The 230,456-nt window shown below is 41.3% G+C and overlaps 3 protein-coding genes and 3 pseudogenes across 3 annotated transcripts in view; 1 reads left to right on the forward strand and 5 right to left on the reverse strand.

The window, feature by feature from the left end:
- Positions 1–18,769: 18,769 nt before the first annotated feature.
- Positions 18,770–19,143, reverse strand: LOC136135016 (large ribosomal subunit protein eL31-like; annotated as a pseudogene).
- A 13,565-nt stretch (positions 19,144–32,708) lies between these two features.
- Positions 32,709–39,825, reverse strand: KCTD7 (potassium channel tetramerization domain containing 7). The gene is made up of 4 exons (XM_065891869.1): positions 39,682–39,825; positions 36,836–37,005; positions 33,525–33,703; positions 32,709–33,085 (listed from the first exon to the last, which is right to left on the reverse strand). Exons 1-4 carry the CDS (start codon positions 39,823–39,825, stop codon positions 32,709–32,711), a joined length of 870 nt encoding a protein of 289 aa, XP_065747941.1.
- An 8,666-nt stretch (positions 39,826–48,491) lies between these two features.
- On the reverse strand, positions 48,492–168,211 carry TPST1 (tyrosylprotein sulfotransferase 1). Its single transcript, XM_065892688.1, has 6 exons — positions 168,044–168,211; positions 135,977–136,922; positions 107,468–107,666; positions 55,015–55,065; positions 51,512–51,558; positions 48,492–49,061 (listed from the first exon to the last, which is right to left on the reverse strand). The coding sequence occupies exons 2-5, from the start codon at positions 136,819–136,821 to the stop codon at positions 51,541–51,543; spliced, it is 1,113 nt and encodes a 370-aa protein (XP_065748760.1). The 5' UTR covers positions 136,822–136,922; positions 168,044–168,211; the 3' UTR covers positions 48,492–49,061; positions 51,512–51,540.
- LOC136135821 (small nucleolar RNA SNORA70) lies at positions 61,141–61,260 on the forward strand (annotated as a pseudogene).
- Positions 168,212–218,520: 50,309 nt separating the features above from the next.
- The window catches only part of CRCP (CGRP receptor component), a 36,043-nt gene continuing 24,107 nt past the window's right edge, over positions 218,521–230,456 (reverse strand). The window contains exons 6-7 of the mRNA XM_065893169.1: positions 223,705–223,762; positions 218,521–218,670 (exon numbers count right to left, since the gene is read on the reverse strand). Of these exons, the coding sequence (XP_065749241.1) occupies positions 218,521–218,670; positions 223,705–223,762 (208 nt within the window). The remainder of the gene's footprint in view (positions 218,671–223,704; positions 223,763–230,456) is intronic.
- Positions 227,535–228,035, reverse strand: LOC136134570 (DAZ-associated protein 2-like; annotated as a pseudogene).

A 230,456-nucleotide genomic window follows, 5' to 3' on the forward strand; every position in this document is an offset into this window, starting at 1 on the left:
AGTAAACAGGACGAGAGTGTTTTACCATATTTAGAAATTACACTAGTAAGATTTGTAAAACTCTGCTATGCAGTATAAGGATATGAGCCGATCATTCACAAAACGGAAATAGCTTCCTAGAACAGACATAGAATGTCAGAGGGTTTGTGCCTTGTGAACTCTGATTTATATCACCAAATTGGCCTCACAAAAAGGTTATACCTATTTACATTCCCACCTACAGTGATCCACTTTCCCACAAACTCATAAAAACTGCATTATTAGTCTTTAATTTTTGCCGATCTGAAAGGCAAAAAAAGAAGCATTTCTTGTTCTAATACCCATGTCCTTAAATTGACCATCTTTATAGATATTTATTGGCCATTAGCATATTTTCTTTGGAGAATTAAACTGTTCCTGTTCTTTGCTCACTTTTCTATGACATCTTTTTTCTTTTTATAGGCGCTCTTTTTATGTTATCTTTTAGCCTTTGGCTGTATATGTTAAGATACTATAGTTTTGTTTTTCTTGTTTTTTTTTTTTTTTTGCAGTACGCAGGCCTCTCACTGTTGTGGCCTCTCCCGTTGTGAAGCACAGGCTCCGGACGCTCAGGCTCAGCCGCCATGGCTCACGGGCCCAGCCGCTCTGCGGCATGTGGGATCTTCCCAGACCGGGGCACGAACCCGTGTCCCCTGCATCGGCAGGCGGACTCTCAACCACTGCGCCACCAGGGAAGCCCTGATACTAAAGTTTTAATCAAAGACTGTATCCAGGTTTCACTGACTTTCATAGCGTTAAATACATTGCCTCCAAAATGAATGTGAATGTCACACAGATAATCAGTGGCAGAGTTCCAATGTTAAATATAACAATACAAAGTATCCAAACACTAGCCTGCCCAAATAATTCCAAATGATAATCAAACCCATGGAATATAATGTAGAGTTTATGCTGCTGGAATGAGCAGAGCCAGCAGAGCAGCATTCTTAAGGAATGAATTCTAGGCAACAATCTTCTATTGTATTATGTCACACCCTCTTCATCAAAGTGAAATTATGACTCCAATCGGAGCATGCCATTCCCCAGGCAAATAACTCAAAATTACATGCAAAACTATCTGGCTGCTCGAGTCTATTTCTACCATGCTCTACCCTCTCTCTTCCGCAGAAACAGCCAATTCCTCAACTGGTCTATTTATTCAATAAGTAACTGACCAAAAATTATGTCTCTTAACTTAAAGTAACAGCAAACTGCAATATATAAGGTGGTTTCAATGATCAAAGGTTTTTGGTTTTGTTTCTGCAAACTTACAGCTTAGTTTTAGCTTTGCTGCAGCCATTTCAACCTTAGCCAGTTGCTGTGGCTGGGTTAGACATACACATATCTATGAGATAAGAGAAATATAAAAAGCAATTGCCTGGACAGAAATGTATTTATTCAGACTTGTTAGAGGGTTCAATCAAATAAATATCTGTATTATATTCTAAGTTTTTGAGAAGTGCCTTGTGCATAACAAAAAATCAAATTAAACGGCAACAACTTTCAAAAGCTACTAAAACCATCCCATCTGCAGAAACTTTCAAAAGCTACTAAAACCATCCCATCTGTTCTAGGTTGAATTGTGTCCCCCCAAAAGATAGGTTGGACCCCAATATTGTAAATGTGACCTGATGTGGAAATAAGGTCTTTGCAGATGTAATTAGTTAAAATGAAGTCATACTGGATTAGGGTGGGCCCTAAATTGAATGACTAGTGTCCTCATAAGAAGGCCCTGAGAGACCCAGAGACACACACAGAGGCCGTGTGGCCACAGAAGCAGAGATTGGAAGGATGAAGCTACAAGCCAAGAACTCCAATCATCTTCCCTACAGCCTTCAGAGAGCATGGCCCTGCTGACACCTTGATTTCAGACTTCTAGCCTCCAGAACTCCAAAAAAATGAATGTCTGTTGTTTTAAGAACCTAGTTTGTGGTAATTTGTTATAGCAGCCCTAGGAAACAAGAAACCATCCAACAAGAATTGTGGTAAATTCTAGAAATAATTTAAAGAAATGAGTTTTCCACCAGTTGACAGAACCGTAGATTCACAGCATTACTTGCTCTTTACAAATAGGAGGATCATATATGTCAGTTAATGAGAACAGTCCCGGCTTATGCCTGTTGTCCTGGTATAAAAGCAGCCCTTTGGTTCTCAAAAGTGACCTGTTTTCGATAATAAAGTACACGGTCATCTTATGTATGAACAAGCCTAGAATACACTTCTGTTTGTCTGCCTTCAAATCCCACCTATTCAAATAATGTCAAATGCCCCTTCCCCACCCTCAGAATAATTCCATCTCTCTGGCTTCTATAGCATTTTATAAATACAGCTATTATAATACTCATGTTTTATTACAATTACTTGCTTACTTGTCCACTCCATGTTCGTAGACAACACAGTGCCAGGAACAGAATGCATACTCAATAGGTGTCTTCTAAATGTATTAAATGATTTATTCAGGAGACTGACAAAGTACCTGCAGAGACAGTTTTCTTTCACTTTTGTCCCTTGTGAAAATTAAAAAAAGAAAATCTCGACTAGAACTGGTGACGGGAAGGCCTGTAAAGGGAGCTCTCACGCCCTACCACTACACTCATCATCCTCTACGTCAGTTACCCCAAACAGGAAGCCATCAATTACCCAAAGAGAAAGAGGCCAGTTACTGACTCCAACAGGAAAAGATGTACCTTGCACTCCCAAACAGGAAGTACACTACTTTACTACCTCAGCAAGAGAAAGACTTCCTTCTTTCCCAGCAACCAGCCTAGCCAACAGAAAATGCCATAGTTCAGCCAATGAGAAGCTGGCGTCACCTGAACTTTTACTTGCTTCCAATGAACTTTCATTTTTCCCTTGCTGATGACTTCCTTTCCTGTCCCCCCTCCTCCCTATAAAAGTCTTCCCTGTTGTGTAACCCCTCAGAGGATCTCTGTTTGCCAGATGAGATGCTGCCTGATTCATGAATCACTTGATAAAGCCAATTAGCTCTTCAAATTTACTCAGCTAAGTTTTGGTTTTAACACCCTTATATACTCTCTGGGGCGTAGGAGGTAGGAAGAGAAACTTAAACAGCTAAATGACTAGCTTATAAAGCTGTAGTTCTCAAATTTTAGCATGCATAAGTGTCACCTGGAAGACTTGTTAAAATACACAGTACGGGGCCCCAACCCAGACTTGCTGATTCAGGAGGTCTGGGGTAGGTAAGGCCTGAGAATTTGCACTTCTAACAGGTTTCCAGGTGATGCAGCTAGGAGCTACTCTTTGAGAACCACTGCTATAAAGTAAGCACCACAATTACTAAAAGATTAATTTCTTCTTATAACTTCATTCCTAGCAGGAAACTCTCTTTTCTGAATATGACTGAGTAGCTTGAGGCACACCAACACTCCTGCTGAGAACTAGGAAAGCCAGATACTTTTTTTGTGTGTGTGTGTGTGTGTGGTACGCGGGCCTCTCACTGCCGTGGCCTCTCCCATTGCGGAGCACAGGCTCCGGACGCGCAGGCTCAGCGGCCATGACTCACGGGCCTAGCCGCTCCGCAGGATGTGGGATCTTCCCGGACCGGGGCACGAACCCATGTCCCCTGCATCGGCAGGCAGACGCTCAACCACTGCGCCACCAGGGAAGCCTGCCAGATACATTTTAAAAATCAATGTTTAAAGGCATGAGAAAGCAGCTGAAGCAACCAAGACTAGAAGGGTCTAGGTTCTGGAAAAAGAGAGGAACTGTAGAGAAACAAAATGACATTCTGCAGCCACTTTTCCCCCAAGTGCATTTGCTGATTCTGGGGCAAAAAGCTGAGAATCCAGACTTCCCTTCAGCAGAGGAACCATGAGAGCTTTTGGAAGAGGTGAAAAGCAAGACTCAAGGAGTCAAGATCCCAGTCAAAGAGGAGAGTTTAAGAACTGGGCCTAACAAAAGGCTGGCTTTCCGCTGAAGACATTTACTACATTCTGCAGTTGCACGAAGAAGGCTTCAAAACAAAACTAAAAGCGCCTGAAAATCAAGAGTAGAATTTTCAACAATCTCATTGTTCTCAGGAGACAAAAAATACAGTACAGAAGATACAAGGAGGAGGGACCCCTGTGAATTCACAAAACTATCAGTTGGAAGCCCTGGATGCCTGGCTACTTGCTAGCATTAAAGCCAAACTAGAGGGAAACACTGCCTTACCAAACCGGCAACACAACCTCAACCAACAACTCAGTCCCTAATAGGATTAGGTGATGAGCCACTACTCTACCTGGCTAGCAAAAGGGAGGGAGGATTTCCTCTGAAAAAGAACAGCATCATCTGGAGCTTCATTTTATTCATAACACTCAGCATTCATATAACTGAAAACCAAAAGGAAAAAATAGATAGAAACAGATGCTCAGATAATCCAGACACTGAAGTTAACAGAAAGACTTTTAAATAATGATGGCTATTTAAATTTCCTATTTCAAAAAACAGGGGAAGTAAGAGGAAACAACATATAAAAAGAAGAACTGCAACTGAGAATTGGAATCTATAAGAATCAAACTGAAATTCTAGACCTGAAAAGTATATTAACTAAAAGAATTCAAAGGGTAGACTTAAGAGCAGGTCAGACACAGTAGAAGAGAGGATTAGTAACTAGAACCCAAGTCAATAAAATATAACCATACTGAAGCAGAGATAAAAACTAACAGAAAATACAAGGGCAGGTGGGAATGTAAAAGGGAATGAGGAACACTGTGAAAAAGTCTACCAGGTGTGTAACTGGAGTCCCAAAAGGAGAGGAGAGAGTAATTAGGTCAGAAGTAATATTAAGAGGAAAGAATGAAGTTTTCCAAATTGATGAAGACAACCCATAAATTTAAGAAACTCTGTGAACCCCAAGCAGAATAAATACAAAGAAAACCATACAAAGACATAGCATAATTAAACGGCTGATCATCAAAAACAAAGAAACTCTTAAATGTAACCAGTGGAAAAAAGATACATTACTTTCTTAAGAGCAACAATAAAACTAACAGCTAAATTCTCAAAAGAAACAATAAAAAACGCTTAAAAGTAACCAGTGGATGGGCTTCCCTGGTGGCGCAGTGGTTGAGAGTCCGCCTGCCGATGCAGGGGACATGGGTTCGTGCCCCGGTCTGGGAAGATCCCACATGCCGTGGAGCGGCTAGGCCCGTGAGCTATGGCCGCTGAGCCTGCGCGTCCAGAGCCTGTGCTCCTCAAGGGGAGAGGTCACAACAGTGAGAGGCCCACGTACCGCAAAAAAAAAAAAAAAAGTAACCAGTGGAAAAAAGACACACTACTTTCTTAAGAGCAACAATAAAACTAACAGCTAAATTCTCAAAAGAAATAATAAAAGACAAAAGACAATGGAGAGACTTCCCCGATGGCACAGTGGTTAAGAATCCACCTGCCAATGCAGGAGACACGGGTTCTAGCCCTGGTCCGGGAAGATCCCACATGCCGCGGAGCAACTAAGCCTGTGCACCACAACTACTGAGCCTGCGCTCTAGAGCCCGCGAGCCACAACTACTGAGCCCATGTGCCACAACTACTGAAGTCCGTGCGCCTAGAGCCTGTGCTCCGCAACAAGAGAAGCCACAGGAGTGAGAAACCTGTGCACTGCAATGAAGAGTAACCCCCGCTCGCCACAACTAGAGAAAGCCCATGCGTAGCAACGAAGACCCACTGCAACCAAAATAAATAAATTAATTAATTAAAAAAAAAAGACAATGGAATGACACCTTAAAAGTGCTGAAAGAGGGCTTCCCTGGTGGCGCAGTGGTTGAGAGTCCGCCTGCCGATGCAGGGGACACGGGTTCGTGCCCCGGTCCAGGAAGATCCCACATGCTGCGGAGCAGCTGGGCCCGTGAGCCATGGCCGCTGAGCCTGAGCCTGTGCTCTGCAACGGGAGAGGCCACAACAGTGAGAGGCCCGCGTACCGCAAAAAAAAAAAAAAAAAAAAAGTGCTGAAAGAAAATAAATTTCCACCTAGAATGCGGTGCTCAGTGATTATTTCCTTTAAAAATGAAAGCAAAATAAATATATTTTTCAGACAAACAACAAATGAAAGAGTTCATTATTGGCAGGCTTGTATTAGAGGAAATACCAGAGGGAACTCTTCAGATGGAAAGGAAATTATCCTATCCCAAACAGAAACAAAAATACAGGAAGGGATAAAGAGCAATGGAAAGAGTAAATATGTAAGGAAATATACATGAATATTGATTATTAAAAAACAATAATTTCTTATGGGTCTTCAAATATATGTCGAATTAAAATGGATAAAACAGAGTAACACAAAAATACAGGAAAAAGACAAATGGAGTTAGTATCTAAAGTTCTAGGGCAGTGGTTAAGACTCTGCACTTCCAATGCAGGGGGCCTGGGTTCGATCGCTGGTGGGGGAACTAAGATCCCACATGCCTCCTGGCATGGCCAAAAAATAAAATTAAAAAAATAAGTAAAGTTCTAGCATTATTGAAGAAGCGATAAAAGTTATAATTTGGGGCCTCCCTGGTGGTGCAGTGGTTAAGAATCCGCCTGCCAACACAGGTGACACGGGTTCAAGCCCTGGCCTGGGAAGATCCCACATGCCGCAGAGCAACTAAGCCAGTGCGCCACAGCTACTGAACCCGCACTCTAGAGCCTGTGAGCCACAACTACTGAGCCCGCGTGCTGCAACTACTGAAGCCCACGTGCCTAGAGCCTGTGCTCCACAACAAAGAGAAGACACCGAAATAAGAAGCCCACGCACCGCAGGAAAGAGTAGCCCTTGCTCACTGCAACTAGATAAAGCCCCCACACAGCAACGAAGACCCAGTGCAGCCAAAAAAAAAAAAAAAAGAAAAGTTATAATTTGTGTTAGACTATAAGTCAAGGGTGTATGCTATAATCTCTAGTGTAACCACAAAAGAATAAAAGAATGTATAACTAAGAAGTTACTAGAGAGGAAAAAATTAAATAATAATTGAATAATAAATAATCCAAAAAGAGGTTAAAAAAAGGAAAAAGGAACAAAACAGGTGAGTCAAAAAGCAGATGGTAGATATAATACCAAATATAGTGACAATTACATTAAATGGACTAATGATTCTAATTTAAAGACTAAAATTGTCAGACTAAAGAAAAAAAACTAAATCTAACTTCATGGTGCTTTCAGTGACAAAGAAAGTTGGAAAGTATAAGGATGGAAAAAGATATATATAGCATGCAACATTTATCAAGAGAAAGCAAGTAGAGCTATAACTGGTATCACACAAAGTAGACTTTAAGGCAAAAAGCACTGCTAATGAATTAAGGATAACAGTGTTAATCCACCAAGAAAATTCTAATGTGAGGGGTGGGATGGGGAGAGTGGGAGGGAGGGAGACGCAAGAGGGAAGACACATGGGAGCATATGTATATGTATAGCTGATTCACTTTGTTATAAAGCAGAAACTAACACACCATTGTAAAGCAATTATACCCCAATAAAGATGTTAAAAAAAAAAAATTCTAATGTGAGCCAACTGGTTAGAAATTAGTCATCACTGGGAGCTAAGAAGAATACACTGGCTGAAACCAATTCTGTTTAGGAAATCTATGGCAGCTCAAAGAAGGGTAGAACTACACAGTAACATAGAGCTTAAATACCGGACTTCTTTGCAATACGATAAAACACACATATGTACCTTATGGTGAGTTCTGAAATGCCTACACAAAATATTAAAACTTTAAAATCAAGAAATAACAGGTAGACAGATTTAGACAACAAAAACATACACATTAATAAAGATCAGAAGATATTCTGGGGTGATGTAGTGTTTACTAGACTGGGTAGTTTGGTAAAGCCACAACAATTCATGACTATAAAAACTAGACTTCCTGAAATTAAACCCTCAGAAAAAGAAAAAAAATTTTTAAGTATTTTTCAGTACTCAGATTGTTCTCCTCCAAACACAGCTGAAGCGTTCACTGAAGACTGAAATGGAAATCTTTGTATTACATTTACCTAAATGGCAGACTCACCATTATAACCATTATTGGTGGTGTTTGGAGCTGGAATTGATTGGACTAAAATCCAACCTCCTAGTCAGTTTTTCTGTCAGAATCTAAGAACTTTAAACTTCAAAAGAACCTCAACTTATTTCTCAAGCATTATTTTGTAAGAAATAAGTTGAGATTTTATATATATATATATATATATATATATATATATATATATATATATATTTATATGGGGGGGTCAGTTATTAGACCAACATACTGAAAAGGCAAAAATTCTTCTTTAGGGAAATAGGTTACAACCTCTTATGGGTAACAACAACAAGAAAATCTGCCTGCAATTTGTTCTCAAATATGTGCAAGAATAAAAGTAGGCTCTTGAAGAGAACTTACTTTACAAAACAGAAACAGAGTTACAGATGTAGAAAACAAACTTATGGTTACCGGGGGGAGGAATAAATTGGGGGATTGGGATTGACATATACACACTACTATATATAAAACAGATAACTAATAAGGACCTACTGTATAGCACAGGGGACCCTACTCAATACTCTGTCATGGGCTGTATGGGAAAAGAATCTGAAAAACAGTGGATATATGTATATGTATAACTGATTCACTTTGCTGTACACCTGAAACTAACACAACACTGTAAATCAACAATACGCCAATAAAAAATAAAATAAAATAAAATGAAAGTAGGCTCTTGGGAGAAAGTGGTGTCTACTTCATACAGCTGATATTCAAAGGACTTAATTTCAATTTTGTCTCTCATCAGCCACTCTATTTCCTGGGGCAGGTAACATCACATGATGCTTTGTAAAGGTATCAGCAGCTAGCATGTCGTATAAAAATACTTTGCCATCTGATTATTCCTTATAAATGATATTTAAGATGTGTCCATTCATAACTATACAACATTTGAGACCACAAATGAAATCTACACACTTATCACACTACAATCCCAGCTGCAAAGGCTAATTAATTTACACAAATACATAATCCAATTTGCTAAGTAAAAGCCAAGCATATTACTTCCTGAGACACTAATTATAATGGATTTTAGACATTCTGTTTCATTGGCCTATTTTTTGTTTGTTTTTTTTTCACATTTTTAATTTGTATTCTTCTTATAATATCCTATTCAAAACTCAAGTCACTAGCCTACCTAATTTTTCAGGAACCTATTTAACAATGACAAAAGCTCTGTGGAAATGTAATTAAGGAAACACTATGTTACATAACTATATTTAGGCAAGGACAGTTCCACCCACTGTTTACTAATTAAGGATGAATAAGGATGTTCTCTACTCTTTAGTTTTGTAGGCTAGGTCACAATTTACAATATACTGTAGGAACTATATTACAATACTTCAAAATAAAATAATCTGGCATAACCTGGAATAGTCTCATATGAAAACTCACAATAAATAATGGTTTACTTATCTGTACAACTCTAATGCAATACAATTCCTAATAAAACATGGGATAAGATTTAAGAACATATACACCTAGCGATGTCACTACAGAGGCATAACCTAAATTCATCCCAAATCATAGCAGTGAGATCACCAGCTAAAGTTTTACTCTAAAATATAAATATAGACCTCTCTTTCCAGAATGGCACACTATCTTTAAAACTATATCATTGTGGTTTTCCTGATCCGATGAGACAAATTTGTAACAAATAGAAAGAAAAAATATATGCATTTCAGATGCAAACAAACACATAAAATAATATTCCCACTTTTCTAACCCTGATAGATGCCTAGAAGATGTATGTTTCCCAGCTTTATAAACTATGGCCAAATGCCCTGAACTTGTAGCTCTCAGCTCATCTTCTGGATGGAAGATTCAGAACTGTTCAAGGCCCTTCTGCAGTGGTGGGTTCTAATACTGGCCAGTGGGTTTACCTCTATTAACTGTATGGTCTAGCTCCATCTGTGCGCCCAGTCTAGTCCACCTCAAGCAGTATAAAGTCATATGTGCAGACCACTGAGTCTGTCAGACTACCTGAGTTCAAATCTCCATCATCTCTTGTATGACCTGGAACAAGTTACTGCTGCGAACCACATTTCTTTATATTTTTCTTTTAAGAAAGGGAATAAAGGAAGATGACAACATTGAGATAATGCATGTAAAGAGCTTATTATTAGCACATGCCTGGCCCATGCTAGCACTTGACAAGTTCTAACTAATTACTTAAAAGGTCAACTTTTTATTTAGCTTGAGGAAAATACAGATACATTAATTTACTGGACACTACATCTAAGATGAGTGGATCTGTTCCCTTCTTAAAAATAAATTACAGGGCTTCCCTGGTGGTGCAGTGGTTAAGAATCCGCCTGCCAATGCAAGGGACACAGGTTCGAGCCCTGGCCAGGGAAAATCTCACATGCCGTAGAGCAACTAAGCCCGTGCGCCACAACTACTGAGGCTGAGCTCTAGAGCCCGCGAGCCACAACTACTGAGCCCATGTGCCACAACAACTGAAGCCTGCGTGCCTAGAGCCCATGCTCCGCAATAAGAGAAGCCACCGCAATGAAGAGCAGCCCCCGCTCACCGCAACTAGAGAAAGCCCATGCACAGCAACAAAGACCCAACACAGCCAAAAATAAATAAATAAAATAATTAATATTAATTAATTACATGCCTGGACTTTTCAAGCCAATGCTCTCTGTGCTGGAGCTAACACCCCAAACCTACTTCCAGAAATGAATCTTGGTATTCACTGATATTCCTTCAGCCCATCTGAGTGTGGAGGTGAAGTGACTTTTACTTAAATATTTGTCAGTCTCCTCCATTTTCATACCCCCCACGATAAAGCATGCCTGCTAAAAATATGGCTCTGTGATTAACCAACAACACAAAAAATGTATGTACTTGAGGAACTTGTTGGGAAGCACCAACACAAACACCACTGCTGATAAATTAATAACAAAAGCTCCATTGAGAAATAAAACATTTATGAAAGGTAACTTGAAAAATGTGTAATCCCCATCTACTTATCTAGATAATGTAAAACAGATCCTTAAATTAAATCAGTCTACAGAGCTAAGTGCTTAGTCCACATTATTTTGCCAACACCAGAACTGTTTTTATTGAATTATGTTTTGATCTTACGTCGTCACCCTACACAATGAGGCAATGAGGAATTTTACTAAAAAACAAAGTAAAACACAACACAGCCCTCTGAAATGCATGCTGTATTTATACTTAAGGATGTAGTTGAGGAGTTTCTCAATACAAGGCATCTTTGGGAATCCAAAGGAGAAACTGGTCTTTTATCTTATGGTCACTGAACCATGTAACTGATTACATTTCTTTCTGAACTGGCTACTAAAAAGCAGAGTCAAATTTGTGGCCCTCTAACAAATACTTAAGACTTCAGTGCAAGTACTTTGTGTACAGATCTCATTTCTGTTTCCATCTTAATTTTTCTCCCACAGTCCTAAATCCATCACCCCTTTATTTCTGTCTGTTACCAAAAGCATGTTGTTTGTACCTTTGTAAGTCATTATGAATCCTTTCTGGAAGACGAGGTGATATAAGTAAATGGTATGCTCCACTTAAAAAACGGTATAGCACAATAGGAAGATATTTTCTTCCATTAACAAACATGTTACGAGTTCAATTTCTAGAGGCATTATCTTTCTTGTGTTCCAAAAGAAAAAAGAGCAAGTGTTGTAGCAAACATTATATTTAAAATTAGGAAATTCTAACAACAGAGGAACTACCAAAATAAAACACTTTCATTATGTATTTTTAACTGTGGAGCACACAGAAACTTGTAAATATATCCCATGTCAAAATCCCCCAAAAGTCATTTTTATTTTTAAAATACAGACGAAATCACCACAAATGCAGTTGCATTTGAGTATTTATTCTGAATGAGAACTGAATAGGCTAGCTTCAAAAATGATTTATAAAATTTTTGTACAGCTCCTTCTGAGTTGCCCTGTGCCTAGCACAGGGGATGCTGCCAACCATTCCTTACTGGGAGACAGCACAGAATTTAAAGCCCCAAATGCTCTTGCTACATTCCTGCTTCAGGGATTTCAGTAATCTTATTGCTGTCATCGGAGCAAAACAAAAAGCTTAATATTCTCTTAGTGGGTAAAATTTTACCCTATCATGAACTCATACTTAGCATTCTGATCATAACTTCTAACTACAAATTTATCTAATTAATTGATTATAATTATAGTCCTTCACCCTCCTGGTGACCACAAACAAGCGAGCTATGCTACCAGAGACTTGAAAAACTGTTTTACTACACAATAAAAATTACACTGCCTACCCCAACAACAGTAACTTCATCAACAACAGGAATCTCCCAGGGTAACTTGAAAGCAGCACCATAAAGTATAGCCTTTTCTTAAAGCATTTTAGGGACTTTATCTAAATAACAAACAGATAAAATAAGAGCCACATAATATTATGTGGGATAAAGATGAGTCAATTGTTGTTTCTCCTGTTTATTCAACAAACAATAGTCTAGATTATTTCAAGGCCTTTCAGTCATGTGAAACAACATACATTATGTTCCTACAATGCTTTATGACAGAAATGAACATTTAATATGACTTTCAAAATGTTTGGCCTCTATTGTGAAACTTTTTTTTTTAGGGTGACAACTTTATTGCTGGGTTAAGAAGCTACTTAAGAGCATGTCTATTCTACCTCACAGAATAGACAGGTATGTTATGTCACATAGGTATCTCCTATATTTTAGGGATGGGTCATCTCTGCTAGAGATGTTTACTTTGCAACCAATATAAACACATGTGCCAAAAATTAAACTCACATTGTCAACATAGAAATTCTATGTCTCTAGCCAAAGACTGAGAAGAGTAAATGAAACAAGACCTTAGTTCTTCTATACATAGATATTAAAATAAGTACCGGTCAAGTCTTTTTTTCACTGAAAATCAACATCAGAAATCAATGATTTCTCATCATCCTCATGGAACACTCATGAATGCCTGACTTGGATTGAGATGCAAAGAGATAAAAGCAGAATTCCTGTTTATAGAAGTTTACAAATAAGCAGGGTCACACACTCTCATACAAACAATTAGTAAATGAATATAAAATTCAATTCAGGGCTTCCCCGGTGGCGCAGGGGTTAAGAGTCCGCCTGCCGATGCAGGGAACACGGGTTCGTGCCCCGGTCCGGGAAGATCCCACATGCCGCAGAGCGGCTGGGCCCGTGAGCCATGGCCTCTGAGCCTGCGCGTCCAGAGCCTGTGCTCCGCAACGGGAGAGGCCACAACAGTAAGAGGCCCGTGTACCACAAAAAAAAAAAAAAAAAAATCAATTTAACAAGCAGAAACGATGAAAATACAAGCTAGCACATAATCAAACACTGTACGGGGCACAATCCTCATCAGCCACATAGCAGCCCGTGTGTTAACCAGGCAAATAACCCTCCTTAAAACCCTTCCCTGGCTCTGTCACCATCAGAGAAATGCCCAAGAATCTCCTGCATCTCTGCCCCTATCTGCCACCCGCCGCTGCCTGCATTTTTTCACTTTTCAAAAACCACCTCCTGGGAGGTGCTGGCCTCTTCTCCTTTAGTTGCCCCATGTCCACATTCCCACTACCTCTAAAATTCTCACCCCACCTTGTTAGGCTGAATGTTACTCATTCTTCAAGACACTTCCAGAAATATTCCCTGGTACCTTCCTCCACCCTCCATGCCCTGCAGTCCCTCAAGACACCTGGGGTGTCCCCCTTCTGGGCTCTGCTGCTCACCACACTGCATGGCGAGTATCCTCCCTGTCCCTCTCTCCTGAAGTGGCTATCTTCTAGAGAGAAGAAAATGACTGCTTGGAAGGTCAATAAAAATTCAAATCCTTGAACACCTTAATCTTCCACCTAAGAACCAGTAACTCTTAAAATTAACATTATTTATCATTAAAGGGATTAAGTAAAATCAAATCTCCTTGCAACTCCAGCAAGCTTTCTTGGTACAACTATTTTAATTAGTAACCTTGATAGATTTTGGGGGGTTTGTTTTGCAGTTTTAGATTTACTGAGAAAACAGGTACAACTATTTTTTAAACTCAAACAAAACTCTTCAGATCCAAAAAAAAAACAAAAACTATTCCCCAGTGATGCTGTGAACTCATCCTGACAAATTTTCACATCTAATCTCTCTGCTAGGCGAGTCCCGGCGCCCAATGACACATTTCCCGACCACAGGGCTTGGTCACCGGCGCTGAGACACCACCAGCAGGCTCTGACCTATTCTCTGAAGCGCCTAAGTCCTTCCACCCTGTCGACTAAACTTCCGTGATGGGCATCACCTCTGCTCTCCTCCGAGACGATTCGGAAGCAGGGACTTCTGCTCCTAACCCCAGGCCCACAACTTCGCCCTCAACCACGGGGCGAAAGTTAGGACCAGTCTTCCAGTCCCCGCGCTGCGAAAGAGAGCATCCTCCCACCTCCAGGACCTTTCCCTCCCCGAGACCGACGCGGGTCCCTGAGGTCCCGGCGCCCCTGCCCAGGCCGGGCTGCGACAGGTCCCCGAGGGGCTCGGGGCACGACCCGCACGGTCACCACTACAGGTGTCCCTCGGCACTCCGCCGACTGGACAGTGAGGAGGGAGCCGGCTGGAGCACAGCCATCCCGCGATGGGTGGACGGGTGGCAGGCGGCGGCCAGGAAACGATACGCGTCTGCCCGTCGGAGCTGGGCCGGGCCTCGGAGAATTTGGCGACGAGCGCCCGAAACGGGCAGGCCGAGCACGCAGAGGATGAGGGGGGCCGGCGACGGCCTGGGACCGGCCAGGGCCGCGCCGCCGGGCCCCGGGCTGAGCCGGAGGGCGGCAGGAGGCACCGGTGAGAGACGGCCCCAACCGGGTGTACAGCCCGGACCAATGACCCAGTAACCGTCACCGGTACGGCGCCGCCGCCCCACTGCCCCGACGCCGCCGCCCCACTGCCCCGACGCCGCCCTGGGCCCCCGTCCACCCGCCCCGTACCTCACCTGCTGCTCCACCGACGTCCAGAACACCGCTCTCTCCGCGTCGCTAGAGTAGGTCCGGGTGCTAGTCACAACCCGCCCTCACGCCGGCCCTCCCTCTCGCAGCCCCGCCCCCGGCGCCGCGCGCGCACGCCACGCACGCACGGACGTCACTTCCGGGGTCTCTGCGCGCCGCCGGGGGGATGAGAGTGGCAGTCCGAGTCTGCCCTGGGTGGAGAGGGGGTGCGAGCCTGGCGTGGATGACGGCACCGACAAAGCCGTAGGGCGAAGGGAAGGAGGCGGCTTCGACGCTGGCCCCGGGGCGCTGACCTGGAGCGTTCGGGAGCCAGCGGAGAAGCGGGTGTTTTCCTTGTCTTTTCCTCAACCCCTGCTACCGGGATCCCACCAGGAGTAGCCTGAGGGTGACACTGCCCATTCTTAGCTTGGAATGGGAGGCGGTGGCAAAGGCTGCGGCAGAGCGGTGTTTGGCCAGTGGAGGTTCCATCCCGTAGGGAATGAGGCTGCCTGAGAAACTAATGAATCCCATCGCTTCACACGGATTTTAGGATTTTAAAAGTTCTTTAGTTAGAGGACTTAAAGAGATTGGCTGATCTATTAGCCGGTTTTACAGCCGAGCATAACTGAGTTCCAGAAGTTAAATACGTTAGCCAGTGTCACACAGTATTAATGGTCGAGTTATAAATGGAATCCAGTTCTCCGTGATTCCCATTTCAGGAATGTTGGAGACAGCAGCTGCCTCTGTATTCTAGATGACATCTATGGCACAAAGGGCAGCCACGACTGGAAAATAAATAAATAAAGAGACAGAAAAGAAAATACTATAGTACAGTGTCTGGGAGGGAGCCCTGGGTTGGAATCCCAGGTTTGCTAAATGCTGCCTCTGTGATCTTGGACAGTTTGCCTAATAGCTCAGTCTTTGCTCGTTATTTGCAAAATGGAGATTTATTTGTTCCTCAAATTATTCCTAAACGCTGGAAGGTAGCAGAATATGCCATCCCAAAATATGCCTCTCTGACATAAGGCTTATTCTGAGAAAGTAAACACAGAGAAGCCCTGAAAATAAACTAGAAGTTAACCTTTTGTAAGGGAAACATACATTTATGAAGGAAATCGCTATTTGTAAAAGTGTCTCCCCCTCTGTACCTGGAAGAAAAGGACAACTCTAATAAATCACTAGAGACTCATCAGTGGAGAAGACACTGACTTAAATCTGTATAACAAACTTCTTAGCTTGTTTATTTTTCTTTCCCTGGTCACCTCCATAACTGGTCTCCACCCTCCCCCCACCCCCCACCCCCAACAGACACCTTTCCTTGTTTGTCTTCACTGGGAAATGGTATTTAAGTTGGCATTCTAAGCCTTTTCCCTGGGTATCTCCTATGTATATGTGAGGTATACATGTTAACAAATCTCTATTTGTTTTCCTCTTTGTTACTCTTTTATTATAAGGGTTTCAGCCAAGAACTCAGAAGAGCAGAGGGAAAATTATTTTCCCTCCCCTACAGTACCTAATGTATGCTAGGCTGAGGATACCAGACTATTAAAAAAAAAAAAAAAAAGTACCTAAGCTGAGAAGCTTACATTCTAGGGAAGAGGTGGAGGAGCCACCAAACAATACATTATTTACAAAAGGATAGTGACCATTGCTATGGAAAAAGAATAACGCAAGGGAGAGGGATAGCCAGTGCAACCAAGAAGTTTGATGTTTTAGGGTGGACAGGAAAGCCCTGGCTGAGAAGATGACCAGAGCAAAGGGTTAGGGAGCTAGCTATACTACAATACTATGCAAGTATTTGGGCAAGAGTGTTCTAGGCACAGGGAACAGCAAGTGCAAAGGCCCTCCTGATGCCAACTTGTGTAGCTGTAGCAGTGAATTGAGGAGAGAAAGGAGAAGAGATCAAAAGGTAAGGGGCAAAGTCAAAGTGGGAGGGGACTAGCAAAAGTAAGGACAAAGTCTGACTCATTGGGGCCATTAATGCAACAAACTACCACACTTCCCTCTGGGAGGAGGGGTGGCAGTGAAGGCTATTGGAAAGGGGCACCAAAGGTACAGTCAACTGAGCAGGCAATGTTTTAGTTCTTGAGCTGGGTGATAGGTATATGGCTACTCACTGTATTATTCTTTATTTCAATTTATGTGTTGTTTTGCATATTAACTTATAAAAACCAGTCCCATTGGAAAAAGTGAAGATAAAAGAGGGCTAAGAGTAAATCCTGGAGTGTGTCAAAAGAAAAAGAGCCATCAAAGAGAAAAAAAAAAAGAGGAAAACTAAAAAAGAGGAGTAATGTGGAGGCTAAGGAGAGAGAGAAAGCCAAGGGATTGATCTGATGAGTCAAATTCTGCAGAAAAGTTAGGTAAGATGAATCTACCAGAGAGAAATGAAAACATACTAATAGAAGTGCTTAAACTACACATCCTTGTCTTGTTCCCAATCTTAGCGAAAAAAACTTTCAGTCTTTCACCATGATATGATGTTACCAGTGGGTTTTTCATACATGGTCTTTATCATGTTGAGGAAGTTCCCTGCTATTCCTGGTTTACTGGGTGTTTTTCTAATCAAAGGGTATTAATTTTTTAACTTTATTTTTAATTGTAAAATATACATAATATAAAATTTACATGCAAAGGAGTGAAGTTGGACCCTTACCCAACACCATGTAAAAAAATTAACTCAAAATGGATGAAAGACCTAAATGTAAGAGATAAAATTTAGAAGGAAGCACGGGGGAGAAAAGCTTCATAACATTGGATTTGGCAATAATTTATTAGATATGACACCAAAGGCACAGGTAATAAAAGAAAAAAATAGACATATTGGACTTACCAAAATTAAAAGCTTTTGTGCATCCAAGGCAACAATCAACAGAGTATAAAGGCAACTCACAGAATAGGAAAAAAATATTTGCAGATCACCTATCTGTGATAAGGGATTGTTATCCAGAATATATAGAGAACTCCTAAAATTCAACAAAAAACCAATTTACATGAGATGTCTTTCCATTTAGTTACATCTTCTTTCATTTCTTTCAGCAATGGTTTTGCTGTTTTCAGTGTACAAGTCTTTCACCTCCTTAATTAATTCCTAAGTATTTTATTCTTTTTGATGATACTGTAGGTAGAACTCTTTTCCTAATTTCCTCTTTGGATTGTTCATTATTAGAAATGCAACTGATTTCTGTGTTGATTCTGTACTACTACATTGCTCAATTCGTCTATTGCTTCTAACAGGTTGTGTGTGTGTGTGTGTGTGTGTGTGGTGGGGGGAATCCTTAGGGTTTTCTACATATAAGATCATATCAGCTTCAAACAGGTAATTTTACTCCTTCCTTTTCAGTTTGGATGGCTTTTCCTTTTCTCACCTAGTTGCTCTAACTGGAACTTTCAATACTATATTGAATAGAATTGGCAAAAACAGTCATCCTTGTCTTCTTTCTTATTTTAGCAGATAAGCTTTTAATCTTTCACTGCTGAGTACAAGGTTAGCTATGGGTTTTTTATATGTAGCTTTCTTATATCTATATTCCTAGTTTTTTGGAGTGTTTTTATCATGAAAGGGTATTAAATTGTGTCACAAGCTTTTTCTGTATCAATTGAGAAGATTGGGTAGTTTTTTCAATATAGTGAATAACATTTGATCAATTTTCATATGTTGAACCATAATTGTATATTCCGGGAATATATCCCACTTGGTCACAGCATGTAACCTTTTTAATATGCTGCTGAATTCTTCGTTAGTATTTTGTTGAGGAATTTTTTTTTTTGGTGGTTCTGTAACTTTATTGAACAAGCACAGTTAGTTCTCATCCACATTAACTGTCTGTAGATTTTTGAAAGTGGTGACAGATACATAGGTAACCAACATATAGAGCTTGTTTGGTGAATCTTCATCTTCATTACGTTTTCTAGACAACCGCACATGGATATGTATAGGACATTCCTTATTCCTTTGGCCCAGACAGCTTTGTTGATCCTGGTGTCAATGCATACATATGGAGTTCCCATCTTCTTCACGGCAAACTTCCGGATTTCTCTGAGTGCCTGAGGGGCACGCTTCTTGAAACCCACTCCATGGATGCGCCTGTGAATGTTGTTGGTGTATTCTCTGGTCACCACCTTGTTGACGGCGGACCGGCCCTTCTTCTCACCGCCCTTCCTTGCCGGAGCCATCCTGCCCGTCCCGGGTTGGAAAGGGAGGATTTTTATATTAATGTTCTTAAGGAGTACTGGTCTGTAGTTTCCTTGTAGTGTCTTTATCTGGCTCAGTATTAGGGCAATGCTGGCCTCACTGAATAAGTTAGAAAGCATTCTCTCCACTTTCAATTTCTTTCTGAAGAATTTGAGAAGGATTGATATTAGTTGTTTAAGCATTTGGTAGAATTCACCAGCAAAGCCATAAAGTCCAGGGCTTTTACTTGTTGGGAAACTTCTGACTACTGATTCAATCTCCTTACTAGTTATAAGTATATTCAGATTTTCTATTTCTTTGTGATTCAGACTTGGTAGGATTTATGTGTCTAGGAATTAGTTCATTACATTTAGTTATTCAATTTGTTGGTGCACATATATTCATAGAATTCTCATAATTCTTTTGTAAAGTCAGTATGTAAAGCACCAAGCACCAAATATATATGAAACTCAAAAAAAAGGCAGATTTAAGGGAGATAACAACAGTTTTACAATCAGAGTTGGAGACTTCACTATCCCGCTTTCAATAACGGATAGAACAACCAGAGACGAGATCAGTAAGGAAAGAGAGTACTTGAATGACACTATAATCCAATGAGACCTAACAGACATATATAGAATACTTCACCCAACAATAGTGGATACACACAGAACATTGTCCAGAATAGAACATATGTTGGGCCACTTTACACTTATGTAAAGTCAGTAGTAATGTCCCCTCTTTTATTTCTGATTTTAGCAATTTGTTTTCTCTTTTTCTTAGTCAATCTAGCTAAAGACTTGTCAATTTTGATGATCTTTAAAAAAACCAAGTTTTGGTTTTATTGATTTTCTATATTCTCTTGTTTTCCTATTCTCTATTCCATTTTCTCTACTCTAATCTTTACTTTCCCCCTTCTGCTAGCTTTGGTTCAATTTGCTCTTCATTTTTCTAGTTCCTTTAAGGTGTACAGTTACGTTATTGATTTGAGATCCTTCTTTTTTAATGTAGATGTTTATGGCTACAAATTTCCTTCTGAGCACTGCTTTCACGTCATTCCAAAGGTTTTGTACGTTGTGTTTTCATTTTCATTTGTCTCAAAGTATTTTTTAATTTCCCTTGTGATTTCTTCTTTGACCATTGGTTGAGAGCATGTTTTTTAATTTCTACATTTTTGTGAGTTTCCCTCTGTTACTGATTCTAGTTTCATTCCATTGTGATTAGAAAAGATACTTTGTATGATCTCAACCTTTCAAAATTTACTAAAGGCTTTTCTTTGTGGCCCAACATATGTTCTATTCTGGACAATGTTCTGTGTGTATCCACTATTGTTGGGTGAAGTATTCTATATATGTCTGTTAGGTCTCATTGGATTATAGTGTCATTCAAGTACTCTCTTTCCTTACTGATCTCGTCTCTGGTTGTTCTATCCGTTATTGAAAGCGGGATAGTGAAGTCTCCAACTCTGATTGTAAAACTGTTGTTATCTCCCTTAAATCTGCCTTTTTCTTGAGTTTCATATATATTTGGTGCTTGGTTATTAGGTGTATATATGCATATGTTACATCATCTTGTTGGATTAAATCTTTTTCAGTCTATAATGTCTTTCTTGTCTCTTATAACCTTTTTTTAAAAAATTATTTACTTATTAATTTTTAAATTTTTGGCTGCACTGGGTCTTCATTGCTGCTCATGGGCTTTCTCTAGTTGCGGTGAGCGGGGGCTACTCTTCGTTGCGGTGTGCAGGCTTCTCATTGTGGTGGCTTCTCTTGTTGCGGAGCATGGGCTGTAGGTGCGCGGGCTTAGTTGCTCCGTGGCATGGGGGATCTTCCCACACCAGGGCTCGAACCCATGTCCCCTGCATTGGCAGGCGGATTCTTAACCACTGAGCCACCTGGGAAGTCCAACCTTTTTTTTTAATGTAAAATCTGTTCTAACAATATAGCCACCCCAACTCTCCTTTGGTTACTGTTTTCATGGAATATATTTTTCCATCCTTTTACTTCCAGCTTCTTTGTGTTTTTGTATCTAAGGTGAATTTCTTATAGAGAGCAGATAGATGGAACTTTTTGGGAAATACGTTCTGCCAATCTTTAAATTGGAGAGTGTAATCTATTTACATTTAAAGTAATTGCTACAATTGACTATATTAAAAAGCAAACAAACAAACAAAATAAAGTAACTGCTGCTAAATAATGACTTACTTCTGCCATTTTGCTTCTTGTTTTCTAAATAGCTTATATATTTTTTTCTCAATTCTTCCATTACCTCATATTTTGGTATTTAATTGTTTTTCTGTAGCCTACCATTTTCATTTTCTGTACATTTTTTTCGTTATTTTCTTAGTGGTTACCTTTGGGATTACAACTGACATTTTGAACTCATAACAACTTAGTTTGAATAATACCAACTTATTTAAAATAGTATATACTCTGCTTCCAATACAACTATGTCCCTCTCATTTTATCCTGTTATTGTCACAGATTTCATCTCTATAAATTGTGTGCCTATCAGCACAGGTTTATAATTAATGTTTTATGCATATGTATCTTTTAAATCACATAGGGGAAAAGAGAGGAGTTATAAACCTTTAGTACAATAATGCTTTTACGTTTACCTAGGTATTTATCTTTACTGGTGTTCTTATTTCTCCATGTGGCTTCTTCTGGCGTCCGTTTTTCTTCAGCCCAAAGAAGTCCTTTTAGCATTTCTCACAGAGCAGGTCTACTAGTAACGATGTCTTAATTTCTCCTTCATTCTTGAATAGTTTTGCCAGATACAGAAGTCTTGGTTGACAGGTTTTTATTTCAACACTTTAAATATGACATCTGACTCCCTTCTGGCTTCCATAGTATGTGATGAATTGGTTCTCTCTTGCTGCTTTCAAGATTCTTTTTCTTTGGCTTTCTACAGTTTGATTACAATGTGTTTTGCTGTGGGTCTCTATGACGTTTTTTTTTTTTTCTTTTCGGTACACGGGCCTCTCACTGCTGTGGGCTCTCCCGTTGCGGAGCACAGGCTCCAGACGCGCAGGCTCAGCGGCCATGGCTCACGGGCCCAGCCGCTCCGCGGCATGTGGGATCTTCCCAGACCGGGGCACGAACCCGTGTCCCCTGCATCGGCAGGCGGACTCTCAACCACTGTGCCACCAGGGAAGCCCTATGACTTTATCTTACGTGGAGTTTTTTGAGCTTCTTGAACTTGTAGATTTGCCCCATTTTATCATTTGCACCCTCTCTATCTCACTTTCTTCCTAAAGAATTTAACTTGCAAATATCATGGTTCTTGATGCCGACATATTTCAGTGTGTATTTCCTAAGAATAAAGATATTCTCTGAGAAAAACCAAAGCAAAATTATCAAAATCAGGAAAATTAACATTGATAAAATCCTATTATTTAATCTATAGCCTTTATTCAATTCTCAATTGTCCCCAAAATGCCCCTTATAGCTATTGTTTTTCCTGATCCCAAATCTAACCCAGGATCACTTAAGTGCCACGTCTCTTTAGCCTTCTTTAATCTGGAATAGTTCTTCCATTTCAATTTGTCTTTCATAATCTTGACGTTTTTGTAAAGTATAAGACGGTCATTCTAAAAGATGTCCTTCACTTTGGGTTTCTCCGACTTTTTCTCATGATTAGATTCAGGTTATTCACTTTTTGGCAGAAAAATCACTGGCATAATGTTGTATTCTCCTCAAGGCATTGATAGGTGATGTGCATGATGTCTGTTTGTCCCATTTTGGCTAACAACTTTGGTTAATGATTAAGGTGGAGTCTTTCAGGTGTCTCCACTGTGAAGTTACTATTTTTACCTTTATAATTAATTAGTAATTTATAGGAAAATACTTTGATGATTAATGATGATTCAGTTATAATTATGATGGTTGCTAAATGGAGGTTTTCTAACCCCATCATTCTTTCTCTATATTTATTAGCTGACATTTTACTCTAAGAACTTTCCTTTCTACCTCTTTTATGTAATTATTTATTCATTTGTGTCAACATGAATTCATGGATTCTTATTTATTCAATGGGCTATAACCCATTGCTATAATTATTTATTTTCATGTTCAAATTGTCCTATCATTTCAAACTTTAATAATGTGTGACTAAGACAGGAATTTTGACTTTATATAACATTGAGCCATTATTTCTTGCAGCAATTATATAGTTCCCTGTGCTATACAGTAGGACTGTTTATCCATTCTAAATGTTTGCATCCACAAACCCCAAATTCTCAGTCCTTCCCTTTCCCTCCCCCTGCCCCTTGGCAACCACAAGTCTGATCTTTATGTCTGTGACTCTGTTTCTGTTTTGTAGGTAAGTTCATTTGTACCATATTTTAGATTCCACATATAAGTGATATCATATAGTATTTGTCTTCCTCTATCTTACTTACTTCACTTAGTATGATACTCTCTAGTTGCATCCATATTGCTGTAAATGGCATTTTTTGTTCTTTTTTATGGCTGAGTAGTATTCCATTGTATATATGTACCACATCTTCTTTATCCATTCATCTGTCAATGGACATTTAGGTTGTTTCCATGTTTTGCCTATTGTGAATAGTGCTGCTTGAACATAGGGGTGCATGTTTCTTTCTGAATTATAGTTTTGTCCAGGTATATGCCCAAGAGTGGAACTGCTGGAACATATGGTAATTCTATTTTTAGTTTTCTGAGGAACCTACATACTATTCTCCATAGTGGCCACACCAAGTTACATTCCCACCAACAGTGTAGGAGAGTTCCCTTTTCTCCACACCCTCTCCAGCATTTGTTATTTGTAGACTTTTTAATGATGGCCACTCTGACCGGTGTCAGGTGGTATCCCATTGTAGTTTTGATTTGCATTTCTCTAATAATTAGTGATGTTGAGCATCTTTTCATGTACCTACTGGCCACCTGTATGTCTTCTTTGGAGAAATGTCTATTAAAGTCTTCTGCCCATTTTTGATTGGGTTGTTTGATTTTTTGTTGTTGAGTTGTATGAGCTGTTTGTATATTTTGGAGAATAAGCCCTTGTCAGTTGCAAAATTTTCTTGCAGCAGTTATATAAAAGAAACAAATCTTTCTTAATGAGACTTGCCTGGTTTGTAATAGTAAAATCACATCACTATCATAGAGAAGGAGAATTAAATTTTCTACTTGCTATATGGTAGGACACATATCAGTTCATCAAAAACTAATATCAAACTATTTAATATATACATTAAAGAGAAAAGGAGTTAAAACTTGACCCTCTCCCCCTTTTTTCCTACTTCACCCCACAGAGGAAATTATTTTTTTTTGTTGGTTTTTGCAGAATGCAAGACTTTAAGAAACCATTAACAGCTAGAGATCTGTGCTAAACTCATAGACGTGGCTATGACTAATGTCTGCCAGTGAAAACAGAGGTCCCTATCAGAAGAGAGAAAGAGTACACACTTTTGTAAAACTAGTAGAGGATGTGTGGTTTTTGACTACCTAGCTTCTTTGGGGGGAACCACACCTCCCTACATTATTAGTCCACAGAGTTCAGCCATTGATGACCCTATCCCTTGGCTCCAAGAATAGGCATGTGAGCTCTGCCATTCCCCTGGCCTCAACAAATGCGTGAGGATTGCCCATAATTCCTTTCTAGGACTTCTCTAGCTTTCAGGAAAGTGACGCTCTCTCTTCTCTGGTTTTCTGGCAAAGGCGATCTCTGCAGCAGTAGATAAAGGCTGCCTAAGAATGAAGCAACCCAGGGGAAAGCCTCAGGGATAGACTCTGGGAGATAATCAGATTAGTGACAGCAGAAGGGCTCATCAAATTGCCAAGTTCCCAAGTGAGAAGCAATCCAGGAACCACGTAACTTAAGCCATTTTCCATAGGATCCAAAATCAAGGAAAACAGATCATTCACATAAGCGAAGGAGTACATTCTGTCTTGCTGAACCATATTGTGGTCAACCATGACTCAAATCTATAAGCATTATAGAATCAATCAGCTAAAAAACCCAAGACCTCCATCTTACTTTTCCTTTTTTTTTTTTTTTAACGTTTCTAAGTAGTCTTTATCATATCAAGAACAAGAGAGCTGAGGGCTGTATTTGCTTAAATGTGGGAAAGGCTTATTAATCTGTTGATAAATAGTTAGAGGCATGTGTATCTCAAAAGGCAGCAGAAACTATTTTTAAATAGTTTTGTGGAACATATTTTTAATGGAATACTATCAAATTTTTAAAGGGGGGAGGGGCAGCTCTACATGAACTGAAATGAACAGATCTCCAAAAGATAATGTTAAATGAAAATAGTAAGGTGGTAAAACATGTGGTATGCTACCTTTGCACTTCATTATATATATTTTCCTAGGATGTATCTAAATCTCTTTCTAGAATAACGATATATATATAGATAGATAGATAGATAGATAGATAGATAACATATCCTGGGATAGATAGACAGATAGATAGATACAGTATATATAGGAAGAGAATTATTTTAAGGGATTGGGCCATGTGACTGTGGAGGCTTGATGGGTCCAAAATCTGATGGGGGAGGCTGGCAGGCTGGAGGCTCAGGAAAGAATTACAGTCCAAGTTCAAAGGCAGTCTGCTGATGAACCAGGAAGAGCTGGTGTTTCAGTGAAGTCTGAAGACAGACGGCTGTCAGAATTCCCTCTGCTTGAGGGAGGCTTTCGTTCTATTCAAGCCTTCAACTGATTGGATGAGGTCCACCCACATTATGGAGAGTAATCTGCTTTACTCCAAGTCCACTGATTTGAATGTAAATCTTACATTCTTACAGAAACATCCAGAATAATGTTTGACCAAATATTTGGGCACTGTGGCCCAACCAAGATGACACATACAATTAGCTGTCATAACTCCACCCCCTGTCAACTTGGCACCCATATGCATCTCCTTATATCAAACTTAATCTCCATACTCAGTCTCTTTACCTGGTGGGGTGACCCAAACTTTCACTCACGAAAGGTCTGGGCCATTAGTAATCCTGCCTGGATTGGCTTGTTGCAGTTTCCCCCTGACTTTAATCACAGGCCATGGTAATACTAAGATGCTCCAGGTGGTCTCCTGTCCATATACTGGACAGATTGTTTAACAGATCTTGACTGTGAGCACCTCTTTTCCAGGCACTGACTGTTCCAAGCATTGGGATATAGGTGTGAACAACAGAGGCAAAATCTATGCCCTCGAGGGGCTTATTTGAAAGAAAATAGAGACATAACAAACAACCACTATTCGTAATAAAGGCTATAAAGAAATAGGGTGACGTGATAGATGGTAATGGGAGGGAGTATGCTTTAGATGGCATGGTCAGAGAAGGTCTCACTGAGTATGTAACATTTGAGCTGGAACATAAAATATGAAAAGGAGCCAGCCATAAATGAGAAGGGCGGGGGGAAGGGCATCCCAGGCAGAGGAAATGTCAATCACAAAAAGCTGAGGCAGGAACTGAAAGGCCAGGGTGGAGGATGGGAAACAAGGAGCAGGGTGGTGTGTTGGGGCTGGACAGGTAGCCTTTCCAATTTCATTTTAAAAGCCAAGGGTTTGAACTTATTTACAAAACAGAAATAGAGTCACAGATGTGGAAAACAAACTTATGGTTACCATGGGGGAAGGGATAAATTGGGAGATAGGGACTGACATATACACACTACTATATATAAAACAGATAATAAGGACCTAATGTATAGCACAGGGAACTCTACTCAATACTCTGTAATGGCCTATATGGGAGAAGAATTTTTAAAAGAGGGGATATATGTATATGTATGACTGATTCACTTTGCTGTACACCCGAAACTAACACAACATTGTGAATCAACTCTACTCCAATAAAAATTAATTAAAAAAAGAAAAAAGCAAAGGGTTTTAAGTCAGCATAGTGCAGGATCTAAACAACCGTTTCAAAAGACTATTCTGGAGAATAGGTTAGTCGGGGTAATTGAGAGCCAAATTAAGCCAGGAGGTCTTTGTAGTAACTCAGGATGAAAGATGATGGTGAGTCAAACAAGCGAATCTGTGAAAACTCGATACATCCTGAAGATGTATTCAAGTACTTGGTGATGGATCGCAAGGAGAAGGGGAAGGTGAAGGAGGGGAGTGAAAGGCGATGCAGGTTTTTGTTGACTGGGTGCATGGTGGTGCCATTTCCTGAGAGGGAGGAGGTGGAATGAGGATGTTTGGGGTGGGAGGGGAGATCAAGAATTCCATCTGGATGTATTAAGTTTGAGATGGCTAACAGATATTGAAGTAGCAATATTTGGCAGGTTATTGGGTGTATAATTCGAGGCTGAGGCAGGACGCCTGGACAGGAGTATGTATCTGCGGAGTCATGAGCACATGTAGATGATGTGCCAGTACTGACTGCCTTTTAGTCCCATATTCATCCTTGGTTGCCTCCGCAAAAATTGGGTTGGGTCTTAGGAGTATTTTTTGCCTTTGCCGACTAACATGATACGATTCTTTGTTAGTAGAGGGCATTGGTGAGACACTGCAAGGAGGGAGATGTTTCCTTTCTGGTTCGGGTGTGCTTGCTCACAGCTCACACAGCTTCTCCAGCACCCAGCTCCTGCCATGCAGGGTAGTCAGCAGCACAGAGAGGCCCACAGCTTTCCCCGGCACTCCCCTGGGGTGGTTTTGCCATGGAGGGCCTCTGGCAAGACACCTCCCAAGGAACGGATTTTTCCAGCATCCCAGAGGGTGGGTTTCCAGCAAGTTCCCCCATGACTTCTCTACCGTTCGGTGAGCCACGGTCACGCCTTCTCCAAAAAAGGTCTGGGTATCAGCTCTGGGGGGACAGGGGTACTCGTCCTTGGACGCTCTAGCTCTGCCCTAGCGGCTGCTTCTGACATCTGCTATTCCTATATTCTTTATCGTTATCTCTACTTTTTATTAGCCAATCCCTCATTACTCCAATCTTCTTATAATTAATAGCTATTTATATTAAAGATATAAATTATTCAGATTACCGTGTGGTTTTTTCCCTCCTGACTAATACAAATGACTCCAAGGGCACGTCAGGCACGGAGACAGACGTAAGGTCCCAAGGAGTCTCTGTGTTACTTTCCATTTTGAACGGGTGGGATGTAAAGGCACATGGTTGGCAGAAGGGTGAGCAGGAGTTCAGTTTCCTCTTCTGGCACGCCAGTCAGCCGCTGTAAGAGAAGACTGTCCCTTTCTGTGTCTGCTCTGGGAAGCTCTGGCGGGCCTCTGCTGCAATGGGCACCTACCTGCAGCTTGAAGCGGCTTCTCTGTCAGCTACGACCAGAGCTGCCGTTCCTCTGCTGGCCTCTTGGGATCTTGCACATGTAATGCAGCATCTTCTGAAGCCAAAGTGTTGGAAAAACCTGACCTGCCCTCATTGTGTGGACCAAGTTGCCAGTTTCACCTTGACCGCTCCAGGCGGCTGCATGGACAGACACTCACATGGTGCCTCTGGACCTTGAATCTGTTTATTACTGGGTTGGCCAAAAAGTTCGTTCGGGTTTGTGTACCAGCTTATGGAAAATCCCGAACGAACTTTTTGGCCAACCCAATGTATTCCAACTCTCATACCTATAAGGATTGCTGGCCTCAGCCAATCCCAGCATCATGGAGATGTAAGAACACGGAGCAGAGGTTGCCCATGCTGGTGCCTCCCTGGGACCCCTACTGAGGTACTGGAGTGTGCCTTGGAGGTATAGGGCCAGGAGAGGAGAAACGATGTACAGGGCTTTCAGCTACTGGAACACTGGGTCTTCAGTAAGGGATCAGGTGAACCCACTTCCTAAAAGACAGAACGGTCAAGTGAGGAAGTTGAGGGTCATGAACGAATGGCCAGCACTGCCTATAAACCCCAGAAATCTGGGGGCACAGGTGAGTATGCCTGCCGGGACGGAGAGCAGGTGAGGGTACCTGCAGAGGAACCTCCAGGGGACCCGTCTCCCTTTAACTTCAGGTCAGGGCAGAAGCTCAGCCACATGTCTCAGGGAAGAGCCTGTTTGATTTAGTATGGCATCCCAAAACATACCACGTTTTAAGCAGAAATCAACACATATTTGCTGGCAGCGTGGAGGGCGAAGGAGGGAGGAGAGTAAGTCTCTAAACAAGAAAGGCACGGCACCCAGGTTCTAATTCTTGACTTTAATGCCAGGTGAGGGTACTGAGGCTCCATGCACCAAAGCGCTCACAGACAGGAAATGAACGAACACAGGCAGCGTTATCTTGTGTACACAAAGCCCACACTGTACAGAAGGAAGACGACCGACCGACCACCCCGTGACCTCCCACTCCCAGAGGCAACTGCCTATCCCTCCTCCCCGTCTCTGTTCCCACCTCCTCTGACCCTCTGCCAGCCAGCCCTTCCTCCAATTAACATATGTATACATGTATGTTTCTTCCAGAATTCCAAAAAGTGCCTCTCCCACCCCAGTTCCCAACACTCTGGCTTCTGATGAATAAAGCCTCCCTCTTTTAAGGATCACGAGGCAGGCGCGCCACCTTCATGCAAGAGCCCCAGCAAAATGGTACCCGAGAAAGCTTAATCACTTGTAGCACAATCAAATACAGACAGAAGGTATGCAGAAGGATGATATCTGAAATTCTAACTGGGATCAAAATGATTAGTGTGAGTGGTTTTTGTTTTGTTGTTGTTATTTGTCTTAACCATTTCAGGATCCAACTTAGACCAAGATCACACAGTGAGGGTCACCCCACTCTGTGGCTTGCAGATGTCAATTTCCTAGTCCTCCAAGGAGCAACCCAGAACAGGTAGATTGTACCACCTGAGCAGCCTGAGGCACAAGGCTCAGACAGCTCCCAGAACATCCCAAGCCCCAGAGAGAAAGAACAGAAATGTTCAGAGCACAGTCGACTGCTTTCCACGTGATAAGCGCTGGACAGCCTGGTGAATTCACCAGAGGTAGAATAAGGATGGTGACGATTCCTCTATGTCTTCTATTTAGAGCGTTATCCAAAGAATTCCCCCACCTGGGATGGTGTGCTGGGTTTCACTGTGGTTTTGTTTCAATCTTTTCAAACTTAGCTGCAGTTAAGTTTTGCGTTCTTACTGAATTGCAGCTAGCATTGCACCATGTGGTCCTATTTCCTATAATTTTCACCTTCCCAACCAGTGAATGGAGCACCTGGGAGAAAAGGTACCCGAAGTCAAACATAAGGGAAGCTCCAAAGGCAGGCCCCTTGGTTTGACCCAAGGACGTTACACACAAGAATTCCATGAAGACAGACTTCCTTTCAATCTGGGAGAAGCAGCCGTCCTTTGGAGCCCTCCTTCCTTACCCAACGCTTCTCATGTTCTGGGCTTGGCCGCTGACAGATGAAAAGGGACCCAACTAGGAGAAGTCACTTCCTCAGAGATGACCTTTATTTGGAGGCGATCACCACAAACCTCCACATCCAAGAGCGCTTCGCAGCCTGGCCTTGGCTTCTCAACAGACGATGGCTAAACAGGGCCACCGAATTCTTTTACTCCATGTAGAAGGAGCTCTAAGCTGGCCGCCGGTGTCCCTGCTCTGCCTGGGCTACTGGCCACAGCCCTGTCCCCCCACGACGGCACAGAGCACCTCCGCGAGGACAACACGGGGGCAGAGGAATGGAGGGGCTCCAGCAAGAGGCGCAGGGACAGCGTTCCCATCCAGCGTGCCTGAAGCCCCAAGCAAGTCTTCAGGGCCTGATTTTGAGCTGACTTGAGCTTGCGTGAACCAGTCCCTCCCTGTCTCATGTGTATGGACTCTCAATAACCGAGTGCTGTGATGCTCTGGGCCAGGGAAGGCAAGAGAAGGGGCCAAGGTCGGATCACTGCGGGCACTGGGCTTACCTATCTGCTCTCTCCTCACACTGGCTCCCTCCTGAAGAGCCTGCCTCAGTGTCTGTCAAAAAACGAACCTGTATTAGCGTTCAATCTATTTGCCGATCTGGGCAACTTAAATGAAAGACCCTTCTCTGAGGACAAGGCAAGAGCCATGCTGTCAGGGTAAGATCCAAGCAGGGACATCAGCTCCGGAAAAGCGACAAGCCGCTTGTGGATGAGAACAAGGAGAGAACATGTTATCTCAGAACCTGAACGACTGACTGGACCGTCCCCTTAGATGTCAGCCTGGACACCTGCTCCACGCACATAAGAATACAGTGTAAGAGCGGGGGACCATGCCCTGGAATCTTCCCATACAGGGGCCAAGGGATCACTGCCCCGTGAAGGAGTTCAGCCAAGGTCCCAGGGCTTGGCCTTCTCTTCCTCAGCTCCCCCACTACCCTCCTCGCCAATCTGGTCTTGTAAGACTGAGACCGATGAGGCTGACAGAAAAAAAATCTCCCTACAACAACACCCAGGAGCAGTCAAGTTCAATCACGATTACAGGGAGAAGCCCTGCACGCAGCAAGGGAACGTCCCCGTTCCAGTGACTGGTGCTGCAGAGCATTTCCTCTAGGGGGCGCAGGCCCACACCCTGACTGGCTGCCCCAGACAGCGCGAGAAGGAAACGCAGTGGAACAGAAGCTGGTGGATCTTTTTCTCTCTGAATTGTGCAGAGGCAAACATAACAGAGGTCTGCTGCTGTCTTCCCACAGCTCCCAGGATAGCTGCGCCTCTCCTCTGGCCCTCTCTTTCCTTCCCCAAGATAGGCAATCTCCGAGAAGGAGAACGTTGGCAGGAAAAAGCAACAGGGGTTCCCATCCAAGGAGGTTCACCACAAATTGGATCCTAACATGGAATAGCAGTCAAGGATGTATTCTGAGCCTCTAGAAAGGATGTTACATCTCAAAGATAACACAACAACTAGGCATCTTGCCTGCTTGACTTAGAGAATCTTCAAAAGGAGTCCCTGAAATGTGCATTCCAGCCCCATGAGAAGATAACCCTTCAAGCAAGGAAGGTTAGTGGAAGGTAGGAGAAGCCAAGGCCCTGAGGCAGGGCTGTAAACATTGTGCTTTTCTAAGGCCAACCTGGTGCATGGCTTTGGCAACTATGGTTACATCTCCAAAAGGTGGTGAAGAATATGTTTTGGGAGGAAAAGAGTCCACATCCTAAGACAAAGCGTGGGGCTACTGTTGAGGGAAGAGGGAGAGAAAATGTTCCTTCTTCAGCCAGGGGCTCTAGGTGGCTCCTTGGGTAAATCCCCCATCATGTTCCACATTCATACTGATACACTGAGCACAAGGAAGGGACTCTTGAACAGGATGGAGGAGTAGTTATGCCTACGTGAGTTTGGTAACGTGGCTCTAAAAAGGGCAGAAACTCTCTTGCAAGGTCAAGAAAGTGACAAAACCTCTCTGAACTTCCTGGTCAAGCCCTCGCTAGCCGGACCCCATAAGCCTCAGGCAGAGACTGCCGTGCCTCGAGGAAAGGCCAGGTGAGCGCAGGCACCAAGTCCTCGTGGGCCACCAGCCCTGAACCTGGCCCCAAGGTACAGCCAAGGAGACTGGGGCTGCACCTCCGTCCGCCTGGAGTTGTACCTCAGGACCCGTCCTCACCTCAGCAGGTTCTGGGGCAGCCAGCAGCCCTTCCAGGGACCTTGCTCCCAGAGCTGCCAAGGGGAACGGACACCCTCCCTGACAGGACTCTGCTCCCTGCCAGGGCTACTCACCACCATGTGATCTTGAACTCATAGATGGGGCGCTTGCAGTAGTAGTGGTTGATGAGGTGCTTGTCACACACCCCGATGCACTGGTGGTCCACGGTGAGGCCCTGGGCCGAGAGGTCCGTGACCAGGCAGTGCAGCAGGTCATAAACGTCAGCCACGGCCTCCCAGGGCCCAAAAGACACATCCACTTCGCAGTGGTGCTCAAAGAGCTGTCCGTCACTCTCGCTCCGTTCGAAGCGCAGGGAGCTGAGAAGCGGACACTCGTAGGGGGTGATGGGCATCTCCTCCTTGAAGACACAGACCTTGAGCTTGGCAAAGCGGGCCTTCCGCTGGACGGCGCGCAGCCGGGCAATCTCCACAATCCGCTCCAAATGGTCTGCGGGGGTAAACACGTCACCCATCAGTGGGATGGGGGTGGGGAGGGGGGCGGGGCACAGAGAGAGCCCCAGTGATGGTGGACCCAAGAGGGAAGAGACAGATCCCTGGGGAAGGGACTCTGGGCCCATGAAGGGCACAAACTTAAACAGGAATCGTGGTTCTGCAGGGCAAAAGGAAACAAAGGGGATGGGATGAGTACCACCCTTCTGAAATGCGATTTGATGACGTTCCAGGCAAGGTGGTCCCTGTTTCATCTGAATCTTCCTGAGGGACTGGGAGGGCGGCAGGAAGGGAAGCAGGATCCTCTCCCATCTTGAGTAGGACAGGTGTCTTGGCGAGCCATGACCCACTTGTTCTGGTGGAGACCTCAGCACTGACAGATGCCTCGCTACTCTCCCTCCTCACACCCCGACTGCCTCGCACAGTGAACCCCTCACCTTTGTAATAGGGCATGAGTCCCAGAAACGCTTGGCGCACTTTCTCCCCCTTCAGTGGCTGCATGTTCTCCAGCTGCTCCAGGAGAGGCCCGATGGCATAGTACTGGGCCTCTTTGTACACGGCCCGCACGCGCTCCCGAGGCGGCAGGTCCCCAGAGCGCAGGAAATTCAGCACATCTCTGAGCAGGAAGGAAAGAGGGTTGGTGAGAAGGAGTTAATGGAACCGGACAGTGCTACCCAGTGGTTAGAGCACAGGATCTGGACCCAGATGGCCAGCTGTGTAACCTTGGGTAAGTGAACTTAACCTCTCTGTGCCCTTTCTCCTCTGTAAAATGGGGGAAAATAAGAAAACTACCCCATAAGGTTATGAGGGGATTAAATAAGTTAATACATAAAAAGTGCTTAGAAAATACCTGGCACAGAGCAAGCCCTCACTAAGTGTTAGTAATTGTTATTGTATCATTATTATTATAATTATTAAGTATATATAGGAAAAATGGGAAGATATGGTATCTAGCCCCTTAATTATATTTTGAATTGAGGTACAGATAATAGCCACTAAAGGTACACATCTTAATCGTACAGGTCAATTACTTTTTCATGTATGAATATACCCACACAACCACCACATACATCAAGATACAGAACATGTCCATCTAATTAAAGTTTCCCTGTGCCTCTTCCCAGCCAATCACTACAGAGACAACCACTCTAACTTCTAATTCTATCAACAAAGATTAGTTTTGCCTCTTCTTGAAATGCATGTAAGTGGAATCACACAGTATGTTCTCTTTGGTGCCTGGCTTCTTGCCCTCAACCTAGTGTCTTCGAGATTGATTCCCTACGTCATCATGTGTAGCAGAAGTTTCCTTCCTTTTATCGCTAAGTAGCATACCGTTGTATGGATACACTATAAACTATTTACCCATTCTCCCGTTGATGGACATTTGAATTGTTTCCAGTTGGGGTCTCATAAGAGTAAAGCTGTGACAAACATTCCCTGTAAGCTTCTTGTGGACTCAGGCACCGATTCCTCTTGGGTAAACATCAGGAGGAGAATTGTTCGGTCATAAGTGCCTGTTTCACAAAGTGGTTGTAGCATTTTATTCCCACCAGCCACGTGGAAGAGTTCTGCACTCCCCACAGATCCTTGCCATCAGTATCATTCTGTAGCTATACGGAGAAGAGGAATGCCTAACCCTGACACCTGAATAAACTGGCTTCAGGAGTGAACAAAAAATCACATACTGCACCTTCTTAAAATAACAATTCAGTTCTTTTAATTCTCTCTTCAGATTCTTTAGGGCTGAAAGTAATCAGACCCCTCACTGGTAGGTGTAGGAAGGGCTTTTCTGTGAGGATGTATCAGTAAACCCCAAGACCAAGCTGCTACCTCAATAGTGAGTCTATGACCATGAAGCAACACCAGCCAGCACTCGCCAAGCACTAACCTGTGTCAGTCACTCTTCAGGAGTTATCCCTTCCAACGACATGGGGTGCTTTCTTACGTCCATTTTATAAATGAGGAAAAAGTGGGGCTCAGAGAGCTTAAGGAACACCCTTGCTAAAGGAGCCACAGCTAGCCAGAGGCCAGATGCAGACACGGGCGACTCCAAATCCACACCCACAGTGGTCCAGACTCCAGTCCAAGCCGCTGTGCACTGATCACAATGGGAAAGTGCCCCAGGTGGAGGCTCAGGCAGCCTCCATGGTGGCTGCTGGGGCTACGTGAGCTCACCCGCAGAGAAGTGCCCTAACCCCCTATTTTATTTTATCTGAATCTTTCCACAGCTCCATAGGCTGCTGATGAATCTTAGGCCACTGGAGTCCAGTAGCCTGAGGATAAACACCACAACATCCTGCTTGCCGCCATGCCCTCGCCTGGCTCTGCCACTCTCCAGCTGTGGCCACCTGGGTACGGGCACATCAGCCTAGGCCCAAACCGGGTTCCCCCTCCCCGTCACTCTTTCGAAAATCAGTCCTCTAGGATCGTAAGCAAATCTTGGTGAGTCCTGAAAAACATAACCCTGGGCAAGGCCCAGCGAAGAGTGCTGTGGGAGCTGCCAGCCGGGCCGAGCACTTTCCTCTCCCAAACAGCCTGCAAACAAAAATCTTTTTATAGCTCTGCAGAGCGATGTGACACTTTGTTTTCTCAGCACTGGAGGCAGCTGACCGCCCAATGGGGAAACCCAGATGCTTCAGAGCAAATTATTTGACGAGGCTCCTTTCTGAGGATGAAAATGACCCTTCTCCCAGTGTGGGCAATCCTACTTGGAGGCCGGCACAGAGACGTAGTGGTTGGAGGGTCTCCTTTTGTTCAAGGTCAAAGACCATGTTAGTTCTCCAGTCATCTCCAAAGTTAGACGGATGGGGCAAAGAGTTTCAGCCACATACTCTGAAAGGACCTGGCCAGGGGTCACACCAAGCCTCTTTATTTAATCCACATGACAGGCCTCCAAGGCAGCTATAATTACTTCTCATTTCACAAACAAGGAAACCAAAACATAAAGTCTTTAAATTGTTTATCTGTAAGGTTGTCAGAAGTCCTCTCTTGGGAAGGGCTATCTTTTTTTGAGATTGTGTTGTTCCATGTTTTACTGTTAAAATGACAGTAACAATTGAAAGTGGGGTTTTTTGTGTATTTTGCTGTTGTTGTTTCGTTTTGGGGGGGTTTTTGTTTGGCTGCACGGTGTGGTACACAGGATCTTAGTTCCCCCACCAGGAATTGAACCTGTGCCCTCTGCAGTGGAAGCATGGAGTGTTAACCACTGAACTGCCAGGGAAGTCCCTGAAGGTGTTTTTTTTTTTTTAAAGACTTGGCAAAATTACAGGATGGCAACCCTATGTTGGCCCTTCCCTCACCTTTTTTTGTCCTATTTATTTGTTTCAAACTATTGAAAGAATTTGGGGAACCACTGCCACACCCCATGTTTCTCCCTAACAGCGATGCCGAGCCCCAGAATCTGGATCTGATGGTCTTCTCCCAGAAGCTGTGTTGGAACTCCCCTGCCTCTCGCTGCGGTCACACCTATTCCACAGGGATGACAGCTTCCCAGTCTTAATTTGCATAGCAGAGAATCGGTTTCATCACATCCAGCCAATGTGTGTCACCTGGGATTTCTCCGGCTGTCCTTGCCTCCTCTGGGAAAGAAACTAAGAATTCTGATCCAAAGCAATATGCACATTTATTAAATTCCACCAGCAGGTTACCTCCTCTTCTAGGTGTTATGGAAGACATCAAAGTCCCATGCCCAAGCCCGGGCTGCTCACTTGCTAGGACCCTGCAGTTGATGGCAGAGGGAGGAACGTACCCGAAGTGCGCACCGTCCCGATCAATGAAGTAGCGGCCCTCGGCATCCGTGGGGATGTAGTGCCGCCCGCTGAACATGGCCGCCAGCATGGTGTCCTCGTAGCGCCGCAAGGTGGACAGGCGTGTGGTGAAGTGAGCCCCTCCGATGTTAAGGGGGACAACCTCAGGGAACTGGGGAGGAATCACCGGCACTTTTAGTCCCACGGTGGGGAGGCAAGCCGGGGCTGCCCCGTCTGCCGCCTTCCTGGGTCTGATGAGCGCCACCCGAAGCCCAAACCCAGGCATCTTTCTGACCGCTTCTCTCCCCTCCCTTTCCCTGCATTCATCAATTACCAAGTCCTCCCCATCCTCCCACAGCTCTTAAATCAGGTCTCTGCACCGCAGTCCTACAATCTCTGCTCTCGAGTTCAAAGCCTTTACTGTCCTCCTTCCACTTCCTGAACTCCCCACCTTTGTGCCCTTGCTCATGCTGTCTTCTCCGTCCCCAGCGCTCCTGCCACCCTCCCTCTGTCCATCCAGCAAATGCAATGGCCCCATCTGGCAGTGTGCGCTGTTCACTGCACAGGGGCACCTGCGTGAGTGGGGTCTGCCAGCCCAGCCGTACACCCTTTTGCTAATTCACACCAAGGAGCCATATCGGTTAGCAGCATCCACTCATTCTGAGAGCTTCTATTCAAGGTCCCCTACTCCGTGAGCATTTCTGCTCTGTTGTCCTTTGCCTGCCCCAAGACAGGGTTCACTGAACACTCCCGCCATTGTGCCTTCACTGTAGCCACGTTCTCCTGTATAACAGAGCTCTGCACAACGGGAGCTTTGTGCTATCGGTCGTTATTATTGCCCAAGTTTCCCGAGGGCAGGAACAGCGTCTTGTTCACCTATCCTGAGGCCACCCAGAGCAGAGCCCACAGATGTTTGTTGAATAATGCCAGGCATCCACTCCTCATCCTGTGTACCTCTCCACTTCTCTCCTTAATCTGTGCAGGGAGATTAGTGCCCAGTCCAGCTACAGTTCTGGAGGCAAGGGCAGGGAATGATGGTACCTACATTTGCCCTGAGAAGCTCTAGGGTCTCCCTAAAATGCTCAGGACCTTTATGTATTTTTTTAAATCTCTTTCACTGTTTGTGGTTTTGAAAGAAATGAGGCCAGTTCTCCCTAATTTTCCCACAAACCTCCTCCAGATTAACTAAAATTTTATCCCAGTGCATACTTTTCAATATTACGACATCTCTCTGGCTCTGTGAAAGTCTATGTGTATTTATCTAGACAGTCCTTTTTCCCAACTTTCAAATCCTTTGTGAAATAAAGTAGGATACAAATACGTTACATCAAAGTTGCCCAGTGTCTTGTGCAGTGCCTGGCTCATAGTAAAGCCCCAAATATGCACTGAATGAATGGATGAATGAAACAGACGGGCACTTACAGTTCTGTGAATGTAGGTACTGTTACTCTTTTTTTTTTTTTTTTTTTTTTTTTTGCGGTATGTGGGCCTCTCACTGTTGTGGCCTCTCCCGTTGCGGAGCACAGGCTCCGGATGTGCAGGCTCCGGACGTGCAGGCTCAGGGGCCATGACTCATGGGCTCAGCCGCTCTGCGGCATGTGGGATCTTCCCGGACCGGGGCACGAACCCGTGTCCCCTGCATCGGCAGGCGGACTCTCAACCACTGCGCCACCAGGGAAGCCCGGTACTGTTACTCTTCTGCACCCAGACGACAGGAAATGCCTTCTGCTTATTCTATAGCTAGCTCCTCTAAAACTATTTTATGTGCATACCAAGGACCCCAATATTATTTTGAGATAATACTTTACATTACTCACATGGAGCCATGTAATTTGTGAAAGAGCTGGCACTGGAGTGCTGGCCTATGGTCTCTGGGTCCTGTGCTTTTTTCGTCAAGCCACACCGTCTCACCAGTGACAGTGCACAAAATATGGCACCCTGGGTCTCCAACGGTTCCCTTCTTTTTTTTTTTTTTTTTTTCCAATTTTTCCAATTACAAATCTCTCTTCTGGAGATTTGCCCATTTTCACAACTGCCCCACGATGTTTAGAGTACTGGTTCGTAACCAAAGAGGACACTACAGTTTCCAGAGAGCCTCACCCAGCCCCATCGTGCCCCTCTGGGTCTGTCTCTTCACCTAGGACTCCACAGGTCATGTCTGCCACTACCTTAGCCCCTACCTCCTAGCCTCTGTCTTCACTGCCCAGCAGAGCCCCACCTTCCCTCCTTTCCCTTCTCTTGAGGGTCATTTCAGGTGTTCGTGTGACAGTGTCACATGCGTTAAGACCAGTGGAAGCCACTGTGCATCACAGCACAGCAGCTAGGAGGGAAAGCCATGGAGGTGTCAGGTGAGTGAGGCCACATCTATTAACTGGCCTGCTTCTTATCTGCACACAGCCCGTAACCCCACTCTCTGGGCAGCTGGAGACTGGGTTTGGGCAACCACTGAGGCCTCCTCTTGGATTCTCTAGGAGACACTATCATCTCTTGGGGCTCCAAGGGCCCCTTCCCACGGCCTACCCTCCCTCCTCCAGTAGGTAAGGTGGGACATAGGGATGGGAGTACCAACCCTGCAGACAGTGAATCCTGGAAGGAGGGGGATGGGAGGGCCAGGTGCCGCCTGGGGCAGGGAAGACACACCTGGTGCATTTCGCGGAGAGGGGGGTCGGGTGGTGGGTGGGAGCGGGGTGGGCAGGGGAGCGCGGCTCCTCTGGCGCCGCCCTCGGCCCGACCCCCACCCCTGCCTCAGCGCTGCAGCGCTGCTCACATCCCAAGGTCAGCTCTGCCTGGCACCGGCTCCTACCCCCGCGCCCCTTCCCGCACCCCCGCACGCCCTCGGTCCAGGTACCTCCTGCGGCAGGAGAGGCAGTGCGTGCCCCGCCTGCGTGGCTGTCGGGGTGGCCGGCTCCAGAAAGTCGTCTTCGGCGTCGGAGCTGGACATGGCACCGTCCGGGCGACGGCTGTCTGGCTCTCGCCCCGTGACTACCACCATCCCTCTGGCTCTGGGCAGTGGGCGCGGCTTCAGGCGGGCGGGAGGGCGGCGGCCCGGGTACTAGCACCCAGCAGCGCCTGGCATGACGCGGCGCGGCCGACGGGCGGGGCCGGAGGGGCGGAGAGCGCAGCGCGCGCGGGCCGGAGGGCCGTCGCTCCTTCAGCGCCGACGGGCTCGCCGACCACCCTGACGACCGCAGGGCGACCGGTCTGACCCGGTCGCCTCCCGTTATTGGCCGAACCCCCGCTGGATTCCTCCCCTGATTGGCAGGAAGCTCGCCCAATCGCAGAGCAGGCAGCGCTTTCAGCCAGCGTCTAAGTGGCCACCGGAGCCGGACCGGCTGGCCTGCCCTGCTCTGATTGGCCCTCTGGCCAGCAGGCGCGCCCTCTCCAGCCAGCTAACACTGGCTCGGCGCGCTGGGTGCGCGCGAGGCCCCCACCTCTAAGCCAGGCCTTCTTATAGGCTCGGGGGGTGGCTCCCGCGTCCAGGTCAACACCTAGAAACCTGAGACGAGAGAGGGCTAGTGACTTAATCGTTCGTACGTTTCCAGGGCAACGGGTCCTGTGCATCCCTGGGCGTCGAAGGCCAGGGAAATCTGGGAGGACCAGGTCACCTCAATGGAGAGCCTGAGCATCCTTTCCTGGAGGATTGTGAGGGAGGACGGCTGAGGTCACTGAGGTTGTAGGAGAGGAAGGGCAGCACTGCGACAGGGGCTGGCTCTCCTCTAACCACAAGGGTAAAACCTGGGTCTCCAGTCTTTCCTGATTGACTCAAGCAGCAGTCCGAAAAAGGAAACTCAAAATAGGGGCAGTTGAGTTCAATTAAGAATGACAGTGACTCTCCACCCTCTATGTGTCAGTTCTTCCGCTGGGCACCTGGAGACACAGATGGAAACAGGCCCTATCCAAAGAAGCTCACAGACTGCTGAGGCAGAGTCCAGCCTGGTCCAACACATCTGTCGGCAGCCTTGGATGCTGTGTCCCCTGGCATGACAGGGTCAGCTCAGAGACTCTCCTAGGGGGCCAAGGTTTTAGCTCTTCAAACCATTTTTACACCCAGTTCCTCATTTGAATCTCACATTGTTGTGACAGAAAAGGAAACTGAGTCCTAGAAGATTAGAATGGCTTCAGGGAGGTCAGCCGTGAGCAAGAGCCACAGCACTTCCTCTTTGGACCAATCACACTCCCAGCTGTTAGGAGTTTCCTAGGTCAGTGTTTTCTCCAAATATACTTGCATCAAAAGCACTGGAGAGAGAACTTGTTAAAATACAGATTCCCAGCCCTACCTCCAGAGAATCTGATTTAGTCCATCTGGGATGAAGCCCTTGAATTTGCATTCCTAACAAACTCCCAGGTAATTTTTTTTTTAATATTTATTTATTTGGTTGCGCCAGGTCTTAGTTGCAGCACGTGGGCCCCTTAGTTGTGGCAGGCGGGCGCCTTAGTTGTAGCATGCAAACTCTTAGTTGCGGCATGCGTGTGGAATCTAGTTCCCTGACTGGGTATCCAACCTGGGCTCCCTGCATTGGGAGCACGGAGTCTTATCCACTGCACCATCAGGGAAGTCCCACTCTAGGTAATTCTGATGCTGCAAGTCCTTGAATCACATTTTGAATGGCACTGCCCTAAAGAAGGCCCCCTGAGGCCATCTCTTAGCTATCACTACCTGCTCCAGCCTTTCTCAACAATATCTATAACAAAATTTCCTCTTTCCATCCTTTGGATGTTTCAGCTGTAATAGAAACTGCAATCAAAAGTGGCTTTAATAATAGGATAATTTTATTATCTTACATAACAAGAAGTCTGAGTAGATTCTGGGTTGGTTCATTAAGTAACGCAACAAGGAGTTACCTGGACCAGCTTCCTTCCATTTACCCACTCTGCCAGATGACCCCTCCTCCTCTAGGAATCCATATGAGGAAACCAGAGAGCTAAGGTCTATCAGAGTGATAGCCTACACCTTAAAGCAAGGCTGTATAAGAATGGGACAGGAGCCCCAGAGGCTCAGGAGGTAGGAAAATCCATGTGCAATCACGTTACTGAATGTGTTGGAGTTTTCATCTTCCTCTTCGGCTGAGGATTTCCTTCAGGAATATAGTTTCCCAGTTGGTTCTGTTTACACGGTGGGGAGAAGTCCAAGGGCAGCCGCCTGGAATGAGGACTTGCTGACTGAGTAGGCAGGGGCTGGAGCAGGCGTTCTGGGAAAGCAGGGCAGTTTGCTGGCAGTGGCCATCCCCACCCTGCAGTGAAATGACTTCCAGGCCAGTTCGCTTGAGGGCTGTAGGGAAGGGTCAGTGAGCCTCGGCGGGGGGTGAGGGGTGGGGTGGGGGTGGGGATGGGTAGCACATGGCCGCGCAGAGGTGTGGGCTGGTCTCAGAACACGAGCACTTATAGCCCTGGGATTACTTTTCCTCCAGGAGTCAACCAAAAAAAGAGTCCTACAGGCATGGAGTCCTGAGATCAGTCAATCGGATTCTGTTCTCCATGCCTCACCAAAGAAAAAACCTTTTGAATGGCAACAGATTAACAAAGTGCTGATTCAGCTACTGAATTTTTTCTCCGATTCTAATTTATTCAACAATAAAGGAAATGAAAACGGTAACAAAAGCATCCATCTTCTTTTCCTTCCAGTTGGAGGACTCGCCTTTCCTTTCTCTCCCAGCCTTGAGGAGGAAGTTGTTTGCCAGCAGCTTCCCAAGGCACGGAAGCTTGGCTAAGGGCCCACTTGCTCTCAGCCCAGCTCAGCTCTCCCCCAGCCTCTGACACACCCCCATTCGTTAACCACTGCTGTTCTGTCTCCTGGACTTCTCTTCGCACAGTGCACGGGGTAAACGTGGCCGATGTTCAGATTGCCTCTCACATCTCTTTTCTGAACCCCTGTCCCCACCACCACCCCAGTGTGCCTCACTGAATGCTAGAACCTTGAAATCTAAAAGCTGCTTGTCTCATGGTACCTTGTATCCTGGGTTCCACAGGTGACCTAACTTCACCAAGCAGATCCCTGCACTTGAGATTTGGAGGGGGAAAGTGAACACTGAGTTGGAGGCCAGGCTTCTTGCTCTTTCGGTGGACAAGTTTGGATATGGAAGTGTTAAAAACGTTTCCTTTTTGCTGTGGCTGTAGCAGAGGTCCCATGTTGGTCTTTGCCTTCCTGGGTGTCAGAAAGCAGGGTGGGGCATCCATTTTACTGTCTCATTACTCTCTGTAATCAACCTCCAAGGTCCAGCACAATGCCTGGCATATAGTAGCAACTCAGTAGATGAATACATGAAAGAAATTTGTGCTGTGATCACATTCAAAGAGTTACCTCTCCATGTAGATTTTTTTCTCATGTATTTTACTGGTATTATTAGTATATAAGGGCATGGATTGTTGCTGGTATCATAGAGGTAGGGAATTCCAGGATGCCATCATGCTGGGCTGGTGGGAAGGGGCTCCCCTCAAGTTGTGAGAGGTCCTAGGGGTGTTATTCAGAGCAGAACATTTGTGGGGGGGGCTCTTTGGTTTGGAGTACACACTGGTAACCATGGATGTTTTCACTGTGCAAGACGATATGGGCCCCAAAAGTGCTCTCACCCCAAGCTCTTTATAGGTAAGCTTTTGATGTTGTTTTTCATTTATTACTTAATTATAATAAAAACAAATAACATAAAATATAGATGCAAAAATAACTCACATCCAACAGCACAAACTAACACAACACTGTAAATCAACTATACTCTAATAAAAATTAATTTAAAAAAATAACTCACATCCAGAATTCAATGAAAATAGTGTTTTATTTATGTGGTTTCAGCGTCCACAGTTGTCCTACCAACTGCTGCCTATTACTCTCTCATCCCTTGTGTCTCTAAGGGAGCTCTTGTTCCAGTCACCTCTGGAAGCATTATGGTCAAACCCCACGGGTGGCTGGGTGAGTATCCTGGAGCCACATCCCCAATTTTCCCTCCCATCCCCATGGCCCATTTGTGTGGCATTTCCACTGGTCTATCAGTTCAGGTTTAAGCACTTCACAGTTTAAATATCTATTATTCAATATGATTCCATCAAGTGGAAAAACAATTTAGCTGGAAATATAATCCCCTGTACCCTGACAAGAAGTACCCTATCTCTTAGTGTCCTCATCTCTTGGGGCCTCTCCACCATTCCACAGCCTTTCTTCCCCCAGTTACCCACACCCACTTAGAAACTGCCTTGGATTTGAGGCTGGGAGTGGCCTGCTTCTCTGAGGCAGTAAAAAAGTATCAGAGAAAAACAACTTGCCATTTGGGGGCTTCCTAGCTGCTAATATTTGTTCGGAACTGCCAGCTAAGAGTCCTTTGGTGAAACATTAAAATATCCTGAGGCAATATAGAATGAAAATAATCTATAAGAGTAGGGGTCTGAAAACGTGTTTTTTTTTTTTTTCTTTTTTTAAGGCCATGCTGCGTGGCATGTGGGATCTTAGTTCCCCAACTGGGGATTGAACCCATGACCCCTCAAGTGGAAGCGTGGAGTCTTAACCACTGAACTGCCAGGGAAGTCCCTGTAAAGGGCCCGAGAGTAAATATTTTTAGCTTAGCAGGCCACAGTCTTTGTCTCTACTCAACTCTGCTGCTGTTGAAGAAAAGCTGCCATACACAAGACATAAGTGATGTCATAGGTTATGTCATAAATTATGTTGTAAGACATAAATGGTGTGGTCAGATTTGACCCAATGGCTGTAGTTTACCAACCCCTACACAAGAGAAATAGATCAATTCTAAGTGCATTGTGATCTTTTCAAATGTGCTCCATCTAAATGTCCTAATAGCTAATACTCAGCTTCATTTCTTGTTTTTTTTAAAATTTTTCTTCTTCTTTTTTTTTTTTTAAACAAACCTTTGTGTCGAGGGTTGACTTTCAATAGATCTCAGCACAGCTTCATTTCTAATTCAAGTCTCATTTACTCATTTGTGAAGAACAACCAATAGCCAGGTCTTCAGATTATTAACATTACTAATTTTTCATCAAAAGAAGTAGCTAAATGAGACTTACCAGAAAATAAATGAACTGAAAGTCCACGTTAAGTCTCACTAGATGGGTAGGCTTGGGTAAGTTACAGCACTACTCTAGACCCCCGATTTTATCTCTAAGATTAGGCCGGTTCAATTTCGATTTCTCTTTTCTAAAAAACTCTCATTGTTTTTCACTTTTTTACTTAAAGTAATTCATGCCGAATCTAGAAAACAGAGTTAAGCACAAAGAAAATAAGAATTCCCCAAAACTCCAACATGAAGAGATAACAAGGGACACGGGCACATGTCCTTTCTGTTTTCTATCAATTTAGTGACTCTAGTTTTCTGTCTACCCTTTCAATCATAAAAGTGGGAGCACACTAAACAGCTTTGTGATTTCAAATTTTCACTTAATGTAACATGAACATTTTTCCTGTTATGAAATATTTTTCTACAATATTGTATTAGCTGAAGAGTATTCTGTTACGTAGATGTACCATAATTCATTTAACTAAGCCCCCCCTTTTGTTAAGTTTTTTTTCCAGTTTTTTGTTTCTATAAACTTCATTGCAACGGACATCTTTGTAGAGAAAGCTTTGCACACCTTTGTGATATATTTCCCTAATTATATTTCCCTAATTCTTGTAACTTTTTAACACTTTTTCATACATTCAGCAGTTATTCCATGTTTGACCAACAGAGGGCATTTAAGGCTTTCCTTCTCAGGGCAAGGCCACAGCCATTTCTACAGTATACAACAACAAAAATAGTGGTTTTATTGTGAAGAATGATTCAATTTTGGATGTTCAGTAATAATCAGCAAACTCCAAAGGGAGAATCAAAGTTATTTATTTTTCTGTCTAGCCAGAATCACCCTCCCCCCCAAAAAAAACTCTCAAATGATGAGCTTTGTTAGGACTTAAACCCAAAATGAATAAAAATGATCTTTTGCTCAGAATAACAAAGTGACTGCTCTGCTTTATGCAAAGGCCTAAATTCCGTGCGGAAGACTGTTGGATAGTGACAAACAATCAGGAAAGGGAACTCGATGCTGAAAATACTGACCTTGCCAGAGAAAAGCTCAGACAGCCCCCAGGATCAGTAGCTCCCTAGAAAAACAAATTTCGGGGCAACACTGAATGGAGTCCTGCCTAGACTATTACTTACCCATTACCTACTAAGCCAGGTTGTCGTAGGTAATACTATAGGTTTTGTTAGATAAGCTTGAAATAATTGTTTTCTGCACATTTTTCTTGATTTTCACCAAGACCATAAATTCCCAAGGGCAGCAATCTGCCTATACTTCTTAGCACAACAATTATACCTAGCAAATTACTAAGTACAAGGGAGGTATTTAAATAGTTGTCACTCAATGCTAATGACAAGTTTTTATTCTAGTATAAAGATGGTTACTGAGAGGTAGAATGGTGGTTAAGGGTGTAGGCTCTGGAGCCAGGTTGCCTGTATTTGTATTCTGATCCCTTCACTTACTAGCTGGTCTAGAAAGCTGGTACTGCCTCCCAAGCCAATGGCTATAAAATGCAGGTAGTGACAGTACCTACCTCAGACGGTGATTTTGAGAATTAAGTGAGTTTAAACATGTAAACTCAGGCACAGGATCTAGACAATGAGAAGCTGTTGATAAATGTTTCTAGAAGGATTACGTGGCTAAGTGATTACTAAGATTTTTTTCTCTCATTTAAAAATTCTCTGATTCTTCATGGATGATGCTCTCTCTAGCCTCCTCCTGCAGCCACTGAGGACGCCAGCCTCTCCCTGGCTCCACAGGCTCACCCGCTGGCTATAGCCATGGCTGTGCTGGCCCTGGGCAGCTCTCTGATCTTCACAGGCAACGCATCTACCCTGGTCCCTTACTCTGTTATCAATTTTTATTTAATTAAAAAAATATTTATTTTTGGCTGCGTTGGGTCTTAGCTGCTGCACTTGGGATCTGCAGTGCGTGGGCCTTTCCTTGCGGCACGTGGGCTCCAGACTGTGCAGGCTCAGTAGTTGTGGCACGCGGGCTTAGTTGCCCCGCGGCACGTGGGATCTTAGTTCTCCAACCAGGGATCGAACCTGTGTCCCCTGCATTGGAAGGCGGATTCTTAACCACTGGACCACCAGGGAAGTCCCCCAGTTACCAATTTTTAAATTTTACTCCAGGCATCTTTCATTTGTTTGGCAGGAATTCCATTTGATTCCATCAAATCACAACATCTCACAAATACAGTCATTTTCCTACAGGTCTTCTAAGATGTCACATGGAACAGAAATGCTTTGCTTTGCAGGGCTCAAGAGAAATGTGCTCAAACCAGAAAGGCGGCTTTGTGAAGGAGGGAATGTCAACAGGGAGGGAGATATCACAGCATCTGCTTCTCCGGGCCAGTTGTGCAGTGGTTTCTTCTTTCCTGAGTCAGCTGTTTTTGTGCGGTGGTTCTCTGCCCTTTTCCTATTCCAATACATTCCCACTCATGACAGTGGAGTCTCCAGGGGTGGGCAGGCGTAGGGAATAAAAATCCTTATGTTCACCTAGGGGCGAGTATTGGAGTCAGGATGGGTTATAGTTTAGGAATGTCCTCGCCTCCCATTCTGATAGGCTCTAGAGGGATATGTGACCTCCTCCCTACAATGGTGGTAACATAAGACTAACACAGGAAATAAGCAAAAAACCAAAACCAAAAACAAATTATGTTATGCTGAAGCTGATTTTATTGCTATCTGGAGGCTGGAGCAGTAACTAGAGCAGTAACAAGAAATGGGACTTACAACAGCTGAGCCCTTAACAGGGCTGGGATTTCCCAGGGAGAGGGGAGAGGGATTAGGTTTCTGGGCATCTGGAAGAAGCAGAAAAGCAGAGTGTAAGGAGACAGGGAAGAGGTGTACTGTTCACAAGGGGGTGGTGAGGCTACATTGCAGAGACAGAACAGTTTACATGTAACGTGTGAGGCATCGGAGAATCAAAGAAGGTTTTTGAACAAAAGAGTGACTTAAGACACAGTGCTGAACAAAGGATTGATGTGGCAGCAGTATTAATTTTCAGTTGAAGGAACACGGCTAGGGGCGTGGAGCGGAAAGAAGGATACTAGAGTCAGGCTTAGATACCAGGTCACCACTGTGGCAGTAGCTGAGGGGCCTTGTGTACGTGGCTTGACCTGGCTGAGCCTCTGTTTCTTTATCTGAAAATGATATGTTAGAAGTTTCTGTCTGGGAGGATTAATCATTTACCAAATATTTTACTAGGTTCTTACAATGTGCCAGACATTCTGCTAGGTGTCAGGGGTACAAAAATGGACAAGAAAAGACACAGTCTCTGTCTTCCAGGAACTTACCATCTAGTATAAGAGATAGACAATTTAAGAAGTTAAGAAACATTAAAAACTGCAAAGTGTGATAAGGTGATATTGTGAATAAGGCAGGCAGGAAGGGGATCAGGGAAAGTCTTTCTGAGGAATTAGAATTTATGGAGACCAGAGAATTGAGAAGGAAAGAGAAGAACAGGATTCTGAGACAAAAGGATGGTAGCAGGTCTCTCTGAAATAAATTATAGCAAAAACTTCACTAAGAAATTATGACGTATAGAGGGGAATATCTAAAATACAGCAGCTGAAGAAACTGTTTATCAGATAATTATCTGATAGGTCTTATTGCTTCTCAGAAATCACAGTAATGAAAACATGTAAACTACCAGTGCTTCACATTTAAAGCTTTTATTTTGAAAAATAAAATACAAAAGTCATCAAGTTGTAAATGTATGTGGTAATTCCTCAACTTCTCAGAAACAATACAATGAATTATTTAAATAATTAAGATATTTAATATTATCCACATCAATACATTTAAACAGGTACAAGTGTTCTACAAAACATTAGAACATGTACAGATAACCTATTCCAAGATGAAACTACCCAATTTTGCTTACAGAATCCCATCTTTAAACCCTCCCCTTGAAAACAAAGTTTGGAATCTGGTAAGAAAAGATGAGGACCAGAGCAGTTTTAAGAGAAAGCACACATCCTCCCTGGGCTCCTTCTCCACAGGGCCGTGCACGTAATCAAGAGCACTGAACTCGGGAAGAAGCAGGTCACTCAGGAGGGTCCGAATGTGTGCTGACATCTCACCCTCTCAGTGGGAAGAGACTGGCAAATGAGAAGGAGATTCGGGCCATGGTACCTATACTCCACTGATCTCAGCAGGGGACAGCCAGTCCTAGAAACAGCCAGTCCTAGAAACTTCTCTGCTACTGAAAAGGCAGCAGTCTTCCCTAGGGCAAACAAACAGAATGTGTTACAGGTATGCAGTCAGTTTGTTCTCCCCTGCACGACACCGCCTCCTTTCCAGCTGTGGGCCTGGCACAAGCCAGGTAGACAGGTAGGGGGATGGACCGTTATGAGAACAGCTGCCTCAGGACTACCAGAGAGGCACACTCTCCCTCAGTCTGGGATGCTTTTAGATGCCTGCCAGTAGCTTCGATGTGCAACACAAAAGGATGGCAGCCAAAGCAAGGGCTGTTCCTGCCCATTTCTAAATGACTGCACCTGTCATCTGCAACTGAAGCTACTGCAGGGGCACTGACAGGGACGTCAAACGTCCAGGGGTCGAACATGCTGACTCAGTATGAAAAAGTGGATACTGAAATTCTTTAAAGGAAGCTTTAGGAAACACAGTGACTGTCGTTCATGTGCCAAAGGGATCCGAAAGACAAGAGAAAGACTATGATTTGTCTTGAGATGCTTTGATGTCTTCCTGGCTTCTCCCGAGTCCTTCTCTCATTGCACGTGGGCACCTACAAGCCTCGATAAGCAAACAAGGATGAAATGCTGCTGTGGAGGCCACTCAAGGCTGGAGTCCACTGACACTGCATTCTGTCTTGTAAAACAGTTGGTCAGTAACGAATCCCTGTATGCATGTTTCCAGGAGGGAATTTATCTATACTTTTTTTTTTTTTCGGTACGTGGGCCTCTCACTGCTGTGGCCTCTCCCGTCGCGGAGCACAGGCTCCGGACGCGCAGGCCCAGCGGCCATGGCCCACGTGCCCAGCCGCTCTGCGGCATGCGGGATCCTCCCGGACCGGGGCATGAACCCACGTCCCCTGCATCGGCAGGCGGACTCTCAATCACTGCGCCACCAGGGAAGCCCTATCTATACTTTTGAAAGGATTTTTGAATAAACAAAATTATCCAAGGCCTGATAACGGCTGTTATACCTGTATGCCCATCGAGTTGAAGTCTACATTTAGCATTTGCTTCTTAGCAAAAAAGGCAATCATAATTCCTAAAACCTATGAATATTAACTCACTGCCATCCGTGATTTTGACATGGCATAGGAGCATTCATGTGTTTTTTCCATCTATAATCTACTAGCACACAGCAAGTCATAAGAACCTCTTATTCAAATCAAATTATTCAATCTCAATTTTCTCAACAGTAGAAGAGGAATAATATCACCTACTTGCCAGAGTGGTTTGAAACTTGAATGAAATCATTCATATATGTATATATATGAATAATATATATACTTATTATAGATATCATATAATATATCATATATATACTATATATATATATGATGCTTGGTATTTTACACCTGGTATGGAGTACACACTCAATACATGGTTATTATATAAAATAAAACAGCAAACAAAACTATAAGAAAAAAACAGATTTTATTTTTTACTTTTTTATAATAGGTTTTCTTTTTATTTATTTTAGTATTTTATTTTATTTTACTTTATTTAATTTTTTTCCCCACACTGCACGGCTGTGGAACCTTACTTCCTCGACCAGGGATCAAACCCTGCCCCCTGTAGTGGAAGCACGGAGCCCTAACCCTTTGGCTGCTAGGGAATTCCCAGGAAAAATCATATTTTAAAGAAAGCTTTTCAAGTTCCAAATGATCTAAGGCATAACCAAAATATTCAGAGCAAAACAGAATCTTAAGAAAGTGTGGGACAGGGGTGTGAGGTCTGAGCAGCCATGTCAGGAGGTCTAGGTTCAGAAACCAGCTTTGCCACTAATTGGCTGGTATCCCTGGACATGCACCTGATGATTACTCAGATAGAAAGGGCTGATAAGTCCTGCTCCACACTGTAGCCTTTAACTACAATGAGACAACATAGGTTACAAACATTAAGACAGCATAATGCATTAACATCAGCAAGGTTGAAAAACCAACCAGGCAACTCCCGAAAATATTAGCGCAAAAACATCTGCACATCCAGCATGCAGAGGAAGCAGCACAGGGTGGTGAAAGAATCCCCGGCTGGATGTCAGGAGACGGTGCTCTTTAGCCTTGGGTTTTTCCGACCTATGATGTGAACTTGACAAATCCTCTCTCTAGGATCAGTTTCCTTATCAGTAAACAGGTGGTTGAGGTTGATGGCCTTCAGGTTTCTTTCAGCTAAAATATTTTATCATTTTAAACCCCTCCTCATACTGAAAATAATAACTAACACTGTTTGAGTGCTTACTATGTGCCAGGCTTCTGGCAGACATTATCATGGTTAATTCTACCACTCTCTTATTAACATCGTCCTCATTTTACAGATGCAGAAACTAAGACACAGAGAAGTTAAGTAACTTGCTCAATGCCACACAGAGCCAAGATTCCAAAGCAGGTGAACTGACCCCAGGGCTGTGCCCTCCACCTGCTGCGCTGCCTCCCGAGAGCCTAAGCAGTGAAACCCAAAGACCCAGCAATGTCCCCAACCTCACCTCAAGTATGCAAGAGGTTCCTGGCTCTGTTATTCCACTTGCTCAGTCTGTGGAAGGAAGCAAAAGATGTTTTAACGTTGGTTAGCATGAGAAGTGACTGCTCTTGTCAAAATATCAGGTGTAGCTTGCAGGCTGTGATCAGAGACTTTCTAATGAATTCCGTCTGCTACTGTTGTATAATAAAGAAGATGACTGGCCTTTGGCTCTCGTTCCTGGTAGGGAGACTCTAAATCCTTGGAATTTTCCAGGTAACAGGAGTGTCTTTGTTATTCATGAGCCTCTTAGATCATACCTGAGTTTCTGCTAAGAGATGAGATGACTCAGGATGAGGGCTGGTCACCAGGAAGACCAACCTGTGATTTGAGGGTTGGGGCTCTGAGCTAGCCCAGCTTCTGGGAAGGGGACTATGACTGGGGATTGAGTTCAATTCCATGCCAATGAGTCAATCAATCATGCCTATGTACTTAGACTTCAGTAAAAACTCTGGATGCCGAAGTTCAGGGGAGCGCCCTGGTTGGTGATCACACTGATGTGCTCTGAGGGAGAAGTACACTGATTCCACAGGGAATGGGCACAGGAACTCTGAGTCTGAGACTCTCCCAGACCTTGTCCAATGTGTCTCTTCATTTGGTTGGTCTTGAATTGTTTTCTTTATAACAAAACTATATATATATTTTTTTGGCCACACCGTGTGGCTTGTGGGATCTTAGTTCCCCCACCAGTGATCGAATCCGGGCCCCCGGCAGTGGAAGTGCAGAGTCCTAACCACTGGACGCCAGGGAATTCCCAAGACTATAATCTTAAGTATAGCACTTTCCTGAGTTTTGTCAGAATTCTAGCTAAATGTAATCCTGAGAGTTCTGTGTGCTTCAGTTTTCTCATGTATTAGACGTTAAATAAAAGCCTTTTATAGGCTTTTTTCTAGTATGTGTGTGATACATTAAATGAAACTAACCAGAACGGGGCTTGAAGTGCCTATGTTAAGTCTTTTGCCCAATTTTTTATTACCTTTTCCTTATTTATTTGTAGGAATTCTCTATACTGATGAATCTTTTGTTTCAAAAATTTCCCCCCCTTAAGGTGTCCTTTTTTACTGTCTTTATGATGCTTTCTAATAAGTAAATGTTCTCAATTTTAATGTAGTCCAAATTATCCATTTTAAAATTAATGATCCATAAAAAGAAACAAAATTGAGTTATTTGTAGTGAGGTGCATGGACCTAGAGTCTGTCATACAGAGTGAAGTAAGTCAGAAAGAGAAAAACAAATACCGTATGCTAACACATATATATAGAATCTAAAAAAAAAAAATGGTTATGAAGAACCTAGGGGCAGGACAGGAATAATGATGCAGATGTAGAGAATGGACTTGAGGACATGGGGAGGGGGAAGGGTAAGCTGGGACGAAGTAAGAGAGTGGCATGGACTAATATATACACTACCAAATGTAAAACAGATAGCTAGCTAGTGGGAAGCAGCCGCATAACACAGGGAGATCAGCTAGGTGCTTTGTGACCACCTAGAGGGGTGGGATAGGGAGGGTGAGAGGGTGGAGACGCAAGAGGGAGGAGAAATGGGGATATATGTATATGTATAGCTGATTCACTTTGTTATAAAGCAGAAACTAACACACTATTGTAAAGCAATTATACTCCAATAAAGATGTTTAAATAAATTAATTAATTAAATTAAATTAATGATCAGTATTTTTTATAACTCACTTAAGAAATCCCTCTCTCTTAAGGTCATGAAGATATTCTCCTTTATTGCCTCCTAGAAACTTTATTATTTTGCCTTTCACATTTAGGCCTATAACCAACCTGGAAATGATTTTTATGTATGCTGTGAAGCAGGGGTGTCCCTTTAGTTTTAGTCTCAAATTCCCTTTCTTGACTCCTTCAGACTTACTATGCAAAACAGCCTTTGGATTTGACATTTCTTCAAGACTCTCCCTCTTGGATTATTCTCTGGCTCCAGTTACCATAGCCTGTAAGTGAGTGACAACTTGTTCACGAATCCATCCAGGTTTCTGGCACATCTTGCCCAGCCAAGGCTCAGGGCCCCTGTGCCCCTTTGTCTGCAAAAGCTGATCAGAGTCTTTTGGATAGATAAGGAGTTCCTCTGAGAAGATCTTTTTTTTTCCTCTGACTCTTGAGGCCTTATTTCAATTTCTCACACATAAAAGTAATTCAGTAGACATTTTTAAATAAATGAATGAATGGATGGATTAAAATTAAACATATGTTAATAAGCATATACCATGAAAGTAGTTTAAATACTCAAGTAATATGTATCAGTTATTGATGGTTGTTATGAGACAAGGATCTGAGAAGACAGAGCCTTCAATCCTGGTGTGAGACACAGCTGCTCTTACAGAGAAGCCCATGTACTCTAGGCTTGCTTTAGGCAACACAACTTCACACAATCTGTGAGGTTCCCCTCAACAACCCAGATCTGGAACACTTTTAGAAACTGAGTTCAGTGCTGGGTCTTCATTTCCTATTAACAAGCTAATCACTGATAGCAGCAGCCTGGAGGCAACATGTATTATCACCATGCTGGACAGGGGAGTCTTCTGCTGGACTCAGGCTGTAGTCATTGATTTCTTCCCACTACTGCATAGGAATGGCAGGTGATGTGCTCACGCAGGACACTCTGGGCTACTCTAGGCCTGTCGGCCGTAACGTCACCTATTTCTCTTCAACTCAAGAAACAATATTGGAATCCAAGTAAGTGACAGTGTGACATTACAAGGAGAATTCTGGATCTGTTTTAATTAATTTTTTAAAAAGTAAAAGTTATAAACTTCAGACTCATACCATCCATTCCCAACTTGGGGGACTTAGCAGTTGAGGGTCAATGGCTGTGTGTATAATGTATTCACAAGTCTTCTAGGCTCCAAATGAGAAAAATGAAAAGGCCATGGATGTATATGTAATAAGAACAAAGGGTGGCTATACATTTTTATTTCAAGTTAGGTATCAGAAGCCTGGAGCAGATTCACCAAGGCAGGCTCCTTATATGTGGAATACTGTGTAGCTTGTGGGCGACCTCAAGCAATCAGATTTTAGTTATCAATAAAGTATTTCCCTACTCTTGGAAGACACTGAGCCCGCTGAAATTCAGACTGTGTTAAATTGTTAAATTTAACAAATCTGTTTAACACAGACTGTTAAAACCAACAATTACCAGAAGCCAGTCTTTTTTCTGTTTTTTAACATCTTTATTGGAGTATAATTGCTTTACAATGGTGTGTTAGCTTCTGCTTTATAACAAAGTGAATCAGCTATACATATACATATATCCCCACATCTCCTCCCTCTGGCGTCTCCCTCCCACCCTCCCTATCCCACCCCTCTAGGTGGTCACAAAGCACCGAGCTGATATCCCTGCAGAAGCCAGTCTTTCTACCACCAGCACATAGCATTATCTCTTTGAAAAGATTACTTCAATGCGAGAGCCCATCTATTATTGTATATCAAGAGGAGGAAGCAGACACAGTACCTGAGGTTTTCCTTTAAGAAATTCAGGTAGCTGAAATTCTCCTTTATAGACCTGGAAAAACAAAGCCAAGTATGAGTTTAAGGAAACAGGTATTGTCATCATCACTTTGGGATGCTTGCAAGGACTGATAGTGGATGGGTTCACTGCTTCATTTTTGGCAAGTTTTAGAACGGGAGGGAAGCCCGTCAGTTCAGAAGCAGCCTGAGTTGAGGACTGAGTGAAATCCCTATTCACTCTGACCCCACTTGCTCTACTTTTGCCTGGGTGCTCCCAACTTGTGGGCTGGCTGGGAGAGGTCGTAGAGTCTCTGAAGAAGAAAGAAAAGCATCCTAACATTCCAAGTTACAATCATTTTAGCTGAGAGAGAAAGCAAGCCCAAGCCTTCTCTCTCCAGCAACCAACACAGAATTCACATAATTTAGGAATAGGCTCCTCCTGATTTCCTTCTGACATCTCCAACCTTACAACTCTGATTTAATTCAGCTTCACTTTTCTTAATGTACCCAATATTCCCATAATAATTTGAATATTAGGTGGTTCTTAAAATGATATATACTTTTAACCTTATAAAATCTTATAATTAAAAACTTACTCTTTTCAACATATAAAAGGATGTTTCTAATAGCAGCAATAATTAGGAAATAGTTTTTTTAAAGGTGTGTAAGATGTTTACATAGAAAACTATAAAATATTATTGAGAGAAATTAAAGACCAAATAAATAGAGAGACACACCACTTTCAGGGATTGTAGCATTCAACATAGTAAAGCTGTCCATTCTCCTCAAAGGATTTCCAATAAAAATTCTAGCATGCTTTTTTGGGGTAGGGGTAGGGGTAGGGGTAGGGATAGGGGTAGGAATAATTTCAAGCTGATTGTAAAAGTTTTATGGAAATGCATAGGGCCAAGAATAATCAAGGTAATCTTAAAAGGAACAAAGTGGAAGGACTTATTCTATCATAATAGAATATTATACACCTATACATACAAAAAACATAGCTATAATCAAGGCGGTAAGGTTTTGGCACGAGGATAGACAAATATATTAATGAAACAAAATGAAGAGTCCAGAAACAGACCCCCATTTAGAGATAACTGGTTTATGACAAAGGTGGCACTGCAGAGCAGTACAGTTAGAACGAATAAATAAATGTGTTTATCTATATAATGATATACCATACTGCAATTTTAAAAATGAACTACTACTAAACCAACAATGTAGATGAATCCCAACACATAATGATGAGAAGAAACAAGCCAGATCTCCAAAAATAATATACTATTGACACATGTCTCCATTTAAAACTTTTAAAGCTCAAAAATAGGCAAAGCAACTCTGATGTTAGAAATCGGGATACTGTTTACTCTGGGGAGGAGCAGGGTGGTGGTGATTGGCAGGGGGATGAGAGAGGCTTCCAGCGTGCTGGTAGTTTTCTGTCTTGATATGGGTAGCGATTATAAAGATGTGTTCATTTGGTGATCATTTATTGAGCTATGACTTGGATACTTTTCTCTACGTATGTTACACTTCAATAACAAAACAAGCCAGTAGCTTAGGAATTTACTACTCTCGCTCTGTCTTGCTCTCTCTTTCACACACACATACACACACATTTTAAGTGCAAAGATGTTTGTTTCAACACTGTCAACAACAGAAAAAAACTGGGAACTATTCATGTCAATCAAGAGTGAAGAAAGTCTCCATCAGCTACAGTTTGATAACTGCTGGGCTCGAGAAACTACAGGAAGAAACTATGGATTGTCATTGGGAAGAGAGTCACTGGGTAGCTCCTCAGAGCACAAAGAAATCCTCTAAATGGTGAATACTAAAGCCTACAGACCTAAAGGATTTTTACTTGGTCATAAGATGACTGATCCACTTCTAAAAGTAGCAGTATTCCTTCTGAGATTGAGAGAATGAATGTACTGTTTTCCTGTCTCTTTCTCTGCAATTTCTAAAACCTGGTCTATTCCTTAGGGTCACTGCTACAGTTCTAGGAAGGCTAAATTAAAGCAGAGCGAAGAGGCTTATGCATAAGATATTTCTTTAGATATGCATCACACTGGAAGCTGAGGTGAGTGCAGGATAACAAAAATGCAGCTGTTAGGAGTGCCTCGAAACCTTCATACCCTCAAAGAGTCCCAGGTCACTGGAGGGTTGGCCTAACTGCTCCCTGAAGAAGCTGCATGTCAGAATCCTGTTTGCTTTACTCCAGCACCACAGTCCAGAGAGTGTTCCAGCTTTCTTCATTTCCCCCCAGTTTTACTGAGATATAATTGACATATAACACTGTATTCCTGTTCCAGCTTTCTGATGTAGGAAGTGTGTGTGTATCATGTTAATACTGACTTCCACTGTGCCTGTCTCTACTATCTGTGGGACAAGCAGACACGATATCCAAAGCAGGGGCTCAAGCCATTAGAATAGGTTTTTTGTTTTTGCTTTTTACCAGATTCTCAAGTGTCTTTCCTTCTCCCTCTATTCAGGGAACTGAGTCCCAACCCCCATCCTCCAAGTCTCTAAGCATAAGCTGCTCAGACCTAGGGTCCTGTGCCTTGGCTCCTTTACCGAACCTGAACAAGTTTGCTTGCCCCAGTGCTTCTTCCAGTGTTAGTGGGTTTGGTCCCTAAGAAACTTTTCTTATATTCCTCGCATCCTCTCAGAAACCAACTCTCCTCTCTCTTAGCTAGCCTCTTCTGCTAGAATTCAAGCAGAAGGTTCAACGCAAGCCCACGGGGTCATACAGCTAGTGAGTGGCAGAGTGAGGCTCAGAAGGCCCTGGCTCAGCACTCTCCCATTATACCACGCTCTTTGCATTTTACTACTATTAGCAAATCTGTTAAAATTTCCCCTTCTCTTTTTGGTGTGTTGTAAGGCATGACAGAAAATACAAGTGGGAACATTAAATATTATAAGTGTCTTCCAGAAAACAACAGTTCCAGAGAGGTAAGGCTTACATGAAAGGGGGGAAAAACCAAAACCTTAAAAATGTGATGTTACAAATGTAATAAAAAAAAAGGGGGGGGGGTTCAGGATAAGACATCAGACAAAAGCCTCAATCAAAAAATAAGTCGGGGGCTTCCCGGGTGGTGCAGTGGTTGAGAGTCTGCCTGCCGATGCAGGGGACGCGGGTTCGTGCCCCGGTCCGGGAAGATCCCACATGCCGCAGAGCGGCTGGGCCTGTGAGCCATGGCCACTGAGCCTGCGCATCCAGAGCCTGTGCTCCGCAACGGGAGAGGCCACAACAGTGAGAGGCCCGCGTACCGCAAAAAAAAAATAAATAAGTGGGAAGCTGTCTCCTCTCATTATCCTTTAAGGAAAAAGTGCTTCAAAATTTAGGAACTACAGTACTGACAAAAAGAACACTTTCTACTGACAAAGCAGTTCCTATTTAGTGCAGGAAACCAAGTACGGCAAAGTTAGGAGTGGAATTTCCTCTGGCTAAAGGAACAGTGTTTCTGGACGTACTAATCTCTGGTACTAATGAACTGAGGATTTTGCTAGACAGAAATGAGCTAGGCAGTCAGAATCCAAATGCTCCTACAGAGCCCTCCCACCTCAAACACTGAAGAACAACAAAAGTAGGCTTCTGATTTAGAGGGTGCATTGGCAATAAAAATAATACAAACAGCAGCTAAACTTTATTATTTTCTCTGCACCAGGTTAGTGTTGAGCATGCGTTTCACATTTATCACCTTATCGAATCCCACAATCTCCTGAGGGAGGTAGTATTCTCTTTTTACAGATGAAGCAACGGAGGCACAGAGAAATTAATTTGTCCAGTGTAGTGAAATGGGAGGCTACTAAGTACCATGATGGGGCTTAGATTTTAAAAGGGTCATCCTAATTGCTCTGTTTAGACTGTAAAGGGCCAAGGACAGAAGTGCGGAGGCAACAGCAGTAATCCAGACAAGACAGGATGACAAGGAGGCAGTGGTGGAGGTGGTGAGAAGTGGTACGTTTGTGGATTTTCTTTTCCTAATCATGTCTAGATTTCCTAACAGACTGGATGTGGAATGTGAGAGAGCAAAGGGGAGTCAAGGATGACTCCAAGGCTTTTGGCCTAAGCAACTACCAACTGGAAATATGAAGTTGCCATCAACTCAGTTGGGAAAGGTCCTGGATATAGCAGATATTCAGGGGTTCAATTTCAGAAATGTTAAGCTTCAGATGTCTATTAGACAATAAATGAAAATGTCAAGTAGCCAGTTAGATATACAAATCTAGGGTTCATGGAAGAGGTCTGGGCTGGGATCTATAAATTTGAGAATCATCAACTTATAGATGGTATTTAAAACTTGATACCTGATGAGATAACTCAGGTGCTCAGGGTAGACAGAGAAGAGCAGAGGACTTAAGACTGAGATATGGGGGCATTCTAACATTAAGAGATCAGGGAGAAAAGGAAGAATCAGCAAAGAAGACTGAGAAGAGGCCACCAATGACACAGAAGGAAAAATTTAAAAAGTGGTGTCTAGAAGCCAGGTGAAGGAAACATATCAAGGAGGGAGTAATCGATTGTATCAAAAGAGGCTGGGAGACAAGATGATAACTCACCATTGGCTAAGCAACGTGAAGGTCACTGTGACCTTGACAAGAGCAAATTAAGTAGAATGGTAGTTGTGAAATTCTGAATGGAGTGAATGTAAGAAAAAATAGAGGGAGTGGAACTGGAGACAGGAGTACAGAAAATGAGCTTTTAAGTAAAGGGAAGCAAAGAAATGGAATGGCAGTGGCAGGGCACCTGGCATAAGTGTAGTGTGTGTGTGTGTGTGTGCGTGTGTGTGTGTTAAGATAGAAGAATTAAAGGCATATTTGTTTGTTGATGGGAAAGATTCTGCTGGAATGCAAAATGTGATGATATAGGAAACAGGGAGATGGGCTTGGGTACACAGGGAGGAAACGCCTTTGGATAGGAACACGTTCAGACGTTCACTTTTGTTACACAGACTTTCTATTATGACAGATGAGGATATTAGATCATAATACTTCCCTTCCTCTAGTCTCTCAAAAATTAAACAATAATTTTTGTTTAAAGCCACATTCTGTAAGTTTTCATTATTATGACAATATAAATATCACAGTTACATTTTCTTACACAATTTGTGCTGTTTTAGCTAAAGCTAATAATTGCCTCATATACTTTTTAAATAATAGACTTTATTTGTAGAGCAGATTTAGGTTTACAGAAAAACTGAGTTGAAAGCAGAGTCCCCATATACTTCCTCTCCCTCTCCTACAGTTTTCCCCAATTATTAACATCCTGCGTTACTGTGGTACATTTGTTACAATTAACAAACCAGCATAGATATACTGTTATTAACTGAAGTTTTAGTTTGCACTAGGGTTCACTCTCTGTGTTGTACTTTCTATGGGTTTTGACACATGTATCCACCATTACAGTAGCACACAGAATAGTTCCACTAGCATAAAAATGCCCTGTGCTCCATCTATTTAGCCCTCCCTACCTTCCCCCAATCTTTTTACTATCTCCATAGAGTTGGAATCATACAGTATGCAGCCTTTTGATTGGCTTCTTTCACTTAGTAATATGCACTTAAGGTTCTTCTATGTCTTTCTGCAACTTGATAACTCACTTCTTTTAATCACTGAATAATGTTCCATTGCCTGGATATTTATTTACCCATTCACCTACTGAAGGACATCTTGGTGGCTTACAAATTACAAGTTGTAGCAATTATGAACAAAGCTGCTGTAAACATCTGTGTACAGGTTCTGTGTGAACATAAGTTTTCAACTCATTTGGGTAAATACCAAGGAATGTGACTGCTGGATTACAAGGTAAGTGTATGTTTAATTTTATAAGGAACTGCCAAGCTGTCTTCCAAGTGGCTGTACCATTTTGCATTCCCACCAGCAATGTATGAGGTTTCTGTTACTCCACATCCTCACAATGATATGGTGGTGTCAGTGTTTTGAATTTTGGCCATTCTACTAGGTGCGTAGAGGTATCTCATTGCTTTAATTTGGATTTTCCTAATGACATACAATGTTGAGCACCTTTTCATATGCTTAGCTGCCATTGGTATATTTTCCTTCAGCAAAGTGTGTCTATGCAGATCTTTTGCCCATTTCCCCCATTTCCCCTTTCTTTCTTTTTTTTAAATTGAGGTATATCCCCATGGGGGCCGGGCCCGGTGCACAATGGCTGCAAACAGCAGCCTCCTTGGTAGTGTATGCAGCCCTTTGCCTGTATGGGTTGCCCTAAGGGACCTTGGAGACAGCCCTTTCCAGTGGACATTAACGACTGGCATGCTGTCCCCACTCTAGGCTCCAGACGGGTATGCGCGGTGCCTTTGGAAAGCCCCAGGGCACAGTGGCCAGAGTTCTCATAGGCTAAGTCATAATGTCCATCCGCACCAAGCTGCAGAACAAGGAGCATGTGCTTGAGGCCCTCTGCAGGGCCAAGTTCAAGTTCTCTGGCTGCCAGAAGATCCAAATCTCCAAGTGGGGATTCACTAAGTTTAATGCAGATGAATTTGAAAACATGGTGCCAGAAAAGCAGCTCATCCCAGAAGGCTGTGGAGTCAAATACATCCCTAATCGTGGCCCCTGGATGAATGGCGGGCCCTGCCTGCATGACAGCCTTGGCGCTGTCCCCTCCTTACTCATGCCCACCAATAAATCCTACTTTCCTATCCAAAAAAAAAAAAAAAATTGAGGTATAGTTGATTTACAATATTACATAAGTTTCAGGTGTACAACACAGTGATTCATAATTTTTAAAAATTATACTCCATTTATAGTTATTATAAAATGTTGGCTATATTCCCTGTGGTGTACAATGTATCTTTGTAACTTATTTATTTTACAATAGTAGTTTGTACCTTTTAATCCCTTACCTCTATCTTGACCCGCCCCCCTTCCCTCTCCCCACTGGTAAGCACTAGTTTGTTTTCCATATCCGTGAGCCTGTTTCTTTTCGTTATATTCTCTAGCTTGCTTTATTTTTTTTGGTTCCATGTATAAGTGATAATATACAGTATTTATCTTTTTGTATGTCTGAAAACGTCTTTATCTTATCCTAACACCTGGCTGAAAGTTCATCCAGTTATATAATTCTAGAATGTAGTAATTTTCTCTCTGAAATTATGGCATTGCTCCATTGTCTTCTATTTTCCCATGTTTCTGTTGGCATGGCTGATATCATTCGAATTCCTGGTCCTTTGTATGTGACCTTTGTTTTCACTCTGCAAGATTTAAGAATTTTCTCTTTATCCCTGGTGGTTCTATAATTTTATGATAAGGTGCCTTGATGAGGCTCATTTTCTTCACTCATCGGTACTGGAGATACATGTCCTTCTGTTCTTGGGAATATCCTTAAATTATTACTTTGATAATTTCCCACTCATCATTTTCTCTATTTTTCTTGGACTCCGATTAGTCAAATGTTAGACCACTTGAATTAAGCCTCTAATTTTTTTTTCCTCTCCAAGTCATCTCTTGGTCTTTTTGTTCTACGTTGTTTTATTTAAAATAAATTTATTTATTTATGGCTGCATTGGGTCTTCGTTGCTGTGTGTGGGCTTTCTCTGGTTGTGTCGAGCAGGGGCTACTCTTTGTTGTGGTGTGCAGGCTTTTCATTGCAGTGGCTTCTCTTGTTGCGGAGCATGCGCTCTAGGTGCGCGGGCTTCAGGAGTTGCAGCAGGCGGGCTCAGTAGTTGTGGCTCGTGGGCTCTAGAGCACAGGCTCAGTTGTTGTAGTGCATGGGCTTAGCTGCTCCGCGGCATCTGGGATCTTCCCGGAATAGGGCTCGAACCCGTGTCCCCTGCATTGGCAGGCGGATTCTTGACCACTGCGCCACCAGGAAAGTCCCTGTTCTACTTTTTAAGAACGTCAATTATAGTTCATTTACGTTTCTTTTGCTCTTTACATGTTGTTTCCTCTGAGGTTCTTTTTTATCTTTCTTTTAGTCTCTTTCATGTTAGAGAAGTTCTACAGATGTCCAGTGAGTCTTGGCTATGAAGCAGAACTCCGTTTATGAGGGTTGAGTCTAACTGCAGGTATACTTCCTCAGCCAGCTTTTATTTGGTCAGGGTTCTCCATGTATCATGTTTGTAGGCTTTTTTTGGGGGGTAGTTAAGAACGTAGAGAAAGCACCACAATCTCTTACCTTGGTACCAGCATTCTTCAGCTGGGTAGAGGTAGAGAATTGAGGCATCATCTAATGATAATTTATTTTTTCAGAAAGCAGACTTTCACTTAATGCTCTGATTTTCAATTTGGAGCCCTAACTCTATTCCTAATGTCCCTATTTTCTCTCTAAGAGAATGTACTTCTTCTGCAAGGGGAAGGGAAGGGTGGTGATCTGAAGTCTAACTGCTCTATACAGACTTTTGATCTCTCTCTTTTTAGTATCAGACCTCATCCCCCTCCCCTAATACCTGATGTTTCCAAATCCCTGAACTTCTGTAGGGTTCAGGGTGAACTGGCTTGTTTCTTGTTCCTCTGCTTGCTTGCATCCCCCCTTTTTCAGGCATATAAATTCAGCTATCTTCCACTCTGCTAAGTCATTTACTATTCCTACAACAGCTTTCCATCTTCATATATTACGTTTTAGTGGTGACAAACGGGTTTGGGGTCTCTAGTTTGGTGGTCTCTGCAAAGCTGTAGATAGAAAAGGAGAAGAAGAGGTGCTAAAATTAAAGGACCCAATAGTACTTAGTTTTAAAGAAACATGTGGTGAGGGTGTACTCATAGTATGTATGTTCTCTGAGGTCCACGTGAGCAACGTGGCTAAAAGCTTTGCAGAAGCTGGAAACCACTATTTATAAGACTGCTAAGTAAAGGAACACATTACTACTGGAAAAGGAATTCTATGTTATGCAGAGAAAAAAGATAAGAAGGAGAGATGTGTATTTCCCATAAACTTCAGCTGTATTGTTAACTATGTGAAAGACACTGGAGCTGAGGGAAAAGGACTAAGTGGTTTTTTTTTTAACCACTCCCTTCCAAGCTCTAACATTTTGCGATTCTGAAAGAAGTTTCTCAAAGCCTGAATACCACAAGGAATACTTTCTCAGTTCCACCCTTGCCCCCTCGAGCAGGCCTCCTGGTCTGTGTCTAACAATTTATAAAGATTACCACACTGCTCTTGATCTTCTCACAGAGCAAAACACTAAACAAGGTCTAAAAGAAATGCATATAAAAATGTGAGGGCTCCCCTGGTGGCGCAGTGGTTGAGAGTCCGCCCGCTGATGCAGGGGACACGGGTTCGTGCCCTGGTCCGGGAGGATCCCACATGCCACAGAGCAGCTGGGCCCGTGAGCCATGGCCGCTGAGCCTGCGCGTCCGGAGCCTGTGCTCCGCAACGGGAGAGGCCACAACAGTGAGAGGCCCGTGTACTGCAAAAAAAAAAAAAAAGTGAGCTCCGCATATTTAACCCTGCCTTATAGCTTTTACTTGTGACAGTGACAGCACGCTTCCATTTAAGAGGCTTTGGCTGGTGACGTATACCATTTCAAAAGAAATAACTTAAATAGAAAAGTAAATTGTATTTGTTGTTTTGGGTTTATAGACTAAAGTCAGATTCAAATTTCTGGAGTGAGGTATAATTAACTCTGTTATAAGCAAAGCCTTCAATCGTGGAATTACCTAGGCTACGGAGCTAGAGAAGGGAGGAGAATTTATCTAAGCTGCCTGTGAAGTTTCAAAAACCCAAGAAAGAAGGGGTTCTGAATACTGGCTGAAGCAAGCAATGTATCATTTTTTTTTTTTTTTTGCGGTATGCTGGCCTCTCACTGTTGTGGCCTCTCCTGTTGCGGAGCACAGGCTCTGGACGCGCAGGCTGGACCGGGGCACGAACCCATGTCCCCTGCATTGGCAGGCAGACTCTCAACCACTGCGCCACCAGGGAAGCCCTATATCATTCTTGTTACTTGTCCTCTGGCCACTTTCAGCTTTCTTACAAGATTAATCAGAAACTGACCAACTATGCCCAGTACCACTTCACCTGTTATCACAGCCTCACCTGTAGTAATAGTTTACAATTAAGGTGTAAACAAAAGTCTCCAAGCAGCTAAAATGGGTGTCGTTAACACACTTGCAGACTGCAGATCCAGTCCTCCATTAGGTCCCTTTTCCTTTACACAGTTTTAACCATCGTAAGTTATCTGGTCTCAACCTGTAGCAATCAGATACAGCAAACAGGAAGGCAATGGGCAAGTACTGATAACTGAGAAGTGACAAATGAAACAAAGGAAGACACAGAAATTATAAAAGGCAGACAGGAAGCCTTGAGTTTTTTAAGAAAGGGACCAATAGTTCTATATCCTATATAAAGAGAAGATGGGCATTTTTCTGTTTATAACACATACAGTAATTTCCTTTGGATGAAATGAAAATTTAAATTATGATCAAGTATTTATTTAAGAAGGTAAAGAAATATGTCATCAAAATGCAGAGGAATTCTACACCAAAATATTAAGGTTTGGTCTTAAATGGTACAAATCTGTCCAGAAACCTGACTTTCTAGAATGACGGGTTCCCCAAGGGTTTCAGACAGTCAAGCTTCTACAATTTACAGGAGAAAGTGTCAGACATGTTATGAGGCCTAATTCTGAATCTGGCTTGATCTTACGGAGAATATTAAACTTTTTCTAAATTATTTTCATGCTAAAAGTGTTTGTGGCCACACTCCCTGAGATTGAGCCCCCATGATCCCTGCTTCTGGTATTCATGATATGTGTAATCCCCTTCCTTTAAGTGTGAGCTGGATCTAGTGACTTGCTTCTAACAACTAGAATATGGCAAAAGTGACGGGATGTTATTTCTGAGATTAGGTCACAAAAGTGTTTCTTCTGTCTTGGGTACTCTTTCTTGCTTATTTGATTGGAAGGAAGCCAGCTGCATGCTGTGAACTGCCTTATAGAGGCCCAAGTGGCAAAAGAACTGATATCTCCAGCCAATGGCCAGCAAGGACCTGAGGCCTGCCCACACTCACAGGAGGGAGTTTGGAAAGGGATTCTCTCCCAATTGTACCTTGAGATGACTGCAGTCCTGGCTCACGGTTTGACCACACCCTCATGAAAGACCTTGACCCAAGGTATCTAGATAAACCGCACCTGGATTCCTAATCTACAGAAACTGTGAGATAATAATTTGTTGTTTTAAGCTAATTACCCTAAATTTTAGGGTAATTTGCTATGGCTAAGTAAATAATACAGATTTTGGTGTCATAAGCAGGGTGATAATGTAACAAACACCTAAAACGTGGCAGAAGTTTTGGAACTGGGCAGGAGGAGGTAGCTAGAGGGACTTTAAGGGGAGCAGCAGTAAAAGCCTAAATGGACATGAATTGACAGTAGATTTTAGACTTTGAGGAGGCCACCTGTGCAGGTTTTAAGGCATGTAGGGACACCTGATTAGACACTAGAGGCAGGGGGGTCTTATAACACAGTAACAGAAAGTTTACCAACCCTGTCACCTGTAGTTATACAGAAAGTAGAAAATGAACTAAACAAACTGGATGGTCCAGCTAAGGAAACTTCCAAGCAAAGTACTGAAGGTATCACTAGGTTTCTTCTTGATAATTATAATAAAGTATGCAAGAGAAGAGAGATATTGAGGGAAACACTGTTAAAAAAAAAAAAAGGAGCCATGAGTTGCTGGTTTTGAAATGGGTTTGAAAATTCTTAGCCTCGCCGTCTTCAATGCTAGAAGCGTAGCGCTGTCACATTTCTTTCATTGATTTTGCTTACAATGTCATATCACCTTCTCTGCCTTTTAACTCTCCTGCCTCCCTCTTATAAGGACCCTTGTGATTACACTGGGCCCACCCAGGTAATACAGGATAATCTCTTCATTTAAGATTCCTTACTTACATCTACAAAGTCCCTTTTGCCATATAAGGTAATGAACGTGTTTACAGATTCCAGGGATTAGGACATGGAAATCTTTAGGGGACCATTATTCAGGTTATAATCAATAGCTAAATAATTACTATACTTGGAATTCCTATTTATAAATAGGAACACAGGGTTGAATAAAATGCTATAGAAATGAAATAGTTCTTACACATAAACAAAAAGCCCGTACATGTATCTTTAAATTTTAAAACAATGACTTACGTAGGAAATGCTCTTATTCTTAGAGATGTGTGCTGAAGAAGCATAATATCTGCAACTTTCAAATAATTCAACAGCAAAAAAAACAAAACAAAGAAATCATGTGTGTACACATGTATATAGAGAGATGAAGCAAATATGGCAAAATTTTAACTAATGAATCTGTTACAGGTATACAGATGTTTTCCAAATTTTTCTACAAGTATAAAAAAGTTGGGAAAAAATCAGAGAGATCAAAACAATTTTCAACAGAACAAATATATTAGCCTTAGAAAGCTCATTAGATTATAAGAAATATATAATTTGTGAAGGGGCTGAAATTGAGGATTAAACTCAGGGGTTGGCATCCTACTCTGTAAAAGGCCAGAGAGTAAACAGTTTATGCTTTGTGGGCTACAGTCACTTTCCCAACTATTCAACTCTGCTTGTGTAGCGTGAAAGCAGACATAGACAATATGTAAATAAATGAGTGTAGTGTGTTCTACAAAAATTTTATTTATAAAACAAGTGGCAGGCCAAATTTGGCCTGTAGGCTGTGAAGTACCAATTGCTGATTTAACTCAAAACATTCTTTCAAGGTAAGAGAATTTTAAACAATCTCCAGAAATACATACTAATGACCATACTATGCACACTGCAGACTTTAAGGTGTTGCTTTTGTTCGTTGTTTTCTTCGAAGTGTATGTGTGTACATATAAATTGTTTTGCTCAAAGTGTAGGTACATATACACATATGTGTACACACACACACACTTTCTCTCTCTCTCTCTCTCTCTCTCTCTCTCTCTCTCTCTCTCTCTCTCGCTCTCGCTCTCCAAGGGTTAAAAGATTAGTCTCATAACCCCTGGTTGTGAATTCAAATTTCACTGTAAGCTCAGACCTAATTTATTCCTCCTTTCTGTAAACTCACTGTAAACTCTATAATATAGTTAATCCTTCCTCTCTCCCTCCCTCCTTCTCTTCCCTCCTTCCCTCTCTCCCTTCCTTCCCTCCCTTCCCTCTTCCTTCTTGCCATCCTCTTTCCAAGTGTGCTCAAGTGCACAGAATTGGATTATTCATAATCCTCAGTTCATGACAAATTTTCATTATTGGTCCATGCTTGGCCTGCTGTTTGTTATGCAATTCATTATTTTTATTAATAGACAAAGCATTCCCCTTGAGAAACAATGACTTGATAGTTTCACATGCAGAGAAAACACAACTCCAGCCAGATATGATAATGTAGGAAGGAATCTAGATTTTGAAATTTACCTCTTTAATCCCATTGGGCTCTTGTGGCCCACTAGAGACTCATTATCTCTAAAACACAAATATGAAACAGCTGATAACATGTATGTTTACATATTCTCATTTGTCTTAAAATATTTTGGCAGCTTTGCAAATCTCAGACTGGGCTCCTGAAGCATTCAATAATCTTGTGCTAGAAACAACGGAGAAATGTTATTAATACTATACTCCCTATATCAAGAAGAAGAAATATTAATCAGCTCAGAAGCATGATCTGCACCTCCAATAATGTTTTTTTAAAAAAGTGTATTGACTTTTGGATGAAGTTGGACATGATAGATTGGAATGTAAATTGAATTGTGAACATGTAACTATAGGAACCTCTACAGAAAGGAGTATAAATGTAGCAATTATATAGCATTAGGACTTTGATTTCCTGGGGAGAAAAGCTGAGCATGCAGAATGATTAAGAAATCACATCATTTTACTATGGGACACTTATCAGGCAAGAATGCTAAGTCATTTCTATTCAAAGGCAAACGTAATGAACATAGTTTGCAGAAACAATGAAGGATAGTTCATACATACAAGTACAGTCAATAATAATTTCATCAATTTCCTTCACTGGGGTGCTTTTTCCTTCTTTTCTCAAACTAGGGAACTTTTAGTTATCCTTTAAACATGAGAATCCAGTAGTGCCATTTCTGTGTCCACATGGCATCCCGAATACCCTACTTTTATGGCAGTTATCACGTTGAATTATAGTTAATTACAGATCTATTTTCAGCATACTTCTTAAGGAGAAGGATAAACCTTTAATTATCTGTATATCCTGGATCCAGGGATGAATAGATAAAAAAAGAAATATAAAAAAAGAAATATAAAAAAAAGAAATAAATGAAGAGATCCTTTCATAGTGGTCTCCACTTTTACAGATGATGGACTGAGAACAGTTTCTGAGGCCAACTTACAGTATACATTGAGCAGAGAAGCAGAAGAAGCAACTCCATCTGGCCCTCCCTGATTTGAACCTGCTGACCCTTCAGGGCTACAGATACATTACCTTATAGAATACTGTTATTCATTTTATTCAGTTCTACTGTTGGAAATAAAAGAATTCAAGAATTTTAAATTATTTTTTGATTAGAAATTACATAGCTTTTTGAAAAAGTGTTCCCTTTTGCTTAATTGCACTTTGAAATGTTCATGAAGGAACCAATTGGTGCCAAGTAGCCAAAAAAAAAAAAAAAAACCATGCTGCAGATACAAGTGCTTTGCCTTATTTTCCTTTTTAAAAAGCTTCCCTGGTAGCATAGTGGTTAAGAATCCGCCTGCCAATGCAGGGGACATGGGTTCGAGCCCTCGTCCGGGAATATCCATGCCGCAGAGCAACTAAGCCCGTGCGCCACAACTACTGAGCCTGCATGCCACAACTACTGAAGCCTGCGCACCTAGAGTCCGTGCTCTGTAACAAGAGGCCATCGCAATGAGAAGCCCGCGTACCGCAATGAAGACTCAACGCAGCCATAAATAAATAAATAAATAAATAAAATGGACACAATGAGAAAAGGAAAGCAAGGCTAGAACAATCATATTCTGTGTAGAGAAGCAGACCTGTAAAGAAAAGGGGAGGCTAAGAACAAGGAAGTATGTCACACCTTCACTCTGTTAAGATATTTAGTTAAACTAGATTGAAGAGCTCAAAATCAGTACTGGGGCAGAAAGAAAGTGTTCAAAGTTTCCTTAAAGCAGAAAGTAAAATCTGATTTACTTAACAGAGATTGGTAAGTGTTGAAATCAGTGAAAAGGAGACCAAACCCTGTGCGTGCATGTATTTCTCCCACTGTACATCTCCACATAGCAGTAGTTTTACTCTCTGTGGCTGCCCAGGATTTGAATCCCCTTCCTACATTTAGGAAATGCCTCACCTCATAAGTCTCGGTAGGAGACAAATCTTGTCTCCTGTATCAAAACTGCAAACAACACATACATGCCCTGCTTCATATCTCCTTCTATATAATTAATAATAATTATAATAATTGTTAAAGGTGATTTTTTTCATTATTTTTTTTTAAATTCAGGGCTATATGCTTGGTCAAATTTTCATCTGGTGCTGATCCCGTTTTGCCTTATTATTCATTTTTGAAAGAGAAGAGTTGTTCATATGTCAAATATTTATAAGAGGTTCACATTGGGGAAGGCCCAGGGCTACATTCTAGGTTAGTAGGAATTCTCTTTATGATACAGATTGTGTGTGAGAATTGGGATTTTTACCTTTACTTTTCTACAACTAACAAAGATCCACACTGCAAAGCTGCTTTCATTGCTAAAACTCTCCTTCAACCGACTTTACAACAGCATTATACAAATATGGTTTAAAAGGTCTGTGTTTAGTCCCCATCTTCCCTGTTTTGTGATATTTCATGCCAAACCCTGTCTAGGGAAGCTATTGGAACTTGGCTGTGTACTGTTCTTGTTACAGACTGTTGACTTTTACCCACAGACGCTGTCACTTCTGTCCCTGACTTTTTAGGTTAAATAAATTAGTTTCCAGCGCCAGTTAAAAAAAAAAGAAGACTGTTGGGGGCTTCCCTGGTGGCGCACTGGTTGAGAGTCCGCCTGCCGATGCAGGGGACACAGGTTCGTGCCCCGGTCTGGGAAGATCCCACATGCCGCGGAGCGGCTGGGCCCGTGAGCCATGGCCGCTGAGCCTGCGTGTCCGGAGCCTGTGCTCCGCAACGGGAGAGGCCACAACAGTGAGAGGCCCGCGTAACGCGAAAAAAAAAAAGACTGTTGGTTTTGCCCTCAGTGCTTGCCAATTCTGTAGAAACCTGTGTTCTTGCCTAAAAGCATCCACATTGGGTGTCCCCCTCACCTTTCCTCGACCTTCACTGCATTGGTTGATCATTCCTTAATGTCTTCTCTCAACAATCCCTCTTATTTTTGTTTTCTATTCACTGTATTTGTCTACTCTTCCTCAGTGTCTTGTGGTTTGGGGCTGTGGATTTCTCCAAGTGTCAAACATAGAATTTATGTCTCTATTTCTTGTTATGGTTATTGTGTTTAGATGATTTCCAAGATAAGAAGAAAATGGCTATCTTTTACTCTGGCATTTAAAAACTGAAATTCAGATATCTTTTCCCCTCCTGATTTTAAGTACAACTTAATTAAAGTATAACATATAAAGGAAAATGTGCAAATTGTGGCTGAACTGCTCAATGAAATTTTACAGAATGAACATAGATTGAGAAATAGAACATGACCCAGCAGCCTCTCTTGTGCCTCCTTCTAGTCAAAAAGTTATCTCTCCTCCAATAAGAGTAACTTTGAACTTTATAGAAATAAAATCATGGCCCAGCCCCTGATAATCTGATTTTTTTCTATGAATTTGCCTATTCTGTGCATCTCATATAAGTAGAGTATTATACACTATTTATCCTTTTGTGTCTGGCTTATTTCACTTAGTGTAATGTTTTCAATTTTCATCCAAGTTGAAGCATGTATCAGAATTTCATTCTTCTAAAGGCTGAACAATATTTCATTGTGTGGATATCACCTGTTTATCCATTCATCCATCAATGGACATTTGGGTTTTTTTCACCATTTGGCTATTGTGAATAATGCTGCCATGAACACAGGTGTACAAAAATCTGTTTGAGTCCTTGCTTTCAATCTTTTGGGTATATACCTAGAAGCAGAATGCTGGGTCATGTGGTAATTCTATGTTTAACTTTTTGAGGAGCTGTCAGAAAGTGGCTGCATCGGTTTACATTCCCAGCAGCAATGCATGGGGGTTCCCATTTCTCCACATCCTCATGAACACTTGTAATTTCCTTTCCTTGCTTTTTAAAATAGTAGCTATCCCAGTGGGCATGAAGAGGTATATCTCACAGTGATTTTGCTTTGCATCTCCCTAATGACTAGTGATACTGAGCACTGTATTGTACACTATGATGTTTTGCCATCATTAAAAAGCAAAACAAAACAAAACCTTTCTGGTTACAGACTGCCCCTCCAGGACTAGCCAATTCTTAGAGATAGAAAAGGGCCTCACCTGAAGGATATTTTTGTTATACAAATTAACCAATAATCCAGGGCCAAACCTCCTCTATCTGTCCCCTATACCACAGTAGACAATATTCCTTTGCCTATTGGAAAGGAATAGGCAATTCCCTATTGCCTATAATCATCCCAAGTCATGTACCAGGTAAGTAGGGACCATCCCTATAGCCCACATCCCACCAAAATCACTAAAAATAGCCAGTCTTAAACTGTTCACCCTGCCCTGTCTTGCCATTTCCTTGGAAATCTCAATTAAGTTTCTGACTTAAACCTTCCCCTTGTTCCTGTCTTCTGCCTCCTGACCACCCTGGCGGCTTTCTCATGTAGCCCTGCATGGGCTCCTCTCTCTAGGACCTGTGAGTACCAGAAACTTTGTATTCCTGAGTCTGTCCTCTGATTCTTGTAGCCACACCTGACTGACCATCTAATAAAAGAATATAAGACCAGCATCTTTTCATATGCTTATTGGCCATCTGTATATCTATTCAAGGCCTTTGTCCATTTGATGTTTAACTTTTTGAGGAACTACCAGACTGTTTTCCAAAGTGACTGCACCATTTTACGTTCCCACCAGCATTGTATTAGGGTTCTAATTTCTCCACATCCTTGGAAACATATTATTATATTTTTTCTTTTGTTTTTATTGTGGTAAAATATACTTAACATAAAATACATGTTAAGTACATTTTAACCATATTCAAGTGTACAGTTCAGTGGCATTAAGTGCATTCACACTGCTGTGCAACCACCACCATTATCCATTTCTAGAATTTGCTTTTCATCCCTGAAAGCAGACTGAAAGTCTGCATTCATTAAATAATAACTTCTAATTCCCTCCTTCCACCAGCTCCTGATAACCACGGTTCTACTTTCTGTTTTTGTATATTTGACTATTCCAGGCAACTAAAATGAGTCGCATCACATAACATTTGTCTTTTTGTATCTGGCTATTTCACTTAGCATAATGCCTCCAAGGTTCATCGATGTGGTAGCATGTATCAGAACTTCATTCCATTTTAAGGAATTTCATTCCACTGTATGTATATACTACATTTTGCTTATCTGTTCATCTATTGATGGACAATGTGTTGCTGTTTCCACTTTTTGGCTATTGTGAATAATGCTATGAACGTTGGTGTAAAATTATGAGTCCCTGCTTTCATTTCTTTTGTGTTTATACTCACAAGTGGAATTGCTGGATCATATTTTAGTATTTTGAGGAACTACCATACTGTTTTCTGTATATTTTTATTATAGACATCCTAGTGTGCATGAAGTAATATCTGATTGGGGGGGGGGCGGGGGGTTTGGGGGGTGTTTTTTTGGCCACGCTGCACAGCATGCGGGATTCTTAGTTCCCCGACCAGGGATTGAACCCAGGCCCTTAGCAGTGAAAGCGCAGAGTCCCAACCACTGGACTGCCAGGAAATTCCCCTGATTGTGGTTTGCATCTGTATCTCTCTAATGGCTAATGATGTTAAGCATATCGGCTACTTCTACAGCAGAAACCCACTTAATAAAGGCACATATAAATTAAAGTAAATGGATGGCGAAAATATACTATGCTAACACTAATCAAAAGAAAGCATGAGTAGCTATATTAATTTCAGACAGAGTAAACTTCAAAGCAAGGGAAGTTATTAGGGATAAAAAAAGGGCAACACATAATGAGAAAGGAGTCAATTCTCCAAGAAGACATAGCAATCCTTAATATGCATGTGCCTATCAATAGAGCATTAAACTACATGAGGCAAAAACTGATAAAACTGCAAGGAGAAACAGATGAATCCACTATCATAGTTGAAGACTTCACACCACTCTATCAGAAATGGACAGATCTAGTAGGCAGAGAATCAGTAAGGACATAGTTGAACTCAACATCATTAATCAATTGGATATAAATTGACATCTAAAGACTACTTCATCTAACAACAGCAGAATACACTTCTCAAGCTCACATGTAAAATTTACCAAGATAGACCACAATCTGGTCCATAAGACACACCTTCCCAATAGAGTGAAATGCAACTAACAGAGTAGCCATATCAAACACAGTTTTTAGGTCTTTATTTTAAAAGTATACTGACTCAAGTGGAGTGAGGAAAGCAGCAATATAAGGGCAGAATTAGGAAGCCATTCACGTAGGAGTGTGGGATGTTGTAATCCCAGCAGGGTAAAGAGATCTTTCAAGCAGGGTCACAGAAACAATCTGGCACAAAGTGATGGATTCTGAGTGTGAATCCATGTGAGGGAGTATACTGGCAAGGAGTCAGAGCCTGGGTGAGGTGACAGGTCACAGAGGGGTAGCCCAACATAGTACAGTATATCAGAGCCAGAGAGGGGTGAGTAGAGCATTTCCACAGGTAAAGGGGCAGCAGAGATGAGAAATTTATTACATATGTAGAGACTGAGCAAAAAAGTAAATATATTAAAGATAGTGGGAGCCAGGTTTCTCACTACTAGTCAAGGGCATTATTATTAAGGACACAAATATTAAAAGAAAGCTAGAAAGAACTCTGATGTTGTATTGGAATTAAAGTATGGGTATAAATTTAAAGTTTGCAACATATATAGACAGACACAGAAATAAATACAGATGTAAAATATGTGTGTGTGTGTACTCTCTAGCTCTGCCCAGTGAGTCTAAGGTTAGTAATACCCCACCTGCAATGAGCACACTTAGCACCCTGATCTTTGGTTCATAATACCATTCTCCAGACAACAGAACCAGGGCTAAGACAAACTACCAAATAAGCCGAGAACATCTGGTGATGCCAGAAAGTAAGAAAGTGTTCAAAGGCAGATGGGGCCATGTCTAAAGGATACAGAGGCCAGCTTGGAAGGGTTCCCACCAAACAGATTTTGGACAACTTGAGCATCAAAATAATGGTGTTAACTCTTTGAGTAAAATAGGACACTGTGAGTTCACAGTGATATAAATAAATACTTTGAAAGTTTGTTGAAGAAAAGGATATTTACATAGTCTCAAAGAACCTCCTCAAAAAATACTAATTAGTTGTAAAGAAAAAGAGTCACCACAGAGAATAATTCTGGCGATCAAATTACCATAAATATTAATAAATTATCAAATTGATTATCATCAGTATTAGGCAAACTGAAACTGTGTGCCACCTGATAAGATGCAATGGGTAGAATACAGCATCATTTCTGAGATATTCCTGCCAAAAATGAATAACCTGAATAGAATTAAGAAACATCAGACGAATGCAAACTGAGGGAATTTCTACAAAATAACCAGCCTATACTCTAAAAGTGTCAATATTACAAAAGTCAAGAGAAGACTAAGGAACTCTTCCAAAGAGAAAGAGACTGAAGAGACATAATAACTAATAATATAATAACTACATGCAACATGACTCTGACGGGTATAATTTTCTATAAAGGTGACCGTGACCTGGATACTTTCATAAAATAAATGATATTAGGACAAGTGGCAAAACTTGAATGGCGTCTGATGATTGACAGGAGTAAACACAAGGTGTTAATCTATCAGTTATGATGGTTGTATTGTGGCTTTATAAGTGAATGTCCTGTTTATAGGAAATACAAACTAAAGTATACAGCAGTGATGGGGGCATTGAGTCAGCAACCTACTACTCTTATATGGTTCAGGCAAACAAAAAGCTCTCTGTGCTGTCCTTGAAACTCTTCTTTTAGTTTGGTGTTGTTTCAAAATAAAAGTGAAATTAAAATAAATCAACCACCATTTTACCATTCCCCAAAATAAACACTACCAGACTATCAAGAATGTACTTCCCTTTCCAACAATGGTAGACCAAGATGTTTTTAGTTATCCTTACACTAAGAACAACCAGAAAAGCAGGACAAAATACAGAAGCCAACTAACAAACAATAAGCTGTCTTAAGGTACTAGAGACTCAGTAAGCTTAGTAAGAAATTGCAAGGCGAAGACTGGGAAAGAAGGAAAACCTAGAAAGGTAGTTCTGGCTCTTGGGGCTACTCATTCTGAAATTGGTGGCTGACAGGATGAGAAGCTGAGCAAAACTTCTGATATACTTATGACTTTGAAGTGGGAAGGGATGAAAATTGAAATGTAGGACCCACTAAAACAGAAGCAAATACCCCAGGCTTTTGGTTGGGACTCCAAGGGACTACACACTAAAGATAAACTGGAAACAGACAAACCTTTATAGAGACTTCAGCACAGCTTCAAATATTTCCACACTGGATTAAATTGATCTCAAAGTGTTAGTACCCTTAGCCTAACTGCCTACCAGAAACATAAATAAATCCTCTCTAAAGGAAGACACCATCCAAGATTTCAAATTGGCTCTATACTTTTTCAAATAAATATGTCCAGTTTTTTAAAAATACACATATAGGAGAAGAGTGATGTAACTCGATACCAAAAATAGGCAAAAGAAACAGACCCACAGAAGACCCAAGTAATGGAGCACTCAAACACAGATATTTAATTTAATAACTATAATTAAGATGTTTAAGAAACTCAGAAGTATGATTGAGAATTTCAGCAGACAACTATAAACTATGAAAAGGAACTAGATGGAAATTCTATAAAAATATTTTAAAAACTGAAGCTAGGGGAATTCCCTGGCAATCCAGTGGTTAAGACTCCATGTTTCCACTGCAGGTGGCATGGGTTTGATCCCTGGTCAGGGAACTAAGATCCCACATGCTGTGAGGTGTAGTCAAAAAAAAAAAGAATCTAGGAACTCAGAGGAGGGGTTTCATAGATATTACATATGATTGAGTAGAAAATTAATGAACTAGAAGATAGGTTAGAAGAAAATATCTAAGCTGAAGCACAGAAAGTCAAAAAGAAGGAAAATGAAAGAACATAAGAGACATAAATTATGTTGAAAAGTTCTAACATATGTGTTATTTCAATGTTAGAAGAGAAGAGTAAGTAGGGCAGGAGCAATATCTAAAGATATGATAGCTGAGAATTACCCAGAACTGTTAAGAGACAAGATGGAAGTTAGATACAGTGAAATAACTTCAATTACTGAAAGAAAATAAACGTGTGTAATTCTAGAATTAGTGTAAGTATGCTTTTCAAGTAAAAAGATAAAGAAAAGATATTTTCAAACAAACAAAAACAGGAAGAATTTGTCATCTACTGACTCACAGAAAAGAAAAAAGTAAAGGGGGTTCTTTGGGAAGAAGGAAAATGATCACAGATGGAAGCAGAAAGTTTCAGGAAGATGCAGTAGAAAGGGTAAATATGTGGATAAAGTTAAAAGAATATTGGGAATTCCCTGGTGGTCCAGTGGTTAGGACTCCGCACTTTCACTGCTGAGGCTGCGGGTTCGATCCCTGGTCGGGGAACTAAGATCCCACAAGCCACGCAGCATGCCAGAAAAGAAGAAACAAATACAAAACAAAACAACAATAAAAGAATATGGACTTGATAGTACAAAAATAAAAATATATTATGGAAACACACACACACACACAGAGGCATATCTCAGACATATTGCAGGTTCAGTTCCAGACCACCAAAATAAAGCAAATATTGCAATAAAACAAATCACAGAATTTTTTTGGTTTCCTAGTGATATAAAAGTTATGTGTATACTATACTATAGTCTCCTAAGTGTGCAACCACATTATGTCTAAAAAAACAATGTACATACTTTAATTAAAAAATATTTTATTGCTTAAAGATGCTAACCATCATATGAGCCTTCAGCAAGTCACAATCTTTTTGCTGGTGGAGGGTTTGAAATATTGCAAGAATTACCAAAATGTGACACAGAGACATGAACTGAGCAAACGCTGCTGGAAAAATGGTGCTGATAGACTTGCTAGCTGCAGGGTTGGCATGAACCTTCAATTTATGAAAAAGACAGTATTTGCAAAAGCACAATAAAACGAGGTATGCCTATATATGATATTAAAATATAAAACAAAATTTGCACAAAAGGTTGGAGGGGATATTAAAATACTAAAGTGTGCCATGGTCCTTAAATAGGAAAGTAGTAAAATACTAGTTAAATTAAGATTTAATCAGCCAAAAAGGTATGTTTACCCTCTAGGGTAACCCTGAGAAAAACAGTAAAAAAAATATGTATAATTTATAAGCTAATGGAATTTAAAATGAAATTAAAAAGAATTAGTCAACCCAAAAGGTGTCCAAAAAGGAGAGAAAAGGGAACATATAACAGGCAGCATAAATACAGAGGAGATAGAAAAATGGCAGATTAAAATCAAGTAAGTATTAATTTAAATTAAATGAAAACAAACCAATTCAAATAAAAGAAAATGTCAGACTGGATATGCTGCTTACAAGAGACACATCTTAAATATAAAAAAAAAGAAGACTGAAAGGAAAAGGACCTAACACGATATACCATGCAAAACAATGCTAGCATATCTATGCTTATATCAGACAAAGCAGACGTTAAGGTAAGAGGAATATTTAGAAATAAAGACATTTCTAAATGGTAATGGGTTAAGTTCACTAGATATATATAGCAGTTCTAAATTTCCATATTTTAAACACCCTAGTCTCAAAATATCTAAAGCAAAAACTGACAGACCTAAAAGGATAAATAAAACCACAGTGACAGTAGGAGATTTAATACACTTGTCTAAGTAACTGATAGAACAAGGTGACAAGAAAATTGGTAAGGTTATAGAGATTTTTACAATTAATCACCTTGACCTAATGTCATTATATAGTATCTGTCAGCAAAAACTGCAGAATAAATATTCCTTTCATGTTAATGAAAAAGATTTACTGAAATTTATAATTTGCTACGGCAAAAGCAAGTATTAATAAAAATAACATAATAGATTCTCTGGTCATAGGAGTATTAAGGTAGAAATTAGTTATAAGAAGACAACTAGAAAATTCCTAGATGCTTGGAAATTGAGAAATACACTTCTAAACAGTAACAAAAAAAATCAAAATGGAAATTGCCAAATATTTTGAAATAAATAGAAAAAAACCACTACACATAAAAACACCTAGAATGCTGATACAGCCTTGCTGTAAGGAAAATCTATAGCCTTAAATGAATATTTAAGGACAGACTAAAGCTTGAGAGACTTCCCTGGTGGTCCCTGGTCGGGGAATTAAGGTCCTGCATGCCGTGTCGTGTGGCCAAAATTTTTTTTAATTTTTAATTTTATTTTTTGGCTGCATTGAGTCTTCATTGCTGCATGCAGGCATTCTCTAGTTGTGGCGAGCGGGGGCTTCTCTTGTTGTGGAGCACGGGCTCTAGGCACGTGGGCTTCAGTAGTTGCAGCATGCGGGCTTCAGTAGTTGTGGCTCCCTGGCTCTAGAGCGCAGGGCTCAGTAGTTGTGGCGCTCAGGCTTAGTTGCTCTGAGGCATGTAGGATCTTCCCAGACCAGAGATCGAACATGTGTCCCCTGCACTGGCAGGTGGATTCTTAACCACTGAGCCACCAGAGAAGTCCTCCCCAAAATTTTAAAAAATAAAAAAAAGAATAAAGTTTGAAACCAATGATCTAAGTATCCATCTCTAGAAGTTAGATTAAGAATGGCAAATTAGGGCTTCCCTGGTGGTGCAGTGGTTGAGAGTCCGCCTGCCGATGCAGGGGATGCGAGTTCGTGTCCCAGTCTGGGAGGATCCCGCATGCCGTGGAGCGGCTGGGCCCGTTAGCCATGGCCGTTGAGCCTGCGCGTCCGGAGCGTGTGCTCCACAATGGGAGAGGCCACAACAGTGAGGGGCCCACATACCGCAAAAAAAAAAAGAAAAGAATGGCATATTAAACCCAAAAACATGAAAAAGAGGAAATAACAAAGATAAAAGCAGAAATCGGTAAAATAGAAAACACAGATACAGTAGATAAAAATCAACAAAGTCAAAAGATGACTTTAAAAGACTAAAAAACTTCAAAAACCTCAGGCAAAACTGGTTTAACAAAAAAGAAAGACCATAAAAATAACCAATAGTATAAATGAAACAGGAAACATCATCACAGATAAACAGGTAATCTAGCAGGCTTCCCTGGTGGCGCAGTGGTTGAGAGTCCGCCTACCGATGCAGGGGACACGGGTTCGTGCCCTGGTCCGGGAAGATCCCACATGCCGCAGAGCGGCTGGGTCCGTGAGCCATGGCCGCTGAGCCTGCGCGTCCGGAGCCTGTGCTCCGCAACGGGAGAGGCCAATGCCACAACAGTGAGAGGTCCGCGTACCGCAAAAAAAAAAAAAAAAAAAGAAGTCCACATGCCGAAACTAAGACCCAATGCAGCCTAAATTAAAAAAAAAAAAAAAAAAATATATATATATATATAGGCAAAGGACTTGAACAGACATTTCTCCAAAGATGATATACAAACGGCCAACAAACATATGGAAAGATGCTCAACATCACTAATCATCAGAGAAATACATATCAAAACCACAATGAGATACCACTCACACCCATTAGTAATCCCATTAGGATTACTATTTTAAAAAAAACAACAGAAAATAACAAGTGTTGACAAGGATGTATAAAAATTAGAACCCTTGTGCACTGTTGGTACAACTGTAAAATGGTACATCTGCTATGGAAAACAGCATGTCAGTTCCTCAAAAAGTTAAAAATAAGATTACCATATAATCCAGCAATCCCACCTCTGGGTATATATCCAAAATAATTGAAAGCAGGGTCTCAAAGAGATACTTGCACACCCATGTTCATAGCAACACTATTCACAAGGTAGAAGCAACCCAGATATCCATCAATGGATGAATGAATTAACAAAATATGGCATATAAATATAAATGAGTATCATTCAGTTTTAATAAGGAAGGAAATCCTGTCATATGCTACAACATGGATGAACCTTGAGGACATTATGCTAAATGAAATAAACCAGTCATAGAAAAACAAATACTGTAAGATTCCACTTTTATTAGGTACCTAGAGTAGAGTCAAATTCGAGATAGAAAGTGGCCGTCAGGGGCTGAGGGGACAGGAGAAATGGGGAGTTGTTTAATGGGTAGAAAGTTTATGTTGCAGGATTAAAAAGTTCTGGATATTTCTTTCACAACAATGTCAATAGACTTAATATTACTGAACTGTACAGTTAAAAATACTTAAGATTGTAAATTTTATGCTATGCATTTTTTACCACAATTAAAAAAAAAATCAATTCCAGGTAGGCTACAGATCGAAATAAGAAAAGTAAAGCAATAAAGCTTTTATAGATAACATAGGAGAATATCTTCATGGCCTTGGATTATGAAAAAGATTTATTAAATGGTATAACAAAACCACTAAACATAAAAGGATACTAAACTAGGCATTAAAATTAGGAACTTTTTAAAAATTAGAAACAGGTGTTTTTATTTTTCAAAAAATCACATTAGTTTCTGATTAGCAGCTGAACACTTTTCAGAGGGAATATCAGTTTTAACACCAGGAGAAATTTGGGTAATTGGTATTATATTAGTCAAAATACACAGTAAATAGTAGAGACCCAAATCAAAATAGCTCAAGGAAACAAAAAAGGATATGTTTCCCTCATGTTATCAAGTGTCCTCAAATTTATCATCACAATGATTTCATCCTTAGACAGGCTCTCTCCAAATGGTGAGAAAGATGCCTCCATTAGCTCTAGGTTTACATCATCTTTTGGCTTCCAATCCCAGTAAGAAGAAAGAGAACCCCTTTCCCCCAGCATCTATATCAATCTATGAAAATACTCTGGCCCCCTTGGTTCATATGATCTCTCAGACAATTCACTAAGCCCAGGGATACTGAGTAATCTGATTGGCCAGCCCAAGTCCAGCCACTCCCTGCTCCCCTCATTCCCCTCATCCCCACGACAGGAAAGGCAGGGCTACACGACTGACAGCCCATTTCCAAAGCTTAAAAATGCTGAGCAGACCAAAAAAAGTAATAAATCTTCATCTCAATCTTTCCAGAGACATCTCAGTACAAGGGATCTATACTCAGACATACCTGCAGCCATTCATTAGCTTGAGCATAGGAACTTCTATTCTTTGTTTGTTTTTGGCAGTGCCATGCAGCATGCGGACCTTAGTTCCCTGACAGGGGATCGAACCCGTGCCCCCTGCATTGAGAGCACGGAGTCTTAACCACTGGACTGCCAGGGAAGTCCCAGGAACTTCTATTCTTGAAAAGACAGCCTTAATGGAGAGAAAGGCAAGGCAGATAAGTGGGAGAAGGATATGTGAAATACATATAAACTCCACACATCAAAGTACGTAGAGAATTTCTAAAAATCATTAAGGAAAAAGCAAATGATTCAGTAGAAAATTGGGTAAGAGACTTGAAATGGCATTTCATAACATAGTTTAGTGGCAAATAACATAAAGTGTTAGCTCTCATTAGTAATTAAGGAATACAAATTTTAACCGTCATAAAACATCACTACGCTCCTACAAGAAAGACTAAAATTTTAAAAGACTGACCAACAAATATTGACAATGTAGAGTAACTGAAATTCTCATACACCTGCTAGTGATAGAGTATAATCACTCTGGGAAACTCTTTAGCATTATCTGCTAAATTTGTACATACAAATGCCCTCCATACATTCATTCTGTAAAGGAAAAGAATAACTCAGCAGGCCTAAGCTTGCTCAAATGTTGCACATTTCCAAGAAAGGCCTATTGTCAGGACTGGTTCTTGGCTGGCTCCTGGGATCTGAGCTTGGAATGTTCTGTCTATAAGAATGTTTTTGCATGTCTGAGGCCTTGGGCCAGCCTGTACCAGTTTCAGCAGATAGTTTATGTTAGTAATTTATTTACGGTGAACATCTGTTTTTTCTCTGGGGGGGTCTACATGTCTACATGACCAACCCCTAATAAAAACCCTGGATTCAAAAGCTCTGGTGAGCTCCCTGGTTGGCAACAATTCACATGTGTTGTCACATATGTTGCTGGGTGAATGAAGCAAATCCTGTGTGACTCCACTGTGAGGGACATTTGAAAGACAGTACCTGGTTTCCTCCAGAGTTTCCCCCATATGCCTTTTCCCTTTGTAGATTTTACTTTATATCCTTCTGCTATAATCAACTGCAACTGTAAGCATAAGAATTTTGGATTACTGTGAGTGGTCTTGGGAACTCCTAATGTAAATCTCGGGCATATTCTCAACAAAAATGCATACTCATTTTCATAAGAAGACATGTACAAGGATACTGCATATCAACATTAAAACATCCCTAAAACTATAAACAACTCAAATGTCCAAATAGTTGTGTAACTATAGTATCACATTAAATAACAAAAATGAACTACTGTGAAATGCAACAACATGAAACTCATGAATGTTAAAGGAAAGAAACCAGACACAAAAGAATACTGTCAATACCCTCCAGCTGAAGACTACCAGGAATATAGTTGTAGTTGAACATGGTGAATTCATTATTCATTTAATCAAGGGAAGACACACAACATGGGAAATGGGGGATGTCTCAGTAAAGGAGTATTAGAAAGTACTTTCATGATTCAGGTTTTGGTTAGGTGATTTTGGGAAGAGTCCAAGGAAACAGGGGTTTGCTCTGGACTGGGTGCTGTCAGCAAGCAGGGATGATTCTATAACTGGGTATCTTAATAAATCTTATCTAAAAGGAAGGAAGACTAGAAGTGAGACTAAAGCTACTTGTAAGAAGCAGTAATCAACTCATATTAAACAAGAGGTGTGTATTGGGTATTTTTTGGTTTGCACAGTGACCTTGATATTTTCTGTGCTCAAACAAAATTATAAAGTGGCCTTGTCTTTTCTCAGTTCATCATGGTTAAAGAGTAATCTTGTCTTGTGTTGGTGTTTGGTGAGATCATTTATACCCAATAAGAGACCAACATGTCCTAGTGGTGAGCACCAAGCCAGTTTCTTTTTCTTTCTTTTTTTTTTTTAACTATTTGCTTTTTTACTGAAGATCTAATTGGCTTTATTTAACAATTTATAAATCAGGCAGCACTCCATCTAGCAAGCAGAGAGGAGCTCCAAGGAGCTGTGCAAAATGGAAGGCTTTTAAAGACAGAGATGGGGTGGACAAGGAAGTCCAACTATCTGACCAAGCCAGTTCCTAATAAACCATGGCCTAGAAGTTGTGTCAGATCAGTTCTTAGATGTCAGAGACTGCTTTTTATCTTTCCTGAAAATATACTGAGTAATTCCATTTATATGAAATTTAAAAACAAGCAAAATTAAATCCACGATGGCAGAATTCAGGACAGAAGTTATCTGTGGGAGGAAGGAAAGAGGAGGAGGAAATAATTTGGAGGGGCAGGCAGAAGGCTTCTGGGGTACTGTTACTATCTCCTTGGAAGGAAAAAAGAAGCATCTCTGGGTTGAAAAATGGTAGAAAAACGGAAAGGAACTGGCAATAGTCTGCACAATCTTCCTTCAATTATAAAACATGATCAATAGGTTTTCGCTACAAGATGAGGTCTTTGTATGCTCTCTCACCTGTCAAATCACTATCTAGGAGAATGTGTCACTTGCTGAAATGCAAAATACATTAAGTGAAAAATATATGAAGAATTCACATGAAGCCCATTGATGCTTATTCAAGATTTCAAGTCCCAAAAATGAACACTTGAAAAAAGCAATGTTGAACTTCTATCAATGTCAGCTATGCAGATTCAACAACAGAAAATAACACAGGCATACCTTGGAGATATTGTGGGTTTGGTTCTAGACAACTGCAATAAAGCAAGTATTGCAATAAAGCGTGTCACACACACTTTTTGGCTTCCCAGTGCATACAAAACTAATGTTTACACTACATTGTACTCCATTAAATGTGCAATAGCATTATGTCTAAAAATAATGTACATACCTTAATTTTAAAATGTCTTATTGCTAAAAAATGTTAACCATCATCTGAGCCTTCAGTGAGTCGTATCTTTTTGCTGGTGGAGGGTCTTGCCTTGATGTTGAGGGCCGCTGACCGGTCAGGGTGGTGGTTACTGAAGGCTGGGGTGGCTGTGGCAGTTTTTAAGAATAGGACAACGATGAAGTCTGCTGCATTGACTGACTCTTCCTTTCATGAATGATTTCTCTGTAGTCGCGCAATACGGTTTGATAGCATTTTACCCACAGTAGCACTTCTTTCAAAATTGGAGTCAATCAAACCCTACTGCTGCTTTATCAACTAAGTTTATGTGATATTCTAAATCCTTTGCTGTCATTTCAACAATCTTCATGGCATCTTTACCAGGAGTAGATTCCATCTTAAGAAACCACTTTTTTGGCTCATCCAGAAGAAGCAATTCCTCATAAATTAAAGTTTTATCATGAGACTGCAGCAATTCAGTCACATCTTCAGGCTCCACCTCTAATTCTAGTACACTTGCTATTTCCACCACATATACAGTTACTTCTTCCACTTAAGTCTTGAACCCCTCAAAGTCATCCATGAGGGTTGGAATCAACTTCTTCCAAACTCCTGTTAATGTTGATATTTTGATCTCATCCCATGAATCAATGAATGCTCTTAATAGCGTCTAGAATGGTGAATCCTTTCCAGGAGGTTTTCAATTTCCTTTGCCCAGATCCGTCAGAGGAATCATTTTCTGTCTAAGATAAAGCATTATGAAATATATTACTTTGGGGCTTCCCTGGTGGCGCAGTAGTTGGGAATCTGCTCGCCAATGCAGGGGACGCGGGTTCGTGCCCTGGTCTGGGAAGATCCCACATGCTGCGGAGCAACTGGGCCCATGAGCCACAATTACTGAGCCTGCGTGTCTGGAGCCTGTGCTCTGCAACAAGAGAGGCTGCGATAGTGAGAGGCCTGCGCACCGCGATGAAGAGTGGCCCCCACTTGCCACAACTAGAGAAAGCCCACGCAGAGAAACGAAGACCCAACACAGCCATAAATAATAATTAATTTTAAAAAATGTCAGGTGCTGTGCTGACTATTTAAAAAAAAAGAAATGTATTACTTAAATAATAATACTTGAAAGTCAAAATTACTCCTTGACCCATGGGCTGCAGAATGAATGCTGTGCTAGCAGGCATGAAAATGACATTATTCTCATTGTCCATTTCCATCAGAGCTCTTGGGTGACCAAGTGCACTGTCAATGAGCAGTAATATTTGGAAAAGAATCTTTTTTTCTGAGCAGTAGGTCTCAAAAGTGGGCTAAAATATTCAGTATTTGTAAATGTGCTTTCATCCAGGCTTTGTTGCTCCACTTATAAAGCCTAGGCAGAATAGATTTAGCATAATTCTCAAGGGCCTTAGCACTTTCAGAATGGTAAATGAGCACTGGCTTCAACTTCAGGTCACCAGCTGCATTAGCCCCTTACAAGAGAATCAGCCTATCCTTTGAAGCTTTGAAGCCAGGCATTGACTTTTCCTCTTTAGCTATGAGGGTCCTAGATGGCACCTTCTTCCAGTATAAGGCAGCTCTGTCTACATTGAAAATCTGTTGCTTAGTGTAGTCACCTTCATTAATTATCTTTGCTAGATCTTCTGGATAACTTGCTGTAGTTTCTGCATCAGCACTTGGGGCTTCACCTTGCACTTTTATATTATGGAGATGGCTTCTTTCCTTAGACCTCGTGAACCAACCTCTGCTAGCTTCAAACTTTTCTTCTGCAGCTTCCTCACCTCTCTCAGCCTTCACAAAATTGAAGAGTTAGGGTCTTGCTCTGGATTAGGTTTTAGCTTAAGGGAATGCTGTGGTTTGATGTTGTGGTTTGATCTTCTAACCAGACCAGTAAAACTTTCTCCAAATCAGCAATAAGGCCGCTTTGCTTTCTTATCATTTGTGTGTTCACTGGAGTAGGACTTTTAATTTCCTTCAACAACTTTTTCTTTGCATTCACAACGTGGCTAACCATTGGTGCAGGAAGCCTAGCTTTTGGCCCATCTCAGCTTTCTACCTGCTCTCTTCACCAAGCGTAATCATTTCTAGCTTCTGATGTAAGGTAAAAGATGCGCAACTTTTCCTTTCACTTGAATGCTTGGAGGCCATTGTAGGGTTATAAATTAGCCTAATTTCAATATTGCTATGTCTCAGGGAACAGGGAGGACCGAGAAGAGGGAGAGAGATGGGGGAAATGCCAGTTGAACACGCACAACATTTATCAATTACGTTCACTGTCTTACATGGGCATGGTTTGAGGTGCCCAAAACAATCATAATAGTAACATCAAATATAACTGATCACAGATCACAACAAATATAATAGTGAAAACGTTTGAAATATTATAAGAATTCATATTTTCAAATGAAACAAAGAATGGTAATGGAAATTATTTTCAAAAATATGATGAAAGATATGAATTCTGGGAGGAGGAACCAAGATGGTGGAGTAGAAGGACGTGCTCAAACTCCCGCTTGTGAGAACACTAGAATCACAACTAGCTGCTGGACAATCACTGACAGGAAGACACTGGAACTCACCAAAAAAGATACCCCACGTCCAAAGACAAAGGAGAAGCCACAAAGAGAGATAAGGAGGGGCACAATCACAGTAAAATCAAATCCCATAACCACTGGGTGGGTGACTCACAGACTGGAGAACACTTATACCACAGAAGTCCACCCGCTGGAGTGAAGGTTCCAAGCCTCACGTCAGGCTTCCCAACCTAGGGGTCAGGCAACAGGAGGAGGAATTCCTAGAGATTCAGACTTTGAAGGCTCATGGGATTTGACTGCAGGACTTTGACAGGACTGGGGGAAACAGAGACTCCACTCTTGGAGGGCACACACAAAGTAGTGTGCGCATCGGGACCCAGGGGAAGGAGCAGTGACCCCGGGGGAGACTGAACCACACCTACCTGCTAGTGTTGGAGGGTCTCCTGCAGAGGCAGGGGATGGCTGTGGCTCACCGTGGGGACACGGACACTGGCAGCAGAAGTTCTGGGAACTACGCCTTGGCGTGAGCCCTCCCAGAGTCTGTCATTAGCCCCACCAAAGAGCCCAGGTAGGCTCCAGTGTTGGGTTGCCTCAGGCCAAACAACCAACAGGGAGGGACCCCAGCCCCACCCATCAGCAGTCAAGCGGATTAAAGTTTTACTGAGCTCTGCCCACCAGAGCAACAGTCAGCTCTACCCACCACCAGTCCCTCCCATCAGGAAACTTACACAAGCCTCTTAGATAGCCTCATCCACCAGAGGGCAGACAGCAAGAGCAAGAAGAACTACAATCCTGCAGCCTGTGAAACAAAACCACATTCACAGAAAGACAGACAAGATGAAAAGGCAGAGGGCTGTGTACCAGATGAAGGAACAAGATAAAACCCCAGTAAAACAATTAAACAAAGTGGAGATAGGCACTTTCCAGGAAAAAAATTAAGAATAATGATATCAAAAGCTTTACAGACAAGCAAAAGCTAAGAGAATTCAGCACCACCAAACCAGCTCTACAACAAATGCTAAAGGAACTTCTCTAAATGGGAAACACAAGAGAAGAAAAGGACCTACAAAAACTAACCTAAAACAATTAAGAAAATGGAACATAGGAACATACATATCGATAATTACCTTAAATGTGAATGGATTAAGTGCTCCAACCAAAAGACACAAGCTATCTGAACGGATACAAAAACAAGACCCATATATATGCTGTCTACAAGAGACCCACTTCAGGCCTAGGTACACATACAGACTGAAACTGAGGGGATGGAAAAAGATATTCCATGCAAATGGGAATCAAAAGAAAGCTGGAGTAGCAATACTCATATCAGATAAAATAGACTTTAAAATAAAGAATGTTACAAGAGACAAGGAAGGGCACTACATAATGATCAAGGGATCAATTCAAAAAGAAGATATAACAATTATAAATATATATGCACCCAACATAGGAGCACCTCAATACATAAGGCAACTGCTAACAGCTATAAAAGAGGAAATCGACAGTAACACAATAATAGTGGGAGACTTTAACACCTCACTTACACCAATGGACAGATCATCCAAACAGAAAATTAATAAGGAAACAGAAGCTTTAAATGACACAACTGACCAGATAGATTTAATTGATATTGATAGGACATTCCATCCAAAAACAGCAGATTACACTTTCTTCTCAAGTGTGCATGGAACATTCTCCAGATCACATCTTGGGTCACAAATCAAGCATCAGTAAATTTAAGAAAATTGAAATCATATCAAACATCTTTTCTGACCACAACACTATGAGATTAGAAATGAATTACAGGGAAGAAAACATAACAAACACATGGAGGCTAAACACTACATTACTAAATAACCAAGAGATCACTGAAGAAACCAAAGAGGAAATCAAAAAATACCTAGAGAAAAATGACAATGAAAACACGACGATCCAAAACCTATGGGATGCAGCAAAAGCAGTTCTAAGAGGGAAGTTTATAGCTATACAAGCCTTCCTCAGGAAACAAGAAAAATCTCAAATAAACAATCTAACCTTACACCTAAAGGAACTAGAGAAAGAAAACCAAACAAAATGCAAAGTGAGCAGAAGGAAAGAAATGATAAATATCAGAGCAGAAATAAATGAAATAAAAACAAAACAATAGCAAAGATCAATAAAACTAAAAGCTGGTTCTTTGAGAAGATAAACAAAACTGATAACTCATTAGCCAGACTCATCAAGAAAAAGAGGGAGAGGACTCAAATCAATAAAATTAGAAATGAAATAGGAGAAGTTACAACAGACACCACAGAAATACAAAGCATCCTAATAGACTAGTACAAGCAACTCTACGTCAGCAAAATGGATAACCTGGAAGAAATGGACAAATTCTTGGAAAGGTATAACCTTCCAAGACTGAACCAGAAAGAAACAGAAAATATGAACAGACCAATCACAAGTAATGAAATTGAAACTGTGATTTAAAATCTTCCAACAAATAAAAGTCCAGGACCAGATGGCTTCACAGGTGAATTCTATCAAACATTTAGAGAAGAGCTAACACCCATCCTTCTCAAACTCTTCCAAAATATTGCAGAGGACGGAACACTCGCAAACTCATTCTATGAGGCCACCATCACCCTGAAAAAGATACTACAAAACCAGAAAACCAGAAAAAGATACTACAAAAAAAGAAAATTATAGACCAATATCACTGAAGAATATAGATGCAAAAATCCTCAAAAAAATACTAGCCAACAGAATCCAACAACACATTAAAAGGATCATACACCACGATCAAGTGGGATTTAAAACAGGGATGCAAGGATTCTTCAATATATGCCCATCAATCAATGTGATACACCATATTAACAAACTGAAGAATAAAAACCATTTGATCAACTCAAAAGATGCAGAAAAAGCTTTTGACAAAATTCAATACCCATTTATGATAAAACCTCTCCAGAAAGTGGGCATAGAGGGAACCTACCTCAACATAGTAAAGGCCATATACAACAAACCCACAGCAAACATCATTCTCAATGGTGAAAAACTGAAAGCATTTCCTCTGAGATCAGGAACAAGACAAGGATGTCCACTCTCACCACTATTATTCAACTTAGTTTTGGAAGTCCTAGCCACGGCAATCACAGAAGAAAAGAAATAAAATACAAATTGGAAAAGAAGAAGTAAAACTGTCACTGTGTGCAGATGACATGATACTATATATAGAGAATCCTAAAAATGCCACCAGAAAACTACTAGAGCTAATCAATGAATTTGGTAAAGTTGCAGGATACAAAATTAATGCACAGAAATCTCTTGCATTCCTATACACTAATGATGAAAAATCTGAAAGAGAAATTAAGGAAACATTCCCATTTACCACTGCAACAAAAACAATAAAATACCTAGGAATAAACCTTCCTAGGGAGACAAAAGACCTGTATGCAGAAAACTATAAGACACTGATGAAAGAAATTAAAGATGATACCAACAGATGGAGAGATATACCATGTTCTTGGATTGGAAGAATCAATATTGTGAAAATGACTATACTACCCAAAGCAATCTACAGATTCAATGCAATCCTATCAAATTACCAATGGCATTTTTTATGGAACTAGAACAAAAACTCTTAAAATTTGTATGGAGACACAAAAGACCCCAAATAGCCAAAGCAGTCTTGAGGGAAAAAAACGGAGCTGGAGGAATCAGACTCCCTGGCTTCATACTATACTATAAAGTGACAGTAATCAAGACAATCTGGTACTGGCACAAAACCAGAAACATAGATCAATGGAACAGGATAGAAAGCCCAGAGACAAACCCACGCACCTATGGTCAACTAATCTATGACAAAGGAGGCAAGGATATCCAATGGAGAAAAGACAGTCTCTTCAATAAGTGGTGCTGGGAAAACTGGACAGCTACATGTAAAAGAAGGAAATTAGAACACTCCCTAACACCATACACAAAAATAAACTCAAAATGGATTAGAGACCTAAGTGTAAGACCAGACACTATAAAACTCTTAGAGGAAAACATAGGAAGAACACACTTTGACATAAGTCACAGCAAAATCTCTTCTGATCCACCTCCTAGAGTAATGGAAATAAAAACAAAAATAAACAAATGGGACCTAACGAAACTTAAAAGCTTTTGCACAGCAAAGGAAACCATAAACAAGACGAAAAGACAACCCTCAGAATGGGAGAAAATATTTGCAAATGAATCAACCTCCAAAATATATAAACAGTTCATGCAGCTCAATAGTAAAGAAAGAAACAGCCCAATCCAAAAATGGGCAGAAGACCTAAATAGACATTTCTCCAAAGAAGACATACAGATGGCCAAGAAGCACATGAAAAGCTGCTCAACATTACTAAGTATTAGAGAGATGCAAATCAAAACTACAATGAGGTATCACCTCACACCAGTTAGAATGGGCATCATCAGAAAATCTACAAACAACAAATGCTGGAGAGGGTGTGGAGAAAAGGGAACCCTCTTGCACTGTTGGTGGGAATGTAAATTGATACAGCCACTATGGAGAACAGTATGGAGGTTCCTTAAAAATAGAATTACCATATGATCCAGCAATCCCACTACTGGGCATATACCCAGAGAAAACCATAATTCAAAAAGACACATGCACCCCAATGTTCATTGCAGCACTATTTACAATAGCCAGGTCATGGAAGCAACATAAGTGCCCATTGACATGAATGGATAAAGAAGATGTGGTACATATATACAATGGAATATTACTCAGCCATAAAAAGGAACGAAATTGGGTCATTTTTTGAGACGTGGATGGATCTAGAGACTGTCATACAGAGTGAAGTAAGTCAGAAAGAGAAGAACATATATCGTATATTAACGCATGTATGTGGAAACTAGAAAAATGGTACAGATGAACCGGTTTGCAGGGCAGAAGTTGAGACACAGATGTAGAGAACAAATGTATGGACACCAACGGGGGAAAGCCGTGGGTGGGTGGGGATGGTGGTGTGACGAATTGGGCGATTGGTATTGACATGTATACACTGATGTGTAGAAAACTGATGACTAATAAGAACCTGCTGTATAAAAAAATAAATAAAATTTAAAAATTAAAAAAAAGATATGAATTCTATTTCCAGGAATAGCAATTTGTACCAACACACATAAGTTTGCATATTATTTCAGGGGACTCAAAGACACCAGAAAGTACATGCAGGTAAAGAACTACCACTCCGTCATTTTCTATTTAGTACCGCAAAAGAGAATTCTGCAGCCAGCATAATTTTTGTTCCTTTGTAGGTAACCTATTTTCTTATGCCTTGATATATACAGGAGAAGCTCAATTACAGTAATGTAGTCAAAAGGGAATTTTTCCTGGAAGTGAACTAGGATGTCTCCCATAGCTGTGGCAAGGGCAGAGTTGGAGATGATTTTCATAGACAACTAGAACAGGACTTCAAATAATGCATGCCCTGAATGTCCGTATCACTTACAGCCACTGAATCAATATTTCTGAAAACCAAGCCCAAAGTGTGAGCCTGCATATGCTTGAATAACAATGCTAATTGAATTCACAGCCATGTAAGGTATCATATTAATGTTAAGGCATTGATTGAAAGAATGAGATCCTGAATATTAGGATGAAGCTGTTTGGGAAGATTCTGATAAAGCTGAGCATCTTAAATGTTAAAATTCTGCTGAGCCTTATATATCAGTCAGGATTTAGACAGGGCAGTAAAACCACTATGATTATTAACAGAGCTTGTGGATAAGTCCACAGGGAGCTATTGCCTTTGGGTAGCACACCATCTCTGTGGGTCAGCTGCCAACGGAATGGCGGTGGACCTGGAGCCACTGTCGGTCAGGAGGGCCAGCACTCAGGTGGAAGAGCTGGATGTGGAATGGAAAAGAGCAAGGACAAGCACGACAATACCAGGCTCCTCTGTGTCTATCACTGCATCTGCCTGCAAAACCTCCAGGAAGAAATGGCCATCACTTTACTTCCACCTCTCAATCTCACACAGTTTCTTCTATGGACAAGCTCTCGCCTAGAACCATACAAAGAAGAGAATTCTGGGAAGGGCAGTTCCCAGCCTTAACCAAGTTGACAACAGAACAATACAACATATCCACTAGTCGACCAACCTTCCCAGTTTGCCCAAGACTATCCCAGTTCTAGCACTGCAAGTCCTGTACCCCAGGAAACCCCTCAGTCCTGGGCAAACCAAGATAGTTGGTCATCCTACATTCCTTGCCAATAGAGGCAGTCTTTGCTCTCTGAAAAAGTTGGCATCTTCTTGCCGAAAGAACCTTTCATGATCTCTCTTGAGGTAGTCACCTAGCAGGAGAACAATGACCCACCCACCACCTCTTATTGCTTCTAAACTTAGAACTAGACTTAAATCTCAGCAGGCCCCAGAGAGATGAACACTAAGTCTGACCCTAGAAGAGGTTTTGTACACACCACAAGAATTTCAAGATTTTGCCTTTTTGTATCTGCAAAACCTAAGTAAAGTGCAGTAGAAATCCTAAGACCAGAGCAGAAGAAATGTAATGTTGGATTAATCCAAATTTATTGATATGGATACAGAGATTTTGGATGCAATGTGTTAAGCCTGAGTACCTGGGAATAACTAACAATTTCTTGTCTTGTTCCTGATCTTAGTGGAAATGCTTTCAGTTTTTCACCATTGAGAATGATGTTGGCTGTGGGTTTGTCATATATGGCCTTTATTATGTTGAGGAAAGTTCCCTCTATGTCTACTTTCTGGGGGTTTTTTATCATAAATGGGTGTTGAATTTTGTTAAAAGCTTTCTCTGCATCTATTGAGATGACCATATGGTTTTTCTCCTTCAATTTGGTAATATGGTGTATCACATGGCTTGATCTGCGTATACTGAAGAATCCTTGCATTCCTGGGATAAACCCCACTTGATCAGGGTGTATGATCCTTTTAATGTGCTGTTGGATTCTGTTTGCTAGTATTTTGTTGAGGATTTTTGCACCTGTGTTCATCAGTGATACTGGCCTGTAGTTTTCTTTGGGACATTTTTGTCTGGTTTTGGTATCAACGTGTTGGTGGCCTCGTAGAATGAGTTTGGGAGTGTTCCTCCCTCTGCTATATTTTGGAAGAGTTTGAGAAGGATAGGTGTTAGCTCTTCTCTAAATGTTTGATAGAATTTGCCTGTGAAGTCATCTGGTCCTGGGCTTTTGTTTGTTGTAAGATTTTTAATCACAGTTTCAATTTCAGTGCTTGTGATTGGTCTGTTCATATTTTCTATTTCTTCCTGGTTCAGTCTCGGAAGGTTGTGCATTTCTAAGAATTTGTCCATTTCTTCCAGGTTGCCCATTTTATTGGCATATAGTTGCCTGTAGTAATCTCTCATGATCCTTTGTATTTCTGCAGTGTCAGTTGTTACTTTTTTCATTTCTAATTCTATTGATTTGAGTCTTTTCCCTTTTGTTTTTTGGTGAGTCTGGCTAATGGTTTATCAATTTTGTTTATCTTCTCAAAGAACCAGTTTTTAGTTTTATTGATTTTTGCTATCGTTTCCTTCATTTCATTTATTTCTGATCTGATCTTTATGATTTCTCTCCTTCTGCTAACTTTGGGGGGTTTTTGTCCTTCTTTCTCTAATTGCTTTAGGTGTAAGGTTAGGTTGTTTATTTGAGATGTTTCTTGTTTCTTAAGGTAGGATTGTATTGCTATAAACTTCCCTCTTAGAACTGCTTTTGCTGCATCCCATAGGTTTTGGGTCGTCGTGTTTTCATTGTCATTTGCTTCTAGGTATTTTTAAATTTCCTCTTTGATTTCTTCAGTGATCTCTTTGTTATTAAGCAGTGTATTGTTTAGCCTCCATGTGTTTGTATTTTTACAGATTTTTTCCTGTAATTGATATCTAGTCTCATAGCGTTGTGGTCGGAAAAGATACCTGATACGATCTCAATTTTCTTAAATTTACCAAGGCTTGATTTGTGACCCAAGATACGATCCTGGAGAATGTTCCATGAGCACTTGAGAAGAATGTGTATTCTGTTGTTTTTGGATGGAATGTCCTATAAATATCAATTATGTCCATCTTGTTTAATATATCATTTAAAGCTTGTTTCCTTATTTATTTTCATTTTGGATGATCTGTCCATTGGTGAAAGTGGGGGGTGTTAAAGTCCCCTACTATGAATGTGTTACTGTCCATTTCCCCTTTTATGGCTGTTAGTATTTGCCTTATGTATTGAGGTGCTCCTATGTTGGGTGCATAAATATTTACAATTGTTATATCTTCTTCTTGGACTGATCCCTTGATCATTATGTAGTGTCCTTCTTTGTCTCTTCTAATAGTCTTTGTTTTAAAGTCTATTTTGTCTGATATAAGAATTGCTACTCCAGCTTTCTTTTGATTTCCATGTGCATGGAATATCTTTTTCCATCCCCTCACCTTCAGTCTGTATGTGTCCCAAGGTCTGAAGTGGGTCTCTTGTAGACAGCATATATAAGGGTCTTGTTTTTGTATCCATTCAGCCAGTCTATGTCTTTTGGTTGGAGCATTTAATCCATTTACATTTAAGGTAATTATCGATATGTATGTTTCTATTACCATTTTATTAATTGTTTTGGGTTTTTTATTGTAGGTTTTTCCTTCTCTTGTGTTTCCTGCCTAGAGCAGTTCCTTTAGCATTTGTTGTAAAGCTGGTTTGGTGGTGCTGAGTTCTCTTAGCTTTTGCTTGTCTGTAAGGTTTTAATTTCTCTGTCAAATCTGAGTGAGATCCTTGCTGGGTAGAGTAATCTTGGTTGATCCCTGAAAGTATAGTCTTAGGAAACAGGATTTTTAAATACACAATGGAGGGGGGATTCCCTGGTGGCGCAGTAGTTGAGAATCCACCTGCCAATGCAGGGGACACGGTTTCGATCCCTGGTCTGGGAAGATCCCACATCCTGTGGAGCAACTGACACGGTTTCGATCCCTGGTCTGGGAAGATCCCACATCCTGTGGAGCAACTAAGCCCCTGTTCCACAACTACTGAGCCTGCGTGCCGCAACTATTGAAGCCCATGCGCCTAGAGCCTGTGCTCCGCAACAAGAGAAGCCACCGCAGTGAGAGGCCTGCGCACTGCAGCAAGGAGTGGCCCCTGCTCACCGCAGCTAGAGAGGGCCCACGTGCAGTGGCGAAGATCCAAGGTAGCCAAAAATAAAATAAATTAAAATAAATAAATGAAATACACAATGGAGGAAGGAAAGACATTTCTTAGAACCCAGAAGATCCTCTATTACACTTGTTTACAATGGAAAGTTAATGGAAAATTACAGGAAACAATATAGGCATGACCATTATTGGCACACACGCTTTTAGAATGAAGGTTTGGGTCACCATACAACCAACATGGTTAATGAGGGCAAATGGAATACGAAATAGCTAGAGAAAGAAAGAAATTACAAATACTATCCATGATCACGTGGCAGGTGCAGAAATGAGGACTACAATAGTGTTATATTCTTCCTGCTTTGTTATGAATATACCTGAATAGATTAACTATTTCTTTTTTTTCCCCTCCCTTTCCTATTCCCATACGCTCTAATATAAGGTTGTTACTTTTATAAGTAACATAATATAAGGTGTGTTGCTTAGGGCTGACTCTATATCTCAGTATTTAGGTTTCAGGATATCAAAGACGGAATGTGACTCAGCTAGGGGAGTAAATAAATATCACCCAGAAATGAATAAAGTGCAATGTGTAACACAGAGTCCCCTCTTTTGGGGAGATGGTTAGTATGCTTTTAGTTTTGTAAGGGATCATTGCATCATGTAAGGTGGAAGTACAATGTCATTATCTTTTTTTTTTTTTGCAGTACGCGGGCCTCTTACTGTTGTGGCCTCTCCCGTTGCGGAGCACAGGCTCCGGACGCGCAGGCTCAGAGGCCATGGCTCACAGGCCCAACCACTCCGCGGCATGTGGGATCTTCCCGGACCGGGGCACAAACCCATGTCCCCTGCATCGGCAGGCGGACTCTCAACCACTGCGCCACCAGGGAAGCCTAATGTCATTATCTTTATTTGGAAGTTAAATAGGGTTAAAGTGGGAACATATGTATGTCAAGCTGGCAAAGAGATGAACTGTGCTAGACTGTCCGTGGTCAACTGGTACCACCAACTACTTTTGTCTAAGGCAGAAAATTAAGTCTCCCATAATTCCCTTCCCTGTGTGGTTCTGAGTAAAAGGCTGCCAATAAGAGAAAATATGATTTTCTCTTTTATGGAAGAGATTTATAAAATGGAAATGAAGCAGAAGCCATTATTCTCAAGACACGCAGTGCTTCCACAGACCTCTCCTAAAGCTCCCACTTCATCCCCATGGCATGCCTCACAGGTCCTTCCTTAGGCTCCCTTACTGAGGTCCCACTTTGACAGCTAGATGCAGTTTCGAGGGCTTCTCTGCAAACTCTGGCTTTCCACCCACCTCAGGCTTAAATCATTAATGCCTATTTTCCTAATCTTTCTATGACAGATTTATCAGTTCATTCTCTATTCCTCTTTTATACAAAATGTCCAGTTTATGATAAAAATTTTCCAGACCCTCAGTTCTCCCACATTTGTGTAAGCCATAATTAACATATTAAACCCCTCACTCCTATAATACTTACAGTAGCTCTCTTTCCCCAACTGAATGCAGACTGATACAGTAATAAAGTACTGCCGTAGCCACTGGAGCTCACTTCTGGGTGATGGAGCATTTCTCACATAAGGTAGAATACCTATGAACTGGGCCATAACTTCAAATATTGCCTACAAGAGCTTCATATCAGGATACAGCATTTTTGGTTGAAGAAATATTCTTGTTCCTATGTCTAAGATTTATTTTGCTAATAAAAATCATTTTATTAAACACCTACTAATTCTCAAGTATTAAGTTTGGTGCTCAGGATACAAAATGCATATGTGGTCCTTGCCTTTGAAAAGTCCTTAGTATAAAGCGCCCATCATCGGATGAATGGATAAAGAAGATGTGGCACATATACACAATGGAATATTACTCAGCCTTAAAAAGAAATGAAATTGAGCTATTTGTAATGAGATGGATAGACCTAGAATCTGTCATACAGAGTGAAGTAAGTCAGAAAGAAAAAGACAAATACCGTATGCTAACACATATATATGGAATTTAAGGGAAAAAAATGTCATGAAGAACCTAGGGGTAAGATAGGAATAAAGACGCAGACCTACTGGAGAACGGACTTAAGGATATGGGGAGGGGGAAGGGTGAGTTTTGACAGCGCGAGAGAGAGTCATGGACATATACACACTAACAAACGTAGTAAGGTAGATAGCTGGGGGGAAGCAGCCGCAAGGCACAGGGATATTAGCTCGGTGCTTTGTGACAGCCTGGAAGGGTGGGATGGGGAGAGTGGGAGGGAGGGAGACGCAAGAGGGAAGACATATGGGAACATATGTATATGTATAGCTGATTCACTTTGTTGTAAAGCAGAAACTAACACACCATTGTAAAGCAATTATACCCCAATAAAGATGTTTAAAAAATAAATAAATAAATAAAATGATACTTTAATGTAAAAAAAAAAAAAAGAAAAGAAAAGTCCTTAGTATAAAAGAAGCAGCATATAATATAAACAATCATAATATAGTGTGATAACTGCAAGAGTAAAGGCAGGCACGAAGTATAGTAGAAGGATCTGTGGCACAGAAGAGGTGTCATTTGAGCTGAGTCTTAAAGGACAAAGTTGTAAAATGAAGAAGAGAAGCAAGATGATCAAAGCAGGAAGAAGAGTAAGTGCAAAGGTACAGAGGTACACAAATGTGCCAAAAGAATGAAAGGCAGGTAGTGGGGTGTGATTAGAAGGATAAAACGAGATAAGGTTGAAAAGGAAGGTTGAAAGCAGAAGACAAAGAATCTTAATGCTATTCTGAGTTCCATTATGGTTACGAAGCAGGAGGTCTCAAAAGACCACCGCTCTCATCAAAACAATCAGAAAACACCAGATAAACTAAACTTCATAGTATTCTTTAGAGCCATCAAAAAGCAGTGGATGCAAAGAAGTCTAAATGAACCCAATTCCAGAGAAGGATGAGTTCTTCAAAGGTGAGCAAAGAGCCCCTTTCTACCTTGAATCAACTGCCTAGTCTGCATATAAGTAGGCAGAAAAGCAGGCCTACCAGAGGTGAAAGATTTTGCTGATGAGACAAAAAGAAGCTGAACTTTTAGTGGCAGTGTGGACTGGTATGATGGATCCAAATCTAGAAGAGCCCCAGGTGTAAAAATAAATCTCTTGGTCTAACAATTGTACCCCAAGGGCCTTTTGTTAAGTAACAGTGGGAGCAGAGCTAGAAAGGAGAGATCGCCCAATCTTTTTTAAAAATAAATTTATTTATTTATTTTTGGTTGCATTGGGTCTTCATTGCTGTGCACGGGCTTTCTCTAGTTGTGGCGAATGGGGGCTACTCTTCGTTGTGGTGTGCGGGCTTCTCATTCCAGTGGCTTCTCTTGTTGTGGAGCATGGGCTCTAGGGCATGCGGGCTTCAGCAGTGGTGGCGCACGGGCTTAGTTGCTCCGCGGCATGTGGGATCTTCCCGGACCAGGGCTTGAACCTGTGTCCCCTGCGTTGGCAGGCGGATTCTTAACCACTGCACCACCAGGGAAGTCCGAGATCGCCCAGTCTTGTGTGGTCCTTAGCTTCCAGGGCCCTGCTGCGGTTACCATCCAGAGGTGAAATAAATTAATTTAAGCTTCAACCCAACTCCCTGCCAGCTGTTATTTTTAAAAAGTCAAAGAAATCAACCTTTTTTCTACAGCACACAGGAAACTGTGGGTTGGGCTAAAGGTCAAATCTCCATAATCTCATTTAAATCCAGAAGTAAACTAAATAAAACTGTTGCTCAGCCACAGCTCGGCCTGACACACTGAAATTTGAATGATCAGCCAATTACCCTAGCTGCCTGACAGAAAAAAGAATATGCCCTCTCTGGGAAAAATAAATCAAAAATATTATCTAGGTTACTCTCTACTCTTCTTTTATACAAAAGGTGCAGTATGAAATCAAAACTTCTAAGACATGTGAAGAAGCAAATAAGTATAACTCATAATTAAGAAAAAAGGCCAAAAGAGAGACCCATGTATAAGTACTTTAAAATAATTATTATAAATATGTTAAAAGAATTTAGGGACTTCCCTGGTGGCACAGTGGTTAAGAATCTACCTGCTAATGCAGGGGACACAGGTTCGATCCCTGGTCCGGGAAGATCCCACATGCCACAGAGCAAGTAAACCCATGCGCCACAACTACTGAGCCTGCGCTCTAGGGCCCACGAGCCACAACAAGAGAAGCCACCGCAATGAGAAGTCCTTGCACCGCAACGAAGAGAAACCCCCGCTTGCCAAAACTAGAGAAAGCCCACGCACGGCAATGAAGACCCAACACAGCCAAAAATAAATAAATGAATAAATAAATAAGAATTTAGAGGAAAAGATGAACAGAATGGGTGGAGAGACGGAGGATTCCAGCAGAGAAACAGAAATTCTAAAACTGAAAAATAAACTATCTGAAATGAAGTCACTGGATGGGATTAATGGCAGACCAGACACAGAAGAAGAAAGGAGCAATGAATTCAAAGATAGGTTAATTAAAAACAAATCAGGGCTTCCCTGGTGGCGCAGTGGTTGAGAGTCCGCCTGCCAATGCAGGGGACACGGGTTCGTGCCCCGGTCCGGGAAGATCCCACATGCCGCGGAGCGGCTGGGCCCGTGAGCCATGGCCGCTGAGCCTGCGCGTCTGGAGCCTGTGCTCCGCAACGAGAGAGGCCACAGCAGTGAGAGGCCCGCGTACCGAAAAAAAAAAAAAAAAAAAAATCAAACCTGAGGCCCAGAATAGAGATGGCAAAAGAGACGATCAGTGAATTTGGCACATTTTAGTCAAACTGCCAAAAACTGGAGATAAGAGGAAAGTCTTATTAGCAGCCCCCCCCCAAAACAAACCCAAAATACTATTACATTCATAAGAATTTTAGCTGACTTCCCATAAAAACAATGAAAGCCAATAAAATAATATTCTGAGTGCTGAAATTCTGAGTGCTGAAATATTCTGAGTGCTGAAAGTAAAACAAACGAAACCCAAAAACCTGTCAACCTAGAACTCTATACTCAGCAAAATATTCTCATATAACGGAGAAATAATGACATTTTCAGATAAACAAAAGCTGAGAGAATTAGTAGCCAGCATACCCCTACTATAAGAAATCCTAAAAGAATTTCATCAGGGTAAAAAGAAATGATTCCAGATGAAAATCTGAGTCTTCAGAAAAGATGAAAAAGACCATTTGTGGCCCACAGAAAAGTTTGCAGCTCTTGTCAGAGAGCAACTACCATAAACAAACAAATAAAAAAAGAGGTATAGCTAACAAGGGGAGCTAAGAGCCAATAGTGGAGATAAAATGAAATACTTAAACAAACTAGACTGATGCAAAAGAAGGCAGGAAAAAAGAAAGGGACAAAGACAGACATCTAAATAGAAAACAAACAGCAAGGTGGTAGATTTAAACCCAAACAGGTGAGTAATAACGTTACATGTAAGTAGATTAACTAGTCCATTTAAATCAGAGATTATGAGTTTAACAAACAAGACCAGCTATATCCACTTATAAGCAACATACTTTAAATATAAAGACACAGATTAAGAGTAACAGGATGGAAAAAATATACCATGTACACTGTATGCATAAAAACAACGAAGTGGCTATGTTTACATCAGACAAACTAGACTTCCAGAGAGAAACATCAGAGATGATGAGAGACACTTCATAATGATGAGTTAATTCCTCAAGAATATATAAAAGGGTTTGCTCCTAATAATACTGATTCAAAACACATGAAGCAAAATTAACAGAAATAAAAAATAATTTTTCCAAAATTGATAAAATTAGACACCCCCATCAATAAGAATTAGAAGATTTGAGCAACACTGTGAAACAACATAACTTAATTGATATTTATAGAATTCTGCAACAGCTGCAGAATACACATCCTCTTGAGTGACATGTGAGAACATATGCTGGCCATAAGGCAATTTTCAATATATTTCAAAGGACTGAAACCACACTGAGTAGTTCTCTAATCATAAAGGAATTAACCTAGAAACAAACAATAAAAAGATCACCAGAAAATCTCCAAAGACCTGAAAAGTACATGCCATTCTAAGAAGTCTGGGCTCTATCCTATAGTACTAGTGGAGCTATTCAAGGTTTACGCAAGGGAATGATACATTCAGATATAATACATTCAGATTTGAACTTTTAAAAAATAACTTTCATTGAATATTTTAAAAATGTAGCAGAAGAATGACTGAACACACTCACATACACAAAGGGGAATAAACCATAATTCATGTAAAAAATGAGGAGAAACTGAATTAAGGTACCTGAAATAGCATTGAATCAAGATATTTTCAAATGCAGAATCAAGGGGACTTGGTGACCAATTAATTACACGTGATCTGCAAAGCTAGTTAATCCTAACTAACTTTGATGACTAGACAAATAGGAATGCTACGTATGGAGACAGGAAAAACAGGGAGAAGCAGTTTCTGATGGGTACAGGAACTAGAAAACACAGGTGTGCATTACAGGCTCTCCCTTTAATGCAAGAACATCAATTCTAACTGCTGCAGCTTCTTACTGTTTGGTTCAGGGATATAACCCAACTCCCCTTCCCAGCTCACTTAATTAACATTCAAGTTCCTTCTTGTTTGCTCTGTGGGTTCTGCACACTGATACGTGCTTTTCCATTTGACTATTTGCTCTTCTTTAGTACTGTCTAGTCTGGTTTTCAACTGGATATTCCATTCACACTTGGATCTGCTTTTCAGCTCACTCTCCAGGTTTAGTAACCAGGTCTTTGAACTGTTTTTTGGCTTGACCCACGTGTCCTGAGGACTCTGCTCCTCATACCTGCTCACTGGCTCACAGACAATGCAAATATAGATAAACACAGCCTCTTCCCACCCCTATTCTAGATTCTTGCTCAGTTTAGTGAACAATCCATCTAGCTTCTGCCTATCAAGGAACAACTTTGGACAATAAGTTCATTTGACATTGAGTTTGAGGTCTTTGTGAATATCCAAGTGGAGAGATACAGAAAGCAGGTGGGAAAAAATGAGCCTAGGGCTCAGGAAAGAGACCCAGTAGGAGATAAAGATTTATGATCATCAGCAAATAGGTTGTAATCAAAATCACATGAGTGTATGAGCTTAAGGAGACTATAAAACAGAAGTCCTTAATCTGATAGGCTTTAGGGGCATCTATGAATCCACTGAAATTGTGGGTAAAATTCTGTGTATGTATGTGTCTACATTTCTCGGATAGGGATCCATAAATTTCATCAGATTCTCAAAGGTCTATAACTCTAAAATTATTAAAAACCTATGTGGGAGGGAGATGGCTAGAATGTAACCTAGAGTGCACTCCTTACTAAAATGTGCTACAATTGTGGGATTAGAGACCATGGTGGGAAAGGGTATGGAATATGTTAGCATTTCATTTCCAATTTACCATCTGAGTCACAGCAACCATGAAGCACATGATTTTCTATTCAAGATTGGGCAACACATCCCCAAAATACACTGACTCAGACACCAGTACTTCTAGATTACCCAAAATTGTATGAAAACTAGAATTTTTAGGCCTAGAGCTTTGGATTCTATATTCCCAGTCAAAACGTGAATTTCTTCCCCACTCCCATCCCATAAATAAAGGGCACAATCTCCGCAGCCACCTTCTTTCTCTGGAGTCCATCTCATGTCACAGCTGACAATCGAAGATCACTTTTTAAGCATTACTTTATGAAACTTCATGATCATCAATGCTGGATATATTAGCATCTGAGTTTTTACAGGCAAAAAGCTCTGAAAATATATAATCCAACCCCACAAAACAAGGATGTCAGCTTGTATGCATTATCACAAAGTGCTCAAAAATGCAATTATAGTTTACACTTTATCTTTTTTTCCTCAAAATTATTTGTCACTTTAGAGGTAGACAAAGATGGGGGGAAGGTTTTTTCCAGTGTGCATTTTGAAACTCTTTCAAAAGCCACAAATGTGTATGAAACAAATTCTCTAGTCACAAGGATTCAAACCACAGCATTCTTCCCTACTTAACCACTCAAGCAAGCCAAGAATAATCTAGCTGGTCAACTCACATGTAGGAAAACTATAATGTCTACTACTTGGGGAACCTCTAAATATCACTTACACATGTACCTTGGTTTATAAAAACCATTTCAGTATTGTACAAAGGAGAAAGCTATGGATTACCAAGAGATTAAAAGGACTATGATAATGCACTGTATACTTCGCCTTTAGCAGAATGTAATTCACAAAACTTTAACACATATAAAACTTGTTTCAAACTTAAATGTTTTGTAAAAGAATATATACATATAGGTAATAACTGGAAAATGTTCAATTATATTAATCAATGAAACCTATCAAAATTAGCAAAAATCTAAAATAAAATTACCTATATTATGCTGGTAGTTCAAAAGAATAAAAAAAATTATCAACATATATTATGCACCTTAAAAAAATTTCAGATATTTTGACGTGGTTTAATTCCACTTTCATCAGTCTAGCCCTAAAAAAAACCCCACTAAAATGTAGTATGTGCAAAGATGTTCACTGTAGCACTATCTGTCAAACAGAAAATTGTAAACAGCAAAAGAAAAATGGTAAAATAAATTATAGAACATATACTAGGGAAACATTTTATTTGTTTGTTCATTCATTCATTCACTTACTACTGTGTTTCATAAAGGATTTAAGGTGGCTCATAAAATGATTTATTTATACAACCATGAAAAATTATGTTTAAAAATCATGCGCACAATGAGAAAATGCTCATGAATATTAAGTGGAAAGGGCTGAATACAAGATTGTGTGTGTGCAAAAGTGAGATGTAAGACAAGTATTCTTACCTTTGTTTAACAACATGCAAAGAAGAAAGAGAAATCCATCAAAATGCTAAAAATGGTATTTGTCTGGGTGGTAACATTATAGGTGAATTTTATTCTCTTATCTTTTTAATTTTGTAAGTTTTATAAACTAAGTTTATATATATATATATATATATTTACGGTACACGGGCCTCTCACTGTTGTGGCCTCTCCCGTTGCGGAGCACAGGCTCCGGACGTGCAGGCTCAGCGGCCATGGCTCATGGGCCCAGCCGCTCCGTGGCATGTGGGATCTTCCCGGACTGGGGCATGAACCCGTGTCCCCTGCATCGGCAGGCAGACTCTCAACCACTGCACCACCAGGGAAGCCCCTAAGTTTATAGTTTTATAATAATGCTAGTATGTATGAAAAATATAAAAAGGATAAAGATTATTTTAAAAATAAAAAAAAAATCTGCCTTCATATATGATGGTTTATAAGAAAATAGCTCTTTGTATATAGCCATCAATGACTTGAAAAAAGAAAACAAAAGTAATATCTAAGTGTAAAAAATCCAGATGGAAATCAGCCTCATGAAATATAAGTTTGTTTTTCGATTAAAGGTATCAACAGAAGAACAGAATAAAGAGATGATATATTATAAGGTTGTGGGGAGGAGAGGAAACTGACATAAAAAAAAAAATACCAGGGCTTCCCTGGTGGCACAGTAGTTGAGAGTCCGCCTGCCAATGCAGGGGACGCGGGTTCGTGCCCAGTCTGGGAAGATCCCACATGCCGTGGAGTGGCTGGGCCAGTGAGCCATGGCCGCTGAACCTGTGAGTCCGGAGCCTGTGCTCCACAAAGGGAGAGGTCACGACAGTGAGAGGCCCACGTACCATTTAAAAAAAAAAAAAAAAAAACACCAGAGAAAGGCAAGGAATTTTAATCTTGAAATCCAACAGCCTAACAGTGAACTTACGCTAACACGGTTGTCTTATTTAAACTGTAGTTTCAAAAAATACCACATCTATAGACAGAAAGTAGAACTGTGGTTGCCAGGGGCTAGAGGAAGGGGGAATGGGTAATGATTATGTAGTTTCAGCTTGGAAAGATGAAAAAAGTCCTGGAGATGGATGGTGGTGACAGTTCTACAACAATACAAATGTACTGGACTATACACTTATAAATTGTTAAAATGGTAAATTTTGTTATTTAAATTTTACCACAATAAAAAAATACATTAAGGTATGATTTGAAATAGATTATACAGGTAAGGTATATATTCACATTTTTTAAGTTTTCAGCTTTTCTCAAATAAGATTATAAAGATGTGAGCATAACTTATAAAAGAAGTAGTTGTAACTACACTTTAATAGTAACTTTCTCTCAATCAGAGGGTTGTTATTGTACCTATGTAATAATTCTTCTCATGTAGCCAATGTTTAGTTTTCAAGTATCAAGAAATCATGCCTCATCTACACAAAGGTTTAAAAGTAAAGTAGCCATTAGATTCAAAGTAAAAAGAAACTAGAAGTAAGTGAGGTCACTAATAATTCTGGTGTTTATGCAAATTTATGATAATCAGCTATGAGAATAAATCTCCCCAACAGTAAGCACCATTCTTAGAAATTGGGAAAAAGAGATTAAAGAATTGTCCCCATAGTCCCTGGAAAGAGCCACAGTTATCCTTAAAATGCAGCGGAAGATTTCTGATAATAAAGCATTTTACAAATAGGATTTTTCTAATTTAAAATAATTTTCTGATCATAAAAAAGCAAGGAACAAAATAAGAAAAAACTTTTTAGGACCCAAATTCCATATCCAGTTTTCTCAATTCACTTTAAAAATCTCACTTACCCTTCTAGTGTTTTCAAGGATTTTGGGATCAGGTTTTCCATAGTTAGGTGGATTGGCATACGGGTCATATCCAAGTTTGGCAAGCATGGGTGCAATCACTGCCATGTCTTGTAAAACATCTGGAGGTATCTTCCCAACCCATTTTGATAGAGCTCCCACATTGACTGGCTTGATGACTTGGTCTGTAGATCTCTCCACTCTGAAAACAATATAATGTGAATAAACATGTATTTAGAATACTGAAAACAGTACCGGAAATTTTTTTTTTTTTTTTTTGCGGTACGCGGGCCCCTCACTGTTGTGGCCTCTCCCGTTGCGGAGCACAGGCTCCGGACGCGCAGGCTTAGCGGCCATGGCTCACGGGCCTAGACGCTCCACGGCATGTGGGATCTTCCCAGACCGCGGCACAAACCCGTGTCCCTTGCATTGGCAGGCAGACTCTCAACCACTGCGCCACCAGGGAAGCCCCTGGAAATTATTTTTGATGACTTTAAAAATTACAAGTCTCCAGATTATAAAAGCTATTGAGAAAGAGTGCATTTTTCAGGCTTGACATTACTTACTAGACTTTTTTTTTTAATGTTCTCAATCTGACAGCAATTATTGGCAACCTCAGATTCCTAGAAATAGGAAAAACGGTCAGGTGAAAACATCTGCACAGAATATACTGACATTTTAATTAAAACATTCAGAAAAACATAACAAAGATAAGACTGCTTAGAAAAACAGCTGGTCAACTTACTTGAAATACATAAAAATAAAAACCACAAGTAAATAAGATGGCTTGATGAATGATGACTAGAGGAACATAAAGATGGACAGATTATGTGATAAAGCAAATACAGCAAAGTGTTAATTGTAGCTAGTGGGTATAATTCTTTCAGTTCTTTATATGTTTGAAATTTTTCATAATAAAATATTGGGGGGAAAATAGTCAACCATAATCCACTACGACTGCAAAATATTCATTTGTCCTATTTTTCTGTTGATTTCCTAAAGAACCCTACTTTCTAAGGAAGAAAAAGGAGTGCTATTTATGACTTTCGATATTACAAAATAAATGTGTTCTACCTCTTGACCTAGAAATTTACTTTAAGCTTATAGTGACACTATATTTGACTAAATAACTCATAATCTTAGGGTAAAATATAATCTAAAATGACATCTAGATTGAAATTGGATCTGAACTAGCAGATTTTGGCCAAATGACATTCAAACAAAAGTACCTAAGAGTTTTATACCATAATACATTAGAAGTCATTCAAACACAGTATTCTAATAAAAGGTTAAAAAGATCTTTTTCTTTAAGTTGCAGATATCTCGCTGCAGATAACCATTATCTGATGAAGAATCCCTCAAAGGGGCTCCACTCCTTAAAAAATACACAAGAGAGGACTTCCCTGGTGGCGCAGTGGTTAAGAATCCGCCTGTCAATGCAGGGAACACGGGCTCGATCCCTGGTCTGGGAAGATCCCACATGCCGCGAAGCAACTAAGCCCATGCACCGCAACTACTGAGCCCATGCGCTCTGGAGCCCATGTGCCACAACTAGAGAGGAGCCCACACATTGCAACGAAAGATCCCATGTACTACATCTAAGACCTGACATAGCCAAGTAAATAAATAAAAAGAAAATAAAAATATCTAGTATATAACCAAACATACTTTATAAAAAAAAAAAAAGAAATAACTAGAGAACATCCAAGTGCTGAACTGTGTGATATTTACTGTGGGTACACTAGGAACATTAGAGAACGGGAGTCACATCTGCAGAGATAAACATCTCAAGAAAAAAATGCTTTACAGTAAACAAAAAATAACTTCTGTTCATTCTATGTCAGGTATTTTGCATATGATATCTACTTTAATCCTTGAAACAACCTTAAGAGAAATATTATCAGTCCCTATTTTTCAACTGTGTTAACTGAGACCCATAAGTGATTTATCCAAAGTCACACAGTCTGGAAATAACGGAGTTAGAATTTGAACCTACTGAACCTGTCTGACTCCAAAGCACCTGTTTTATCCAGTTTCTCTTACCGCCGTCCTATTGACGTCAAATCACATCTTGATTTTTACATTCTACGCTTCCCTGAAAACTTTGGCCTCTTGTTCTATACTGCATAGACTAAGTGGTTTTGCCACAGTGATAACATACTACACATGTAATAGGTATATACAGGGCTGTGCCAGTAACACTTTACAACCTGATCTCTGAGAAGGGAAAGGTCATAATTTGTAGCATTTACTGATGACCAATGGTGTAAATACTCCCACCATGGATGATTTCAAGCTACCAACATGGTGTCATTGACCACAGAGTTGAGAAGAGATGCACAAAAATGGGTTCACTGTAGCTGGCACAATCCAGCTCCAGCAGACCACTGGATATCTATAGGGTCACGATCTCTTGTCCCAGATTCTGAAATCCAAAAACTAAACATTTTCCTGTAACTCATGTGGCAGCAAAACATAACCTGAACTGATAGGAATCTATTTAAAGTCTTTATTCTTCTTGGCATAAACAATCATACTCTTTAATGCAGAAATACTGATGTCCTTGATTATAGTGTGTTGACCCAGAACAAACAGAGGATGTTATATAATATGTGTTATGTACATCATATGACCTTTCTAGAATCCAAAAATTTTGAATTCTGAAACATCTGTGTTAAGCACTGAAGTCACACATAGGGTCTCAAATGTCGTGACTGGGAAGTTGGTAATGATAGAAGGGTTTTAATCACAGGACTGACAAGACTAGATTGTTCTTATCTGCATTCAATGTTGAAAACTATGGGAAGAGTAGATTGAAGGATGGGGTAACCGGGGTCAGAAAAACCAGTAAAGACGTTCAACTATATATTGAAAGAATTGAGAAATGATTAAAGCTCCAACTACAGCAAATGACATAGAGATGGAAAGAAAAAAACCTCCATCGATTTGGTTTTTTTTCAATAAATTTATTTATTTTTGGCTACATTGGATTTTCGTGGGCTTTCTCTAGTAGTTGTGGTGAGCAGGGGCTACTCTTCATTGTGGTACACGGGATTCTCTTTGCAGTGGCTTCTCTTGTCGTGGAGCACGGGCTCTAGGCAAGCAGGCTCAGTAGTTGTGGCACACGGGCTTAGTTGCTCTGCGGCATGTGGGATCTTCCTGGACCAGGGCTTGAACCCGTGTCCTCTGCACTGGCAGGTGGATTCTTAACCACTATGCCACCAGGGAAGACCCCATAGATTTGTTTTTAATTGATCAGACTTAGTGGTCAATTAGATATGGGGAGGAGAGAAAGGAGTCTAGATGAATTCGTATTTGACTTGAAGAACTGAATGGACCGTGTTTTCATTCATTACAATAGCATGGAGGAAAAGCATAAGTATTGTTGCTTAGTTTTGTTCCAGATGTAGGGAACAAAGGAAAAGAGGTAAATTGATAGTAGTAAGAAAGTTACCAAAAGTCTAAAGGAAAATTAGAGTTGACTAAGAGACTGAAATGTAGTATGTGCTCAGTAAACAATAGCTAGTATTATTTTTGCATCCAGAATATAGCACCGGTTCAGAAGAAAAATGAAAGCCATTATTTATCATGATGATTGATTTAAAGATAAAGTCCAACCATCTCTTCTCTGAAAGAGAATTCTAAAATGAAAAGGCTTTTTTTAATGTAACCACTGAGTCACAAGATTCACTAGTAGCAAATGCAGTTGCCATGGACTCCTTAGAGGGAAGAACTTGGGAAGGTATACTGCGTATCACTCAAGTGTTTCTCTTTAAGGCAGCAGTAATGGCATTTTATATTGATTGAGCATAAAATTCATACTAAATATTTTTTGAACACCCACTATGGGTCAGGTCAAGTGTTAGATACTAAGTATGCAAAGATGACATGACTAGGTCATGGCCTTCCTCTCAAGAAGCTCAGAGTCCAATAAGAGAGATAAGCATACACATGATTAATATGCAGCATGATAAATGTGATGACAGAGGTTAGAAACCATATTATGGCAAGGCAGATGACAGAACTAGGTCATTCCTCTCCTAGGGTCTGACATGAGTCAGCGTAAGTTACCAAGTAGCTAAGGTAAAGATTAGTAATCTATGGGTCACAGGCCAAATCCAGTCCTACTGCCTGTTTTTGTCTGGCCTTCAAGCTAAGAATGGCTTTACATTTTTAAATGTTTTTTTTTAAAAAATCAAAAGAATAATATTTTAAACACATGAAAATCATATGGAATTCAAATTTCTATGTCACAAAGTGGTTTTTTTGTTTGTTTGTTTCTTTGGCCATGCCATGCAGCATGCAGGATCTTAGTTCTCCAACCAGGGATTGAACCCATGCCCCCTGCACTGGGAGCACAGAGCCTTAACCACTGGACCACCAGGGAAGTCCCAAAAAGGGTCTTTTCTTTTTGGCTACACAGCATGTGGGATCTTAGTTCCTGGACCAGGGATTGAACCTGCGCCCCCTACAGTGGAAGCAGGGATTCTTAAAGTAAAAACACAGAACACAAAAGATGAACGTTAAATGGCATATAGAAAAGGGACTGAAAATTAGACTGACTGCAGATTTCTCAACAACTACAACTAGTGGACAATGGAATAATACCTTCAAAGTACCAAGAGAAAATTACTGCCAACCCAGACTGAATAGAACAAAAATAATCTTCCAAAAATTAAAGACTTTTTCAAATAAATCTTAGAATAAAATAAAAATCCTATACTATGCACAAATGTAAGCAGCAAAAACTGAACAAAACCCCATCTTTTAGGCAAAATATACTTGGGAAAAGGGACCACTGGAGTCTAAAGAGTATTATAAGAAACATCCTCATTATTTTTGACAGTTTTCTCTTACCTCTTTGCCCTAATCGTGGCACCCAGCACACAGAAATGCATAGTGATGGTGCAGGCAGCTAAAAACGCTGAGTGAAAGCCATATTTCTGGCCAGAATAACAAGAAATGTAGCCTCTGGGAGCCAGGGAGTGTTAGGTAGAAATCAAGGGAAAGAGAGAGCCCGACAAGATGGGAATAAAGACACAGGCCTACTAGAGAATGGACTTGAGGATATGGGGAGGGGGAAGGGTAAGCTGTGACAAAGTGAGAGAGTGGCATGGACATATATACACTACCAAACGTAAAACAGATAGCTAGTGGGAAGCAGCCTCATAGCACAGGGAGATCAGCTCGGTGCTTTATGACCACCTAGAGGGGTGGGATAGAGAGGGTAGGAGGGAGGGAGACGCAAGAGGGAGGGGATATGGGGACATATGTATATGTATAACTGATTCACTTTGTTATAAAGCAGAAACTAACACACCACTGTAAAGCAATTATACTCCAATAAAGATGTTAAAAAAAAGTGAACTTTGTTAAAAAGAAAAAAATAAACTGAAATAAAAAGAAGAGAAAGAGCCAGAGAACATTTCCCATAATTTTGCATATGAATCAGCACAACTTCCAACTCACACCTGGGAGAGACTGAAGGAAGCACAGCAAAGGCTTTGAGAATTAAACTATGAAATAAACTGCCACCAACACTCCAAACTCATAAATGATTTATGAATGAGAAAAACCCAAAGCAACATAGCAAAGTCTGAAAACTAAACTGATACTGGAAACACTGTTCACAGAAGGAGACACAAACTTGTGGTTTAGAAACTAACCAGCTTGATTACCCACCACAAAAAAAAATCTTCATTCACCAGAGGATTCTAGCAGGACTCAGAGACTCAAAACATAACTCCAAAAATACTCAGATACAGAGAACCAAGAAAATGTGATCCAATATTGAGGGAAAAGACAATCAAAAGATGCACAGAACAGGAGGGAACACTCTCTAAGTAATTTATAAGGCCAGCATAACTGTGCAACAAAACTGAAACTGCATACCTCAGACTGGGACTTGAACCCACAGGCTGGGACTTGAACCCAGCCAAAACCCAGGTTGGGACTTGAAGCCACGGTCTTTTAATTAGAATCACTAACCTGGTGTCAGGACTTACTGAGGCTCAGGTTCTTTATGTCTCAGCACAGAAGGAATTCAGCAAGAGGCAAAGTGATAGGCAAGGAGTAGCTTTATTAATTTAGGACACTTGAGAGGGATACAAGCAGGCAGACAAGGGGGCTCTGCCCCAAGAATTAAGCGGGCTACATTTTTATAGTCAAAGGAAAGTGGGGAGGGGGAGAGGACCACCTTCTTCCTCATTCTTTGAGTAGAGGTTAGGCTTCCATCATTAGCTCCTCCTTCTCATCAGGCAAGAGAGCGTTTGACCCTATAAGGTCAAACTAGGACTATCATGGTGTTTATTCAAATCAGCAGAAGTGTGGTAACATATACTAAAATATGTTAAATCATCACAGATTTCAGTATAATGAGGGTCTTCTACTTTGGAATGTCATCTTTCCCTTACACTCCTGTCCTTGGTCCTAAGGACATTCATTACCTTGCTGGACTCAACCATTAACTTACAGTGGTCTCAAAAATAAAACAAGACAAAAACTTACAGTGGTCTCCCGAAGTTCCCTAAGGCTCCCTCTCTATCTATAATTCCCTCGTGGGATTTCTAAAACTACCTGTGTAACTATCCTACTCTATCCCTATCAAAACCAGACATAGAGTATAGGAATAATAAAAATTACAGGTATCACTCATGAAATATATATAAAAATCCTAAACCAAAAGTTAGCATATCAAATCCAGCACTAATTATCAGATGATAATTAGTGCTCCACTAAGTTGGAGTTTTTCCAGAAATTCAAGATTAAATCAACATTACAAAATCTATTAATGTAACTTACATTAGTAGTTTAAAAGGAGGAAAAAAAGTCATATAACTACTTCAATTAGATAAATTAACCTCTGTGGTAGGTTGCTCCTAAATGGCTCCCAATAATTCAGTCACACAGAGTCCTTTAAACAAATTAAGGGTGTGCCTCACAGATCCTCTCAATTTAACAATAAGGCCTCTAGGAAGCTTAAGCACATTGTCCCTTAGCCATCTCAGCAGAAGCCCAAAGCAAAGAACGGTTTATCTCAAAGAGATTTGTGGGTAAAATTATTATCCGAATGGAATGAACCCCAGTGAGATTTACAGAGGACCCACAACGTTTCTGAGAAGTTTATCAGCAGCAACATTGCCAACTTGGACTGAAAGGGACAGAAACAGTATAAAATGGAAAGACACACTGGATTCCCAAAATTCTTCTGGCAGGAATTAGACAGATAAAACCACATAGCTACAAAATATATGCCATCTTTCATGAAAAAGGAAGGATCACTCAAGAGCCCAAAGGGCAGAGCTGAGAGACATGGAAAATAATTCCTAAATTACTTACATCTGACTGAGACCTGCTCAAAGAATGTCTAATATTTTCCCAGATGGATTTCAGAATTGATATGAACCAATGACACCTTTTTCTTCCCCCTATTTGCCTTCATTTTAAATGTCTATTGTCCTATGCCTGTTCCATCACTGTATACTGGCACTGGGGGTGGGGTGGGGACATAACTTGTATCCTTAGTGCTATATATCTTTTCTATTCAAGGACCTATATTTAAGGAACTACACCTAGAAGCTCCATCCACAGCTAGACCTGATTTAGATAGCAAGATGAAGAAGGACTTTGAGCTTGTAATAGGATGAGAATTTTGGGACATGGGGAGGGGGGAAATGTATTTTGCATATGAGTCATTGGCAGCCTGAGAACAGACTGATTGGCTGCTTCTAAAATGGTACCAAGAGGGACTTCCCTGGTGGCAGAGTGGTTAAGACTCCACGCTCCCAATGCAGGGGGCCCAGGTTCGATCCCTGGTCAGGGAACTAGATCCCACATGCATGCCACAACTAAGAGTTCACATGCCACAACTAAGGAGCTGGCGAGCTGCAACTAAGGAGCCCACCGGCCACAACTAAGGAACTAGAAAAACACAACTAAGACCTAGCGCAACCAAATAAGTAAATAAATAAAATATTAAAAATAATAATAAATAAATTAAAAAATAAAATGGTACCCAAGATTCCCAACTCCTGTATTCCTTTATGTAATCTCCTCCCCTTGACTGTAGCTAGACCTAGGGATTTGCTTCTAATGAATATGGCAGAAGTGATAGGATGTCACCTGAAGATTAGGTTAAGAAGATGTGAATTCCGTCTTGCTCACTTTCCCTGGCTCTTCTCATTTGCTTGCTCTGATTAGGTCAGCTGCTGTGTTGTGACTAACCATACAGAGAAAGCTTCATGGCAAGGAAGTGAGGTCCTCCATCCAACACCCATGAGGAACTGAATCCTGCCCAAAACCACATGAGCTGGGAAACAGTCCCCTATCAGTTAAGCCTTGATTGCAGCCTGGAGACTCAGCTAAAACAAGCCCATAATCCCAACCCACCGAAACTATGACAAAATACATGTTTGCTATTTTAAGCAAACACTAAAGTCACTACATTTTGAGGAGCTTCCAGGTTGGTGAACATATCCACATGTCAGGAGGATGGAGCACCCTTGTTTCATGGGGCCAGAAGCTTCTGTCTTGGGACCCTTCCAGACCTTGCCCTACGTACTTCTTCATCTGTATCCTTTCTAAGAATGGCTCCAGATTTTTTCTTAAATGCAGCCTTTTAAATGAGAAATAAGCCAAGACTCAGTGACAGAGTGACTTATATAGGCTCATACTGCTTATAAGAGGCAGAGCTGGGATTCAAACCCAGGACTATCTCAGTAAGAAACCAAAATCTTAACTATCTTACTCACTGAATATGTTTTCGCAGGAGCTAATTTTAATGTAGATTACAATCAGAATTTTTTTTGTAAATGTCTGATTTAAAACTGTTAATGTCTACTTTTAATGAAATAAATGATTCATTTAGTTATTTTTTTAAAAGATGGAATGGGGAATACCCTGGCGGTCCTGTGGTTAGGACTCTGTGGTCCCACTGCCAATGGCCCAGGTTCAATCCCTGGTTGAGGAACTAAGATCCCGCAAGCCGTGCGGCAAGGCCAAAAAAAAAAAAAAAAAAAAGATGGAATGATATAATGTCCTGGATTTGCGTTAAAATAATTCAAGAGTAGGGGAAGGGAGAAAGTTAAATGAAACACTGTTGGCCTATATTGATCATTGTTGGTGGTCATACATATACTATTCTTTTGAATATTTTTGTACTTGAAAATTTTCACAATAAAGAAAAAACTTATCTTAAGGTTTCTCAGCCTTGGCACTATTTACATTTTAATTGGATAAATTCCTTGTTGTGGGGCTTGTCTTGTGCATTGTAGGATGTTTAGCAACATCCCTGGTCTCTACCTATTAAATGCCAGCAGTGCAACCACCCCACCATTGTGACAACCAAAAATATTTCCAGACATTGCAAAATGTCCCCCAGGAGAGCAAACTGGCCCCAGTTGAGCACCACTGCTTTAAAACAAGGTTGCTTGTTATTATAAGTCCTAGCCTAAACAAAACCACAAAACATTAGGAAAGCTGCAGGACATAAATATATACAAAAGTCATTTGTATTTTGATACAAGAGCAACTAACAGAAACTTCAAAAACCACAAATTATATAGGGGAATTCCCTGGCAGTCCAGTGGTTAGGACTTGGAGCTTTCACTGTGGGGGGCCGGGTTCAATCCCTGGTGGGGGAACTAAGATCCCACAGCTGTGCAGTATAGCCAAAAACAAACAAAAAATTATTTGAAAAAAACCACATTATTCACATTAACAGCAAAAAGGTACTCAAAAATTAATCAAAAGTATAAGACTTTTATGAAGAACATAATAAAATATCATCAAAAGATGCTGAAGACCTAAATAAATGGAGAAGCATACTGTGTTATGGATCGGAAGGCTTAATATTGATATAATGATAGCTATCCTTCTCAAAATTACCTACCAATTCGATGTAAATTTAATCATTAATAAATCAAGCTTAAATAGAAAACTGAGGAATAAAGGGCTAAAAATAGCCAAGACATTCCTAGAGAAGAACTAAGCACGAGGCTTGCCCTACGGGATATTAAAACATTTCATAAAACTATAGTAATTAAAATAGAGTATAACTATGTTATATTTCACTAACAGAAAAATGCATATATGGAAACTTAATATTTAACCTAGCAGGTACTACAGCCGGCTAGGGAAAAAGAGACTATTACATAAACAGCTCTGGGGAACCAGACATCCATATGGAAAAAAATTAAAGATGGATCTGTACCCTCACACACAAAAAATAAATTTCATAATGATTAATAAATTCCAGATTGATTAACATGAAAAGAAAATATTTCAAGTTTTAGGAAAAAATATGGGAGACTATTTTTGACCGTAGGGTAAGGAAAGAGTTCTTTACAAAACACAAAGTTCAAACCATAAGGGAGAGGCTGAACCAAGATGGCGGAGTAGAAGGACATGCTCTCACTCCCTCTTGTGAGAACACCAGAATCACAACTAGCTGCTGGACAATCATTGACAAGAAGACACTGGAACTCACCAAAAAAGATACCCCACATCCAAAGACAAAGGAGAAGCTACAAAGAGACATAAGGAGGGGCACAATCACAGTAAAATCAAATCCTATAACCGCTGGGTGGGTGACTCACAGACTGGAGAACACTTATACCACAGAAGTCCACCTGCTGGAGTGAAGGTTCCGAGCCCCACATCAGGCTTCCCAACCTAGGGATCCAGCAACGGGAGGAGGAATTCCTAGAGAATCAGACTTTGAAGCCTAGTGGGATTTGATTGCAGGACTTTGACAGGACTGGGGGAAACAGAGACCCCACTCTTGGAGGGCACACACAAAGTAGTGTGCGCATCGGGACCCAGGGGAAGGAGCAGTGACCCCGGGGGAGACTGAACCACACCTACCTGCTAGTGTTGGAGGGTCTCCTGCAGAGGCAGGGGATGGCTGTGGCTCACCGTGGGGACACGGACACTGGCAGCAGAAGTTCTGGGAACTACGCCTTGGCGTGAGCCCTCCCAGAGTCTGTCATTAGCCCCACCAAAGAGCCCAGGTAGGCTCCAGTGTTGGGCTGCCTCAGGCCAAACAACCAACAAGGAAGGAACACAGCCCCACCCATCAGCAGTCAAGTGGATTAAAGTTTTACTGAGCTCTGCCCACCAGAGCAACACCCAGCTCTACCCACCACCAGTCCCTCCCATCAGGAAACTTACACAAGCCTCTTAGATAGCCTCATCCACCAGAGGGCAGACAGCAGAAGCAAAAAGAACTACAATCCTGCAGCCTATGGAACAAAAAACACACTCACAGAAATATAGACAAGAGGAAAAAGCAGAGGGCAAGGCAGAGGGCTATATACCAGATGAAGGAACAAGATAAAACCCCAGACAAACAACTAAAAGAAGTGCAGATAGGCAACCTTCCAGAAAAAGAATTCAGAATAATGATAGTGAAGATGATCCAGGACCTCGGAAAAGAATGGAGGCAAAGATCGAGAAGATGCAAGAAATGTTTAACAAAGACCTTGAAGGATTAAAGAACAAACAAACAGATGAACGATACAATAACTGAAATGAAAACTACACTAGAAGGAATCAATAGCAGAATAACTGAGGCAGAAGAACGAATAAGGACATTCCAACCAAAAACGGATAAGACAGAGGGTGGAATTCACTGCCACGGAACAGAATAAAGAAAAAAGAATGAAAAGAAATGAAGACAGCCTAAGATATCTCTGGGACAACATTAAACGCAACAACATTCGCATTACAGGGGTCCCAGAAGGGGAAGAGAGAGAAAAAGGACCCGAGAAAACATGTGAAGAGATTATAGTCGGAAACTTCCCTAACGTGGAAAAGGAAATAGCCACCCAAGTCCAGGAAGCGCAGAGAGTCCCATACAGGATAAACCCAAAGAGAAACACGCTGAGACACACAGTGATCAAACTGGCAAAAATTAAAGACAAAGAAACATTATTGAAAGCAACAAGGGAAAAATGACAAATAACATACAAGGGAACCCCATAAGGTTAACAGCTGATTTCTCAGCAGACACTCTACAAGCCAGAAGGGAGTGGCATGATATACTTAAAGTGATGAAAGGGAAGAACCTACAACCAAGATTACTCTAACCAACAAGGATGTCACTCAGATTTGATGGAGAAATCAAAAGCCTTACAGACAAGGAAAAGCTAAGAGAATTCAGCACCACCAAACCAGTTCTACAACAAATGCTAAAGGAACTTCTCTAAGTGGGAAACACAAGAGAAGAAAAGGACCTACAAAAACAAACCCAAAACAATTAAGAAAATGGTAATAGGAACATACATATCAATAATTACCTGAAAAATGAATGGATTAAATGCTCCAACCAAAAGACACAGGCTCGCTGAATGGATACAAAAACAAGACCCATATATATGCTGTCTACAAGAGACCCACTTCAGACCTAGGGACACATACAGGCTGAAAGTGAGGGGATGGAAAAAGATATTCCATGCAAATGGAAATCAAAAGAAAGCTGGAGTAGCAATACTCGTATCAGATAAAACAGACTTTAAAATAAAGAGTGCTACAAGAGACAAGGAAGGACACTACATATTGATCAAGGGATCAATCCAAGAAGAAGATATAACAATTATAAATATATATGCACCCAACATAGGAGCACCTTAATACATAAGGCAACAGCTAACAGCTGTAAAAGAGGAAATCAACAGTAACACAATAATAGTGGGGGACTTTAACACCTCACTTATACCAACGGATAGATCATCCAAAATGAAAATAAATAAGAAAACAGAAGCTTTAAATGACACAACAGACCAGATAGATTTAATTGATATTGATAGGACAATCCAACCAAAAGCAGCAGATTACACTTTCTTCTCAAGTGCACACAGAACATTCTACAGGATAGATCACATCTTGGGTCACAAATCAAGCCTCAGTAAATTTAAGAAAATTGAAATCATATCAAACATCTTTTCTGACCACAACGCTATGAGATTAGAAATGAATTACAGGGAAAAAAACGTAAAAAACACAAACACATGGAGGCTAAACACTACATTACTAAATAACCAAGAGATCACTGAAGAAACCAAAGAGGAAATCAAAAAATACCTAGAGAAAAATGACAATGAAAACACGACGATCCAAAACCTATGGGATTATAGGCTTGTATTATAGCTATACAAGCCTACCTCAAGAAACAAGAAAAATCTCAAATAAACAATCTAACCTTACACCTAAAGGAACTAGAGAAAGAAGAACAAACAAAACGCAAAGTGAGCAAAAGGAAAGAAATCATAAAGATCAGAGCATAAATAAATGAAATAGAAACAAAGAAAACAATAGCAAAGATCAATAAAACTAGGAGCTGGTTCTTTGAGAAGATAAACAAAACTGATAAACCATTAGACAGACTCATCAAGAAAAAGAGGGAGAGGACTCAAATCAATAAAATTAGAAATGAAACAGGAGAAGTTACAACAGACACCGCAGAAATACAAAGCATCCTAATAGACTAGTACAAGCAACTCTACGTCAGCAAAATGTACAACCTGGAAGAAATGGACAAATTCTTGGAAAGGTATAACCTTCCAAGACTGAATCAGAAAGAAATAAAAATATGAACAGACCAATCACAAGTAATGAAATTGAAGCTGTGATTTAAAATCTTCCAACAAACAAAAGTCCAGGACCAGAAGGCTTCACAGGTGAATTCTATCAAACATTTAGAGAAGAGCTAACACCCATCCTTCTCAAACTCTTCCAAAAAACTGCAGAGGAAGGAACACTCCCAAACTCATTCTATGAGGCCACCATCACCCTGAGACCAAAACCAGACAAAGATACTACAAAAAAAGAAAATTACAGACCTATATCACTGATGAATATAGATGCAAAAATCCTCAACAAAATACTAGCAAACAGAATCCAAAAACACATTATAAGGATCATATACCATGATCAAGTGGGATTCATCCCAGGGATGCAAGGATTCTTCAGTATACGCAAATCAATCAATGTGATACACCATATTAACAAACTGAAGAATAAAAACCATATGATCATCTCAAGAGATGCAGAAAAAGCTTTTGACAAAATTCAACACCCATTTATGATAAAAACTCTCCAGAAAGTGGGCACAGACGGAACCTACCTCAACATAATAAAGGCCATATACGACAAACCCACAGCAAACATCATTCTCAATGGTGAAAAACTGAAAGCATTTCCTCTAAGATCAGGAACAAGACAAGGATGTCCACTCTCACCACTATTATTCAACTTAGTTTTGGAAGTCCTAGCCACGGCAGTCAGAGAAGAAAAGAAATAAAAGGAATACAAATTGGAAAAGAAGAAGTAAAACTGTCACTGTTTGCAGATGACATGATACCATACATAGAGAATCCTAAAGATGACACTGGAACAGTACTAGAGCTAATCAATGAATTTGGTAAAGTTGCAGGACACAAAATTAATGCACAGAAATCTCTGGCATTCCTATACACTAATGATGAAAAATCTGAAAGAGAAATTAAGGAAACACTGCCATTTACCATTGCAACAAAAAGAATAAAATACCTAGGAATAAACCTACCTACAAAAGACCTGTATGCAGAAAATTGTAAGACACTGATGAAAGAAATTAAAGATGATACAAACAGATATATACCATGTTCTTGGATTGGAAGAATCAATATTGTGAAAATGACTATACTACCCAAAGCAATCTGCAGATTCAATGCAATCCCTATCAAATTACCAATGGCATTTTTTACAGAACTAGAACAAAAACTCATAAAATTTGTATGGAGACACAAAAGGCCCCAAATAGCCAAAGCAGTCTTGAGGGAAAAAAACGGAGCTGGAGGAATCAGACTCCCTGACTTCATACTATACTATAAAGCGACAGTAATCAAGACAATCTGGTACTGGCACAAAACCAGAAACATAGATCAATGGAACAGGATAGAAAGCCCAGAGATAAACCCACGCACCTATGGTCAACTAATCGATGACAAAGGAGGCAAGGATATACAATGAAGAAAAGACAGTCTCTTCAATAAGTGGTGCTGGGAAAACTGGACAGCTACATGTAAAAGAATGAAATTAGAACACTCTCTAACACCATACACAAAAATAAACTCAAAATGGATTAGAGACCTAAATGTAAGACTGGACACTATAAAACTCTTAGAGGAAAACATAGGAAGAACACTCTTTGACATAAATCACAGCAAAATCTCTTTTGATCCACCTCCTAGAGTAATGGAAATAAAAACAATAATAAACAAATGGGACCTAATGAAACTTAAAAGCTTTTGCACAGCAAAGGAAACCATAAACAAGACATAAAGACAACCCTCAGAATGGGAGAAAATATTTGCAAACGAATCAACAAAGGATTAATCTCCAAAATATATAAACAGCTCATGCAGCTCAATATTAAAAAAACAACCAACCCAATCCAAAAATGGGCAGAAGACCTAAACAGACATTTCTCCAAAGAAGACATGCAGATGGCCAAGAAGCACATGAAAAGCTGCTCAACACCACTAATTATTAGAGAAATGCAAATCAAAACTACAATGAAGGCTTCCCTGGTGGCGCAGTGGTTCAGAGTCTGCCTGCCGATGCAGGGGACACAGGTTCATGCCCCAGTCCGGGAAGATCCCACATGCTGCGGAGCAACTGGGCCTGTGAGCCATGGCTGCTGAGCCTGCACGTCTGTAGTCTGTGCTCCGCAACGGGAGAGTCCACAACAGTGAGAGGCCCGCGTACCGAAAAAAAAAAAAAAAAAAAAAACTACAATGAGGTATTACCAGTTAGAATGGGCATCATCAGAAAATCTACAAACAACAAACTAAAAGTAGAATTACCGTATGATCCAGCAATCCCACTACTGGGCCTATACCCAGAGAAAACCATAATTCAAAAAGACACATGCACTCCAATGTTCATTGCAGCACTATTTACAACAGCCAGGTCACGGAAGCAACCTAAGTGCCCATCGACAGACAAATGGATAAAGAAGATGTGGTACATATATACAATGGAATATTACTCAGCCATAAAAAGGAACGAAATTGGGTCATTTTTTGAGACGTGGCTGGATCTAGAGACTGTCATACAGAGTGAAGTAAGTCAGAAAGAGAAAAACAAATATCGTATATTAATGCATGCATGTGGAACCTAGAAAAATGGTACAGATGAACCGGTTTGCAGGGCAGAAGTTGAGACACAAATGTAGAGAAGAAATATATGGACACCAACGGGGGAAAGCCGTTGGGGGGTGGGGATGGTGGTATGATGAATTGGGCGATTGGGATTGACATGTATACACCGATGTGCATAAAAATGATGACTAATAAGAACCTGCTGTATAAAAAAATAAAATTTAATTTAAAAATTTAAAAAATAAAAGAATATCTAGGTCATCAAAAATACCGAAAGTCTGAGAAACTGTCATAGCTAGGAGAAACCTAAGGAGATATGATGACTCAATGTCATATGGAATCCTGGAGGGATCCTGGAACAGAAAAAGAATATTAGGCAACATTGCTAATTTTACTATTTAACAATTTCCAGGACTTCCCTTGTGGCGCAGTGGTTAAGAATCCGCCTGCCATTGCAGGGCACACAGGTTCAAGCCCTGGTCCGTGAAGATTCCACATGCCGCAGAGCAACTAAGCCTGTGTGCCACAACTACTAAGCCTGCGCTCTAGGGCCCGTGAGCCACAACTACTGAAGCCCTCGAAGCCCTCACGCCTAGAGCCTGTGCTCCACAACAAGAGAAGCCACCGCAATGAGAAGCCCGCACACCACAACGAAGAGTAGCCCCCGTTCGCTGCAACCAGAGAAAAGCCCATGTGCAACAATGAAGACCCAGTGCAGCCAAAAATAAATTTAAAAAGTAATATTGTTAAAAATTTTTCCATATTTGAATATATTAATTTGGGTTTCTGATTTGTTACATGAATTTTATGAACAATTATATCTCAAGACTACTTGTATTTCACAGTTTATCATGTTCAAAAATCAATGTCATATAAAGATTAAGATAAAACAAAACAAAAAAAATCGTAAGGGAAAAGACTGATAAATGCAACAACTTGAAAATCTATATTCATCAAAACAGATTATAAAGAAAGTTAAAAGACAAGCTACTGAGAGAAGCAATCTGTAATATATCTATCAGATAAAGGATATCAAAAAGAAAAGGACAAACCTTACCCATCAGAAATATGGGCAAAAGTCATGAACAGGCCTTTCACAAAAGAGAACTATATATAGCCAATGAAAATATACGGTGCTCAAATTCATTAACAGAGAATTACAAATTGAAATTACCATTTACTCTTACCCAGTTAGAAAAATTAACAAGGCAGGCTGTACTATACAGTTAAACTAAATAAGAAGGTTTTAAAAAAAAAAAAGCCAGGCTGGTGAGGTTATGGATTCCTGGGGATTTTTATATTGATAGTAGCAGTGTAAGCTACTGCAAACTCTTTGGAAAACAACTTGGCATTACCTAGTGAAGGTGAATATGCATATCCTCCATGACCCAGCAATCCTATGCTTAAGTGTGTATCTTAGAGAAACTCTTGAAGAGGACACCTTAAAAAATGTATATAGCTCGAAACCGAAAATGACCCAAATGTTCATCAACAGTATAAATGTATAAATAATTATATTTATTATTATTATATCAGTATTGTGGCAATAAAAACAAATTGAAAATAGCTATACACCTCAAAAATATAAATCTCAAGATAATGTTAAGTAAAAAAAAAAAAAATGGACAGAAGAAAACACAGACTATGATCTCATTTATGTAAAGTTCACAAATAGGCTAACTAAACAAACAAAAATGGGAAAAACACGACAAAAATAATGACAGACCAGGTATCATCATCAGGTAGTTTCAAATATTGCTACTGTAAGGCTGAAATTCCCAAACTGCCATGTCAGTTTCCCTAGTAGAGCTGTTAAAATCAGGTGCCCATTTTGTTTCATTAGTTAAACAAACATTCATGAGTTAAGACTATCTCTACCGTAAACAAGCTTATGGAGAATGTGTGATAACAAAAGCCTATGGCGCACTTGGTACCATGCTAGGTACCGTGCCAGGTGTTTTGCACTCATTTTTTTTTTTTTTGACAGAGCATAAGCATTTAATAATAAAATATATATATACTATAAGTACCATTTATGCCAGGGGCTATGCTAAAGGCTTTGTAGTAATTTTAATTTAATCCTTACAACAACCCTATGAAGTAAATAAATACTATGACCTCCATCCTCAGTGGGTACTGTCGATATTATTATTATCCTGATAATAATAATAATAAAGATAATAGGTAACTTTTTTTTTTTTTTGGCCACACCGTGCAGCTTCAAAGCACAGAGTGAAAGCACACAGTCCTAACCAATGGACTGCCAGGGAATTCCCAATAGGTATTTTTGATCACCTACTAATGCCAGGCACTGGGCTAAGGCTTTATAGTCAACCTAATTTAATCCTGAGGACAGCCCGACAAAGTAGGTATCATCCCTAATGGATATTACTTCCATCCCCATTTCCAGGATAAGAAAACTAAGGGGGAGGATGAGGAAACTAAGCATAAGCAAAATCAAGTAACTCACCCAAGGTCATATAACTAATAAAGAATAGAGCTAGGATTTGAAACTTTGCCTGACTCTTATCTGTCTGCCTGTGTTTAGCCACTTTCACCCTCATTATTTTATTTAATATTCATAAGCCCTATAAAGTAAATGTAACATAGAGGTTAAGAGCACAGGTTCTGAAGATGGAAAGACGTGAGCCCATATCCTCGCTCTACTATGTTCCAACTGTGGAACCGAGGACAAGTTCCTCAACCTCTTGGAGAGGGACAGGCCCTTCATCTATAAAATGGAGGGCTTTTTAAAAATAAATTTATTTATTTATTTTTGGCTGCGTTGGGTCTTCGTTGCTGCGTGCGGGCTTTCTCTAGCTGCGGCAAGGGTGGGCTACTCTTTGTTGCGGTGCACGGGCCTCTCATTGCGGTGGCTTCTCTTGTTGTGGAGCACGGGCTCTCGGTGTGCAGGCTTCAGTAGTTGTGGCACTCGGGCTCAGTAATTGTGGTTCGTGGGCTCTAGAGTGCAGGCTCAGAGTTGTGGCGCACAGAATAAGCTGCTCCGTGGCACGCGGGATCTTCCCAGACCAGGGCTCAAACCTGTGTCCCCTGCATTGGCAGGAGGATTCTTAACCACTGCACCACCAAGGAAGTCCCAAACTGGAGGTTTTTAAAGTATCTGTGTGTAAGTGTGAAAGGGTAAATATGAAAACTGAGATAAGGCATGCAAAGAACTTACAACACAGTGTCTGGCACACAACAAATATTCAATAAATATTAGATGATAACATCATGGTCATCATCACCATCTTCTCCACTTTCTTGATTAAAAAAATGAAGATACAGAGAGGGACAGTAGTTTACCCGATGTTACAAAACCAGTTGGTGTCAGTAAAAGAATTTTAAACATAGGTCTAATCAGCTTCAAAGTCTGAACCCTTTTCCACTTGCCAAGACACCTCATGAAGGCAAAGGAAGCACATCCTAGACAAAGGGAGATCTCAAGGAGCTCTTCCTTAGGAAAGGGAGACCTAAGCTGAATGCTTAAAATACAACTTGACTTGGTCAGATGAAGTGAGAGAAAGGTACTGCAGACAGAGGGAGCAATACATCCAAAGGAGCTGATACAATGAACAGTGTGGACTATTTGAGTAGATACAATTATTTCAGTGTGGCTAGAGCCCAGAGAGTAAGAAGCAAAAAAGTTAGAGTCTACATATGAAGCAAACATAAGATGCAGCATGATTCTGAGCAAGGGTTCTTAAAGTGAAATCTCCAGACAAGGAGCATCACCACCTAGGAACCTGCTACGAATGCAAATTATTGGGGCTACACCAGGTCTGAATCAGAAACTCTGGGTCTTTTAAAAGGTCCTTCAGGTGACCCTAATGTATGGCTGATGTTTGAGAAGATGATTTTGATCAATGATGGAATGTAATGGTGTTTTTCAAAAATAATGAAATCATCCTTTATTAGATAACTCAGAATAGGGAGAGGACCATAGTGTCTGGATAGAAACTAGCTATAATACCTATGATGTGCTTGGTTTTTCTTTGATAGCAGTTAATCAATTTTACAGGTTATTCTACTTACAGATCAAATTTGCCCTATGTTTCACCTTAGAAAAACACTCCCAAACAGGCTAACATTTTAAATCTTAAAAAAAATTTTTTTCTTTGTTTCATACCTTCTAAGTTTCATACCCTGAAAGGTCAAACTTAGGTCTATTAAAACTAAGTGCTTAGGGCTTCCCTGGTGGTGCACTGCTTGAATCCACCTTTCAATGCAGGGAACACGGGTTCGAGCCCTGGTCCGGGAAGATCCCACATGCCATGGAGCAACTAAGCCCGAGTGCCACAACTACTGAGTCTGCGCTCTAGAGCCGGCGAGCCACAACTACTGAAGCCCGTGCCTAGAGCCCGTGCTCCACAACAAAAGAAGCCACCGCAATGAGAAGCCCACACACCACGACGAAGAGTAGCCCCCACTTGCCACAACTAGAGAAAGCCCACGTGCAGCAACAAAGACCCAACTCAGCCATACATACATACATACATACATAAATACATAAATAAGTAAAACAAAAAAACTAAGTGTTTGTAGGGACTTCCCTGGTGGCTCAGTGGATAAGACTCCGTGTTCCCAATGCAGGGGGCCCGGGTTTGATCCCTGGTCAGGGAACTAGATCCCACATGCTGTAACTAAGAGCCCGCATGCTGCTACTAAGAGCCTGTATGCCGCAACTAAAAGATCCCGCATGCCAAAACTGAAGATCCCACAAGCCGCAACTAAAGATCCCACGTGCTGCAATGAAGATCCTGCGTGCAACTAAGACCTGATGTAGCCAAATAAGTAAGTAAATAAATAAATACTTAAAACAAAAACAAAAAAACCCTAAGTGTCTGTAGAAACCATTATGATCCCAACCTCTTAAAAACTTACAATTTTTATAAATTTAAGAGGATGTTATAATCAACTTTTTCTTTTGAAAACAAAATAGAAGTGTTGCAATTCCATGAGTTTTACTTCAGTTTTGCTAAATCCAAGCAAAATTAAATGTTGCCACAAACCAGAGCCACACCACCTCTAAGTACTTTAGATACCAAGGTTCCTTATGAGATTTCATTTGAAAAGAGTGTCCCACAGATAAGACAAGTTTGAAACAACTGGTCTACAGGATAAAAGTTAAGATCTTTAGCATAAAACATAAGGCCCTCCAAAGCCTGGTCCCTCTCAGCACTCTCAAGCCTAGGAATGAACTCTCTTGCAACACCAAACTGCCTATAATTCCTTATAAATACCACAGTGTTTCTCATCTTTGTGAATTTGTCCCTGTTGCAGCTTCCAAATGATTACTGCCTGGTTTTATTTTACTTTATGTTTAAACAATTATATTAGACTATGGGAAACAAATGTGACATTCTGGGCCCAGGTGGGACTGAGCTTGGATGACTTCCACTATAGAGTGGGAGGGCAGGGCCTACAGTTCAGGCATAACAGGTCCCAGCTGTTCTCTAGGTCCTTCTGTGCCCCTAGGTTGAGCCATGAGTCAGGCCACAAGAAGCTCTCTATTCCACCTCTTCTCTTTGGGCACTGTAGGACTAGAGTTAGACACAGACCGATCCTAGGAGTAATATCTCCTGATGGTTCATTTGGCTAAGGAAGAAAGAGATGTTTTAAGCAGTCAAGGAAGAACTACCACACTCCAACCATGGGTCACCCAAGGAGCACAATATCCTGTAAGTCAAAATGGTCTTCCCTTTATCTGGAAGCTTGCCCCCCAGGGGGCATCTCGCAATGTCTGGAAACATTCTGGGTTGCCACAACTTGGCAGGGGTGGGGAGGGTTGCTACTGGTATCTACTGAGTAGGAGCCAGGGATGCTGCTAATTAAACATCCCACAACGTACAGGATGGTCCCCCACAACAAAGAATTATCTGGCCCAAAATGTCAATACTGCCAAGGTTGAGAAACACTGCTTTATTTCTCAATTTGACACCACATCACCCAGGAAGGCCTTCCTGAACAGCACAGACTGGGTTAGGTACCTCTTGTTGGTTTCCCATAGTACTTCACACTGTATCATTCAGCAATCTGTGTCTTCTGTTATCATGGGTACCTTTAGGGCAGACTTCTGTACTCTGTCTGGCACATAGTAAGTACTCAGTGAAGTAGCAGAGACTGCTATCTGCCTACCCCAAAAAACAACCTATTCTTCTCAGTAAAAGAAACATCATGGGCTTCCCTGGTGGCGCAGTGGTTGAGAGTCCGCCTGCCGATGCAGGGGACACGGGTTCGTGCCCCGGTCCGGGAGGATCCCACATGCCGCGGAGCGGCTGGGCCCGTGAGCCATGGCCGCTGGGCTTGTGCGTCTGGAGCCTGTACTCCACAACGGGAGAGGCCACAACAGTGAGAGGCCCGCGCACAGCAAAAAAAAAAAAAAAAAAAAAAAAAAAAGAAACATCAACTCTCAGTTGGGCACATGGTCACTACATTCCTCAGCCTTTTATTTATGGCCATAAGACTAAGTTATGGCCAGGGCAACACACGGAGAAGGGCTACCTGGAAGCTTCTTGAAACAATTCTTAAAAAATACTTAAGGCTCCTTCTTATATGCCCACCCTACCCCTACCCTGCTGCCTAGGACACAGATAATATGACTGGAGCTCCAACTTGGACCTTGGGGGCAATGAGCTTCCAAACCAGTCTTGGTCTGCCTTCTTTTACATAACAGCCACTATTTTATTTAAAACCACTGTTATCTTGGATCGCTCTCTTTTGCAAAGACACCTTAATCTAAATGATTTAATACTCAACTTCTATTTTTTGCCATCGATTGCCATGTTCTTCAAGAAAAGTGAGAGTTGTGCTTTATATTAATTTATGTTCTTGCTCTTCTCATTCTTCACTGACATATTTTTAAATACAATTTTCCTCTAACAACCTGTTTTGCTGTCAATTGTATTCCTCGTTTATTCAATTACCCTTTTCCAGCTAAGTGTTCTCAGCTACTTAGCTCTTCAATTTGACTTGTAAAAGCAGCACAGCCATTTCCACAATCCCAAAGCGTTCCTCTTAGATGGTATTTGATTAACAGCTAAATTTATAAAGATAGGTTTACTGCCTTCACAAAGGATCAGTAATCCAAAGTAAACAGCCTTGCTCTATGATAATTTTATGGGGAAAAGTGTAATATTTATAAAACTCCTCTGGGATATTTTAATCTGAGTTCACAGAGCTCAGCCAATCCTGATTTGCATGCTATTAATCTTACAAACTATAGAAGTGATCCTAATTTGCATGAATATAGCTTTCTCTTAACTTGCTCATAATATTCTTTTTTTTTTTTTTTGGCGGTACCGCAGGCCTCTCACTGTTGTGGCCTCTCCCGTTGCGGAGCACAGGCTCCGGCCGCGCAGGCTCAGGGGCCATGGCTCACGGGCCCAGCTGCTCCGCGGCATGTGGGATCTTCCCGGACTGGGGCACGAACCTGTGTCCCCTGCATCGGCAGGCGGACTCTCAACCACTGTGCCACCAGGGAAGCCCACTCATAATATTCTTGTTATCCTTACATTTCAGAAATTTTTCAAGTAGACATTTTGTTATCTTTCTCTGGTAATCCTGTAAAATATAAAAATTTTTAATTTCCAAACTAAGTTCCATTTTGGAAACTAAAAAAAAAATTAATATTCTAAATTTACTAAATAACTATTCTACTTCCTCAAAAGTATCTCCATTTCCAAAAACTTTTCTGCATTATTTTCACCTATTTAATGTGTTTTTTGCTCTGGATCGGATTTCTAAGTTTTTTCTCTGCTTTACACTTATTAGAAGCTTCAGAGTGTCATTTATTGTATTCTAATTTGTTCTCTTATATTTACCACTATTATTACATTTTTCATTCTAACCTATTTGTGCATAATAGTTGTACACCCTTTTTCTGCTCTAGGAGTAGATAACTCTTCTCTGAATTGTAGTTGTGATTCTTGTACTTATTCCTTTTAAGGGTTACCATTATATTATTTTGTTTTTCTGGCTTTGCTCTTTTGACTACTAAACTTATTTACTGATCATAAGTTACCTTTTTATTTCACTCACTCTTGAGTATACATATGGTTGGTGGCTTTTTTTTGTTGTTACTGTTATTGATGATTTTTATTTGTTCCAGGTAATTCTATAGTATCTTAATGAGTTTAAGAGCAAAAACAACTCCGTGCACTCTAGTAACTTCCTGAATGCTTCCATATGGAGATGACTAAAATTCCACAAAAATTCCACAATCTGCAGGAAGAGGTCTACATGAATAGTCTCAAACTTTACTTCTATTTCCTACTCAAAATACAAACTTCTATTTCCTACTCCAAACGCAAAATACAAATATCAAACAGATCAGGCCTCAGCAGTAGATACCATTTACTGATCAGCAAAACCCTCCTCCAATTCAATCACTTGGAGAATTCTGCCGGAATACACCTATTTGCATAAAATATTTTCCTTAGAATGTGCCCCCCCACCTTTCTATACAAACATTTCTTGAAAGATAAAGGCAAAAAGACATGTAGAAATACCTCAATTTTTTCCTACTCTCTATTAGTTTAGAAGAAATAGATCAGCGAGTTCTATACATATTGTTTTTTGGAGCTATCATATTCAAGACTATATGATTCAGTTTAATATGAAGTTGAATAGTATGGTTGAATAATTTATTAAAACAGAACGTAGCATTCAAACATAAAAGTTATAATGCCAGTCACTGGAGAAACTAGAACTACTACTGGAGTTGAACGACTACCTTAAAATATCAAGGATGACTAGTATATCTAAAATCCTAGGGACTTCCCTGGCGGTCCAGTGGTTAAGACCCTGTGCTTCCAATGCAAGGGGTGTGGGTTCAATTCCTGGTCGGGGAACTGAGATCCCATATGCTGCACAGCGTAGCCAAAAAAAATTAATAAGTAAAAAATTAAAATAGAATAAAATCCTACAGTTTTACCTAAATGCAGAACTAAAGCTAAATTATCAGCCAGTCAAAGCAATCTGTTTTCATCCCTTCTCCACTCATTATTTTGCTTTTATTTTCAATTTTGAAAAGTTTAGCTTATATACACTAATCTCTAATGAAGACTCCCTGGACCACGCCAGAACGAAAGTATGCTTTCTTCTATCAAACTCTTTCATAGACGACCCTTATACATGCTAGCACGTGACTACCCTACACCTCCTACTCTTCTGTAACTGGAACTGATCAGGGAAGCAAGAAATGAAATGAAAATAACTGAAAATTCCTAAGCAAAGCAAAAGAAAGCTTAACTTTCATAGTTAACAAGATAAGGCAGGTAGAACCATGAAGGCCCTTCTTATTGCTGTCGTCAACAATTTCTGCATCCTGAGCCATCTGGTGATATCTTCAAGGCTGCCTAAATATTTTCAGTATTTTTGTACTAAATAATACTAAAATAAGTATTAAAATACTTACTTTAAACAATTTTCCCAGAATAAAAATATTTATAGGAAGGCAAAAGCACACAGGATGATTGACTCTGGCCTATGAATTCCTTATGGTCATGACTCTCAACTAACATGTAATATTTACAACCTGGTACTTACTAATGGAGTAAGTCTGTATGTTTTTACCTTATCTCCCAATTAGCTCTTTTTAAGAGCAGGGACTCAGTCTTAAAAGAGGCAGTACAGTTTAGATTAGACCTGCTTCAACCACAGTAGCTCTGCTCTTATCTATTTTATACTGTAATGCTGGGTAAGTCTTTGTTTCAAAAAGGAGTTTAAATGTTATTATTTTGCTTGTAAGTTTAAAAACTACTTGCATCCCACTAAAATTAAAAGGACTGACAATACCAAGTGTTGGAAAAGATGTGAAGCAACTAGAACACATTCATGTATAGTATGGTCACACATGAATGGTACAGCCATACATGAATGATACAGACACCCTGGAAAAATGGAAGTATTTGTTAAAGATACATAGATACATAGATAGAGATATCTTACGAGCCATCAGTTCTACTCATTGTTATATACCCAAGAGAAATGAAAGCTTATGTCAACCAAAGGTTATGTACAAGAATATGCTTAGCAACTTTACCCATAATTCCCCCAAACTGGAAACATCAAATGTCCATCAATGGAACAATGGATCAATTGTGTTATATTTACATATTGGAATATCACGTAGTAATGAAAAAGAATGAACTACTGCTATGTATAATATTCTGGGTGAATCTAAATGTTAAATGAAAAAATCCAAGAACAAGATAATAAATAGACATGACTGCATTTATATGAAGTTCAAAAACAAGCAAGACTGTTTTTGAACTTTATATGCAACCTCATATCACCTCTAGTGAAAGAGATTGGAACAGGGTTACTTTGGGGTTTAGGAGGATACTGACTGGGAAGGAGCATAAAGGAGTCTCCTGAGTGCTGGTAATTTTTTTATATCTTTATATGGATGGTGAGAACACAAGTGTGTAGAGATGTAAACATTCATCAAATTGTACACTGAATATTTGTGATTTACTATATATGTTATACCCTAATTTTAAAAAACTCATATAGTGGCAAGAGTCGTGGAATAGGCATTGGAGGTTCTAGTCATGGTTCTGCCATATGTGATTCTTGACAAAGCATAAAACCTCACTGGGTCTGCATTCTATAGACTACATGCTAAGTAAGGTCTTTTCCCCCTCTAAAAGTCACTGATTCAAAATTCCTGTGAATTTCCTTGGTCTGCATGTTTGCAAAATTATATTTTTTCTTTTTTCTTTTTTTTGGCCATGTTGCGCAGCATGCAGGTTCTTAGTTCCCCAACCAGGGATCAAACCTGTGCTCTCTGCAGTGGAAGTGCAGAGTCTTAACCACTGGACCACCAGGGAAGTCCCTGCAAAATTATCTTTTCCTGATTTCCACAGAAATTTAACTTGAGCATCTCTTTAATCCCTACTTGGAGAGATGAGGGGCGTTAATAGGCTTATTTTATATTAATAGATGGAACTAGCATCAGAATTTCTGGGCCAACATACAAGCATACAAAGTAAAATGTTACCTAAGAATACAGGTGATTAGAAACTAGTGATGCTCTATTATTTGGAGAGAACAGTGAACTGTGATGACGTTAGCTAAAGCTGTAATTCTCTTTGAATCAATAAAAATAACCTGGAGCCACTGGAGTGATGATACCTAATAATTTATAATCAATAACTGAAAGCTTGTTGTAGAAAGGTAGTGTGGTGGTGGTGTTCTCATCCACCATTCAGGATGTAAGACAAGTTGCTCATAGTGAACTATGAGGAATCAAGTTGCTCATAGTGAACTATGAGGAATCAATATTTACCGTACAAGTTCTATACTTTGAAAAAAAAAATCAAGAAGACATTCCTTGATAGGGGCAAGCAGGACACACAAGGGAAGTTCACTGCTTTTTCTTTTTTTTTTTTTTTTTTTACAGGGGATATTACTTTTATAAATGGAAAGATAAAAAATAAAATTTAGTCATAGCCAACTTTTCTTCATGAGGAGATGCTACCTGAATTTAACAGTAGGTTTTATATCCTTATATCCTTATTCTAGGTATAAGTCATCAAGTCAGGTTATCAGATCAAGTCAGGCCACCCTAGTCATCACTTCATGAGAAAGGAAGAAAAATACAATGGTTTTAGAAATATTTGATTCCAAGGAACTTCGTGTATGAATTATGGATTAAGCTTCCAAATTCCAGAGATCCTCTAAAATTTTGTAAAAATCAAGGGAAGATGTATCCATCAGATGACAAAAGAAGCACTACATGTAATAAAATGCCATGGGAAAAAGCACTAGCCCATTAAGACCAAAGCATAGATTCTAATTCTGGCCCTGCCATTTAAATTTGAGTAAATCATTTTGATCTTTCTGACTCAGATTTCCTACCTGTAAAATGAAGGGAATGAGTTAGATAATTTTAACCTTTATTTTTCTCTCACTAAAATGTCCTATATGCTGGAATTCACTACCAACATGGTAGATGCTTTTCCTCATATTGACCCTAATCTACACAAAAGTTAACTATCCTTATTAACAAAAATATCTAGAAATTAAATATCAGAAGCCACTAAAATTGAATGATGGACATTAAAGTCTGATGTCTTTTCCACTGCTATAAATTGGGTTTGCTTCCATCAAGTACATAAAGGACAATTCATAAATTTAAAAATGAATTAAGCAAATGAAAGGGTCTATAATGAACCGGCTAGAGAATTTTTTAAAAACTCACTGATGAAGCTCTATTCCAGAAAAGGTCTATAGTTTCCATACACATATATATATTCCATATAGACACACACACACACCCACACACACCCACACACACCCACACACACACACACATTCTTTATTAGCTGAATATGGTCAAATAAAAAACATAACATCTACTCACTTTGACAGAGATACTCCCCCAGCTTTCCCAATCATCTCTTCATGGTGTAATACTGAGTGGTTCCAAGGAATTTGGAGGAACTTTAAGAGTGTTCTCATCCACCGTTCAGGATGTAAGACAAGTTGCTCATAGTGAACTAACATGCATTTTTTATAGCCAACCTCCATACACTGGTTATACATGGTCTCTATGGCACGATTCCACTTGGTCAAACAGTCCCTATAGCTGTTCAGGTCAAATCCAGCGATTGTAACTTTTCGAGAAATCATTGAATGTACTGATGCCCGGCCATCACGGACCATCAGGAGAAATTTGGCATTGGGGAATAACCTAGCAAGGTAAGTTAAGGATTTCAGGGCAAAAGGATCTTTATTACATAAATAAGGGGCTGGCTCCCCATGCTTAACAATGATTTCTAGTAAGAAGGCCTGCATGGCAGAATCCAGCACTTCATCGGTGACACCAGCCTCATCCAAGCGTATTTTCTCTTTACTCGACCGTGACCATATCTGCTTCAGAGCCAGGATTCGAGGAATGACCCTGGTTTCCTCTCCACAGCGAATATCAGGGTGTGCATCTAGCATGGCCCTCATGAGTGTGGTTCCACTCCGAGGCACACCTCCAATAAATATTAAAGGCATATCTTTGTGATAGGCAAAGGTTTTATTGGCTTTGATGTCCAGGCCAGTTCGCACAGTGGTCTTTGTGTTCTCCAATTTGAGGGGCTGGCTACGTTCTTCTATTCGGTGATGGCATTCCATGGCGTGTTGGCCCAAGTAAAATACAGTCACAGAACTAATCACCAGACATGCCAATAGTAAGTTCTGCTTCAGTTTTCCAACCATCTTGATGTGGTTATCTTGCTATTAAACAGATATTTTGCTACAAATGTTTTTCAGAAAACATTCAGGCCATGGAGATTCTACTTCAGAAAGATGATCAATATCTAATAGGAAAAGGAAAAAGTTATTTTACCATTACATTAAGATTGTTTACAAATTAATCATCAGTTATCACCATTGCATTTTAGCTAGAAAGAAGTTGAAGCAGTCTTAAATACACTGATACTCTTAGAATAAAAGTATATATAAATATAAGCAAAAATAAATCAATATTTCTAATCAGAAACAGCTTTTCTTAATGTAACAATTCTGAAGCTACAGACCTTGCACAGAATGGAAAAATAAATAAAATTATTTCTATAGTGAGTCAAGCAAATATTTAATATTCCCAAGTATGTTTGGAGTCTAACCCAAGGTTCATCTCTGATATTCAGAGTTGCTTCATCCCCAAGAAGCTTCATCCACATTCTACTATAAACAGAAATTACAGAAGAAATATACAACTTCCAAATTTTTAACACAGATTCAGTTTATTCATATCTTACAAATTATTTATTTAGGTACTACAGTCCAGATACTTGGGCTTGGCTGAGGATAAACTTTGAAAAGGACAGCAGTGCAGTGACCCCTGCTCTCAGGAAACAAAGTCTCATGGGCAGACAAATATACAATGATAATAAAGTGTGATCAGTGTCTTAGTAGAAATAAGCAAAGGAGACAATGGTAGTATAATGATAAGGCACACAGAAAGGAAGCTACCTCAGGAAGCTATAAAACCATATATAAAACAAGAGGAAGGAGTACTCTAAGCAATAGAAACTTGTGTGCAAAAGCACAATGGCATGACAGAACACAGCATAATTAGGTGACAAGAAGTAGTTCAGGAAAGCTGGTGTATAGGGTGCAAAGAAAACTGTGTGTGTCTGTGATCTAGCCTTATCTAGAATAGATAAGATTTGGGTACACAGAGCATTCTAAACCGAAGATACGCTATGACCAAAGACACAGACATGTAAAAGCAGGGGCATGTACGTAAAACATACGTACTATGTACATGTCAACTTACCCTGAATTTCAGAGGGCAAGTGTGATGTTTAGTTTTATCTGTCAACTTGGCTAGGCTATGGTGCCCAGTGTTTGGTCAAACACCAGTCAAAATGTTTCTGTGAAGGTATATTTTTTAGAAGTGATTAACAATTAAATCAACAGACTTTGAGTAGATTACCCTCCAAAATACAGGTGGACCTCATCCAACAATTGAAGTCCTTAAGAGAAAAGACAAGTTTCCTGAAGAAAAAGGGATTCTCCACAAGACTGCAACACAGAAACCCTGCCTGAGCTTCTAGCCTGCTGCCCTGAGGAATTCAGCCTCTAGGCTAACATCAACTCTTACCTGCCGGACTGCTGTATGGATTTTAGAAATACCAGTGCCATAATCACATGAGCCAATTCCTTAAAAACTCTCAGTCATACACACACACACACACACACACATATGAATATCCTGACTGACAGTGAGTACACCTGGGGAAATGACTAACTACACCAGAAAAAGAATACATTCTGAGGGGCTGGATGTCTAGCTATGAACTAAGGAGAAGGTAGGCAATTCTTCTCCCCAAAAAAACAAGTTATAAAGAGGAATGAAACTGACAAAACCACCCTTTCAGTCCTCTGGAAATTGACCAAAGGAATACAGCAACCCAAGAAGCATTTATGTTTGAAAAACTGCTCAACGGTTCAGTAAGAACAGTGAAAGCTGTGGTATTTGTGCCCAAGACTACTCCCACCCCCACCATCCACCCACTCAGCAGGTACAGAGGTTCTGCAGGGCAGGACAAACTACAAGGCCTGGAGGCTTTGCTGCTGGAATCAATGGGAGATCACTCAATTTGAACTGGAGCGTAGCACACATGCCCAACTGTGCTGCCAGTGTAAGTGATGCTCCAGGCGGCAGGTGAGCAAGGACGGTGAAGAGCTCTAGTAGGCTGAGGCTGTAGTCGTGATCAGCAAGCTCGTGGCCAACGCTGAGCTATATACAGGCAAAGAGGAGACATGAAAGGATCAAGTGGAAAGTAAACACCAGGGCAGATTTGAGAACAGCCTGAACTTTGAACATGTTCCTCTGCCCCACACGCAGATCCACTGGCAGAGGACAAGTCTTACTGCCTCAATATGTTTGAGCACAACCGCTGTCCACTAAGCTATGCAGACAGGGGGCAAACCACAAGAAAGCCATGCTTAATAATGAAAACAATTGTGTATGTGTGTGTATGTATCTGAGCAGCTACATCAGCATACATTTATATGAAGTGTTCACATCTGGCAAATTTACAGAGACAGAAAGCATGGGGTGGAAGCAGGAACTTATGGCAAACAGGCATGAGGGGACTTTTTCCAGTGATGAAAATGTTCTAAAACTGGACTGTTGTGATAGTTGCACAACTCTATAAAATCTACTAAAAATCACTGAATTGTACCCTTAAAATGAGTAAGTTTTATGGTATATGCTACACCTCAGTACAGCTGGTTTTTCTTTTTTTGAAGAATACACTCAAAGAAATATTTTTTGAGAGTCTCAGTAGGATACAACAGTCAAGATCTGGTTTTTGTTTACTCATGTATTCATTCCTTTAGCCACATATTTGAAGACCTATTATTGTGCCAGGCACTGTACTTTATTATAAAGGTGCAACAAAGAACCACAAAGTGAGAAGAGGTTGAGATTAGAAGATCAGCTTGATAAGAAAAGACTGCAAAGAAAAAAACATTAATTAAGATAATTGGTAGCAATATAGCATTGAAATATCTATGCAGAAAACTGTATCCATGATGTAGAAGGCACACTTAAGATGTTACACCAGTATTTAATTTAAAGGGGAGAAAGTGGGAAGGAAAGAAAACAATGGAGAGAAAAGAGAGTAATAGAGAAAATGGAGAATTAAGATACAACCCTAGAAAAATAACATTTTGGTTAAAGAAACTAAAACTGTATCACAAGCACAAAGGGAAAAAATCCTTTTGGAAATAGAAAAAAAGACATTAGTCTATTCAAGTGAGGGCCTACCTTTCAAGCAAAACAATGACAATAAACCCAATCTGGAAACATCCTGGCAATTTCAAATATGGCAATTTCAAATTTCAAATATAGTTCAATTTCAAATGTGAAAGAAATAGTTCTTCAGGCTTCCAAACAGAAAAAGAAAATAAGGACCATACGACCAAAAAACAAGCTGGCATTAGATGTCTCTGCAACATTAAATGCTTATCCTCTGGTTTCCTTGTAAGATACCTTTTCTTATTTTTCAAATTTGCTATGATGAACATGTGTTACCTTTCTAAGTGAGAAAAGAAAAAACAATATTTAAAATATAATAGGGGGCTTCCCTGGTGGCTCAGTGGTAAAGAATCTGCCTGCCAATGCAGGGGACACGGGTTCGAGCCCTGGTCCAGGAAGATCCCACATGCCATGGAGCAACTAAGCCCATGTGCCACAACTACTGAGCCTGCGCTCTAGAGCCCGCAAGCCATGAATACTGAGCCCACGTGCCACGACTACTGGGCCCACGTGCCACAACTACTGAAGCCTGCGCGCCTAGAGCCCGTGCTCTGCAACAAGAGAAGCCACTGCAATGAGAAGCCCATGCACTGCAACGAAGAGTAGCCCCCACTCACAGCAACCAGAGAAAGCCCGCGCAGCAACAAAGACCCAAGGCAGCCAAAACTAAATAAATGTATTAAAAAATAATAATAATAGGAATAGCCTTTCTTAAAAATTGACAGGTAAAGATCTGAAGAATGAGCAGGAACTAGGTAAAGAGTGAAGAGAAGAGCATTCTAAGCAAAAGTAAATGGATATGCAAAAGCCCTGCAATAGAAAGGCATTTTAAAGCTTTCAGGGACTTCCCTGGCAGTCCAGTGGTTAAGACTCTGTGCTTCCAATTCAGGGGGCACGGGTTCAATCCCTAGTTGGGAACTAAGATCCCACATGCCACATGGTGCGGGCAAAAAAAAAAAAAAAATAGTTTTCAAAGAGCAGGCTAAGGCAGTAAGCAAGAGAGAAAGTGAGTGAGAGATGAAACTGGAAAAATGAGCAGGGGTCAGTTCATAAATCTTGTGGGTCAGGTTAGGGATATAAAATTTTATCATAGATGCAATCAGATGTGACTGATTTAAAGATCCTAAGCAGTGAGTTACTTAATCTTATTTAGGTTTATACAATCTCACTCTGGCCAAAACTATCTTGAAAAACAAAAATGTTGGAAGATTCACGATTTCAAAACTTAATACAAAGTGATAGTAATGAAGACAATGCAAATACTGGCAGAAAAACAGGCATACAGATGAATGGAAGTCCAGAAATAAACTGTTACATTTATGGTCAACTGACTTTTGACAAGGGTGCCAAGATAACTGAGAGAGGAAAGAGCACTCTTTTCAACAAATGATGCTGGGACAACTGGACATCCACATGCAAAAGAATGAAGCTGAATACCTATTCACAAAAATTTACTCAAAATGAGCTAGAGACCTAAATGTAAGAGCTAAAACTATAAAATTCTTAGAAGAAAACAGAAGTGTAAATCTTTGTGGCTGTGCGTTAGGCCACAGTTTCATAGATACAACACCAAAAGTACAAGAGACAAAGAAAAAACAGATAAATTGGACTTCATCAAAATTTAAAATATTTGTGCTCCAAAGGACAATATCCTAAAAGTGAAAGACAAACCAAAGAATGGGAGAACATATATGTAAATCATATGTCCAATAAGGGACTTGTAACCAGAATATGTAAAGAACTTACAATTCAACAAGACAGACAAATAACCCAATAAAATACGGACAAAAACTCTAACTAGACACTTCCCCAAAGAAGATATACAATAGTTAATTAGCACATGAAAAGATGCTCAACAATGTTAATCTTCAGGAAAATGCAAATCAAAACCAAAATGAGGGGCTTCCCTGGTGGCGCAGTGGTTGAGAGTCCGCCTGCCGATGCAGGGGACACGGGTTCGTGCCCCGGTCCGGGAGGATCCCACATGCTGTGGAGCGGCTGGGCCCATGAGCTGTGGCCGCTGGGCCTGCGCGTCCAGGGCCTGTGCTCTACGACGGGAGGGGCCACAGCAGTGAGAGGCCCGCATACCGCAAAAAAAAAAAAAAAAAACCAAAATGAGATACCACTTCAAACCCACTAGATGGCAACAAAAAAAACACAGACAATAAAAAGTGTCCGTGAAGATGTGGAGAAACTGAAACCCTCATATACTGCCAGTGGGTGGAACTGTAAACTGGCGGGGGCACAGTCACTTTAGAAAACAGTTCGGCAGTTCCTCAAAAGGTTAAGAGTTACCATATGATCCAGCAATTCCACCCAAGAGAATTGAATACACGTGTCTACACAAAAACTTATACACAAATGTTCATGGCATCACTATTCATAGCCAAAAATAAGCAACAACCCAAATGCCCACTAACTGATAAACGGGTAAACAATATATGGTATATCCATGCAACAGAGTATTACTAAGCCATAAAAAGGAGTACTGATACATGTTACAATTTGGATGAACCTTAAAAATATTATGGTAATTGACTGAAATAACTCATTAAAGATCACATACTGTATGATCCCATTTATATGAAATATCCAGAAAAGGCAAATCTGTAGAGACAGAAAAATTAGTAGTTGCCTGGGGCTGAGGGGAGAAAGAAGATGGAAACAACTACCATGTTTTTTTAAAATAAATTTATTTATTTTTATTTATTTAGTTAGTTAGTTTTGGCTGTGTTGGGTCTTTGTTGCTGTGCACGCGTTTTCTCTAGTTGCGGCAAGTGGGGGCTACTCTTCATTGCGATGCACGGGCTTCTCACAGCAGTGGCTTCTCTTGTTGCAGAGCATGGCCTCTAGAGTGCACGGGCTTCAGCAGATGCGGTGCATGGGCTCAGCAGTTGTGGCTCATGGGCTCTAGAGCGCAGACTCAGTAGTTGAGGCGCACAGGCTTAGTTGCTCTGCAGCATGTGAGATCTTCCCGGAGCAGGGATCGAACCCATGTCCCCTGCAATGGCAGGTGGATTCTTTACCACTGCGCCACCAGGGAAGCCCATACCATGTTTTTTGTTTGTTTGTTTAATAAATGTATTTATTCATTCATTCATTCATTCATTTATGGCTGTGTTGGGTCTTCGCTGCTGTGCACAGGCTTTCTCTAGTTGCAGTGAGCGGGGGCTACTCTTCCTTGCAGTGCGAGGGCTCACTGTCATGGCTTCTCTTGTTGCAGAGCATGGGCCCCAGGTGCACAGGCTTCAGTAGCTGTGGCAGGTGGGCTCAGTAGTTGTGGCTTGCAGGCTCTAGAGCTCAGGCTCAGTAGTTGTGGCACACGGGCCCAGTTGCTCCGCGGCATGAGGGATCCTCCCAGGCCAGGGCTCGAATCCGTGTCCCCTGCATTGGCAGGCAGATTCCTAACCACTGCGCCACCAGGGAAGCCCATGTGGTTTTTTTTGGGGGGGTGATGAAAATGTTCTAAATCCAGGTTGTGGGAAAATTTGTGGTGTGTGGATTACGTGTCAATAATACTGGTTTTTTTAAAAAACGACTACACACTTATTAGGATGGCTCAAATAAAAATTGCTGACAGACAATATCAAATGCTGACAAATATGAGGAGCAACTGGCTCTCACACATTGCTGGGAATGCACAATGGTACATCCAGAGTCTGGTAGATTCTAATGACCGATATGAGAAAAGAATAAAAAAGAGTGGATATATGCATATGTATAACTGATTCACTTTGCTGTACAGCAGAAACTAACACAACATTGTAAATCAACTAGACTCCAATAAAATTTTTTTTTAAAAGTCTGGTAGAGTCTAATAAATGTAAACATACACTTACCATACAACCCAACAAGTGCACTCCTGAGCATTTGTCCTAGAGAAATGAAACCTACATTCACATAAAACCTGCACATGAATATAGCAGCTCTATTCATAAACACCAAAAACTGAAAACAAACCAAATGTCCCTCAATGGGTAAATTTGTATAAACTGTGGTACATCCACTTCTGGAATACTATCCAGCAGTAAAAAGGAACAAATTCTTGATACATGCAACAATCTGAATGAACCTCAAAGGCATTATGCTGAGTGAAAGAAGCCAGTCTCAAAATGATTCTACTTATAAAATATTCTTGAAAAGACAAAACTACATCACTGGATGCCAGAGGACTAAGTATAAAGAGATATAACACAAGTTTTCTAGGATGATGGAACTGTTCTGTATCCTGACTGTGGTAGTTGTTACATGAATCAATATATGTATGAAAATTCACAGAACTATACACCAGAAACAAGTCAATTTTACTGTATAACAATTTTTAAAACAAAAAAAATTTTTTAATCAAGAGAAATTTGAGGGGAAACATGGGGGGAGGAGAAGACAGATAACAGGAGAAGACCAAGAAGAGGAGAGCCTGTGACTCTAAATCTTCCAATTAATGTTTCTGATTAACATTATTTAGTGGTGATAGATTCAGTGGTGATAGGAAGACATGAAGTAAATAATGGGTTTTACTGAGAAAAGTAGAGAAATGATCCTAGAAAAATGATCCCCGTATTTTCCATTTTATGAACATTTAAATGCAATATAAATTCATTTAAATACAAACAAAGCAAACATAACTCATTTAATGAAGCAAAGAGGAATGCTCTTAGGGACACAATTAACTCTAGTCCATTTCATTTTATAGTTATACAGGAATGATTCCTCTAGTACATTCGTTTGTTTGGGGGGTTGCATAATGTATATTGCATGAGAGAAAAGCAGTGATCACTAAGAAATCACCCTGAAATTGCAAAGCTTTTTGACAAAATTTAGTACTATACATACTTTACATTTAACTTACCAACATCTGACATGTGTCAGAATCCAATAGGTGACAAATGACTCAACTTCGTTCAAAAATTACATGAACAATTTAGAATTCAATTGTACAAAAACAACATAACTACTTCTCTGAAAACTTCCCCAAGCACATATTAGATACAAGATAGAATTCACCAATCTAAAGTTAACATGATAGGGCTTCCCTGGTGGCGCAGTAGTTGAGAGTCCGCCTGCCGATGCAGGGGACACGGGTTCGTGCCCCGGTCTGGCCGCTGAGCCTGAGCGTCTGGAGCCTGTGCTCCGCAACGGGAGATGCCACAACAGTGAGAAGCCCGCGTACCGCAAAAAAAAAAAAAAAAAAAGTTAACATGATAGACCTTTAAGTTACTATAGCAGCAACCAACAGTATCTGATAACTTCCCATTTAAATACCCCAAATTCCCAGTAAAATAAAGACAAAAATTAGAAATATATTATGAATGTATTTCCTTGTCCAGAAACATACTTGTAAATCATTTTCACGACTGCATAATACTCTACTGAAAAGGCTTTACCAATGTTTATTTGGCCAATTCTGTATTATTACTTACTTGTTTCTAAATTTTTGTGATAAATATTCTTGCATGTACAAACATCTTTGCACACATGATTATTTTCTACTCTGAATTTTTAAAAGGGGAATTGCTAGGTCAAAGGGTGTGTGATGTGCTTGATTTCAAAGCATTTAATACATATTTGATTTACCTCTTTCTCATACCCTACATCCAAATCTGCCAAAAATTCTACCGGCTCTTTCTTCAAAATGTAGTCAGAATCCCACCACGTCTCAACACTTCCACTAGGACTGCCAGATTCTCTCACCAGGATTTCTGAAAGGTATCTTTTTACTTCTTCTCCTGCCCCCTAGAGTCTATTCTCAACTCAACAGCCAAAGAGATTTTTTTCAAAACTTAAGTCAGAACACGTCATTTCTCTGTTCAAAGCCTGGTATTATTTTTCAAAATGGTCTTGAAAAGGCTTATTTTAAGGCATCCAACACTAAATTTCTCTGTCTCTTTCTACTGATTCTGTCAATAGGCATCAAAAGCAGCACTGATTGAAGTCAGGCTAATATATCATTAACCCAAAACAGTAGTTTGTTGTTCAAAGTGAAATAATTGAGAAGGTACCTCTTCACATTAGAGGTTTAATAAGGACTCAAATGAAGGCAACTTCCTCTTAACTAAGGGACAATTTAGGGAAAAAGAAAACCCTGCCATACATCCCATCATACTTGAGAGCTGTGTCAATTAACATAATTTGAGGTAATTTTTTTAAGCCTTCATTCCTGTTGCATTTTAAATTAAACACTGAGACTTCCCTGATGGCGCAGGGTTAAGAATCCCGCTGCCAATGTAGCGGACGCAGGTTCGAGCCCTGGTCTGGGAAGATCTCACATGCCACAGAGCAACTGAGCCCATGCGCCACGACTACTGAGCCTGCGCTCTAGAGCCCACGAGTCACAGCTACTCAGCCCATGTGCCACAACTACTGAAGCCCGCGCACCTAGAGCCCACGCTCCGCAACGAGAAGCCACCACAAGGAGAAGCCCACGTACCGCAATGAAGAGTAGCCCCCACTCGCTGCAACTAGAGAAAGCCCGCACGCAGCAACGAAGACCCAACGCAGCCAAAAATAAACAAATAAATAAATTTATTTTAAAAATAAATTAATTAAACACTGTCTCCCCCAACACACTTAGGGGAAAAAAGTATGTTCTATCTTCCCTTCAAGATGTTTGAAAGCAAATAAGACAGTGGTCAAAGGCCTTGTAAGGGATACTAAAAAGGAAAAGAAGAGGATTCTTGGCTTCCCCAGAAACATTCTCATTACTTTTCATTCATTCATTCAGCCTGCACCAGGTCTTAGTTGCGGCACATGGGATCTTCATTGCGGCATGCGGAATCTTCACTACAGCATGAGAGCTTCTTAGTTGCAGCATGCAGACTCTTTTTATTTATTTATTTATTTATGGCTGTGTTGGGTCTTCGTTTCTGTGCGAGGGCTTTCTCTAGTTGTGGCAAGCGGGGACCACTCTTCATCGTGGTGCGCGGGCCTGTCACTATCGCGGCCTCTCCCGTTGTGGAGCACAGGCTCCAGACGCGCAGGCTCAGTAGTTGTGGCTCACGGGCCTAGCCGCTCCGCGGCATGCGGGATCCTCCCAGACCAGGGCTCGAACTCGTGTCCCCTGAATCGGCAGGCAGACTCCCAACCACCGCGCCACCAGGGAAGCCCGCATGCAGACTCTTAGTTGTGGCATGCGAACTCTTCAGTCCTGCAGCATGCATGCGGAATCCAGTTCACTGACCAGGGTCTGAACCCAGCCCCTTGCATTGGGAGCAGAGTCTTACCCACTGGACCACCAGGAAGTCCCTCATTACTTTTTCACTAAGTATATGAAGCCTAATTTTCTGTCTTTAGACGTTTCTTAACTTGAAGAATCATAGAGCATGACTGCTAAAAGGGGCCTTTACGTCATTTGGTCCAACGCTCTCATTTTACAGACACAGAAACTGAGGCCCAAGTAGCACATTCTCCTCACCACCTCTCTAAATCTTACCTCCTCTTCAAAGGTCACTCTTCATTTTACTGTGTGTATTTTACTTACTCCCAAAGATTTTAAACTCCTGAAGCTCAGAGACCTTGTCTATGTTCCGTCCCCTACCACAGCATGCTTAACAGAGCACCAAGTCACAGTGTACACCGAGTCTTCAAAATGTAAAAGTAAACTAATCAAACTGGGAAGAAAATGTCTATGGAAGAGAGATGCTGTAGAGCTTGAGGTCTCTACTCAGGCCTCAATACTGATTCTTCTCAAATTCTTGAAAAAAGTAGTCCTATAATTTAAGAAGAAAGTACAGTAAAAGCTTGTCTGACCATTACCCTTATATATTTGACCACTGTCCACATGCGCACGCACGAATACACACACACACACACACACACCGGCCTCTTTCCAATATCTTAAAGTCCAGGCCACTGTATTTTCAGACAAGTAGTATCAATATTTTCTCAACTGGGACGTTTACAAAGCTGAAGCTGTGCTAGAAGGAAACACTAGAAAGTTCAGTCTCATTTTTATCTCCAGGAGAAGGAAAAAGCACTGAAACACAGCAATAAACATATCTGGAAAATTACTATTAATAAGACTGTTCTTTCCCAGCAAGCCAAATGAAAGACTCCCAGAAATAATGCTCTAGAGAAGAAGAGAATGATGACATTATACTTCCATGCTTAGATCTTTGTAAATTTTATAAAGATTTCTAATCAAAAACAGTGTCAGTCAACAAACATGGGGGTGTAAGAGGTTGGTAGTCAGCAGACCATTTTCAACACTCAACGCATATACACAGGCCCAGGCACATGCACTCATGATCACATTCCTTACACCCTGCTTTTATAGTAGGAAAGTAGCCATGTGCTACGTACAAAGAGATGCTGGGTAAATTTCCCAGCAAAAGGTAAATTATAGGAATGTAACAATCCCCTAAATGCTTTCTTTCGTTTATTAATCATTAGCTCCTTGCTTCTCATGCTTATTCATGCCAACCAACGTGGCAAATGGCAACACCCAGTGACACTTTGCCTTCTGTCTAAAGTCCAATTTATAGCTGGTTTCTCTATTTGCTTCCAGCTTTTTTGCAAAAGGAAAAATAACTGTATCGTGTGCTTGAACTTGCCAATTAATAAGTGTCCAGGGTTTAATTTGAATGACAGCTTTGCATTCAGCAGAAACTTCAAATAAACCCACTGTTGTAAAACCAATCCTTATGTCAGCTCACGGTCAGAGTACCAACATGGGAACATCTTTTCCTAGCCACACCCTGGGGGCTGGCACTAAAACCATTGACAACAAATGTAAGAAAAATACAGTACACACAGCTGACGATCTTTGGGAGTCTGTGGGACCCATCTTCCTAAAGGAGCAGTGTACTGGAATTTTGTTTCCAATAAACCCCATGGTCAGGAGGGAAAAGAGCTGGTCAAATACTAAGAACTGGACCTAATGCCTAGGACACAAATAGAGACAAGAGCACAAGTTAAACTCAAGCACAACATTTTTAAAAGTTCAAATTAAATGAAATGATGTCTGGGAATTACTTCAAAAATATCTGAAGGCAGATGTGGCGTGGGGAGGAAGGGTTTATATGAAATCAGATGACTATGAGTTAGTAACTGTTGAAGCTGAGCAATGAGTACTTGAGGGCTCAGTGTAATTTTATGTTTTTGCATATGTTTGAAAATTTTCATAATACAGAGTTAAATGAAATAAAACAAAATAAAAAGTTTAAGTTACTAAGTTCTAACCTTCTCAGACCTATAAATCAGAGGGCCATTGTAGGCTAACCATTCCTATTCTAGATTCTTCACTCATGTTTGTCGTCTGTTTAAATCATCCATGGGAGGGAGCACAAAGAAAAGAAAAAACAAATTTGCTCAAATCATATACTCTCATTCAGTCATTCAATTATGCAATTTTTCCACCAACCTCCTAAGTTTTAGAATTAAAAGTAACTAGAATAGGTAAAGGAGAAAAGAAGATGGCATTGAAATAATGTAAAGGCAGCCTAGTATATTAGCCAGAAGACGTGGGCTCTAGTCTCAAAACCGTTTTTTCTTAGCCATATGGAACTAGATAAATCACTGAGCATCAAGTCTCTCATTCATAAAACAGGAATAATGATAATCAAGCTCTTTTCCACATGTAATCAGAGTAGAAATTACAAGAAGACTGGAGAGAAAATGCAAAGATAAAGGAATGTCTGCAAGTTCTCTTTGCTTTCACAGTGCGGCTGTGGCCATCAGGTGGATAACGTGTGAAAGGACTTTTAAAGAACACGGGCCTGTGGCACCCTTCATACACTGGCTCCTGCTCTTCCACCAACTTCACCCCTTGGCACTCCTCCCATGAAGCCTGCCCCCTTCAGGACCAGCCCTCATTCAAACCAGGCGCCTTCACACACACCTGGCCTCTGCTCATGCTGCTGCCTCCTGTATCAAGCCCCTTTCTCTCTCTTATACACGCCTCCTCAGGCACTTTACTCATCCCCCTCACCCCCCAAATCAATTTTTCCCTCTTCTGTAACCTCAGCACTTGGTAAAAACACATCGGCTTGCATGTTCATGCACTGTATTGTGGTTAGTGTACCCCACTAAACTATAAGCTCCTTTAAAGCACAAATTTAAAAAAATAAGAAAAGCACAAATTAAAACCCATTCATCATTCATGCAGTGGGTGCGTTATTATCAAATAAAATATAAAGCAAGGAATTTATAGATGAATCAGCACCTAGTGAAATCTCTCTTAAATCTCCTTAACATGCCTACAGAGTCATCTGAAACAAATAATACCAAAAATGAAAAAGGAACTACAAACAAAACCAAAGTAATCTGGAGGACATGACAAAATTTTGCAATCCCAGTCATTATTCCAACAGGATTTTTAAATTGAATCTACAAAATTCATAGCAGATGGGAAAAATAGCTTTTCCGAGACTTTGGAAAGAGCCAAACAGATATTAAGGTATTAACAAAAATATTTTAACTGTTATGATACTAATAGTAATCGGTGGCACAAAATAGAAAGCCCAGGAAAAAAAACCAGCCTCATCTATGTTCACAAATTTAATATGTATCAGAAGCAAACATCACAAAACAGTCACAAAACATTAATTTATGGTATTGGGTTCCCTCATCCACACTCCTACACTCATCCTGCTTCATCTATGGCTACCCCCTACTTATTTTCTGATGCCTCACAAATTTACCTGCAACCAAAACTATGCTAAATCCCAAAGGCCAAGGGACAAATTCTATCTGAATGTTCCACTGGGCCTGTCAAATTCAAAGAACACCAAATGGAACATATCTTCCCTAGTAAATCAATCCTCCTCTTCATTTTCCTCTACTGGTAAATGAACCACTTCCTCCCAAATGCTTAAGCTAAAAATCTGGGAGCATTTATGTAGTTTCTCCCTTAACCTCTCCATACACAACAGGTCTAAGTCCTGTCAACTCTTCCTCCTTCATAGCTCTTGAATCAATTCTCCTCCCTTTTCTTCCTCTGCTGGTATGGCTTTAATTCTCATCCTCATCTTATTCTCAAGGATAACTCCACAGCCTACTGACTGGTACTTTCTGACTTCCTTTAATCAGTTCATTCACTATCCTGTTTCAGGAGTGATCTTTTTTTTTTTTTAATTTATTTTATTTATTGATTTTTGGCTGCGTTGGGTCTTCGTTGCTGCGCGCGGCTCTCTCTAGTTGCGGCGAGCAGGGGCTACTCTTCGTTGCGGTGCGCGGGCTCCTCAGTGCAGTGGCTTTTCTTGTTGTGGAGCACAGGCTCTAGGCGCGTGGCCTTCAGTAGTTGTGGCATGTGGGCTCAGTAGTTGTGGCTCTCCGGCTCTAGAGCTCAGGCTTAGTAGTTGTGGAGCACTGGCTCAGCTGCTCTGCGGCACGTGGGATCTTCCCGGACCAGGGATTGAACCTGTGTCCGCTGCACTGGCAGGCGGATTGTTAACCACTACACCACCAGGGAAGCCCCCAAGAGTGATCCATCTAAAATGTAAATATACTTATGACACTCCCCTTCTTAAAACCCTTCAATGACTTTCTACTTCTTTCAAAAAAATCCTTACCATGAGGCCTTTCATGATACAGCCCTTGCCTGCCCCTCAGCCTCTTATTACTCCTCATCATCAACTCCCCTACACACACACACACACACACACACTCACTCACTCAAAGCTGCCTTCATCTTCAACAATGTGCAGCATCTCTTACTCACAACTCCCTTTCATCCTTCAATATTAGGTTTCAATACTATCTCTTCTAGGAAGCTTTCCTGACAGCTCTCTGTCTCATATGACGCAGTTGTCCTTCCTAGTGCTCTTGTACTTACCCATATCTTATTTCTTCTAATTTGTCTGTTTTTTTCAGTAGATTGTGAACTCCTTGAAAGTAAGGACTTTTGAATGAGTTAATGGATTCTTGATTGCCAATAAGTTAATGTAACTAGATTCTATGAGTGTAATTTGTTGTGAGTTCTTGGAAGGTACTGACTATATCTTATCCTTTTCGGTTTTCCCCATAGCATATAACATAAAATGCTACATGCATATTGAGCACTCAGTAAATATGCAATGAGTGACCCCACTAAAACTTTCTTTCTCACTAAAATCCCAGACAGCTAACTCTTTCCTATAATTAGAATACTGGTCTTTCCTCCTGATTCCAGTGTTAAAATATGGATCGACTATATTCAGGAAGACTAAAGTACAAAGTTCACCTCTTGTTTTTCCCCCCTCTGGCCCTTGCTCTTCGAATCCACCTTCTTTATTGATCAGTCTATTTCATCTGCCTCTATCATTTTACACTCTCATTAATGAATAAATCAGAATCTTATTTTTTTTGTACTCCCTTAGACTCACTGCAACAAACCAGAAGTTAAAGTTACATTTCTGTCCTAGAATCATTTTACACATGAAGAAAGTGAAGCTCAAAAAGAATAAGTAACTTACTTAAGGTATCAATACTTGGCAAATTGTTGACCAAGTTGCAAACCAGGTCTGACTCTAAAAGTATGATGATTATTCCATGGTTGATTCCCAGACATTAGGCTTGGCATGAACAAAAAGCGGTGTAGGCAACATATGGTGCAAATGAAGCGAATTTAAGACTCTGATAGTGTTATAAGGTTTTCATTAGCATATGGTTTAAAAAATGTACCTAGCTTTTGTTTTTTAATAAATTTATTTATTTATTTATTTTTAAATTTATGGCTGCGTTGGGTCTTCGTTGCTGTGTGTGAGCTTTCTCTAGTTGCAGTGAGCGGGGGCTACTCTTCGTTATGGTGCACAGGCTTCTCATTGCAGTGGTTTCTCTTTGTTGTGGAGCATAGGCTCTAGGTGTGCAGGCTTTGGTAGTTGTGGCACGTGAGCTCAGTAGTTGTGGCTCACAGGCTCTAGAGCACAGGCTCAGTAGTTGTGGTGCACGGGCTTCGTTGCTCCGCAGCATGTGGGATCTTCCCGGACCAGGGCTCAAACCCATGTCCGCTGCATTGGCAGCCAGATTCTTAACCACTGCATCACCAGGTAAGTCCCTGTGGATTTTTGAATTATCCTATTTCGATCATCTTAGATCTAATTAGAATGATAGATGAAAACTCTAAATCCGCGTATGCATTCTGCTTTATTTGCATAAATGAACAGCATGCATTTTTGCACACTTTCTGCAAGTCCCTGATGATTTTATCTAGATAGCATTAAGAACGGAGAGCTACAAAAAAAAAGAAAAAAAAAAGAATGGAGAGCTAGATCTGGTCCTAAGAGATAATAGACATACACGGAAGCTAAAATCTAGCATGTCAAGAAGTAGCTCTACATTTCCTGTGATTTTTAGCAGTTTAGTTTTGCTTCAGCACAGTCACTCTCACATGTAAATAAGTTCCCACTTCTGTCGTGAGAAATTATGCCTCTGACACAAAGTTACTCAGTGCTGGAATTCTGTGATCTTCTCTATAAAAATCTGGGTATCAAATCTTTGATCAGAAACCACTATTATAACAATCTATGGGAAAAGCTGAATTTTGCCTCTATAGTCTCACCTTCCTGCACCTTACCAAGGATTATATAGTATAGTGTGTGTACAACTATGTATTGTTATATTTTTCCAGAGTAGACATTTTCCTTCAGTTCAAAAATAAATGAACAAAATGCAATTCCCAGTAAAATACCTAAAATGTGGAGCATTCTTGCTAAGAAACCTTACACTTACACTTGAATTAAACAAACATTTACTGAGCACATAAGTAAGTATGATTCATCATTTGGCTTCAAAGAACTAGCAACTCAGCAGGGGAAAAAGACAATAAACTATGTATGCCTACTATACACACACACACACACACACACACACACACACACACACACACACATATACACACATGATGAAAGTATAAGATCATACAAAAGGTATGAAAAAGAATACAAGTTTTCCAATAAAGGATCACATCCATGGGCTCATAAAAAGCTAAATGAAGACAATGACATCAGAATGAATCTTAGAAGGTAAGCAGGACTCCAGCTGTGGGACTGAGGGAAGAAAGAGTATTTTGAGCAGAGAAAATAAGGTAATAAGAAGCCTCAAAGTGGAAGAGTATAGCATGCATTCAGAAAATATTAAGTAATCAGTTTAACCAGAGTGTATGGGAACAAAAGCAAAGAAAACTGGAAAAACAAAAATGTATTATCTCAAAGTTGTCAATAACCTTAAAAACATGTGCTAAAATCTACTGCATGAAACTCTTCTACTACATAAATGTAAGAAAAGGCTGAAGGAAACACATCCAGCATGGCAGAGCAGGACCTCTAAAAGTCTGATCTTCCATAAAATTAATGAGAACACTGACACAAATGGTCAAAATCAACTTTTTCAGAAATCTGAAAACCAAAGGCTTGCAACAATCTAAAAAACATTTAGTCATGAAAAGCAGCTGGATTTCAGCAAGCAGAGCAAGCTTTATGGCATTTCAATTTGTCCTATTTCCCTCCTCTCAGCTCCGTGGAAGCCTGGGAGATCAACAACCTGCAAACATGGTAGGTGTGAATAACAGCAGTCCAGTAGCCACTCAAGGGAGCAGAAGAGGTTAGGCGCTCGCTCTGAAACCACAACTCCAAAGAATTGTATTACTTAACCAGTCTAGCAGTTCACTGGAAAAACTCCATTCTCAGGGCTTATCTTTATTGGACCTGAATCAGAGCACCCTCAATGTAAACAATTCTATCCCCAGGGCTTTTGTTAAAATAACCAGAGACAATTTTTTAATGCCATAGCTGTCTGCAGTGGCAATAACAATTGGGGCAAACAATATATTGATCAAAAAACTTAAAAGGAAAAACTGAGGAATGAGACGTAGAGGGTTTAGAAAAGCTCCAACATATTTTTAGTAATCTAGAAGGCATGCACATGCCCAGGAAAGACCTAGGAAGGCCCTATTCTCTCACCTCTGGCTGACCCTGATATTCTACACAAGCAGGAAGTAAAGGCTAAGGCACAATGCAAACTTCTGGTGCATTAAGGGAGCCACAACACACACACACACACACACACACACACACACACACACACACACACACAGAGTCCCTCAACAAGGTTGGGAGACTTATGGGTTCAAGACATAAGGAAATCTGCCCAATCATTAGCTAACCACTAAGCAAACCAAGCAGAGACTTCAGTGGTTACACAGGGCAAAGAGTACAGGGTTTACAGAATTAGTCCAAAAAAGTAACAAAACTAATAGCAACAACAACAAACCCTGGGAGAGAGGGTGATTTTCAGAGTAGCTACATTATATTATTTAAAATGTCCATTTTCAGCAAAAACTATGAGACACACAAAGAAACAAGAGAGTATGACCCAAACACAGGGGAAAAAAGGGCAGTCAACAGAGACTATCCTTAAGGAAGCTCAGATGTTGGACTTACTAGACAAGGACTTTAAATCAGCTTTTGTAACTATGTTCAAAGAACTAAAGGAGGACTTCCCTGGTGGCGCAGTGGTTGAGAGTCTGCCTGCTGATGCAGGGACACGGGTTCATGCCCCAGTCCAGGAAGATCCCACATGCCGTGGAGCGGCTGGGCCTGTTAGCCATGGCCACTGAGCCTGCGCGTCCGGAGCCTGTGCTCCGCAACAGGAGAGGCCACAACAGTGAGAGGCCCGCGTACCGCAAAAAAAGAAAAAGAACTAAAGGAGATCACGTCTGAAGAATTTAAAGGAATTATGAGAATTTCTCACCAAATAGGGAGTATCAATAGAGATAAAAATTATTCTTTAAAAAAAGAACCAAGCAGAAATTCTGGAGTTAAAGTATAATAATTAAAATGAAAAATTCACTAGAGGGGCTCAACAGCAGATTTAAGCTAGCTGAGGAATCTGCAGACTTAAAGAGAGATTGATTTTCTAGTCTGAAAAACAGAAAGAAGAATGAACAAAAGTGAATTCAGCCTCAGATCTCTGGGATATCATCAAGCACACCAAAATATGCAGAAGTCCCAAAGGGAGACAAAAAGAGGAAAAAATCAAGAGTTACATAAATAAATGGCTAAAAACACCCTAAATTCAGTGAAAAACATTAATCTTAACAACTGAGGAACTAGATAAACACCAAGTACGATAAATCAAAGAGATATACAGCTAGACACATTATAATCAAACTGTCAGAAGCCAAAAACAGAGGTTATTGAAGGTACCAAGAAAAAAGCGACTCATCACATTCAAAATCCTCAATAAGATGAAAAGCTGACTTCTCATCAAAACCACAGAGGCCAGAGACAGTGGGATAACATATTCGCAGTGCTAAAAGAAAAGGAAAAAGACTATCAATCAAGAATTCTAAATCCAGCAAAACTATCCTTCAAAAATGAAGGAGAGGGACTTCCCTGGTGGTGCAGTGGCTAGGAATCCACCTGCCAATGCAGGGGACATGGGTTCAATCCGTGGTCTGGGAAGATCCCACATGTCATGGAGCAAATAAGCCTGTGTGCCACAACTACTTAGCCTGCACTCTAGAGCCCGCATGCCACAACTACTGAAGCCCGTGCACCTAGAGCCTGCACTCCGCAGCCAGAGAAGCCACCACGAGGAGAAGCCTGCGCACGGCAACGAAGAGTAGCTCCCACTTGCCACATCTAGAGAAAGCCCGCGCACAGAACGAAGATCCAACACAGCCAAAAAATAAATTAATTAAAATTTTTAAAAAATCTAAAAGATAAATAAACAAATAATTTAAAAACTAACTATCTCTTTTAAAAAAAAAAAGAAGAAAGAGAAGTTAAGATATCCCCAGTAAACAAAACTGAAAGAATTCATCGCTGGAAGGGCTGCTGTACAAGAAATAAAGGGAGTCCTTAATGATGAAATAAAAAGACGCTAGACAGTAACCCAAATCCACATGAAGAAATAAGCACTAATAAAGATAACTACACAGATAAATACAAAAGGCAGTATAAAGATATTTTTGTTCATAACTCTTTTCCTACATGAATTAAATGACAACTGCATAAAGCAATAATTAAATAACTGTTGATGGGATTTTATTATAAAATATGCAGTTTGAATGACAATAAGAACACAAAGAAGGAGGATATGAACAGAACTCTATCAAAACAAAGTTTTTGCATACTATTGAAATTAAGTTGGTATTAATCCAAAATAGATTGCTCTAAGATACTAACTGTAATCACCAGGAAAATAAAGAAAATTATAATAAAAGAAATAACAAGCTAATTAAAACATATCCTAGAAAATATTTAATACAAAAAAGGCAGTAATGGAGGAATAAAGAAACTAAAAAGACATAAAACATATAGAAAACAAATAGCAAAATGGAAAACATAAATCCTAATATACCAGTAATTACATTAAATGTAAATCGATTACACACTCAAGAGGTGAGGATTGGCAGAAGGGACCAAAACGAAAACAAAAAACAATTTAAAAAAATCCAAATATATGATTTCTACAAGACATACTTTAGACTCAAAGACTAAGTGGGCTGAAAGCAAAAGGAGAGAAAAATACACACACATAAACAGTAGCCAAAAGACTCTGGAGTAGCTATACCAGCATCAGATACAATGCACTGCAAGATAAAAATTGTTACTAAAGACAAGGAACATTTCTGTAATTACAAGAGGACAAATCTATCAAGAAGATATAACAATTATAAACATATATGCCCCTAATAACAGAACCCCCAAATATACGAAGCAACATCTGACAGAATTGAAAGAAGAAATAGACAATTCAACGGTAACAGTGGGAGGCTTCAATACTCTACTTTCAATATGGATAACACAACCACACAAAAGATCAGCAAGGAACCAGAAGACTCGAACAACACTACAAACCAACAAAATCTAGCAAACATCTATAAAACAGTCCAAGCAACAATAGCAGAATATAGGTTGTTTTCAAGTGCACAGGTAACATTCTCTAAAACAGGCCATAAAAGAAGTCTCCGTAAATTTAAAGGATTGAAATCACACAAAGTATATTCTCCAACAACAATGGAATGAAATTAGAAAACAATAACGGGAAAATAATTTAAGAAATTTACAAAGATGTGAAAATAAACACCACTCCCCTAAATAACCAATGAGCCAAAAAATCATATGGGAAGTTAGAAGATATTTTGGGGGACATCCCTGGTGGTCCAGTGGTAAAGAATCCGCCTCCCAACACAGGGGACACAGGTTCAATCCCTGGTCAGGGAACTAAGATCCCACATGCCATGGGGCAACTAAGCCCACATGTCACAACTACTGAGCTCATGCACCTCAAGGAGAGAGCCTGCACGCCACAAAACTAAAGAGCCCACGTGCCCTGGAGCCTGCATGCCACAACTAGAGAGAAGCCTGCTAGAGAAGACCGTGCACCACAACTAGAGAGAAGCCAACGCGCCACAACGAAAGACCCCGAATGCCTCAATGAAGATCCTGCATGCTGCAACTAAGACCCAACACAGCCAAAACAAAGAAAAATACTTTGCGATAGAAACCAAAACTTATGGGACGTGACAAAAGCAGCAAGAGCCATGCTATGAGAAAATTTATCGCTGTAAACACCTGTATTTAAAAAAAAGATCTCAAGTCAACATGTTACACACCTTAAACTTACACAATGTTATATGTCAATTATATCTGAATTAAAGATTTTTTTTAATTTTAAAAATTAAAAAGATCTCAAATCAACAACCAAACTGTACGCTTTAAGAAACTAGAAAAGGAAGAACAAACTAAACCCAAAGCCAGCAGACAGAAGGAAATAATTCGTGAAATAAATACAATAGAGAATAAAAGAATAGAGAAAATCAACAAAACAAAAAGTCGGTTCTTTGAAAAGATCAACAGAATTGACGATCATTTAGTTAGAGTGAACAAGAACAAAAGAGAGAAGACCCAAATTACTGAAATTACTACCAACTTTACATAAATAAGAATGATTAAAAAGGCTTGCATGGAATACTATAAAAATTGTAATATAAAAAATTACAAAACCTAGGTGAAATGGACAAATCCCCAGAAGACACAAACTGCTCAAATCAACTCACAAAGAAGTAATTTGAATAAAGCTATAACAAGTAAAGAAATTGAATAAATAATCAAAAACATCCCACAAAGAAAAGCCCAGGATCAGATGGCTTCACAGGTGAATTCTATGAAACATTAAGAATGAACACCAGGGCTTCCCTGGTGGCACAGTGATTGAGAGTCCGCCTGCCGATGCAGGGGACATGGGGTTGTGCCCCGGTCCGGGAGGATCCCACATGCCGCAGAGCGGCCGGGCCCGTGAGCCATGGCCGCTGGGCCTGCGCGTCCGGAGCCTGTGCTCCGCAACGGGAGAGGCCACAACAGTGAGAGGCCCGCGTACCGCAAAAAAAAAAGAATGAACACCAACCCTTAACAAACTCTTCCAAAATACAGAAGAGATGGGAACACTTCCCAACTCATCCTATGAAGCCAATTTTCCTGATTTCAAAACCAGACGAAGACAATACAAGAAAACTATAAATAAACATTTATTATATAAATGCAAAAATCCTCAACAAAATAGCAGCAAACCAAATCCAACAACATATATAGAGAATCACACATCATGACCAAATGTGGTGTATTCCATGCATGCAAAGTTGTTTCAACATATGAAAATCAATTAATGTCATACACAAGAACAAAAGAGCAAAAACCACATGATCTCAAATAGGCACTGAAAAAAGCATTGGACAAAATCCAACACTCTTTCATGATAAACACAATGAATAAACTAGAAATAGAGAACATCATCAACTTGAAAAAGGACATCTAAGAAAACCCACAGCTAACTTCACATTTAACGATTCCCCCTAATATCAGGAACACGACAGGATGTACACTCTCACCATTTCTATTCAGTATTATACAGGAGATTCTAGCCAGGGCAGTGAGACAAGAAAAAGAAAAGAAAAACAATCCAGATTGGAAGGAAGAAGTAAGACTATCTCTCTTCAGAGATTATACATCATGTATATATAAAATCCTAATAAGTCACTAAAAAACTATCAGAACTATTAAATTAATTTGGTATGGTTTTAAGGTACATGACTAATATAAAGAATTCAATTATATTTCTATATACTATCAATAACAATCCAAAAACAAAATTGAGAAAAGAATTCCACTTACAATAGCACCAAAAGAATAAAATATTGGGCTTCCCTGGTGGCACAGTGGTTGAGAGTCCGCCTGCTGATGCGGGGGACACGGGTTCGTGCCCCGGTCCGGGAGGATCCCACATGCCACAGAGCGGTTGGGCCCGTGAGCCATGGCCGCTGAGCCTGTGCATCTGGAGCCTGTGCTCTGCAACGGGAGAGGCCACAACAGTAAGAGGCCCATGTACCGCAAAAAAAAAAAAAAAGAATAAAATATTAAGAAATACATTTAACCAAAAAATGCAAAACTTGTACACTGAAAACTAGAAAACACTATTGAAGTAAATTAAAGAAGATCTAAATAAGTGAAAAGTCATTACATGCTCATGGATTGGAAGAATAATACAGTTAAGATGGCAATATTCCCCAAACTGATCTACAAGTTCAATGCAATCTCTATCAAAATTCCAACCAGACAAGAGTGCCAAGACAATTCAAAGGGAGAAAGAATAGTATTTTCAACATATGGTGCTAAGACAACTGCATATCTAGAGCAAAAAATGAGGTTGGACCCTATCTCACACCACACACAAAATTCACAAAAGTGGATTAAAGATCTAAATGTAAGAGCTGAAACTATAAAACTCTTGGAAGAAAACATCGGAGTAAGCTTTCATGACCTTGAATCAGGCAATGGTTTCTTAAATATGAAACATAAAGCGCAAGCAACAAAAGAAAAAAAGAAGACAAACTTGACTTAATCAAAATTAAAAACCTTTGTGCCATCAAGAAAGTGATAAGAGGGCTTCCCTGGTGGCACAGTGGTTAAGAATCCACTTAACCACTGCCAATGCAGCGGACATGGGTTCGAGCCCTGGTCTGGGAAGATCCCACATGCCGCGGAGCAACTAAGCCCATGCGCCACAACTACTGAGCCTGCGCTCTAGAGCCCACGAACAACAACTACTGAGCCCACTGTGCCACAACTACTGAAGCCTGAGTGCCTAGAGCCCATGCTCTGCAACAAGAGAAGCCACCGCAATGAGAAGCCCAAGCACTGCAATGAAGAGCAGCCCCCGCTCGCCGCAACTAGGGAAAGCCCGCGCGCAGCAACAAAGACCCAACACAGCCAAAAGTAAACGAGTAAAATAAATAAATTTTAAAAAAGAAAGAAAGAAAGTGAAAAGACACCTACAGAACAGGAGATTTGTATCTGCAAATCATATCTGATAAGGGTCTAGTATCCAGAATATATAAAGAAATCTTACAACTCAACAACAGAAGGACAAATAACTCAATTTAAAAATGGACAAAGGAACAGAGATTCCTCCAAAGATATACAAATAGCCAAAAAGCACATGAAAAGATGCTGAACATCATTAGCCATCAGGGAAATGCAATCCAAACCACAATGAGATATTACTTCATACCCATTCGGATAGCTAAAATATGAAGGTCAGATAATAACAAGTCTTGGCAACGAGGTGGAAAAATTGGAACCCTCATTTCTTGCTAATAGAAATGTAAAATAGAGTAGCCATTTTGGAAAACAATCTGGTAGTTCCTCAAGATATTAGACCTACAGTTCTAGAGTTACCACATGACCCAGCAATTCCACCCATAGGTATATATCCAAGAGAAATGAAACATGTCCACGCAAAAACTTGTACACAGATGTTCACAGAGGCATTAGACATAACAGCCAAAATGTAAAAACAACCCAAACACCCATCAACTGATTAATATATAAATGTGGTCTATGCATAAAATAGAATATTATTCAGCAAGAAAAAGAAATAAAATATTGATACATTCTACAACATGGAAGAACCTTGAAAACATGCAAAGTGAAAGAAACCAGTAACAAAGGACTACATATTGTATGATTACATTTATATGAAATGTCCTGAATAAGCAAATCTATACAGAGAGAAAACAGAGTAGCAGTTGCCTAGGGATGGAGGGGATGACAAGTGGGAGAGTTGGAGGTGACAGGTAAGGAGTGTGCAGTTTCTTGAAAATGTCCTAAAATTGACTGTAGTAAGGGTTGCACAACCCTGTAAATATACTAAAAAAAATTTACACCTTAAATGGGTGAATGTATGGTATGTGAATTATAGCTCAATAAAGCTGCTACCAAAAAAAGAAAGTAGCCTGGGCCCTACGCATTAAACTTTTTAGGGTGACTGCCTACTAAAATAGAAGGCATTTTTTTATTGAAGTGTAACTGACTTACAATTTATATTAATTTCAGGTGTACAACATAGTGAGTCAATATTTTTATACATTACAAAATGATCACTACCATAAGTCTAGTTGCCATCTGTCAACATACAAAGTTATTACAATATTATTGACTATATTCCCTATGCTGTATATTACACCCCCAAGAGTTATTTATTTTATAACTGGAAGTTTATAACTTTTAATCTCTCTCACCTATAAAATAAAAGATTTAAATAGGTTCCAGAGTCTCCTAACAAAATATCAAAACTGTCCAGGACACAATCAAAAGTCACTCATCACACCAAGAACCAGGAAAATCACAACTTGAATGAATAAAGACATTAACATAGACTAACACCAAGATGAATCAGATGTTGGAATTATCTGACAAGAATTTTATAGCAGTCATCATGCTTTAATGAGCAATGAGACATATTCTTGAAACAAATGACAAAATAGAAAATATTATCAAAGAAAGAGAAGATAAACAGAAAAAAATCAAATGGAAGTTACAGAACTGAAAAATACAATAACAAAACAAAACCTCACTGGATGGGCTCAACAGCAGAATGAATATGACAGAAGAAAGAAGGAGCAAACTTGAAACTAGAAGTAGAACATTAAGAATTACCCAATCCGAGCACCAGAGGAAAAAAAAAAAGAATGCCTCATGCCCTGTAGGACAGTAACAAAAGACCTAACATTTGTATCATCAGAGTCACAGAAAGAAAAGAGAGTGGGGCTGAAAAGTTATTCTAAGAAATGGCTGAAAATATCCCAAATTTGGCAAATGACATTAACTCACAGTTCAAGAAGCTAACAGAATTCCAAATAGGATATACCCAAAAAAATCCATGCTAAGACGTACCATGATTAAACTTCTGAAAACTGAAGGCAAAGAAAAAGTCTTTAAAGCAGCCAGGAAGAGAGGATACATTAGCTATAGGGAAACACAAATCCCAATGACAGAAGATTTCTCATCTGAAATCATGGATATCTGAAGGAAGTGGCATTTTTCAAATGCTGAAAGTAAAGACCTGTCAACCACAAATTCTATAAAGAGACATAGCTGACAGAGTCTTAAGAAAACTAAAAAAACAGGGAATCCATTGGTTTCCAGTGGTCCAGTGGTTAGGACTCAGCGCTCCCACTGCCAGGGGCCAGGGTTCGACCCCTGGTCGGGGAACTAAGACCCCAAGAGATGCCCGGCATGGCCAAAAAAAAAAAAAAACTAAAAACTAAAAAACGGCAAACTACTCTACAGTTTACATCTTAGCTCTGAGGAATTATAAAATATGCTGATATTAATATATGAGCAATTACAAGTTTTTCCTATAACAGTAATTAAATATTTGAGAATTACAGATTTTCCCCCCCTCACCATCACCAATGCTATTCACATAGGTAGATGGCTTTAATCCTACTTCCTTAATTCTCTTAGTTAAAAAGAAAGCTCTGGCTTCCCTGGTGGCGCAGTGGTTGAGAGTCCGCCTGCCGATGCAGGGGACACGGGTTCGTGCCCCGGTCCGGGAAGATCCCACATGCCGCGGAGCAGCTAGGCCCATGAGCCATGACCGCTGAGCCTGCGCGTCCATCCAGCCACAACAGTGAGAGGCCCGCGTACCGCCAAAAAAAAAAAGAAAGTTCTGCCACTGTTCAAGATCTTTATCAATTGGACAGTTTTTGTTCTAAAGATTCCAAAGCTTATAAGCCTAAAATCAGAGCTATTTGTTTAAAAAAGATATATCTGCTTCAACCATATGAAATAAAATCTATTTTAAATAGTATCTGCTACAGAGGAAGCCTGAATGAACCTCTATAATACTGTCGTAGTTTAACCATCTTAAAAGCCAAAGCATAAGAGCAAATGTTTCTCTCAATGCACTCTAATTTATAGAGTGTGTGTGTTTTTAAAACAAGAATGACTGTGCAGGTAGGACTAGTGACCTGTTAAGCAGCCAAAAAAGAAACAGCTGGTCAGCTTGTAAAACCGTGAATTCAGGGATCTGTTTTACATTATTTACCAACTGATTCATTCAGCCAATTTTTATCATTTCTAAAATATACCAAGTATTGTGCTAAATTGTGAACAGAATTGTGAACAGAAAGTAAAACCCTAAGGAATACCACATTAATCTGAGGGAAAGCATATCAAGGCAATGTTTTATCAAGGCAGTGATGAAAAGATAAATAAGGCACTGTGATATTGTGATATTATAAGATTTATTGTAGAATAGAACAGTGTATCAGTCTTCATCCCTGGTTCCTAGCATAGAGCTCCTAAAACCCTTAAATTTCTTGATAGGGGTGAGAGGAACATCTTTTGTTATTCATAATAGGGTCCTTTCAACCACATCTGGGAAAATGGGAGCTGGTTGCCAGAGGAATCAACCCCTGACCTCTGGAAGGGGAAAGAAGCTAATAACCAGCGGCCAGTGATTTAATCAAGTATGCCTATGTAATGAAGCCTCCATGAAAATCCTAAATAAAGGGGTTGGGAGAGCTTCCAGGCTGGTGAATACACTGAGGTGCTGGGAGGATGGCGAGCCCAGAAGAGGCATGGAAGCTCATGGAAGCTCCATGCCCCTTCCCACATACCTTGCCCTATGCATCTCTTCCATCTGGTTGTTCCTGAGTTACAGCCTTTATAATACAGTAAATGGGTAAAGGTAAGTAAAGAGCTTTCCTGAGTTCTGTGAGCCATTATAGCAAATTACTGACCTGAGGAGGGAGCTGTGGGAAGCCCCAGTTTATACCCAACTGGTCAGAAGTACAGGTCACAATCTAGGACTTGTGATTGGTCTGAATTTGGGAGGAGTCATGCAGGACTGAGTCCTTAATCTGTGGGGTCTGCACTAAATCCAGGTAGTTAGTAATAATTAAGTTGAATTGTAGAATACCCAGTTGTTGCCTGGAGAGTTGGAGAAGTATTTAATGTGAGGGGAAGACCTACACGTTTGGTATCAGAAGTGCTCCGAGCAGTATAAGAAACAGTAGTTTACCTTTAGGCATAATCCCAGACCTCAAGGAACTCCTAGTCATGACAAAAATGGGCCCATGAGAAATAATTTAAATAAAATGTGATAAGTAGTTTAATAGGTACACGTACAAAATATCAGGAAACTAGGCAACTAACCATGCCAACAAAAGTGACATTTATGCTGATTTATAAAGGATGAGTTAGATGCTATATATAGTTCCTCAGGGTTCTCACTCCCTCTTAGAGCTCTCAAGCCAGTTCTCAGCCCTAGCTGCCTGTTACTGCCACATGAGAAACTTTTTTTTTCATACACACACAGTGTATTTTATTTTTACAAGAGGAGAAACATTTTTTAAATGAAAAGGTCTGGCCCCACACCAGACCAAGAACCAGAATCTCCTGGATGCCTTGATCCCCTCATCCTTAACCTTTAAAAGCTCCCCAGGTGGTTTTAAAGTAGAGCCTGGGTTGAAAACGGCCTACTCTGTTCAGGAAAAACATAACCCAGACCTCAACCAATCTTCTGGCAATGAGGAGAGAAAGAAAAGAATTTCAGGTAGGAACAATAGGATCTATGGTAGACTTAATGATAGGAAAGAGGAGGATTCTAAGGTTTCTAGGGTGAAGACCCTAAAATAAGAAGCTTGTGGATGTGCTTGACACAGCTATGAGCAAGATGAGGGAAGAGAAAGGAAAAAATAACCAAGTTTGAAGTACCAAGTATCCAAGTATAGTTACCCAATAGACAGACGAAAATACGAAACACCTGAAAGTTCAAGAAAAATGGGGACTGAATATACATCTTTGAAAACCCAAAATATACAGGTGCTACTTAAAGCCATGAAGGGAAGTGTACTCACACAAGGAAATTAGAGGACAGAAAAAAGAACAGAAAGTAAAACCCTAAGGAATACCACATTAATCTGAGGGAAAGCATATCAAGGCAATGTTTTGTTTCTGTTTGTTTTCGTTGGTGAAAACCTGAGCATGTGTGCAGGCTGAGAAAAAGAGAGAGAATATAGAATAGGAAAGATGTTAGTCAGCCTTAGGAAGTAACACCTTCTTCCTCTGGTAAAAGGAAAGGAGATCAGATATCAGAGAGGTATAAGCACACAGAAAAATGACACACCCTTAAGAGTTCAGGGCTGATGCCCACCAATTTCTTCTGTGAAGTAGGAGACAAGCAATGTAGAGAAGTCAAGAGTAGGACAAGGAAAGGAGAACGGTAAAAACCTACGGACAGCAATTAGGTGTGGGTACGTAAAAGGAAGCTGAGGAGTAAGTCAAAGCATCTCCAGGCAGTGCAAGCGAAGTTGGGATCCAGAAGTCTAGAACAGCACCAGCAGCTGTTACACACTTTACTCCAGCCTGCTCTGGAGACCCAAGGAGCAGAAAAAGCCCACTGTTTGATTCATCCAGGCTTGGAAACCATCAGAGCAAATGTGGCAAGAATGGCTTGAGGCCAGTAACACTGCTTTTATAATTTTAAAAAGTCAAACTTATTTTACTCTTTTTAAAAATCGACTATAGTCATTTCCTCTGAGAGCCAGAAAGGGGGACGGGGGTGGCTAATTTCTCTTTCACTCTTAGAGAACTTGTCAGAACTTCCACTCCTAAGCATTTTGGTCCCTTCAACAGTTGATTCCAAGAAATCTGAACCTGATTCCTCCCGGCAGACTCAAGAAAGGATGAAAATTCACTGCAGACTGGACTATCCAGCTGGGAGATAAACATGTGAAATACTTCTTACACACAATGCTATTTCAACTAGGAGTTAGGGGCTCTTTCTTCCCTAAAAAATAAAGGTTCAGCAAACACCAGATTGGGGGGGGCGGTTTAAGGGGGCAATTACATTGCAAACATTGTTAAGAATACTTTACAAAGCCAATTATTATAAAACACCACATGGCACAAAGAGAGCAGAATTCAATTCTTCGGGATGACTGCAGTGAGTAAATAACTGACAATGTAATCTCTATCACACTTGGAGTTCACTAATTCATCCCGCCACCTCCTGTACCGCTCTTCAGGTAGCGCATCAATTCCCTTTGGATGCTGGACCTCTTGCTACCACCATGGGGAGAGTACAAAGGCCTGGAAGGAGGAAGATGGTAAGACGTGTGAGCACCTACCATGTACCAGGCCTACTGTGTGCCAGACTCTGAGCAATACACTTGACACGTTATGGGTGCAGCTCGCTGAAAGACGAACTACGGTGTTAAAACTACAGACCGGGCATTCAGGAGAGTCGCAGTGTCTGAAGGTTTCAGTGTAAAGGAAAAGAAGTGCTAGCGACGGTGGTTGATGGAAGCGAAGGGAGAAGGGGCGAGTTGGGAAAGGAAGGCAACTGGGAGCAAAAGGGCAAAACCCAGGAATACATGGCATGGGGGTGGGAGGGCGCGAGTGAAATGTCCAGAGGACACCGTATAGGAGGCAAGGATAGGGTGAGACTGAGGAAGGGAAGCCCGGGTATAGGTGAGGGCAAAAGTCCAATCCGGGGGGGCCAGGGCGTCTCATCCCCGGCAGGCGCCCCGAAGGACCGCGGGGTCTGGGAAACGATGCCAGCCCCGCGAGACAGAGGGAAAGGCGCGGAGGGGGCGGGAGAGGGCGGGAGGCCGACCACGGCGGGGGCGAGCCGGGCTAAAAGGAAGCCCGAGACAGGGAAACGCCGGCGCTGGGGGAAGGGGTGGGCGCCGGGCCGGGCCGCCGGGCTCTGCGCTGAGGGGGCGGGGCTGGACAACCGCCCGAGGGCAGAGGGGAGATGCGGCGGCCGGCGGCGACTGGGGCCGAGGGATGCCAGGACAGAGGCGGCCGGGACTCGGAGCTAGGTGAGCGGCGGCGGGAGCACAGCGGGGCCGGGGCGGCGCTCCGACCCGAGCCGCAGCGAGCGCGGCGTCCCCCTTACCTGGGATGAGTGAGGAGCCGCCGCGCCGCCTCCCCAGCATCCTCGGCTCAGCTGCTTCTCCCACCGCCCTAGGTGAGGGCCATTCCACCCACCCGGGAGCCCGCCCTCACCGCCACGCGCCAGCTGCTGCCAGCCCGGCTCGGCCGCGCGGAGCTACGCCGACGCGACCCGGGCCCGCGGCCGCCTCAGCAGCGACTCCCCCAGTCGCCGCCTTAGCGCCTGCAGCCGCCCTCCCGGACGGGCGCGGGATCACACGCGTGCGGCGATTGGTTGCCCGGCGCCCGGCCGGGGGATATGTCGGATGCTCTGATTCGTGGGCTCCGCTGGCTGCCTCCCCGCCCCGAGGGGGGCGGGGCTCGGCCTCCCTCCCGGTCTGACAGGCGCTGAGGGGCGGGGTGGGTCTGACGTCTGGGCCGCCCGGGCGTCCCTGCGTCCCTGCGCGTCCGTGTGCGCGCTCCCCGCGGGGTTCTGGGGCCGCCACCTGTGTGAGCGGGTTGTTGCCGAGCAACGGTGCGCGCGACCTAGCTGGAGGCGAGCCGGGGGCAGGTGGCTGTCCACCGTAGCCCCAACCTCCAGCGTGGGTGCCCTTCAACCTTGAAACCCTGGGACAGGACAGGAGAATGAGCTTTTCCAAGAAATCCTCTCTCTGCTTGTCCTTGCTTCAGAAACCACCTCTGTGCTGCTGCTGGCAGAGGAGCTTTCATCTCATTGAGGTGACTCAAAAATATAAATATCAAATTCACACATTTCATTACACACCAAAGTGAGTGATAGACTCTGTCCCCACCACAGGGGCGGGGAACTGATACTTGAAAGAAAGAAGTGAAAACTAGGAAAGGAGAAAAGGGCAAAGAGATGGGGGACATTGGGGAGAGGGCTGAAATTTCACGACTGAAAAATACCCGTTCGTGTTCACAATGCCTACAGGTATATCCACACGAGGTTCTGTCAAAGCAATTATTTCAACTCTATGAACATACATTGGAAAAAGCATAGGCTCAGGAATCTAACAGCTTTATTCACAATGCCTATCTACCGTCTTGGAATGAGTTTTGTTACCTATAGAAAGAGGTCTGTAGAATATGTACCTCAGAGAGTTGCTGTAAAGATCAAGTGAAGTCCACACAAAAATTTGTACACGAATGTTCATAGCACCGTTATTCATAGTAGCCAATAAAGTGGAAATAACCCAGATGTCCATCAACTGATAAATGGATAAGTAAAATATGGCATATCCACACAATGGAATATTATTGGGCCATAAGAAGAAGTGAAGTTCCGATACATGCTACAACAGGATGAATCTTGAAAATATCGTGCTAGGTGAAAGAAGCCAGTCACAAAAGACCACATATTATATGAGGCCCTTTATATGAAATGTCCAGAATAGGCAAATCCATAGAAAAAGCAAGTACATTAGTGGATGCCTTGGGCTGAGGAGATTGGGGGAAAATGGAAAGTGATTGCTAATGGCTATGGGGCTTTTGTGGGGGGAGTGATTGATGAAAATCATCTAAAATGGATTGTGGTGATGATTGTACAATTCTGTGAATATCCAAAAAAATGGAATTGTGTACTTAAAGTAGGTGAATTGTATGGTATGTGAATTCTATCTCAATAAGCTGTTATTTTTTAAAAAGAGCAAATGAGGTAACAGACCTCTGAAAGCCCCAGGCTGTGATGCCGCTCTAAGAACCAGGGTTCAGTATATCTAACTGTTTTCTCTTTATTCAATTGGCAAAACCTTGTAAGCAGTTTGACCTGAGTGAAATTTAAAGAAATACCCACCACAATATTTTTCTATGGAACATTTAAATCAAATGAAGAAGATGATCTGATTTGACCCAAGCTGCTTTGGTGCATCAGAAATGATCCACTAGGATTACAAAGCTCACCAAAAGAAAATGAACAATGTCGGCAGGCAGAAAGCAAGAGGAAAGGGAAAGGACACAGCATTCTACAAGGTGATTCTAGATACATCTGCACCCAAAGTCGTTTGTTTAACAAGTCTTTTAACTTTAAGTAAGAGCTGTGTCCCATTCCACTCCCTGCATTCCAGACCCCTTCAGGGAAACAGCTCACCCTGACCTGAGTAATCTTGAAGCCACGGCCAGCACCATGGAGTGTTAATCCCTTAAACACAGCCCCTGCCATCATCTCTCCACAAGCCAGAAATGCAGCTCTGAGATGACCTCCACAATACCCAGAAAATACTTCACCTACCTACAAGACCTGAAAACAAAAATTTGAGTAGCCAGGTGGGGGCTTGCTGCTGGTATCTCGCATATAAACTCTGAGAACAAATTCCAAATGTGAAGAATTCAGTAAGAAGGGGGGACATGAATCCCAGTGAAATCTGGCAGGGAGGTTGACTCCCTGCCCGTCCTGTGGCAGGATGTCTCCCTGAGCAAGACAGCTTCAGGTGGCCCAGGGACCACACTGTCTGTAAAAAAAAACAGCCCCAAACAAGGAGCTGCTTGATCTGAAGCAAAGCTCAGGGTCATATGGGAACAAGTTTCTCTGCTTTCCAAATCTACCCCCAACCCATATATGTTAAGAAAAAAGTCTCCAAAATATACTCTTAAGTGAAAAGAACAATGTTAAAAACAGTATATATAATATGTCCATTTGTATTTTTTTCAAGTACACGTACACACACACACACACACACACACACACACACACACATCTTTGTAATTTTCAGAGACAGTCTCCAAAAGGATGCACAGTAAACTGGCAACAGTGGTTGTTTCTGGGAGGGAAACTGAAAAACTTGGGTACAGGAGAGGGAAAGATTTATTTTTCACTATGTATATACTCTTTGGCACTTTTTAAAATGTTGTGCCCTGTGCTTGGATTACCTATTTAAAATGAATAAATACATAATTTTTTTTAAGAAAAGAACTCTTTTCTGGAAAACTCACTGATCAAGCCTATATGAATATCTAGTTTATGTGACATATGTATTGCTCTGTGTCATTTAGTAAGTCTCATACTGAGTACACATACTCTGAACACTCTGGATCTACTTTCTCTCTCCCCAGCTTTACCTCTTGCAGGTGATCAGCTCAGACTCAGAGAACCTCACCTGAGGGCCTAGACAGCTTCGTCCCCTGGCTGATAGGCAGTTCAAAGGCTCAGAGATTGTTTCTTCCAAACAGGCTGGTAGGCCCAAGGAAAGAGAGGAAGTAGACAAGTGCTCACTGACACCCCAGTGAGTACCCGGAAGCCATTGTCGTCTTCTAGTTCAAACTTTGCCCGGCTTCTACTTCAGGGAGACATCTCCCAGCAAGAAGGCCTGGCTGAGAGTAGGTGAGGACACCTTCCTACAGTCATCTCACCTCCTGGAAGGAGAGTCTCCGTGCAACACACCTAAGAATGTTCAGGCTTTGAGGAGAACTGAAGAGGCAGGCCAGCCCTCCAGCACTTTTATTTTGGGAGGTTGTTGGCTTTGCTTTGGTTTCTTTTTTTTTTTTTTTTGGTTGCGCCGAATGGCTTGCAGGATCTTAGTTCCCCGACCAGGGATCAAACCTGGGGCCCTGGCAGTGAGAGCGTAGAGTCCTAATCACTGGACTGCCAGGGAATTCCCTGGAAAGACAAAAGTACAGCAGCTCCCCACTCATGGCACTTCCATTCCAGGATCTGGCATGGAGAGAGGATAGTGGTGGAGGTGGAAGGTGGATGGGATGGGGAGGATCTCAGAAATGGAAAATTGGGGAAGAGAATCATGCCACGTTCTACTTTTGTATTCTCTGTCTCAGCCCAAGGGAGCTGGAAATGAGGGTCGGGAGCAAGGGGTTTGGACGCAGATAATGGAGAGGGCAGGCTACCTTTGCCATGCAAGGGAAGGAACAGAGGTCCTTCAGAGAGCATGGACATGGCCTTGGGAGGAAGTGGAGAAGTGGGGACAGAGTTGTCAAGGGTAAGGGCAGAAATGGTGATGACAGAAGATGGTTTGTCAGCCTGACCCTCCATGCTGTCCCCAGCACAGGGCCTGGCACTGGTTGAATGAACGGATGGGTGAGTGAATGGATGATTAGCAAAAACTGCAGAGCTAAATAGACATTTCTCCAAAGAAGACATATAGATGGCCAACAGACACATGAAAAGATTCTCAACATCGCTAATTATTAGAGAAATGCAAATCAAGACTACAGTAAGGTACCACCTCACACCGGTCAGAATGGCCATCATTAAAAAGTCTACAAATAAATGCTGGAGAGGGTGTGGAGAAAAGGGAACACTCCTACACTGTTGGTGGGAATGTAAGTTGGTGCAGCCATTATGGAAAACAACATGGAGGTTCCTCAGAAAACTAAAAATAGAGTTGCCTTATGATCCAGCAATCCCACTTCTGGGCATATATCCAGGCAAAATTACAATTCAAAAAGAAACATGCATCCCTGTGTTCATAGCAACACTATTCACAATAGCCAAGACATGGAAGCAACCAAAATGTCCATCAACAGATGAATGGATAAAGAAGATGTGGTACATATATACAATGGAATACTACACAGCCATAAAAAAGAATGAAATAATGCCATTTGCAGCAACATGGATGGACCTATCATACAAAGTGAAGTAAGTTAGAAAGAGAAAGACAAATATCATATCACTTATATGTGGAATCTAAACTATGACACAAATGAACTTACCTACGAAACAGAAAGGGATGCACAGACATAGAGAACAGACTTGTGGTTGCCAAGGGGAAGGGGGGAGGGGGAGAGATGGAATGGAGTGGGAGTTGGGGGTTAGCAGATGCAAACTATTATATGGAGAATGGATAAACAACAAGGTCCTACTGTACAGCACAGGGAACTATAGTCAATATCCTGTGATAAACCATAATGGAAAAGAATATAAAAAAGAATGTATAGGGCTTCCCTGGTGGCGCAGTGGTTGAGAGTCCGCCTGCCGATGCGGGGGACGCGGGTTCATGCCCCAGTCCGGGAAGATCCCACATGCCGCGGAGCGGCTGGGTCCGTGAGCCATGGCCGCTGAGCCTGCGCGTCCAGAGCCAGTGCTTCGCAACCGGAGAGGCCACAACAGTGAGAGGCCCGCATACCGCAAAAAAAAAAAAAAAAAAAAAAGAATGTATATATATGTGTAACTGAATCACTTTGCTGTACAGCAGAAATTAGCTCAATGTTGTAAATTAACTATACTTAATTTAAAAAAACCAAAAGCTGCTGCTCTCAATAAAGATGAAGGCAGCAGGGCAAAGCAGAGAGAGACACAGGGAAGAGAGTAGGAGGGCACTCAGGGTCCTGCCTGGAAGGGCAGGGAGACTCCAGGTGAGGGCTCCAGAGCCAAAGATCCTTGATGGGGAATTGAGGGTTAAACTTGCACTCGACTTGAAGTGATCCCAGAGCCCTGGCTGACTTGAGACACGATGAAACACTTACCTGCAAGCAGCGTCAAAGAGCCCATGAACTGCAGGAGACACCTCACAATTCTCTTGAAGCTTGTGGGTTAGAGGGATTTGAGACAAAAAGAAAATGGTGATACAATTTAAAGAAAAAGAGAAAAAAATGAGCATGCCTCTTTACTTTCCCCACCCCTAGATCCAGGAAAACTGGCCAGGTCAGGCCGCTCAGCCACATCATCATTTTAAAATGAGAATCCAGCCCAGCCTATGAGCAGGCATTTTCCAAATGGTTACAGAATTCCTGCACCTTCCAAAAATACCTCTTCATGCAACTCCCGCCGAGGAGGGAGGGCCACATGCCCAGGCTAGAACCAACCAATTGGGCTTTCTGAGTCCAGAAGTTGCCCCCCACCCCCGGGGCTCTGCAGACCCCAGATGCAGGAAATACCCACTGCTTCACGGGTAAACCTAGCTAGACAGCTACTGGTGCTGAGCCGAACACTGGGAGCAAAGCTGCCTCTGGTTCCACTTACAGCAAAGAAGATTATATGACTTCCAGGAGTAGTTGCCAAACCTAGCTATGCAAGTAAACCACCTGTGCAGCTTTGTAAAATAGACACGGGGCATCAGGTCAGTTTTATGAAGCAGACACTCTGGGAGAAGGATCCCCCCGACTCCCAAGGGAAAGAGATGGGGGTAGCGACTAGGAGGTGGCACTTGGGGAACTTCAGAGAGGCTAGTTGATGACATCCTGTTTCCTGACTTGGGAACTACCTGGTTTGGTCACTTTGTGAAAATTCATCAAACTATACACACATGTGCACTATTCTGTATGTTTGTTACACTACGTTTAAAAAAAAAAAAAAAAAAAAAAGCTCCCAGGTAAATTTTGCTCCTCTACCAGGTGTCAGAACCACTGAGTTGGAAGTTCAGGATGAGGGGTTTAGGTTACACAAAAGAGAGATGCTGGGTGCTTTTGAGTATTGGCTAGAGTAGCTACAGGGTCCGCCTCCATCTGAGGCAAGTCTCTGACCCTCAGAGAAGAAAAGCTCCAGGGAGGGGAGGGGAGGGGAGGGGAGGGGAGGGGAGGGGCCCGGATGGGAGGTGCTCCAGGGAGCAGGCAAACCTTCTCTGCTCGAGGATGCTGACCCATGACACCAGTGCAGACTTTTCCTGGGCCCTGCCTCTTGGACAGAGCTTGCTCAGACCTCCTGTGGTCTAATTCAAGAGGGCCATTTTCTCCTGTGGCTTTGGTTTTCCCTCCCTGGTTAAAGAGGCTGCAGAGGCTACCAGTTTCTTGCCACCCTCCCAGGTCCCTTTCCTAGGGCAAGCAGCTTCTTCGAAGAGCGTGCTACTCCCAGCAGGATCTGGGGGACCCCAGCACTTGGGATTTACCAATGTCCTGCACCAGGCACTGTTCTAGGTGCTGAGGACACAGCAGTGAACAAGTCAGTCCCTGCTGACTTTATGCGGCTTATATTTGTTAATCTAAAACAATAAAAGAGCCAGTTATTTTTATCAGCAAAATGAGTTTATCAAGGAGCCACAAAGAACTGCAATTTGGGACATGCAACTGTTGCAGGAGAATGGGGATGAGAGAATGGTCATATCCCAGGTCTCGGATGAGTCCCTGGGACCGCCAAGGGAGGGTCCTTGGCTTTGCACAGGAAAGAATTTAAGAGCGAGCCACAGTTAAGTGAGAGTAAGTTTATTTAGAGAGATACATATTCCATAGACAGAATGTGAAGCTTCTCAAAATGCACAGTTTTTAAGAATAAGACAACGATGAAGTCTGCTGCACTGACTCTTCCTTTCATGAATGATTTCTCTGTAGCCGCGCAATACTGTTTGATAGCATGTTACACACAGTAGAACTTCCTCCAAAATTGAAGTCAGTCCTCTCAAACCCTTCCACTGCTTTATCAACTAAGTTTATATAATATTCTAAATCATTTGTTGTCGTTGCAACAGTCTTCACAGCATCTTCATCAGGAGTAGATTCCATCTCAAGAAACTACTTTTTTTGCTCATCCAGAAGCACTCCTTCAAGCATTAAAGTTTTATCATGAGATTGTAGCAATTCAGTCACATCTTCAAGCTCTATTTCTAATTCTAGTTCTCTTGCCATTTCCACCACATCTGCTGTAACTTCCTCCACTGAAGTTTTGAACCCCTCACAGTTATCCATGAGGGTTGGGATCAACTTCTTCTAAACTCCTGTTAACGTTGATATTTTGACCTTTTGCCATGAATCACAAATATTTTTAATGTTCCTAATGGCATCTAGAATGGTGAATCCTTTCCAGAAGGTTTTCAATTTCCTTTGCCCAGATCCATCAGAGGAATCACTATCTATGGCAGCTATGGCTGTACTTCATAAATCATCAGACTTGAAAGTCAAAATTACTCCTTGATCCATGGGCTGCAGAATGAATGTTGTGCTAGCAGGCATGAAAACAACATCAATCTCATTGTCCATTCCCACCAGAGCTCTTGGGTGACCAGGTGCATTGTCAATAAGCAGTAATATTTAGAAAGGAATTCTTTTTTTCTGAGCAGTAGGTCTCAACAGTGGGCTTAAAGTAGTCAGTATTTGTAAACAAATGTGCTGTCATTCCAGGCTTTGTTGTTCCATTTATCGAGCAGAGGCAGAGTCAATTTAGTATAATTCTCAAGGGCCCTAGGATTTTCAGAATGGTAAATGAGCATTGGCTTTTTTTTTTTTTATTTTTTTTTATTTTTGGCTTATTGGGTCTTCGTTTCTGTGCGGGGGCCCTCCCTACTTGCGGCAAGTGGGGGCCACTCTTCATCACGGTGCGCGGGCCTCTCACTACGGCGGCCTCTCTTGTTGTGGAGCACAGGCCCCAGACGCGCAGGCTCAGCAACTGTGACTCACGGGCCCAGTCGCTCCGCGGCATGTGGGATCCTCCCAGACCAGGGCTCGAACCCATGTCCCCCGCATCGGCAGGCAGACTCTCAACCACTGCGCCACCAGGGAAGCCCTGAGCATTGGCTTTAACTTCAAGTCACCAGCTGCATTAGCCCCTTACAAGAGAATCAGCCTATCCTTTGAAGTTTGAAGCCAGGTGTTGACTTCTCCTCCCTAGCTATGAAAGTCTCAGATGGCATCTTCTTCCAATAGAAGGCTGTTTTGTCCACATTGAAAAATCTGTTGTTTAGTGTAGCCACCTTCGTTTATGGTCTTTGCTAAATCTTCCTGATAACTTGCTGCAGCTTCTACATCAGCACTTGCTCTTTACCTTGCACTTTTATACTATGGAGTAGGCTTCTTTCCTTAAACCTCATGAACCAACCTCTGCTAGCCTTAAATTTTTCTTCTGCAGCTTCCTTACCTCTCTCAGCCTTGACAGAACTGAAGAGAGTTAGGGCCTTGCCCTGCATTAGGCTTTGGCTTAAGGGAATGTTGTGGCTGATTTGATTTTCTAACCAAACCAGTAAAACTTCTTCTATAAAGCAGCCGCATAGCACAGGGAGATCAGCTTGGTGCTCTGTGACCACCTAGAGGGGTGGGATAGGGATGGTGGGAGGGAGACGCAAGAGGGAGGGGATATGGGGATATATGTATATGTATAGCTGTTTCACTTTGTTATACAGCTTTGTTATACAGCTGTTTCACTTTGGTAGTTATATACAGAAACTAACACACCATTGTAAAGCAATTACACTCCAATAAAGATGTTAAAAAAAAAGAACTTCCATATCAGCAAAAAGGCTGTTTTGCTTTCTCATCATTTGTGTGTTCACTGGAATAGCAATTTTAATTTCTTTCAAGAACTTTTCCTTTGCATTCACAACTTGGCTAACTGTATGGCTCAAGAGGTTTATCTTGTGGCCTGTCTTGGCCTTCAACATGCCTTCCTCACTCAGCTTAACCACTTCTGGCTTTTGATGTAAAGTGAGAGACATGCAACTCTCCCTTTCCCTTGAACACTAAGAGGTCATGGTAGGGTTATAAATTGGCCTAATTTCTATATTGCTGTGTCTCAGGGAATAGGGAGTCTTGAGAAGAGGGAGAGAGATGGGGGAATGGCTGGTTGGTGAAACAGTCAGAACACATACATTTATTGATGAAGTTTGCCATCATACATGGGTACAGTTCATGGCTCCCAAAACAATTATAATAGTAACATCAGGACTTCCCTGGTAGCACAGTGGTTAAGAATCCGCCTGCCAATGCAGGGGACACGGGTTCGAGCCCTGGGCCGGGAAGATCCCACGTGCCATGGAGCAACTAAGCCTGGGCGCCACAACTACTGAGCCTGCACTCTAGAGCCCGCGAGCCACAACTACTGAGCCCACGTGCCGCAACTACTGGAGCCCCCGCGCTTAGAGCCTGTACTCCACAACAAGAGAAGCCACTGCAATGAGAAGCCCGCGCACGGCAACAAAGAGTCGCCCCCGCTCGCCGCAACTAGAGAATAGCCCGCACGCAGCAACGAACACCCAACGCAGCCAAATTTAAAAAAAGCAACCAGTAACGTCAAAGATCGCAGATCACCATAACAGATATAATAATGAAAAAGTTTGAAATATTACAAGAATTAGCAAAATGTGACACAGAGACATGAAGTGAGCAAATGCTGTTGGAAAAATGGTGCCAATAAACTTGCTCCTTGCAGGGTTGCCACAAACCTTCAATTCATAAAAAATACACAGTATCTGTGAAGCACAACAAAGCGAAGCACAAAAAAACAGGGTGTGCCTGTAACGTGTTGTTCGTCAGTTTAATTCTCAGGCTACAGCCACTGAACCTACGAAGGGCAGAAGACAAGCACTGCCTTTCCTACACATAGTTAACAAAGGCACTCAAGGCAACAAAGACTTGCTCACCACTCAGTGTGCCCCCTGTCTCTGCTCTGGTCCTGTGCTCATGCATAGCCTTCTACTTGTGTCGTACTCCTCAACCCAGCCAGTGAAAACTCAGTGCAACTCTACCGGTGCAAATTCAGCCAACCTTACGTTACACTGAAATGCCAACTCCACACGCAAGGGTCTCATCTCTGTGACTCTTGTGACCTGTGTCCCAATTTACACCTTTCTTAAGGCCTTTCTCCCATTCTACTTTGTATTCTTGTTCTTTGTGTATTTGTCTGGTTCTCGCCCCTCATCCCCATCAGATAGGAAGCTGCTTAGATGGGGGATGGAATTTTCCCTGCAACACCCAACACTGTTTATGGGCCCGTAACAGGCCTTGGAATGTTTGCTGAGATGGATTAAATTGAATGATGGGACAGCATCTCCCTGAAGAATCCACAGTTCACTTTGTTCTACATCTCTGTAGTTCACAAAGCTGTTTTTTTTTTTACTTTATTTTGACATTTTTTAAACTAGAAAAAAATTGGTGAGAATAGTACAATTAACTCCAATATACGTACCCTTACCAAGTGACTGTTGATTCATCAATTGCTAATATTTGCTACAATTGTTTTAATATCTCTCTCTATCCATCTAGCTAGCTAGCTATAATTATCATTATTTTTAGTTATTGAACCATTTGAGAATAAATTACAGACATTGTGTCTTGTGTCGCTTTACCCCTAAATACTTCACTGGTACCTCCTAAATATAAGGACATTCTCTTGTACTATGATCCAATGAAGGAAATTTAACATTCATATGATGCTATTTACTATCTACATATACAGTCCCTATTCAAATTTCCCCAATTGTCCCAATTATGTCCTTCACAACCATTTTTTTCGTTCTCATTGTCTACTGAAAAACATGTACAACCTAAACGATGAGAATTATGTTTTATTTGGAGGACTTTCTTTTATTTAATATTTATTTATTTATTTGGCTGTGCTGGGTCTTCATCGCAGCATGCAGGATCTTTTAGTTGCGGCCTGTGGGATCTAGTTCCCTGACCAGAGATTGAACCCAGGCCCCCTGCATTGGGAGTGCGGAGTCTTAGCTACTGGACCGCCAGGAAAGTCCCTCGGAGGACTTTCTGAGCACTCAAGCCTGGGAGTAGCCTCGCAGATGGCTCTGAGGGACAGCTCCAAAGAGGTCAGGGAGGATCCAGGGTATACAGGCGTTTAGCAACAAAGACCTGGTAGCTGGCATATCAAAAGATTACTGTTGGCAGACCCTCCTGGTCTTGCCGGCTGTTCCCTTGCAGTGTACTTAATAAATCTCGCTTTCCACACTCAAAAAAAAAAAAACAAAAAACCTGTTAATTAAAGAAAACAACCAGACATCTGAAGGTAATGTATTTAGTGCTTTTCTATGTATGGGAAGATGCAAGAGTCTGGGCTCACTGAAATCATTCCTTTGATAGGCGCCTTTATCCAGGGCCAGTATCCAGTTCTTTCCCATCCTGAGTTCCCACAGGGCTCACCCTTGGGGGTGCCTGTAATGTGATGGCTTGATGGCTGCAGCATCCTTTGTTTAGTGATAGGGCAGGTGACATTTTTGATTCACATCATCTATGTGTTGCATTTAGTTGTATCACTTTAGTCTCTTACAGTATCGAACAGTTTCTCCCTCTTTCATTCTTAAGGCATATTAGTTATTTGTAAAATAGCCTTTGACTTGACTTTGCTGTCTCAGGTTATGCATTTGGGGGGGCAGGAAGGCCCCGAGAGTGAGGCTGTGCCTTTCACAGCACATGGCAGCAGGAGGCACACACGAGGTCAGTTTGTCCCATTATTGGTGACGTTGACTTTGATGATCTGGTTAAGGTGGTATCTGCCGGGTTTCTCCACTGAGAAGTTACAGTTTTTCCTTTTGTAATTATAAGCAATCTGCTGAAATGACTTAGCATTTCAGAGACTGTGAAAATATCCTGCTCCCTGTCTCATGATGATTCTTGCCTGGCTCTGATGTGCCTGCCAATCATTCAAGGAAAGTGGAGCTGGCCGGCGGCCCGGAGCTGAGGCTCTGGACATCACAGAACCGGGATGGGCAGAGAAGGAAAAGCACTGGGGACAGGAAACTGTGTGGACAGCAGGGCAGGCAGTCTGAGTGCTAATGCTGGGAGCTGAGCTGCAGCTCACTGAGGTGTGGGTGGCAGTCACACCACACCAGGCACCTCAGGGCAGCCTCAAGGGTACTGGCCCCTTCACCAGAATCATGGCCTGGAGAGGAGCCAGTTTGCAGGAAGCAGGAAGACCATCCTTTCCTCCTTATTCCCTGGTGGCCCCTAGTGCTCAGTGGGGTAGAGGGGGGAATGCCTTAGAAGCATTATTTCCAGAATATTTCCAGGGGGCCCCCAGCGAATCTGAAGGGTTCCAGACCTCTGGGCCTGGCCTGGCCTTCCCAGCCAGGCTCCCTCACAGCCCCCTGCCTGTTTGCTCCACTCCTTACAAATATCTGCTCTGCTGTTGTACACAACCCTGGGCTGGCAGTCACGGTGGAAAGTAAGGGGTGCACACCCACAGGACACACACAGCCTGGGACAAACTGGCCACGAGTTCTTGTGTGCTGGACAGAAGGTGTATTCATTTTCTGTGGCTGCCGTAACGAATGACCACAAATGGGGGACTTAACACAAAAGGAATCTATTCTCTTACGGTTCTGAAGGTCAGAAGTCTGAAATCGAGGCGTCAGCAGGGCCGGGCTCTTTCTGCAGGCTCCAGGGGAGAATCTTTCCTCGCGTCTTCCAGCTTCTAGTGGCTGCTAGCAATCCTTGGCTTCCTTGGCCGTATCCTCCAGTTTCTGCCACTGTGGTCACATGGCCTCCTCTTCCTCTCTCTTATAAGAAAACTTGTCATTGGATTTGAGGCAGGATCCTAGGGACATCTAGACAATCCCAGATGATCTCATAGTGAGATCCTTAACTTATTTACATCAGCAAAGAGCCTTTTTCCACATAAGGTCACACTCACAGTTTCTGGGAGTTAGTACATATCTTTTGGGGGCCACCAGTCAACTTGCCATGGAAGGAATTCATGTATGCTCTCATGTATATGTTAGTTTTCCACATATTTCTCTAACAAATTCTATACTGATGATTAGGGGTAATTAAAATAGTCCCTGGGCTTCCCTGGTGGCGCAGTGGTTGAGAGTCCGCCTGCCAATGCAGGGGACACGGGTTCGTGCCCCGGTCCAGGAGGATCCCACATGCCGCGGAGCGGCTGGGCCCGTGGGCCATGGCTGCTGGGCCTGCGCGTCCAGAGCCTGTGCTCCGCACCGGGAGAGGCCACAGCGGTGAGAGGCCCGCCTACCGCAAAAAAAAAAAAAAAAAAAAATTAATTAATTAATTAATTAATTAACTAATTAATTAAATAGTCCCTGATGGCTATTTGGGGCCTACCCAAATATTTCTGTCCTCCCCCTGCCACACATACACACACACACACACACACACGCACATGCACAAAATAACATATCTACACAGAGATGTTTACACATTGTACCCAGGTCCTTGTACAGAAATCTGCATGTATGCTGTATTCATTCATTTGACACATGTTTATTGAGTGCCCACCACGTGCCAGGCCCTGTGCAGGCACTGGAAACACAGCAGTGAACAAGGCAGCAAGCCCACACCTTGTTTACATTCTGGTAAAATATTTACACACACACACACACACACACACACAAAGAGCATAATACGGATGCAGAATCTGCAGGGCTTTTCCATGCCCAGGGCTCCCAGAAGGGCTGAAGTCAGCAATTCTAGGCCACAGGCAGCAGGGGAATGTAAAGGCCCTTAATGCAAATAAAGTCACCAGCAAAGTCATTTTTAAAACAACAAATCCTTGATTAAGTGAAACATTTGTGGGCTGGGGTGAACCCCATTCCCCAAAGAGCAAATCTCTGCACTGCTGTGGAGGGGCTCGGAGTTCTGGGGTGTGAGATGCAGGAGTCTGAGCAAAGGGACCAGTTGGGCCTTGAACAGCCAGAGAGGCCTGAACACACGCACATGCTGGATTTGAGGTTGGCTCAAAGGACAAGGTGGGCAGGGCCACTTGGAGGGGAAAGAGCCTGATCACAGGAGGCACAGCCAGAAGCTGGGGGTCAGCCGTTGGCAGTGATGTGCCGGATAAGGTGAGACTGATGACTATATCCTGGCATTATCTATCAAAACCGGCACTCACATCAGTGCAGGGGACGTGTGAAGTGGCGAGCTGGCTAGGCTGATTTACAGACTCCAAAATTCCCTTTCCAGTATGTTCCAGTTAGGGTGGGCTACCAGCGATACTCTCTCATGCGAGTCAGAGGATGGAAGGAAGGCAGCACCTACTGTATAGCACACAGTTTCTCCCCGCTATTCACTTAATTGTTCTTCTTTACCCCCTGGATCTTCCTTTCTGTGTGCCTGTGAACAAGCTTCTGGCTGTGCCTTTGGAGCTCTAGCCTGCTTTTGACCTTCCCTTCCTTTATTTAGTGAAAACTGTGAGTAGTATGCTGATAGTTTTTCCTTCTTTCTAACATTTTTTTAAAATGTCACATCTTGAGTGAGTAAGAAGTGGATCATTTCTAGACCAGAGCTTCAGAACAGACCACTATCTTGGCTCTTCTCGGCCCTTTGTATTTTCATATAAATTTAGAATTAGCTTGTCAAGTTCTATTAAAAAACATGTTGAGAAACAGACTCACGAACATAGAAAACAAACTTATGGTTACCGAAGGGGAAATGGGGAGGGGGAGGGATAAATTAGGAGTTTGGGATTAACAGATATACACTACTGTATATAAAATAGATAACCAACAAGGACCTACTGTATAGCACAGGGAATTATATTCAGTATCTTGTAATAACCTATAATGGAAAAGAGTTGGAAAAAGAATATATTTACGTGTGTGTGTGTGTGTGTGTGTGTATATATATACACACACACGTATGTGTAACTGAATCACTTTGCTGTAAACCTGAAACTAACACAACATTGTAAATCAACTATACTTGAATAAAAAGTCTGTTTTGAAAAAAAAAGAGAGAAATTAAAGACCTAAATAAATAGAATATAATCATTTAAAGATTATAAATACATAAATAAATTTTACAAAATAAATAAAAATGAAACAAAACAAATAACCAAAAAAAGAAAAAAAACATGTTGAGATTTTGATAAGGATATGTATAATCTAGAAATCAATTTGGGGAGAACTGATCCTTAAAATATTGTTTTCCAATCTATGAACATGGCATATTTCTCCAGCCTCAGACATAGATCAATGAATACAAAAGAAGACATCAAAATGGTGGGATTGTTGGCTCAGTGGACACCCCACAGGAATGACTGGCTGGCACTGCTCGCCTTTTAGTTGCTGCCCTTGCTCCTTGCTTCCTGCTTCCAGGCTGCCAGGTTTTCATGTGACCTTGTCCACTGCCAACAGCTGATTGGCTCAAGGGAAGGCACCTGCCTCAAGCTGATCCAATGAATGCCTTCTCCCAGATTTTTTGAACCAGAGACTGATAGAGAATTGAAACAGGCTCTTGTTGGTGTCTGAGGTTGTAAAAATATAAAATTTAGGAGCTCTCTACAATCATGTTTCAGATGATCTGGACTGAAGGATTGGAGGAAGATGCACTGCTGAGAAAAAAGAGTGAAGCTCAGAGAGGCATAGAAACAAGACAGAGAGGCTGGTGGTGTTTGAGTCTCCGACTCCATATAGTTTCTGAGGCCCAGTTGCATTCTTGCTCCTGGGTTCCAAGACACCCATGTTCCAAGAGATCCATTGGTTCCAAGGGTCCAGTGTTCCTTAAAGATAAATTCATCTTCAGGCTTAAGCTATTTTGAGTTTCTACCACTCACAACCAAGAGTCCTACCTAATGCAGTTGGGTAGACTGAAAACGGGTATTCTCAAACAGATTCCAGGTAAGTGAGCCTCGGCACCTGGCCTTAACAGGCTCACAATTTGGACTGCAGTCTGGTGCCCTTAGAGAGAACCTTCTCTAGCACAGGCCAGCACTCTTTTCCCTTCCTCTGCAGGAATTTTGCTGCCTCTCTTGGGATAATTAATCAGAGGTGATCGCCCTTATCCTCCTTTTTACACAGGATTTATCTATTCTAAGCACTTGTCTTATTTTTATGTGTGGATGGCAAACTATGGTTAGAATTTAATTACCATATTTGTCACTATGATCACCCAGATGATCACTCGAGGGCTGTTACAGGCCCAACTGGCAAGTGTCCCATAGGTCAAGATATCAAGACGCCCCCAAAATAAGATGCAAGCTCCAGATGGGACTTCAAGAGAAATACTAAAAGTCTTCACCACTTCTGCCACTCTTGATAATGACCCTATTCACCATGAGGCAGGGGTTGTTATAGTGATAGGAGAGTCAGGCTCTGAGTTTTCAGGAGATTGGAGGGAAGAATTTTGGAGATACGGTGCTGCAGGGAAAGGGTTTATCCTATATATACAGACAGTCCTCAACTTTGCTAAATTCAAGACTTAAACAGTCTACACATTCATACATTTCATACACTATACACGGACAGACCTAATGCACTTTTCAAAGCCTGAATTTGCACTTTTATCTCTCATCTGACTCTGGATGATTTCAGGCTAACTCCTGGGGGTGCTGCGTAGCTGCCAAGAGTCCCATTTCAGCATCACCAGTTGTCATCATTCTCAGGATAGCAACTGATGTCATTATTTAAATATTTAATTGAAGAGAAAAATACTATACAAATGACAGTGCTGGTCAGTGATAAGAAACAAAGGTCTCATGAACTTAACCCAGTTGAGACAGAAGTGGGGATGAACTTTCTAAATCAAGATTATATTATTTTTGTTAAAAACAAGACAACAGGCCCAAAATGGAGTCACTTATACTAAGCCCCATGACACCTAAGTGAGACTTAATAATTATAGTTTTGGGGACTTCCCTGGTGGTGCAGTGGTTAAGAATCCACCTGCCAATGCAGGGGACACGGGTTCGAGCCCTGGTCCAGGAAGATCCCACATGCTGTGGAGCAACTAAGCCCGTGTGCCACAACTACTGAGCCTGTGCTCTAGAGCCCACGAACCAAAACTACTGAGCCCACACACCACAACTACTGAAGCCTGCACGTTCTAGGGCCCGCATGCCACAACTACTGAGCCCACGTGCTGCAACTACTGAAGCCTGCGCACCTAGAGCCCATGTTCTGCAACAAGAAAAGCCGCCGCAATGAGAAGCCTGTGCACTGCAATGAAGACCCAACACAGCCAAAAATAAATAAATTATAAACTTATTAGAAAATAATAATAATTATTATAGTTTTGGCGTTTCCTGGAAATCGAATCTTAATCAGTCAATGAGGAATTACCTGGTCAGTGAGGTAATCTGCCTGATAGACCCCTTCTCTCCCCTAAAGAAAGGTGACCTTGCTGAAACCAATCCACTTTTTGCTAGTTTAACTTCCTTACCCGCTTCCTTCTGCCAGTAAGTCTTTTATTCAGTACAGCTCCTGGGAGCTCCTTTCTATCTGCTAGATGGGATGCTGCCCGATTCAGGAATCATTGAATAAAGCCAATAAGATCTTTAACATTTCCTCAGTTGAATTTCTTAACACTCTGTAACATAAATATCTCTGCAACTGTCAATCTATATCTAGATGATGATAGAGAGATGACAGATACACAGATAGATGATAGATAGGGAACTATTCTCTGAGACTTATAGAACCTTTAGTCAATGATGTCTGGGTCGGATTCTCTGGGAGAAAAAGGATCCAGACCTCAAGGACTGAGGATGGGGACTCTAGAATTTCTGAACCGATGAGTTAAAATAGCTTGGGAATGTGCTGTCTGTTGGGGAATAGCCACATAAGAACACATTTTACTCATTAATGCTGATGCAGGCCAGACTGCTTTCCAAGAAAGCCTGCCCTGTCACTTTTTCCAGCCACTCTTGTCCGAGGACACAGAGGAAATTAAGAGAGCCTGGGTATTCTTGGGAGGAATGCCATGCCTGAGCTTGGTGGCCAGAGCTTCAGCAGGGGTGTGTGCAATGCAGGAAGTGACGACAGAAAGAGCAGCTCCCGGGGTCCTCCAGGCAAGAGAAGGGGATTCGGCAACTGGCGACTCCCAGAGACAACAGTTCCCCAGGTTTGGAGGCCTGAGAAGATTCCACTCCAGAATTCAAGTATGACCCTATTTCCCCTGTGCTTCTGAAACATGGCCAGAGCTCACTTGGTAGCCAATTATTCTCTTTCAAGAGATTCTGCAACTTGGATAGTTGATTTGGAAGGAAGCAGCTAAGTACCCAGTAAAGTTAGCGCAGGGGACCTTAACTGAGAACACATCACCTGGAGAGACGTCTCAAAAGTCATAGGCCCTGAACCCACTGAATCAGAAATCTGGGGCCTAGACCCATGTAGTTTGGGGAAGGTTGTGGAGATTCTAATGCAAGCCCCGAGTTAAGGGCCAGTGCAAGAGAATACTGTGCCAGTAAAGTATTGATATTTTTTTTTCTTTTTATGTTAAAAATGTCAGTTTCGGGACTTCCCTGGCAGTCCAGTGGTTAAGACTCCACACTTCCACTGCAGGAGGCACGGATGTGATCCCTGGTCCGGGAACTAAGATCCCGCATGCCGCCGTGTACTAGACCAGGCTTCCCGTTTTAATGAGCACACAAATCACACATCTTGTTCAAGTGCGGATTCTGATCCCGCAGGTCTAGGGTGGGGGCCTGACAATTTACATTTCTAACAAGTTCCCAGATGCTTATGGTACTGGTCCATGGTACTGGTCCATGGTCCACACTTTGAGTAGCACGGGGGCTGGGTCAGTGGTTCTTAACCTGGGGCGATTTTGTCATCAACACCCCCAGGGGACATCTGGCAGTGAGAAATGTCTGGATACGTTTTTGCTTGTCAATTGGTGTTAACCACCTAGCTGGTAGAGGCCAGGGACACTGCTAAACATCCTACAGTGCATGGACAGTGCCCACAGCAAAGAATTATCCAACCAAATTGTCTGTGGCTCTGAGGCTGAGGAACCCTGGGCTAAAACCAAATACAGAATTTATAAGGTTTCTGAAAAGTAGTTACTTTAGTCTTAACTCTTTGCCCCGTCAAAGGTCTAAAAAGGTTGGCAATTGGATTTAAGGAGGAAAATTTGGGGAGAGAATTTTCTAGAAGGAGAGGTGTGTTTGCTTCACATCTAGTGACAGAAGAAAAGGATTCCTCGGAGAACTCACCCAAGTACCCAAGCCTCAAAGATCTGGCTTTAAACATTCCACAAATCCGAAACCAACTCACAGCAGTAGTGCTCAAATAAGAACTTTCCCGTTTCCCTTTTCTCTCTTCCCTTTTTTGTATTCCATGTCCAAGCTAGCTACTCAAAAGTTAACTACTCGGACTCCATTCCCCACTTCAGGCTTCCCACCTGGGTCCCAGATTACAGTCTTCACCCTGAGAATCCTCTCACCTCTTCTTAAGTCCCACCAGGTTTTCGGGGCCTCACTGAAACACTTTCCTTGACCATCCTAGCCTGGGGTGGTCTTTTTTTTTTCTGTTTTTTCTAGATTTGCTGTCACAGCACTCTATGTATGCCCCTGTGACCACAGTTCTCTTCACATTGTATTCTTTAAAAAAAAAAACAACAGCTTTATAGAGATGTAATTCACATTCCATAGAATTCACCCATTTAAAGCATACCATTCAATGGTTTTTAGTATATTCAGATATACGCGCAACCATCACCATAGTCGATTTTAGAACAACTTCAGCACCTCCAAAAACTAAATCCTGTACCTTTAATTATTACCCCTCATCCTCCATCTCCCTCTAGTCCTAAGCAAACATTAATCTACTCTCTCTCTCTATAAATTTCCCTATTATAGACATTTCATACAAATGGAATAATATAATATATGGTCTTTTGTAACCGGCTCCTTTCACTTAGCATAATGTTTTCAAGCTTTATCCATGTTGTAGCACGTATCAGCACTTCATTCCTTTTTATGGCCAAATAACATTTCATTGTATGGGTATGCTACATTTTGTTTATCCATTCCTCACTTGATGGACATTTGGGTTGTTTCCACCTTTTAGCTATTGTGAATAATTCTGCTGTGACATTTGTGTACAAGTTTTTGTGTGGACATATGTCTTCATTTCTCATGGGGATGTATGTAGGAGTGGAATTGCTGGGTCATATGGTAACCCTATGTTCAGTCATTTCAGGACCTGCCAGACTGTTTTCCACGTAGCTGCACCATTTCACACTGCCACCCGCAGTGTCTGAGGTTTCCACTTTCTCCACATCCTCATCAACACTCATGTGTTTTTCTGATTAGTCATCTTGGTCATATGAAGTGGTATCTCATTGTGGTTTTGATTTGCATTTCCCTGGTGGCTAATGATGTTGAACATCTTTTCACGTGCCCTTGGGCCATTTGTATTTCTTCCTTGGAGAAAAGTCTATTCAGATCCTTTTTTGCCTATATTTTAATTGGATTATTTGTTTGTTTGTTTTTATTATCATTGCACTGTAAGAATTCTTTATATATTCTGCAGACAAGTCACTTATCAGACATAAGATTTGCAAATATTTTCTTCCATTCTGTGGGTTATCTTTTCATTTTCTTGATAGGGAGCAAAGATAGCCCATAGAGGAATCGTATGTTGGGCAAAAATATCCAGGTCCTAGTGTCCCTGTCATACGTATCATGGTCTGGGGCTGCCCAGTAAGACCCTGGCCTCAGTGTGAAAGCTGAGGCAGATCGTGAGATGCAGACAGCTGGAGGCTGTCAGCTACCTGCACACCTGGCAGCTGAAGGACACGTTCTTTCTTGAGGGAGATCCAACTATCACATCTCCATGGCTCCCAGCGCCTTTTGTTTTTAAAAGGATAATCCCATAAAATATATTTTCTTTCTCTTTTTTTTTTTTTTTTCAGAAGCAAGATAAGGAGAGGCAGTGTTTCTTCAGATAAAAACAGAGTCCTCAGCCTGGGTCCTGCAAGCCAAGAGTGTCTGTAATGTGCCTTGGTGGTGTTCCCGGGATGAAGCAGTGTACCCAAGGGAGTAGCTCCGAGTGGCCCAGGGAGGCCAGATGCTAAACAGACCTGGAGTCCCAAACGTACCAAAGACCCTTGAGCACAGGTCCCTTGGAGCAGAATGTTTGAGAAACCTGTAGGCCTGGATTGTGGGTGAAGACGGAAGAAGACAGACAGACAGAACCAGCGTCAAGGGTGAAGCCAGGTTCTCTCCTAGGTGAGTGAGCCTGGCCTGGGGCCTGTGCTGTGGTGGGTAAAAGAGCCCCCACTTAAACAAGACACCATTTCCTGCCTCCTTTCCCACTGCTTCCCCTTATGTCTTCTCATCCAATTCTTGCCTAGTTTCATATCAATACACTATTCTGTGAATTCATGGGGGTCACTGTGATCCCCCTTCAGAAATGAAGATCCCCTTTCAGGAATGAAGCACAAATTACCTCAGAGCGACCCCCATGGATAAGCCTCAGCCACCTTCAAGAATAGTAGCCTCAGCTGAGGAGAGCCACCTTACCCAAGGTCACATCCTCACCTCAGGCAGCCCTCATCTAAGGACTGACTGACATCAGAGGATAACAGTCAGGCCCTCTCACTCCACCTCCCACTTCAAACCAGCTCTGAAGGTTTGTTCCAGCCTCAGCTAGAAGCAGCTCAGGCTCGGGGCTTCCCTGGTGGTGCCGAGGTTAAGAATCCGCCTGCCAATGCAGGGACACGGGTTCAATTCCTGGTCCAGGAAGATCCCACATGCCACGGAGCAACTAAGCCCGTGTGCCACAACTACTGAGCCTGTGCTCTAGAGCCTGCGAGCCACAACTACTGAGCCCACGTGCCACAGCTACTGAAGCCTGTGTGCCTAGAGCCCATGCTCCACAAGAGAAGCCACTGCAATGAGAAGCCTGCGCACCACAATGAAGAGTAGCCCCCGCTCTCCGCAACTAGAGAAAGCCTGCGGACAGCAACGAAGACCCAACGCCACCAAAAATAAAAAATAAATAAACAAATAAATTTGTAAAAAAGAAGGAGCTCAGGCTCTAACAGAAACATCAGGAGATCCTGGCTACCCCTTCTCTCACTCCATCCTGCTCCACATCAAAGGAATCCCCCATCAGCATAGTTCTCCAGTCTCACAGCTTAGATTGGAATAGTCCATCCAAAGCTCTGGGTGAAGCCAAAAGTCACAATACATAGACGCTTAGAGCAGAAGTCTGTTCAAGGGGATGCTGAACACAAGAACCGGACTAGATGCTATTTGTGGTGCTCTGCAGATCCAGCCACACAGGAGTGGGTGAGGAGGAAGAGAGAAACATGCCACTCAGACTGTATTGCACTTCTCAGGTTGCTCTTCTGGAAAATTCAGCCCCAGGAAAGCAACCAGCTGTCTAGCTGTAAATCAATTTCAGTTATTTCTTCCTTTCCTCCCTCACTTCCTCTCCCTTTCTCTTTCTTTCTCTCTTCCTCCCTCACACCTTTCCTTCCTTCTCATTCTTTCTTTCTCTCTCTCTCTTTCTTTCCATTCTTCAAACAATTTTTTCCAAAGATAAAAAAAAAAATACTTATTACAAACACCTTGGAATGCACAACAAAGTACTAAAATGGAAAGACAACTACCAATCAGAGATAATCACTAGTAACATTCTGACAGCTCCTTCTGGCCTTATTAACATACAGTTCTTAAAAATCATAGATGAGGGGGGCTTCCCTGGTGGTGCAGTGGTTGACAGTCTGCCTGCCGATGCAGGGGACACGGGTTCGTGCCCCGGTCCGAGAGGATCCCACGTGCTGCGGAGCGGCTGGGCCCGTGAGACATGGCCACTGAGCCTGCGCGTCCGGAGCCTGTGCTCCACGACCGGAGAGGCCACAACAGTGCGAGGCCCGCGTACCGCCAAAAAAAAAAAAAATCATAGATGAGGGACTTCCCTGGCAGTCCAGTGGTTAAGACTCTGCACTTCCACTGCAGGGGGCGCAGTTTCGATCTCTGGTTGGGATCCCGCATGCCGCATGGCACGGCCAGAAAAAAAAAAAAAAAAAAAAAAGATGAGAACATATTTGAGGTAGACTCTTGCAGCAAAGGATTCCCTCTATCCAAGCCCTTGTCTGATGCCCTCCCACACTGACTCTGGGCTTGGTCATCCTGACTGGCTCTGGCTAACGTTGATGTAAAGGCCTGGGTCTAAGTCCTTTTTCCCCTATATATAAATACAAATATATATATACATATTACATATATATATATGACAAGTATACCCCAAATATTTATTCTCATCTGGGATCACACATTATTACAGGTTTTTTTTTTTTTGGCCGTGCCATGCGGCATCAATGTGGCATTGGTGCTGGTGCAGTAGTGGTCACAGTTGGTTCACATCCCTAGCATCAGTGCCGATGGGCTCAGTGCCCAGCAGTGGGAAGACTGGTTCCCTCATTAGGTCAGTTCTGCAACGTGTCTGGGCACTGTTCCTCGGAGCTCAGTGCCAAGGAGTTCTGAGAGTTCCCCAATGCTGACTGATAAATACCTTTTCTGTGCAGACAAGCTAGAGTATGTTCTGATGTAACTGAGAATCTTGAATGACACACTGGGAAAAACTAAATTAGGGAAGAGATGTATCCAGAATGAATTGTATGTATGGTCCGGAGTCTAGACGGACCTTGATATTTAACGTGTGGTCCATGTGGACCAGTAGCACCAGCAGCACCTGGGAATTTGTTAGAAATACTTAATCTTACCTCTACTTCAGTTTTGCTGAATCCAAATTTTCATTATAACAAGATCCCCAGGGGATTCGTAAACACAGACTGAGAAGCACCGGTCTAGCAATTCCCAATGCTGCTGCACTTTAAAATCACTTGGGTACCATTTTAAACATTGATGTCCATTTACATCCTACATGACAACAATTGATTCAGCAAAGAGTCATCAGTGGAGCCAAAACCACGGGGCAAAATGTTGTTGGGGAATAGGTTTTCCCACACAGCTCAAAGAATTTCCCCACAGATGACTTACTAGTTATAAAGGGGGGAAAATGACCTTTACGGCAGAGAAATCTGGCAGACACTAGGCAAACAAGTGACACAACTTAACATCACAAATAATTAGTCAAAGTGACAGCATAAGCTTCCTGATAAGAACACGATATCACCTATGTAGAATTTCTGCCAAAAAATGATTAACCTGAATCTCATACTGCGGTGGCAAAAAACAGACAAATCCAAATTGACAATCTTTAGAACAGCTGCTCAGACTCTTCAAAAACTCGTCAAAGGGCTTCCCTGGTGGCGCAGTGGTTAAGAGTCCGCCTGCCGATGCAGGGGACACAGGTTCGTGCCCCGGTCCGGGAAGATCCCACATGCCGTGGAGCGGCTGGGCCCGTGAGCCATGGCCGCTGAACCTGCGCGTCCGGAGCCTGTGCTCCGCAATGGAACCTTGTCACAAAGTTTCACGGGAGTCTAAAAAGACTGAGAACTGTTCTAGATTAAAGGCAACTAAAGAGACATGATAACTAAATGCACTGTATAATCTCTAATTACATACTGACTTGAGGGAGAAAAGGCTATAAAGGACATTTTCAGGACAATTTTGGGGAAATCTGAATATTAGTAGAATTGTATCAATGTTAAATGCTCCAGGTGTGATAATTATAATGTGGTTTGTGAAATTAATTTTCTTAAACTCAGCTAAAATTGGAGTTGGGACAGGCCTGTAGGGGTAGCTCTCATGACCGCCATGCATCATCAATTGCTCCAAACAGGAAGAGACCTCACCTACACCTCCCACCGGAAGGTGCCTCTACACTACTATCCAGCAGGGAGAAGAAGACATCTCTCTGCCCCATGACAGCCCAGCTAATCAAAGACTAGCAGCCCAACCAATGAGAAGCCACCATACTTTGGACTCCCAGCTTCCTCCAATGGATTCTTTGGTTATCACAGACCCTCTCAACTCCCCACTTTTCCCCATAAAAGCAAGTTCCCCTTCCTTGTTCTCTGGATTTGCCTATGGTGTGCTGTAGTTCACACGTTCCAAATTGGAATTCTTCTGCTATCCCTAAATAAACTCACTTTTGCTGGTAAAATAGCTGGCTATTATGTTACTAACGTTGACATATTTGGTGTCAGAAGTGGGGTCCAAAGGAGGTGGACCTGAGAGATGATGGCTCCAGAACTGAAAGAGGTACCTGAAGCAAGCCCTTTATGCTCATTGCTTCCGTGGGTCACCACCTGCTTTCAGTTTGGAGTCTCATCTTGGTTTCCAAGCTCCACTCTTTTTGCATTTTGAGCTCTCGGACTTCATTTGGGATCTGGAAAGGTTTTGTTCTTTCTGGCTCAAGGCTTCATCCTTGGTGAGTACTCAGTTGCTTTCTGGAGCATGGCAGTGAGGTCCTCTTTTGGGGACCAAGCTAACTGGGATATAAGATTTTGTTTTAGTCCTTTTGGAATCTGGGTTAGGACTCTAGCAACTTTCTTGGGTTTCCAGGAGAACTTAAGAAATTGAGACCCTGGCCATCTAAACGCTCTGAGGGCAGCCCTCCTTTGGGAACTCCAGCTGGTTTCATGTTTAAAAACTATGGGCTCCCCACATGCACATTTTTTAACTAAGTGGGCTGAGAAAACTAAAGGTAATTCAGAATTACAGTGGCCATTATGGGTAGTTTTCAGTCTTCCCAAACTCATTTCTTTTTTATAAGACTAAATTGGAGGTCCATGGTTTTAAAATTAAACAAAACAAATGGTATATTTATTTTTATTGGTACCTGGAGGCTTCCAAATACACACAAAACTCTAAAATTACCTGTTTGCAAGATACCGTTTCTAAATTGGCAGAAACAACTGAAAAACTAGAAAAGAACAAGATGACTAGGACTTCCTTGGTGTTCCAGTGGTTAAGACTCCGGGCTTCCAATGCGCGGGGTGTGGGTTTGGTGCCTGGTTGGGGAGCTAAGATCCCACATCCCACACGCTGCACAGTATGGTCCAAAAAAAAAGAGAGAAAAGAACAAAATGACTTCTGAAACCTCATACTTCTTGTGTTCCCCTCCCCCAGGTTCTTTGTCTCAGGGGCCATCTTGTGTGTCTTCTCTGCCCCCTTTGTCTCAGACTCCACCTTGTGCTCTGGCCCCACCCCCGATGCCACTTTCCTCTTTCCTCTGGGAAAAGCAGCCCCTTTAAAATCGAACCCTCTGAGGATCCAAATGCTAAACCCCTAGTTACTGTTTCTAAGTTATCTGGAGCAAATAAACAACTAGAAGGAAGGATTTAAATATCAACTGCCCTAGATTTTTGATAATAGGAGAAAAGTTGCTTTCTGTTTGTCTGTCTGTTGAAGCTTTCTGGTAAGTCACCCCACCCTGTTCAAAAGGGGGAACCTTGTTTTAAATAAGTCCAGGGCTTCACTGGTGGTGCAGTGGTTGAGAGTCCGCCTGCCGATGCAGGGGACACGGGTTCGTGCCCCGGTCTGGGAAGATCCCACATGCCGCAGAGCGGCTAGGCCCATGAGCCATGGCCGCTGAGCCTGTGCGTCCGGAGCCTGTGCTCCACAACGGGAGAGGCCACAACAGTGAGAGGCAAAAAAAAAAAAAAAAAAAAAAAAAAGTCCAACTTACGGAGCACCCTTAAAAGAGAGAAGTCCAAACTCTTAGGGAGACAATAAAATGCATTCTTTGATTGGTATGCAGAAGCTTCTAAAAGACAAATTGACTCCACCCATAAACAGCTCTAAAAGTATTCTTACAGCATGCCAGAGACACAATTTGGATCTAACTATTCTTTTGAGTTTGTATCTGAGACATGGCTAAAATTTAAAACAAACCTAGAAGGTCCCTGTTTGCATCTGTCTGTATTTCCATTTGTGTCTATGTGTATATATGTGTTATAGATGTGTGGGTTTTGTTTTTTCCTTTTCTACCTGTAGATGGTATTGCTAAAATTAATTTATAAAAGAGCTCTATTTAATTGGTTTAAAAACAAACAAGCACGTATATGAGTTAAAATATAACAGAGACTGGACCAGGTGCTTTTCAGGTTTACATGATCTGAGATTAATGTTGGTGAATGAAAGCTAGTTTGGGATTTAATTAAAATAGGCATATCTTTGGAGTTATCAACACTGAAAATAATGCAGGCGTACCATTTTTATTCTACCTGAGCTTACTGGTCAGATAAGTTCATGTTATCTTTGTTACAAAATTTGTCAGCAAGAAAAATAACTTGGTATGATAAAAAGTTTTGTGAGTGATCTAAACATGACTGTTGAAAACAAGTATATTGGATGTGAATGAGATAAAGGTTTATAAGTAATGCTTTTAGGTAGCTTCCCCAAATCTTTTTGGTAACTTGGAATCTTACAGTTTTGCTATGTTAAATGATGGGTAATCATTAAATATCTACATCATTCCCAAGTAAGATAAAATACTGAAACATTACTAAAAATGGGTTCATTCACTTTGGGCTTCCTTTACAAAGGAATTAAAGATAGTTGGATCTATTGGTAAGCATGCCATATTTTGGAAATTTTACTGTGGGGAAAATATGCTTTTAGGAATTATGAAATGTATACAGAAATCTGTCAATAACAGACTGTTCTAGTGAAGTTACTAGGAATAATAAGGGAAAATAACTCTGTATGCAAGGAAAGAAGGATATGTGCTTTTGGCATTAAAAGGTATGAGGAATGGAAATTTTGTTGAGGGAAAGAAAGTAATTTTGTCCTAAAATAAGGCTGATTGTTTCAGAATAGGAAAGAGGAAAGACAGGACAAAGCTAAATGGAAATAGTAAGTTGTAGAAGATTTGTAGAAAAAGAATCTTTGAAAAAAGAAACTTTATGTGTGGTCAAGCTGGTGAAGATTATAAAGGTTATGAGACTAAGCTTTAAAATCAGTGGTGTACTTATATAAAACTAAAACAATTTTCTTTCATTTGCTAAAAGAACAAGATTTTCTTGGAATATTGATCTACTCCTGACAAAAAATTGTGAAAGGTTTTTCCTTACCTTTAAGTAATCAGTAATTAGAAAACAGAGATTTCTATTTTACCAAAGTTATTTCCTGTGCTTCATGTTGTCTTAGTCAAGTCTCTGATTAGTTAAGAAAACGGAATCTTCTCAATATTAAAAGAGCTAAGTCTCCCTTACAATTATGTAACATTTTCTATTTGTCTTTGAAATCTCTGTTACTTTGATCAAATAGATAATTAAGTATCATTTTATAATGATCTGTGGTCCTGTTTGTTAAGTTCTGTACCTATTGCTTGTTGAACCTTTGCAAAAATGACATGCCTAATAAAATGAGCTAGTTCAGCACTTTGAGGTAATTTCTAGCACTTACAACCCTGACTAAATATGGACTTTAAACAAGAAATGCCTGAGAGTTCTTCCTACCACCTTTCCTTGTTACTCAAATAGAGACTCAAGAGGTTTCTGATTTGTGTACTTCCCTCCCACATGGGATATAACAACCAGGGAAGATCCTTCCTGGCACCGAGGGACAAACCACTACGTGCAGAGATCCTGACTCTTGATCAGCAATGCTTTCCAGGAAAGATTTTGATCAAAAGGGGGAAATGTGGAAACAATTAAAGAAACCTCAGCTAAAACTGGAGTTGGGGCAGGCCTGTAGGGGAAGCTCTCATGCCCCACCACGCATCATTGACTGCTCCAAACAGGAAGAGATATATACCTACATCTCTGACAGGAAGATGCCTCTACTTTACTATCCAGCACAAGAAGAAAACTTCTCTCCACCCATGACAACCCAGGCAATTAGAGACTGTAGTAGCCCAACCTGTGAGAACACTCCATACTTTGACCTACCAGCTTCCTCCAATGGACTCTTTGGTTATCACAAGCCCTTCACAATTCCCTGCTTTTCCCTGTAAAAGCAAGTCTCCCTTCCTTATTCTCTGGACTTGCCTATTGTCCACCATGGTTCACATATCCCAAATTTCAATTCCTCTGCTATTCCCAAATAAACTCACTTTTGCTAGTAAAATAACTGGCTATTATATTTAAATTAGAGTTGACAGGTTATGTATAAGAGTACACTTATTCTTAGGAAATACATACTGAAATATATAAAGTGTCATGGTATCTACACTTTATTTTAAATAGTTTAGGGGAAAAATCCATATATAAAAGAGAGAGAAATAAAAACAAAAGTTACAAAATGCCAAATGTTAACATTTGGTAAACTTAGGTCAAGGGTCAGCACATTTCTTCTGTGAAGGGCCAGACAGTAAATATGTTAGGCATTACCGTCTCTGTTGCAATACTCAACTCTGCTATTTTAGTGTGAAAGCAGCCATATGTAAACAAACAGGCGATAAAACACGATATGGGAAATCATGTACTAATTTTATCTCATTAAGATTAGAAAACAACCATTTCAAAAATTTCCTTCTCTGAAAGGACATGCACCAAAATGTTACCAATGATGACTCCTGAAGGAGCAGGGAGTTGGTGAAAGGGAACTTTATGTTTTACTTTATATATTTTTGTATTGTTTAAATGTTCAAAAGAATGCTTTGGGTTTTTTCTCTTTTTTTTTTTTTCATTAAGTTGCTTCTTGGAATAGTCAGCTTTTGCTACAGTAACAAACAACCCCAAATCTCAGTGGCTTATAACAACAAATATTTGTTTCTCATGTTACATGAGGGCTGAGGATAGCCTGCACTTTGGATCTGTGTACTTTCTCAATCTGGGACCCAGCCCAAAGGAACAGACCTATCTGAAACACACTTTTCTCATAGCAGAGGGCAAAATCACTAGAGACCAAGCCAAACTATGCAATTTTTTGCTTTTAAAGTTTCTGCTCAGACATTATATGAGTCATTCCTGCTCACTTGCCAAAAGCCATAAGAAGTAACATGGCCAAACCTCACAATGGACCGCTTAGCAAGAAGGCATATATAATCACCTTACAGGGAAGGGAAGGAGTAATGGTGAAACAATTATATATCCTACTATACGTCTGTTGAATTAATTAAATCTACTTGGAGGAAATATATATTTTTTGTTCTTATATATATTTTTTCTATTGACTCTTTTCTTTTCTTTTTTTTTTTTTTTTTTGCAGTACGCGGGCCTCTCTCACTGCTGTGGCCTCTCCCGTTGCGTAGCACAGGCTCCGGATGTGCAGGCTCAGCAGCCGTGGCTCACGGGCCTAGTCGCTCCACAGCATGTGGGATCTTCCCGGACCGGGGCACGAACCCGTATCCCCTGCACCGGCAGGTGGACTCTCAACGACTGCGCCACCAGGGAAGTCCTTCTTTTCATTTTTTAATTCCCTATTTGAAGACAGAGACAGAAGAGTTCTCAGCAATGCTTTTCAAACTATGGGTGCTAACCCATTAGTGAGTCATGAGATTGCGTGGAGGCATAATCAACATATTTGTTTAAAAGGACAGACTAGAATACAATAGAAGAGAAAATTATAAGAGAACATTGTACATGGTAAAGATAAGGACTGTTTCATAAAACTTTGGTTTCAGTTACATATATATGTATATATGTCCATATGCTGATATAAACTGTATATTTTGCTGTGAGTTTTAGTTAAAAAAATTTTTTTTAAGCCTTGACCCAGAGGACAGGACAGATTGAGAGACTGACTGCTCCCCATTCCCATTTGGACTCAAGGATGCTGACACCAAGGATGAGGCTAACACTAAGGACCACAGGAAAGCCAAGAAGAACTTGGGGCACAAAGCCAGAAATGAACCAAGACATAAACTCAGACAGCTAACATTTGCTGGACACTGACTCTGCCAGGAATGCATTAGCCCTCTGTGAACATGATTTCACTTGATAACACCCCCACTAATATCCCAGGAGGTAGTTACTCTGATTATTCACATTTCATACATGGAAAGATAAGGAAGTTAAGTAATTTCAAGGTCCTGCAACAAGTAAACAGCAGAACCTGGATTCATCTGGCCTAGGGCTTGTACTCCTGCTAGGCACTCAGCAGCATGGCTTCCAAGAGCAAGGGCCAGGTCACTCAAAGGAGGCTGAAAACCAGAGAGAGTATTAAAAGGGCATGTGAGGTGTATGTTCTTGCACAAAAGTATAGACAGGATTCAGCCACTCAGAGCAGCCCAATCGTAGTTGTCCTTTACTCAAGATACCTCATGGGGCTGCCCCAACCCTCATTCTCCAAGACATTGTTTATAGCCTTCACCGCTGTTCCCACACTGTCAGTGCCAAGAAAGTTCCTGATGGACTGTAAGGTTCTCTCCCATTCCTGGTAACCAGAGGCTGAGATAGAGCCCCAAACTGTTCAGGCCTTTCATCCTGGCTCATGTGTGATCCAGGTGGGCTCTGGCCAGAACAACTGCTAGAAGGAGGGATGGTTGGTGGGCATGGCTGAAAGTTCCAACCTTCTAATCACTTGGTCTTTCTGGTGATCAGCCCCATCCTGAAGCTATCTAGGGGCTCCACACTATATCATCTCATTAGTATAAACTCAGGTGTGCTCAAAAAAATGGGCTCCTTATGAGTAACTAAAGATAATCCCATCACTCAGGAAATCTCAAGGGTCTCAGGAGCTCTGTGCAAGGAACTGGGAACAAAGACCAAATATATTTCTTACTATATCACACATATATAGTATGCTAACTTTTGCTCGAGAGTGAAGGGGAAATAAGAAAAATATACGTATAACTGATTATCATTACGAAATAAAACACAAGAAGGCTAAATCAGGAAACAATGTCATTGGTTACCTACAAGGGGCGGAGGAGAATAGGTGGAAGTGATAGTCCTCTGAGCATACCTTTTTTTATAGATTTGACTTTTGAAAGTATGGTAATATGTCACACTTTCAAAAATAAAATTAAATCAATAAGAATGGAAAGGAGGTAAGTTAAAACTGAACGCAAACTGAAACAATGGAAATAATCAAATAAGCACCATAACCACACTAAAAGGAAAAGAAGAATCAACTCAAGTAACTTAACACAGTATTTGACTACATACCCTCAACTGGGGGCAGGGGTGTGGCGGGAGGGGGAAGAATTGGAAACAAATCCTGAACTCCTTTTGGTAGGTCTGCTGTTTGTAATGGTGTGGGCAAAGCAATTCAGAAACCATCTTGGATGTAATAAACCACTTTAGATGTAATACAGGATTGAGCAAATATGTTGATACGGTTGGGAGCCAGGATTCTTACTGAGGGAGGGACATATAAATACAGAGTGGGCAAAGCAAGAAATAACTCTGTGAGGAGGTATCAGTGTAAATTCATGATTTCTAAAATATGTATATGCATGTTGATATTATACATATGTATGAATATGCAAATATGTGTGTGTATGTACGTGTGCATACACAAGCATATATTTCCTAGCTCTGTCCATTGAAAGAGCCAGGAAGCAAAGGCACTCCACTAGCAATGAGGACACCCAGTTCTCTGAACTTGATCTCTGATACCTTCACCACTACAAGGAGTCATGCTCCTCACCGAAATGACTGAGTCCAGGCCTGGTACAAGATAGGCTTGGAACCCCACCCAGGAAGTAAGGCAGCACTTTTGAAGAAATGGGGTTTTGAGGGCAGAATGGAAGATGCGGAGGGAGTGCTGGGGTCAGCAAACACGTTTTGTAACCATTGCGGTAAAGACTGGATTAGGGAAGAATCAGGGGATGCTCAATCTAGGGGGCAATTTTGTTAAGGAAAATTTGCATGGTCTCCCTGCACTGCTTATTCATTGTAAGGGAGAAAACACTAGCAATAATTAATTATATAGCATTTAGGTGTCAAGAGTCATGACGTATTTAACTCACTTTAAGATGGTTTGGGGGTAAAATGCATATTTTTATATTGTGCTGCTTTTATTTTTGCAACTTTTTGTAAGCTTGGAATTATTTCTGGATGGTTAAAAACAAACAAACAAACAAAACAAAAAAACGCCACTACACGGAAAGTGTCTGAGAGTCAAGCTCATGAAGAATGCAGTTTTCATCCAAGAGAGGGTTGGGGTCTGACTGAGTAATCACAGCAGATGAGGAGCTGAGCGAGGTGACCCCAGCTGATAGGATACAGAGGCTGAATCCCAGGCAGTGGAGGTGGGTATGGGCCTATTGGAGATGCCCAATTGTAGCTGGAGAGGTGAATGTCCACCACGAAGCCTGATGCAATAAGGCACCTGTGACTAATGCACACACCTGGCCTTGTGTGGCTTAGGCCACTGTCAGCCCTGGAGAATAAGCCTCCCACAGTAGAGATCTCCAGACACAGGTTCAGCATCTCCTATACCAACCTCATGTGACCCTGACCCAGTGGAGCTTGTTCTTGGCTCCATTTCTGACTGCGATCCCTCCTGTGACCTCACCTGCATGTGCTGACTTCTCCCTCCTCCCAGCAGTCAGCCCATGGCTTTCCTCTAGGTTTTCTGGCTCAACATGCTGTGCCCTCACCCTGACTCCTTGGTTTCCCTATGACTCAGGGCTCTGGCTCCCTGCCCCAGGACTCCACCCTGCCTATGTTCTGTTCCTCCCAGCTAAGGCCCCAGAGGAGGAAAGAGGGGGAGTGTTTAACCCAGAACCTGCCAGGTTACTAAGACCACCTCCCCCACCCCTATCACTGAAAGGACAACTTGGGACTTCTGGTTCTGTGAGCCCAGCTACTGACTCAACCATACCTGCAGAACACTGCAGATACACAGTGACCCAATAAACTGTAAGCAGATCAGTCTGGGTAGCTGGTACTCTATCAGGGCATTGGTTCCTGACTGCAGAACACACCCAGCACGTCACAGCCCATAGCCCTGAAGTCTGCCTGTCCTTCCCCCTCTCAAGGTTGCAGGTGTTTGGGAAACACAAGGAAGGAGCATCAAAAACAGGCTAGCTCAATAGACGTGATGCTTGGAGCCCCAAGTTTCCAGCTAATGCTTGCTTCCCAAGCTCTAGCACATGAGCTCTAGCTCTGGAGCAGACAGTCCTGAGTCTACTCCCATTTCTACTGCTTGCTAGGAGTCCTTACACTGTTATTTCACCTATTCAGGTTCAGTTCCTCATCTATGACATAGGGATAATGCATGGTAGGCACCTAGCGCAGTATCTGGAACATGGTTGGTGTGCAAAAATAGTAGCCATTGATTCAGGAAAGAATCACTGATAGATGCTTAAATTAGTGAGTGAAAGTCTGATGAGGAAGAGGATATTTACATAATCTTAAAACATCTCTCCATAAATTATTTACTAATTCTAAAAGGGAAAATAATCAAAGGACACTATCAAGAGAGTGAAAAGACAACACACAAATGGGAGTAAATATTTGCAAATCATATATCTGATAAGGAATTAATACCCAAAATACATAAAGAACTGAACTTCTGCAACTCAACAACAAATACAATTCAAAGGACTCAAATAGACATATATCCAAAGAAGAAACACAAGTGCTCAATAAGCACATGAAAAGATACTCAACATCACTAATCATTAGGGAAATGCAAATCAAAACCACAATGAGATGACGCTTAATACTCATGAGGATGGCTGTTACTAAAACAAAAGCAAAGCTGAAAAAAAAAAATGTTGGCCAAGGATGTAGAAAAACTGGAATCCAAGTGCACTGCTGGTGGGAATATAAAATGGTGCTGCCACTGTGGAAAAATGGAAAAGCCACTGTGACAGTTCTTCAAAAAGTTAAAAACAGGGAGTTCTTGGGTGGCCTAATGGTTAGGATTCCAGGCTTTCCCTGCCATGGCCCGGGTTCAATCCCTGGTCGGGGGACTGAGATTCTGCAAGCTCAGTGCAACCAAAAAAACAAAACGGGACACACACACAAACAACAAAAAAAGTTAAAATAGAATTACTGTATAATCCAGCAATTCCACTTCTAGATATATACTCAAAAGAACTGAAAGCAGGGACTCAGACAGATATTTGTACACCAATGTTCAAAGGTAGAAACAACTGAAGTGTCCATCAATAAATGAATGGATCAACAAAATGTGATATATACATACAATGGAATATTATTCAGTCATAAAAAGGAACAAAATTCTGATACCTACTACAACATGGATGATCTTGAAAACATTATGCTTAGTAGAATAAAGCAGACACTGAAGGACATTAAGTACTTAGAATAGGCAAATTCATAGAGACAGAAAGTAGAATAGAGGTTACCAGGGGCTAGAGAAAGAGGGGGAATGGGGGATTACTGTTTAATGGGTACAGAGTTTTAGTTTGGGGTGATAAAAAAGTTCTGAAAATATACAGTGGTGATGATTGCACAACACTGTGAATATACTGAATTGTTAAACTAAAAATGGTTAAAATGATAAATTTTATGTTATATGTATATTTTACCACAATTTTTTAACTGTAAGGGGTACTAAGGTCTGAAGCAGTGTGGGTCCCTTTGAACTCTCTAAACTGACTGGCTTCCTTGACAGTGCCTCACAGTGAGAAGACACAGCTGGGATAAAGTCAAAATTGAGCAAAACAGGGACAATAGAGAGACAAAGAAAGAAGAGGTCTAAATCAGGGTCTTAAAGGGCTAGACCATAATATTTTTGGCTTGTAGGCTATACGGTCCATGTTGCAACTCCTCAGTTTTGCAGATTTGGCCTGAGAGCAGCCATAAACATATGTAAATGAATGAGCAGGGCTGTGGTCTAATGAAACCTTATTTACAAAAAAAACAGGTGGCCTTTGCCAATCCTTGGTCTAAAAAAAAGAGTGGGAGGGGAACAGAGTCAGCAAGCCACCATATTTTTAAATATTATATGAAAACAACAAAAGAGGGAGGTTTGTGAAGTTTGTAAAACCATCCTGAACCACACAACTCCTTCTAAAAGTTCCAGAAAACTAATTTCATATAAAAATAAGCAGCAGAAAATTATTGGGGTCAAATTTCATACAAGGTTATTATTTAAAAAAAAAAAGAGTATAACATTTCTATAAGCTAATGAGAGCACACCAGAAATACATGCACACGAAACAGCTCAAATTGCAACCTACCATTTTAAAACCAGCTAAAAATTAATAAGAAATGATACATGACATGAATGAACCACAGTAAATAAAGTTAGAAAAACTCATAAATAAGAGTTTTACTTTACTCAGAGTAAAAATTAGAAGGGGAAAAAAATGAAGACTAAATTAGAAGAAACATAAGACCAAATAAATGCAATTAAAAAAAATGTCTTAAGGAAAATAGGAGGAAATTTTTTAAAGAAATCATAGAAGAGGGCTTCACTGGTGGTACAGTGGTTAAGAACTGCCAATGCAGGGGTGAAGACTAAATTAGAAGAAACATAAGACCAAATAAATGCAATTTAAAAAAATGTCTTAAGGAAAATAGGAGGAAATTTTTTAAAGAAATCATAGAAGAGGGCTTCACTGGTGGTGCAGTGGTTAAGAACTGCCAATGCAGGGGACACGGGTTTGAGCCCAGCTTTGGGAAGATCCCACATGCTGTGGAGCAACTAAGCCCGTGCACCACAACTACTGAGCCTGTACTCTACAGCCTGTGTGCCACAACTACTAAGCCCATGTGCCACAACTACTGAAGCCCACATGCCTAGAGCCCATGCTCTGCAACAAGAGAAGCCACCACAATGAGAAGCCTGCACACCACAACGAAGAGTAGAGCCCACTCCCCACACTAGAGAAAGCCCACGTGCAGCAATGAAGACCCAGTGCGGTCAAAAATAAAATAAATTTATTTTTTTAAAAAAAGAAATCATAGAAGAGAGCAAAATGATCTGAATGAAAATGACAAATATGGAAGATAGGCAGAATATAGAAGTCTCTGAAGCAGAGAAGTGAAGCAAATGAACAGAATAAATATAAAAATCAAGAAAATAGGGCTTCCCTGGTGGCACAGTGGTTGAGAGTCCACCTGCCGATGCAGGGGACACAGGTTCATGCCCCGGTCCGGGAAGATCCCACATGCCGCGGAGCGGCTGGGCCCGTGAGCCATGGCCGCTGAGCCTGTGCGTCCGGAGCCTGTGCTCCGCAACGGGAGAGGCCACAGCAGTGAGAGGCCCGCGTACCGCAAAAAAAAAAAAAAAAGGGGGGGGGAGCAAAAATCAAGAAAATAGATAAAAAATCAAGGTATATATATATCTTGGTATAAAATATGTATAAAATCAAGAAAGTATGTAAAAAAAATTCCAGAAATGTTCCCAAATTGAAGAAAAAAATATCTGAAACTATATATACACCATACGCATCTAAAAATACTTGACTCAAACAACCACTGCCAAGACATATTCTAGTAAATTCACCAGACTTTCAGGAGAAAAAAAAAATCCTTTGAGCATCTAGGCAAAAAGAAAAAAGAAAAAAGAAGAAAGAAAAGCAAGTGGCTTATACAAGAAACAAAATGAGGATACTGTCAGACTTTTTAACGTAAGTGCTTGATGCCAGAAGAAAACAGAGTAACTGAATATTTTAAATTCAAGGAAAAGAAAATGTGACTCAAAGACTTTGTATCCAGGAAAATTGACTTTCAGATATAAAGAGCACATACTATTATCAACATGCAAGAGCTCAGGAAGGGTTTTCTGGAGAATGGCGGGTATGAGCCAAATCTTGAGTTACAACTTGGATACCTGAAGAAGGCGTGTAGTATAAGCAGATGGCACAGTATTCACAAAAACATAGGGATAGGAAAACAAAGAATATTTTCAAGGAATGTTCTTTCTTTCACTAACTTTTACTCATCCTTCAAGTCCAAACATTCCTTTCTCAGAGAACCTTTCCTGATTCTACCAGACTAGGTCAGGTTCTCTGTTATATGCTCTCTTAGCTCATTCTCACTTCTAATTCCAACTGTAGTTATAATGAAATAATGAATTATGAAACTGATCAGTTAGCATCTCTTCCCCTAGAACATAAAGCTTTCTGAAGGCAGCGGCTCTGGATGACAGAGTCACATCGTACCTTCACTGCCTTGCATGGTAGACACTCAAAAACGTGTTCAGTAAATGAATGAGTGGATCCATTCGGCTGGAACAGAGGGTTGTACAGGAGACTAATAAAGTTGGAAATTTTATTGGGAACCAGATTGGGAAGGACCTAGAATGCTAGGGTTAAATGCTTAGATTTTTATATATATTCACATGTTGTTTATCCACTTATCCATCAACAGATATTGGGGTTCTTTCTACTTTTTGGTTATTGAAAATAATACTGCTATGAACATGGGTATACAAATATTTGTTCAAGTTCCTGCTTTCAATTCTCTGGGGTATGTACCCAGAAGTGGAATTGCTGGATCATATGATAACTCCACATTTAACGTTTTGAGGAACTACCATACTGTTTTCCACAGTGAATGAACCATTTTACATTCCCACAAACAATGCACAAAGAGCCTAATTCCTCCATATCTTCAACAACACTTGTTATTTTGTTTTATTTTATAATAGCCACCCTAACTGATGTGGATCTCTTAGTGGTTCTGATTTGCATTTCCCTAACGACTAGCAATGTCCAGCATCTTTTTACAAACTTATGGAACATTTGTATATCTCCTTTGGAGAAATGTCTATGACATACTTTTTTCTTAAAATTTTCAGTATTTCCAGGCTTTGCAGTTCATCCACAAGTTTTTTCAAATTGTTGCAAATCTCAAAAAATTTTCCAACGTGTTTATTGAAAAAAATCTACATATAAGTGGACCCACACAGTTCAAACTCATGTTGTTCAAGGCCAACTGTAATTTCAACAGCTTTGAATGTACTGACTTGTTTTGTGGCCTAATGTATGGTCTGTACTGGAGAATGTTCCACATGCACTTGAGAAAAGTGTATTCTGCTGTTGTTGGGTAGAGTGTCTGTAAGTCTGTTAGTTCCAGGTGGTAATAGTATTGTTCAGGTCCTTTATTTCCTTATTGATTCTGCCTGGTTGTTCTTGCATTACTGAAAGAGGTATTGAAATTTCCTACTATTATTGTGGAGCTATCTATTTCTCCCTTCAATTCTGTCAATTTTTATTTCAAATATTTTGCTGGTCTTATTACATACATAAATGTTTTAAACTATTATATTTTCTTGCTGTACTAAACTTTTTATAATATCTTTGTCTCATATCTTTTTAAAGTCTATTTTGTCTTATCAGTATATTCACTCCCACTCTCTTTTGGTTACTATTTGCATGAAATATCTTTTTCCATCCTTTCATTTTCAACCTATTTGTGTCCTTAGATCTTAAGTGAGTCTCTTGTAGAGAGCATATAGTTGGGTCATGTTTTTCAAATATATTTTGCCCATCCATGATTTTTTTTTTAAAGAATTTTTATTTATTTATGGCTGTGTTGGGTCTTCGTTTCGTGCGAGGGCTTTCTCTAGTTGCAGCAAGTGGGGGCCACTCTTTATTGCGGTGCGGGGACCACTCTTCATTGCGGTGCCGCGGACCTTTCACTATCGCGGCCTCTCCTTGCGGGGCACAGGCTCCAGACGCGCAGGTTCAGTAGTTGTGGCTCACGGGCCTAGTTGCTCCGCGGCATGTGGGATCTTCCCAGACCAGGGCTCGAACCCGTGTCCCCTGCATTGGCAGGCAGATTCTCAACCACTGTGCCACCAGGGAAGCCCCATCTATGATTTTTGATTGGGGAGTTTAATCCATTTAAAGTAATTACTGATAGGGAAATACAACTTTTGCCATTTTGCTATTTGCTTTCTATATGTTTAATACCCTTTTTGTCTCTCATTTCTTCCATTACTGTCTTCCTTTTTGTTTTGTTGATTTTTTGTGACATGTCTGAATTCCCTTCTCATTTCCTTTTGTGTATATTCTGGATGTTTTCTTTGTGCTTATCTTGGTGATTATATATAAAATGCTAAAGTTATATCAATCTATTTTTTACTGATACAAATACCTTAAATCACATATAAAAACACTCTCTTTTACAGCTCTGCCCTCCCCCTCTATGTTATTGATGTCACAAATTACATCTTTATATAATGGGTACCATTTAACATAGATTGATAATTTTTTATGCTTTTCTCTTTTAAATCCTGTGAAAGAATAAAAAATGAAGTTATGAAAAAATTATAATACTGGTTTTTATATCTGTCCATGTATTTACCTTTACTGAAGATCTTTATATCTTCACATGACTTCGAGTTACTATTCAGAGTCCTTTCATTTCAACCTGAAGGACTCCCTTGAGCATTTCTTTTAAGGCAGGTCTAGTGGTAATGAACGCCCTCAGCTTTTGTTCAGCTAGGAAACTCATAATTTCTCCCTCAATAAAAGTATTTTTTTGGACTTCCCAGGTGGCGCAGTGGTTAAGAATCCGCCTGCCACTGCAGAGGACAAGGGTTTGATCCCTGGTCCAGGAAGATGCCACACGCCGTGGAGCAACTAAGCCTGTGCACCACAACTACTGAGCCTGCACCCTAGAGCCTGCAAGCCACAACTACTGAGCCTGTGTGCCACAACTACTGAAGCCCACACACCTAGAGCCCATGCTCTGCAACAAGAGAAACCACTGCAATGAGAAGCACTTGCACCACAACAAAGAGTAGACCCTGCTCACCGCAACTAGAGAAAGCCCGTGTGCAGCCATGAAGAGCCAACACAGCCAAATATAAATAAAATTATTTAAAACAAGTATTTTTTGTGTGTGGAGAAGTACAAAATTTACTATCTCAACCATTTTTAAGTGTACAGTTCATTGGCGCTAAATACATTTACATTGTTGTGCAATGAATTTCCAGAACTCTTTTCAACTTGCAAGCAAAACTGAAATCTATAACCATTAAACAACAACCAATTATCTCCTCCCCCTGGTCCGTGGAAACCACCATTCTATGTTTGTGTTTATGATTTTGACTATATCTCATATAAGTGGAACCATAAAGTATCTGTCCTTTTGTGACTGGTTTATTTCACTTAGCATAATATCCCCAAGTTTCATCCATGCTGTGGCATGTGTCAGGTTTTCCTTTATGGCTGAATTATATTCCAGTATATGTATAGATCACATTTTGTTTATCCATTAATCTGTCAATGGACACTTCATTTTGCTGCCACCTTTTGGATAGTGAGAATAATGCTCCTATGAACATGGGTGTACAAATACGTCTTTTAGATCCTGCTTTCAATTATTTGGGTATATACCCAGAAGTGGAATTGCTGGATTATACAATAATTCTATGCTTATTTTTTTGAGGTCCTGCTATACTGTTTTCTGTATGTTAACACCATTTTACATTACCATCAACAGTACATAAGGGTTCCAATCTCTACATCCTCCCCAACACTTGTTATTTTGTTTTGTTTTATAGTAGCTATTCTAATGGGTGTGAGGTGATTCTCTCTCATTTTTGAGGGATAGTTTTGCCAGGTATAGAATTCTCAGTTCAAAGTCTTTTTTTTTTTTTCTTTCAGCATTTTAAATACATCATCCTGTTCCCTTCTGGCCTCCGAAGTTTTTGCTGAGAAATTAACTGATAATCTTATTGATGATCCCTTGCACATGACTAGTCACCTTTCTCTTGCTGCTTTCAACATTGTCCTTATTTTTCTACAGTTTGATTACAATGTGTCTTGGTGTGGGTCTTTCTGGATTTATCCTACTTGGATTTTAAACTTCTTTGATTTGTAGATGCATGTCTTCACAAATTTGGGTAGCTTTTGGCCAATATTTCTTCAAATAATCTCTTCCTCTTTCTCTCTTCTTCTGGTACTTGCATATACATATATTGGTCCTCTTGTTGATGTGCTAAGTCCCTAAGGATCTGTTTGTTTTCCTTTTTTGCTCCTGTGCTGATTCTTTCTTCTGCCTTCTCAAATCTGTTGTTGAACCCTCAGTGAAATTTTCAATTAAGTTACTGTGTTTTTCAGCTCCAGAATGTTTCCTTTTTATAATTTGTTACTATTCTCATTTTATTCATATATCATTTTCCTGATTTCCTATAGTCCTTTGTATGTCTTCCTTTAACTCTTTATTTCAGACAGTTGTTTTAAAGTCTTTATTTAGTAAGTCTGATACCTATGTTTCTTCAGGGAAGGTTCCTGCACTTCATTTTCTTCCTTTGAATAGGCCAGGCTATCCTGTTCCTTGCAATTTTTTTGTTGTTGAAAATTGGGCATTTGAAAAAACCACCACCTCTCCTGGCCTTGGCAAACTGGGTCTATGCCAGCAAAATCGTTTACTGATTAGGATATGTTGTGAGCCTTAGGATCAGCCAAAGTAGAAAGCTAAGTCTTCAGATGTGTTCTTAGCATACATCTCACCTGGATCTGTGTACCTTTTGTGATTTCTCTCTATACAAATTGCTTTTATATGTCTTACACAGAGTTCTTACTCATTTCTCCTTGGGGCCTTAGATAGTCTATTGTATGTCTCCACCCACAGTGTCTTGTCTTAGGTGTCTTGTGAGTCTAATTCTACTGATTTTATAAGCAATTATTGTCACTTTCTATTGAGTTCCCCTGCAGAGATCCAATTAGGGGAAACAGAAACTAGTTCTTCAGGCAGCTCCCAGACAAGTTAGAATACTGCAAATAAGGTTTGCTCTGCTCCCTTCAGTTTGAAGGAGGGAACGGAGAAAGGGGCTTCTGCCTCCTCCAGAGCAAGATTGCCCAGAGGTGAGGGGACAAGGGTGAGCAAAAATTCCACAAAATTTTCTACCATTTTGAATGTAGCTTTTTCTTGATTGGCCATTCTTGGTTACTGTAGGCCTCTGACTGTTTTCCAGAGCTCGCACAAGCTCACTTTAGCTAGCTTTTGGTTGTTTTTGATGTCTCTGTTGTGGAACAAGAGGTTGGAGCTTCCTAGCTCTCCATTTTGCTCATGTCATATAGATTTTTTATTCTCAATGTCATAGGAAGACTTTCAGTTTTTGAGCTGAGGGTATGATGTAAAGAAAGACTATTTTAGGTATATTAAGTACAGACAGGGTACACAATGGATCAAGAGAAAACAGTGGAAGCATTAAATTAACCTGTCTTATCTTGCAAGCCATATGCAACTTGAGGTTTGACTCTATGGCCCAAGGATATAGCACTGAACCTGGCACATACTATGTGCTCAACAAACCTTTGTTGAACCTAAAATCATAGCTTATGTGACAGAACACAGAATCCCCAAGCCAGCCCCATAGTGTGTGGCAGGTAAGACAGTCAAGACTAAACACACTTTAAGACTTCTGCATCATGCTAGTGGGTAGAATCTACACCAGGATTCAGCATGCCAGCTCTTGAAGCATCCATGGGAAGAGTGCAGATGTCCTACAGAACACAATGAGGACCTCATGAGGAAGATTATCGGTGGAGAGGGAACCTTCTCCTCCCAACTCTGGAACCATCTAAACAAGGATCAGCAAATTACAGATTACTGCCCAATTCTGTAAATAGTTGTAGTGGAACACAGTCCCACTCATCTATATATTGTCCATGGCTGCTTTCATGCTGTAACAGCAGAATTATGTAGTTGTGATGGTAATTTATGACCTGCAAAGGCTAAAATACTATCTGGCCCTTTACAGATGAAGCTTGCTGATCCCTGTTCTAAACAGTAGAGTGAAGTCTAAAGGGGCTAGAGGCTGCTGTGGATTACATAACATTTAATAAGGGCCTAAAATGACAGATAACTCAGTAGTCCACAGGAACCGACCGATGAAACTTAGTCACTTTCTTTTCAGGGAGAGAATACTTTGGGGGGGGGCGGCGGGGAACAGGGACAGGTTTCAACAAATGGTGCTAGGATAAATGGATATGCAAAAGAATGAAGCTGGACTCCCTCCTCATACCATATACAAAAATAACCTCAAATGGATTGAAGGCCTAAATGTATAAAAGTTTTAGAAGTTACACAGTAGCAAATATTTATGACATTGGTTTAGGCAATGGATTCTTAGATATGAGGCCAAAATTAGAAGCAAAAACAACCAAAAGGAGATATACTGGATTTTATCTAAATTAAAAACTTAGGTGCTCCAAAGGACACCATAAAGAAAGTGAAAAGACAACCCAAAAATGGGAGAAAATAACTGTATATCATATATCTGCCAAGGGCCTAGTATCTAGATTATATAAAGAAATCTTACAATTCAACAATAAAGACAAACCACCCAATTAAAAGTGGGCAAAGGAGAAGAACAAAGCTAGGAGTCTGATGCTACATGACTTTAAGATTTAATACAAAGCTACAATAATCAAGGCAATGTGACATTGGTGAAAGAACAGAAAACAGACCAATAGAACAAAATAGAGCCTAGAAACAGACCCACACAAAGAAAATCAACTGATCTTTGCCAAAGGAACAAAAGCAACTGAATGGAGAAAGGACAGTCTTTTCCACAAATGGTGCTGGAGCAACTGAATATTCACATGCAAAAATGAATGTAGCGACTTCCCTGGCAGTCCAGTGGTTAAGACTCTACGCAACCACTGCAGGGAGAGCAGGTTTGATCCCTGGTAGAGGAACTAAGATCCCACATGCCACGAGGCATAGCACCCTCCCCCCACCCCGAAAAAAAGAATGTAGACAAAGGTCTTAGACTTTTTACAAAAATTAACCCAAAATGGATCATAGACTTAAATGTAAAATGCAAAACTATAAAACTCCAAAAGATAACACAGAAGAAAATCTAGGTGACCTTGGGCTTCATGATGACATTTTAGGTACAATATCAAAAGCATGATCCATGAGGGAATTCCCTGGCGGTCCAGTGGTTAGGACTCTGCGCTTCCAGTGCAGGGGGAGCGGGTTTGATCCTTGGTCAGAGAACTAAGATCCCACATGCCACGCAGTGAGGCCAACAACAACAAAAAAACATGAACCATGAAAGAAAAAATGGATAGGATGGACTTCATTAAAATTAAAACTTCTGCTCTGTGAAAGATACTGTTAAGAGAATGAAAAGAGAAGCCACAGAGACTGGGAGAAAAATATTTGTAAAACACATATTTGATAAAGAACTAGTTTCCAAAATATATTTTAAAAACTTCTTAAATCTCAAAAGCCTAATGAAAAAATGAGCAAGAGGTTGGGACACTTCATCAAAAAAGACAGAGAGATGGCAGATAAACACATGAAAAGATGCTGAACATACATCTTTAGGGAACTGCAAATTAAAACAACAATGTGATAATATCGCACACCTATTAGAGTGACCAAAATCCAAAACACTGACACCACCAAATTCTGGTGAGGATGTGGAACAAAAGAAACTCTCATTCATGCTGGTGGTGATGCAAACTGGTGCAGCCACTTTGGAAGACAATTTGGCAGTTTCTTATAAAGCTAAACATACTCTTACCATATGATCCAACTATCACACTCCTTGGTATTTACACAAATGAGTTAAAAACTTCTGTCCACATAAACCTGCACACAAATGTTTATAGCAGCTATTTTTGATAATTGCCAAAACTTGACGGTAACCAAGATTTCCTTCAACAGGTGAATGGATAAACAATCTGGTAGATGCAGATAATGGAATATTATTCAATACTAAAAACAAATGAACTGTCATGCTATGAAATGACATGGAGTAACCTAAGTGAAAAATCCAACCTGAAAAGGTTACATACTGTATGATTCCAACTATACGACATTCTGGAAAAGGCAAAACTATGAAGACAGTGAAAAGATCAGTGGTTGCCAACAATTTAGAGGAAGGGAGGGAGGGATGAATAGATGGAACATACGGTATTTTTAGGGCACTGAAAGTATTCTGATGACACTGTAATGATGTCACATATAACATTATATATATAATATTACATATTTGTCAAAACCCATTCTAGGTATGCATTACTGCACTTTCTGCACTTACATTAGGTTCACAAAGAATGAACCTAACGTAAACTATGGACTTTTAGTAACGATGTACCAATACTGGCTCATCAACTGTAACAAATGCACCACACTAATGCAAGATGTTAATAGGGGAAACTGTGTGTTGGGAGGGGTGGGGACAAGGGACTATATAGGAACTCTCTGTACTTTCTGCTCAATTTCTCTGTAAACCTAAAACTCCTTGAAAAAACAAAATCTATTAATTTTTTAAGGTGCAAAGGATTTCAATAGGCATTTTTCCAAATAAGATATACAAGTGGCCAATAAGCACATGAAAAGATGCTCAACCTTAGGAGCTACTAGGGAAATACAAATAAAAACCACGAGATAGCACTTCACAAACACTAGGCTGGCTATAATCAACAAGAGGGACAATAACAAGCGAAAGATTGGATTCCATCATTTTTGGCCACGCTGCGTGGCTTGTGGGACCTTAGTTCCCTGACCAGGGACTGAACCCTGGCCATGGCAGTGAAAGCGCCGAGTCCTAACCACTGGACCGCTGGACCAGGGAATTCCCTGGATTCCATCTTGTGTTGTTAGTGGAAACATGAAATGGTACATATACTATGGAAAACAGTTTGGTAGTTCATCAAAAAGTTAAACACAGGGACTTCCCTGGTGGTCCAGTGGTTAAGATTCTGTGCTTCCACTGCAGGGGGCATGGGTATGAACCCTGGTTGGGGAACTAAGATTCCGCATGCCACAAGGCATGGCCAAAAAATTAGTTAAAAAAAAAAAAAAGTTAAACACAGAGTTACCATATGACCCAACAATTCCACTCCTAGGTATGTATATTCAAGAAAGGTAAACAGTCACAAAAGATTTATATATGAACGTTCACAGCAGCATATTCATAACAGCCAAAGAGTAGACACAACCAAAATGTCTATCAACTGATGAATTGATAAACAAAATGTGGTATATCCCTTCAATGAAGTATTATTCAGCCATAAAAAGGAATGGTACAACACACTTGAGCCTTGAAAAAATTATGCTAAATGAAAGAAGTCAGATACAAGAGGCCATATACTGTTTGATTCAATTTACATGAAATGTCCAAAATAGGCAAATACAGACAGACAGAAAGTAGAAAGTAGATTACTGGTTGCCAGGGACTATGGGTAATTGGGAATGACTGCTAACGGATATGGGGCTTCTTTTAGGGGTGATGAAACCATTTTGGAATTAGGTAGTAGTGATGATTGTATAATCTTGTGATTATACTCAAAACCACTGAGTGGTATATTTTAAAATGATAAATTTTATGGTACATGAATTATATCTTTTTTTTTTAAGATCTTTTTGATGTGGAACATTTTTCTCTTTTATAAGTCTTTATTAAACTTGTTACAACATTGCTTCTGCTTTATGTTTTGGCCCCTTGGCCATGAGGCACGTGGGACCCCAGCTCCCTGACCAGGGAACAAACCCACACCCCCCGCATTGGAAGGCTAAGTGCAGCTTCCACTGGACTGCCAAGGAAGCCCCTGTGAATTATACCTTTATTTTTAAAATATGTAAAAGGATTTCTGGCCAGTTCTGGGCAGTTTTGCTTCCTTTTATCCCCTTAGTTCATTGTGTAATTAAATAAGATTGACGATCCTTTTCAGGGTATGTGGTCTGTTTTATAGTTTACTGAGAAATGATACATTTACACAAGCAGTAATAAACTGATTTCAGGGGAGAAAATGATTTAGCAAAGAATATACGGGAGGATTGATCCTCTCATCTCTCACTAGGGTATAAGCTCTTGAGAGCTGGTATGCTTACACAATGACTGATTAGGAAAACAGTACCCATTATTTTATGAACAAGCCTTGAATAAGTGGCAAGTCCTCTGAGGTGGTAGTGGGTCATACAGTAACTTTTAAGCAAAAAGAGCCAAGGAAATTATTTGGATAAACCTCTGAGAGTCAACTTCATCTTTTAAGAGTTCAGCAGTACCTTCTTGAAAGATCATTCCCCTCAGTGCTGCGTCTCCCAGAGTGACTGGACTGGGTGTCAGTCTCCATGTTTGGGACATAACTTAACTATCCACTATACATTTAATAACTTTTGCAGAGGCCAAGGACAACATGGAAATAAACACATTTTTTTTTCTTTTTAAAGAATAAAACAGTCACCTGGTCAAAAACTGAAGCCATACAAAAGGACATAAAATGAAAAGCAAGTCTCATAGACTCCCAGCTCTCCTTTCCAGATATGATCCTGGTTAAGTTTCTGTGTAAATTACAACCTTTTATTTCTGAAATGTTGATTACTAATGCTATGGGAATATTACAAAGACCATATTTCTTATAAAGGTTAAGTCTCCTAGAGCCTGTCTGACTTAATCAGAAACTTAATCAGAGGCTAAATTCAGGTCCCAAATAAAGAAACTTAAAATTTTCTTGAAATCCAACAGAAAATTTAGATCTAAATAGATTGAACTTAAGAAAAAAATTAAAATTAAAAAAATACATATATATGTTAGCTTTTAAGTCAGATTTCATTTCATTTCTTCCTATCCATGGCAAAACAAACTCTTCTTCAAAGATTTATAAAAATAGCACAAGTTGGCAGTCACCTGCAAACAATTTATTATTAACTAATTAAGCCCTAAATCCATGAAGAAAAAGCACCTAACACACTCAAGGTCAAAATGCAACAAAAATAATACAAGCACATGCATGCCTTGACAAATCAACAGCTCCTGGTAAAATTCCTGATACTCAAAAGAGAGATTTAAAAATAAATGCCCTGGGCCTTTATCACCTTCTGAGATGACCCATGCTCTGTCTGTGGAGTGTGTTTCTCTCTAAATAAATCCACTTCTTACCTATCACTTTGTCTCTCACTGAATTCTTTCTGCAATGAAAAATAAAAATAAAAATATAAATGCCCTGTACATGTATGGCTGATTCATTTTGTTGTGCAGTGGAGGCTAACACAACATTGTAAAGCAAACATACTCCAATAAAAATTAATTTTAAAAATATAAAATAAAAAATAAATGCCCTGTTAATTTCAACGTTGCCTGTAAGCAGATCTCAATTGATCTTTAGATGATAAGGTTAAGATGAACATAACTGCCTATTGGCAGGGGTGGTGGGGAGGCTGAAATAACCTGGGAATTCCAAGGGGTGGGAAGTAATCCAATTAACAGAAGCACTGAAAATGTGATCTTACAACATGAGTACCAATTTGAAAAATTAATGTCTATGGGGATTTTCTTCCCCAAATAGGGAGCAGAGTGAATATGGGAAATTAATTTTTAACAATATTCCTAGGATCTAAGGCAACTACATGTCTGAGGCTACTAAACTCTCCAAAGCCTGAATATTAACAAGTCCTTCACATGGTAATTATTCTAATATTTTAAATTCAAAAACTGATGCAACAGTCAAAAAATTCAAATTCTTAGTAATTAACCTCTAGCTCTTCATGTTCCATCCACAAAAAGAGCTACATAACTATACCCTCTCCATTTTTGGGTTTTTTTTTGTTTCGAGCCACAATTTGCACCTTGTGGGATCTTAGTTCCTTGACCAGGGATTGAACCCATGCCCTCAGCAGTGAAAGTGCAGAGTCCTAACCACTGGAACCCCAGGGAATTGCCCTTTTTAAAAGCTGCAAACAATTTGCCCATTGTGCAAATGAAGCTCACCTGGCTTCAACAGGCAGAGCCTGTCACAGGGCAGGAAACTGAAGGTATTCAGAAAGGCAGGTGACATGGTCATTCAGTCTGGAGTGCCTCTTTTCAACTGGAGCGAGCTGGTGCTCTACCATTTAAGACTAATTAGTGAGCTGTAAACAAAGCCCATGCCAGCAGAGGAAAGGGGCCTTTAGACCTAATGAAGAGTTGTCCAGGCGTTCTCTTATCTCTGCTGTTCTCAAGGAAAAGATTCCTCTAAGGTGAGCCCAGTTCAGTGGCTCATTTTAACTTAGAGCAACTATTTGCTGCTTTGGGAGTTTTTAGCCATCCAACAGGATTCTCGTAACTCAGCTCTCATCCTAGCAGTGCTCTGCATGCCTGCTTGGGAAGCTCCTGGGGAAGCAGATGAAATTAATTAGGATATGGCCCATCAAAGCCAGTGCAAGTATTTTACCAGCTGTGTACAGGGACCTTCCCACAACCATGGCAAAGGCCACAGAAGAAATATTTTTACCACAGAGAGTTCCACAGTATTGTCCTCTTGGACTCACTCTTCCTCTCTTTAGCTCTCTGCCCTGACAACCTCAGCCTATCCACCACGTTTCTTCTTTCAGAGGCACAAGGATTTCTTTTTAGCTTGTTTTTGAGAAAGGCTTATTTTTGTGGTTTACCCAACTAACCAGGAAATCAGGCCTGTTGGGATAGAAGGTAAAACCAAATAAATAATCCTCTGAACGTCTGGGAAATGGCTGCTGGGCCTTTCAACTTCACGAGACACTTGGGCCAGTTGTGCTCTTCTATGCTGGGTCCTCTTCATCCATTGTCACGTCATCGCTGGTATTTTGCTTCTGCTCAGCCTCTGGCCCCGCAGGGAGGATGCTTGTGACGGTGTGGAGCAGAGCTTCTATCTGCTCCTCTGTCAGCCGTTCTTCACTCTCCTCCACCATCTGCAGAAGGAAAGAAAACCCTCCAGGAGTTACAATGGGGCCTCACAGACAGGGCCCTGCCCATGTTGTTCCTGGTCCCGGCCCAGCCCCTCAGCACAGAGCTCAGGACCTAGCTCCTGAGCTGCCCGGGGTCTCTAGGTCCTTTCCATCTTGGCTCCACGGGAGAGAGAAGCCAGCTCAAACTCCAGGGTAAGCTGATGTGGCCGCTCCAAACGGGTCAGTGAAAAAAGCGAGTTGCAGGTTAGCATTTTTCCTTAAAAAGCAAAGCCTAACAGTTCTCTACTCACTCATACACACACATGCGTGCACACACACACACACACACACTCATACACACACACACACACACACACACACACATGCATATGCTGTTTATGCAAAGAAAACTCACCTCTGGGGAGAGAAATGGCATTTTATATACTTTTGTATATAACAACAAGCCCATCTGTAACTCATGAATAGTATCAACAACTCATCTGATGACTGCCCGCTATGTGCCAAATGGCCTGTATGTTTTTCTATTCCTCACTACTACCAACACTGACAAGGCCCATCAGGGAGCTCTTGCGCCTGGCACTGCGCCTTGCACTTCACACCCATTATTTCTTTTAAACCTCACAGCAAGTCCAGCAAAGGGCAGAACTACAATCCCAAGCCAGACCTGCCCATCTCTAACACCTACAATCTAACACACACACCGTGGCCTTGGTCATCTCCTGGGAATGCAGGAGTCTGATGAGTGATGGCTGGGAAACAATCTCCCACCACCCCATCAAAGGTCCACTTAGAGCCCAGTTTCTGACATGGTCCTGGATATCTGAACACACAGATGATATCCACGATTTGTGGCCTCACCTCTAATTCTCAATATGTTAATTAACACAAACATGATGTCATCAACCACCTCTGTAAAAGCAGTATGCAGGCGGTCAAGTTACTTAACCACGCTCACTTGGTGGCATTAGCCATCTATCACAAATAGCTTTCTCAGTTAAAGGTGTCCAGGGTCCTACCCTGTGGCATAGCAATCTCTGAAATCTGGCAACTAAGACCAAAAGGAGTTTCAGAAAGAAATCCTGGCAGATTTGAGTAAAGCATGGCTCACAATCCTCAAAAGGACTTCAGTCTGACTGCCTAGCTTCACAAACAACAGTACAGAATCTAAAGAAGCCAGGTGACATGCCCAAGATCAAAGTCCTGGCAAACCATTGGTCTCTTCATTCACCTCAGTCCAAAAATGTTTCCACAACTAGATAATAATCCTGGGTGTTCTAGAGTAAAGATCCAGGTGAACCAATGGGGCTTCTTCCCATCACACTGTGAAATAAAATGACCATATTCTAAAGATTCAAAGGTTCCATGTAACTTCTCTACTGAACAAGAAACAATCCTCAAAAGCCCACTTTTACAATCAGCCATGTAAAATTACGGTCTGTAAAAGGAAATACTCTAACATACACCGCCTCCAAAGAATGAAGGAGGAGGAAGGAGGGATATATCTGACTTGATAATTTAATCTTGAGGAAAAAATGATCTCTATTTGGGAGAAAAGTGTCTCCAAGTTTATGAATAACTGGCACACACAGTTGATGATGAACTGTTTCCTCAGGGGAAGAGGGTGAAGGAGACTTAGACTGTTGTTAGACCAGTGACAACCTCCCTCCATTATCTGTGCTCCACAGTGGACCAGGGGTTTTCCTACAATCACTGCCACCAGAGCTTCTCTTCTCAATGATGCTGTACATAAAATGAGGACAATTTACAGACAAGTATATGGAGGCTCCGCATCACAAGGAAAACGTGATCTGTATCTCACAGCAAGCAGTGCAAGGTCTTTTGAGACTTTGAGTCCCAGCTCCTTCTAGAATATCACGGCCTCAAGTAAGAGGTTTCTATCATTTCATCTCTTAGAGACATTGTATGGCACACCAGAGTCCACTGGTTTGAAAGTTTGGTTGTATGACCTCTGAGGGCTCTTTTTAGAAAACCAAACAGAGAGGATTTTGACAGGCCACCTTCTTGCATCCCAATCTCTGGGTCTGACAGATCCAGTTTCATCTAGGTGTGTTCTTAGCAACAGGGCTGACAAGCTTTACTAATTTTGCCAAATTTGCCGAGAGCAGAAGCCTTTATCAGCACACAACCCTCAGGGATAGAGTCGGGAAATTTTCTTTCCCAGTCACAGGAAGAAAACCTGAGCTGTACTAAGCAGAATGAAATATACACAAAAAAGAAACTTGCAGAAACCAAAAACTTACTAACCCCTCTTGGATCGCTAGAGTAAATAATAACTATATTATTCCTCAGCTTTTCTTTCCAACACAGAAGAAACAGCCCAAATAAAGAAATGCAAAGCACCGTCTCAACATTCCCAAACATTAAAGGGTTCAAGTTGTTCTGAATGTAAGGGCAAATGAAATGTAAAAATACAAAGTTTTTGTAGGCAGGTCAACATAAATGATAAATTTTTTATCATAGATGAAGATCACACTGGTTATCAGGGCTGTCAGACTGGGCTGCTGCATTCCAAAAATGGTTGCTTCTCACTCTAAGCTGCCAAGCCTAACCTCCTACTTTCCTCAAAACAACGCAAAGTCTAACAGCAGCAGACACTTCTAGCTATATGACCCAGAACGGTTCACTTAACCTCTATATAGTTTGAGTTTTTCTAAAGTAAAACAAAAGTAACGCCTATAGTAAGGACCAAAGGAGAACATAATTTAAGCATGGAACTATGTAATTCAAGCCTTTTTACAATCACTAAACTACAATAGGCACAGATGGCAGTGCCGTTCAGGACAGTGGCCTGTGAGGTCAGGGGGGTCACGGTCCTGTCTTTAGGCCAGAGGACTCACAAATGGTCCCAAATGAATATATAGCAGGGCATGGCAGAGGTCACAGAGCTGGTGGCTTCCTCATTTCCTCACACACAGCAGGCAGCTGGCTGTGGATCTGAGGATCACAACAAATCATGGCTGAAGTTGAAATGAAAAAAAGAAGCTTCAGTCTCCAAAAGTGAATCCTGACAAATGCTGAATATTGGGATTACTTCTGGACCCAGGGAGAATAAGTGGCTGTAAGGTTAACACAGGGAAATTCTCAAGTCCTCTGCACTTTCCACTCTAGGGAAAACCTCATTTCTTATCCCTTTCTGGTGAGAAGAGACACTGCTACAAATCTTGGTAAATGATTTGCTAACCCTTTGTAGCCAAATCCCAGGCTGGGAAAAATCTGGCCAAAAAACAGTCCCACTGCTGGGAAATAACACACCCAGTTTTTAACAAGGCCTATCTACCTGTGGAAAGGAGGGGATGCCACACACACACCTTTCTCCTCACCATGTAGAAGCACATGGCTTGGAGGAACAGAGTAAGGTTTCTGAATCAGACCCACTCAGCCACTCACTAACCAAGACTATGGTGAGGGCATTAAAGGTGACGTATACAAAGCCCCTGGCACCAAGTCTGGCATAGAGCAGGCAATCTTAATAGCAGCTAATCTTATCAGGTAATGAGAGCTTTCTACAGGCTCTGGGATGAGGTCATGCTAATCCTCCTCATCTCTTCTCTCCATCTGTCATTAAGCCATGAATAACATATGTTGCTGATTAAAGTTGGAGGAGACATGACATGTGATCCTTAAACCAGAAGGACAGGGATTAGTTTCTTGCTGTTTTGTTTTTTCTCTTTTCTAAGCTGAATCTCCAATATAGTCGAAAGCATCAGAATAATGAGGATATATAAAAAAAAAAAAGGATCTCTGCTTAGCCTGAAGCCCAGTTCCCCCAGAAAGGCACCCTTTATGGAAGGAATTCTTCTAATTTAATTTTGGGTGCATTCTGAAGGGGAGAAACAAAATGCTGAGAAGACAGTAAAAGTTTTAGTCAAAAATTAAATACTCCACAATCCTTTTTAAAAAAGGTTTTTTTGTTTTGTTTTTAAGCAACTCTAAATATCAGAGGTATTTTTGGCCATTTTCTTCTACATTTTTCTGAAGGAAACTTGACAAAGAGCTAAATACTTCTAAAACTGACTTTGAAAACTGCTTTATTCTCATTTTATTAATTCTTCAGCCAAACTTTTCTTTTACTCGCAGTTGAATGGCCTGCCTAATATTTGGAGCTTAACAGTGCTCTCTGCCCTGTACGTGGAAGGAAAGCATGGCACATGCCAGTACAACAACCACTGGGTCTGCACCACTGGGCCTCATCTTCACACTCTCCTTATACCATCTCCACCTTTTACTCTGGCTTCCCCAATTCTAAAGCTTTATGCTGTTTGCACGTGTTGAGGTTCCACTGAATGGTTTCACGCGGGGAAACAAGATGATCAAATGTGTGGCTTTAGAAAGTGAACTCTGATCGTGGTGTAGAAGATGGACAGGAGGGGGCTGGACTGGAGGCAGGGAGACCGGTGAGAGGACAGGTGCAAGAGCCGAGCTGAGAAACAATTACAGGAATTAATGCAGTGCGGTACGGAGAGAAGAACGAACAAGAGGAGAGAGAAGCAAGAGAACCTGGGACTGACTGACTAACTAGGAGATAAAGGGAAGGGAGTGACTTCTGGGCTTCTAGCTTGGGACACTGGACCAGAAGGGTAGGAGAGAGCGAGCAGGCGGGAAAGTGCACATGCACTCCATTAACCAAGAGAAGATACAGGTGAAGGAGGTTAAAGGGTGGGAGTGGGGGAGATAAACACCAGTCATGTCGAATCTAATGTTTTTACCTGGTTGGCAATAACCTCTACAGGGAAGCAATGGCCAGAATAGTGTAGGACACCGGGGAGACGAGGAGCTGCCAAGTCATAGCCCCAGACCCGACAGAAGGAATTGAATTTTCTCCAGTCCTTCCCTTTCCCGAAGTCCATACTAACTAGCATCAAATTGGTGAGGGTTCTTTTCACTTACAGAATGGGTGGTCTGGTAGTCTTTTCAAGTAATGGCAGTTCCTGGCTTGTCTGAGCTCAGCCTTTAGGACCCTTTCTACATCTCAGACCCAGAAACTAACCCGCCCAAATTCAAGCCTCCTTCACTCACCAGCTGGATCTCAACAGCAGTCACTGGCCTGTGATTCAACAGCTGAAGCTTTTCAGCTCTGTCAAAAGAAAAGTACAGAGCATTTAAAACTCTCATACCCCTAAGGATTTTGAGTCTTGACCAAGCTGTTTAGAGAACACTCTGTCAGATAACAAATGGAAGAACAACTTGGAACATGGCCCTCAGTTTCTTCAACTGTAAAACAAAAGAATGGGAGTAAGAGAGTCCTATATCAGTGACTCTTACTCAAGGGCACAAATGTGTATTAGAATCCTAATGGTACAGAGGCTTGGATTACAAGAAATGGATTGACAGCAGATAGCACAGGTGTAGTTTTAATAAATTTTATTTGGAAAATGTGAATAATGCTTTCTTAATCCAAGTTATAGAAAGTAAAAGATTGACAAAATCATCTTGGTTGGTCATCACTTAGAAATGGTTGAGAATTCCTTTTTGAGATTAAGATTAAATGTTATTCAGACTTGGCCTGTTATCTTAGTAAACAAAAACAAGGACTCTAGGGGGACAGGAGTTAATACACAGTAGTATAAGACACAGTCTTCTGCCCTCAAAGAGCTTACAATCCAGTTGGGGAGAGAAGACAAATACAAGGAAATTTCAACAAAAGATTTAAGTAACAGTGAAGATACTCGTTATCATCTGTCACAATTTACAGCTCCTTGCTGAAGGGGTGGTTGAAATGTGTGGACTCTCAAAGATGAGAGGACTTGAAAGAAAGTGGCTTCAATTACCACCCTTGTGCAGGTGACAATTTCTACATTTCTCTCTCAATCTGATCCTGGAGCTCCAGCTTCCTCTTTCTTTCTTTCTTTCTTTAAAAATTTATTTATTTATTTGTTTGTTTGTTTGCACCAGGTCTTAGTTGCATCAGGCGGGCTCCTTAGTTGTGGCATGTGAACTCTTAGTTGCGGTACTCACGTGCAATCTAGTTCCCTGAGCAGGGAACAAACCCAGGCCCCCTGCACTGGGAGCACAGAGTCCTACCCACTGCACCACCAGGGAAGTCCCTCCAACTTCATCTTTCAATTCAATAAACAATTCTGGAATAAAGTGATGAATAAGCCACAATTTCCACAGCCAGGTGTTTGGGGAAGCAGTACCAGATACCCAGTTCTCCCTAAGCCTTGGTTTCACCACCTGTCAAACAGGAATGACAACAGTACTTACTGATCTCATAAGGAGATTATGAGGGATGAAAATCTTACCATTTATAGCAGGAGCAGCTACCACTTACTGCATACCTTCCATATAGCAAGCACATTTAACCCTCAAACTTGACATTGAGATGGTAAAGAAATACTTTGTCCAAGGTTACACAGCTAGTAAATGGCAGAGCTGGGACTCTGTGATGAAAGCCCATGTCCATAACCATTCATAGTGTTCATAATGACGACCCACACAGTGATTTCCCCGTAAATGGTAGTCACAGTAAAAAGGCGGCTGTAGTTAAACTCCACTCCTCACAGTCCCCCAAACATTCACTCTAGACTTCAGAGAAGAGACGACTCTTGCACTGCACCCTTAAGGATTTTCTAGGCAAAAAGGAAAAGAGGAATGGGCGGTCAGGGAAGGAACAGTACAAGTAAACACCCAGAAGAACAAAAATTCATGGAGTTTCAGGAAATGGCTGCTAGAGAGGCTGTGGGACACAGGTTGAAAGAGCCATCTGGGACAAGGTCACAAAGGGCCCTGACTACCAACAGGCCAGATGTTACTCTGTAGACACTGGAGAGCAAGTGAAGGAAGGAGTGGCTTGCTGGGCCTAGAACACCTGAGAAAATGGAGGCAGAGACACTGTAACACTCAAAAGTTGTGAACCTGGGTGGCGGCAGCAGCAGCAGGAAAGGAAATGAGAGTCTGGACCTGCGAAATGCTCCTGGTCACCTTCAGGTACAGTCAACAGGACCTGACAACTGCCTAGGTTGGGTCGGGGGGTGGGGTGAAGGAAATGCGAGAGTTAAGGCTTACTGTCAGCTGTTTAGCCTGTTTGGAAAAAATGTATTAATTGAAAATTTGAATTTGAGTTTGTGGTACTTTTGGAACCACAGTGAAGAGGTCTCAGTCGAACAGCCTGTCTAGTTTTAGTTCTAGTTTGGTCTAGAACTAAAGAAAAAGAACAGAGCTGGCTTTATTATCAAGGAGTTATGTGAAACCACGAGAGTGGAAATCGTAGTCCAGAGACCAGCTGCTGAGTAAATGAAGACCCAGACAGAACACCATAAAACACCTCCATTCAAGGGGCCGGGAGAGAAATCAGCAAAGGAGCAAGGAGTGAAAAGAGAAAAAGAAAAACTTAGGACAGTGGTGTGATGGAAACCAAGAGAGGAAAAGTTCAGGACAGAGGGTATTATCAACAGTGTCAAATGCTGAAGAGAGGAAAGTAGGTTAATGGTACAGAAGTCACTGGATTTGCCAAAAAGGAGGGCACTGGTGGCCTGGGCAAGTAGTTCAGTGGAATAAACAGTTACGGTGACAACTGGAGTGTGGGGACTGGGGAATAACTGTGGAGGAAATACCTCTTTTTTTTCTTTGTAATTCAATTATCATCACTTTATTCAAATCTTCAAAACAGTCTTTATTCTACATTTTTAGTATAAAAAACCCATAAGACAGATGCACCACAGTGCAGCTAAAGACATACAACACTGAACTTCCACAACAAACATAACATGTAGAGAACACAAAATTTAGGTGAACTGAAATTATAAGGTAAAATAAAATCCAATTTCAGAAAACAAAAATCAAAAGATTAAGGATCCCGAAATATTCTTAGCCCTAGTGAGATTTCACTGGACTCAAGTCATTTTGGAGTGAGACATTCACAATATGACCCCATTAACCCAGCTTAGGAATTCTTGGGAGCCATGAGTGGCCACATCAGGCACTCTGACAATAAATTGTAACCAATTTGTGATCTGAAAACTCCCCTTAATTTGGCTCTAAAGTCATCAGGCTTTTCAAAGGCATCCTCCTTGTTGCCCCTCTTATTTTAAACTGTTTCAGTACAGTTTCTATTGATATGCTTTGATATCAGGAAAAGTTGTTTTTCTGGCAACAAAGCAAATTTGGGTTTGGTTCATGTATAAAGAGATGATCTTTAAGGAGGGTCCAAAGGCACTCTCCACTTCTGCCTAAGGAGATCCAAAGTGGAAATAAAGGGGTCTGTGCTTAGGGCACAGAGGGAGTCTCAGAGGATCCTTATAAAAGACTAGTTAAAAGACGACACGTGGGAGAAGTGCAAGGAGAGAAGGAAATGGGTCTGACTGCTTTCTGTCCTGCACCACTGATTCAATGGAGACTGGTGGGAGGGAATGGAAGACTAGGGTAAAGGGTGGGATTAGGGCAAAGGGTGGAAAGGAAAAGGCAGACAACCAATGTATTTCATTTATAACAAGTAATAAAAAACAAAGACTTACAGGAGATTAAAGACCAATCAGAATAATCTGGCAACTTTAATCAGAAGATCAAAGTTCTCTCCAAACCTAATTTCATGTTTTATTACTAAAAGCAAAGACCAGTATGGTACAGTATTACTCCAGAGAAACTAAAGGAAGGTCCCTAGGGCTGCTTCACTCACATTCATTTTATGAATGGATACACCCCCCTATATCAAAATGCTTCAGGGCAGTAATGCTACTACTATATATATGGTTTCTTATTAAGTTTGAAAAGTGATTGAAAGTTTGGGCACCAGAAAGACACCTCAACAACATGTGTCTAAACCGCAACTTCAGGTTAATGTGACTAAAGCAGTTATATTGTGAGAAGCTATGTGATGTCTTTCCTGGCACAGAGGTGGCCTTGGTTCCTCACCGGATGGTGTAGTCACCATCTGAGCCACCCATGGAGAAGTTTCTCTTCCACTGAGTTACAAGGACATGGGCTCCCTGCATGACTGCAAGCTGCGCAGTGGGAGGATACCCGGTGCTGCAGGAGGAACCGTGCCAGCAGTAGCCTCAGCTCCAAATCTGGAACCTTCATCACACCCTCCTCCCACCGGCACTGTTGAACCACCTGGAGATGGGACCAACCAGATACTAAGCCATGGGGACTCTGCAACCTAAAAGGCCAACGGCCACAGACTAGGCCGTGGGAAGATACCGTGAGGTGCCAGGAAAAACAGCTGACACGGTGGGGACTGTGGCAGCCCCTGAGTGCACAAAGCTCGGATGGCAGACCTCTGAGCAGGCAGGTGAAGCATCAGTACAGGGTGGAACCTGAGGAAGATGCAAAGTCTGAGAGTACACCGGATTCCCAGGAGGCTGCGCAGGGTAGGCTGGCTGTGGTGGATACTGACCCCTGCCGTTCATGGAGGCTGTGGGTCTGGTTCAGCTCAGTGTCATGGACAGAAATGAGCTCTTGACAGGAGAGAAGTAAAAAAGCAATTATGGCCTGAGGAGGGCAGGTTCTGAAGGGAAACTGAAGCATGTTTGTCGGCTAAGAACACAAGCAGGTGGAGAGGCTGAAATTACAGGAGAGAAAAGAAAAGACCCTCAAAAAAAACAAAAGTTCAAAGTTTCCGTGAAAAGGCTCATGTTTCACTGAGATCACAGCAATGGGGAAAGAAAAAGCAAATTTAAGGAGATGTGAAGGGAAATGAGTTCATTTTGGATAGTTTTCTCAGTGAAGCAAAAGTGAGGTCACCATCTGAGAGGTCTGGACGTGAAGAGGGTTAACAGGACTAAAAGCTGCAGAGAATCGAGTAAGGAGGAGACTAGGAATAAGACTAGGAATAAGCAAGCAGCTTTGAAGGACCAGCTGAGTTGGAAAATATGAATCCTCACTCAAAACAAAATTATTTATTTTAACCACCATCATCTAACAGCATGAATAAAGAATAAAGAGTAGGAAAAGACATGGCTGGATAAATGAACATCTCAGCTACAAATCAATCAAAGCAACAGAACTCAGTTTACTGAACAGTCATTATCCTGCCAGGCTCTGAAATGCTGGAAATGTTCCTACAGTTGCAAAAAGAATAAGTCTTCTACCGACAAAATCATTACAGCTACTCCCTGAAAAACCCCAACCTGGAGTCAAACCAACCAGTCAAGTTCTCTGCTCTGCACCCCCAGGAGCTGAGCCCTGCTGAAGTCAAGTCCCAGAACCACACGTACTGCAGGTGCCAGTTCTGGGGGCGGTGGTTACAAACATGCCCCCCGACTTCATAATCAGGCTTATTTTTATCATCTCTACTTTCTCTCCACTTAATTCACTGCACTTTAGCTCCCCCCACAACTGGTCACCAAAACTGTTCTCATTAAAGGGCGCAGGGAGCTCCATGCTGACCACTTTTTTTTTTTTTTAATGAATTTACTTATTTTTGGCTGCATTGGGTCTTCATTGCTGCACATGGGTTATTTACAGACCTGGGTCTCAAAGGCAAGTCCTTCTACTCCTGGCAGACATGGCTGTACATCCTAAGGAGATCTCAGGATGAGACCTGGGGCTGCAAGCCAGGCTGCACTTCTTAAGAACAAAGTACCTCAAGCAAAAAAATTTAAATGATTAGAGAATCAAATGCCTTGGGGAATTAACATGCTACAGGAAACAATGACGTAGGACTTAGTGTCAAAGTGATTTTAAGCTGAGTCTCAAAACTACCATTTTGCTGAATAAAGCTATAAAGTCAAATGAAACATGGTTCCTCCCAAACCTTCAAGAACTCTAGCAATGGAGGCTTTTAAGGAAATTAATGCAGCTCCAGTTTGTACTACTAGAACCAGACCACTTAAGGGCTATTATCTTGAATCTCCTCTTCCTGAGAGAATGGTAGAGAAAAACTCTATCGGGATATTCAGAAATAAGAATTAAAGAGCACTTCACAGCAGTTTTTGTTATAAATGTGATTCCTGTCTTAAACTGTACTGGCTAGCACAAAATGATCCAGGTCTTGATAGCATATGGCAAGCAGCCCCCTGAGTCACCAGGCACTGAGGCCAAATGAATTCCAGTGGGCTGCAATAGTTGGCTACCGCCCAGAGGAGCCGGGCCCAGGGACAGTGAACGAAGCCTGCCGGCCCCCTCTACTGTTGTTTTCAGAACAACACTGCCTGCAGCTTTTGCTTCCTACAGTCATAGATAACCTGTGTGTCAATAAGAACCCTGGCATGTTCATCTGTCCCAGGAATCAACCATTTAATGAAAAGTAGACATTAAAGGGTCAAAAAGGACTTTACAAATCTTCAAATTTAGGATCACAAATGGAAAAAGAGAACTGAAATAAATCCTCCCCTGAATATTACAGTCTACTTGAAATATATATAGATTATGGCCAATCATGAATCAGCTTGCAAGGCAACTGAATAGTAGCCAGGTGCATATTTATAGCAGAAAAGATGTAGGGATTGCGAAGCAAAACACCAGGCAAACAGCTGAGAAGAGGTCTTAAAAATCGACCATTAGGACTTCTGTTGTAGACAAGATGGAGTAAACCCACTAAAGCCTCTTTCTGTTGTTTACAACAACAACAAACGCAAGACAAAACACAAAAGCAAAAACCTGGACTCTGAAAACAAAAGTAGGTGGACTGGAAAGGGAAACAAAACTTGAAGAAAGCTAGAACTAGTTGGTGGGACTTCCCTGGTAGTCCAGTGGTTAAGAATCCGCCTTCCAATGCAGGGGACACGGGTTCAATCTCTGGTTGGGGAACTAAGATCCCACATGTCGCCGGGCAACTAAGCCCACGCACCTCAACTACTGAGCCCGCACGCCTCAACTAGAGAGCCCAC

This window comes from Phocoena phocoena, chromosome 15 (genome assembly GCF_963924675.1).
Source record: "Phocoena phocoena chromosome 15, mPhoPho1.1, whole genome shotgun sequence".
NCBI lineage: Eukaryota > Metazoa > Chordata > Mammalia > Artiodactyla > Phocoenidae > Phocoena > Phocoena phocoena.

Bases quoted from the DNA above. Each gene is read 5' to 3' on its own strand.
- TPST1 (XM_065892688.1), bottom strand. From the start codon at position 136,821: ATGGTTGGAAAACTGAAGCAGAACTTACTATTGGCATGTCTGGTGATT. The intron at 107,667-135,976 runs GTGAGTAGATGT...TATTGTTTTCAG, and splicing joins GGGGGAGTATCTCTGTCAAA to AGTGGAGAGATCTACAGACC. The intron at 55,066-107,467 runs GTAAGTGAGATT...TTGTTTTTCCAG, and splicing joins TCCTTGAAAACACTAGAAGG to GTCTATAAAGGAGAATTTCA.
- KCTD7 (XM_065891869.1), bottom strand. From the start codon at position 39,825: ATGGTGGTAGTCACGGGGCGAGAGCCAGACAGCCGTCGCCCGGACGGT. The intron at 33,704-36,835 runs GTACGTTCCTCC...CTTCCTGCTCAG, and splicing joins CGGGACGGTGCGCACTTCGG to AGATGTGCTGAATTTCCTGC. The intron at 33,086-33,524 runs GTGAGGGGTTCA...TTACCCCCGCAG, and splicing joins ACTCATGCCCTATTACAAAG to ACCATTTGGAGCGGATTGTG.